Here is a 224,829-nt window from a genome sequence, read left to right on the forward strand (position 1 = left end):
TAAGCGCTTAACAAATACCAATATTATTATAAACAAGCTTTCAGTCTAGAGGGAGAGGTGGCCATTAATATAGATTGTGGATATGCACATAGGTGCCGTGGGGCTGACGGAGGGGTAAGGAAAGGGAGCAAATCCAAGTGAAAGGGTGACGGAGAATGGAGTGAGAGAAGAGGAAATGAGGGCCTGGTGCTCTTTACACTATAAATACTTAATAAACCCTGCTGGGAAGCAGCGAAGCCTAGTGGAAAGAGCACGGGCCCGAGAGTCAGATGACTTGGGTTCTAATCCCAGCTCTGCCACTTGCCTGCTGGGTGACCTTGGGGAAGTCACTTAACTTCTCTGTGCCACAGCTTCTTCAACTGTAAAAATTGGGATTCAATAAAGCGTGGCTCAGTGGAAAGAGCACGGGCTTTGGAGTCAGAGGTCATGAGTTCGAATCCCAGCTCTGCCACTTGTCAGCTGTGTGACTGTGGGCAAGTCACTTAACTTCTCTGTGCCTCAGTGACCTCATCTGTAAAAAGGGGATTAAGACTGTGAGCCCCACGTGGGACATCCTGATTCCCCTGTGTCTACCCCAGCGCTTAGAACAGTGCTCGGCACATAGTAAGCGCTTCACAAATACCAACATTATTATTATTATTATTATTATTATTCTCCCTCCTACTTAGAATGTGAGCCTGGCATGGGACAGGGACTGTGTCCTACCTGAATAATTTGTATCTACCCCCAACTCTTAGTGTGTGATACAGTGCGTGTGTTCGACAAAGGCCCCCCGCCAAAAAAATGTGATTGATGGATAGAGTTTTAGTGTCACGGCTAGAGGCTTCGCTTCACTTCACTAGTCCACTTCTCTGTGTCTCACTTACCTCATCTGTAAAATGGGGATTAACTGTGAGCCTCACGTGGGACAACCTGATTCCCCTGTATCTCCCCCAGCGCTTAGAACAGTGCTCTGCACATAGTAAGCGCTTAACAAACACCAACATTATTAGAGGCTCCGATTCAGTAGGGAAAAACTGGGGCCATCAGCCCCCAAAGGGCTGATACCATGAGGAAAGGTGATCCCTGGCAGTAGTGACGGCTATTGGACAGCCCTTCATCAGTGGGAGAAGAAGGTCATTAATTCATTCATTCATTCAATAGTATTTATTGAGCACTTACTATGTGCAGAGCACTGTACGCGCTTGAAATATACAATTCGGCAACAGATAAGAGACCATCCCTGTCCAATGACGGGCTCATAGTCAGAGAAGCAGCGTGGCTCAGTGGAAAGAGCACGGGCTTTGGAGTCAGGGCTCATGAGTTCGAATCCCAGCTCTGCCACTTGTCGGCTGTGTGACTGTGGGCAAGTCACTTAACTTCTCTGTGCCTCAGTTCCCTCATCTGTAAAATGGGGGTGAAGACTGTGAGCCCCACGTGGGACAACCTGATTCCCCTGTGTCTACCCCAGCGCTTAGAACAGTGCTCGGCACACAGTAAGCGCTTAACAAATACCAACATTATTATTATTATTATTATTAAAATGGGGATGAAGACTGTGCGCCTCACTTGGGACAACCTGATGACCCTGTGTCTACCCCAGTGCTTAGAACAGTGCTCTGCACATAGTAAGCGCTTAATACCAATATTATTATTATTATTAATTGGGGGAGACATAACGGACAAAACCAAAACAACATAAACACGATAAATAGAATCAAGGGAATGGACACCTCGTCAACAAAATAAAATAAAGTAATTAATGATTTTATAACAGCACTAATAATCATGGTAATTAAGTACTTACTATGTGCCAGACACTGTACTAAGCACTGAGAGAGATAAAATACCAACATTACTATTATTATTATTAAAAGTAAATTGGGTTGGGCACAGTCCCTGCCCCACCCAGTGCCCATTTTACGGATGAGGTAACTGAGGCACGAAGAATAATCATAAGAATAATGTTATTTGTTAAGCACTTACTATGTGCAAAGCACTGTTCTAAGCGCTGGGGGGGGATACAAGATGATCAGGTGGTCCCACGTGAGGCTCCCAGTCTTCATCCCCATTTTCCAGATGAGGTCGCTGAGGCCCAGAGAAGGGAAGTGACTTGGCCAAAGTCCCCCAGCTGAGGAGGGGCCGGGGCGGGATTTGAACCCCCGACCCGGGCTCTTTCCGCGCTGCTTCTCCGACGTGAGGGGCCGTGGGGGAGGGGCGCCCGGCCAGTCAGTCAGTGTGCCAGGCGGACTGAAAGCCGGGGTCGTTTTCCACCCCCCTTCCACCGACGGTTGCGGCTGCAATCAGTTGGAAAGAGTTAGAAGGGGGAGAGCAGGTGTCCGGGCCCGGTCCCGCCTCTCCCCGCCTCGCCTCAGGCGCCGCCTCAGAAGACACGGGCTTGGGGGCCGCGGCTCCTTTCCCGCGCGCTAGGTGGCGCGCGCGCGCGCGCGCGCGCGGCGGCGTCGAGGGGGCGCGAGAGGGAGCACTGCGCACGCGCGGCGGCGTCGAGGGGGCGCGAGAGGGAAGCCCTGCGCACGCGCGGCGGCATCGAGGGAGGGGGCGCGATTGGGAGGACTGCGCACGCGCGGCGGCGTCGAGGGGGCGCGAGAGGGAAGCCCTGCGCACGCGCGGCGGCATCGGGGGGGGGGGCGCGATTGGGAGGACTGCGCACGCGCGGCGGCGGCGAGGGGGCGGAGGGACGCGAGTGGGAGGACTGCGCACGCGCGGCGGCGTCGAAGGGGGCAGAGGAGGGAGGACTGCGCACGGGGCATCGAGGGGAGGAGGGGGTGCGAAAGGGAACTGCGCACGCGCGGCGGCGGCGAGGGGGCGGGGGGCGCGGGGAGGACTGCGCACGCGCGGCGGCGTCGAGGGGGGCGGGGGGGGGCGACAGGGAGGACTGTGCTAACGAGGCGGCGGCGTCGAGGGGGCAAGGGATGCGAGAGGGAGGACTGCGGACGCGCCGCGGCGTCGTCAAGGGGGCAGGGGGCGCGAAAGGGAGGACTTCAGACGCGCGGCGGCGGCGGCGGCGTCGAGGGGCCGCGAGAGGGGCTACTGCGCATGCGCGGCGGCGTCGAGGGGGCAAGTGGGGGGACTGCGCACGCGCGGCAGCGTCGAGGGGGCGCAAGAATAGTAATAATGTTGATATTTGTTAAGCCCTTACTATGTGCCGAGCACTGTTCTAAGCGCTGGGGTAGACACAGGGGAATCAGGATGTCCCACGTGGGGCTCACAGTCTTAATCCCCATTTTACAGATGAGGGAACTGAGGCACAGAGAAGTTAAGTGACTCGCCCCAGTCACACAGCCGACAAGTGGCAGAGCTGGGATTCGAACTCATGACCTCTGACTCCAAAGCCCGGGCTCTTTCCACTGAGCCACGCTGCTTCTGACTGCGCATGCGCCTCGGGGGGGGGCGCAAGGGGGAGGATTGCGCACGCGCGGCTCCCGCCCCCTCGCCGTCACCATGGAGACGCGTCCGTCGGGAGGGCCTGGTTGGCCCCGGGGCACAGGCTGCTCCCCATTGCCCCCCGCCCGCAGGACCCCGCCAAGAGGAGGAGGAGGACGACGACGACGACGAAGAAGAAGAAGAAGGGGGCGGTGGCTGGGGAAGGGGCGAGGAGTGGGAACCCGCTCTCCCCCTCCACCCAGCCAGGTGGGTCAGGGTTTAGCACAGTGCTTTGCACACTTTAATTGCTCCATACATTCATTCATTCATTCAGTAGTAGTTATTGAGCGCTTACTATGTTCAGAGCACTGGACTAAGTGCTCGGAATGGACAATTGGGTACCCGAGAGAGACCATCGCTGCCCAACGACGGGCTCACGGGTCTAATCGGGGGAGACAGACGGCAGAGCCAAACAGAACAAAACAAAAACAAGACAGCATTTTGTGACTGAACGAATGGATCACCATCCTCCCCGCCTCCAAAGCTCCGCAGTAGAGAAGCAACGTGGAAAGAGTGGAATGGAAAGTGTGGAGTGGAAAGAGCCCGGGCTGGGGAGTCAGAGGACCGGGGTTCTAATCCCGGCTCCGACACTCGTCTAATAATGAGGGCATTTGTTAAGCGCCTACAGTGTGCAAAGCACTGTTCTAAGCACTGGAGAGGATAGGAGGTGATCAGGTTGTCCCACGTGGGGCTCACAGTCTTCATCCCCATTTGACAGATGAGGGCACTGAGGCACAGAGAATAATAATGATGGCATTTGTTAAGCGCTTACTATGTGCAAAGCACTGTTCTAAGTGCTGGAGAGGATACAAGGTGATCAGGTTGTCTCACGTGGGGCTCACAGTCTTAATGCCCATTTTACAGATGAGGGAACCGAGGCACAGAGAAATTAAGTGACTTGCCCAACGTCACACAGCTGAGAAGCGGCAGGACCAGGATTTGAACCCAAGACCTCTGACTCCACAGCCCGTCATCTTTCCACTGAGCCCCTATGCTTCTGTAACAATAATAATGATGATGGTATTTAGTAAGCGCTTACTAGGTGCCAACCACTGTTCTAAGTGCTGGGAGAGATACAAGGTTATCAAGTTGTACCACTTGGGGCTCAAAGTCTTCATCTCCTTTTTACAGATGACGTAACAGGCACAGAGAAGTGAAGTGACTTGCCCATGGTCACACAGCCGACAAGTGGCAGAGACGGGATCAGAACCCACAACCTCTGTTCTTGTCTGTCCGTCTCCCCCGATTAGACTGTAAGCCCGTCAAACGGCAGGGACTGTCTCTATCTGTTGCCGACTTGTTCATCCCAAGCGCTTAGTACAGTGCTCTGCACATAGTAAGCGCTCAATAAATACTATTGAATGAACTCCTAAACCCTGGCTCCTTCGACTGAGCCATGCTGCTTCTTGTCTGCTGTGTGACCTTGGTCAAGTCGCTTCTCTGTGCCTCAGTTACCTCACCTGTAAAATGGGGAGTAAGACTGTGAGCCCCACGTGGGACAACATGATTACTTTGTATCTTCCCCAGCGCACAGAACAGTGTTTGGTACATAGTAAGCTCTTAACAAATACGATTATTATCATCATCATCTTCCCTTTTCCAACTTTCTCCATTCCTCACCACTTCCCTCCAATCCCTCCCCAACAACCCAGACCACCCTCAGAATATCCTACACCCTCCCATCCCCTCCTAAACTTCCCTGCTCACCAGGTACATTTCAGAAGCCCAAGACCACTCCCAATTCCTCCCCCATAAATGCATCCCTGAGCTTCCTTCCTTCCCCCCAGCTCCCTGGACACAACCCCTCCACTTTACACATTGCCGAATTGCACATTCCAAGCGCTTAGTACAGTGCTCTGCACACAGTAGGCGCTCAATAAATACTCTGGAATGAATGAATACCCTGTAGGAAATCTGAGTTCCCTCCCATCTCAACCCCAGAGCTAGCTGACCCTCGGACTGCAAGTAGAAAAGCAGCATGGCCTAGTGGATAGAGCACAGGCCTGGGAGCCGGAAGATCTGGATTCTAATCCCTGCTCCGTCACCTGTCTGCCGGGTGACCTTGGGCAATTCACTTCACTTCTCTGGGCCTCCATGATCTCATCTGTAAAATGGGGATTAAAACCATGAGCCTCGAGTGGGACGTGGCTTGTATCTCCTCCAGTGCTTAGTGTGATGTGTGGCACACAGTAAGGGCTTAACGGATAGTATTGAAAAATAGACCAAAACAAGGAGCTGTGTATGATCTTGCCCTCTTTAACTTATCCCAGTGCTGAGCCGCTAGTAAGAATGATTAATAGAGGCCAGTTATTTAAACCTATGTTAGGGTAATCGGAATATTTTGCTTTGTGCAGAAAAAAAAACACTTTAAAAATTGGAATGGGTGATTCAAGGTGACTACTTGATAAAATGTCTTTTCAGGAATTGGTCATTTGACGATATTGGCATCATTCTAGCTTTAAATAAAAATCAGGGAAGATTTTCATTAATTTCCCTCCATAAGATTGCTTATGAGAGTTATTCAATTTGAGCGGTTATATCTGGGTGTAGAATAGGATTTCTATAATCAGTATTTATCCATTTAATTTTCATGACATGTTTTATCCTGTTGATTTTGACTTCAAGGCCTAGAGTCCAACCCTCTGCTAATAATGCTTATTCATCCAGCAGATAAACATCAAAGCAAAAGCTGGAAGGATCAGACCCCCTCTTTATCTGCTCATGAAACTTTAAGACCCTGCAAGGCTTCTGACTCCAAACAAGAGACCACAAAGGAGATTAAAAAGGATAAAGAGGTAAACAAACATATTTCTACTCCCACGAATTCTTGCTCTACCCAAATAGTCCAGAACCTCCCCGACCAGATCAATGAAAGCCTCCGTTGGGATGGAATGCTTGAAGACCCTGTGGCAGAGGAAGAAAGGATTCAGATATATAAACAGAATAGAAGAAAACGTTACAGAATTAATGCCTTGGAAAGCATGTGCTCCGGTCCACTCGACACAGTGGGAAGTCAGGGGATTTTTTCCCTGCCTTCAAAAGAATGAATCTCACACGAAGGGCATTCAGCCAGTATTCAAGATGGACCACCCCAAAGTTTACTTTGGAGAAAAACCAGGCCAGGAGGTCCTGCGTCCCGAGTTAGCTACCCGAGGACCTGATCTGAAGCCTTCGGCACTAGCTCCTGTCTCTTGAATTGTGCCATGTTTTTTTTCCCGTTCTCAATTTTCCGGTTTTTAAAAATAAAGACCAGTCCTCTCTCGCAAGACGGCACACGGGTTCGTTTTTTTTTTTAATGAGAGCATCTCGACAATAATAGGAATTGCGGTACTTGTTAAGCATATACTATGTGGCAAACACTGCACTAAATGCTGGGGTAGGTAAAACGTAATCAGCTCCGAAACGGTCCCTGTTCCTCACAGGGCTCACGATCTAAGCAGGAGGGAGAATAGCTATTTAATCCCTATTTTACAGATGAGGAAACTGAGGCCCGGAGCACTAGAGTCACTTCCCCAAGGTTAACTGACCCTCAGTCCCGAGTTCTTTCTACTAGGTCATGCAGGATGTCACTTCTGCAGAACTCGTATAGTGGTTAAATATGAAAAATTAATGGTCTTGAAAGCGTGAACACACCCCTAAAAGTACAAATGATAGTAATGGCATTTGCTGATCATCAGCTAGGTCCATTGCCCTTTACTAAGCATTTGGGAAGCCCAAAACAAAGTGACACATTCCTGGTCTTAGTCTCCCGCCCTTAGTCAAGCTGGGGTATCGTCACTTTCAGCAATTTAATGGTCCCTAAGCCCGATTTATTACTCAGACCTGGAGGGCCCCTTTCGGAGCCAAATTTTAAAGCCGCTATTCTCCGTAAAACCAGAGTTCTTTTTTTCCACAACACACTGGTTCTTATTTCCTCTCCTGGAGAGACTTCAAAATTTTAAGAAGGGTCATGAGATCTGCATGTGCACTGTCCAGGAGAGCTCTCTCAATATGAGCAAACTGATAGTCATAGTCTAGAGATCTCCTTCAGTTACTATTCTATACCTTTTCTTTAGGAATCTAGTTTGATCACCTCTGTTGGCTCTGAAGATTTGGGGATTGGTAAAATGTTTTTTTGTATAGTATTATTTAATGAGGTCTTGAGTTACCGATCACTTGTGCAAAGCCTACCGGAAGGGCAATTTCATGGTCTATACTGTCCAGTAACCGATACGAACGCCCAAGACCTCAAAAGTTTTCATTAAAGGTATTGGCAAATGTTAAAATAACAAAAACCAGCCCTGCTGTTGAAAAATAAAGTTCCTCCTCTCGACCCTAGTGCCTCAATTCCTACGTTGGGTTGGGTTTTACACATCATATTTATAGTTTGACTAACCCAAACTTTAAAATATAAAAGCCCCACAGACCCCGAATTCTGCAGCAGTCACCCATAGTCAGAAATCGCCTCTACTCTTACACTGAGTTTTTAATAGATCATCCCCTTAGATTGTCAGCACTTCAAAATGCTTCCAAAGGGAAGTCACATCTGGAAAGGCTAACACAAGCCATCCTCTATCAATCAATCAATTATATTGATTGAGAGTTTACTGTGTGCAGAGCACTGTACTAAGTGCTGGGGAGAGTACTCCCAAGGTAGTGCAGTTTTACAGACAGGAACAGTCTATGAGGAGGAAAAGGTCTCGAGAAGAAATCAACACCTGATTTGAAACCACAAAAGAGAAGTCAATCATTTTCAAGAAAAGGCTAGCAGGTGTTTTATGTGATTAAAATGTGCACATTGACTACTGTACCCTCCAAGGCAGGTGTTTAATGGATAATGATGGATTGAGTCACTGTTTTTTTTGTTGTTCCCCAAGCTCCCAGTGCAGCGTTCAGTACACAGTAGGTGTCTGTTCAATACTTCAGGTGCTGTTATATAAATTTTGTTATAAAAACGCTTGGGAGATGAAGAAATAGGTCTGGCCAGAAACCAAAACTGAGAGTAGGATTTACTGAACACTGCTTCCTAAATAACCAGAAGCTATTTAGGAATCAGTGTGGCCTAGTGGAAAAAGAGGACCTGGGTTCTAATCCAGATTCTGCCACTCATCTGCTGTGTGACCTTGGGCCAGTCACAACTTCCCTGTGCCTCAATTCCCTCAGCAGCAAAATGGGGATACTTTTCCCTCCTCCTTAATCTATGAGTCCCATGTGGGACCCGATTACCTTGTCTCAACCCCAGCACATAGCACAGTGCTTGACACACAGTAAGCCCCTAAATGCCATTATTATTATCATCGATAATTGATAATAATAGTAATAATGATACATGTATGAAAAGCAAAGTATGGAATGTTGGCTTCACATAATTCCGCAGTCAGATTGCTTGCTACAGTACAAAATAACTAACCAGGTCAACAACAACACAATCAACAGTCTATACTGAGCACGTACTATGAGCTGTGCTAAATGTCTGGGGAGAGTACAAGAGACGTAGTAGTCCTGATTCCCATCCCCAAAGAACACACAATCTTGCGGAGGAGACACACTAAAAAAAAAAATTGAACAGAGAGGAGGCCGAAGTTAGAGTGGCTATATAGGTGAGTTAATGCTTAAGAGGGTAACGGAGATGGGTACAGAAGGGCTATGGGAGGCTGGGGAAAGGCAAGGACGGGTTTGGCTCAGAAGTAAAGTGGTTATGGGGAGAAATGAATCAGGGAAGTCAGAAGGGCTTAGAAAATGGGGAGAGCTGTAGTCTGGAGGATTTGGAAGGGCAGTCGTTCCAGGGAGAAGAAGGGGGTGAGCAAGGGGATGGAGGCAACAATAATAACTGTGGTATTTGTTAAGCACTTACTATGAGCCAAGCACTTTAGTAAGTGTGGAGTAGATACAAGATACTCAGGTCAGACACAGTCCATGTCCCACACGGGGCTCCCAGTCTATGGGGGAGGAGAACAGGTATTCTTTCCCCATTTTACAGATGAGGAGCCTGAGGCCCAGAGAAGTGAAGTGACTTGTCCAAGGTCCTATAGCAGACAAATGGCAGAGCCGGATTTAGAACCCAGGTTCCCCTGACTCCCAGGCCTGTGCTTCTTTCCCCTAAGCCATGCTTTGCAGAAGAGGCGAGAACCCCACTCACAACCCCATGTTGCTTTCCAAAGGAGCAATTCACAGTGCGCCCTCAGTGGGAGCTCGCCCTGGAGGGAGGAAACTGTCAGGAACCAGAACCACTGGTCCAGAATTTGGTTCTGGATTTTTCCCGAAGGAAGAACCACCACCAATGATTTCTCTTAGCTCTCATAACCAAAGAAGGATGTATTTTAAAACCAAGAGCCCTATGGTTATATTTTCAGATAATTTATTGTGAAATGAAAAATTAATAAAGCAAATTAGGAAAAAAAAATGTGCCAAAGATAGACCAGAGTTTATGCAAAATGCTATTCTGGTTTTCTAAACTTGACAAGACCAAGCATTAAAATGAAGCATCACAACGATTTCTTGAGGTATGCCACTTAAAAAGGAAACACCTACCTTTAAATATGTCTCCCCAGTTGGACCTTTCACACACTTTTAGCAACTTAACTGGAACTATTCAAAGGTCACGGTTTGGAATTTTTTTCCTTCCAACTCATTTTTAATGGACACAACTAACATATGTTTCCGGGTGACATTTACGAACGACTAGGCCGGTGTGAGTTTGAGTTGTGTTCCTGGAAAAGCTCTAATATGGTTTTATTATTGGTCTTTGCAGTTCAATCCACCTTTTGCCAAAACTGAGAATTCTCTAACAACCCTCTGTCACTAAACCGCCTCTTCCTTTTCCATACTTACTTGCCACTGTCTTTAACCAGCCAGGTAATGAAGACGGAAGAATGACAGCTAATTCCTAAAAGAAAAACTCTGGAAAACAACTGTCACTTTTCCATAACCCTTTCCTATGCACTTCCTCATTCTCACTCTCTTTACATTTCAGATTCTCTTTACACTTACTTTACAGGAAACTTGCCTGAATTTACTGCAACCTGTTAACTCTCCAGCCTAAGGAATATTCACAAGTGAATATCTAAGCTTAGAAACCACAACGATTGCTGCTTCAAAAGGGACTCTATTCTCCTCATGACTCCCTTCCCCCACTTTCCCTGCAATGACAAAATAATGTAGCAAATTAACTAAGTTCCCACCTTTGCAATATGGCCAAAGTGCTGGCTGCAGGACTGAAAAATACTCAAGCTGTAGAGATGGACTCCATTTGTCACTGAAATAAAATTTGAAAGCTCTAAGGTGATTTCCATCTTGTCATTCCCGATAACCGGCCGATTAGGCTGTCGGGTGAAATTTGGGATGAAAACCCCCTCCGGTTGGACCTGTCCCTGTTGTTCACGTGAGATCGACGGGGACCGTCACTTCTACAGTGTAGCTCCCAGATCCGGTAGGTTTACAAACCAGAGGGTCCGAAAAAGAAGACAGGTCAAACAACTCTACACCCCTTGGCTGCCCCAGTGCGAATCAGATGCTCCAGAGCAGTAACGAGCAATAAGAATATTTTTAAAAAGGAAAATGTAAAGGCTCTGCCACGCTGAGTATTTTACCAATCCGCTTGGGGGCAATGTCGCCACAAGAACGGCTTTCATTACGACTTGCACATTATTTGCAGAAGCAGGAAAAACAGTTTCCATTCTTCTCAGGGTTGAAAAGCGTGAGCCATTTCGCCATTCAAAAGATTTCATCAGGGATGTGTTCCCGAAGAGTCTCTGAAATGACAGTTTTTTCTTTTGTCTCCAACATCAATAGAGAATTAAGGACTTTTGACTAATGGACTGGGAGCAGGCCAGAAAGCTTAAGTCCCCGAGAACAGGGGGGCCATCACAATGGGGCAAGCGAGGGGCCTGAACCTGTTCTGAGTCCGATCGGTCTAAGAAGGGCATCGGTCTAAGAAGGGCCATCGTTAAATCGAGGGCGGGGATGTCAATTTTCAAAAGCCGCTTCCTCAACTCACCTCCGACTCTTTCAGAGCAGGTATGGCTACAAGTGGAAAGGGGGTTCTAGAGGGGGTAGGGGGGTGAGATCCCAGGGAAGCAAGACAGCGAAGACCCGCAACTCCGCTCCTGCACCCCGGCATTGCAGAGGTGACCCGAGAGGGGGAGGTGAGGAGGAGGAGAAGAAGGAGAAGGAGACTCACTGCCTGGCAGCATTTTGCTCTAGACGTTTGAGTGCTTTCCTCAGATGTGAACTCCGGAGCAGAGGTTTCTTTCAGTCAGAGGATATTAAAGCCTTAGTTTTCCGGGGCTCTGGTTGGGATCGTGTGCTGAGGAAGGAGGTCTACGGGGATCTGCAAGGTTGGGTTTTTTTTTGCTTCTCAGGAAAGGTCTCATGGATTATAAAGTGCCAAAACCCACCGTGTGAAAGGTGTGGGGTAAGAGCAGAGTCTACGAACTCTACTTCTCTGATAAAATTAAGGGCTCACTCACGCTGGTCATTTCCTACGCCTTTGTGCCGTCTGAAAGAATTCTCCCAGAAAAGCCTTTCAAGTACCGGTTTCGGTCCCGTTCTACCCGCCTCCTCACATAGGCAGTTGCCCCATTTCGGGGGGTGTTCTCTGATTTTCAGGGGAGCCTGGACTTTGGACAGGGTCTGTGGCTGAGTAAGCCGGGGAGACCTTCATCAGCGCTTTTACTCAGCACCCCAGCTTCCCCGGGGAATTTATACTGAGGAGGCGGATGAGGCATCTCACGTCACGGTTCCACCTTTTTCCAATCCATGTCTCTACCATTTTGGGGTCCCTGCAGCATCTGAATCCTTGCTGAGAGGGAAATAAGTGACAGACCTAGATTTACACATCCAGCGAGGGGCATCTTGCTGCATCACCAACCACCGGCTCTTATAGCCGCCAAGATGGTCACCGCTGAGGCCTCTTCAAACTCGATTCTCCTATCCAAGGGACCCTCTTCCCATACATTTCACAGATGGAGGACAATCTTTATCTATGGATAAAGGGAGCTTTTTCTATTTGAAATTGCTGGGTCACTTTCCATTTAGTTTTCCTGTCCACTTGAGACCCCATGGAAAACCTGCAGCTGGCAACCTGAATACACAAAGCTTTCGTTTTTTTTTTTTAAAAAAAAATCAGATTCCCACAATCGCTAAGTGCCACCGATGTTCTTCTCCCCCCACGCTCCCCGGAAGCTGCCGGGTGCCTGAACGGGCTAACGGAAGGGGGAGACCCCTCAGGGGTTTCGGTGGCTTGGTCACGCGGAACAGGCAGGACGGCCCAGGCCGGACGGACCGGGCCGGCTAAGGAAGCTTCAGGACGCTCCCCGCGGCGGGCCCGCTTTGAATCCCGTCGGCCCGGACGTGGCGGTCAGCACTCATCCGAGAGGCAATCTCTTCCAAGATACTCGGAGGCCTCCAGCTCTACGCTGGACAGAAAGCGTCTCACGGCCTTCCTGCAGTTGTAATCCAGCGTGGTGGTGCACACAGTCTTGGCGAACTTGGGGTAGATGATGGTGGTGCTCAGGAACCGGAGGGGCTTGTTCCGGGGCTCGAAGTGGATTTCGGCTTTGTAGCTGCGCCACGTGCGGTTGGGGAGGCAGATGATCGTCTGGCTGCAAGACGAGACCCCCAGGCCCACCGGCAGGTAAATGTTGTCGACAAAGTGCTTCTCGGAGTCATACTTGACGGAGGAGGTGTATCTGAAAACCAAAGCATAGGTGAGAACGTGGGGTGAACCAGCCTCCCAGAGCTCCGGAAGCCGTCCGGAAAGAAAAGCTACTCTGACCCCACCAACACGGCCCAGCTGAGTTCCTGGCCGGAGGGAATCGGGCCCGTTCCCACCCAGTGACACCGGGGCCACCGGTCGGCTTTGCCCGGCCGCTTGGGTCGGTCTTCTACAGAAAACTCAAGTTTCTGGATCCCGACAGATTCAGTAACTTAGACTTTTCTGAGAAGCTCACGCCTGTCCGGAAGGTCAGGACTTCTGTAAACCGGAGTTCCGGACAAAAGCCCGGAATCCCTGGGTGCCACCACAGATAAGCGACACTGCCGGGTACGGGGAAACGGGCCAGACCGGGGGTTGAATTCTGCTGCAGATCGCAGAGACTCACAAAATGGACTTGCTGGGACAGAGAAACTCTTCGGCTTCGCTAAATGGGGGGGCCTGTGACCCTGGGCATTCCTTTCCTTGTGCTGGCTGCCTTCTTATTTACAGGTGAACCGATGGCAATCGTCTCTTTTTCCTTCTCCACCGGGCCCTGGGGCCAAGAGGAGTCCTCGGTCCTTCGCCTCCAGACCCCCTCCTCCCCAGCATCCTTCCTGCTGAGGCCTCTGTCCCAAGGGAGCTCCTGTTCGGCACCTTGGCCAGATTTCCGCACATCCCCGTGTGCAGAATAATTTGGGCCCGGGCACCCTGAGTAATCAAACTCCCGAGACCCTCACGATACCGAGTCCTTCGATCTCTTTTACTGATGCAACCAGCCAAGCCTTGGCAGCAGCAATACGGGTCCATACGCGGGGCGTCTCTCACACTCACCCCGACCCACATTTCTCACTGGTCAAATGCCTTTGTCTTGAATGCGAATCACACCAAGTTTCCACCACTAGAGATCTATTAATATTAACAACACAATAATACCACTGATCTAGAAGCGCTCATCTATAAACTGAATGCAACAAGGCAAGTAAGTACAAACATACGTGCCAGGGTGCACAAGTACGGTCCTCAATCCCCTCCCTAGAGGACAGGATGATCTATCGTTCTTTCCTACTCTCCCAGAAAGGGATGGACGAGGGGCGGGGGGCTGCCCAAGGCTCCGTGAGAAATGGGGGTGCAGAAAAGGCCCTGCAGGCAGAAGCGACTGTCCCCTGCCTCCAGCTCCAGGGACGGTGCAGGGGCGCTGCAGCCAGAGCGCTCCCACCCCCCACTCCCACCCCCCGACCACTGGCACTGTGAGATGTGAGAGCTGCCGAGGCTGGCAGCAGTATTGGCAGAGAATGGGGTCAAGAAGGAGGAGGGGCCGCGGGCACTGGAGGAGGGAGGATAGGGAAGGATGGAGAAACGAGAGATCCTCATCTTCCCACCCAAATACTGTCATCCCCAACTTTCCCATCACAGTAGACATCACCACCATCCTCCTTGTCTCACGAGCCTGGAACTTTGAGAATCAGCATGGCCGGGCGGATAGAGCACGGTCCCGGGAGTTAGAGGACCTGGGTTCTAGTCCCGGCTCCACCACTGGTCTGCTGGGCGACCTTGGGCAAGTCACTTCATTTCTCTGGGCCTGTTACTTCATCTGTAAAATGGGGATTAAGACTGTGCGCTCCATCCACGTGGGACATGGACTGTGTCCAACCTGATTAGCTTGTACCTACCCCAGCGCTTAGTGGAGCGCCTGGCTCATAGTAAGCTCTTAAATACCATAAAAAACAAATTATTTTCTCTGCCTCATTTCTCTCATCCCACCTTCATATTCAGTCTGTCGCCAACTTCCATCGGTTCTACCTTCACGAAAATCTGCCCTTTCCTCTCCCCCCAAACTTCTACGATGGGGACCCGAGCACTTACCCTATCCCATCTCGACTACTGCATCGGTGTCTTTACAGACCTCCTCCTCTCCTGTCTCTACCCACCTCAGTCCAAACTTCACTCTGCTGCCCAGATCTTTTACTCAAAAACTTTTCAGTCCACATCTTCCCAGTCCTCAAGAACCTCCAAAGGTTGTTCATCCACTTCCACACCAAGCAGAAACTCCTTACCGTCGGCTTTAAGGCGTTCACTGAATCACCTCTCCTCCTCCTACAACCCAGCCCATACACTTTGCTCCTCTGACAGCAGCCTACTCACTGTACCTCAATCTTGTCGCCGAGTCCTCGCCCACATCCGCTCTCTGGCCCGGAACTCTCTCTCCTTTCATCTATGACAGACCATCACTCTCTCCACTTTCAAAGCCTTCTTAAAAATCACATCTCCTCCAAGGGGTCTTTCCTGATTAAGCTCTCATTTCTCCTCCTCCCTTCTATGCCCTACACACTTGGCTCTGTTCCCCTAAGCACTTACTATTCACGCCACGGCATTTACGTACGTATTCTTACACTCCACCACTTCCTCTATCTGTAACGTAGCATCTGTTTCCTGCCCAGTCTGTAAGCAGGGTTCACACCTACCAACTCTGTGGTACTGTGCTCTCCTAAGCGCTGAGAACAATGCTGTGAACACAGTAAGCGCTCAATAAATGGCACTGATTGCTCGAGAGGTCGGTGCAGTGCAAAACCGTCAACCCCGCTCGGGACCCACAGTTATTTCGTTATTTTTAGAACGCGTGGTTTTAGTCAAGGTTTTAGAGAGTGTGCCGTTGTGGCGGGATTAGGGGAGTTCTATCCGGATACACGCATCTCCCTGGATAAAGCGCCATGAGATGCCGGAAGAAACTTTTGCATAGCCACGCGGAGACGGGGGTGTCGTAGCACGGGTTCCCACGACTGCGAGGTCCTTCGGGATCATGACGCCCGCCCCGCAGGTGCCCGCCACCTGCCTCTCCCCCAAAAGTTTGTAGAAGGAGGGGAGGAGCCCTATGTTGTGGGACACTGCCTATTTTGTTCCATACTGAGTAACCGGAGTTGAGTTTAGGCTCATATTCCGGAGTGTGAGCCCAAACACGGGAAAACCTTCACCTCTGAACGAACAACCTTTTCCCCAAGGTGTCCTCGGAATGGATATAACAAACCTTCGCTGGGTTCCCGGAGCGACAGTCCTTTCATCTGGGCTAAGACAGCTCCTAGGTGGCCCCCTCCCCAGTGAAAACCCTTCCCCAGGTTCCCGTTGAGAGATTCATCACAAAAGAAAATTTGACCACCTGCTCCCCACAACAGTCAAGAGGGAGATGAAGCCCTCCTGGAAAAATCCTTTCTACCCAACAGCAAAGAGAACAGGGCAATATCTACCAGGGGAGAGGGTTGGGCCATTAGATGTCCGTTCCTGTTCCTTCCAGCGGAGTTGTGGATATTTAGAACTTGCAGAATCTTAGAGGGGATTGTTCAATAAGACCGAAAAAGAAGACACAAACAGAATATTCATGGTATTTACCTGACTTCCTTCGGTGGCAAAGGGTCGAACTCAACTCCCTCGCCAAAAGACAGAGGGCACAACCTCGAAGGACCGCTGGGGGCCACAGGATTGGGTAAAAAGACACAATTCTGCAAAAACGGGAAAATACGGTTATGACCATGGTGAAATGAAGAGGAATGGTCAACGGCGGCCAGAAAAATGGACAGACGACGGTTTCGCTTCCCCGGTGTGGCGGGCTGGCAGGTTCCCTCCCTCCCTGGGGGTCAGCCCGGGGCCGGACCCTGCAGTCACCGGAGCCTCCATTTTTCAACCACGACACGGGGCGGATGACATTTAATTTCTCCTGCGGTCCCCATTCGGATGAGTTATTCCCAGTTAATACTGGTAACTTGTGCTCAGGGTCATAATGACGCTCTTACGCTCCGATTATCTCCCTGCGGCACAGGACGAAAAGAGGAACGGAAACGCTAATGGGTTTTTAAGAGCGATGAACTCCCCAGGGAAAAAAAAGCCTTTAACTTCTAATTTCCACCCCCGTGGGAAATAAAAGTGCACCTGGGGATGTGTTCAGCCTAGAAACACGATGCCTCTGGACAGCCCGGGCCCTGGCCTCTCTCACCACCCAGCCAGGCTCCTGGTGACGAGAGCCACATCTATCTGGGGGGAGGGAGTTGGACTATTAGCTGTTCCCGTTCCCTCCAGCTGTGTAGAAATTGACAACTTGCAGAATCTTAGAGATGTTTAATAAGACCAAAATCCTACTTTCTCAGTAACAATCTCCTGTCTTCACAACTTTCCCGAGGGGAGTGTGTGTGTATATGTATGGGGGGGGGGGGGGGGCGAAATCATCCAGGAATTAGTCTCCCCAGTTTGGGGATGGGTAAACTGAGGCATGGGGCGGTGAAGCGATTTGCCTTAGGTCACCTAGACCCCGGCTTGGAATCCAAGTGTCCCACCCCCTCTGGCCAATGCTCTTTCTCCCGGGAGGGGCCTTGCCACGCATCCACAGATGTGCAGGAATGGTGGGGGGGGGGGGGTCGACCTGGCTTCCCCGGGTGGATGTGTCTAAGGCCAAAGACTCACCTGATCCGAGGTAGGGGAGAAATTAGGGTTTTTTCCCCCCGTAAAATAAAAAAGAAGAAAGGCTCAGCCCCTTAAAGGGGGCACGCGGAGAGTGCTCCCCTAGAAGCAGCATGGCCTAGTGGACAGAGCGCAGACTGGAGAGTCAGAAGGTCACGGGTTCTAATCCCGGCTCTACCTCTTTCTGCCGCGTGACCTTGGGTAAGGCACTTCACTTTGGGCCTCAGTTCCCTCAACTGGAAAATGGGGATTAAGACCGCGGCCCCAACGTGGGACGGGGGCTGTGTCCAACCGGATTATGGAGAAGCAGCGTGGCTCAGTGGAAAAAGCCCGGGCTTGGGAGTCAGAGGTCGCAGGTTCTAATCCCTACTCCGCCACTTATCAGCTGCGTGACTTTGGGCAAGCCACTTAACTTCTCCGTGCCTCAGTTCCCTCCTCTGCAAAATGGGGATGAAGACCGTGACCCCCGCGTGGGGCAACCCGATGACCTTGTATCTATCTCAGCGCTTAGTACGGTGCTTGGCACACAGTCGGCGCTTAACAGATGCCGTCGTTATTATTATCTCGTCTCTATCCCAGCGTTTAGTACGGTGCCCGGCACATAGTAAGCCCTTAACGGATACCATCATCGTTACCTTGTCTCTAGCCCAGCGTTTAGCACGGTGCCCGACACACAGTAAGCGCTTAACGGATACCATCATCATCGTCACCTTGTCTCTAGCCCAGCGTTTAGTACGGTGCCCGGCACATCACAAGTGCTTAACGGATACCGTCATTATCATCATCTTGTCTCTATCCCATTGTTTAGTACGGTGCCCGGCACATAGTAAGCGCTTAACGGATACCATCGTTACCGTTATCTTGCCTCTACCCCAGCGTTTAGTACGGAGCCAGGCACCTAGTAAGCGCTTAACAGATACCATCATTATCATCGCCTCGTCTCTAGCTCAGCGTTTAGTACGGTGCCCGGCACCTAGTAAGCGCTTAACGGATACCATCATTATCATCGCCTCGTCTCTAGCTCAGCGTTTAGTACGGTGCCCGGCACATAGTAAGCCCTTAACGGATACCATCATTATCATCATCTTGTCTCTATCCCAGCGTTTAGCACGGTGCCCGGCACCTAGTAAGCGCTTAACAGATACCATCATTATCATCGCCTCGTCTCTAGCTCAGCGTTTAGTACGGTGCCCGGCACCTAGTAAGCGCTTAACGGATACCATCAATCATCATCATCATCATCTCGTCTCTAGCCCAGCGTTTAGTACGGTGCCCGGCACATCGTCAGCGCTTAACGGATACCCTCACGATCATCTCGTCTCTAGCCCAGCGTTTAGCACGGTGCCCGGGACATATCGTCGGCGCTTAACGGTCACCATCATCATTCTCATCTTGTCTCCGGCCCAGCGTTTAGTAGGGTGCCCGGCACATAGTAAGCGCTCGACCGCCACCATCGGTATCCGGGGTGGTTCGGAAGGGCCGCCCCCCCCCCCCCCTCCCCAACCCCGGTCCTCTGGGCTCCGGCTGGGGGCGGAGCTGTCTACCAAACCCTTAGCTCCCCGCCCTCCGGGGAGCGTCCCCCGAGGGGCGGGAGGGTCCTGGGTGCGAATGCGGCGGGGGCCGAGCCGCCCCGCCGGACGCCCCCCTTCTCCCCCGCTCACCCGGTCCGTCCGTCCGGGCTTGGCGGGGGCCTCTGGCGGCCCGTGGTGCGGCCCGGGGGCCGGGCCCCGTGCGGCGGGCGGGGGTCCGGGCGGGGGTCCGGGGCTGGGGGGCAGGCCGGAGTCGGGGCTGTCCAGGACGCGCTCCCCTCGCTTCTTCATGTCCAGGGGCTCGGGGACATCCTGCAGGCTCAGGCGGCCCACCATGGCCGCTCCGCTCCGCTCCGCTCCGCTCCGCTGGAAAACCCCCACCAGGCTCCAGCCGCCGCCGCCGCCGCCGCCGCTCGGAACCTTCTGCAACTGGGCCGACACCTGCAGCCGGCGCCGGCTGCTCCCCCGGCGGCGGCTGCTCCCCCGGCCCCGGCCGCTCCCCCGGCGGCGGCTGCTCCCGGGCTGCGCCGCCGGCCCCGCCCCCTCCCCGCCTCCCGCCCGCTCATTGGCTGCGGCGGGGGGCGGGGCCGGGCCCGAGGGGCGGGGCCTCGGGCCTCCGCGCCTTTCCCCCTCCGCCCTGCAGGGGGCGCCGCTCCCCCCCTCCCCCCCGCCCCGAAGGGCCGCCCCCTGTCGGCGGTGGTGGGGCGCGGCGGAGAGGAGCGGCTTCGTTCGTTCGTTCCTCCGTCCGTCCGTCCGTCCAACCGCCCATCCAGCCAGCCATTCATTCACTCATCCATCCATCCATCCATCCATCCATCCATCCATCCATCCATCCATCCATCCATCCATCCATCCATCCATCCATCCATTAATCAATTCATCCACCCATCCATCCATCCATTCATTCATTCACTCACCCATCCATCCATTCATCCATCCATCCATCCATCCATCCATTCATCCATTCATCCAGCCAGCCAGCCATCCAGCCAGCCATCCATCCAGCCATCCATCCATCCATTCACTCATTCATCCAACCATCCACTCATTCAGAGTCAGAGGTCATTGATTTGAATCCTGACTCTGCCACTTGTCAGCTGTGTGACTGTGGGCCGGTCACTTCACTTCTCTGGGCCTCAGTTACCTCATGTGTAAAATGGGGATTAACTGGGAGCCTCACATGGGACAACCTGATTACTCTGTATCTCCCCCAACGCTTAGAACAGTGCTCTGCACATAGTAAGCATTTAACAAATACCAACATTACTATTATTATTATCTATCCATTCATTGACCCATTCAACCACTCATTCATTCATCCATCCATCCATCCATCCATCCATCCATCCATCCATCCACAATAATAATAATACTAATGTCGGTATTTGTTAAGCACTAACTATGTGCCAAGCACCATTCTCAGTGCTGGGGTAGATACAGGGTAAGCAGATGGTCCCACGTGAGGCTCACAGTCTTCATCCCCATTTTACAGATAAGGTAACTGAGGCCCAGAGAAGTGAAGTGACTTGCCCAAAGTCACCCAGCTGAAAGATGATGGAGCCAGGATTAGAACCCATGACCTCTGACTCCTAAGTCCGTACTCTTTCCACTGAGCGACACTGCTTCTCTTCTTCATTCATTCACTGACTCATTCATTCAATCGTATGTATTGAGCACTTACCATGTGCAGAGTACTGTACTAAGTGCTTTGGAATATGCAGTTTGGCAACAGAGAGACACGATCCCTGCCCAACAACGGGCTCGCAGTCTAAAAGCGGTGAAGCAGCATGGCACCACTTCTCAGTGCCTCAGTGACCTCATCTGGAAATGGGGATGAAGACTGTGAGCCTCACGTGGGACAACCTGATGACCCTGGATCTACCCCAGCGCTGAGAAAGGTGCTCGGCACATAGTAAGCGCTTAAAAGATAGCAACATTATCATTATCATTAAAAGGGGGAGGTAGCCGGCAAAACAAGTCGGGCAGGTGGGCGGCAGCGGCAGTCCCGGCCTTATGCTCCACAAACCCGAACTCGCCCCCGCTCCCTACCCGCACTTAGCTCCCCCGGCCCCGCCGCGGCCCGAGCTGCGAAGCGCCGATATCTGCCGCCATATAAGTCTGTCGTGGTGCCGGGCAGGAAGGGGCCATGGGAAAGGCGCTCGGCCGCCATGCGCCGAAGGAGACGGATGATTTAGAAAAGCGAGAGCGAGAAACTGGAAATTATTAATCCGTAATGCATAGCATATGGCCCCAACCTCGTGTGTTTGCTTAGGAACGGCCTTTTGGAAAGGCCAAGTGGTATTTTTGTTCCCGACCCTGGCATCGGGAGGGGAAAACCAGGCGTCGGCTGCCCGCTGGGTCCCCGAGGAGAACAGGCGGAACGGTTCCTCCCGGAGCCCGCGGCCGCCGGGGACAGCTTCTCTGACCCCGGGACCCCCACCCCGGCCCGCAGGCTGCTAGACCAGGTGGCGGACACATGCTAAGCGGGAAGCTCGGGCAGGGCCAGCTTGGCCCCGAGGGAAGGCGAAAGCTTCGCCGCCCCAGTACAGCTTGGCCCAGGCTGCCGGTGGAGAGGTGGCAGGCCGGGGGAGGGCATGGGGCTCTGAAAAGAGGCAAAGGGGATCACTTCCCAGCCCCGCTTTCTCCACCGGGTTCATTCATTCATCCGATCGTATTTACTGAGCGCTTACTGTGTGCGGAGCACTGAACTGAGCGCCTGGGAGAGTACAACACAGAAATAAACAGTGACACCCCCTGCCCACGACGAGCTTAGTCTAGAGGGGGCGGGGGGGAGACAGACCATCGGTACAAATAAATCAAATTACAGATATGTGCATATGTGCTGGGGGGCTGGGGGGTGGAGGGGGGAGAGCAAAGGGAACAAGTCGGGGTGACACAGAAGGCAGTTGGAGCTGAGGAAAAGTGGGGCTTAGTCTGGGAAGGCCTCTTGCAGATGTGCCTTCAGTAAGACTTTGAAAAGGGGGGAGAGTCATTGTCAGATTAGAGGGAGGGCATTCCAGGTCAGAAGCAGCAAATGGGCTAGTTGTCGGGAGTGAGACAAATATGTGGCACTGGGTTGGATGGGAGCAGTGTGTCCTAATGGAAAGAGAACTAGCCTGGGACTCAGAGGACCTGGGTTCTAGAACAGTGCTCGGCCCATAGTAAATGCTTAACAAGCATCACAATTATTATCATTATTATTATTAATCCCGGCTCCACCAGTCGCCCGCTGTGTGGCCCTGGGCAAGTCACTTCTTTGTGCCCCAGTTTCCACACCTGTCCAATGGGGAGTCAACGCCGGCTCTCCCTCCTACATGGACCGCGATTAATTTATAATCTACCTCTATGCTTGACACATAGTCAGCGCTTAGCAAATACCATAACGATAATAAGACCTAAGAGCCAGTGGCCGCTTTCTCTCTGAACACCAAGCTAGGTGGACCTGGCTTGAACATTTCCGTTGTCAGAGAAAATATCATCTGAGAGGGCTCTTTTGTGGAGTGGCCCCCGTCTGGCCTGAGTTTAGGTCTTTAACTAGAGGCCCTTCCAGTTCCGCCTGTCAACATCCCTACCCACGCAGATTATTTAACGACAACTTTCAAAGAGAAGGAAATGAACTAGACTTTGCTTACTCCCGGCTAAACCACCGCTTTAAACACTGGTTGTTGCCCACAGACAGCTCACCTTTCTCACTTTTAAGAGAGAGGCAGTGATGGCAGTGGGGAACAGGTGCTGAATGTCTCTGCCGTTGTAGGCAGCAGTCCCTCCCCCTCCTCCGATCTCGCCCCCCTCCCCTCCTCTCCGGACCTCTGTTATGAGGAGCTCGAGATGAGGTCTGCATGGGGACAGTCCCAGGTAGCAGGGCCCAGTCTAACCTGGCCCTGGAAGTGGGCTCAGGTCTGGTGGAGGTGACTTTTGTCATTCTTTAGGACACTGGGTGGAGGAGGTCAAGGTGCATGGACTCGGCCCCCAGGATGACAAAAATGGCAGGGTGGGAGAGGCCCGGAGTAGGTGGGGTATGGGTGGGGGTCGGGAGCATTCTAAGGGCAGCCTGAAAGCAGAGAGTGGCAATAACGAAGGCAGATGGTCACTAAAATTTGGACGAAGGATCGTGGGAAGAACCAGAGGTTCTGGAAGAAGTGGCAGGACAGGGCAACAGGTTGGACGAAAAGAAAGAGAGACCACCCGGGTGGTTTTTGCTCGAGTCCCCCAGAGGTCGGTGAGTTGGGCAGAAGGTAGACCTCGGGGTTGACCAGATATTTGGGTTGAAAGGCTCCAGAAATGGGGTACTGGGGATAGATCAAACCTGAGCTGCGACAGCAGAGCTCAAACCGACCCGGCTGCGCCACCTGAAGAGAGAACACAATTGGCATGTGAAGGTCGGGCCGGCCACGGCCCTGGCCTTCTCCAAGGATCCAAAAGACTCCTGACCCTCGACTCCACATGCCAGTTATCGAAGATGAAGTCACAAGGCTTTCTGATAGGAATATTACAGGGACCAATGTGCCCGCCAAACACAGTTGAATGACACCTCCCCCTCCGACCCTCCAACTCCCCCCCCCCAACCCCCAACACGCGCACACACACTCTCTCTCTCCTCTCTCAGAAATTCCCACCGGAACATGTCAGGGAGTGGAGGGCCGGTACAATGGAACAGGTGACAAACAAAAAGCAAATTCCTGTTTCATCTCGAAGCCTCGGGGCCCAAGCTAGGCCGGCTCTCACCACCTGCTCCTGCTTAAATATCCCACGGGGGTTTGGGAGTTCAGTGTTTCAGAGGGAAGGGCGGCTTGTTCCTTTACCCACCTACATCACACCCGGGGTCTCCAGACTGAGCGGCCCCTGGGGGCCCCGGCGCATGAGCCCACCCAAAAATATCCCTTTATTTCTTTTGACGAGCAGCAGACTCAGGTAGGAAGAGGCGGTGCCCACATTCCCGAGGTATCCAAAGAACGTGAGGCCCGGCACGTTGGATCAGACAGATATTCTGCCTCCGAAGATGGTCCCAAAGGTGTTTGCCCTGCTTGACTTTCATCCTCATGCTGAAGGAAGTGCCCCAGATCTGCTACCAACCCTCCACAAATAACTAAACCCTCCCTGAACATTTAATGACATCTCTCCTCTTAATTCCAAACTTTTCCAGGTGTTATCTTCCTTGGATTTATGCAATCCTTTCCTGAGCCGAATGCTAGTTTCTGGCTGCACTGTTTTCCACAGTAACACATTCTCTGTTCACCACTTGCTGTGCAAAGATGTGTTTCCCATTACTCGTACTTGCCTTTAGTCTGGTGCCGTGGGATCTGGTCATCTGGTCGACGGTGATCCTGCATCCACCCGGGCACCGCTCCTCTCCACTTATCAACTTCGATCTGGTCCCCTCTCGGCTCTCGTCTTTCGAGATGAAGAGTCCTGACCGTTTCGGCTACCTTCCGCTGTCTGCCCCACACCCACAAGGGTCCCGGACCAAGCAATGGAGGAGCCTGCGCCGGAAGCACCGACTCTTGGACTGCTCAGCTGGCGAGGTGGCATGGCGTACCTGCCAGAGGGTGAGTGCTCCAGGGCTCCCCAGCATGTGGACAATCACAAGTTGAGGACGTGGCAGCCTCAATTTTTCAGCGTTTGGCAAACTCTGACTGAACTGGAGGTCCTTTGTAGCCGGTGCACAGAGGGCACCAGTTGCTCTGGGCCTGGGGCACCTACCCGTTGTGACAGGGAATGCCCTCACCGTGAACGGCCGAGTTAGGATGGGTAAGGCAAGGGGTTATTTATCTGCGGAGCCATATCGAACTACTGTAATTGGCTGGCCCCAAGGGGCATGAAGGAAAAGATAGAGGCGCTTGAGGCTGAATCTGACTAAATGCTAGCTTCAAAGAGCTCAATTGAGGTGCTTTGCTGATCATTATCTACTTAGATTAGTAGTTCTAAGGAGTAAATTTTCTATCCCTTGTACCACCTGGGGTCTTTTGTTTATTCTTGACTGGGAATCCAAAATTAACCTGGTCTGACTCTTCTTCCTCAAGGTCGTTCGGTGACACCTCCTTCAGAAGCTGCTTCACCCCATGACCACTTTAGTGATCCTTAACTGTCTTTTCTAAACCCAATAGGTCCTCCCTAATATTAATAATAACTGGTATTTATTAAGTGCTTATTACCTGCCGAATGCTGGAGTAGATCCAATGCAATCATATCAGACACAGCCTAAAGGTACGTTACCCCCATTTTACAGATGAAGAGACTAAAGCACAGAGAAGTCAAGTGACTCACCCTAGGTCACACAGCAAGCCAGTGGTGGACCTGTGATTAGAACCCAGCTCTCCTGACTCCCGGTCCTATGCTTACACCACTACACTGTGCTGCTTCCTAAGATTGCAGTGACCAGGAGAGTGCACAGAGTTCCAAGTTTAGCTAGAGCTTCTAGAGAGTGGTAAAACCATGGCTGGATTTGTTTCCCGATACCCTCCTGAGATGTTTTAGGAAACACAGTGAAATCACCATGCCTTGTCATGTCATCAAATCCATCAGGGATGCTGAGACTCCCCGAGGTACACACCTGAACACACATGACCCCTTACAAGGTGGGAGGGTGGGCTGGGGGCAACAGGAGAGAGAGAGTCCAGCACCGGCAGCCAAATGAAATGCTTTGCTTTACTCTCACTAAGAGTCTGATGGGTCTGGTGCAAGAGTGCAGGCTCAAGAGGGTGAGATTCCTCTTCACCCCCAAATGAAAAGCAGAGCAGAGTCTTACAGCCCGAGGCGCCTGTGGTTTGTAGTCCCGGACTGCTGAGAGCTCCCGATACTTCCTACAGGAATTTACATTCTTTGGAAGGAGCAGTACCGAGTTTTTGGTCTCCACCGATACACGGCAAGGGGCAGGGAGAAGCTGCAAGGAAAGTCCCGGATTCAGAGCCATAGGACAGGCACAAGAACCTCTAGAGAGTGCATCGTTTCACCTGGGGAAGCCCCGTCCAGCTCCCGCCTCAAACGCGGCCGACTTTTCTTCTTAAACACTTGAAATCAGAAACCTTGAAGCGGGAGCAAACCATCTGCAGAGAAACCCGACGACCTTTTCAGAGGCGTGGCTTACCTCCCTTGGAGAGGAAGACGTTCTGCTGGTAACTTGGTTAGCCAGATTTGCAAGGGAAAGGTCGATTTTACTACCGAGAAATCGCCGTGTGCCGTCGACTGACTAGAGGGAGATGAGTGATGCAGGTGTCGCCGAGTGCCGATCAATTCAGCTTGGTCAGGTCCCAGATAGGACTTCCAAACATAAGGGGTGAGGGGATGAGGTGGGAACATGTTAGATTTCTGTTCTCTGAACTCTCAAGCTGAGGCAGCGACTTTCCATGCTGATAGTGAGCCCACAAGAACCGTGGGGTTCTCGCCCAAACCATGGCATTGCCTGAAAGGTTCCTCTTTACATGCCTATCAACTCTGTTGAACCATACTCTCCCAAGTGCTTAGTTCAGTGCTCTGCACCCACAAAGTGCCCGATAAATTCCATCGATCGAGCGATTTCCTGAAACCGAGCACGTGGGCTGTCGGCCTGATCTTGGAACAGACCAGCCTGATTTGCCCCGGCCTGCCACCATTTGGTCTTGGCGAGGGGTGCTAGACGCCCCCACCCCCTTCGCCCCCCAACCCACAGCTTCTGAAGTCAACCAGGGAGCCCCTTTGAAGCTAGGCTGTCACAAGTGAAGCACTGGCTGCCAAGATGCTACCGAGAAATCCTGGTAGGAAAGCTTGAGAAGAGGAGGAGGGAGAGGATTTTTTGAGTGCCCGCTGAGGGCAATGGGCTATCACCAAGTGCTTGGGAAAATTCAAGGAAGTGAGCACATTCTTCCTGGCCTCAAGGAACAGTCGATGTTATGCAAAGTTGGGAGGCGACAAGGGGTTTGAGAAGATCCTTTCCTTCCGTCACATCTGGCTCCGAGCGACTCTTTAAGTGTGGAGCAAGGTAGAGAAGAAGAGGGAGGTGAAAGACTTAGACCTTCTGGGGCCCTCGTTGCCACCCTGTCTGGCAACTCAGGGAAGAGGGATGCTGCAGGCCATTCACCCGGCCGGGCAGTGCTCCTGCAGCTGGTGGTCCGAGCCAGCCCCCACCCCTTGGGCTAACACAGAGCCGTGGGGAACCAGTGCCTGCAGGTGATCGCCCCTGCTCCCTGCTGGGCGATTCTACCAGATTCCAGTTCCTCAGCTGCGGCTCTTCATCATCTGCAGCAAATAATAATAATAATAATAATGTTGGTATTTGTTAAGCGCTTACTATGTGCCGAGCACCGTTCTAAGCGCTGGGGTAGATACGGGGTCATCAGGTTGTCTCACATGAGGATCACAGTCTTCATCCCCATTTTACAGATGAGGTTACCGAGGTACCGAGAAGTTAAGTGACTTGCCCCAAGTCACACAGCTGACAGGTGGCGGAGCCGGGATTAGAACCCATGACCCCTGACGCCTAAGCCCGTGCTCCTTCTACTGAGCCACGCTGCTTCTCTGACCGGGAAACAAACAGACCGGGCCAGCTGAGTCAGTCGGTCAATCGTATTTATTGAGTGCTTACTGTGTGCAGAGCACTGTACTAAGAGCTCTGGAGATTGCCCCCAACCAGCTCACAGTCTAGAGGGGCATTCCGGGAGCCCAGCCCAGGGCGGGGAAGAGAACAATCTGATTTCAAAGCTCCGGTTGGGGCCGCCTTCAGCTGGCAGGAAGTGGTTCAGGTTGTGTCAAGTTCTCTCTTCTGTCACAAGAACCCACGGGAAACCTGGGCTTTGTAAATACGTTTCATCACACCGGAGTTCTGGTTATGCTCGAGAAACACAGGAAACGGAATGAAACACTTCATTCCCTGCCCCGTGAGGCTCTGCTGGGTGGGAGTCTTTGTCCAATGGCTCCTCGAGGGGACTTCCGAGGAGACCGACCGGCGCTTGGTGCTACCCGGTAACCACGCTGGGACGTTCCCACCCCTGCACCTCACGGCCACAGGGGTTCCCAGTTCGGGGGCCAGTAGGTAGCAGATTCCTTCTGACCCCACTTGGGCTACTACACCCTGAGCTCTCAACTGCAACCCTGCCCCTGATCTCAGAAGTCTCTGGGTTCGGCCGCAGTGCCTGGTACAAAGTTAAGTGCTTAACAAATACCATTATTATTATTATTATTAGATGGCATCTGTGAGTGCTCGAGGAGAGTCATGGGCTCAAACCTAGTTTTTTGCCCTTTGCCGGTCCTGAGAAAGGAGGGTGAGGACTTCATTTCTTGAAGCCTAATCAAGATGAGTCCCACCCACATAGGGATCATGAGGCGACAGTGCTACATCATAATAATAATAATGATGATGCTGGTATTTGTTAAGCGCTTTCTATGTGCCAAGCACTGTTCTAAGTGCTGGGGTAGATACAAGGTAATCAAGTTGTCCTACGAGGGGCTCAGAGTCTTAATTCCCATTTTACAGATGAGGTCACTGAGGCACAGAGAAGTTAAATGACTCTCCCAAAGTCACACAGCTGACAAGTGGCGGAGCCGGGATTAGAACCCACGACCTCTGACTCCCAAGCCCGTGCTTTTTCCACTAAGCCACACTGCTTCTCTACATGACTCCTTGGGGACAGGACCACCTCGCAGGCCGCCCATTTTGCCAATACTCTCCCAACAGGCGGATGGAAGCCGTTCTCTGCCCTTGCCCCTTAGCTTGCCTCCCTGTCCCATGACTAGCGTTGGATGCTGAGTTCTTGCAAGATGTAACTGGTTAATTTGCCCCAGTGAAGCCCACACTGAGACCAGAGTAGTTTCATATTCCTCCAGCACACTTTTCTTTGCTCCACTGTGCCCCCAGGGCACGACAAGGCAGAAAGAAAGGATGTTCCAATGAGACCTTTCAGCTGGCTACAGGACAGTTCACTTGAAATATAATTTTTGTCCGTTTCCCTGGCTACTCTGTAAGACCCTTGGCTTACTCCCGTTGTACTTGCCCCAGTGCTTAGTAGAGTGCTCAGCGGACTCAATCAAGACTAGTCATTCATCGACTCGAGAGAGGTTTCGAAGGTTTGGAAAGCTCTTCCCAAAGAATTTAAACTGGCCGTGACCTTCGGTCTTCTCGGTTTGGACCGAATGTCCCGGGGCTTATTCTCCAGTGGCTTTGGTGCCAAGAAACCCAGGGGAAGCTGGCCATCAGTTATCCCGGCCACGAGAGGCGAACAGAAGGAGAGTCTGTCCTTGAAGCGGCTAGGCCGGGCACTAAACATAATGCCACTCCGGAGGGGGCGTTCTGTATCCTTTCCAATTTGCGCTGGCAAGAAAGGTGCCGGTTTCCACAACACCAGCATAAGCCATTTAAACTGGTGGGGGGAGGTGAAAGAAGTTCACAGTTCACTTTCCACCAGTTTATCCCTCAACGTCTTGGAAAAGGCCGCTGTCAGGAGAAGGAAAATACATGGATCAAAGGGGCTTTCAAATCCCGCTTCCCTGGAGCAAGGCTGATGTTGGAACACAGCTTGGGAGGCTAGGAAGACTGGTAAGAACTCCCCACTCGAGACGAGCCCAAAGGGTTGGACGTTTCCCAGTGAGTTCAGGCCGTTTAGATGGACGATCTGGAGCCTTTGGGACCCCAAGTCCACTTCTCGACTTGAATCACCCAACCCCCGCCTCCTGTCTGGATTTCCGTTAATCGCTTGACCATCTGCCGGGCCTTCCAAACCCCCTACAATCACATTTCCTTCAAGAGGCCTTCCCAGACTAAGCTCTTTATTTCCTCTCCCTGCCCTCTCCTCTGTGTCGACTATGTACTTGGCTGGGTACCCCTAAAACACTTTGATACCCCGGCCCCACAGCACTTAGGTAAATATCCTTTTTCTCCATTTCCCCTATTCGTAATTTATTTTAATGTCCATCTCTCCCTGCAGACTGAATTCCTTTTGGGCGGGGATCAAGACTACCAACACCATTAAATTATACATTCCCAAGCACTTAGGACAGTGCCCTGCACGCAAAGAGTGCTCAATAAAGTCCACTGATTGAGTGTGGCACTGAAATGCAAAGTGTGGTCACTCAGATTACAGCAAGACCAGAAGGGTGACCGCGCCTCTTTTGGGAAAGGCAAAGTTAGGTTACGACCATGGCCACTTTGTTAGTGCAGCTCCACTGCCATCCCCTGTCTGCTTCCCAAATCTAACCTCTTCCTTGGGGACCGTCCTCATCTTCAGATTCATCCCTTCCTGCTGTCTGTGGACCTCTCACTCTTGGACCTCGGCTCCCACCTTGTAGTTCCAGCGTGGATGACTTGCAGATCTACGTTTCCGATCTTGTCGTCCTCTCACCTGCTTTCCATTCCCGTATCTCCTCTGGCCTCCGGGACACCATCTCCACTTGGGTGATGCACCAGCACCTTCAACTTATGTCAAAAACTCAATTCATCTTCCCTCCTAACCCCACTTCTCTTTCAATTTTCCATCACTGTCAACCCCACCACCATCCTCCCTCCCTGTCCTAGGAGCTCACTTGACCATAATACCCTCTTGACTCTTCTGTCATTTACCTCCCACATTTAGTCGGCCACTAAACCTAGTCAATTCTACTTCCTCGCCATCTTGGTTACCCCCGTCCTTGACTCCATGTCCTACCGGCTGGGCCACTCTCTAGCTCCGTACCTATGGGAAAGGGCACAAGACTGGACAGGGAGTCTGGAGACTTCTGGTCTAATCCCTGTTTTGTTGCTTGTCGGCTGCGTGATCTTGGGCAAGTCACTTCACATCTCTGTGCCTCAGCTTCCTCATCTGTAAAATGGAGGTTCCATGCCTGTTCCCTCCCGGCTTTAAGACCGTGTGCCACGTGCGGAACGGGGATGCTGGGCTGATTGTATTGCGTCTACCCCAGTGCTTAGTACGTTGCTCGGCACACAGTAGATACCTAATAATTACAATTATTTTCACTGTTGTAAAAGCCTCCTTGCCAATCACTCCACCTCTAGCCTCTCCCACATACCCTACAAACATGTAGTTGACGATGCTGATGAGGCGACACCCAGGCACGGTGAGAAGCGAGCAAAACGCTCAGGTGGTTTCCTCAGGTCTCCTTTTCTAGTCCGAGCAGCTTCTAATCAACTGGAATGAAATTCATTTTAGGGATGTGCAGTAACATTTTAATCAGTTGTAGTGCCGCATTCCAATTTACATCAGAAAATCATTTCCAGATGGGAACCATAAAGACATGTACACAAAAATGCAATTTTTCTATTTTACGGAAATTTACATCTTACCCAGGTGTCTAGCACCTAGCGTCCCAGAAGTAAATACACAAACAGGGTCGGAATGATCTTATGTATAAAATGCAGAGACAGTCGTTCCCCGGGGAGGGTTTTCCACAAAGCCTGCACTTCCTGAAGTTATTTCAAACTGCCCAAAAGATTCCATCCACATCTCGCTCCCTGGAATCTGAATGGGAAGAGCTTTTTGCGATGCAAAGCAGAGGGAATTGTTCACATTCAACTAGCAGAGAAACCGTTTTACATAATCTTTCTGGGAAGCAGAACTGGAAATCACAGGGGAGAATTTTCAACTTTCCTGGGTCTATAGGGAGATGATGATCCCATCAGTTGGTCGGCAGTGCCCAAAGAGCCAGCTGTCAAATGTCGCCCTTGGGCTGTATGAGTTTGGGTCACCAGAGCCGGCAGTCACCTGGGCAGCCTGTGGGTTTGGGTCAATGGCCCGTCATTTATCATGTATCCAACCCCAAACTGGTTCTTGTGGGAGGAAACTGGGACCTTTGGGAGAGAAGGGGTGAGTAGTATTTTGGGTTGGCTGTTTAGAGGTAGGGACGCCAGATACAGCACCCATATTCAGCCACTCGGGAAGTGAAACTCTATGTCAGTACCTCTTTGGCAGGTTCACGAGTGTCATATCCGCAGTTATTTCGGGGTCACTTCATTCAGTATTTCCTGTAACAATCCTGGTCGTAAATTAGAACCATTAGTCAGTCACCGGTTAAGAGATGTCACCGTGCTGGCACTTGGAGAGAGCAATCAGGCTCTCTCGCTTTGCTCCCTAACCACGGGCGCACTCTGACTCCAGGGTGCGAGGCCTCGCACCCACCAGCTTTTCAACTCCCACCTCTGGGAGGAGTTTCTAATGAGGCAGAAGTTTGGGAAGTCAACATTCAACATTTCTAGGTGTCAGAGCCCACTAGGTTCGGAGAAATTTGAGGAAGTGGGTGCCCACAAAGGTCCTGGCCAGCAGCACCTCCGAAATGCTTCAGCCAAAAGAGAGCCACCCTGGGGAACCGCAGTGACTCTACCACGTTGTTTAGCCCAGGACGGGGTGATACCTGCTCCTGAGACAGTGGACTAGGGTGGTGGGATGGAAGGGGACGGGTTTCTGATCAGAATGACCCACAGGCAGGAATTAGGTGGGGAGACGCTGATGATTCTTGCAAGCATAAACTCCGAGTAGCCTAGGCAGATGACTGAGTGCCAATCCCAGTGAAAATGGGCACTCCAAAATCAACCCGACAGGCCTGAAGCTTTCCGGGTACCCACCGCCTTTCCGCACGTAACAGGAGGCAGACGAATACCACGCCTTCAGCACTGGTCATCCTCTGCCTCCCTTGCACGCGTGATGCCCGACACACAATTTAACCCTAATGTCAAAGCATCTTGAAAGCTACAAATGAAATCAGATCCAGCACCTGGAGCCTGGGGAGAACCTCTCCCTAACTTCCCGGGGGGGCCGAGGCCAGGAAAGTCCGGTGGGAGCGCTGGGGAAAGGCTGAAACTGAAGGTAATCACTTCCCCAGATTCTTTCGGAACTCTCTTCCCTGCATGATGGCAGAGAATTCTCAATTTTTCTGTCATCATCAAGATCTAGCTGCTGGGTTAATGGGTTAAGTTGTCCCAAATCAAGTTGAGCAGCTGGCGTGTTGAATGCCCGTGGGATGTTTCTCTTCTTCCCAGAGCCCTGTTTCCCAGCCTCTTCTGCTCCCGCCCAATAAAGATGCCAATTAAACAAAGAATGCACTGCTTCTGCTGCTAGGGAGCAACATACCTTCCTTGGCCCCAGGAACTGGCCCGCCAATGAACCGGGAGTTTTGCCTTGGCTCAAAAATCCCTGGGAACCACCGGACTGTCCTTACCAGGTTCCAGCCCCGTGGGCAGGCCGAGCGTCACTTGGTCAGGTTACCGGGGCAGTCCGGAGACGGTCCCGGGGACTCCAGACCAACCTCCCGGGGGGTCCAACCAGCTGGTCCCCTCAGTCTTCCCCCGTGTCCCCCACCAAGAGGGGATTCACTTCTAGTCACCTCTATTCAGATTGTGAAGTTACCCTTCAATGTCCAAGAGGAAGCTCATTATCTGAATGAGTTGAAGAGGCTGGCCCAGACTTGTCTGGATTCCTCGGAGAGGCACCGCATAATCCAGTTCAGTTACCCAAGCTTTGTTTCCCTGGTTGGGATTCCCCAGGTGGCCTCCTCTGGACAACCGTCATTGTGGCTAACTGTTATTCCGTCTCCCTTCTTTCCACTGGGAGTCTGTGTGCTGCCTTGGCTCTGAAATGGCTTCATTAGATAGAGGCTGCCTCGGTGGACCACCCTCCCCCGGCCATGCCGGGAAGGCCCCCCCCAGGCAATATCCCGTCCTTCCCGCATCACAAGGAAGCCCTCCAACTCCCTCAACTACCACAGGGATGCCCTTGCCCGGTTGGGGACAACGGGGAAGGCAGGAAGGCCACCCCGAGGAGGCGGGGTGTGCCGTGCACAGCCCCTGCCATCACACCCTCCACTGCTCCCCCTGCCCATCCCTGCGGGTCTCCGACCAAGCTTCTCAGAGTTCGGCACCATCCGTGGCCTGGGTTGGGGGGTACGGGTGGGGAGGGGAGAGGTGGGAAGGAGAAAAGTCCAGAACCGAAAGGCTTGAGGTGGTCGCCTCGGGAGAAGCCACGTCCACCAGATGGAGAGAACCAAAGCAACCTGCTGTCATCAATCTGCCCGAGAAAGCAATGCAGAGGGTGCTCTGGTGCCTCCCTGGGCTCCTGCCTACAGCAAAAATGGCAGGGGTCACACAGGTCCTGGGGTCTATCGCCCCGAGCTGGGTCCCAGGCAGGGGAGGAAATCTCACCCCAGAGGGGCTTCCGGGGTCTCAGAATGGTGGGGGGGCGGAATAGAAGGCAGGGATAGGCAATGTCACCAGCCAGACCGGGGCCCTGGGGAGTCTCTTTTGGCCCAAAAGTCCCCGGTGAACCACACGACACCCTCCTCTCCCTCATGCCCTACCAGCATCCCCCGCTGCCGGGCCCCAGTGATGATCTACGGCGGATGTCAGTGAGACAAGCCACCCGCTGCCTCCTCTCCACCCAGGGCCCTGCCCCGCCGGACCCATCCATCTCACTTTCCCACCAGTGTGAGTCCGAGGCATCCAGTGAAACGCTGTGGGGTGAGCCGGGCCTGAGGGCTGGGAGCAGTGAAGGGCGGGGGAGGCCCCCAGGTCTCTAGGAGAGCGGGCTGCTGGAGGCTCGATGGTGGGGCCCGAACGCATCCCGCCCGCTTCCCTACAGTCGTTTTTTGATGAGCTTCTCCAGCTTGCGGATCCGGGAAGACTCCTGCTCAGGAGTTGGGGTCATCAGTGACAGGGCGCTGGTGCCCTCCGGCCCCGAGGGGGGAGCAGGTAGCCTCTGGCGGAATAGTTCCAACATACTGCTATGCTCGCTTCTCTTGAGCCCCTGAAGCGTGGGAAGCAAGGAAAAGAGCCATCAGTGGAGAGCATCCAGTCCCGGCCTCCTCCCCTAAGGTCAGGGAAGCACTGCCATGCCAGACAGGCTGGCAAGAACTCCTGAGGGCCACTGGAGCTGGGCGGCTCGCTGACTGAATTCCCCAAATGGCAAATGGCAGTGAGAAAGAATATTGTAAAGCCCAGGGGACTCGGGAGCATCACAGAGGAGGGAACTCCTTACAGCCAGCCCAGGGGATGGCTCTTGAGGACTCTGGGAGGAGGGACCAGGGAAGATCCAGCAAAAATTCACCATCCCTCATGCTCCTACGTGTGCCGGCACTCTTAGGCCTGGTGGCTGAGGAACAGGAAAGAGCAGCGGCTGGAACAATGGGGGAGGGGAGGGCTAAGGGAAGGAGGGACTGCGTTTGATCAGGTTCAGCGAGCCATCCGGATAGCCAGGGCGGCCCCTCCTTGAGACCACAGGTAATGGGGCTTTGCGCAACCGCCCCGCTTGCCCAACGGCTACAGCATTTCCTCTGAGGAGCGGGGCCGTGACGGGAAGTACCCAGTAGGGCCGGGGAGTCCTCAAGGAGAGAAAGAACCTAACGGGGGAAGATAGAACAAATACAGATTCACAGACAGCTAATACTCTAAAGAGCCAGGCCAAAGGAAAGCTCAGAGCAGAGCATATGAAGCAGAGACATCCTAATATGATGGGGCGAGAGGGACAGAGTCTGGGCTGGAGCGGTTTGATTCGAACCTTCATGTCGAGTATCTTCTGGAAGGTCTCGGTGTTGTAGTCGGAAAGAAGCTTGATGTAGTTGTCCACAAACACCACAGGCGGCTCGTGAGGGGCCATCACCACCTTAGGAGAGACACACAGAACCGGGCCATCGGCGGTGGGAGGGAGAGGACGTTTTAAAGCTGTGATTGGGCCCTGGCAGTGGCTTCTGGCAGTGGGCCTCAGGCCAGAGTTCACCACCTTTCCAGAGCGTTTGCACCCAGAATGCCACAAGGGCATCCTGAGCTCTATATGGCACCTCTCCCGGCCCCTTGTAGGTCTGGTAAGGGTGCAAGGGGCAGGGGAGGGGGCAGGAGAGGGTGGTGAGTCAATACCAGGGGGTTCTGCCCAAATTGGCCATTGGTTAAAGCAGTCCATTGGCCATTCAAGACTAACTCTGGGGGAAACTTGTTGCTCTTGGACTGAACGTGGGCCATGAAGAAACAAGACAGTCACATACATGCCGTCGGTTGGCTTTTCATGAGCCGAAGGAACTATTTACAGGTGAAAACCCAGCCGGTGGTCTCTCCAGCTCTAGAAAGCCTGACCTACTTCTCCATCCTCTGGCAGAGGTAGGGGTAGCCTGTGTTTCTCCTGATGGGGCAACAGAATGCCCCGATCAGAGAAAGCACTTCACAGGTCCGGGCCCCGACCAGTCCAAGGACTCCTCAGAAGAAACAGAAACTCACCTTGAGGATCATCTCAGCCCGGGTCATGCCCTTGACGACAATTTTGGTGTAGCTGGCGGGAGCTTTCCTTACCACCTGGGAGCCGATGGAGGGCAGGTCCAGCAGGACCATCTTCAGGGAGTGCGTGTCGAGCAGCAGCTGCGGGAGGTACAACGGGTCCCATTATTGGGGTTCACTTCACTCCTCTCTAAAGGGCCAACCACCTGGCATTTGGCCATACAGCCTGCAGGAACACGGGCTCGTCCACCAACTTTTAAGTTTTTGCTGTACAGTGGGTTGGCTAAAATCCATGAACGTCAACTCAGGGAGACCCTTCTTCACCCCAAGAAAGGTCATCCTAAATTGTATCCTCTCTCATTCTCCCATCTTCTCATTAGACTGTAACCTCTCCGAGGACAGAAATCATCTGAATGGTCTCTGGCTATTTCTTAAAAGACATACGTTCCTCCCCTGAGAAGCGAGGGTTGGCTTTAACTGTATTCAGAAGCAGAGTGGCTTAGTGGATAGACCACAGGCCTGGGAGTCAGAGGACGCAGGTACTAATCCCGGCTCCACTACATGTCTGCTTGTATGACCTTGGGCAAGTAGCTTAACTTCTCTGGGCCTCACTTACCTCAACTGTGAAATGGGGATTAAGACTGTTGAGCCCCTTGTTGGACAAGGACTGTGACCCACCTGATTAACTTGCATCTATCCTAGTGCTTAGGAAAGTTCTTTGCACATAGTCTGCATTTAACCAGTACCATAATTATTATTATTAATTGGAAACTAAGCTCCGGATCGACCCCAAGGATCTTCTCGCATATTTCGTTTGGGGACAAGGACAGCAGTTCCTCTTGAGGCAGGGAGACAGCAGCATTTCAAAGGCTCCAGTTCCACTCTGCCAGTTGCCCTCGGTGTGCACGCCCAGCCACGCCTTCCTCTGGGAAGTGGGGACTTCCCCGATGACCCGGCCAGAAGTCTCACGTTCCCTCGCTGGGAAACGCGGCGGCCACTGCCGTCGCTCTGTCTATACGAACAGCTGAGGGGCAGGAAGCCTGTCTCCTTCCGTCGCTCTGTCCAAATGGACAGCTGAGCCACTGGAAGCCTGTCTCCCTCTGTGGCTCTGTCCATAAGGACAGTGGAGCAGCTGAAAGCCTGTTTCCCTCCGGCCCCGCGGGCAGACAAAGGGTCAGCCTGTCGTAGGGGGACTAGGAGGGCAACAAGCCCCGCAGCTGGGTCGTGGTCGTGACGCCTCGTTGGTCGCAGGGGTCTTGAAGGGACTCAGATCCCCACACCCTGGGGCGGATGGGGCTCATGCCACGTCATAAATACGGCCCAGCCGTTTCACAGTCTGGGCACCTGTCTTTTTTTTTCAAATGGTATTTGTTAAGCACTTTCTATGCGTCAGGAATCGGGCTGAGCCCTAGCACAGATACAAGCTTATCAGGTTGGAGGCAGAATGGCCTAGCGGATAGAGCCCGGGCCTGGGGGTCAGAAGGTCACGGGTTCTAATCACGGCTCTGCGTGACGGGCAAATTACTCCGCTTCTCTGTCACCTGTAGAATGGGGCCGAGACTGTGAGCCCCACGTGGGACAAGGACTGAGTCCAACCTGATGATCTTGCATCTACCCCAGCACTTAATACAGTGCCTGGCACACAGTAAGCGCTCAACAAATACCATAATTAAATTAAATGTCCTACACTGGGCTCACAGTCTTAATCTCCACTTTACAGATGAGGTAACTGAGGCCTAGAGAAGTGAAGTAACTTGCCTTAGGTCACACAGCAGACGAGTGGCAGAGCCAGGATTAGAATTCAGATCCTTCTGACTCCCAGGCCAGTACTCTATCCACTAGGCCACACTGCTCCTCTATGAGGGGAGGCAGGCTGGGAAATTTGGGTGTGGGCTGTACGCTGGTCAGGAAGGATTTCTCCAACACGCTGGTCCTGTCAAACCTCAACTCTTCCTAGGAAAAAGTCTAACTAGCATCCCACTGATTGAGTGATTATGGCAGTTACTAAGCACCTGTGTGCTCAGCACTGCTAATATATGCTCCAAGACACCCCCCATGAATTTATTTACACCCTCATTAGCACTTATGGACAAATGTTGGCATTTGTACTCACTACGATCAATCCATCTTGGTTTTTCAGTACTGGGGGAAAAAAATCAAACCTGCCGAAATGCAATCCCACCCCACTGCTACTTGGCAAGTCTGGGAATCTATTTCTGATTAGGTTTTTGGATCTGCGATGATTGTTTCATGCCCATCGAACCTTCTGCTCTGAGATTTTGTGCTGAATTTAAGAAAAGTGAGTGTAGGCCCTGATCAATGAGCAAGTAGTTTCCCGTTGAGGCCGTAGGACCATGAAATGCATGCTGCCCCTTTGCAAAGACTGAGCATAACTGTCCTGGACAAGTTGGAGGGAGACCACCCAGACTGGGCTCCTGGGGAACAGGCGTGGGGTGAATGAACCGGGCACCCCCTGGAGTGTTGGGTTTGAATCGCCAAGTTTTTGGAGCATGAGCCTTATCCCCAGTGAGCCACAAAGCACGTCAACTCGGGTCCTCGGTGGGTTGGACTGTTGAGTCAAGCGGTCTCTCGTCTGGTTCGGCAAGAGCTTCCACGAAATGTGAGGGCTGATGACTTCCCAAGGCCTATCAGCATGCGTGCACAAACACACACGCACACGGACAACACACACGGACACACTCAACTCTCTCTGCCCTGACACTTCCTGAACTGGAAGCCCTCAAACAATGGAGGGAAAAACAGAGAGGGGTGACTGGGAAGGGGCTGGCTGGGAGACTCCCGCTTGAGAAGCTCTGTTTAACCCTCTACATTCCCAAATGGCAACGGGATGAACCACAGTGCCAATATGGCCCTTCCTATGGCAGGAGAGTTGGGTAGTTCAATCTCCAGGACAGTCAGCCTTCTACTGCTTCAGCCCCTTCCCCAGAAGATACAAAAGACTTGTTCACACAACCCTGGGAGTAAGTTGGGGGCAGATAATAATAACGATGGCAGATGACATTCTCTCTAAGGGCAAACTGAGGCACAGCATCTACTTGCCTCGGCTGAGGTGGTGTGGTGAGTCGAAGAGGTGGCAGAAATAGAAACCTTGTTACTTGGAGAGCAGAAAACAGGCTGCTCCCAGTGGTCAGGGAGAGGGCCTCCCCTGCCCCAGAGATCCTAGGGGTGGTTCCTGCCATGGGCTAAACCAAAGGATAGGGTGAGGTGAGGATGCAGCTTGAGTCTCTTACAAGGGAATCCCCTTCACGGAGCAATACGCTAACGGTGCGTGCACACTCTTGTGAAGTCCTGTGGTCAGGGAATGTGTCTAGCAACTCTTGTACTTTACTCTCCCAAGCACTGAGTACAGTGCTCTGCACATAGTAAGCGCTCAATAAATATGACTGACTGACTGATCTAAACCCTGCAGGTAGGGCAGAACTTGCATCGCGGCAACTGTGCCAGGACTCGGGCTGCTCGGGGTAACCACTGCGTGGGTGGGGGTCTCTTTCTTAGGCCACTTTCTGGTAGGCTTGGGACCTCCCTCTAGTGACCCTGCAGGAGCAGTTGGCGTTGGCATCGCACTGCCACCCGCCTCCCCGGCACGCAGGCTGTGGGGACGGGGCACCTGGAGCTCCGACAGTGGGAGGGGACGCCCGGCAGCCGAAGCCCTGATCCCTTGGGCAGGGACAATGAAGTCATGGTCTACCCCTGTTAATGCAAAGACACCGTTCTGATGTTTCCAAACGCAGGAACCAGAGTGGTCTAGGGGAAAGAATATGGGCCTGGGAGTCGGAGGATCTGGGTTCTAATCTTGGCACCGTTGCGGGTCTGCTGGGTGACCTTGGCGCATCACTTAAATTCTCTGTGCCTCCGTAACCTCATCTGTAAAATGGGGATTAATACTGTAAGCCCTGTGAGGGACATGGACTGTGTCTAACCCGATTATCTTGTATTATCTTAGTAGAGCGCCTGGCCCATAGTAAGTGCTTAACAAATGCCATTTAAAAAAGGAAAAAAAAAGAAAAAAAAAAGAGTTCATTCTTGGTTAAGAAGATACAAGTAACTGAACCGGGCATTTCAGACTATTTTTACCAATCAGGAACCACTGATTTCTGGGTCCTCTTAATTATTTTTAACTTTGGCCACTATGGTTTCAGGACCAAAAAGATAAGTCTTCCTTCCCATGTTTCCTGTCGGCTTCTCCAGGCAGAGCTTAATGCTTCTGCCACTCAAGGAAATTTTGACATCATTTCAGTTTCCACCATGCCTTTGGATGGAAGTGGTCCCAAAGTTAGGCCACTACTGCCATGCTGGCAGTAGGAGGGCGAGCCCCTTCTCATGATGATACGCTTGAAAAAATGTTAAAAAAAACAACCAAACCTGGACTGGTTTTAACTGCTGTTCAGTCAGTCATTCGACACGAGCTGGCAGAAGGGGTGAAGCACTGCACTGCACACTGTCCAGACATATAAGCCCACAAGCCCCTGGTGTTCAAGAATAACTTAAACCCTCCCTCATCTCTGGTGATGAAGCCAGAACAGATCATCGGACGCTTCCTTCCGCTGTCCCTCGGCAAACGTCTGCACAAACAGCAAAGGAATCAGATGCACGCGTCTACAATGGTTTGCTCTCACCTGTTCCGCTCCCACCATGCTAATTGGTTTGCACTTGAACAGATGGTTGATGAACTTGGGGATGAAAGAGCTGGAAAGAGAAGAGATTTACAGATTAGACATTCTCCCTTTGAGGCGCAGAATCCCGTAAAAAGCTGTAAAACATAAAACTCTCCCAGCCGAGAGAAAAGCAACCCCCATGGGGAATCCCAACGTGTGGGGTAGCTTGTGTGTAGATTGCCATGAGTGACAAATGGCAAGCGTGCACGTGGGATGGGAGGGGGAGAGGGGAAGTTTATCCCTAAAATGTTCCAAATTGTTGACTTTTGGGGCCCAGGCTGGTTGCGAGGCAGGTTAGGTTAAGGGATGGGAGGAGGTTTAACCATAGATTTCAGTCACAGAGATGAGCTCCGGCATGCCGTGACCTGTTTGATGAGGGCAGGGGCACGAAGGGATCTATATAAATCTCTTCCCTTTGCTTTCCTAATCAAGGCGCTTGCTCTTCTGTTCCCTCACCAATTTTGTGGCTGACCATTGCCATAAATTGACCACCTGTTATGTGCTTAGAAACCTTCTCATTCCAGGAGGTTCTGACTTCCTACAGGAAGGAGGTCCTAGTAATCGAACAGGGTCCCTCCCTGACTTTATCGACCACCTTCCATCTGATGAGTTCGGAACGGTTCCTGAAAACAGTCTCCCTCGCCCTTCTGGCATCCTTGTGAGTAGCTACTGGGCAGGCCCCTCCAGAACTCTCTTGCTTGCTAAGGCAGACCCTGAGAGTATCAATTTATCCAAGATCTCACAGGCAGGTAAAAGAGGGGAAAGAAGCATCTCTCTCAGGCCAGCACTCTTCTGCCAGGCTCTCCTTAGAAAATGTGATCTCCCCCTTTTCCCCGGGACACTTAATAATAATTATGGTACTTATAAGTGGTTACTATGAGCAAAGCACTGTTCTAAGAGCTGGGGTTGATACAAGGTAATCAGGTTGTCCCCCGTAGGGCTAACAGTCTTCATTCCCATTTTCCAGATGAGGTAACTGAGGCACAGAGAAGTTAAGTGACTAGCCCAAAGTCATACAGCTGATAAGCGGCAGAGCTGGGATTAGAACTCATGACCTCTGACTCCCAAGCCCGGGCTCTTTCCACTAAGCCATGCCCAAAGGACTTAATCAGTCCTTTGGATGCTGTCCCTCACACACACATTATACACACGCTCGGGATCAAGCTGCCCGAACTGTTCTTCTCAGCAAGCAGGGAGTGCTTTGCTTCAAGGTTCCGAATTTGATGGCAATACAGCTCTTAAAAACGTAAGGTGGGGGTTTACCTCTCCGGAATGCGGAGGTGCCAAAATAGCTGCGAAAAGAGCAGATTTACACTAAGTAGGTTGTCTTCTTCAAAACCAGATTCAAACTCACAGGAGGAAGCGCTCAATAAATATGACGGGATGAAGAAACGTGCGCGATGGTGGGGCCATTTCTCTCAGCATCCAAAATTATGTAAGCAAATCAGGAATTTTGGGAGGGGCGCTAGCACTTTCCAACCACCAGAGGTCAGCCCCCCAGATAGCTGACTAGTTGGGAATTTAACCGGGAATGCCGCTCGGGCCGAATCCGGGAAGGGAGTGTTGGGATCTGGGCTAGCCCCTCTGGCGACCAGATCCGCCTTCAGCTGTCCAAAAGAACTTCCTGGCCTCCGCTGCCTACTCTCACCTGCCCAAGACCCTCCAACCCCGGCCTGCCCCTCCCCTGAGGCTGCTGATGGGCCGGGGAAGACCCACCGCACTACATCCTTTTGTTGGAGCTCGCTCTGATAAATCCTGAAGATCAAAGTCAAGTTGGGTGGGACGGGCCAGAAGCCTGAAAACGAATCATAGGAGCAGAGAGACCCCCCCCTCCCTGGGTTTGCTTGGTCAGTAGGGTGTTTCTTAAGCTCCTGTCTTGACTAATCATTAAACACAAACCTGTGGGTTCAATAGCTGAAATACATGGGTTATGGAACAATAACTAACATCATTCTCTAACATCACCAATGACCTTCTTCTCTAGCCCAGTCCAAAGGGCTGGCTGTACTCCTCCTTAATCCTCTTCAACCTCTCAGCTGCTTTCCACACTACAGACCACTTCCTCCTCCTAAAGTCTTATCAGGCCTCCTCTTCCTCCTTTATCTGCTCTTTCTCAATTTTGCTCGCTGGTTCCTTTTCTGCCTCTCATCCTTACTGTGGCCATTTGCCAGGCTCCGTTACGGATCCCCTACTCTTCTCTACACTGATTCTCTTGGGGGCTCACCCGCTAACGTGACTTCAGCTTCCATCCCTATGTGGACGACTCCCAAATCTACCTCTCTAGCCCTAGTCTGTCGATAACACCACCATCCTTCCTGCCCCAGAATCCTGCAACCTTGGTGTCACCCCGAATTCCTGCAACCTTGGTGTCACCCCGAATTCCTTGGGGTCTGTCAATCCCTACATTTAATCTCCTGCCAAATCCTGCGGGGTCTTTCCATACAATGTCTCTTTGATCCACCCTTTCCTTTCCACTCACACGGCTATTACCCTGGTCCAAGCTCTAGTCATATCACATCTAGATAATTGCCTTAACTCCTCCCTGGCCTCCCCACCTCTCCCCACTGCTACACATAGTCTTCTTCGACCTGCACCCATCCCACAGCTCCCTACTTTTCAAAATTCTCTGACAGTGTCCCTCCACATCACGCAACAACACCTCACACTTGGTTTCAAGACTGTCCACCAACTCACACCACTTCAAAGATTTCCTTGGGTTGGAATCACCTCAATCCGTAAATCTGATCGACAGCAGGGCGCTCCGCATTCAATGCCTTCCCCAAATCCCACGTCCTGCAAGAAGCCTTACCCAATTAGCTCACACCACCCAAGTGGTATAAACCCAATTCTCAACCCAGTGTCACTTCCAGCACTCATGTGCATATTTTGCATATCATCATCAATGGTTTTTATTGAGCTCTTACTGTGTGCAGAGCACTGTACTTAGGGCCTAGGAGAGAGTTGCTGGACAGATTCCCTGCCCATAATGAGCTTATTGTCTAGAACGGGAGACAGACCTTAATAGAGATAAATGTATATGTTATTTAACTGTATTTTCAATTACTTTGAAACTATGAAAATCATTTTGCCTCTCTTCCTACATTAGAGTATAAGTGTCTTCTGGGCAGGGAACATGTCACTCTTCTGGTTTGGAACCATGTCCCTCTTCTCCTTCAAAGACCTCCTCAAATTCACTTCTTTCAGGAAGCACTTCCTGATTGATGAGGGGTCACTTCAAAGTCAAGCCCTCCTATTAGCATCCCCAGAACTACTATATTTCTTTACGAATTTGCTGATTTCCTTGGGTCTACTGTATTTACTCTCTTACTCTTAACTATTACCTGTTTTTTGATTTATGCAGACGGCTTTCCCGTTACAAAATAAACTATAACCTAAGCTCCGTGACGGGGCACGTAGGTGGATATCCTTATACTGTTTCCCCCAATCTGTAATTTATTTTAATGTCAGTCTTCCCCTGTTCACTTTAAACTCCTTACAGGCAGGGATCGTGTCTACCAACTCCACTGAACTGTACTTTCCCAACTGTTTAGTCCAGTGCTCTGTCCACAGTAAGCACTCAATAAATACTATTGTTTGATTGAAAGCGAAGATCACACCTTTTTTTTTTTGGCACGCTTCCCAGGAAACAAGAGCAGTGCTTTGCACACAGTAGCTACTTGGTAGGTACATGTCGGCAACCGTGTCACAGGTACAGGAAGGCAGGCAGCAGTGGGAGCACCATGTCTGTAACCTGGGAGGAACCCCTATCAATCGACAGAACCTTATGAGGAGCAGCACGGCCTAGTGGAAAGAACACGGGCCTGGGAGTTAGAGGAGTTGCCGCGTAAACTCGGACACTTAATTTTTCTGTGACTCCGTTTCCTCCTCTGTAAAATGGGGATTCGATGTTCTCCCTCCTACTTGGATTCCAAAATCCATGTGGCACAGGGATGCTGTCTGACCTGATTAACTTGTATCTACCCCAGAACTTAGAACAGTGCTTCACTGATGCAGTAGCATTAATAATAATTATTGTTAGGCAGAGCACCATACTAAGGGCTTGGTACAATACAGTTAGTAGACACAATCCCTGCCTTCGGGGAGTTTGTAATCACTGTTACCACACCCATGGCTCAGCCCTCAGCATAGCCCTGGCCTAGGAACACGGCGTGGACATTGTTCCTGTTCCTTTCTGGGGTTCTGGTGAACTTGACTAGAAGTAATCGATCCTTCCTTCCACCTCTCCAGATCCCAAGGCCAAAGAGTCCCTTGGTTCTGCGAACATAAAATTGGTTTCCAGACCCAGGGATGATTACTTTCATCGCCAAGACCTCTGTTTCTTCTCCTGCTCGGTGATAAGGGGATCTTTGTCTAGAGTGGAGTGGAAAGGAATGTCTGTTTGCTCCCTACTCCGGTTACAGGCTCCCTCTTGGAGATTTCTCAACTCAGGCTGTGGTTTTGCAAGGGACGAGAGGCCGCTCTAGATGAATATTAGACCAGGAAATTCATTTCAGCTCGGCTCAGACTGAACCCATCCCAGATGTGAGAGACTGGTGCTTTATTCACCATTTTCTCAGTCTGTGCTTAGTTAATAAAGTTAAAAGGGCTACAACCAAGCCAGGATATTAGGATTGGGCTGTGAACACAGCTGAGTAAATGAATTTTTGGTATTTACTTTTGTGTTAGCTAAATAAAACCTCTGTGTAACCACACTGGTTTAAACCTAATAAATTTCTTCAGACACCATTTTGTGGAGGGGGCTGGGGGCGAGTCGCAGCATGATTTATCAATCACTGCTCTTAATGGAAACTAATGAGCATCCAGAGATAGCCCGGGGAATGTAACTTCTTGGTCCATCTGCCCTGAGGCAAGCACTAATGGCCCTCTAGAGATTCCGCTACATCCTTTCCTAATGACCTGGGAACCGAAGCAGATTCAAACAGCCACGTTGGAATGGCCGCTTCTGAAGATTTATTTCAGAAAAATTAGCTTCCCTAATTGAATAAACCGTGGGAGGGATTTTTTTGAAGACTGAAATATAGAACCTGGACACTGTCCCCGATTCCTCACTGGGGCCCTGGCAGACCCAACGGGAGACCGGTCGTTCACCGGCCTTTCTGCGGTTTTTCCCCAAGGATCGGCTGAGGCCAGTTAGAGACAACGTACCTAAAGGAGGTGGGCATTTCCCAATGGGACCCCTCCCACGGGCTGGAGGACTGCCCTGCTGGTAGCTACCTTGTTTCTTAAACCTTCTTTTTAAGATGCAAGCTAACAGGCCTGCGAGCTCTGGAAATCATCAGCATCATCATTAACAGTGGCACATACTGAGCATCTTTCAGGGGCAGAGCACTGTATTGGCCACTTGGGAGTAGAGCAGTAGATGTGACAGTACCTACAGCGTTCAGAATGTCGAACTAAAGGTGGCTAGGACAGAAGTGAGCTTTAGAGTTGGTCCGCTTTGCTCCCCGACAGTGTTTCGTTTGATAGCTCAGGAGAACAAGTCTTTTAACCTCATCTTTAAAATGGGAATTAAGACTGTGAGCCCCAAGTGGGACAATCTGATTATCTTGTATCTATTCCAGTGCTTAGAACAGTGCTTGGCGCATAGTAAGCGCTTAACAAGTAGCATCATTATTATTTTAAACCTGTCTCCTAGGGGAGCCGGAGGTGATTCCCAGCCTGACCCCCAGGCTATGGAGAAGGGATCTGGGCTAAGGCTGTGGGACCCACTCTCTCCAGCTTTCTCCTCTGGTCTCGCTTTCTCAGGTGGAGGGAGCCAGAGAACCTGACTACGGGTCCACTGCGTGAGCATGGAAAACTCTGTGTGTATGTTGAAACACAAGCCCCATCAGTCCCCGGGAACAACCACTGGCAGACATATAGGAGCACGCACGTCCCATCGCACAGGTACAACTTCCCCGCTCCTGGGAGTTGAGCCGGAGTCGGCCAAGGTGGCCAGCTGGGCGATGCCTCATCCTACTGGTTTCTGGGGTTTGGCTCTGGTCAGGCCCCGGGCTTTAGAATTGTCATGCAGGCAGGGCTCCGCCTTCTAGGTTGCAGTCACTCTTCTGAGGGGTTTGTATGAGGAGACATTCAGATATGCGGATATCTCCTTAGGACTTGGAAGTGGGGATGGGAACAGATGGGACTATTCAACTCATTGATCACCTGAAGACTTTCATTTTAGCCAATAGTTTTCAACTCCTCCCACCTCAAGTTCCTTTATTTATTTTTTTTAAGTGGTATTTGTTAAGGGCTTACTATGTATCACAAGAAATCCAGGCAGTTGTGGCAATGAGGTGCCAACAGGAGAACAACTTTGAATGGGCAAAGGAGTGGAGATGGACAGAAGTCTTGTTACCATCTTTAGGACGTTGGGAAGCGTGTGATGGCTTCTCACCCAAGACAGCAAAGGACTCAAGGAAAGCCCCTTCTAAGAACTGTTTAATGCCTAATAATTTACCTCTGATATCCTGAAATGTTGAATTTTAGCCTCCCTTTCTTGTTGATCAGATTAAATCTTTATTTTCCAATATGTCTGTCCTCTTGGATCTAGATCGGGAGTCCTTCGTGGGCCAAGGACCCAGCTATAATCGACCAAGTGCTTGGCCCAAAGCTTTGCAACTAGAGGTACCTCCTTAATAGCAGTAAAATTATGATAGTAAAATAGTTGAGCTAAACCTGTATTGTGGAAAACTGATATATAGTTCTCCCTGACAGACATATTTACGCATGGGTGCGTATGTGGCTGGTGAAAGACCGATATGGGACCCACAGTCCTGACACACGCTGCAATATCTGTTGTTTGCAGCCTGTGGGACTGTTTGTGTTTTGGCCTCATAGTTTCACTATCCTTACGAAGCTTCTGCTCAAAAGGAGCTCTTTCTTTCTGGATTACAGCGCTCCACTTTAGTCTGTCTGCTTGCTGCAACTGATTCCCGGTATTCAGTCGGGATGCCGCACTGTCTGAGGTGAACTGCGAACCGGGACTTCCAACAGTCTCAGCTTTGAGTCATGTTTGAATGGAACCAGGCTTGAAGAGAGGTCATAGGGATTGGAGGCCCAAAGACAACTTGGACAGCATCCAAAAGAGAGCACTCAGGAGGATCAAAGCTTTGGGCAATAAAACCAGCTTAAATGAATTAGGATCATTTAACCTAGAGAAATCCAGAGGCTGATTTAATGGTCTTTAAGTATCTAGGGAAGGGGATGGCAAGGGATGGGATATTAACCAGCTGTTGGCCATTCAAGAAACATCGTGAACCTAAAGCAACAGGGAAAATGACCAGTACTGCTTCCAATTTCCCCTCCTCCACCTTTGGTAGTCTATTCGGAGGTCTCAAACTTTATGCTCATGAAGATTTTCTTTGAAGTTCCCGTAGCTTTGACTTTCAGCTCTACAGGGAGGACTCCCAATCTACCTCTCCAGCCCTGACCTCTCTCAACTCAGCAGGCTCACATTTCCTCCTGACTTCAGGGCATCTCCACTTGGCTGTCCTGTTGACACCTCAAACTTAACATGTCCAAAACAGATCTTCTCACCTTCCCCTCCAAACCCTGTCTTTCTGACTGTGCAAAGCACTACACTAGTACAATAATAACTCCCCTCAGGGGTAACACACCCCTCCATTCACTTAACGAGTGAGTGAATCTTCCTGAGCCTCTGGAGGGCCCTTCTCTCCCTTTAACCATAAGCAGATTCAAGGGGAGATTTTATCCTACAACCTCCTGGCAAACTTCCTCCCCATCCCTGCGTTAGGCAGTGTTAGGAAAGGGGTCATTTCCCAGGGAGCCTGGCAGATTTCCTTGTGAATTTAGAGAAGAAACATGATCTAGTGGAGAGAGCATGAGCCTGGGAGTCAGAAGAACCTGAGTTCTAATCCCAGCTTCACCAATGTGCTGCATGACCTTAGGCAAGTCACTTAACTTCTCTGAGCCTCAGATACTTCATCTGTAAAATGGGGATTAATACCGTGAGCTCCATGTGGGACATGGGCTGTGCCCAACTGATTAATTTATATCTACCTCAGTGCTTACTACAGTAGCATGTAGTAAGTGCTTAAGAAAACACATATACACACACACACAAAAAAAACACAAAAAACCTTAAAGAAAATACCGGAGAGAGTACTTGATGACTTTTGGAAGCAAGGCTACCAGACTGTGAAATGCCGAGACTGTACTTTAAGGGCAGGAAAATATCAACAGGAGGTGAAAATCAAATGCTGCAGGCTCCGACCAGGACTTACTTGGCAAACTTAATACAGAACTGGGTGAAGTACTTCCGAGTAGAGGCCAGGTTGTCCCGGATGATGGGGACGTTCTGTTTAATGTGGAGAATCACTGAGGTGACATAAGGACTCTGGTCACCCACGTGCTCCACATTCTGCCACGGCATCTGAAATAGGTAAGGGGGGGGGGGGAAGAGAGAGCTCATTTAGTACCCCACCCTTTTGCACTCCTCTCCGTGTCATTCCTCCTTCTTTAGAATCCACCCGCTTTCTCCCCACACCCTCTGTCCCTTCATGCTTACACGAACTTCCTGCTTTTCATCTGCCTAGCTGCTTCCTTTCCTCACTTAAAATCAACCTTTAATCTCACATCCTGCAGGAAGACTGCCTAAGTTAGGTAAGTTTCAATTTTTTATCAGTCAGCTGCCCCTCCTCCTCAGAGATCTACCATAAAAGCAATTTGAAACTTTTTAAGTTAAGAAGAGTGATTGAAAAGCAACAAAGAATGTATGTATTGGGGGGGGGGGCTGTGGGTGTGGGTGTGAGAGAGAGAGGGAAACTCTGCCATAAAATCTAAAAGTTTAGGGTGAGGAAATTATGCGTCCTCTGTCCTAGGGAAGATGAATTCCAACAGGTCCGTTCTTACTCTCGCTCATCTATGGAAAGCAGGAACAGCGGTACATTGTACGCTCAATATACAGGAGCTACTAGAAGGGATGAAGGGGGAAATTATAGACATCAAAAGGCGATGCAGGGTTTAATAATTGGACCACTGAGGGCTATTCATAAGAAAAGCTAGGGATGCAAAGGTATCCCTAAGCATGAAGATAAATGTCAAGGAAGGCACATAAATGTTCTCCGAGCACTCCTTGACAATAACAGAGAGAGAAAGAACCCTGAGCTGAAAGGTCATTGTTCTGACCCAAGATGGCATTTCTGATGGTATTATGTTCTCATCATTGGACACCAACAGCACACATTAAAAACAGAGTTGCTTACTGAAATCTCCATCTTGCTCTCCCCACATTCAGAGACTTAATAAAATTGCATTTCCTCCAAGGGTCCTTCCCTGACTAAGCACCCACTTCCTCTTCTCCCACTCCCTTCTGTGTCTCCCCTGCACTTGGATTTGCACCTTTTATTCACCCCACCCTGAGTCCCACAGTACTTCTGTACATATCTGTAATTTGTTTATATTAATGTGGGGGGGGAAAGTGTCAACTTTGATATATTTTCTCTCCAAGTGTTTAGTACAGAGCTCTGTACATGGTACATGTTCAAAAAATACAACTGATTGACTGATCTCCATTTCTCTTTACCAATCCTCTCTAGCCAAGATTGTGGAGTTTACTTCAACTGGAAATTGGGCCAGAGCCATCATCATTTTTGAGCCTCCCAGCTGTTTTTTGTCTAAGCTAATCATCAAATGTTTACCTTGTGCCCAAGATTGAGAACAACTGAGCTAATAAGGACAACTAAGAGAATACACACTCCTTGCCATCACAAAGCTTGCACTCTAATAGAGGTGACAGGCAAAAGAATAGAAAATCAGTGTGAATATATGTACATGTATATTTATCCACACCCACTCAACAAATGAGTGAGATGCAGCATAGCCTAGTGGAAACAACTCAGGCCTGGGAATGAGAGGACCTAGGTTCAAATCCTGGCCCTGCCACTTGCCTGGTGTGTGACCTTACTTCTCTTCTCTGTGCCTCAGCTATCTCAACTGTAAAATGGGGATTAAGACTGTGAGCCTTACGTTGGACACGGACTGTGTCCAACCTGATTATCTCATATCTCCCCCAGCATTTAGTACAGTGCCTAGGACATAGCAAGTGCTCAAATACCATTAAAAAAAAATCTCCCCAAAAGAAGCAAATTCTAAGAAGATGAAATCATTGGGGGTAGGGAGAGAGATGGGGTTAATCAGTTGAGCTTCCTGAAGGAGGTTGGCCATAGATTTGTAAACTGAAGGAGCAGGAGCAAGAGGCAGAAAGGAAAAGAGCAGGGCAGAGGGGGGAGGGGAGGGAAGGAACAAGGAAAAGTAGACCGAAGTAAAATGATCTCCCTCCCTGCAGTATATGGTGGTATTTTGCATTTGTTTGTTTTAACAAGAGGTATGAAGCCCCTAGGACCAGGTGGTGAACATCAATCTCCTTTTTGAAAGGAGAGGAGGCACGTGGCAGGCCCTAAGGGAAGGCCCTGGGATGGAATTAAGTGAAACTCGGTCTACAGGGGAGAGGATCGACTCCAGTCACCAAAAAGGTTTTTCAGCCACTGGAGGCACATCAACCTGACCCAACTTATGTGCGAAGTCATCTCGGTCACCGAGAACAGATCTGGTCCACTGACCCAACTGTGGGGGATTCGGAGAGGTCTGCTCTGTTCAAGGGCTAACAATTTGATGGGAAGGGGAAACAAGGTTGCAGAAAATGCTAATTGAGACCTTGAGCTAAGCAGTGTCAGACACTCTGGAGAAGCGCTGTGGCCGAGTGGAAAGAGCACAGGACTGGGCCTGGGTTCTAATCCCAGCCCCGCCACTTGCCTCCTGAGTGACCCTGGGGAAGTTACTTAACTTTTCTGTGCCTCGGCTTCCTCACCTGTAAAAATGGGGACTCAATGCCCCTTCTCCCTCTCCCTTAGACTGTGAGTCTCAGGCGGGACAGAGAACGTTGTGCACTCTCATAACCTTATATCCACCCCAGAGTTTAGTACAGTTCCTGACCTTTACCAATACCATAATTTTGATTTTTTCTATGGTATTTGTTAAGAGCTTACTAGGTCCCAGGCACTGTACTAAGCGCTGGAGTAGATACAAGATAACCAGGTTGGACACATGGGGTGCCACAGCCTTAATCCTCATTTTACAGATGAGGGAACTGACACAGAGAGAAGTTAAGTGACTTCCCCAAGGTCACAGAGCAGACAAGTGGCAGAGCCGGGATTCTAGCTCCTAGTTGACTTCAGGCTCCTAGGTTTGTGTTCTATTCACTAGACCACGCTGTTTCAATAGACTTTGAACTCCATCCCAGGGAGGATAAGAAATTCCAGTGGGTCTATTCTTACTCTTGCTCATCTACGGAGAGCAGGAACAGCATCTTTTTAAAGTCCTCCTCGATATCTAACACATTAAATATGTGTTCAAAAGTTTGAGCACTAGGCATGCCATTGAGGTAAACGCACAAGATCCAAGTCCCTCTTTCGAAACGAAACTATCAAAACAAGGTGCATAAGAAAAAGGAGATGTGTTTTGTGGCCTGGCTGTCTCTGGCAAGAAAAAAACTAACAACTGTGCCTTTGGGGTAAGGAAAATCTGGAGAGAGGAAGCTTATTAAAACAAGCATTTTGTACACAGATGATTCACCGTGATCCTGTGCCCTAACGTTTCTTTGTGGAAGTGGACATCAGTGTCAAAGAAGGCTTTACAGACCAACGGGGAGTAAACGGAAAAAACGAGAATCCAGACAGAAAATTCAGAAAAGGGAAAAGGAGAATGGGCTTAGCTTCTTTGGGAGAATGAACTTGAGCAGTATCTACTGCACCTTCTAACACACCGGCTTAATTTTTGGTTGTGGTGTGTAATATTTTCCTCATTACTTTTAATCTTATTACAGATGCTTTTTGTTACAGCTGATTTTCCAGATCCAGTTCCACCCAAATGATGAGCATGCTAGGTGATTTATTATTTTTTTTAAGTGATCTCACCCGGGTTGGGGAGGCCAAAATCTATATAAACCCAAAAGGTCTGCATGGAACCTACTTTGAACTGACCCCTTCCTGCCTCCCCATTCCGATTTTATTCACCAAAACTAGAGAAAAATCAGAAGAACTCTGGGTAAACAATGGAAAGTCAGGCTAAGGGCATCTTTCTAGTATTACCATAGCCAATAGATTGAATTGTTCCATAGCAACCGCTACTATTTTCTATTTCTACGGCGTTTTATATTGGAAAATCTCAGAATAAAAGAAGACAAGGTGAAGTGGTGAAGTGATTTGTTAGAGGTTACAAAGTAAGTCTGGAGTGAAAAGAGAATTTGGGATGGCTTTCTCTTAATTCTTCTTCATAACTGCCCAAACATGCGCACGCACACGCATGTGTTTGTGTGTGTGTGTGTGTATTTGATGCCCAGATCCAAGGCTCAGACTACTTCCAATTCAGTTCACGATAGCCAGAATCAGCCACCCAAATCTGTCAAATTTTCGTATGAACGGGAAGGAAAACATTATTTCGCTTTTGGGCGATGCGTATCTTTGCTGGCCAAGTTAATAACCAAGCTGATTCACATCATTTGTCCAGGTTTCAATCAATGTCTGATAAGACAAGATTATTTATTTCAGAATGCAAATGGAGCAGTGGAATTAACCAACGCTTTTGTCTGTTTTAGTAAATCCTTTACTAGTGGTGCCAGCCACTGAGGATCCTGGACCGTCTCACTTCAAATAGGATTTTGCTTCACAGTCTGGGTATTGGCCAATTCTGATCACCACTGGCCTTGGCTGTTCTGTAAATAGTCCGAGAAATGTGAGCGGGCAGCTAAGATGGCTGAAAGCTACTTTTTACAGTAAAGAAGTGAATGTGTTGAGCTGAACTTCAAAGCAAGTATTGTACCTTTAGGTGAAGCTTAAACAAATGCATATTAGAGAAAAGGCTCTATTCAGAAAGGTAGATGAACAGTAGCTGCACTGAAAGAAAGGACCAACATAATGAAAAGTCATCATCAGAAATATGAACCTAACTTTTCTGGTAAACTTGACTCTTGACATTTTAAATTTACTCCTCAGACCTTTGAATTTTTCCCCTCGTGCTTTGCTTGGGATAGTTCCAGCCTGTATGCGACTGGGAATATATAAATAAAAAGAAAAACACTTTGGGAACGGAGTCGAATGAAAGTCGTGGAGAGAACATAAATGACGGGCAAGTAAATTACCAGGCTAAAGAGGCTTTGGAGGCTTCCAGGATCAGCACTGTAAAAACCCATAAGCAGAGCTCCAGAGGGTATTGAGATCTCCAGTCCCCAAAGCTGGTGCTCAGTATGGGCAGAGAATGTTTCTGCTGATTCTGTTATATTGTACTCTCCAAATGCTCGGTACAGTGCTCTGCACATAGTAAACGCTCAATAAATACCACTGATTGATGCACGCCTACAACCCTGTGATCTTTTACCAGCTGAAGAGTGAAATGAAGCAGATTCTGATTTTCAGTGGAGAGAGGACAGTCTCGTGGGGACTCAAGCCTCCCGTCATGTCACTTGAAAGTCTGTGGAATGCGATCGCTGAGACGAGGACAGTGCTTGGCACATAGCAAGTGCTTAACCAATCCCACTCTCGTTATTATTAAATTGACCCTGCCCTGTCAGAGAGAAATCCCCAAATTAGCAGGGGCTTCACAGATAAATACCTAGTCTTGGGAGGGTCTTCCAAACTGCCTCTTTTCTGAAAACAAAAGTGGACCTCCAAATTTTATCTGCCATATATACCCCCGTTAGGTGCTTAGAGTCCTTTAAAAGAAAAAAAAGGAACCAAATTTTACCTGCTGGCCAGGAGTTAACAGTTTGTTGACAGTTAACAAACCCAAACAGTGTCCCTCATTAACCAAACATATGCTGACAGCAGCTGCAGCAGGGAGCAATCAGTGCAGACTGCAAACTCACTGTGGGCGGGTAAGGTGTCTAACAACTCTCTTGTACTGTACCTTCCCGAGCGCTTAGTACAGTGCTCCGTACACAATAAGTGCTCAAATACCATCGATTGATTGATTTGGTTAAGCCTCTGGTTTGAGTTTGGCCCATCTTCTTTGGATGAACAATCAAAGAATTTAGCATTTTTCCAGATAGAGGGCAAAAACACCCCAACATGCCTTGTATATAAAGTAGCTATTATGGCACCCGATCAATTTGTATTTGACACTTACATAACAAGAGGGATTCAAAGCAAGGGCTGGCAAGGACCCACAAATGTGGGAACTTGCTACGACTTGGCATGGATTTGGAAATAGAAACCCAAAGGTTTCACTCCCAAGTGAATGTACAAAATTGAATCACCACCACAACATTTGAATTTCCAGAAGGAAAGCAAACATCATGGAGACTCCCAAGACCCTAACTCCGACAACCAATCAATTCCACGGTAATGTAGCAGTGACAAAACTGTGCGAATCCATCTGATCCCAGGCTGGGATAGGAGCAGAACTCAAGAAGCAGCACGACCTAGTAGATAGAGCACGGGCCTGGGAGTCAGAAAGACCTGGGTTCTAATCTGCCACTTGTCGGCCGTGTGACCTCGAACAAGTTACTTCACTTCTCTGGGTCCCAGTTACCTCATCTGTTAAATGGGGATTAAGATAGTGAGCCCCATTTGTGACATGAACTGTATCCGAACTGATTATCTTGTATCTGCCTCGGAGCTTAGTACAGTACCAAACACAAACTAAGCACTTAACAAATATAATTAAAAAAAAAAAAACCCAAAAGCCTGGCACCCACAAGACAGATGAAAAATTTTAGTGTGAATCACCTGGAAAACAGGTAATTTTGCAAAAATGCTGCAGGAGAACTGTCTGGCTCTCCTCCCACCCTAGTGGATAACAATCCGGTGAACGTAACGGCAAAAGCGGAGAGCATCTGAATTTCACTATCTATCTTTCACTGCCCGATGGCCCGGCTGACCTGGATGCTTTTTTAGTGCCCTCCACCCCGATGTCACCATGGGGTTCCAGACATCAAGCAGTAACTCAATACTGCTGCCGTGCCAGCCTGCGATCTAACAGCCCCCAGCAGATCTGAAGATAAACCGATTTCTACCGATCAATAGTATTTACTGGGCGCTTACAGTCTACACTTGGGAGGGTACAATATGCCAGAATTGGCAGAAATGTTCCCAGCCCACGACGAGCTTTCAGTCTAAAGGAAGAGACAGGAATTAACGTAAATAAATAAGTAAATTACGGCTATGTGATTTCTAGGAGGCAAAGGCATCCCCTGAGAAACAAGTGTCGTGAACACCGGCCAAGGAGGCATTAAACTCAAATCCTGCCAAGGGGGAGCTCCTTCCAAAGTTCCTGACGCCCTCTGCATATTCGCTCCTGGGAATGTTCCCCAGTGAACACATCTGACAGGACAAAGCCTCCCACAATGAGGACCTGGAATTCAGCCATTGCTTGAAAGCTGAAGACAGATAAGAGCAAGTCAGCTAGGTTTAACAAGGCCCAGGAGAACGAATCGTGGCAGAAAACCTAAGACTCTGTATTACAGGGAACGGGAGACCGAGAGCTGGGCTCAGGGCAGGGTACCGTAAGGATATGCTTCACTAAAACCTAAGACGGTGCATCACTTCTACAGACAGCTAGGAAACCACTGCAGCTGACAGAATCCTTTGGTGCACTGCAGACAGAACTGGGAAGCCTAAATTAGCAAGAGGCAACGGGGTCTCAATCAATCGATGGCATTCACTGTGCGCTGTGTGCACGGCGCTGTACTGAGCGCTAGGGAGAGTATAATACAACACAGGTGGTAGACACGTTCCCTGTCCTCAACGAGTTTACAGCTTGGAGGGGGGGAAATGACATTAATACAAATAATTCATATGTAATTTACGGATATGTACATAAATTCTGTGGCATGGGGGGGGGGGCTGAATACGAAAAGCCCAAAGGTCATAGATTTAAGGGCACATACAATGCAGAAGGGAGAGGGAGTGGGGGAAAACAGGGTTGATTCAGGGAAGTCCTCCTGGAGGAGATGTGGCCTTAATAATGTTTTGAAGGTGGGAACAGTGGCGTATGGGGGAAGGGGGTGGTGTTCCATGCCACAGAGAGGATGTGGGAAAGGGGTCAGTGGTAAGATAGATGAGATCGGGGCACAGAGAGCAAGCGGGAGCTAGAAGAGCAAAGTACGTGGGCTGGGCTGTAGTAGGAAATCTCTGAGGAAATAAGGTAGGAGAGGGCAAGCTGAGTCCTTTAAAGCACTCCACCGTGGTTTCCTTAGCAAGGGAGTGCCTCACACTGTTGCTCTTCTCACTCCCTTTTCTTTCTGCCTTGAATAAACTAACAGAATATTTTTGTATCCTGTTTGATCTACACATGCAGTGTAAATATGTACTCTGAGCACATAGTTCATAATCTGGGTTTGCACTCTTTGTAGCCATTCTGTTTACAGATCCTGCAAAATCTACGCACAGAATATGTTCATGCAATCTGTGTAACCCAAGTGAATCATCTTCTGTACAATATACACCTGTAATTCATACACATAATCTGTACAGTCTAGGAATATGGATTTATTTACCCTAGAAACCCATTAATCTGAACTGAATTTAAAACCAAACCCATTCCAGAGACAGGAACTCCACTGAAACTCATTTGACATTGTTAGGGGATACTTTCTTAACCTTGGCCAAACCCTTTTGTCCAGGCCCTGGGCCTTTCAAGAGGCTGTGGACAGGCTCTTTCGTTCTGGGCACAGGTGGGAGATGTCACTAGGAATGGAAAGCAGGTAAAGACATGGTAGGAACTAAGACACTGCCTTGTGGGAAATAAGAGGATTTCAGGAGGAAACAAATGCTGGGAATAAAGCCTGCTCATTTGTCCATCTGGTTTCCCCCTAGGGTACATGTTCCCTGGGGATGGAGACCACGTCTAATCTAACCCACGGAAACTCCACAGCACCCAGCATATGATCCCGTGCCTGGTGACATCCCATCAAAGTTGAAAGATGGCACTGAGCTAATTCCATTTGTCACTACTACCAAAGGCAGTCACTTCAAAGTCCCAAGAAAAACTTCTCCAGCTGGCAATTTGAGGTGATGATCTACAGATTCTATGTACAAATGACAAAAAGTACTTCTCTTAGTCAATCTGCAAGCACTTGGCTTATTTACAGTTGGTCATTTCCATCACATGGATTTCATTTTGCCTGGGATTCCAAAGATTCAAACCAGAATTAATGGTTTACCAGCTGCTCCTTGCTCATTTCTGTGGTTTTTCGATGACATAAACAAATGAATATGAATGTACAGTCTATGTTTATGTTTGTTGAATGTGGGCTTAGCGGCAGGACAGACTGAGTGCAGAAAAGAGGGATTTTAGGACATACCACCCAATGACCCGACAGTTCATATAAGCAACACCTGGAAGTTTAATGTCTCAAAATGTTATTTTGCTTTTTAAAAAAAATCCATTTTTCCTTAGGAAAATATAAAAATTCTGTCACCATATTCCAGTCCCCGTGTGTGGAAGGGCAGGGTAGACTATAGCTGGAAAACACCATAGTGAGGAGATGGTTACCACTGAACAGCAGCTGGGGATAAGCAGAACTCACGAAATGTAAAGTGCACTTCACATTTCTGACACTCAAAGACAGTGCATCGCCACTCAGTGGCTCTCTGTTCTCCTTGCTCTAATGTACCTCTCTGCATTCCAGAGACATAGTGGAAATACTGCTCAAGTAAGAAAACCCAGAAATCTGGCTCTGCCTGCTAGAATGACTTCCAATTTGGTGAAATGATGATGTTTCCACCACCCAATATTGGATTCTGCGATGTGTTTTTTTCCTGAAACTAGATTTAGTTTCTGTTTTAGATACTTGTATTTCACTATTTACAATAATTTTGCAAGACCAAATTCAGACTAACTCTCTACTACTTGTTTTTTTGTCTTTCCATTCCCCTTCCATGTCATTTGGGCCTCGGGTGGGGCAGGGCACTGGAAGAGGCTCTCCTTCTCTAGCAGCGAGAAAAAGTGGCATGGCTGCAGAAGAGAAGCCATGAGATAGGCCCTTTCTATCAGAGCCTCATGACCCCCTGAAAAACTTGTGGGATGAGGCAGTCAACAGGGCAACATAAGAAGGGAGATAGATCCTGGTCTGACTCAAGGAGGAATGGTAGTTGGACACAGAAAGGGTGGGAAGTCCCCGGGGATGAACAGATATGGATAAAACATACTCTCTTTCTGATGTGCTTGCCTGTCTGAGTTCTTTCATTGTGTATATCTAATACAAACCTACTCACTGTATCTCGATCTCATCTAACTCACTGCTGACCTCTCACCCATGCCCTGCCTCTGGCCTGGAACTCCTTCCTTTTTCATATCTGACAGATAATCACTCTCCCCACTTTCAAAGCCTTACTAAAAGTACATCTCCTCCGAGAGACTTTCCCCAACTAAGCCCTCACTTCCTCTTCCCCCACGCCCTTCTGTGTGCCTTTGCAATCAGATTTGAACCTTTTATTCACCCCTCCCTCCGCCCGACACACTTATATACATATCTGTAATTTATTCATATAAATGCCTCTCCCTCCCTCTAGGCTGTCTGTTGTGGGCAGGGAACTCATCTATCAACTCTGTTATATTGCCCTCTCCCAACTGCTTAGTACGGTGCTCTGCATACAGTAAGCACTCAGTAAATAGGATTGATCCTTGGGCTGATTTTACCTCACACCACCTAGGATCAGTGTCTCTTCATTTTGAGAGAGGTATCAAAATTAAAAAAAAAAATTAGATGGAAGGACTGGGGATTTTAAAAAACCAGGAAAGAAGCAGATCAAATCGCAAGATATGCGATCATCTTTCTTTCGAACGAGAAGAAAACCTGGTCTGTGTGAAGGATGGGCCTGGGTTCTCGTAGAAATTCTATCCAAGGGGTTAAGCAGCTGTCTCGGGGGCTACTGCAAAAAAGCCAAGCGAGACCTCATTTTCCCCAACCTACCTTGCTCATTGCAGTAAGGGCAGGGTCACAAGCCGCATCGAGATCTTGAACCAGCAAAAGAATACTGCTGGTGATTACCCTGTCAATCAAACACAGACACTTCTGATTTGCAAGATACCCGTAACCTTAACCACGGCTTTCCTGGACCGGGGAAGGATTATTCCACTGGACTGTTTTTTGCGCATTTGTTTGTTCCTGGAAAGGACTAGGGGCGTGAAATAATCGTAGGCGGTCCAACCTTGGTTTAATAGGGGAGTCGTTCCCTCAGGCAGTTGATACATCTGTTTCTTCTGTTTACTCCGATTTAAATGGGGCTCCTACTTTCATATGGGCAGGGAACAAATCTGTGAATCCTGGTGTATAGTGCTTAGTACAGTGTTCTGTACACAGTAAATGCTCAATTAATACCACTGATTGATATAGCCAGAATACATGCCAGAACCCTCTCCCCCTCACCTGCTAACTTCCAATAAGGTGACCCAGCCGGGCTCTGCTAACTCTGTCCTAACTAGCTATGTCATCTAGTGGCCCTCGTTCGAACTCATCTTTTCCCAGCTTCTTTATGACTTTATCATCGTAGACAAAAGTCAGTTTAGACTGACAAGCCCAATCTTCTTCACAACCCAGGAAGATCTCCTCAACAAGCTGGTCAGAACCATTAAGACTAGCTTAGGCAGACACAGCTGGAAGGAGGAAAGTTTTATTGACAGATGAAGAGGCAGGTCTCATTAACGTGTCCAATGTGTTATTTGCGTTAAAATGAAAACATTCCTGGAGATCCACTTCTGGCCAGTTTCTCTCTCTGCTCTGAGACTATGATTTTCTCTCTCAGGGAAATCGAGGAATGCGAGTTCCAGCAAGCTAGGCAGGCTGAGTCCTGCGGTCCTCAGAACGAGGCTATGTTTTCTGTGGGTGAGATGTAGGAAATAGCTGTGGTTTAGCACAACGGAGAAACTCTGCCAGCTGAATGAAAGGCGAAAGGCCAACGTGGCGCTCCATACCATCTGAGGCTGCACTGGGGGGTGGAGGGAAAACCAAACTGAAGGCATGATAGAAGTTCACGTTGAATTCTAACTGAATAACATCCAGGCAATGCTTAGAAGGATGGAAACACAATACAATTTGCTCTGGACACCACCCCAAAGAAAATCAGCTCTCAGCCCAAACAGTGACTTCGACCCGTGGCATTTTGTTTCAAAGAGGCCATCAGCAAGCCGCTCTTTTTCTAATTTAGTCCCCAAGCTGTTCTAGTGACCAAAAAAATAGCACAGTCAATGAAGAGGATTTTCTTTAGCTATCTATTTTTCTCTTCCCTGCAATTAAATGGTGGAAAAACCCACCCATCTATTAGCTTTTCGGGCTTTTAGGAGAGGAGCAGGGGGAAGTGTCGCCTTGGCATTTACGATGCCGGTTCTCCTGGGCACTGCCGTGAAATCCATTAATCAATGCCATTTATTGAGCGCTTATTGTGTGAAAGAGAGCATTATCACTGAAAAAGTCCCCAATTTTCATGAGATTGCCACTATTTCTGATATTTTGACAACATGATGGGATACAAGCAAATTGTGTTTGAGCATAACAAAAGGCATGAAAAAGTCCACACATTCTCATGAAGTGGCCAACGATTAACCCTAGCGGAAGAAAGTCCCAGTAGCACAGAAAAATGAAAAAGGATGAAGATGGTCTGGGCTTCACCCGAATCGAAAGAGAAGTGGCTTCAGGACTCATCTGGGAGATTTTGGCTGAACCTCTCCTGGGAGTCACAGAGTGAACGAAGCGTAAGAAAGATGGCTAGCTCTCAGCTGGTGAGACCTTCAAAGTCTGGCACAGAAATGTCTATCAAAAGGAAATTCTCCCACCCAAGGACACCTCAGAGCTAACTGTTCTCTTTTCACTCCTGAGAAGCCACATGGTCTACTGGAAAGAGGATGGGCCTGGGAGTAAATGTTTAAAAATCCCCACAATTATTATTACTAATTATCAGAGGTTTAGCACCAAGAAAGCAGATGAATCTGGGCAAGGCTCTGCAGCCCAGGAACCTTGTAGTATCGGTCAAATGCTTATTATGTGCCAGGTACTGAACTCAAATGCTGGGGTAGATGCAAGATAATCAAATTGGACCCAGTTCCCGTTCCACACGGGACTCCCAGTCTAAAGGTTTAAAGGGGAGGGAGTAACGGGTATTTAATCCTCATTTTACAGATGAGGAAACTGAGGCATAGGGAAGTTAAATGATTTGCTCCAGATTACACAGCAGGCATGTGGCAGAGCCAGGATGAGAATCTAGGTCCTCTGACTCCCAGGTCCCTGCTCTTTCCACTAGGTCATGTTGCTTCCCCAACTGAACTTCACTTTCCTGACACCGCCATGTTGAAATACAGCTCAAAGCCCAACTTCCTCCCCGGCCAGCCAGAGAGGGGCTGCGTAGGATAAAAAAACAAAATCAAAGGATTGCCTTGCTTGAGAAGCGGCAGTCAGGCTGGAAAAAAGTATTACTAGTACTATTGATATTCAAATAGCAAAATTTAAATATTAATAGTAATAGCATTTATTAAATGCTTACTGTGTGCAGAGAAGGGACTGAGGAAAGCTTAGGACTGCAGGGGCATTTAAATGCCCCGAAATGATGGAGTTAGAAACCAAAGTGTACTAAACATATCTGTGGTCAACAGACTGAAGCTCGTAATCAGAGACAAACAGGACCGTAGGGCTGGAAGGGACCTTGCGGGGTCATTGAGTCCATCAGACCTTGCTAAAGCCTCCCTCTCCTAATTATAGAAGACTTCAGAGGAGACTCCATCATCTTCCGGAGGATGGCAGAAAGTATTTCCCGGTATTTCATTCTTCACTTGACTGTGATCTAAGTCCTTTTCCCCGGTTCTGCCCTCAGGGATGTCTGTCTGCTCTAACTTACATCGCTTGGGCTGTTCTCGTCCTGGAATCCCTAGTGCTTTATTAATGGAAGTCAAAAACAACCTGTGAACAAGGTTCGCCAAAACTCCACCGGGCCAATTTCCCAATATGCCTAATTAGGGTTGTCAGGACAAGAGAAACAGGAAGCTGAACAATGCTCCCGGAGCCAGAGGGAATTTCAAATTTTATTTCAATTTCTCAAGAAGGAACTCAACCACAGCCTTCCTAGAATGTTAAAATACCAGCAGCACAGGGCTGGTACACGCATCATAGACACTTTTGATTCACGCTGAGCAGCAACTCGAGGTACGACATCTTTCTGAGAGCGCTCCACTTCCTGCCTGTCGCCTTGATCCCAGACAGAATTACTGTTTAGGTCGGCAGCCCTCTATTTCCTTCCTTCCTTCCTCTCTCCCTCCACCCCTGCCTCCCACTCCCACCCTATAATCAGTTCATTAATTTCTGTGAAAAAAAGGACGGGGAAGTCGTCGTATCTGTCATCGGTTCCAGTTCGGCTCTTGGGCTCCTTATCAAAAGAGTAATCTGGCACCAGTGAAAGGCCTCTACATGGGACAACTCTGAACTTATCAGAAATGCAACGTGAAAGAGGGGAGGCCTAAGGGCAAGGAGATTGGCTCTACTTACGTGCTGAATGTCTCTCTCTCTCCTGACAGGTTGATTCTTTTCATTAAACTTGCATCAACTTTGTCTTTGAGTTTTTCTTCGAGCTGAGGAAGTAAAGGAGAATTTGACACATTTGCTAACTGCCCAACTGCCTCCTGACAGAACTCCTGTACACAAGAAACCATCCTGGCCCTGGCCCATCCAGCCAGGTCTCTATTATGGATACTAAAATATGCTTGAAAGGAAAAGTGTACTTTTCCCCTTAATTCTCCATTTGGATCCATGACTCACAAATTTATCTGGACTCTTCAATTTATTGATACTTTCTACCGCCACGATATTTCAGATATTCCACAGTACTGAAAATGCTAACCGTGCACTTTTGTTAACGAATCTCCTACCCCAGCTCTAGTAGTACGGTGGCATTCGATAAGCAATTCCAGTCTTATCTTGTTTACCTCCTTCATGATTTTATAATGAACAATTATTTATTTGCATCCCAAAGAGTCCTAATCCATCCAGCTGATCAGCTAATGGAAGGGACTTCATTTCCTGGCTTTTTTCAGTTGCCCTTCTTGGGCTTTTCCCAATTTCATAATATACACATTGTAGAAACACGTTTAGGTGAGTTATAATTTCCAAGAAGAGAATATTCTCGTGCTGTTCTTTCTCATGATGGATTGCATACCTGAGACAGTTATGTCCGGGGCAACAGAATCAAGAAAGTACATATCCTATCTACCTGAGGCATGAAATGATCCTATGCCCTCTTGACTACTGCAGCCGCCTCCTCGCTGACCTCCTGCCTCCTGCTTCTCCCCACTTCAGTCCTTACTTCACTCTGGTATCTGGATCATTTTTCTCTAAAAAATTCAGTCTCCATCTCCCCCCTCTTCAATAATTTTTATATAGTCGCCATCCACTGCCTCATTGAACAGCAACTCCTTACCACTGGCTTTGAGGCACTCGATCAACTCTCCCCCTCCTACCTTACCTCACTGATCTCCTACTACAACCCAGCCCTGCACACCTGGCTCCTCAAATGCCAACCCACTCACTGTATCTAACTCTTCACTGACCCCTCGCCCATGTCCTCTCGCTGGCCTGGAACGCCTTCCCCCTTCACACCCCACCCCTTATCACTCTTTCCACCTTCAGAGCTCTCCTAAAATCACATCTCCTCCAAGAAGCCTTCCCTGACTAAAGCCTCATTTCCCCTACTCGCCCTATTTTCTGCATCATCTATGACCTTGAAGCGTAACCTCAATTTGATATTCACCCCACCCTCAGCCCCAAAGCATTTATATGTCCAGATCCTTACACTCTGGTATCTTCCCTATTTGTAATTATTTTAATGTCTGACTCCCACTCTAGACTGCAAGCTCCTTATGGGCAGGGATTATGTCGACCAACTCTATTGTATTGTACCCTCCCAAGTGCTTAGTACAGGGCTCTGCACATAGTAAGTGCTCGGTAAATACAACTGATTGATTGGTTGGGGGCAATGTATCACATGAGGCTTTATAGGCAGGACTGTCCCTCTTCCCTGAAGCTCAGTCTTTAGTCTGGGCAGCCAACCAAGCTGGGTTATAGAGAAGTAAAGCAATTGCTTACTCTAGTCACTCTGAATTGGCTTTTAACTCAGTTGAAACAAGTGGTAAAGCCTGTTGGGAACCCTTGGCCTCATGTGGTCTTGCTTAGATACCAAGAGCAGAAACTGATTTTGGTTCAGTAATAATTTATGTTAGTCTTTCTCAGTCAAATAGGAATCCAAAGAGAAGGGACTTGAAGAAGTTTTTTTTCCTTCCCAGCCTCTAGTGATCACTGCTCAAAAATGAAATGGTGCTGGGCAAGGCTGGCTCCAAAAATCCAGTGGACAATTTTTCCCGGGTATTCCCTGTGCTACATGATTCCCCGGAGCCTCTCCGTCCTTGTAGGCTCCGGTCAGCGCTGCCTTCGCTCCTTCCTGAAAAATGGCTCCTAATGTCACCATAACAAACAGAAGATATTTGCTTAGGCAGAGAAGGACTGCTCTGAAAATTTCAGGAGACCTATAAAATCCCAGAGGGGCTCTGCTAGCTTAGTCATAACGCTTTGGGGGATGGAATCATTTGTGGTGACTCATGTGAGCAGCAGGCCAGGCGGCAGCCCGGTCCGGGTGATCCCAGCTGCGGGGACACGGGGCTGTGCCCAGCCACCTTACCTGCTGGGTCGTGGCCCAGCAGTATTCTGCTGTGCTCAGGATGCTGCAGATCAGGCAGAGTTCGTCTACGGTGAACTTGGCCACTTCGGAAACTTCCTTCTCCTTGAGAAGGCTGCTGATGGTCAGCCCTCCGCTGCTGCTGGTCATCCTGAAGGAGAGAAGCGGGGTTTGGTCAGCTGAGGATTCTTAACTTCCTTCCTGAGGGCAGGAAGGGGATGCTCTCAAGACAAAGCCTCTCAGCCCCTCCCTGCCTCTCTTTCCCCCAGCCCCGTCCCCACCCCACCCCCAGACAGGCACCAAATGCCAAGGGATCTTTTCCCGTTGACTTTACCTTGACCGCTCTGATCCCTGGTTAGAGGAAGTGAGTGGTTTCAAGTGCTAGCTAAGAATCTGGGTGATGTTTACTGCATATCCAACAATTAAGCAGCCTAAAAAAAGCCTCCTCATTAACCTGGAATTTCCTGATGGGTAGAACTCAAAGTAGGGCCTGAGGGTGGGTTCCTGTTTACTGTCAACTGCTGTGATTGAATCTGCCATTGAATTTTATATTTTGCACTTGTCTCCGGGGGCCAAAGTGTAATGGGGGCTTTTGAAAATAATTAAAGTAAAATAAATACAGTACTAAGTATTTTCTGTTCCTGTGGAAGTTGCAAGGAGGGAAAACAATCTGATTTTCTAATAAACTGTCCAAGAGCAGCAGTGAGTTTTGACTCGAAAGCCATTCATTAGGAAAATAAAAAATACAACCTCCTTATCTCCACTCAGAAATCCCACATCATTTTCAAATGAAGAGGGAGGGAAACTGAAGATTCTGCAATACTTACTTTGGATGGGGGTAGGAGAAGGAAAAGAAATCTAAAATTAAACCTTGGGGACTCCAACTGAGCTGGGACAAAGAAAATCCACTCACTTTTTCTCTCCAAACAAAGCAGAACTCTCTCAAGCTACATATTTTATTTAGAACTGCAAGAAGCTCAAATCAGCAGAACTGTTGTTTGGTTTGTGGATGAGGCTACCAGGTGTAAGGCTGCACCCATGGGAATGGGTGTCTTTGTCAAATCAGGACTGTAAGACTGAGCACTGTGGGCCTCAGACCCACCCCTGGGCGATCAGAAACCAAAACTGATTTCTTTTTCCCCAGGGACCCTCTTTGTCCAAGGGGCACATTGACTTCCAGTCCAAATATGTGCGTGCTGTGGGGCAGCGGGCTGGGGAAGATCCCTGGCTCCCCGGGAGGGTGAGGTGGGGATTTTCCCTGTTCTACCTGTTCCTTCTTCCCTCATCACCCCCAAACCACCTCCTGGCTAGTTCCCCTTTCCCCCCCCCCGCAACTAATTGGACCAGCAGGATGCTGAAAATTCGGCCCAAACAGCTATCACTGCTGGGTACTAGGCTTTGGCTAGCGGCCAATCCCCTGGCTGGAATGGAGTATGGGGATCTGTGGCCCAAGCTAAAAGGGTTTTATTATTATTATTAACAATAATAATAAGAATTGTAGTTTTTGTTAAGCGTTTACTATGTCCCAGGGACTGTACTAATCGGTGGGGTAGATACAAGGTAATCAGGTTGTCCCACGTGGGGCTCACAGTCTTAATCCCCATTTTTCAGATGAGATAACTGAGAGATTAAGTGACTTGTCCAAGGTCACAAAGGAGGTATGTGACAGAGCCAGAATTAGAACCTAAGTCCTTCTGACTCCCAGGCCGGTGTTCTATCCACTAGGCCACACTTTGGGTTCGTTGGGGAGGAGTTTACCCTCCTTAAGGCTAAGAGTAAGCTGAAAGCTCTCAGGTTCCTCACATCATATTTCAATAACCAGGCTTTTCCTTGAGTGTCCTCAACAGACTGATCATTGCATTGTCTTCTAAAACATCTCAGCCCCTCAATCCTGACACCTCTGCCCGGTCAAAGAAAGAAGAACTCACTTGGGTAGGTTTCCCGAGAGAATTTTGCAGGCGTATTCCTGGAGGTACTTCTGGAATGTGATGGTCAGGGAAATCATGGGCTCACCAGTGCTTAGCTGTGAGCACTGCACCATACACTTCTTGTAATAGACAAAGAGATCAGCACAGCTGGGGAGGACCGCTCCTCCTTCATCCGTGTTGGGTTTCGGGGGGCCTTGGGCCTTGAAATCGGCGACAAATCTATCGATCAGTTCACCGAGATTTCTGCCAGGAGGGAAATGAAAAATAAAATCAAACGTTTTTCTGAAAATGAAGGGGAAACAAAAGCACATCTCATCCAGGTCCGATTCCTATTAACTAATCAATCCATGGTATCTAGCGAGTGCTCACCGTATGCAGAGCACTGCATTAAGCAGTTGGGAGAGCACCATACAACAGAACTGAGAGGCATCCTCCCTGCCCACAAGGAACTGAAAGGGTAGAGGAGACAGACGGTCAAATAAATTACAGACACGTACGTAAGTGCTGCGGGGCTGAGGGTGGAGTGAATATCAAATATTTAAAGGGTACAAACCGGGCCTTGCAAAGGGAATTACAATCGTCCTTCCTCGGGATTTCTTTAACAGCCCCTTGTAGATAGATGTTATTATCCCCATTATGTACACGGAGGCTGAGGTCAATGGTTTGGGATCTGCTGTAGGAGCAGAGGTAGGGCTGGGATTCCTGGGGTCAAGCTGACCCATTGGACGTTTAGCCACCAGATCTTCCCAACTCCTGTGACACACTTCTGCTATTTGAATGCTTGCTGCATTTTCCCAACCACTCAGTTCAGTGCTCTGCATGCAGTAAGCACTCCGTAAATATGCTTGATCGATTGACTGGTTGATTTAATGCTTTCCCAGCTTTACTGCTCCAGGGTGATGCTAATCTAGGAACCGGGAAATAGGGGTGGGGGAAAAGGACCAAAGGGGAGAGAGTTCATGACTTTCTGGGTTAAGAGTCATGGTAACGGTCCAGCCGTCTTCTCGGGTTTCCCGTAAAAATCTGGCCCAACTCAGCGCACTGGGGCGAGTTTCATTCCTGGAGGCAGGGCAGCTGATCCAGCAGCTCCACCTCTGAGAGGTTTCGCTTTCCAATGTTCACGTCTGCAATGGCTTCACACCTTTTGGGTCACTCTGGGGGGCCACGAACCTCCATCCAGACTTTAATGACACTTTTTATGAGGCAGAAAACTCCAACCACACACAGCTCCAATTAGCATGAACACAAGAAAATGGATATGTCACAAAGACCTCTCATTGCTTCGAGCTTATTGTAGCCAGATGGCGTATTGGTCTTCATCAGTCTGGTCTTTGTACACCGTAATCACTGGAGGGGAGTGAAAGCTATGAAAAAGTTCAATTACTACTATTTGTATGATGAAGAGATAAGCCAGGGACATATGGCAAAAGCATCGCCGCGAGACTCCTGAGTAAAGGATTCTGATCCTCAAGTCCAGGGCTTTGAGAGTCTATCGTTCATCCGTTCCCCGAGAAGCGGGACCCAAAACACCTTTTTCATCAATTCAGAGTTACACTCGGAGCGGGGATTCTACATCAGTACAATTGGTGGAGAAGAAAAAGGTTGCCCACACTGATAACTCCGGCATATATTTCTTGAGGCACCTATCTGCTTACCCAACTATCTTTCTTGCCCCAATGCTGCTCTCCTTTGGTTCAGAGGATACCTAAAATAGGACACCTGTTGGCCAGGCATGTCCATTGCCCAGGCAGAGTGAGGATAATGGGAGACAAGAGGGCAGAATGGAGTCTAAGGAGGCCCTCAGAGTGATGAGTCGAGGTGGGAGGGTTCCTATCTCAACCTGCCTTGCCTCTCCTGGGTTGGAGTGAAAGAAGGTGAGAGTGGTGGCAGCAAAAGTGACAGGGCTGGTGCTGAGGACTGGGTGCCATTTTGTTTTGATTTGATTCCTATTCCTGATCTCTTCATCTTTTCTTTCCAATCCCTCGTACATCTACTGCACGCAGTTAACGCTCGATAAATACGATGGATTGATTTCTCTGAATCACTCTCTTCCTCCACTTACGCTCTCCCTCGTCTCTGTTCAGACCCCTTTTGCCCCCTCTGACTCATTTCCCCATTTTCTCTCCCACTCCTTATCCCTCCTTCCAATCCACTTTCCTTTCCTACCTCCTCTGTTTTTTTGGGGGGGGGGGGGGCTTGCGAGGAAGAAGAGCGGGAGGTGTAGCCAGATGCTCGTGGTATCTCTCCTGCCAGAGGCCCAAAGCCTCTCACGCCCACTCTGTTCTGGGAAGAGGGCAAGGAGTTTCCAGGGTGGGGTGGGGTTCTGACTGCCCGTACTTGGTTCAGCCACTAGAGATGGCACTAGGAGGGCAGGGCTGGCAAACTAACTAAAATTCATGAGTCACCCCTGATGAAGCACACGATCCAAATGGGAAAACAGACTCAGGGAAGAAACTACATGGGGAACATTCCTTTCTTCCGCCCTTTCAGGGTCCCTCTTTCTACTCCTCTCTTCTTTTAGGGTTCCTTCCTCCTCATCGTCTCCCCTTCCCCTGTACGCTAGGCTTCCAGAGCTCGCTCCGGATGCAGGGCTATACCACCTCTCCCAGGGACCAGGCTCGTGAATAACTTCGACTGCTTCCCTGGTGCCATTGTACCGTTTCCTCGCTGTTCTCTCTCAAGTGCTTAGTACAGTGCCCTGTACACAGCAAGCGCTCAATAAATACCATTGTTGATGATGATGATGATGATAGAAATTACACCCAAATGTCCCCAAACCAAGGGGGCGGCTCTCACCCTAATATGCAAAAACCACTGTAAGATTCAGGCTGGTTGTATTCGAGGGGATACAGTATTCTCGATCATGTGCTTTGGACACTTATGAGCTCGGCCATTTGGGCTTTGCAAAATCAAGTATTTGAGGATATTACGCCTCGGTGTTCAAAGGAGTCATGGCTGGAAAGGGGAGAGGGGCTGACATCCGATCCAATTGGGTTGAGTTGAAACCTGATATCCCAAAATGCAATCAAGTTTTTTTCAGATGTCTCTTATTCAATCACCACTGACGTTGGTTCTCCGGTTCCTGCAGTTGGTGCGGAAACAATTTGCCAGAAAAGGGGGTCCATCTGTTTTCTGCCCCAGCGAATGGCAACAACAATAAAAAAAAAAGATCTTGTCCAACCAGTATGCCTAACCACCGCTCAGATGCTCAACTGCCTGAATTACATCTGATAATTGGAGAGCAGGAAAACAGATGCTTTAAAAGTGCAATCACGGGAAAAATGTTAGGCACAGAGGCGAGCCCTTTTTTTTGGCTAATGAGGTGGTTTTTCTTCAAATTCTGTTTTCTGGGATGGGAAGGCTAATATGAAACATCTCAGGAAGTGGGTGGTGGTGGGAAAAAAATAGAAGAAAACAATCCCATGAGAAGCCTGAACTGGGAGGGTTAGAAGGTATAGGATTACATTATCCCCTGGGGGATTTTATTTGCAGGGCGAAAGCTGTCTCCATCGCCCACTTCAATCTCTGAGGCAGTTTAGGAAACAGACACCCACTAATCCACTACAAAGACTTGAAAAAGTACCCAAGCAGGGTGGTCTGCTGAGTAGCCATTTGGGGCAGGGCCTGCCCAAGGCTGGACTAAGCTTGACCAGGGCCTGGGCCTGGACCACTGTGCTAGACTGGCCCAATCCCTCACCCACTGGAGACACCCCAACTCACTCCGAGGGGAAATGGGATGGGAGCGTAAGCTCCTTCAATCAATAGTTCTTGAGTGCTTTCTGAGAGCACAGCACTGTACCAAGCACTTGGGAGAGCACAGTACAAAAGAGATGCTGGATACGATCCCTTGTCACAAGGAGCTAACAGTCTAGAAGGAGAGATGGACAATAAAATAAACTATGGCTATGTATATAAGTGCTGTGGCTTAAGGAGGAGGGACTATTAAGTGTTAAAGGGAACAGAGCCAAGTACATAGGCGACACGGAGGAGAGGGAGGAGGAAAAATGAGGGCATAGTCAGGGAAGGGGTCTTGGAGGAGATGTGATTTTAAGAAGATGGGGAGAGTGGTGGTCTGATGTATATGAGGGGGAGGGAGTTCCAGGTCAGAGGAAGGCAAGGGGTTGGCGGTGAGGCAGACAAAACAAAGATAAAGTGAGTAAGTTGGTGCTAGAGGAGTGAAGTGTGCAGGCCGGGCTGCAGTAGGAAATCAGCGAGATAAGGAACGAGGGGGCAAGGTGATTTAGTGCTCTAAAGCCGATGGGAAGGCGTTTCTGTTTGATGAGGCGGCGGATGGGCAACCGCTGGAGGTGTTGAAGGAGTAGGGAAATATGGTCTGAATGGTTTTTAGAAAAATGATCTGGGCAGCAGAGTGAAGTGAGGACTGGAGTGGGGAGGGACAGGAGTCAGGGAGTTCAGCGAAGAGGGGGATGCAATAATCAAGATGGGATGGGATAAGTGCTTGGATATACCCTCTCACCCCCTGTTCCAACCAATAATGACCACACAGCCCCCACCACACACACACACTCTTCCCGTATCCCCCCAACCTCTCTTCAGAGCCCCTCTAAAAAGTTCTTGCTCGAGGGGCATTTCCAGACAACTTCCTCATGCCTGACCCTGGTTGGGCCACCTCAACCATCCCCTAAGCACACAAGAGAAATATTTCCTGTACTTTTTTTCCCCATTAGACAGTAAGCTCAGCATGGTCAGGGATGATCTCCATTCGCCTAGCAGTGTTGTGCACACAGTAGGTGATCAATCCAGCTCTTGACAATGATACTGGAATTATTTTGTGTAAATTAGCTTTAAACCAGTTCTGCTGATTTTGGATCTGCCCATACAGCCACCTGCAACTCTCTCAACCTGTTTAGCCTGTTTCCACCTGAAAGAGCCTCATGCTGATGGGTGACCCAGATCCCCTGAATACCCGCTAGGCAAATTTCTACCTACTCAGGAGGAGAGCCACTTAGTACGGACATAGCTTTCACCTCTCCACATCATGGCTTCCTTCTGTAAAATGGGAATAATGAAGACCACTTCCTGCTAATATAAGTGAAACAGCAAGTGTCAAGCTCTTCACAGTGCTTGCAGAAGAACATTCAACACATAAAAAGTACTACACTTATCACTATTGTAAGCTAAATTCTTCAGGGCTCTTTTTTGATGATGAGGTGATGTACCCAAGCAGATGAGAGTTGGCTCATGTCTTAAAAAGTATAATCACTTGCCTCTGTCCACACTTTTGCTAGTTTGAGTCTTTGCTAGCACACCGCGCAAACAAGCCTCTTGGCTACCAGAGGATCCATTCATTCACTCATAGTATTTATTGAGCGCTTAACTGTGTGCAAAGCACTGAACTAAGCACTTGGGAGAGTACAATATAACAATAAACAGACACATTCCCTGCCCACAATGACCCTAGATGCCAAAGAGATGATTGGCAGCAGGGCCCGGCGTGGGTCTCAAATCTAGGATTTGCCCCAAATCAAACTCCAGAAACGGGTAGTTCTTTCTCAACCTACTCACTAGATCTATTTCACTTTCACTGACAAGCCATGCATGTTGTCGTACTTGATTTCCAGTTGAAAAAGGCTAAATACCAGGTACCAACCTATGCTGTCTAAAAACAAAAGAAATGTGGATATCATCATCAATGCCTAGGATGCCCTGAACACTGAAGAACACCAACAGAGAGGAAGAAACATCGAGATGCAGTTTATAAAGACAAACTGAACATTATAAAGGATTCCAACCCACAGGTGGGTTTAGTAGTGTTGGGAACTAAGAAGAAGTTACTGACCACGTGGAAGGGGCAGGGCTAAAACGCAATGGTCAACTGCTGTTCAGAGTGGGCATCAGACAACAGTTTGTGATCACTTGCAAGATCTTCCACCTCTCAAATAAAAGAAAGACAAAAAGGACGCATCCATGGACTCGAATGATGTTCAGATCACTGAAAACAGAAATAGGAGCAGCAAGGGGCAAAACCACTGACATAGAAAAGACAACCAAGTGTGAAATGTATTGCTGACCGTGCGTAGGGTTGGGAATCTCACAATCAGAAATGTCAGAGCATTTGTATATTAGGAAAAATGTTACTGACTGTATTTTCTATTCAGTTACGTGACTCCATTCTTTCCCTCATTGGGGCATTATAAGTTAAATTCCAAACAGGATTCAAAATATTTCATAAGATGGCCCGATTAGACTCTAATAAAACTAAAAATAAGGTAAAATCCGGTAGTGCATCTTAATTTGCTCTTAAGCCTCTAAATACAGCTGGGATTCAATGCCAACAACTCAGAGCCCTTTCTGTGGCCTGCAGCAACGAAGGAAAACATGTACAACCTTGCTCTTTTTTTTCTTCTAAGCCAGGACATAGTGTTCAGTGTTCAAGTTGTCCCATCTGGAGCCCCTTGGCCCTCCTGCAACCATAACATTCTACCCCTTGAGCCCACCACCTGCTCGTCTTCCCCAGAAGGCCCCTCATAGGTAACCAAAGCCCCGCCTCAGCGCTGCTCTGCTCCCTCCTACTGCCTCAGCAGAGTCAGTCCTGCTTATCAAGAAGCAGCGTGGTGTAGCGGAAAGAACATGGGCCTGGAAGTCAAAAGGTCATGGGTTCTAATCCCAACTTCACCACTTGTCTGCTGTGTGACCTTGGGCAAGACGCTTCACTTCTCTGTGTCTCAGTTCCCTCATTTGTAAAATGGGGATCAAGACTGTGAGCCCCACGTGGAACAGGAACTGTGTCCATCACGATTGGCTTGTATTCACCCCAGCGCTTAGTACAGTGCCCAGCACATACTAAGAGCTGAACAAACACCATTATTGTTATTATCATCATCCTTCTTACTTCCCAAGGATATTTAGCAGTAGCATCATCATCATCACCAACAGCTTCTTCCACTTAGGGCTGAGACTAGAGGCAGGAAAATCCCGGCTCTGCCACTTGCCAGCTGTGTGACTGTGGGCAAGTCGCTTAACTTCGCTGTGCCTCAGTTACCTCATCTGTAAAAGGGGAATTAAGACTGTGAGCCTCATGTGGGGCAATCTGATTACCCTCTATCTACCCCAGCGCTTAGAACAGTGCTCTGCACATAGTAAGCGCTTAACAAATACCAACATTATTATTACATGGGGTTCTTTTTAAGTGGTATTTGTTAAGCGTTTACCATGTGCCAGGTACTATGCTAAGCGCTGGGGTAGATGCAAGCTAATCAGGTCTGACACAGTCTGTCTCATGTGGGGCTCACCATCTTAATCTCCATTTTACAAATGAGGTAACTGAGGCGTAGAGAAGTTCAGCGACTTGCCCACAGTCATAGAGCAGACAAGTGGCAGAGCTGGGATGAGAACTCAAGTCCTCTGACTCCCCAGCCCTTGCTCTTCTAGGTCATGTTGTTCTTCCTCTCAGACTGAGTCCCACCTGATTATCTCATATCTTCCCCAGCACTTAGTATCGTGCTTGGCACATAGTGCTTAATGAAACCCACAATACATCATTATAATGATAATGATGATGATGACTAGCAAGAAATTCCACAGGCTAACTTTTGGGTACTTTTTCAGGGAGGCTTGAGTGACTGCAATCAGTATCTAAGCAAGAGTACATTATTTTGCTTTCTCAGTGTCTGTGTGTATGTTCGTGTTTTCAGGACTTGTGAAGGATCTGGAGCTATTTAGGGTCTTAGCCCCAGTAATTGGGAGCCTCCATGGTAGACTCCCACAAGCCACACTCAAACCCCTGTGATTTATGTTCGCAAACAAGCTGTAAAATTCACAGCCTCTAATGTTCAGGAAATGAAATGCCCTTAACAGATTCTCAGGGGCCGATGAACGCTGTCCCTTTCCCCTCGCATCTGGAGTGCACTATTGTGCAGTTTAAATCAGCAGAATGTGGCAACACCCCACGGTTGATAGTGAATCAAAGACAAAGGTGACAGAACAGTGGAAACGTTCACTCACTTGTCCTGGGACTCGATATACACGTTGAGATGAGGTTCGAAACATTTGGAAATTAAGCCATGGAAAGGGTTATCTGGAACTTTAGGCTTCTTTGGCTAGAAGAGAGAAAAGAATCTGAAACATTTGGCCTCTCTCCACAAAAATTAAAAAAGAATATATCTCAAGCCCCACTTTCACCCCGAGATAGTGAGAGCTTAGGTCAAGGGCGGTCGCTACCCAAACCCAACTCCAGTGACCAAGTCCCCTGCACTTAAAGTTTGCCAAAGCCTGGGAATAATCAGCCAACATCATCTTCTTCGATCGCGTGGTATGAAGAAAGATTTCGTTTTGCTCTCAAAATGAGCCTCTCCTGGTGAGAATCCCAGTTAGGGGATTTTGTTTCTAATCAAATGTGCATCCAGAACATTAGGTGTCTTTTTGGAAGTGCAGGCACACTGGGAGATCTTCTTCATGAGCCCAGCCTTTGCCAAATGCCCAACGAAGAGTAAACAGAGGTCTCTGAGGCACTGATGATGAAGATATTTATTCATCTCGGCTTTCCTAAAATTCTTGGATCTGGAGTCAAATGCCAGCAAAGTATGACTCGGCCCAAAATTGCTTGGCAGGGAGCAGGATCTGGCCTTTCAGTGCAGCTGGCGGATGGAGCTTGATTCTGGCCCTTGAACGGTAAGACAAAAGGGCTGTTTCAAGACCCTGCAGAAGGGGCAGAACCAAGCACGATACTAAAAAAGTAAGCCAAAGAATGAATAAATGGAATACTCTTGCTCCTGACACCTGCATTCTAGTTAAGGCCAGAGTATTCCATTTATCTATTCATTTTTATCACTGTTATTTGTACCTGTACTTCCTTTCCTTCCCACTTTATATATATTATAAATATAATTATATATAAATTAAATATAAATTCTATTATTTATATTTATATATATAAATACAATCTGCCTGCCTACCCCATTATATCATAAACTCCTTGAGGGGTTTTCATAAAATACTATGCACGCAGTAGACAGTCAATAAATAATGATAATGAGAAGAAGGACACATTCTTTTCCTGCAGACACCCCAAGAATGTTACCTCAAAACTGTCCAAAGCTCATCTTCTGTAGTAGATCTTCTAGACTGTAAGCCTGGTGTGGGCAGGGACTGTCTCTCTTAATTGCTGAATGGTACTTTCCAAGCGCTTAGTACAGTGCTCTGCACAGAGTAAGCACTCAATAAATACGACTGAATGAATAAATGAATCTCTACTTAAGTTTCTTATCGCTGTTGATAGTCACACTAGTTTCTCAGTCCCACAATTTTTCACCTAGATGCCCTCTTCTATAATTTACCTTCCAACTTCAAATGGATTCCAAGATTTTTTAGTTCTTCCTCAATAATATTTCACCTATCAGTTCCTCCCACCCCACCCTTATAAGCACCATCCTAGTTTAATCAATAGTTTTTGGGGTTTTTTTTCCATCATGTGTGTGTATGGGTGGGGAGGGAGGTATTGAGGTGGGTAGAAAGAACCAATCAATAATATTTAGAAAAAGCAAGGCCTAGTGGAAAGAGTTCGGATCCAGGAGTCAGAGAACCTGGGATCTAATTCCAGCTCCACCACGTGCCTGCTGTATGACCTTGGGTGAGTCATTTAACTTCTCGGTGCCTCAGTTCCCTCATATGCGAAATGGGGACTCAATACTTGTTCTCCCTCCCACTTAGAGGAGCCCCATATGGGACTCAATTATCTTGTATCTACTCCAGTGCTTAGTACAGTGTTTGCCACAGAGTAAGCGCTTAACATACCATCATCATCATCATCGAGCACCCACTACATACAAAGCACTGTTCTAAGCTCTTGGAAGGGTAAAAGATGTGGTCCTCTTCCTGCTTTGGGGGAGTTTACTAGTCTCATTATTGTAACAGTCTCCATGACACGTCTACCAGCCTCCAGGCACATATTATTTTTCTACAAAACCAACTGGAGCAAATCACTTCTCTCATCAAAGATCTCCAGTGGCTCCCCCATTGCTTCTTGCATAAGGACTGTCAGCTTCCAAGTTGCCCATAAGTTGGTTCCCCCTTCAATTAATCAATCACATTTATAGAGGGCTTTCTGTGTGCAGGGCACTGTATTAAGCATTGGGAGAGTACAACACAACAGAGTCGGCAGACACGTTCCCTGCTCACAATGTATTCACAGTCTTCCCTATCTGCTCTCTTTTGCTCTATCCCCTTCATTGTTTTTCGCAAATCTCCTGGTGGCTTCTTGCTCTTGGCTTTGTGCTTCCCAGTTCATTGTTCCTGTTCACCCCGCTCAAATTTGCCAAACCACATCCCTCCTCTCCTTCAAAGACTTTTTAAAAAGTACCTCTTCCAGGAGACGGCCTCAGATTAATCCCCCACTTTCCTGATTGTGTCATTCGCTCAGTCACCTCAGCACTCGTCTGTCTGTTATTGATTTATTTACCCACATGTGTTTTTATCTCTCTTCTTATATTTTTTTCACTACTGTACATTCATTAATCTTGGCCTGCTTATTGTCCACATTGAATTTTACGCATGAGAACAATGACTGTGTCTTATATTCCTTCGGAATGTTTCCCAAGTCCCTGGTACAGACTTCTGCACTCAGTAGATGCTTAATCAATACTGATGATTCAGGGGCCAAATTCCAGACACAAAAAATGTGGTTAGTGGAGAGAACCAGGGAGGGACAGACACATGGTGGTGGTTTGGCCATTAAGGGGGCCACCAATGCTTAGCTTCTCCCTATCCTCTCAAAACCGCGTAGAGAGGCATAGGGAGAAAGCAGAGCAGCTAAGGACTTAGGGAAGTGACAGAGGGAGGTGACCTTTTCCTTCGAGGCTCCCAAGGCGCAGCAATGCAAACCAGAGAGTTGAACCCATTCTTCTTATAAATAGGATAAAACAACCAAAAGCTATGATATTGGAATACAAAAATCCTTGGGAAGGGTTAAGAGCCTTTTCCTACATATTTCATTTTGCAGATGAGCAACCGTTCAACATTTCCTGAACGAACTAGCTGGAGCTGCCCAAAGCGTCGAGGGGTAACATTATGGCTTCTCTGACTTTCCACAGGGAAGGACGCTGACGCTTGGTCATGCGATCAACATAGTTGACCCCAAATCCAGAGTGAAGCCTCCAACCTGGGGGTTTCAGGATTAACATGGATCCCACAGGCCTAGAGATTAAAAAAGGATCAAGAAAAGTCTGTTTCTGCAGGACTACTTTCAGAGAGAAGATTCTACAACCTTCCCCAAAGCGACGGTTAGCTAGTGAACTGACAACCCAGAATCTCAGCCCCAAAGTCACCCTTGGCTAAGATCTTGTAGATGAACCTGTGCCCTGAGTTTCCTGTTTACTGACTTCCTGGTTACAAGCCCACCCACCACCCACTCCTCAGTATTTACTGGGTGCCTTCAGTGTGCTGTGCACTGTACCAATCATTGGGAGACTACAACAGAGGAAGAAGACATGCTCCTCGTGGACGGAGAGTTTACATTCTCACGGGGATGTTGACAAAACACCGGGGGGACTCTTCAGGGCAAGCCAACAGTGGGCAAGCAATGGGTGGGTTTTCCAGAGCTATCTCTTTTCTGAGGTTCTCCCCGGGGGCCTTGTGAATCGGGGCCAGAAATGGCCGCTCCAGGGATATCTGCATCCATCACGAAGCTGGATGGTCAGGTAGTCTCTGTTGGGATTCCAGCACAAATTGCGTGTCTCATTTTTGCATTCTGCGGCTCCCGCAGTGGTCACCGCTCGGCTTAAAGGATACTAAATCATTTCCCAGTAGCATCGGGCTGAATTTCTGAGTGTGTGAATTTTGTCCAAAAGCTGCAGATGTTTAAGCTATTTCCTCCTGGAGGTTGATGGAATAATAAAAGGTTACTGTTGTCACAGTAAGGAGGTCTGCAGCTGGCCCCATTTCCTTTTATTGCTATCCAATGTAAACAGATTAAATCCAACTGCTCGGATCACCAGAAGGGTGCATTCTTCACCACTGGTTCCTCATTTCTTTCCCTGCTTTTTCACTCTTTTTGAATACCCTTCCTGCCCTTCTTATCTCTTCATTGACTTAAAACCCTTAAACTGTGAGCCCCATGTGGGACAGGGACTGTGTCTGACCTGATTTCCTTGAATCTGCCCCAGCGTTTAGATCAGTACTTGACATACAGTAAGTGCTTACGAGTACAATTAAAAAGCAAAAAAAACATCCCAAACCCTTCTGATCACCTGCTTCCATGTCAGGCTGACTGCCTTCTCCCACCAAGCATCACATCAAGGGAAAGAAAAGGAAAGGGACCAAATTTACTGACCCCAAGAGATGCCTCTGAAATCTCAGAGTCCAAAGGCTAAGGGGAGCAGAGAGAATGAGGGAGGGAGAAGTTCTTCCCCCAGGAGACTGCAAGCGCCTTGAAGGTAGGGATCATGTCTACCAATGCTATTGTAGGATACTCTCCCAAGCCCTTGGCGCAATGCTCTAGACACAGTAAGCGCTCAATAAATACCACTTATGGGGCTTGAACTCAACTTGAATTGCAGTGGTGGCTTCTCCCCTTCCCACTACTCCAGATGCTATCCCTACCTCTTGGCTGCTGCCTTCAGAGCTCATGGCTTTTATTATGGTGGTCGGGAGCAGGGCTAGCTTGGTAGGAAGCCCACTGAGAGGGTCTTTGGTGGATGAGGGCACCTTCATGATTACCGTCATTGTCCTCAGTATGATGTGACCACCTTCTGTGCAGAGCACTGGACTAGGTGCTTGGAAACATACACTAAGAGGCTGGGCCAAAACTGTCAAAAACATACTCCAGCTGCCAAGATCAGATAATTAACAGAGAGGGACCATTAATCCAGCAAAAAAAAGAGAAAAATTAAATTTACGGCTCTGACCTCTCTCTCCCTTTGTCTCTCTCAAAACGAAAAAAAGTAATTCTGAACAGAAGACCTCTCTACAAATTAAAGAAGAGGAAATTGCAAGTGGTTCTATGTCCCCCTCTAGACTGTATACTCCTGGTGGGCAGGAAATGTGTCTACTATCTCTGTTGTTTCCATTCTCTCCCAAGAACCTAGTACGGAGCTTGGCATACAGTAACCACGCAGTACATACCAATGATTGAAACTGAAGTGCGACCAAGCTCTGGAACTCTTCTCTGAAAGTGATATTGGTCTTTCCTCCACAACAGCTATTGGATGCAAAATGCTCGCTTTACATCCCAAAAGAGATCTGTTCACCCTAACTAGGTGGTAAGTCCCCTTGGAGTTGAACAACTAATAAGGGCCTTCCAGCCTCTCACGCCATCTGCAGAAACAACTCTGCTAACCTCTTCAGTGGATGAAGCATGAAACAGAAAAGAACTGTCTGTCCCTCGGATGGGTTCATTGAAAAGTGGAACATACACACACACACATATATAGCTAACCTCCCAGTGGGGAAAACACTAAAGGTCCTCACCCTGGACATGTGCAGTCAGAAGGGGCTGTTTTGACCAAGTCCTTATCTAACCCTCATTGTATCTTCGAGAGAGGGATGCTCTAAAAACACAGAGGCTGCTTTCGGGCAGACCATCAACGTATTAAGCTGCTCGTGGGGTCACTTTTAGTGTACATGGTGTTAAGGGATTTTCAGAAACAACCACCAGCTAAATATTAATGAACTGAAAACAACGGATATTTGTTGGAAACTTACTTGGTCCAAGTCCCCTTTCTCCAAGACCAGTTCTTCCATCTCAAGTCCAGATTCATCTTCCAAGAATGGGTTGGTGTTAGGAGTTGGGGCTTCCAGTTTTTTCTAACAAAAGGACAAAAGATAATAATTTTTTTTTCTTATTTTCTCCCAGAACTCCCCTTCCTTCCCTTTACCTTCTGCTTTTTGGAGGTCTCAGTTAGTTTGAGCCACGTGATTGAGGCCTGGGTAGCTCAAAACCCAAGGAAATTCGTCAACAAACAGGTAAGCATAGTAGTGAAAATATAAAATTATAACCCACAGCATCAGTACCCTGAATTGTTTTTCTTAAGGCTATTAATAATAATAATAATAATGGTATTTGTTAATCGCTTACTTTGTGCAGAGCATTGTTCTAAGTGCTGGGGTAGACACAAGGGAATCAGGTTGGCTCACAGTTTTAATCCCCATTTTACAGATGAGGTAACTGAGGCACAGAGAAGTTAAGTGACTTGCCCACAATCACACAGCTGACAAGTGACAGAGCTGGGATTCGAACCCATGATCTCTGACTCCAAAGCCCGTGCTCTTTCCACTGAGCCACACTGCTTCTCTGTGCTATTGTGTTGGCTGATTTTAGGTACACCTTTATGAGACACTGATCACTATGAGAAGGGCTAGTAAAACTATGGGGCACCAGATTTTTTTAATCTTCTTCGGTTGGAACCGTTTTTGCTCTTACCACAATACTTGTCTTCCTGAAGGAAAACACTGGCTAAGATGGGGATCCGCAGTTTATTCCTGATATTGCACAATGGCATTCTCAGGGAGATGTGCAAACAGTCTGGGCAGTCCCACGACTGGAAAAACCATCAACTCAATATAACCCAGTGGATTATCCACTTTGTGGGTTACCCACGCCCGACTCCTTAAACCCTCAGCACCTGCAAATCTGCCTTTCCTGCAACATACTCCTCTCCTGCTACAGCAGAGTCCACCGGCCACACCAGTCCTTCCCTCCAGCCTCCAATATCTCAGAGCTGCCTCCCTCCCGACCCCCACCAGATCCCTACCTCGCTCAGGCACCAAACATCTGCCTGGCTTTATATTATGGGTTGTTAAGTACTATCTGGGCCACTTACCCATTTCCTTTAACACAGATAAAGGAGATCTGATGTAAAGAGGCGAGGCAGCCTGACTAAAACAGCTGTGGGTTTCAATCCTGATTCCACCACAGACGTACTGTGTAACACTGGGCAGGTCTTAAAGTGATTCTTCAATTTAGACCTCAGCATCTGTGAGCTATGGCTAACAGTATTGAACTGCCTCACAGGGTAGTCGTGAAGAATGACAAAGAAAAACTGTAAATAATGTAAGTTAAGATGATGCTTTAAAAATGAATGAACCAGGCATAATTTATAGTATTCTCTACACCTGGCTTTGGCTGTTGATAGATATTAGAATGATCAATTCGGTGTGGATCCCAAATTAATCAATTGGCCAGGCTCTTCATCAGGAGTTAGCTTACAATTACTGCAGGGTGAAATTCAGGTACTCTCAGCCCCAGCCAAAGGAGGCCCGTCTTCAGACTCAGAGAGTGGAATGAATAGTAGGGCTAGTTAAAACAAGGGATCACTTTTATTTCCCTGTCTTTTAAGCCTATGCTTTATTATTCTAATATCCATCAGTCAACCCTCTCTTCCACTGGACAGATTTATGCAAGTTGACACATCGTCGCACTGTGCATGGCCAAGTGTTCTATGCAAGCATACACCCCATAAATAGCGCTCTGAACTTATTTGAAAACCCAAATTAAACACCCTCTATATTTTTAACTGACAGCTGGAAAGAGACAAAGATGAAGAAAGCGGGTCCCCACAAGCACACAACTCAAGCATGTTATTCTCTGAGGTTGCAGAAAGGCTCACAAATCCTGAAATAGCTTAAGTCGACCAATTGCCAACTTTCCCATAATTTGTGTGCTAGCCAGAAGGGAGATCAAAATGACATAACTGTCAGGCAACATTTCAAATCCTGATATTATAAATCCCCACACTATACATTTTGATGAAAGAAAACACATTTCCACGGACTGAAAAGAGTTAGGCTTTTAGAAAACAGTTTCTCCCAGATTGATGGAAGTTGGGGGGAGGGGAGTAGGAAGGCAGGAGGTGAGAGGGGAGGAGATGAGAAGAGAGGCAGTTAGATAGGGCCCCCCCAAAAGTCTAAGCTTGAAAACACCACAACAGTGAAGTCGATCACGTGTGATTCATATCCAGGAGTTCAACATCAATGAAGGAGCAAATATAGTTGTCACCCTGATTTGTGAGATCTAAATTTTGGCAAATGATTGACCGAGCTCTTCCTCTCTTTAGATGAGGAAACCCAATCACGTACAGAGCTTGGTTTCAGGCAGCAAGAACACGAAGGTTTTACTACCCTGAACCACTGGGTAAAGGAGGCCACCCAAGCCACCAAGGGGTTTTAGGGGATCCTGGAGCTGCTTCTGGGTTTACTATGCTTCGGGTGTTCCATTCTGGATCAGTCCAGTTACCGATTGAGGAATCTCAGTGGGCTCTGCTGACCTCTTGGGTTTTAACTGGTACAGGTGGGTTCAGGGGTGCCTGACAGGCTCGAACAGAGCTAATGGTCTTGAAGTTTCTCAGGCCATCTCCTAGAATCACTCGGGCAGAAGGGCGAGACCTGGTAAAAAAACTGCTCCAAGGCAGGACCCGGTGGAGAAATTTAGCAGAAAACAATACATCCGACACAAAGCTCTCCGATGCTAAGCCACCTCTGTGCTCAGGGGAGGCTGATTGGGTTGACAAGAACTCAGGAAATTGTGGCTGGGCCACAGGACTCGGTGGATAGCAGTGTGGAAACCCTGAGCTTGGAAGACAGACTCAAATTTTCAAAAGGAGCCATCAGACTCCGGGGTACTCTCCACCTACAACCAGCCAATCCTGAATCAGCCTGCCAGAAAAGGACTATTCACAGAATAAGGACTAAGAGGGACTTAGCAACAAAGACCTCTTGCCAGCATCAGTCCTTAAAGGCAAAACAATCTTGGTGTCCATTACAGTACAGTACACGAAACGGATGATGTGCTTCGAACGCCGATGGGCCAAACTGCTTTGGGATCGATTGGTTATGAAGAAGTTGGAAATCCATCTTATCGGGAAGCTAGCTGCAAGTCTCACCACTTGATTCCTACGGTAAGAGCCGGTGCTCTCCTTTTAAACCGGCCTCCTTCCACCCCTCTCGTTACCCCAGATTGAAGGCTCCCGGCCCCAGACAGAATTTCAAGCGTAGATATTAGACAACTCAAATGACCCAATCCGCCAGCTCAGAAAGGCTAGATGAAATCAAAAGGAGAGAGAGAGAGAGGGAACTTGCCAGGAAAATGAACCACATTTTCCCTTTTTAAAAGAATCTCCTCTTTTATGTTATTCTTGTTACAACAGTTGCTTTTTGGCATGCTCAGGAAGGCCAAATTATTTGATAGATAATTTCTTCCATAATTGAATTAAGATCCAAAAAATGGATTCTAGGAAAATTCAACCCCATTTCCAAGTTAGCAAGTCTGCCAGGAGGAGATGAGGCTCTTGCTGTAACCAGAGGGATATCCATATCGACTCGGGCAGTTTCTTTAGCTTGATCGATGAATAAATCGATGGCATTTACTGAGAATTTACTGTGTGCAAAGTACAGTACCAAGCGCTTGGGATAGTTCAATGTGGTATTTATTGAGCACTTATGGTATGTAAAGTGCTGCGCTAAGAACTGGGCTAAGAACCCTCAGTTTTCCTACAGTGTGTGTCGGGAGGTTCTGTTCTTGACGAGGTCTGTATTAAGGAAAACTGGCATCAGAGAGCAGTAAGCGCTTGATAAATATGATTGAATGAACGAATGTGCCTCAACTCAACTGATGCCTTGGGCGTGAGCACGACCACTTCTTCTGACATCACGTTCGATGCTGGCGGCTGCACATGGTTGGAAGGACAGTCCCTAACAGCCACCTGTCCAAAATGCAAAGTGAATTCTTCCATATACAACGTGGAACAATTGTATCCAAAAAAAATAATAATAATTCAACAGTCTGGCTCCACGAGGGGCTCACGCCCTAAGCAGGGGCACCCCACTTTTACTTTTGTTACATCTCCCCAGAGTCGTAGTGGAGAGACCACAGGCCTGGGACTCATGGGTTCTAATCGCAGCTCCACCATTTGTCTGCTGTGTGACCTTGGACCACTCACTTTATTTTCATTCATTCATTCAATCCTATTTATTGAGCACTTACTGTGTGCAGAGGACTGTCCTAAGCGCTTGGGAGAGTACAATACAACAATAAACAGACACATTCACATTCCCTGCCCACAATGAGCTTAAAGTCTAGAGGTGGGGAGACAGACATTAATATAAATAAATTATAGGTGCATACATATGTGCTATGGGGCTGGGAGAGGGTATGAATAAAGGGGGCAAGTCAGGGTGATACAGAAGGGAGTGGGAGAAGAGAAAAGGGAGGCTTAGTCAGGGAAAGCCTCTTGGAGGAGATGTGCCTTCAATAAGGCTTTGAAGGGGGGTTGAGTAATTGTAGGATTTGAGGAGGGAGGGCATTCTCTGTGCCTCAGTATCTCATCAGTAAAATGGGGGTACAGATTATGAGCCCCATAAGGGACAGGAATTGTGTCCAACTCAATTTGCTTGTATTCACCTCCATGCTTAGTTCAGTGCCTGGCACATAGTCAGCACTTAAATACCACCATCATCATCATTTATAGGAAATAACTGCTGATAGTGACAGTATTACTTAATTCCTACTGGGTGCACAGCACTTCGCCCAGGGGCTTGGGAAAGCACAATTAAAGTACTCCCCCTCTAGACCCTAAGTTTGATGTTGACAGGGAATGTATCTCCCAATTATTTTGTATTATACTCTCCCAAGCGCTTAGTACAGTGTTCTGTAAATAGTAAGCACTCAGAAAATGCCACTGATTGATTAAAATACCCAGCCTCTGCCGTAAAGCAACTTTAAGAAAATGGGGAGGTAGGTAGACATAAATTGTGTACCACTTCCTTTCCTTTTGTGAAACTTCTCTATTTTTTCTTTGTTGTTTCTCCTTTCCCTGCCACTTCTGTTGCAAATCTTCACTATTAAAGCAGTCGCTTTGCCTGATACAATATTTAGAAGAGATTTGCTGTTTATGGGAAAAAAGTTTATGTGCAATGGCTTAAATCAAAATGTGAAGTGACTGTCAAAGTCTCTACTATATAACTCTTCGGAATCCATGATTTCCACAGACCCAAAGGCAACGAAGAAATGAAGAAATGTGCTGCGAATGTACGAGTAGGTGTCAAACAATCTTAGGCTTTAATTTAGCCTAAAGGCTACTTTATTCAGTATAACATTTCTCCAATCTGTTCCTCCTAGCCCTGAGCTATCCATCTTGAACAAGACCAGGCCACTAATCAAGCCAGTGGGCGTACTTACATTGTATTCAAACATTGGTTTTTTATTTTGGCACTTTCATTTGCAGACTACTGGAAATCCTTGCCAAGAAGGGGTCAGGAGTTAAAACTGTCAGCACCCCAAATTAGCAGCTCGCTCACCATCAATTAATACGTATCCTGGTCTCACAGTGTGCTAGGTATTAGATATCGGAATGGGACAATCACACTGTCCCTGACCTCAAGGAGCTACCACTTTAAGTGACCACTTCATACTGTCGCTTTTCCCCTAAACTAAAGTACGTCACTGAGGAGGGAAATCAATCTACATATATCAACGATTCTAAAAGGAATCCGGCCGTGGGGTTGCTATATTGTGAGCTCCTTGAGGGCAAGGATAATAATGTTGGTATTTGTTAAGTGCTTACTATGTGCACAGCACTGTTCTAAGCGCCGGGGGAGACACAAGGGAATCAGGTTGCCCCACTTGAGGCTCACAGTCTTCATCCCCATTTTACAGATGAGGTAACTGAGGCACAGAGAAGTTAAGTGACTTGCCCACAGTAACACAGCTGACAAATGGCAGAGCCGGAATTCGAACCCATGACCTCTGACTCCCAAGCCCGGGCTCTTTCCACCGAGCTACACAAAGATGGAGTCCTCTTCCTCTAACATAGTTTCCCGAGTGCGTAGTATAGTACTCTGTACACAGTAAGCACTCCATAAATACCACTGATTACCTGTGTGTGTTTACAACGGTTCAGACTCCAGCTTTAGAGAAGTTCTTACCGGGGCCCCGTCAGACAAGGTGCAGCCCGAGAAGCGCTTAGCCAGCAGTCCTTCGAAATTTGTCGTCCTCTGAATGGCAAACAAAAGCAGCTTCACTTCAATTTCTTTAGCACGGGTGCACATGATCTTGGCGAGTTCCACCCTTCAACAAAACACCACACGGTTTAATTGCAAAGGGAAAAGGCAAATAGCCTTCTCCTAGCTTCGGAAAAACACTTGTAGTCATTTCCAATCACCTCGCCCACTACCATCTTGGGGTCGTTTCCAGGAAATAGAAACATATTCTCAAAATTAGATTTCAGATGAAATCTGAGAAGCAGCTTAGCCTAGTGGAAAGAGCACGGGCCTGGGAGTCGGAGGACCTGGTTTCTAATCCCGGCTCTGTCGCGTGTCTGCTGTATGACTCTGTCAAGTCACTTCATGTCTCCGTGCCTTGGGTCCCTCTTCTGTTAAATGAGGATTGAGACTGGGATCCCCATGTGAGACAGGGACTGTATCCAAACCGATTAGCTTGCATCTATGCCAGCGCTTAGTACAGCGCCTGGCACATTGAAGACAAAAACATTTAACATCAGATTGGAAAAACAGGGGCTGAGGGCTTCGGCTACTGCGTCGCTACTATTAGATTCATTAGACGGAACCCCATGTAGGACAAGGACTGTGTCCAAACTCATTAACTTGTATCTACTCCAAACTCTTAGAACAGTGCTTGACACATAGTAAGCACTCAACCAATATATAACAATAATAATGGTAAAAGTGATAATAATCATCTATTACTCTACAACTAGACCCATGTGAACCTAGGGACAAATGAGGGAGGGTCTATACTAGGGGCTTTGGGACTAGTACTAAAAACAAAATAAAAAAAACAACTCATCAACCACTAGTCTAAAAATCCTCTCAAATGATGCAGGGGAGAGGAGAAACTGGCAGTTGAGGTGGGAGCCATCCTAAGAAAATCAGGGAGACAGTCAGCCAGGGCTTAATTTATTCCAGGGCTTGCCCAAGTTTAGTCTTGGCTCCTCCGCACAGAGCTTCCGGCATCTGTGGGCAGAACCCTGGCATTGCAACCTGCCATCAATGTTCCTTCTACTCTGCAAGGGCATGGGGCAGTGTGTTCTGGACACAGTGTAAGCACTCAATAAATCAACTGAAAGGCTAGGGGGTGGGGGAGGAGCCTGAGCCTGTTATCTGTATTTCCTGTTAAGTCACATCACGAGCACTTAATAAATAGTAAGCTCTGACCACCTTCCCACAGTAACTGAACAACAAAATTCAGACAGAGGCTCTGAGTTTGTTTGAGGTTCTGATATCTGTGGGGATTTTAGCCAAAACGTGAACAATGAAAGCTTGGCAAGAACAGTCCCTCTGACAGGGAACAATAGCAAGTTCTGACGTTTATAGGGCCCCGTTGGCGCCTGCATACTTCCAGTCTCCAGAGGGCTTCGTTTTTCAGAGTTATTTCAGTGAGACTGTTGGGGCGGGGGGGTGGGGGTGGGTGCAGATTAATGAGAATCAGCTAAGGTAGCTCAAGAAACTCACTCTTTCTTGTGCTAATCAGCATCTCTAAGGGAAATAACACTCCCTTCAGCGCATCAGTGAATGAAAGTCTATCCAGTTTCCAATATATTCTTTTTTACTTGCCCCTGGGCAATAACCCTCTTACAAAAACAATTTTCAACTTTTTTTTTTGAGAGGCTACTGACTGACTACACACTCCTTGGCCTGAAGAAAGAAACTGTCATGAGGGGTTTCTTATTGGTTGCTTTAAGGAGACAAGGGGAGGAGGTTCGTGTGTGTTCAGAAAGGGGGTAGGTCGGGTGCATTATCCATCCATACTGTGACTCTCAGTAAGGGTAAGGGAGAGAGTCGGGGAGCTTCCTGGGACCCAGAAAAGTCGACCAGAGGAAATGAGTTGGAGTCAGAATCTGAAGGGTGTTGAAGGACATGGTTGGGTGACGTGAAGACGGCAAGCCATCCTAGGCAAGGGGGTAGTCTCAGAGGCAAGGAAAAGAACCACAGATGAGGGAACAAAAATATCCCTGGTTACCCTAGAGCTGGGGGATTGAACGGAAGATAATAATAATGGTATTTGTTAAGCGCTTACTTTGGTGGAGAACTCTGAAACCCAGTGGATATGAGGTGATTTGGGATCAGGAGCATAATCTGGATCGGGCGTATAACTCAAAGGGTTATTACCGAATTACTAAATTGGTGATTTTTCAGTTACCTTGTGACATGACAGAATTCTACGGCAATCCGCTCAGTCATGTACCACTCCTGAGGAAACATACGCCCATATTTTTCCTCGTAGTCCACAAGCTGGCGCTTAATCCAGGCATAGCGTCTGTCGATTTTGTCTAGCCAGGCCACCTTAGAGACGAAATAAAATCAATCGTATTTATTGAGAGCTTTAAACACTCTGGTACTTGGACACATTAATATTCACAAAAGCACCTGCTTCTCTCCCAATTCTTTTGCGTTTGGGGAAGGAAATGGTAGATTTTACATCTATTCAATCTCCTGCGGCCCCAGATCAGCGAATCAATACTACAAGACGGTAGAGCTGATAGAGTACTAAATCACTAGACACCGAGAACACTCTCTACCTCTAGAGCATCGGTCACTGAAATTCAGACTGGGCACCTTGCTGGGCTGGCCAATACTTACGTCTTGGTTTTCCTGAAATAGCACCAAATACTCTGACAGGTGCTGCTTAATGAATTTCTTGATGATTTCTTGTTTGATTCTGGGGTCCAGAACAATAGCGACCAGACATGCATCACGCAGGACATTGCTGGGTCCTCCATGCCTCTGTCAAATTAATCACAAAATAGAGTTCAAAAGCCTGGGAAATGCCTTTAAGCCGGCTGCATTTTTCAGTGGCTATTTTTTCCATCTGCTTGGTGATAACTCCCGACACTTCTCCGACTATTGTGGCTGGATGTTTTAGCCCCAAGTTTTTATATCACCGGTACTGAATAAGTGCCTGAAGCATATGGGCACATTCTACAACAGAAGCAAAACGTATGGGCGCTGCCCTCAAGGAGTTTATGATCTAGTGAGGGACACAGGCAAGGATACTAAGTATTTACAGAGAGTGAGGGGCAGAAAGGAGAACAAAAATAGGGCAGATAACGGCAGAGTAAGGAAGGGTGAAATAGATGGAAAAGGAGAAGAAATAAGTAGGATAGATGGACTGATATGCCAATTTTCTATATACTGATATAATCACAAGGGCTGAGACTAAGTTGTCCTATAAGAAGAGCATTAACCAATTTCCTCAGTAACTAGCCTGGAAGCTGCTTTGTGAGTCAGCAACTGGAAGTTTTAGAAAGGAATGTTGGCATTACTTAATGGCAATTTCAATTTAATTTGAAAACCAAAACAAACTCATCTTTGTAGGTAATGTTCTTCATAAGAAGAGAGTGTATGGCATTTGCTCACAATTGTGACCTCTGTGATCCTCAACTAACAGGGAACCTTTATGCCAAGGGTAATGGGTGTCAGGACCCACACAAGACTCCCAATTTTTTTTCCACCTACAGCCCATCCTGGGCTCCAGAGTTGATAGGTACTTACTAGGTTCAATAGCTCATGGATTTGTCTTGGTTGACTGAATTATCGATTTCAAGATGTTTGCTTTCACACCCTATAAAGCCCCTCCCTGACCCCCCGAGAAAAAATCAGAGGTGAACTTCATTCAGCATCAGTGGTGTCTTCTTTAAATCTGAAGGACAACTACATATGTAGCAAAAAGGCATCTCACTAACAGATTGGCACTCTCCCATTATCTCTGCTTCAAAGATCTGTCATTATCTGATGCTAAAGGGCAGTGAGTGGGCTTTCGTAAATCAAGTCAGTCAAAATACTTCAAAGATGGAGGGGGAGACCAAGACATGTGTTAAAGCCAAAGTAAACTCTGCGGTGCTACCTCAAAGCGAGAGCCCTGCAAAAAACACCATCTTTACGACAAAAAGGCAACGTTGCAAAACAGTTTGTACAAAGAGGGAGGCCCGCATTTATTGAGCACCTCTTGGGTGAAGGCAGGCACTAGGTTGTTGGCAGAGTACAGGAGAAGTAAAAGAGATGATCACTACCTTCCAATATCTTACAAAAAATAAATGAATGTCAAAAAAATCCACCCAAAATAGACTCAAGTTTTGCCGGCTCCCCACTCTCCCCAGAGCAGAGTGATTTCGCTCTGGATCCATCTCTTAGCAAAGCTCCACAAGCTCACTAGAAATCAGATCCGTTCCTCCCTGAGGGCAATTGTAAATGCAAGATCAAACTTCTGCACCCTTCCCTACAGAAATGCACAGGCTCCGTTGAGCCGGATTTCAATTCCGTGGGTCTCTAAAGATCAGTCATTCATTTCCAGAGGGGTTTTCATAATAGCCATCTGACTATAAGTAGGTTACGAGGCCGAAAAGTGAGGTAAGCTGTTGCATTAAAGAAAAGAGCTTTGACAGTCACTGGGTGATGGCCTCTGAAAATAAGATATAATAACAATGGTGGTGGTAATTGTTAAGTGCTTACTAGGTGCCAAGCACTGTTCTAAGCATTGGGGGAATACAAGGTGACCAGGTTGTCCCACGTGGGGCTCACAGTTTTAATCCTCATTTTACAGATGAGGTAACTGAGGCCCAGAGAAGTTACGTGACTTGCCCAGAGTAACGCAGCTGGCAAGCAGCAGAGCCGGGATTATTCATTCATTCATTCTATAGTATTTATTGAGCGCTTACTATGTGTAGAGCACTGTACTAAGCGCTTGGAATGTACAAATCGGCAACAGATACAGTCCTTGCCCTTTGACGGGCTTACAGTCTCATCGGGGGAGACAGGCAGACAAGAACAATGGCAATAGAGTCAGGGGGAAGAACATCTCATAAAAACAATGGCAAATAAATAGAATCAGGGTGATGTACATCTCATTAATAAACAAACTAAATAGGATGATGAAGATATATACAGTTGATTAGGACCCATGACCTCTTACTTCCAAGCCCGGGCTCTTTCCACTGAGCCAAACTGATTGCTTTCGGCAGAGGATCGGGAACTCTTCCCTGACTTTTCACCAAACTGTTAAGTAACCTTCAGTCAGTCTCATTTCCCTGAGCTTCAATTCCTCGTCAGTAATTCCGGGTAGTAATCCCCGGAAGGATTTACTGGTGACTCACCTGTGCACCTCCTAGTGGAACTGGAAGACTTGATGTGTAAGTAGGTGTGCTTATTGTGAAAAGGTGAGATTAGAGACAGCCAGAATCAAAACCTGCCCCAAGAAAAATGGCAGGAAATAGAGCTGGGGTAGCAACCAGTCACTGCTCACAATCCCCCTCTAGACTGTAAACTCACCGTGGGCAGGGAAGTGTCTGTTTATTGTTAAAGTGTACTCTCCCAAACGCTTAATACAGTGCTCTGCACACTGTACATGCTCAATAAATTCTACTGAATGAGTGACTGAATTTTATGGAGGAGGGGCATAGGCATGTTTGAGGAGTTTCCAGTAGAACCTGCCTCTGTGTGGGTCACTGCCAAGCACGTCAACCGGCTCCGCGACAGCTCCCAGGAAGCAACCAGCTACTCAGGCTGGGCTATGGGAGGGGCTAGCGTCAGGTCAGATCAGACACAGGGGCGGGAGGAGGAAAAGGGCCAGGAGGGAGCTGGAGAGATACAAGCCAATCCCTGGGGAGAGAGAGTCGGGCTGCAGAGGGGCTGACAGGGTGATGGGTTTTGGGAAGGGTTGTTTGAAGTTTGAAGCCCTTCCTCTTAGTTCAGTGCTCTGAACACAGTAAAAATAAAATTAAAGAAGAAAAGTTGGTATTTGTTAAGCGCTATGTGCCAAGCACTGTTCTAAGAGCTGGGATAGATACAAGGTAATCAGGTTGGACACAGTGTCTGTCTCACGTGGGGCTCATAGTCTTAATCCCCATTTTACTGATGAGGGAACTGAGGCACAGTGAAGTTAAGTGACTTGCCCAAAGTCACACAGCTGATAAGTGGCAGAGCCGGGATTAGAACCCATGACCTCTGACTCCCAAGCCCAGGCTCTTGCCACTAAGCCATGCTGCTTCTCGGTAGGGGTTAAATCAATACTACCGACTGGCTGACTGAGAGAAGGACCCCAGGCACAGGCCGGGCATCTCTGCGAATAAATTAAAAGCCAAGTTTCGGATTTTTTTCCCTGCTTCAGCTATGCACGCTGCCAATGCTGGGCCGGAGAAGACTGGTGTACCAATTTCCCCGATTCCATTTCAACTTGGAGGAGCCCTTTCTTGGGGCTTTAGGCTAGTGGGGAGTCAGCGGGCCGTTCCCATACACCGTCCACTCGTCCAGTGACCGTCCGCTTGCAGAACGACTGTTGCCCAGAAATCCACACTCCAGCTTGGGAAAGTGAAAAAAGGGGGTCGCATTAATCCTCCCTTTTAGGGTTTGAAGACTAAAAATTTCAATGGAAAAGTTTTCTGCCACGTTGACGAAACCTGAGCATGGAAAACTCAAAATGCTTACTTGATTAATCAATGGTATTTACTGAACGCTTACTGAGTGTAGAGACGCTTACTGGGTGCAGAGTCCTATACTAAGCGCTTGGGAAAGGACGATGCAACAGAGTTGTCAGAGGCATTCCCTGTCCTTAATGCTGAACTACGACAGCATGATGCCAAGAGGTGCATCAGTTGAATTTCATAATACACTGCAATTGTGTATGCAAAGCATGTATATCCAAAATACATATTCTTAAACAGTTCTGTGTATAAGGAGATCTGCAATATTCAAAGACCTCTCCCCACACACATGCAAGACATTAAAAGTGCATCTGCTTCAGCTTAAGAGGTGCACATGATAAGCAGCTACCAAAGAATCTGAATCCAATGTCAGAAATGCATTCTGTGGGAGCAGAGTGAGGAATGGGCTCATAATTGAATTATTCCTTGGCTTCGCTTTCGCAAGCAACAAAATTACTATAATGAAAACTGCACGAAAACGGCGTCACTACCAAAAACGGGATTGTGATTTAGGCAGTGACTTATCTTGACGTGGTCACTTTAAAGCCTAAATCTGATTGTTGCAACTCTACCCAGAGTTCCTTTTTCCTCCTCCAGGATAAGTCACTTATCACTTTGCCAAAAGAAATTTCAGCCTGAGGCTTTTGAACCCAGACACCAGAAGAATTAATTTACAGAGCAGACAGGATGTTAGGATTTGATATACATTAGACTGAACAAATACGAATCCTCAGTTTGTGATCCTAGAAAAACAACACGTGGGGAAATCAAAGCAGTTTCATGAGAGTTGCCTAGAGAAAATTCAAAATCAGGAATTGGATACATTACACTTAAACACCCAGCCAGCAGGCACTCGGCTTCTTTGTAAAAATATCTTTGGAAAACAAAGCAAAGGGCAACAGCTGGCAAGGGACATTCAGGTTGGGATGATGACAAATTCTGACACCATATTTTCAATGAACACAAATATCAAAAATTTACCTTGGTCCCCTGTGAAGGAAAAGCTTCTTCAAAATCTGCCAGAATTTGCTGTCCTAATTCTGTCTGAGCAGCCTTTACTCTGTGATGGAAAGAGTGAGCGGCATGTCATTGTCTGGCCCAACTTTACTAGGCTGTTTTGCAGCTTAACTAGCAAATTTGTTACATCACACTCTTGAGCTTGTACAACTGATAGAAAAAAAAAACCAAACGCTGGTGGTCCGGAAGGCACTTTAGAAGGTCCACTAATTTAGTGTATTGCTGCACAAGAGTGTGGGTACGTTACTGCAACAGACTACTAGTGGTTAGAAAGAGTTAATATTTCTCCCAAGGATTAATTTCCAAGCAGGGAGTTTATAGGAACTGAGAGAACTAGAAATCAACCGTTATGAAAGATGAAAGATATAGAATACCACAACAGTGGGTACTTCCAAACATAACAAAAATCCCCTTCTTATGAGTATTTAGGCTGACACTGACACCTTGCAAGAGAATATGGAACAAATGCTCGATTTTTTTCCCTGAACGAAAATGCGGTAAAGACACTTGAAAGGCCCGTTTCTGTCAGTCAACAGTATTTCAGAGCACTGCAATCATAACGATGAGGAGCATTACTTTTCCAAAGCCTTTAAAGGTAACTCTTGGGTAAAAAACCAAGACACTTTGGGAAAAACAGAGAAGCAGCGTGACTTAGTAGAAAGAGCACTGGCCTGGGAATTCCTCTAGACTCTCAGCTCCTTTAAGGCAGGGAACGTGTCTATCAACTCTGTTATACTGTACTCTCCCAAGGGCTTAAGACAGTGCTCTATACAGAGTAAGCGCTCAATAAATACCATTGACTGAGTCAGAGGACCTGAAGTTCTAATCCCGGCTCTGCCACTTGTCTACTGGGCAAATCACTAACTTTCCTGTGCCTCATTCCCCTCATCTGTAAGTTAGGAATTAAGACTGTGAGCCCCCCGTGGGACTTGGATTGGGTCCAAACTGATTAGCCTGCATCTACGGCAGTACTCAGTACAGTGCCTGGCACATAGTAAGGCCTTAACAAATACCATTAAAACAAACAAAATTAATCTTTAAATCCAACTAAGGGCTGGTGTGGTGCACTGCTCTAGACTCTTCACAGACTACAATGTTGTATTAGCTGATCTCTTAATGATCAGAGAGTTAACACTCCTTCTGGAGTTCCCAACTTCTGGGAGCAACTTAGGTCTTGGAAGAACTGGACTTTATGTCTGTGCCTTAATATTTAATATTTAGCTAGACTACAAATTCCTTGTGAGTAGGGATCATGCCTATTAACCCTTTTGTACTCTCCCAAGTGCATACTGCAGTGCTCTGCACAGAGTAAGCACTCAATAAATACTACTGATGGAATCTTCGATAATGTATATACAGACACATGCACACATATACACAATCACTGCTATGTGGGTGTTTCTTTAAAAAAAAGTTTTACATTGTGCCTAAATGTCTCTCTCAGAATATCTACTATTCACTGGTGAAAATGATGGTTATAAATGCAGACTAATGCATTTATTGGGTGTAGCACAGGGCATACGTATTTCAGTCTTAGAAATAGTCACTTCCCTAAGATGATTAAAAAGTGATGACCATGAGAAAGAAATGAACGGAGATTGCACTCCATTTATTTTACTATCAGAGCATTTCCAAGAGGGGGAATAGACCATAAATATTTTTAATCATTTACATAATGTTTGCCTATGGCTTCACATATCCTACATTTTCCTGAATTCACTGCTCCCTAAATGAAAGTCCAATTTTTGAGAAGCAATCTGGGGATCAGTACGGGATGTGAATTTGGAATATAAACTCCTATAATGAAAGTCCTTTAATGAAAACATTTTCCCTTTTAGAGTATCTGAAAAATAGAGTCTGGGGTCATTGTTAGCAAATGAAACAAAATCTAATGGGGGGGAAAAAAATCGAGTTTCCCACTTGCCATGTATTTAGTTGAATGAGCATTTCCTTCTACAAAATGAGAATTCCAAGTATACTTGATATCTTTAAAGTAGACAAATGGAAATTCCTAAAATGTTCTGGAGAATGCCAGAGCGCATATCTGACATGTGACCCTTTAAATCCTAGGAAGTTGCCTGGCCTCATGGAAAGGGCACAGGGCTGGGAGTCAGAGGACCGGGGCTTTAATCCCAGCTCTGCCACATATTTAATATGTGACCCTGGGCAAGACACTTAACTTATCTGTGCCTCAGTTATCTCATCCGCAAAATGGGGACCAAGACTTTGAGCCATGCATAATACATGGACTATGTCCAACTTGATTAGCTTGTATCTCCTCCAAAGCTTAGTACAATGTTTGGCACATAGTAACCACTTAAGTATCATAAATGGAATAAAAAAAATTGCTGAGATTGTGCCATGGCTTTTTATAGTTCTGGGATGGCTTGTATAACAACTGACTGCCCCAAAAGGAGGAAAGTTTTCTATGGGCCATCCTCTAGAAAGAGGATTTGGAATTTTAAGAGACAGGCAACCACAAGGCATAATTTACTTCTATCACCAATTTACTCTTAATTTACTGCGATTACCAGTTCCAGGAACAACTCATATTAGAAATGAGTGATATTACCCAGCGATGAAGATGACTAGCAGTGATCCTGACTACTGAATTTCTTGCTGGTTTCATCCTGCAGGAATGAAGGATACACTGAATTCTTTCTCCTTCTAGTAAGAAGTCAGAACTTTGTTTCTGTCTTGAGGGTGCATATTAAATTGCTTTTATACCTCTTTCACTTGTATTTTGGATTTAGAGGATGTTCTAGTAAGTTTTCTAGCTCCTCCTTCGGGTGATATGCTCCTGAAGGAAGGGGAGGAGTCTTGGTCTCTAACTTTCCTGAGGCCAAAGCTAATGGACTGCTCACACTTAGGGACTCGATACATTCTACTTACTGACAGACAAGAAGTATCCAATCTCCAGTGTTGTTTAGCAATTAATCTAGGGCAAACACTTCGATGTCTCTTCCAACACTGTAAAAAAAGTTTTGTTCCTTCTTCGCCTCGACCTCTTTTTTTCCCTTGCATTAACTAAGTTTCCAATAACAGAAAACTCACTGGAAACCACGAAGTTCTTTGCCAAAGCTTTAAGAAACACTAGCCTGGGCCTGGCAGCCTGAGGAGATAGAAAGAGGCTGAAACAGCCTATTTTGCTGGGGTTCGGTTATAATTATGTCTCACTCCAAATCGTTCCCAAGCTTTTTCCACTATCTCCAAAACTTCGTAAACCACTTTCATCGAGTTTACTGCTACTGATTACTCCCTCCTAGCCAGGTATGAGACATGAACAGATAAACATATCTCCAGGTTAACCCTTGTTACGAGAAACAGCACCCATGTGCCACTCCTGGGAATAACACAGCTGGGAAAGCATCCTTCAGACGTGAGTTCTGAGAGGATAATAAATCCACTAAAATCCTCAACAGGGTACCTTCCAATGATTGCGAGCTCTGTCCCTCACTGCAGCGTCATCCACACAGGAAAAATATCCATGGCAGAGCTAAACGGAAGGCTTCTTAGTGGCTCTCCGGAGGGTCTCTCTACTGGCTGGTGGCCCAAATTCTCTACTACCTTCCCAGTTGAATGCTTTCCTTGCCAATTTCTGCATCAGAGTTTGGAGAGAGGCAGAGAAGGCGGTCACAGCGGGTGGTAGGGGCCAACATTTGTCCAGAATCCCAAAGTGATACCAGAAGGGCCAAACCACAGGGTGGTTTCTGTTAATAACAATTTGGTTGCACCTGAAGATACTCCTCCAAGTCACCTCTTCCAAACAGACCTGATTTGGGGTCAACTAATTGAGGCTGAAATATTATAATGATGCTACAGCCCTCTATTTGCTAGATTTGAACCACAAGGTGAGCTCTATCGGTGGCAGATGGGTCATTTTATGCCAGTAATTGGTGCCCGATTAGGAATAATTTTAGTACAAGAAAATATCACCTGGCTCAGGGAGGATTTTTAATCATTTATATCCAAGAGCTCAAAGGAAAATAGCAAAATGGTTCCCTTCCCTGGCGATGGGAGTCAGTGAACCAAAATCGTTACTCGGTTTGTTTTCATGGTAAGGAAGGATGAATGAGGAACTTTACCGTACACTGCTCATTCAGATGACCAGACTGGTGGTAGAAAACTCTGAAGGGCTAATTTGTAGGCTGGTTCTCTTGAAAAATGACTCTCTTTTATCTCCAAAATTTTATTCCAGGCTAATTTAAAAATCCCTAATGAAAGAAAATATTCCAGACTCTGACCTAGGCCTCCATTAGCCTACAGTAGAAAAAAATGTGCGACAAACTATCCGCTGGCTCACATGGTCTTAGCGGCCACAGCTGTAAAGAACATGTGGCATTTAGTTAAACCTGAAGGTCTTGCTCAAAATAGAGCCCCTCACCGGAAGTACATTCTATTCAGTTTTGCATGGTCTTATCTGTTTTCTTTGGGGAAGGTACTGAGAAGTTAATGGATGTACCAGGCTGAATTTCTAAATAAAAATGTCTTTGCCTTTCCGCCCATATCCTTCTCAAATGAACTGTGTATCTGGGAAAAAGGTAGTTCATCTGGGCCACTGAATCAGCTTAATAGGCTCTGCTAGCCATTTACTTTGGGGTTCTGGGAATTACTGACGGCCCACACTGTCACAGTGGGTTTTTCATTCACCAAGGGGCAAAAAGCAGAATAATGGGACTGGACTGTGCCACACACATTCAAAATTTGCTTATTCTGAGTCAGAAGGGCAGTGTGGTTTTTTTGGCTGGGTCACTCTAAGCCTCTGACCTGGAACCCTTTTGAACTGGAATTTGAATCACTTGATTAAAAATAGCCTGCTGAGGTTCATAATTGTATAAAAATGGAAAATGAATTAGCTAAATGCATTTTTATAGCTGAAAACTTTTAATAGGAAGCTTCATGTGCCAACCATCACTGACCAATTACCTGCTCAATAGATGAATTATTTAAAACAAAAGACTACCAAAATCAATGGGAACGAAGGGGAGGTGGCAGGACCGGAGACGGGAAAGGAAGCCAGTCTTGGTCTATAGACTGACTCATTTCAGCTAACCAGGTTCATTCCTTGTTTGTTTTGTTGTGTTTTTTTTTTAAAAAAACCCAACAAACAATCTGGATGAGTTCCATGGTAGACTGAATCACAGTCTGAACTTCTGGTGCAGACTCAACCTGAGGCTCAGAGAAATACCGGTTGTTTCTTCAAAAATTTGGGTTTCATGGATAGTTCTTATTCCACTAGGATGTGAAAAGCAAAAACCACATTCAAAATATCGTTGCTTCAATGATGCATGTTTTCTTGCAGGAGTGTAAAAAAATGGCTAAATCCAAATCAGGGTCCATATCTGCAAATCGGCAATCACTTTCATAGCATAAACAAGCATTGTTTGCTCCTTCTACAATTTAGGCAGTAAATGATTGTAGGCAATTAGGATGACATTCTCATCCAAATTAATCAATCAATGGTATTTACTAAGCATTTACTGTGTGCCCAGCATTATACTATGCGCTTGGGAAAGTACAGAGTTGATAGACATGTTCCCTACCCAAAACAAGCTTACTGTCTAGACGGGGAGACATTTGTTTTATTACCAGATAGTGGGACTATCACAGTGAAAAAGACAAGAAGGAACATCCGGAAGAGAAGATGCTAAAAATAGGAGGTAAAAATTTTCCCCACACACCTACTATCCATTAAAAGAAACCAACACCCAAACATACACATACATAAACCACCACCCACACACACACACACAAAAAAATTTTGAGAATGATAATGCCAGATAGAGTCTGTTTTCCGATACTACTTAAATATACTTTTTTCTTGGGCCTGGCAGGATTTTTTTTTTAATCAGTGAAGGTTTTGGTGTCTACCAAAAAAATGCACCAGAAGGTATTTGCAAAATTCACCCACTCACAAGAGCTGGGGATACTAATTTGCCTCCCCCAGCCAGTCATTTTCTTTTACTGGAGAGTAATGTGAAAGTCATTACAGATGCTGATGCACAAAGCTCTTTTTAGCTTCCTCCAATACTCAAAACCATTTCATTTTAGACAGCAACTTTAAAACTAAGAACCATAAAATAGGTCAATGTATTTTCCCTAAGTTTTCCTAGCACCTGTCTTTTTTATAATCCATTTAAAATCCTGTCACCTGCTACTTGGAGCAAATGACCATTACAGGCAGGTGAGCCCCAACTGTGTCGGGCAATTTTCTCACTTGCAGCTGGCTTTGGTTATAACTCAAATCCACCCGCATCCAGCAGAGCTGTGAGAATTTCCCAAGCAACAGCACATGTGCCCCTCCTCAAAAGTATTCTTTCCTCAGATACATATGACCAAGCTGCAATTCAGTCCTAGCTGGTGGGAACAGCTCCCTTAGAGGTAAGAGGATTTCTTTTCTGCTTCCCCTCTGATTTTGAACTGTTTGGGACAAAGACTATGTCCAATTTAATTATCTTGTATCTAAATCTAGTGCTTAATGCAGTGCTTGGCACAGAGCATGCCCTTAATAAATATTTTTAAAAAGTAAGACATCTTACCATCTCTCACCTCTGACCGGTACTAGGAACTAACTCCCCAACCCCGCCACCTACATACACACAAACTCTGAGCTTGCCACTTATAATGAAAACCAACAGAAGCCAGATCAGGGTCTGAAAAAACTGTGCAATGGCTACAACTTGAGTTTCATCCTGACAGCAGGCCGTGCACTGGCTTTCTGAGGAAATTTCAGTAATCGCAGTTGACCCTCAGAGGGTCATCCCAGAAGTGGGGGATAAAATATCTGGCTAAAGAATCTGCTCTTTTAAAAAAAAAAAAATCAAAAATAGGACAGCCAGGTCTCAGCTGATTAAAAACTTTGAAAAGTCATTTCTGAAGTCAAAATATCATTTTTGGGCTATTCAACATGCCAACTAACACAAGGAAAATAGAACCAAAAAAAAAAACAAGTTAGAAGGATGGAATCTTGACTTGGTAGAGTGTTTAATTTCCCACTACAAGTCTCACTTTCCTCTTTACACCATTCCTGGGAGGTAAAAACTTGAGGTAGGAATATCATTTCCCATTTTTTGAATACACAAATGAACAGATATAGCACTGTATTGCACAGTGGAATTTGCACCTCTTTATTCACCCATCCCTCAGCCCCACAGCACTTATGTACATATCTGTAATTTATATTAATGTCTGACCATTTAGACTGTACACTAGCTTTGAGCAGGGATCATGTCTACCAACTCTTATGTAGTACTCTTCCAAGTGCTTATTACAGTGCTCTGCACACGGTAAGTGCTTAACAGATACAACTAATTGACTGATAAGTGATTTGCCCAAGGAATCAAAGGAGATCAATGACACACTGCACTAGATCCTGAATCCCATTAGGGCACCTTTTTCCAAGCCTAGGATGCCTCCCTAAGAAGAGGGTTCTTTTCTAAGTAAACCAGTTTTCATGAGGATGAATTGGGGGCGGGGGGAAACTCCAGAGAAAATAAAGGCTACTTCTGAATTTACTGACTTGAATAGCTGCCATGAAGAAAAATGAAAAAAAAGTTACATCCTATTTCAAACTCTTTTCTGGAAGCAACAAGCCATCATGATTACCTGTTGGAAAAAGGTAAACAAACTAATGCGTGTCCTGATTTCCTTTCACAAAGGGAAGGGAGTTTCCACCCCATCTGCTAATTCACCTTTCTGAAAGCTGCCGAATCTGCGGGATTCCCATGTACTTGTGGAAGTGCTCCAGGACATTGACGACTCCCTGTAAGAGGTTAGCGACTTCTCCATATTGTCTCCTCCTAGTCATAGCCCTAAAAAGGAAATCAGTTTATAAAATCCAAAGCATCATTAGGGACAAGTGGAAAGAACCTGAACATTTCTATTAAAAGGCATTTGCTAGACTAGAGGAAAAGGCTCTTTACACCCCTTTAAAGATTAGACAAAGCCTCTCAGTTGAAAACAAATTTTCACTGATTCCACTCGACCACCAAGGATAGAGTTTGCCTTCCTGAGGTAAAGGTATCCAGGGGAATGAGATGTGACATGAGGCTTCTAAAATTAAGAGCTAAACTAATCCAAAGAAACGTAACTAGGGGAGCAGAGGCAGGAGGAGGTGAAGTATGTTTGTTGGAAGGGCGTCTGAACGGGAAAGCAGTCTCTTAGAGAGAAAAAGAGAAGTAGGAAGATGAGTAGCACTGCTCCAGGCCCATCACCTATTCCTGCCAGCTTGGGGTGAGCTTTCAGGCCCACAGTATGTGCTCGATAAATATCACCTACTAATGAAGATGGTGTGGGGAGTCCAGGAACTCAGCTGGGGTGGTGCTCACCTCCTAAGTCTCCCAACTTCCCTCTCCCCAGAAGTGACGGAGGCACTCAAGAGCTTTAGTACAGGGCTCTGGCCACAGTAGGTGTTCGATAAATCGACTAATTGACCATCGAGAGTAGAGACTCACGTCGGGGACCCAAGTACGACCCCACTGTAGCTGCCACCTTCTGGAAACTCCCAGACTCTGCCTCCCCTCTACCCCTCTTTCTGCACATTTCCTAGGTGCTACTGTATGGCACTGACTACAGTTCACTTTATTACTCATTTACAGTTCTAAATCGTCACAACCATTCCTGGTTGAAATGGCAGCACCTGATATCTTCAGTGTTTAGTACAGTTCTGCCTGTCTTAGCCAGTTTTGACTTTTCTTACGTGGTTAAGGGCAAGGGCAAACAGTGAGGAAGTTAAACCAACAATCAGTGTTGCCTTTCGGAGAGTTTTTTTTTACTTCCTCCTGGTTTGGGGCCTTGTGATGAGGAGTTGGTCAGTCAAACGCTGGCTTCAACGTGGCCGATCTGACAAAACGGCCACTCTGACACTGCTCTAATCACAATGAACTGAGCTGTAGCTCCCTGTGGGCTTCCCGGAAAATCACGCCCAGGATAATGTTGCAATTCCCGAGCCACTTGTCTGTCTGTCTTCGAGTCACAAGGTCTTTGAACGCAGCTCTGCCCTCACAGATTTTGTGGGTTCCAAGTAGACTACAGGGAATTGGCAACACTTTCCATGAGGCCTCCCTTCTTTCCTGTCTCTATCTGTTGCCAACTTGTTCATTCCAAGCATTTAGTACAGTGCTCTGCACATAGTAAGCGCTCAAATACTATTGAATGAATGAATGAATGTACACGCACACAGATCCACATACTATCTATCCTAGGGCAGACTACAAGTCTCAGTACTGTCCTGACATCTTTTTACCTAAGAAAAAGTTTTCAAACTAATTACAGCTAGCTATTTAAGAAAGAGCGACAGACAGGCAAAATTGTAAGGGGGAAGAGAAGAGAGAGAGAGAAATGAGCAACCACAGCAAAGCCAGATGCTTGAGAAAACTGAGACTTTGGAGAAAAGGAGGCTAAGAGGTCCAATTGCTTACTCCAGGGAATCCACTCCTCCTGCCAGCATATGCAGGTGGTTTAGTGTAGTGATGGAGGTGGTCAGGTGGCGCTTGGCATGATCCAGCTGCTTAATATCACGTGTGATTTCTTTGACCTAAATGGAGAAAAACAGATATTCACGAGAGAGAAGAGAGGGCAAGGTTGGCCCAGAGAAATCTGAGAGTGAGACAACCGGCTGCCTCCACCCCTTCTCCCTTTTAGGCTATTTCTTCAGAGGAGCCCCTACCTGCCACTCTAAGAATCCCTTCCTTCTTTTCATGGGGAAGGAGAGGGAGCCTAGGGGTTGAGGAGGGGAAAGCCCACAAATTAAATCCCTACTAGAGTAGGTGGTAGAAGGGACAGATTAGGGGCATTTCAGCCTGGTCATCAGTGGAGGCACCTGACACTCCAGATACCCCCAGAATTGATCTGGAGATATTCCTCCAGAAATCGGGGCAGGAATAACCCTAGACCAACAGTGCAGAAAAGTACAGAGACTTTTAGTGGGCAAAGAAGTCTCAGGACAACTACAAGTATGCTGTTGGTAAGGTGTACAATGTGAGAAGCAGTGTGGTCTAGTGGATAGAACATGGGCCTGGGAGTCAGAAGGGCCTGGGGTCTAATTCTGGCTCCACCGCCTCTCTGCTGTGTGACCATGGGCAAGTCACTTAGCTTCTCTGTGCCTCAGTTACCTCATCTGTAAAATGGGGATTAAGGCTGAGTCCCATCTGGGACATGGACTCTGCCCACCTGATTATATTGTAGGTACCCCATTGCTTAGCACAGTGCCTGGCACATAATAAGCACTTAAATATCATAACCGCCCCCAAAAAAAACAAGAAACTGACCTCAAAAGACCCAGTTGAACCCACAAGCAGGGGCCCATGCCACGTAGCCCAGACCCACTGCCTGTTTGAGGTGGGAAGGGGAAGGACCTGAAATTACACACTTCATCTATTTAAACTTGTTTAAGGAGCATGCTAAATCGGTGTGGGAAAACTTCTTTTCCCCCCTTGCTCCCTCAAAATACAGAGTCAAAAAAGAAAGTAAAAAAGCAGGGATGCATTGTCAGAGAAAGGGCGTAGTAAACCACAAAAACCCTTAAGAGAAGCACACTGAACCAGATCTGGAATGTGTTCCCAGTGGCTTGCTGTCTGGACATGAGGTGAGCAGGAAGTGGAGGACAAAAGAGGTCCTTAAACAAGGAGACCTGGTGCCAAGGCACACTTCTGCCACAAGAAAGTGTCCAAACTCACCATTTGCTCTGATTTTTCAGCCTTGTCTTTGATATCTTTTATTTTGCCAAAGAGTTGTTGGATGGCCACCTGAGCCTCTTCAAGGGCCTGGAAAAAACAAAATTGATTGAGAAGGAGAAACGAAAGGAAATGGGAAAATAAAGTACAAAAATAGCACCACAGTTGATTAATGCTTGTAAAGAAAATGTCCATAGGGCTTTTGTGACGTCATGCATTTTGGTTATTATAATCAAATCAGTCAGCATATTAATCATTCATTCATTCATTCAATAGTATTTACTGAGCGCTTACTATGTGCAGAGCACTGTACTAAGCGCTTGGGATGAACAAGTCGGCAACAGATACAGTCCCTGCCGTTTGACGGGCTTACAGTCTAATCGGGGGAGACGGACAGACAAGAACAATGGCACTAAACAGCGTCAAGGGGAAGAACATCTCGTAAAAACAATGGCAACTAAATAGAATCGAGGCGATGTACAATTCATTAACAAAATAAATAGGGTAACGAAAATATATACAGTTGAGCGGACGAGTACAGTGCTATGGGGATGGGAAGGGAGAGGTGGAGGAGCAGAGGGAAAAGGGGAAAAAGAGGGTTAAGCTGCGGAGAGGTAAAGGGGGGATGGCAGAGGGAGTAGAGGGAGAAGAGGAGCTCAGTCTGGGAACGCCTCTTGGAGGAGGTGAGTTTTAAGTAGGGTTTTGAAGAGGGAAAGAGAATCAGTTTGGCGGAGGTGAGGAGGGAGGGCGTGACCCAGGGCGTGACGGCGGGATAGGTGAGACCGAGGGACGGTGAGGAGGTGGGCGGCAGAGGAGCGGAGCGTGCGGGGTGGGTGGTAGAAAGAGAGAAGGGAGGAGAGGTAGGAAGGGGCAAGGTGATGGAGAGCCTCGAAGCCTAGAGTGAGGAGTTTTTGTTTGGAGCGGAGGTTGATAGGCAACCACTGGAGTTGTTTAAGGAGGGGAGTGACATGCCCAGATCGTTTCTGCAGGAAGATGAGCCGGGCAGCGGAGTGAAGAATAGACTAGAGCGGGGCGAGAGAGGAGGAAGGGAGGTCAGAGAGAAGGCCGACACAGTAGTCTAGCCGGGATATAACGAGAGCCCGTAACAGTAAGGTAGCCGTTTGGGTGGAGAGGAAAGGGCGGATCTTGGCGATATCGTAGAGGTGAAACCGGCAGGTCTCGGTAACGGATAGGATGTGTGGGGTGAACGAGAGAGAGACGAGTCAAGGATGACACCGAGATCGCGGGCCCGAGAGACGGGAAGGACGGTCGTGCCATCCACGGTGATGGAGAAGTCTGGGAGAGGACCGGGTTTGGGAGGGAAGATGAGGAGCTTAGTCTTGCTCATGTTGAGTTTTAGGTGGCGGGCCGACATCCAGGTGGAGACTTCCTGGAGGCAGGAGGAGATGCGAGCCTGAAGGGAGGGGGAGAGGACAGGGGCGGAGATGTAGATCTGCGTGTCATCTGCGTAGAGATGGTAGTCAAAGCCGTGAGACCGGATGAGTTCACCGAGGGAGTGAGTGTAAATGGAGAACAGAAGAGGGCCAAGAACTGACCCTTGAGGAACTCCAACAGTTAAAGGATGGGAGGGGGAGGAGGCTCCGGCGAAGGAGACCGAGAATGACCGGCCAGAGAGGTAAGAGGAGAACCGGGAGATGACAGAGTCCGTGAAGCCAAGGTGAGATAAGGTATGGAGGAGGAGGGGATGGTCGACAGTGTCAAAGGCAGCAGAGAGGTCAAGGAGGATCAGAATGGAGTAGGAGCCATTGGATTTGGCAAGAAGGAGGTCATGGGTGACAGAGAGAGCAGTCTCGGTAGAGTGGAGGGGACGGAAGCCAGATTGGAGGGGGTCTAGGAGAGAATGGGAGTTACCTAATAAGGACTTTCCAATATTAGATATTCAGGGGAGTATTCAGTCCCACTCCTCATGGAGTTTCAGGAGAACTAAGGAAAAACAAAACTAAGGCTCTACAAAGCACTATAAAGCTCTATAAATACCCAAGAAAACATAACACACAAGTGGCAGAAACATAAAAAGAGACGCTTTATGGAGAATCACTCGGTGCTAAAGGGGGACTGGAATCAGATAGTCTGAACCTGATTAAGCTTCACAGACAGGGTAGATTTTCAGTACTCTAGTTCTGAAGGTGGGAAAGTGGTTTGGGAAAAGTAGTATTTAATATTTAATTAACTGCCCCAGGATGGTGTCCAGAGATCTGACACTGAGGCTCTGCATAAGTCCTGAGAGTTTTTTAAACAGTATTTTCTGTAACGCACTTCAGAACTGTCTTGCACATTCAAACTGAAATCCCAACAACCTTAAACTACGATACAATATTTTTTTTATTCCCAAATAAAACCAGAGACATACACTTAAAGCCTCCTGAGGTCCACGTGCTTCCACTGAAATGAAAAGTTTATCATGTCGGGCAAGTTTACCAAGTGTCTGAAATATTGTGATTCAAAGTGGTTTTGTGAAGAGGAAAAAACATCTGGGGAGGGTGTGGGGCTGAAGAAATACACATTACAACATGTGTCTCTAAAATGGAATATAAGAAATTAAGACATTTCCGACTTCCTTTGGTTTACCAAAAGGCCTTAATGTTCTTTAGAGTAAATGATGGAAATTTTTACCAGTCATAATCATCATCACATATGTAGCTCCTGTGAGTAACGATCCTAAAGCCCTTTATAAACACAGTGGCCAGCCACCAGCTTAGTACCACCATCAGCATGTCAACCCTCCGTAAAGTGCTTGGAGGATTAACAAGTATGAAAACTCTCACACTATCTCTTCAAGCCTCTTTTGGAGCCATTTTTGGAGAAGACCCTGCCAAGCATTGCTCGTGCCCTTTCACCGAAATCAATACTCCGATTCCCGGTTTGGGCCGCTGAGGGCCCTGCAGCTCACATTTGGGAGAATTGGATGGAAAAGACAAACTGCTTTCTGTCCCTTTCTGCCTATCCCCCTCTGCCTGTCCCCCTACCTACTCTTTTGGTCTTCCTGAATCCCAAGTGGGTTCTGGTGGATAAAAATGAACTAATACAGGACACTCTGGAAGGGTCATGGGGAAAGGTTTGGAGTTTAAAATTAAGATGCTAAATGCGTCTCAGAAAACTGCCAGTGCACAGATGAGCCAATTGAGTATTCTTCAGGGTGCCAGTTGACCCCGAAGGGCATCTCCTCAATCACCATCTCCCACAGAGCGATATGGCAACGTGTCAGTGGGGTCGGCTACACTGTGACAATTATAGCAGGGTCAGCACTTTAATTACAAATCCTTTCTGGGGCAGTATAAATCACCCATAAAGATCTCCCCCTTGACCGTAATCCCGCTTAATTGCTTTAGGAAATTGGGCCTGAGAAAAATCTAAACCTGCCAAGCTATTAACCTTTGTTAAGTGGTTCCGTTTTACTCAGAATAAAATATTCTTGAGGGTCTTTTAGGCAGGACTCTCTGTGTACTTATAAGTGGTGGGGATTTTTGCTTATGGCGGCTGACAGTTGAAACAATTATCTCTCTGTACCCCTCCAAATTTCTTTATTTTTCCCCCTTTCCAACTCAGGAGATTGTCTTCTAGAGTTTTTCTTAAACTTGCTCATATGTTTCTATGCTCAATTGCGCTTGCTCCTTTATGACTCAATTATCAAACCAATTTATTTCTTTTTCCATGTGGCTGAGTTCTTGGTATCTGCTCTGATTTTAACATCATTTCCCTGTTTTCCCATTTGCTTACCTAAATAATAACAGCGGCGAAAATACCAGGGACAGCATAAAATGATATTTGAAAACAATATACTCAGACCAACCTTATTCACATGGCTTGACGGAAAGACAACCAGCAAGGCCGAACTCCTTTTTGGGGGGGTGCGATGGGAAAGTAGTGGAAAGGTGAGGGAAAAATATGCCTTGATTATGTGTGTGTTTCTGACCAGTTATGTCTCCTTTGAGATTCATACTAACTTAGATAAAAGATACATAGAAATGTAACTGGGAAATATGCCCAGTAATTTGGGTAAAAAGTAGAAACTACCTCCACAAAAAGAAGCTGGGGGGAAGGGTTTGGTGGAAGGGCAAGGAAGAGATGACCAGAAGTTAAATAAAAGCCAGCAACAGAACAACCAAGATGAATGAGTAGAAGCGGAGCAAATAGGAACCATCAGGAACATGTGTTTTGCTTCTGTGGTTATTTCTCAAGTGCTTAGAAACAGTGCTTCGCCCTCAGTAGACACTCAATAAATACCATCGGATTGACAAGGAAATCCTTCCACTACATTCGCCATTGCTCAGGTGAACAGTGGATTAAGGATCGACCATATAAAGCTAGAGGAAGACTGAAGAGGGTCCAGAGGAAAACTACAATGATTAATGCAGCTAAATCCAACATCAAAAAATGTGAATGGTCTACCAAAAGTTTGGTCAGCCTACTCTCTCCACAGAAAGTACCCAAATGGTAAAATAATTAATAACTTATTTTCCCTATGCCTTAATAGTTACGGCTGTGGTAACTGGTTATTTGAAAGTCTGGACTGAAACTTTAGTGGGATGGGTAGAGGGCTTGAGGATTTCTCAATTGCAGAAGTGAAAGTTGTAGAGAACCTGAATTACAATCTTCAGGTTTACAAAAGGATATTGTACAGATGATACTGAAGAATGGTTCCCATCTCCAAGAAGGAACGGACTGAAACTGAAGGAAAGTTGGGTAACTGCCCAACTTTTACAAAAACCCTTTTAAGAAAAGGGTGAAAATCTATCTTCTTGAGCAACTCTCTGCTCAGTAGAGTGCTTAGCACTGCTGGTGCTCAATCAATGCAAAATAATTCTAACTCAGCTAGCTACATCTATGACAGCAAAATACTTTCAAGACATAGAATGCGTGGCCTAGTGGAAAGAGTACAGACCTGGGAGTCAGAGGACCTGAGTTCTAATCCCAGCTCTGCCATTTGTCTGTTATATGACTTTGGGAAATTCACTTAACTTCTCTGGGCCTCAGTTACCTCAACTGTAAAACGGGGATTACATTTCAATCATCTTGCCCCTTCCCATCTTACCTTGCTGCTCTCCTACTACAACCCAGCCCACACACTTTGTTCCTCTAATGCCAACCTACTCACTGTATCTTGATCTCGTCTATCTCTCCACCGACCTCTTACCCACATGTGCCTCTGGCCTCAAACACCCTCCCTCTTCATTTCCAACAGACAATTACTCTCCCCATCTTCAAAGCCTTACTGAAGGCACATCTCCTCCAAGAGACCTTCCCTTACTAAGCCCTCATTTCCTCCTCTCACTCCCTTCTGTGTTGGCCTTGCACTGGATTTGCTACCTTTATTCACCCCTCCCTCAGCCCTGTAGCACTTCCGTGCCCAGCCGTAATTTATTTATATTAATGCCCATCTCCCCTTCTAGATTGTAAGTTCACTGGAGGCAGGGTACGTGTCTGTCAATTCGGTTACACTGTACTTTCCCAAATGCTTATTACAGTGCCCTGCTCACAGGAAGCCCTCAGCAAATACCATGTGGGATATGGACTCTGTGCAATCTGATGATCACCAGAGGTAAAGTGCCTGTCACATAGTAAGCACTTAAATAGAGAATTAATAGGGGGGGAGAATTCAGAGGGTGGTATGCCTCGGGCCCTGGTGCCAAGATTAACACTCTTCTTGTCCTGAGGTTCTGGGGTACTTTAAGAGTTTGGTGCCAACTCAGAAGCGATGTCAATGCTGGCCGTGACCAAAGGTCCAACCATTCCAGGACTCCCTGGCCAACTGTGACAACAAAGAATGTTTGGTCGCCTTCCTTGACATCTATCTCCTTACAGTTAGGAATGTGCATGCTGCTCCAGCTTCCCACTGTGTGTTCTCAAAATTGTATTTGTTATACACTTACTATGTGCCAGGAACTGCACTAAGCACTGGGATAGATACAAGTTAATCAAGTCAGACACGTCCCTATCCCAAACACAGGACTCAGAATCTACGCAGAAGAGAGAACAGGTAATGAAACCCCATTTTATAGATGATGAAACTGAGGCATAGGGAAGTTTGGGTTTTTTTAATGTTATTAGTTAAGCGCTTACTATGTGCCAAACACTGTACTAATCACTGGGGTAGATACAAGCTAACCAGGTTGGACACAGACCATGTACCATATGGAGTTCACAGTCTTAATCCCCATCAGGTTACTGAGGCAGAGAGAAGTTAAATGACTTGCCCAGGGTCACACAGCACAGGTTAGAATACAGGTCCTTCTGACTCTCAGGCACATGCTCTATCCACTAAGTCAAGCTGCTTCCTGCTGGTCTGCCCTACACCCCGATCCATCTGCTTAGGAATTTGGATTCCAGTAGAGGGCATGGAATCTGAGGCAAGCAAAAATATCATGGAGTCTTGAGCCTTAGAAAAAGGCAGCAGGCGGGATGCTGTTTCTGGATAGGCTGGGGGGCATGCCATCCTCTTCTCCCATGCCCTCCCTGCCCCTCCCTCCCAAGAGAGCAACCGCAGCAGAAAAAATCACTGCTGATGACCATTCCATACTGTGAATCAAGATGCTAAAACTCTGTTACCAAACTCTTCTAAAACTACAAAAAAAATTCTCTCTCTGGCTACACTCGATTCCCTGCTATTGAGCTTGTTTCCTCTTGAGTCTAATATTCTACAACTCTACGGTCTATATGGTAGCTATGTTCCTCCTTCAGCAAACAAATAAAACTCACACAGTCTTAGGTTTCCTAGACTAAAGCAAAGATAAACTATCTGCCAGCTTTTTGCTAGAATATTTTTGCTTGTATAACATGACATAATAACGTAACATAAAAGTATTGGAGTACTTTATATAATCCATTTTCCAGAGTCAAAAAAGTTTCGCCGAAACACTATTTCCATCATACTTCGTCTAATACCCTGGCCTTTCATTTTTCACCTCTCACAGGTAATTAAAATTTTTAAATGATTCAAATTGATGAAAAGGAGTTTCATGACCTATGGAGAGTTAGTCTTTTCAGATGGAGAGCAACTGCGTACCTTTATTACCTTGCAAATCAGCAAACGTGAGGAAATAGAGACTCTGGCACTATCCCTTAGATGCTCTTAAAAATAAAATGCAGCTGTTTATTCCAGACTTAAAAAAGGACAAATTGAGCAGAGGGGCCTGCTTTGAGCCACAGTTGATGCCTGCATGTCATCTGAAGTGCTATTAATCAATCTCCTCTATTGAGCGCTTACTGGGTGCACAACACTGCACTAAGCATTTGGAAGAGCACAATATAACAATGTAACAAGAGTTGGTAGACACGTTCCCTGCCCATAACATACTAAGAGGCAATTGCCAGAGGGGCCCTCTAACAGAGTGCCTATAATTTGGAGAGGCTTCAAAAGCAGACTATAATAATAATAATAATGTTGGTATTTGTTAAGCGCTTACTATGTGCCAAGCACTGTTCTAAGCGCTGGGGTAGACATAGGGGAATCAGGTTGTCCCACGTGGGGCTCACAGTTTTCATCCCCATTTTACAGATGAGGGAACTGAGGCGCAGAGAAGTTAAGTGACTTGCCCACAGTCACACAGCCGACAAGTGGCAGAGCCGGGATTCGAACTCATGAGCCCTGACTCCAAAGCCCGTGCTCTTTCCACTGAGCCACGCTGACTATCAAATTAAGCTGAAGCCACTGGCCACTGCCAACGGCTCCATCTGCTCCCGCTCCTGCACAGGGCGGACAGAAAAGTGGACGCTGACTTTCCAGGCTCTCCCCGAGACAACATGAAATGCCAGTCGGCCCCGGCTGTTTGAGAAACCGAACCAGCCACCGCCGCGCTGCCCGTTCTTCTCTTACTGCTCTGGGTGAGCTGCCTGCTCCCTGAAGGGTCACACACAGTCGACTGCAAGGGAAACCTCGGCCAGAAACTCAGCTCCTCGTGGATTTTCCTGTTCTATGATTCTCAGTTGGATGTATCGGAGGATCTTGCTGCCTCCACCTCGCAGGACCATCTCCATTCCCAATATACAACTGAGATTCCCCATTACCTCCCCGGTACATAGAAAAAAGCCAATAAATCAGCTCTCAAAATACCCACATTGAGGAGGATTCCAAAAAGCAGGGGGCTAACTGATGTCCAAGGCTGAGGGTAAACCATCGTCGAAGGCAAAATTAGGTGGGATTCCTGAGAGTGGCAAAAGGTTCGTAGGGGATGTCCAATTGTTTGTGCTCTAGGGAGGCAAGAATTCCAAAACACTGCTGTTTGTGGGGTCAGTGGCCCAGGGTAGAAGAAATTCAAGGTCCCCATCGAGTCAAGTTAGTTCTAAGGAACGAAATTACTTGCATGGCAAGCCCTTGCTCAGAGACTTTGAGTAGCAGAGTTTGATGTAAAACACAACTTTCTTTCCTTTTTAGGTTATGATCCTTTTTGTTACAGCTTTCACACTAACAGAATGTAAGGTTAAAGTATCCTTTCTTGTCAGTCATATTTGAGTGCTTATTGTGTGCAGAGCACTGAACTAAGCACTTGGGAGAGTACGATACAATATAACACATTCCCTGCCCACAACATGCTTACAGTTTAGACTTTCTTGACTGACTTTTTGAAACCCTCCATTCCACATAAATTAGTTTTATTTACAACTTCTCCCAACCACATCTACCCAAACTGTGAACCCCAGACCTAACTTTTATTACTTTTATAAGATAGAGCAAAAGTTAAAATCACAAGACTAGGCTGGGGTTCAGCTTTGCCCAGACTAAACATTTACATTTTAAAGCCCTGCCTATAGCTGTTATCACAAACATCTTACTATGTTAACCGTGAAAGAGCTGGGAGAGGAGAATGCTCAAGGACAAAACTCCCCTTCTTAGACAGTAACCCTTGAGGAGTTTTTATTTTAAGCAGCATATTCAGGGGGCAGACAAGGGGGAAAAACACGTCACCTTAAAGCTTAGGCTTCATCCCTGAAAAGTAGGTGCAGAAACTACCTACGTTTTAGGAGCCAGGACGCATGTTAGAAAGCCATCTGCAATCTGTCCCTTCCCATGGCCACTGTGACATCAGGAAAGCACTCACTACTCCCTACATCTCAGCTCTGCCACTTGCCTGCCGTGTGACCTTGGGCAAATCTCTTAATTTCTCTGTGCTTGTCTCCTCATTTGGAAATTGGGAATTCAATACCTTCTTTGCCGTCTTAGACTGTGAGCCCCATGTGGGACAGGGACCGTGTCCAACCTGATTATCCTGTATCTACACCAGCTCTTGGCCAGGGCTTGGCACAGAATTCTTCACAGTACCACAATTATCCTTATTACTATTATAATCTCCACTGCTCAATTTATGAGCTACTGTACAATTCTAATTCTGAGTCGTGAACTAGGCCAGTTCTTTGGGTGATCTCTTCCCTTTCTATGGGTCCGACTATTTATTTGCAAGGGATACGCTCTTCGATTTTTTTCGAGCTTGATCTCTCTCTCTCTCACATCCATTCCACATCTTACTATGTGTACGGAACAGAAAACACAAGGCTCGCTCCTACTGTTGTAGAGTGGCAAAGAAAGAGTTACTTTACTTTTTCTGCCTCTAAAAAAATCCACCAGTAGAACCAGCTTCTCACTCCCTGTAGGAGAGGCTTGTGGTCAGATTTTCATTTTGCCTGTTGGATTTACACTTGCTCAGCAACCCACCTGACAAGCTGCCAACTACAATGAAAGCCTTGTGCTTTTTTAGATAAATGTGCAACAGGAGAGCGCAGCATAGGGAGAGCGCAGCATAGGGAGAGTGCAGCATAGGGAGAGCGCGACAGAGGGCATCTGTAGAAGGGCAAGCAGGGGGAGTTATCCACAGCAAAGATACTAACTGCTTAGTACAGTGCTCTAAACTAAACAATGCCACTGAATGAACAGTAAATCAGTTTTCAGAAATAAAGTCACACATGCGACTTTGCTCCAAGGTCAGTCCATAGTTTCATAAAAACATTTAATTCCTCTTTTTACAAATTCAGAAACTTCCCCCTGATCCATCAGCTTCTCATTATAAACATTCCAGTCAAGGAGCATGTGAACACAGAAGATCTGTTGATTGAAATGGATTTATTTCTCCCCTTGTTTGGCAATCTGGGGGCTGGAAACAGAAGTGAATGCCAAACTTCAAAGTGAACAAAAGGCTACTGAAAATGACTAAAGATGAGGCCCTATCCTTGGACACGCGGTCACCCCTGGCAGGTGAATCTGCTACCGGGTTCTAGAGTCGGTGCCCCTTGGCAGAGAAGGTGGGAGCTGTGGGCCCCGGGGCCTTGTCCCTTCACTTAATAGTGGCCCGGACACACTGCTGCCTGTTGAATGGAGTCCAGAGGCAAGAATTGTTGCTGTTTTTTCACTTAACTTTTAAGCTTGCAATTCTTAGAAAAGGATATAACTTCCCCAAATTGGGGGGAAAAAACCCAACTATCTAAAGTATAAGTTAATAATACTGGACAGGCTGCACATAGCAAACCAATACTGTTTAAATTCCGTTTAAAGAATTCAGGTCTTTTCAACTGATTAATTATTTGCCAGTAACTGAGCTGCTGGAAAAATTCATGGAATTTTGTAACTCTTCCTCCCTCCTCGTCTCGTCTCATCCCCCCATTTGCTCCTTTCCCTTCCAAAAATCACTCCACCATGTCTTTCCTCTACAGCCGCCCTCCCACGCCTCTCCTCCCGTCTACCGAACTCCACCCCCCGTCTTCTCTCCTGATTCCCTCCAGGTCTCCCCATTTTTCACCATTTCTCTATCTTTCACCACTTTCAAAATCTCAAAGGACTACTGAGTTTTAGAAGATCTCCTTTCCTGAAATAACAGCACTCAGCTCTTGAAATCATACCCCAGTCGCATTGTGTCTAGAGATGGGACTTTTATTTTTCTGGAAACGGGATGTGGCTGGGTAGGGTTGCCATTGAGAAAAGATGGCATGATTCTACCGAACAGGAGTCTGACCATCACTGGCGACAAGCAGTTCAGATCCACCACCTGGGGCATCAGCACATAATGACTCTTCGGGGGGGTGGGAAACAGGTCTTTAAGGCACTGCTGTAAGGAAAGGCATCTAGGCCTTCCCTCCAGCAGAGAAAGTTTAATCCTGCTTGGCAGGAAAGGTCATTATGGTAGGAGAGAAAAAAATGCTAGGGAGCCCAGTAACATTATTTAACTGGCTTGGAAAAACAAAAAACATTTCATACATTAAATTTGAAACATTTTTTTCTAGTGGGACATAGCTCCCAGGGTCAAAAAGAGGAATTTTTATAAGATTCAGCTGTCCAAAGGGAATGGACGATTTCTAAAACAAGGTTCCCCCTAACACCTTTAACACATGGAAGCCCCATTCCTGCCCAAAGAGGCTGGACTGAGGAAAGCTGTTTTACAAAGCCCCAATCCAAATCACATTAAGATTACTTTTTTTATGGTACTTGTTAAGCATTTACTATGGGCCAAGCCCTAAATCACTGATAGAGATAAAATATGATCAGGTCAGACACAGTCCCTATTCACATGGGATTCACAGTCTAAGTAGGATTTAATCCCCATATACAAAGGAAGAAACTGAGGCAGGGAAAATTTAAGTGGCTTGCCCCAGGTCACACAGCCGGTAAGAGGCAGAGCCAGAATTAGAACCCAGGTCCTCTGACTTCCAGGTCTGTGCTCTTCCTGCTAGGCCGTGCCGCTCCTCTGTGACTTTCTAAGTCAACTCTACTTGTTCACCAGCTATGGGTCTCAAGACTAAGTCAAGTGCCCTACAGTGTGTTCCATCAGGACATCCTTCCCTCTGCCCCGGAGAAAAGGAGGAGCCTCAGGCACATGAACAACTAAGGTTCCCTAAACTTTGTCAGAGAAGCATATGCAGCCAAAGGGGAAGTGGGAAGGGGCTTTCAAGCCTTTGCACCCCACTTAGGGCTTTAAGGTTGATGAGTGGGTTGGAGACCTGCTCAGCGGGAAGAGTTATTGTTGACTCTCCTTTCCCCATCTGATAACACTGAGCCAATCCCCCTTTGCCTAGTCCCTTAGGGAGAAACTGCTTTGAAAAGCTAAATGGTTGGGATTCCTTGCCTCCACTCTAAGGTTCTGAAGTCTTTGGGAAGACAGAAAGTGTGCATGCAGGTGTGCGCACGCATGCACACACACCTCACCCGGAGATTTTATACAAAGGGTAAAGGAAGTCACTACCAGAGAAGTCTTCCATTTTCTAGCTCTTTCCCTGCCTCGAGGAGAGGCCTTGGGTCTTCCAAGATGGTGCCTGGCTCCAGTCATCTGGAGGGTGGGTATATATGCATCGTTGGACCCTTGGACTGGCCACCAGGGCCAAATGTCCTGGGGAACTTAAAGCATCCCTCCCAGATGGGCATATTACTTTTTGCCCAGATTCAGACCCATCCTAAAAGGCATGACTGTTGTTAGGACAAGTGAGCGAGAGGGCAAGCAAAATGACGTAGGGTGCCTTGGAGCCCAGTGTGTCACGGTAACACTGAGTACCGGGGGGGGGGTCCCACAAACCGGTGCCCTGAGAAATCTCTGGTGCAGGACCAGGTACTGTATCCCTACAGATCATTCTCATATCTCCTTGGACGCCTCCGAGCACATTCATACCCCTCTTTATCTGCACAGCATCCTTGTGAAGTTGGACGGGAAGAGAGATACTATCCCCATTTTACAGATGGGGAACAGGCACAGAAACGCCTCGTCCAAAGACATTCAGTTGCCGGGGGAGAAGGAGGCTAAAATCCAAGTGTCCTGGCTTTGAGTCCTCTGATCTTGCTGCTAGAACCCATAGCTGCTAGGGTCAATCAGGATGATCAACTGACCCAAGGTGATGAGGAGTTCACAAGTAGCAGAGTGGTTCACTGGATAGAGCACGGGCCTGGGAATCAGAGGGTCACGGGTTCTAATCCCGGATCCGCCACCTGTCAGCTGTGTGACCTTGAGCAAGTCACTTCACTTGTCTGGGCCTCAGTTACCTCATCTGTAAAATGGGGATTAAGACTGTGAGTCCAATGTGGGACAGGGACTGTGTCCAACCTAACTTGTATCTACCCCAGCACTTAGAAGAGTCTTTGGCACATAGTAAGCACTCAGCAAGTAACACAATTATTAAGTGATAGAGGTGATAGAGTTAGGATTAGAATCCAGGTCCAAGGTTGGCTCAAATTCAAGTCATAAGTCCTGGACCCCAGACAACCTTTTTGGAGCTGATAAAAGCTTCAGCTGTTTATAGGGATCTTTCTCTTTGCCTTTGCATCGGAGGTCTCTTCCTTATTTCTCCGGGTCCTTTCTTTCCAGCTCCTGTCATCAGTCTCCTCAGAGCACAAAAGCAGGCTGCACTGACATTTTCTCCAATTCTGACATGTGAATAATAATAATAATAATGTTGGTATTTGTTAAGCGCTTACTACGTGCCGAGCACTGTTCTAAGTACTGGGGTAGATACAGGATAATCAGGTTGTCCCACATGAGGCTCACAGTTGATCCCCATTTTACAGATGAGGTAACTGAGGCACAGAGAAGTGAAGTGACTTGCCCACAGTCACACAACTGACAAGTGGCAGAGCCGGGAGTCGAACTCATGACCTCTGACTCCGAAGCCCAGGCTCTTTCCACTGAGCCACGCTGCTTCCCACTTCCTTCCTGGAAGAGACTTCCTGGAAGTCTCTGGATTCCAGGAATCCACTTCCTGGAAGAGACCACCTGGGCCAAGCTATAGAAGGAAGCATTTGATAGCCATGTTACACACTTTCATCATTCATTTTAATGCTGGCCTCCCCCTGAAGACTATCAGCTCTACCAACTCGGGGAAAGTATTATACTTTCCCAAGCCCATAGTACAGTACTCTGCACATAATAAGTGCTCGATAAATACCATTGACTGATTGATAGAAGATTCACAATGGAAACGTAGACCAAATACAGCCAGGAGCAGCAGTCCCATGGCCCTTGGATGGGTGGGGAGGGAGGAGGGGAGGAACATGAAGACAAAGTAAAAGCTCCTTCAAAAGCTTGTCCGTGGCCAGGGCAGGGCAGGGTGGGACTTCCCGCACTGTAGGCCTTAAGCCCAAATGGTTCTACCCCATCAGCAGTGGATTCCACTCCACGACGTACCCGGCCTAGAAGGATCGGAGGATGGAATTTTCCTTTCAGAAGCTCAAAATCCTTGCAGCCAAAAGTGAGTGACCTGGGCGGTGGCCAGAGCAGTTACGATGGTGATGAACTGCGTTTTCCTCCTTCAATGTAGACAGTCGGGTTCAGACTTGTGTCTGCGTTGGACTTGGAAACTAGCAGATGGCAGAAAGTTATGCTTGACCTTCTTGGCTAGTGAGCAGTGCCAATGTAGATGGAAAAGGTCCAAGAGAATAATAAATAGCAGTGTTCCTTTCTGGTCTGTCATTTGTCTGAAATCATATTCAGTGATCATGTTTTAGACTATTGGGATTTACTGTGTTTCTAAGACAGAAGAGGCTTAACTGCAGAGCTTATTAGTGAGCAAGCTAGAAATTTCCAATGCGGGGGGGGGGGTAGGAGGAGGGCAGTTTTGCTCACGCTTATTTATCAAGATTATACAAAAGCTTAAAACCATGAGACTTGGAGTCTTACGGGAGGCTTGATGGATTAAAGAGAAAAAAAACCCACCTCTTCGAAATGTGTCACTTCCTAAAGAACAATTGTACTACAGAACACTACATGATCATACTAGTGACTTTTTATGTTGGGAAGACAGGGAGCTACAAATAGTCAGGATACAACAATTTTATGCATATATGACATATAATTTTATAATTATGGAACTGATTAAACATTTACTAAATGTCAAGCACTTTGCTAAGCAGTAGGGTAGACACGGGATCATTAGCTAAGACATAGTCCCTGTCCAACACAGGGCTCACGATTTAAAAGGCAGGAAACTGGCTCTGAGAAGTTAAATCATTTCCCACTCAGCAAGCCCAGTGGCAGAGCTAGGATAGGATTCTTGACTCCCAGTCTTATGCTTTTCACATAAGACAAAGAGCAACCACACTATAATTCTATTCAGTTACTAAAATCTGATTTGTTAAATCATTTAGTATCTTTCCTACAGTACTGTGACTTTTCAGTGCCTTTTATAATTGTGAATTATCCCTAGGGAAATCCAATAAAATTTGTCATTACTATTACATTCAATCATGGCATTTACAGAGCACTTACTGTGCGCAGAGCACTATATTAAGGACACTACAAAAGAGCTGACAGGCGTGATCCCTGCTCACACGAAGCTTATAGTCTACAGGACTCCATGGGGCCTGGTCCGGAAAGACTGAATGAATAGCCAATGGGAAATTGCAGTTGGGTTGGGAGGGCAATGCCAAGAAGGTGGCTGAAAGGGTTCCAGAATTCAGAGCTGGAGAGCTGAACGGGGTCTTTACCCATTCTCAAGTTCTTCCTGCCCCCGGTCAATAGAGCGCCAGGGTGCCAACTCTAAGGGTTCATATACTCTACCTCTTCCACTCTTCCCAGCATCCACGCTGACCCCAAGTTAACCCATCAGTAGACAAAATGAGACCCGGAGGCTGCCTTCGGCCCACCGGTTAATTCTATCCATCCCTCAAATAAGGGCTCTTTATACGATAAATGCCATAGCCATTTTATTGATAGATATTGTGAGCACTAATATTTTACAGCTTATTAAAATTTGATAAGCAACCCAAATAACTTCCCATTTGGGTTTCTCCTAGAATAATGAGAGCAATAATAATAATAAATGGCATTTGTTAGGTGCTTACTGTGTGTCAGGTACTGTTCTAAGCACTGGGGTAGACCCGCTGTCCTCATCCTTGCGGGCCATGAATCCCGGCTACTTCCCGCTAACAAGCTCTATCATCAGCCAGTCCCACCCACTGCCCATTATATTTCTGGGATCGAGCTGTCCCTGCTGAGTTTCCACTTTAATTTGACACTCAGGGAAATGCACAATCGACGTAAAACACGGTAAGCGCCACTAACAAGGTCCAACTACCAGCTCTAAAACCTCTTCGAGCCCGCTCTGACGGTGCCGACGGAAGAGAGGAATTGGGATTTGTTTTTCCCTCAGGACCTGTCTAATGAGGAGAAGCTTCCAGGCGGAGAGATGGAAAAGCTCTGCGGAGACGTGCCTCTGGGCCAGAAATGCCAGACAGCACTGTCGAGACCCGGGGACCGAACGGGATGAGATGTTGTAGTAAAAGAAAACCATCACTACCGTATCAAACAATTAATGGAAGTTTTACAGGTCTGGCCTCAGCTGAAGCCAAGAGGCCAAGCTAGCTAAAACGGAGAATTTGCTTGGACTCCGCCTGATTAGGACAGGCAGGCGAGCCTGTTTCTCTGCCAAATGGAAGAAATCCCTGGGAGAGAAAAAAAAAATACTGTAATATAGTGCTGGCTCCCTACAAAGGGGCTGAGCGACGTAATATCTGCACAACTGAACCACAGTGTAGGCTCTGCATTCCCAGCCTCTCCCAGGCATCAGAAATAACCCACGTCTGGGGCTCCTTGGGAAACCTTGGTTCCACCCAGCTGTGGAATGTTCCATCCAACCCGGTTGGGCCTGCCTCAAAAGGGGATTGTTCGCAAGATCATTTCTTGAGTCTATATCCTCGCCTATGGACGGTATAAAAATATTACTCCAGGAGAGGAGGGCCGGCGCATCCAATCTATTTTGAGCCTTTGTGCCTGGAAAAAATTCTAAGGCAAACTTGCAAAATGGCCTAGGCTATGAACTGAATGCTGGGCATGAAGGACTCTGGGAAAGGGCCAATTTTGGGAGTGAAATTGCTCCTCTGCCCCGTCGGAGGATTTCTTCAATTAAATGCAAATCCTTGCGCATCTGAGGCCCGTGCTCCTTTTCTGAAAAACGCAAGTCCCCGAGGAAACGCAATCAGGTTGCTTCGATTTAAAGCGGTCCTGGCAAGCGCCTGACGGGGGGCATTAAGTGACAGTTAATGAGCTAACCGCAGAGCCGCATCCCTGAACTCGTTATCCCAGCCGGGTCGGCAATGTCTTGAGCAATTTAAACCAATCCCGACTGGAGGCCCGAGGCTCTCGCTTTTGTCTGGCTTTGCTTCTGGGAGATCGCGGGGCCAGGGCCAGGCAACTGGGCTGGCGACTACGGGGGCCCAGGTTTCCTCTAGGTCTGTCTGCCTGAATGAAATTATGGTATTTATCAAGCATATGCCATGGGCCCAAGCACTGGCCTAAATGCTGGGGTAGAGAGGTACAGAACAGACACGGCTACGTCCTCATTGTGAAGATGGGACGCAAAACACGCTTTCTTCCCGGTGGGCAGAGTGCGGCCTAGAATTGCCCCCTGAATCCTCTCAATCACCCTATGAGATAATAATGTTGGTATTTGTTAAGCGCTTACTATGTGCCGAGCACTGTTCTAAGCGCTGAGGTAGATACAGGGGAATTGGGTTGTCCCACGTGGGGCTCACAGTCTTAATCCCCATTTTACAGATGAGGTAACTGAGGCACCGAGAAGTTAAGTGACTCGCCCAAAGTCACACCGCTGACAAGTGGCCGAGCCGGAATTCGAACCCATGACCTCTGACTCCAAAGCCCGTGCTCTTTCCACTGAGCCACGCTGCTTCTCGCTCCATGGCTCCAGTGGACTGGGATGGTTCCAGTAGTGGGGCATTAAAAATTTCTTTGGTTTCCTCAGTTTCCTCATTTGTAAAATGGCAGGAGGTTGATACCTCTTCTCCCTCCTTCTTAGACTGTGGGATAGGGACTGTGTCCAACCTGACTATACTGCATCTACCCCAGTGTTTAGCCCATAGTATGCTCGATGTGGGCAAGGAATGTGTCTACCAACTCTGTCGTATTGTATTCTCGCAAGCGCTTAGTACAGTATTCTGCACACAGTAAGCACTCAATAAATTTCTTCATTCGATCGTATTCATTGAGCACTGACTGTGCGCAGGGCGCTGTATTAAGCGCTTGGGAAAGTAGAATACAACAATAAACAGTGACATTCCCTCCCCACAACAAGCTTAAAGTCTAGACGGGGAGAGACAGACACCAATACAGAGAAATAAAATTACAGATATCTGCCTAAGTGCTGTGGGGCTGAGAGTGGGGAAGAGGAAAGGGAGCAAGTCAGGGGGCGACGCACAAGGGAAATGGAGATGAGGAAAAGTGGGGCTTCGCCGGTGAAGGACTCTTGGAGGAGATGTGCCTTCAATAAAGCTTTGAAGCGGGGGAGAGTCATTGTCTGTTGGATTTGTGAAAGGATGGCATTCCGGGCCAGAGGCAGGCTGTGGGCGAGGGGTTGGCGGCGAGACAGAACAGTGAGAAGAGTAGCTCTAGAGGAGCGAAGTATGCGGGCTGGGTTGGAGAAGGAGAGAAGCAAGATGAGGTAAGAGGGGGCAAGGTGATTGCTTTGATAACCATTAATAATAATTATTACAGTAACAACAATAATTATAAGCCTCAATAAAGCTTATAAAGCTTTACACACAACGGACACTCGATCAATATTACTGATGTGTGCGTGGAAATACCACACACACACACAGGCTTCCGGCAACTGAAGTGCTGCATGAGCTAAGGTAGTCGATTGAATATTCCTGTGACTTTTTCAAACCTTTTACACTGAAACTGCAAGTGAGTTTTTCCTAGCCTCCCGCAAACTGACTGTGTGCAGACAATTCCTTTATTGCTCCTGGTGGGGCAGCCACAGAGCCAATAATCTCTTTCATCCCTCAATTGAACTTGAAAGGCCACTCTTTAGTTGGACAGTGGCACATTGTGCCCTAAGCAATTTTCTTTTCAATTACATTATACCGTTGCAAACACTCCCAAGACCAAAGAGCCCAGAGACAGCTCAAAAACAGTTGTCATCAGGCACTCAAATGCGACCACTGGAAATGAAAAGATAATCCCTTTCCTCCAACCGCAATCAGTCCTAATGAACATTTCCGCTACAGAAAAGTCGGCTGGGCTACTCGGGCACATACTAGAAATATTTCATATACTTCACGTTTGTGCCAGTGCCAAAGTGTCTGTGTGGATCTGGCCTCGTCTCTGCTGCCCCTTTGGCCTTCCATCATCCTAAGGGATAGGGACGGGATATCCAATGTGCTTACCAGAGATTTGTGCAGACCGCCCATCCACCCCTCTCCTGCACCTCGAAATAAAAATAAATAAATCGACTTGCCCGGCCCAGCCCACAACCTTGTTGCGGGGGACTGCCGTAGGGGACCCTGCAACTATGTGGGGGCAAAAACGGGGGGGGGGGGAGATATTTTTGGGCAGATGAAGACTGTGAGGGGGCAGGCTTCCAAATGCTGCTAGGTCAGAAAGCCACCATCTTGGGTCCCCTCAGACTTCATGGGAAACTTTCAAGTCTCGTCAGAGAGCTGGGATGAGCAGGTCTGGGATACCAGAATGCCACTTTGGGGGTCACCACCAGCATGGGGCAGGCAACTGCAATCTCTAGCAAGGGCGAAACGCTCTCAGTAATGACATCTTTAACTATTAGAAGCCAGAAAAACGACAGCAGAGGAATTTGATCTGAACGTCATTGGCTTGCTTAGGTGAGGCCAAGACAGGGGTTAGGAAGTTGCCACTGACAAGGAAAGAGGAGGCTTAGTCACAGTGGCGATGGAGTCAATGAATATCCATTAATAAGAACAGCACAGCCTCCCTTATACTTGGATCCTCTGCCAGGAGTTCTGCAAAAGGCGGTCAGAGAAGCTCAGCATTTCACAAAATGTCCATCCCAGGGGACTGCCATAGAATAAGTCTTTCCAGTGAACATGTTTTCTCAGTTTATCTATATTAAAAAGCTGGTTTAAGTCAGAGCAAAGCTCCTTTTCCAGATTACCTTCACAAAAGAAAAATTTGCCTTTATCCCTGTTAACAGCTCTCCAACAAGCTTAAGCACTTTATGAAACAAATCAATCTTCCAGGAATTCAGAAAGTGAACTTTCCTCTCTTCAAGGGGAGAGGGAACTGAGGGTCCTCACCCTATAAAACTGAACATTTTTGGGCATCCATAATTCCACCAAGTATGCGCTAGTCAAACAAAGCCTCCCTTCAGCAAACCAACAGTCGGACGGTGTCGGGAGATTGAGGCTTTCACCCCCGCGAAACAGGATTACCAAGGACCCCATAGGAGCGGCTCCCTTAAAACAGGTTTCCACTCCAGTCTGCATCACAAGCTGCTGGAAAAGATGGATGGAGGAGATGACAGGAAAAGCAATTATTTCTCCTGGGCTTCCTCTCTGTCTGGATTCTAAGGAGACGAATACACAATTCCATCGCAGACTGAAATGCTATTTAAACATTCTTGAAAATGTGGTCTTGAGCTCTGAAATAAGACCCACTCCTGCTGCAGTACCCTGTGACCTACTAATATCTGAAGCGAGGGTTTGCCAGCATTCTTGCACACGATTCTGGGCCTGACTCTCCAAACACAGCCAGTTTCTTCCCCGTAAAAATACATAAACGTGAGATCCGGATCTACCCGGTAGGAGCAGGGCACAAATACAAATGAATCACTCGCTTGCTTTCCTACCTACTTGGAATTTAGACACCTGAGAGTCTTGAAAGTATTTTTAGGTTTCCAGCAGGCTCCCGGCCTGCGGGCCCAAATCTTGATCGAATCACAGTGAACGGCAGTTGTTATCTTTCCAAACAGTAGTAAAACGAGTAAATTGGGGGCATTCACTCCCAGATCCAGCATTAAGCCATTTCAAAATAGCTCTTTTCCCCCATGAATCGATGTTCTGTGTTTTTATTCTAAAGGGATCTTATTCTAATGAGATGCCTTCACTGTTGGGCTCACTGCAGGTTCCCTATAGACTCTCCAGGGTACAGCAGGGGGACCAATGGTTCGGACGTAACGCCGTCACTTTTTCACATGACACAGTGAATGGTGTCCATTATGTGGGGTAAAGAACTTTTCCTTTATGGAACTGAGTTAACTGGTGGTTGAGACAAAGCTGTATAGTCATTTGCTGAGCAGTAACGATTTCTGTGACAACAAAATGGAACTGATTTACTGTAAAATGGTTGGGATAAGTTCAAAGGCCATGGCTGCAGGCATTAGTGCGACAACATTCTGGCTGAGGAGTTAAGGCAGGGGGTGTAATTCATTCTGCCCCGCCAGTCCTGGAGCTGGGATCGTGGGTAAGTTACTTAACTTGTTCACGATTCCAGGTGGCCAGGGGACTCAATGATTTCGTTGCACCCCCAGTGAATCGGCATGCAGCCAAAAGGCGGAATGCAGATCCTCCGGCTCTGACTGCCCCAATGGCCCCCCGAGCCCCAGATTCTGGGAATCTGGTACTCCTGCCCCGGCCTCCCCAGGATGTGGAGGGTAGAGTTCCCCACCTCTAACAAAGGGCTAGATTCAGGCAGAAGGGCATTCCCTCATATCCCGCAGGTGGGAAGGGAGCAGAAACTCCCAGCCACTGATGGAACCCTATGCCAGTTAGTCTTCTGTTCCATCTCTCTCTCTAAGGAGACTCCGGACCCCAGATCTACCGGCCTACGTCCAGTTTCGCCATTTGCCGGGAATAACGAAAGGGGGTAACGTCAGAGAAAAAGCCCCGGGAATGCACGAGTGGTTGGAGGCACTGAGCGACCAGCGTGATTTAAGGGAGATATTTATCTTCAAACAGGCTGTTGCCCAGAGTAAGTTCTCTCTCAATCACTCGGGGCCTGGACTCCAGTTTTTTGTTAGCAACTCTTCCCCTGACGTGGAGTGTTTACAGAATCAGATGCCTGTCATACCTCTTCTTGAAGAAAAGGCTTCTGATTTGATATTGTCGGAGGGGAGGTCCCCCAGGATGGAAAGAGACAGAGTCAATTATACCAGACAGGAGCTGGAAGAAAAACCATCACAGAGGGACTTTTAGTCTGGCGACGAGAAGGTTCCCTCCCCGCGCTCCTATCAGAGAGGCAGTAAATCCTACAGCAGCTTTCCCCAAACCGTGGCCCCCACCGCTCTTTCCTCCCCATTCCTTGATTCCTTCCGGACAGCTGACTCCAGACCCTTCAACAAATACAATAACCTCTTAGCATCTGTTATACATACGCTCGTGTTTCCGTTGTTTATTTTCTTGCGGAGCTTTCCAGGTTTATATGCTTCTGTCACTGGAGTTTTATGTTTCTTTTAATGTTTGTGGAATTGTGTCGGTCCGCTGGAATCCCCCCCACAGTGCATAGGATGCGACCAGACACCCAGTGAGAACTCAACAAACGCTGCCATCTGACTAGGAGGTCTCAGGCCACTAAACCCTCGGCACCCTCTAGACTGCAAGCTCCTTGAGGCGAGGAACACGTCTACCAACTCTGTTATATTATACTCTCCCCAGTGTGCCAGCACACAGCAAGTGCTCACTAAATATGATTGATTAAAATGGGAGAATAAAGCGCAAACTTAGGGACAACAGTACCAAGACTAACTTGGAACCTGCTTGAGAATACCCTGCTCAGCCTCGGGCAAATGCAGACAATCCAAAGCGTAGGCCAAGACGCTTCGTACACCCAAATGTGTGGCCTCTGGAGAAAACTCTAGTGGAGATTCACTCAATAGTTTTTATTGAGCGCTTACTATGTGCAGAGCACTGTTCTAAGCTCTTGGAATGTACAAGTCGGCAACAGATAAGTGATGAGATCAGTGATGGAGGGCAGAGCGGCTCATCCGCTGCTTTAGAGGAGAACAGGAAAGGAGAATCAGACTGCAGCCCAAGAGACACTCAGAGCTCTGGAGGTTCGAGGGACAGGGACCGTGTTTAATTCCCATGTGTATATTCTTTCCAAGTGCTTAGCACAGTGCCCCGCATACAGTAAGCACCTAGTAAACTCCATTGATACGGGGTGCCTGGAATGCTCCCCTTCTCCAGCCGGGATTGGGGCTGCTTCCACTTTCAGTCCGAGGCTGGGCAGCTTTCCGGTCTGAAGGCCTCGGGTTCAGGTGGTGGAAGCAGCCGGGACGTGGATTAAAATGAAAGGGCCACCTTGACCCGCTGGAGCGGGCTACGCCAGGGAAATGGCTTGCGGGAACAACTCCGGCCGGCCTTGAGCTACCCTAGGGGCGTCTCCAGCAGTGACCACGGCCACCAGCAGACCGAGCAGGCAGGGGGTCGGGGCCTGGCAAGGAGTGGAGGTTTGGGCATCTATGCTTGTGTGGCGAGTGTGAGAGTGATAGGTATGCGAAATTGTGTGTGAAGTCACATTTTGTGAGAGGCAAATGTGTGCCAGGGAGCATGGCTAAAGGTGTGTGTTTGACTGTGAAAAAGAAAAAGAAAGCGAAAGAGAAGAAACACAGGAATGTGTAAGGGGAAGAAATAAACAAAAAGGAGGATTTGCCACCTTAAGAAGCTGGTTGTCTGCCTGCCGATCCTGAACGCCTGAAAGCGAGCTAAATTGTTGGAAAGGAGAACTGATGGGGCAAGTTGGTTAAGTTTGGCCACCCTGACCTAGAGGGCAGAGCAGGAATTAGCACTTGAAAGGCCCAAGTACTGGCACTGGCTTTTATTCAATTGTATTTATTGAGCGCTTACTGTTATTAATAATAGTAATAACAACAGTTATAGTATTTAACTGTTCTAAGGTTGTCCCACATGGGGCTCATACTCTTAAACTCCATTTTACAGATGAGGTACTTGAGGTACAGAGAAGTTAAGCAGCTCGCCCGAGGTCACACAGCAGACAAATGGTTTATCCGCGATTAGAACCCACGTCCTCTGACTCCCAAACCTATGGTCTTGCCACTAAGCCACGCTGCTTCTCGTGCTTATTGTGTGCAGAGCACTGTATTAAGCACTTGGGAGAGTACAATATAACAATAAACAGATCCATTCCCTGCCCATAACGAGCTTACAGTCTAGAGGGCCACTGACTTATTGGAACTCAGGCTCTCTATCTCTAACTGGGGAAAACACCACCAGGGAAAGAATAAGCAATTAGGTGATGTCTGGGAAGCCCTGAGCTCTGTGGAGATGGGTACTCTGGACAGGAAAGGGATCATGACATTTGTTTCACATCATCAGATCTCCTCTTTTTATATGGTACTTGTTAAGCACTAACTATGAGTCAGGCACTGTACTGTATTCTACTGTATTGTGGGGCAGACTCAAGGTCAGGTTGGACGAAATCCGTGTCCCACATGGGGCTCACAGCCCTAAACCCCATTTTACAGGTGAAGTAGCTGAGGCAGAGAGAAGTGAAGTGACCTGTCATGATCACACAGCAGTCAAGTGGCGGAACCGGGATTAGAACCCAGGCCCTTCTGACTCACAGGCTCGTGCTCTATCCACTAGGCCTTGCTGCTTCCTTCTCAGCATCAACCGGCACTTACCTGACAGCTTTCAATCTAAGACTCCCAGACTCCGGAATAGGGAATGATGCCATGCCAGTTTCTCCGGGGACACTCTGCCAACTCGGCCTCTCGCAGCCAGGTTCCCACCCGGCTGCAAAGTGACCTTCGCCCCGGGCCTCGCCCCAACGCATCATCACCGGCAAATTCCACGGGGGCCGAGGCACTGCGCCTCTGCTGACCGTGGACCAGGCACGGAGTCCCCGTCACGTGCTCTGCGAGGCAGAGACGGGGGAGGCGAGGAAAGAGTTACTTACTTGCCTTCCGTCCTGCCCCACGTTGGTCTGAGCCCTCACTACTGTGCGAATGTTGTCATCCAGTTTCCTGGCAAGGAAAGAAAGTGAGGTCATTCATCAAAACCATCCATCTTGGGGGAATTCTTTAAGAAAAGGATTCAATAACTCATCCTTCAGTACTGTCGGTTCCATGCCAATCTCGCAGATTACCAAAAACTAGACCAATTCAATCCCCTCGGCTCCTCAGAGCGAAATAAACTAGGAGAATATTCTTTACTGCTGCTCTCTGGAAACTTTTCAGGTTCCTTAACGTGAAGGCCATGCACAGTGCTCAGCACACAGTAGGGGCTTAATAAATCCCAGTGATTTGAGATTTACTGAGCGCCTATCGTGTGCAGAGCACTGTACTTGCCGTTTGGGCGAGTAAAATACAATAGAGCTGGTGGACATGATCCCTACCCACAAGGAGCTTACACTTTAGAAAAGGAGACTGATATCATTCAAATAAATTAGGGGAAATGGATATCTATAAAAGTGCTACGAGGCTGGGGAGAATATCAAGTTTTTAAAGGGTAAAGAGCAAAATGCATAGGTGAATAGGTAACAAGGGAGCTTAGCCAGAGACGGCCTTTTGGAGAAAGTGTGATTTTTTAGTAGGACTCTGAAGGTGGGTCGAGAGGTGGTCTGTTGGCCATGGAGGGGGAAGTTAGTTCCAACCCAGAGGGAGGTTGGGGCAAAGGGTTGGCAGCAAACGAGATCGGGGGACGGTGAGTAGGCTTGTGCTAGAGGAGGAGAGAGAAAAGGCTGGGTTGTAGTAGGAGATCAGCGAGGTAAGGTAGGAAGAGGAGAGCTGACTGAGTGCCTTACGGCCGATGGTGAGGAGTTTCTGTCTGATACAGAGACGGATAGTTAACCACTGACTGATTTCCCAGAATTTACCTCGTTGAAGTTAATTTTAGTTGGCGGCTGTGCCAGCTTGGAGCAAACCAAATCAAGCAGGTTGAAGGAAAGTCATGGAACCCACCAGCTTCTTAACAGCTAACGATACTTAACGCCTGCTAACCTTTGAGAGGAATTGAAATTGGGAGCATCAGCACGCGATTCAGCACACATTAGAGTGTTAGGCTGAGCGGATGCAGACAAGATATATTTTTATGAGACTGTAATTTCACGGCTTCCTCCTGATTGGCCCAGGAATCTGTTTAATTGACAGCTGTGGCCGGGGGGGTAGGGCCTGGAAGCTCTGTGATTCCCCTCGCCTTGCCAACAGTCCGCCTGGATTCTGGGCACTGCTTTGGAGGTCTCCCAGGAACAGACGCCACAGGAAGGGGGAAAAGGACAAAGGGGATGGAAGAGCCCAGAATAAGGAGAACATGCTACTAATGAGGGCCTGGGGTTGGCTGGGAGGTGGGATTTGGGACCTACAGCACCAAAAGCATTCATCCTGCGTGAAGAGTGCAATATTTAACATGACATCTGCCTGGGGAAATCACAACAAAACAAAAGAGTAAGTCAGCCTAAATTCAAACACTCAGATTTTAAATTGCTAAATGTAAGATTAGGAAGGAATTTCCCTTGGAGGAAACATTCAGAAACCGGAATGCTTCTGCCTTAGTCTAGGTCACCAATTCCTCACCACTGATTTTTCTACACTGGTGTACTGCTGCGACAGAGTGGGGTTATGTGCCTTAAGAGTAACGATAGTAGTGAGATTCATTAAGTGTTTACTTTGTGCCAAGCACTGTACAACGTAGGCAGATCGGACACAGTCCCTGTCCCACATGGGCTCACGGTGTAAGGTGGAGGGAGAAGAGGTACTGAATCCCCTTTTTATAGATGGGAAAAGTGAGGTACATGTCCCATATGAGGACAGGGACTGTGTCTAACCTAATGATGCTGTATCTACCCCAGTGCTTAGTACAGCGCTTGGCAAACAATAAGTGGTTAACAAATACCATCACTTGTCCAAGTTCACAGAGCAGGCAAGCGGCAGAGCCGAGATAAGAACCCAGGTCCTCTGACTTCCAGGCTTGAGCCCTTTCCACTAGGCCATGATGCTTCTCCCTGAACATGTAGCTATATCATGGTAATAATAATAACAGTATTAATTGTAGTATTTATTAAGTACCTACTACGTGCCAGGCACTGTACTAAGCGCTGGGCTGGATACAAGCAAATAGGGTTGGATACAATCCCTGTCTCACGTTCTTAATCCCCACTTTACAGATGAGGTAACTGAGGCAAAGAGGAGTGAAGTGACTTACTCAAGGTCACCCGGCAGACAAGCGGCCAAGCCGGGATTAGAACCCATGACCTTCTGACTCCCAGGCCTGAGCTCTATCCACTGGGCCATGCTGCTTCTCATGGGGTATGGTGCCCCACACACCTAGCTGTTATAACTTAGGGTCCATCCTAGAACCCATGGAAAAGTAATATGAAATTCCTCCACAGGCCATATACTGCACGTCAACTTCACTAACCTATCGTTTAACCTTTACTAAAGCAATGCAAAGCACACCACTTCTTAAGAGTTACAATAATTACGAATCTTTGCAAGAAACTACAGAAACAGCAGCTCACTGTGGTAATGGGTTTTCAACGTCAGTGAAGAATCTGTCCACTTTAGACTGACGAGCAGTCTTCTTCAAACACCCTGAAGCAGACAAACACCTTATGAACAACTGGGAAATGCTTTCTCCATTAGGGTTTTCTTCTTCAACCTCATTCAAAAGTTCCTCCATTTTTTTGAAAATTGACGTTAGGCTTATAAACCCTACAATTTTATGTGGTGGTGAATACACCGCAACATAATAATAATAATAATGTTGGCACCTGTCAAGCGCTTACTATGTGCAGAGCACTGTTCTAAGAGCTGGGGGAGATACAGGGTAATCAGGTTGTCCCATGTGAGGCTCACAGTTAATCCCCATTTTACAGATGAGGTAACTGAGGCACAGAGAAGAGAAGTGACTTGCCCACAGTCACACAGCTGACAAGTGGCGGAGCCGGGATTCGAACCCATGACCTCTGACTCCCAAGCCCGGGCTCTTTCCACTGAGCCACGTTGCTTCTCTGATCTTCAACTGCAGCAGTACACGGGATTGTCCAAGTTTGATGACATAAGGTTCATTATGGGCAAGGAACAAGTCCGCTAATTCTCTTATACTGTACTCTCCCAAGTGCTTAGTACAGCGTTCTGCACATAGTAAGCACTCAATAAATACAATCGATTGCTTGACTGGTCCTCAATGGGTAATGAGCACTCAGTGAGAGGTACTTCACTCATCTACTGCTGCACCATCTATTTCTCAACTAAAGTCACCTCCCCAACCCTGGTTATCGCTACTCAGGGCCTTTTTGATGCTTGCAAATTCCGACACGTAGTGTGGGCAGGGCTCCCTCGGAGAACCGTTCATTGCTGACACTTTAATCTCAGCCCGGATGAGGAGGGGCCAGAAAGGAAGGAATTTACTTCCCTGCAGCTCTTGGTGAGAACCTCAAGAACGATTGGGCATATGCGTCTAGTAAGGCAACAGACTACAGAGGCCGTAACCCTTGGACACGTATAACGTGGGGTAAGGCATCAAGGAATCCTGGTTTTACCCCTGGGGGAGCAGGGAGGGGAAAAGGATGTATCCTGGAGTGGCCGTAACCTGGCGTAAGGCACCACACAGTAACGGCTATATCCTCTGGAGGAGCGCATTGCGTAGGGTTGTGACCTGGGGAGTGCCTGTAACGCGGAGACCAGGAGCACAACAGAGTTTGACCCTCGGCTTGAATTTCGTAATCCTGCAATTCAGTCACAAGCCCAGTTTCCATCCACTCCATACTCGTCAGGCTTCCTCTACACAGCAGCTGCTTAAGCAGCTGACCTCTTTTCCTCCTTTCATAGCTAACTTTTAAGAAGATGTTTGATTCGAGCCCAAGGGAAGCAGAAAGTGCCCACACAAACCAGGGAAGGGATCATCTGCCCTAGCCGGGCCCCTCCTAGCTGGAAGGAGCGGCAGAAATGGTAAGCGTTTTGTGCCAGAAGTCGTCAACTGCTTATCGAGTGTCTGTTTGGGACAGGGGTCTGTACGAGAAGTTACAGAATGCGACGACACTGACCTGCCCTTTCACCAATTTGCAGTGGAAAGGGGAAGACAAACCCAGATCAGCTACAGGCATGCTCCACTAATAGAGGATGAAGACAATATGGCACGAAGCCCTTTCCTATAGGGCTGTGGTCAGGCCAGCAAGGCAGGGGGAAAAAGAGGGACTATAAAGTAGAGTTGGTAGACCTGATCCCTGCCCTCAAGGAGCTAACAGTCTAGAGGGGAAGACGGACACGAAAATAAATTACAGATGGGGGAAGGGGCAGAGTATAAGGTTATATACATAAGTGTTCTCAGTAAGGGAAAATGCAGTCAACTTCCAAATATTAGTGCTGGCTCTCCAGGCCTCCTTTTTCTCCTTTTTGCTAAAAGGTAGATCATTTTATGTTTCCTACTTCTTAACTTCAAGCGAGACTGGCAGGGAAAAGTCAAACTCAGATCAAACAGTTCTGCTTCTTCAAAACAATCCTTGAAATTGGTACTTCGGGGTGAAAGGAGATTGGCAACTACCGTTTGAAATGAAATTTTGAAATCTCAATTTCTGTCATCCATTCCTCTATTTTCACAGCTGAGCATAAGAGGTTCTGGTAATTTACTATCTGGGTGTAGAGCAGGGGAGGGAACTGCATTTATGGATTGAAACTCAGATGTTAAACCTCAAAACAGACCTCAGAAATCCCTTTTTTAAAAAGATCTCCTGGCCGGAGCTTGATCCGAGACTCACTGAGAAAAGAACCATCGGCTTAAAGTTATTGTTTCCCTCATCGAAAATCCACCTAACCTTGCAGCACCGAAATGGCTCCGACCCAAAACAACCAAGCCACGAAGGAAAGAATAGATCACTTTGGCCCAAGCGTCCCGTGGAAAACTGGATGGAAGAGAAGTCTTCTTGAAAGGAGACCGCCGGGAGGAACTTCCCGTTTAAACGTTCTTAGAGCCGAAAAGGTATTTAGGTGAGGGCGTATTTAGGTGAGAGCATCTGAACTGATCCGTGCTTCTCATTTACGATCCGGGGATCCTGTGGCGTAAATGCGCTCTAACACTCACCTTATCTCCAGCCGGATTTTGTTCACAACTTCATCGATGTTGGCCAGGGACTACAAAAGGAAAGGAAGGGCTGTTATTTCATTTAGGAGAACGGTCCTTCCCTGGAAAACAATGGGGTACGATGGTTCTAGCCGGAACCCTCTGAAAACCCTGAAGCACAGTGGAAGTTAGCAGTCTGGCTTTAACCCTTTGGTAAATCCACACGGGGCGCGGAATTCAAACGGGCTATGCCTTGCTGCCCTCTGGTGGAACGAGCTCCAAAACGGCGCGACCACACAGCGTGGTGGTCAAGGGACGCGGCACCTTTGTAATAATAATAATGTTGGTATTTGTTAAGCGCTTACTACGTGCCGAGCACTGTTCTAAGCCCTGGGGTAGATACAGGGGAATCAGGTTGTCCCACGTGAGGCTCACAGTTAGACCCCATTTTACAGATGAGGTAACTGAGGCCCAGAGAAGTTAAGTGACTCGCCCACGGTCACACAGCTGACAAGTGGCAGAGCCGGGATTCGAACCCATGACCTCTGACTCCCAGGTCCGGACTCTTTTTCACTGAGCCACGCTGTACCCCTCTGAACACCTCACCCTGGAAAGGACACTGAGTCCGTCATGGTCTGACAGTCCCGGCCAGCTAACGAGAGGATGGGAAGCGGAAGAGATGGGCACACTACTTAGGGGAAGCAGCGTGGCTCAGTGGGAAGAGCCCGGGCTGGGCAGTCAGAGGTCATGGGTTCGAATCCCGGCTCCGCTTCTTGTAAGCCGTGTGACTTTGGGCAAGCCTCTTCACTTCTCTGGGCCTCAGCTGCCTCATCTGGAAAATGGGGGTTAAAACTGTGAGCTCCACGTGGGACAACCTGATCACCTTGTATCCGGCCCCCCCGGCGCTTAGAACAGTGCTTTACACATAGTAGGTGCTTAACAAATGCCATCATCATTATTATTCTGCCTTAGACACACAGCCCAGATATCTAAGACACAGTAAAAGCAGTGTAGCTTAGTGGGAAGAGCCCAGGCTTGGGAGTGAGAGGTCGTGGAGTCTCATCCCATCCGCGGCTTAGCAGCTGGGTTGACTTTGGGCAAGTCACTTCGCTTCTCTGTGCCTCAGCTACCTCATCTGTAAAATGGGGATTAAGACCGTGAGCCCCACGTTGGACACCTGATTACCTTGTATCTCCCCCAGCGCTTAGAACGGTGCTTGGCACATAGCGCTTAACCAACGCCACAGTAATGATTATTAAAAGCAAACTTGGAATTTGAATAAAACCTTCCTTCCCTACAGTTTAAAACACCTTCAGAGGTCAACTCCTCTATCACCACACCACCTCAGAACTAGGTACTGTCCCCATTTTAGACAGGAAGAAACTGAGGGCCAGAATAATAATAATGGTATTTGAAAGCGCTTACTAGGTGCCAGGCACAGTTCGAAGCACTGGGATGGATACAACCAAATTGGGTTGAACACGGTCCCCGTTCCACTTGGGGCTCACAATTTCAATCCCCATTTTACAGGTGAGGTAACTGAGGCACAGAGAAGTCAAGCCGCAGAGCCTAAGGTCACACAGCACGCAAGTGGCGGAGCTGGAGTCAGAACCCATGACCTTCCGATTCCCAGGCCCACGCTCTATCCACTGTCCCATTCTGCTTATTTGCTAAAAGGAGAGTCAGCTTGGGACTCTAGACTGTAAGGTCACTGTGGGCAGGGAATCGATCTGTTTATTGTTAAGTTGTACTCTTCCAAGTGCTTAGAACAGTGCTTTGCACACACAGTAAGCGCTCAATAAGTATGACCGAATGAATGAATGATTCCTACCCACGCCTGCCTGACCCCCAGCATGCAGCCCCCTTCATTTCCACTGGGAACCTGGAATGAATACTTGGGAAAGATTCTCAAAAGGTCATTTGGGTCACCTTCCCAACCTTTCTTGTTCTGGGAACACAACAAAAACAAGGGAAGATGCCTGAGGTAAGGGTGGATTCTTACAGCTTTGTCCCCAAAATGCCTAGTCTGGTGCTCGGCTCGTAAGAGGAGTTTAATAAATGCTGTTAAGGATGTTGCCGGGTGTGCTGTCTGCTCTCCTCCCCTCCAGTAAAAAACCCTTGGAGGCCGGAGAGGTTGCACACTGTTCATAAAGGTCCTTCTAGACTGTCAGCTCCTTATGAGCAGGGAACTTGTTTACCAACTCTGGTGTATTGTACTCTCCCAAGGGCTTAGCACAGTGTTCTGTGCTCAGTAAATACCACTGATTGATTGCGTGGGCCTTCAGAGTGCATCGGCACGTAGATAACCAAACATGGCTGCCCCAGCATCGCCGAGGCCCTAGGGGAATCGCCAAAAACACACAGTTCAGTGATCGAGCTGACCGAAAGTCTTCCAAAATCATGTCCATTCAAAATCGAGGAGAAAGGAGAAGCCTCAATTTTCACCTATTCTCGCATCTAACCGATCCCTGTGGTCGGCAAGCTATCTACCCCAAATCTCTGCTTTTTGCAACTACCCACTTGTTCTGTTTCCAGAGGAGATAGAGGACCTTTGGAGGGCTTTCTTTTAGAAATCCCTCGGAGAACCACTGGGGTGGATGGGCCCTTGACTGATCATCTAGCTCAGCTTTCTCTCCCGAGGTAGGACTCCACTCCACTCACTCACTCATTCATCGAGTGCTTCCTGTGCACGGAGCTCAGTACTCGGCATCTGGGAACCTAGTGCCCACCTTCTGCCCCCAAGGAATTCACAATCTCCATTCCAACCAGGTAGAGGAGACTATCAGCCAGTAAAAATAATCAATTTATAGCAAGTTTTCTCTCGTCCAGTCTAAATCATCACCATTCATCATCAGGCGTTCAGAGGTGCTTGTTTTTAAACTCTAATCAGGAGAGCAGGTAGGTGTCTATAGGTTCAGGAGAGTAGGTAGGTGTCTGTAGGTCCAGAGTTTGAAACAAGTCAGAAATTGGGGCTAAAGAAATTTAATAAACTCTTTCCTTTTTCTTAGGTTTTCAAGAGAATTTGAACTTGAGAGTGAACTTTGACCTACGGCCGGAAACGTGTGCTCTCTCGGGTCTTCGGCCCCACAAGAGGTTTTGCCAAGTTAGGACGGGGTCAGCCGAAAATAGAGACTTGGTTGGTGTCTGTCCCTATCCAGTCTCTCGTTCTCCGAAAATAGAGACTTGGTTGGTGCCTGTCCCTATCCAGTCTCTCGTTCCTTACCGGCACGACCCAGAGTCAGAGTTCACTTTGGGGATAGGGAAAAGAAGGAGGAGGTGGCAGGGGCAGGCATCAGTGCCCGAGTCCCTCCAAAATTAAAAAAGGATCACTTCTAAAACTGATGACTATCACTGGGCAGAACAAGCAGCGTGGCTTAGTGGAAAGAGCAAGGCCTTGGGAGTCAGTGGTTGTGGCTTCTAATCCCGGTTCCGCCACTTCTCAGCTGGGTGACTTTGGCCAAGTCACTTCATTTCTCCGTGCCTCAGTTTCCTCATCTGTAAACTGGGGATTAAGACTGCAAGCCCCACGTGGGACAACTTTGATTACCTTGTATCTACCCCAGTGCTTAGAAGAATGCTTGGCACATAGTAAGCACTTAAATATTATTATCATTATTATTATTATCTCTCACTCCCTTCTGCCTCATCTTTGCACCTGGATTTGTTCCCTTTATTCACCCTTTCCTCAGCCCCACAGCGCTTATGCACATATCCATAATTTATTTATATCGTTTGCCTCTCCGCCTAGACCGTAAGCTCATTGAGGGCAGGGATCGTGTCTACCAACTCTTCCACTGTACTCTTCCAAGTGCTTAGTACAGTGCTTCGCCCACAGTAAGTGCTCAATAATAATCATAATTATGGTCCTTGTTAAGGGCTATGTATCAAGCACTGTTCTAAGCACTGGGGTAGATACAAGTTAATCAGGTTGGCACAGTGCCCGTCCCACATGGGGCTCACATTGATAAGACGGATTTACAGGGGCTTCTGAGAACACTAGGAGGCGGGATCAAGAATTTTATTTCTTGAAATGATTGAATATCAAGATGTTACACATTGAATATCAAGATGTTACACTGACACTTATGCAACTTAGACTTACTTGTTCTGTTGGGAAGAGGCTATTGATGTAGTCCACAGCATTAAAATCCGCTCTGTCCAGAGGACACTGACTAGGAAACACCTAAGGGAGGTGGAGAAAAAAGATAAATGGTCATTCCTTACTCTACCGGCATATACGGTTGAAATAGCCATAGCCCACACTGGAAATGATGAGCCACAATGAGATTCTACAAGGACTGATACTGGTCCTACGGTTAAGGCAAAGAAAAAAGAAGTAAAACATAAATCAGTACCCAGTGTGAAAAGAGGCTTTTTAGACTAAGTAAAGCTGACTACATAAAACACAGTTTCATTTCCCCTTCAGACAGATCACGGTGGTAGACTTAGAGAATGCCCTTTCCACGAACAGCATCTGTCTGGATAGTATCCCATTATTATTATGGTATTTATTAAATGCTTATTATACGTTACGCACTATTCTAAGCACTGGGATAGATGCAATTTAATAGGTCTGTGTTTGAGTCCTCATGGGGCTCACAGTCTAAATAGGAAGGAGAACAGGTATTGAATCCCCACTTTAGCGATGAGGAAACTGAGGCACAGAAGTGACTTGCTCAAGGTCACACAGCAGGCAACTGGAAGAGTCGGGTTTAGAACCAGGTCCTCTGACTCCCAGACCTGTGCTCTTTCCACTAGGCTCTCCAGCTTCCCGTGGCCTGGTGGAAATGTCCATGTTGAAAGTGGCCATTTTTGGAAGAAACGGCTAGGCACGTGGCACTGGACATGAGGTTTTCCTCCATGCAGGGTTCGGTAAGAATGCAGCCTCTGCACTACAGGAGAAATGGGTGTGTATCAACCAGAGCCAAAGAGCAATTCACCATGTCCCGGAGTTCCCTTAGCAGCAGAACGAACCTTGCACTGAAGGTATTTTTCAGAAAGCTCAAATTCAGACAGCCCCTAAACTGAAACAGTCCTTTCCTTTGGTCAGAAGCAAACCAGGCTCCCTGGTGAGAAACACAACTACTTCCTTTCAAGAAGTCTTAACCCAGAGCATGATGAATTATGAAAATAGTCAAGTGAATCCCAGGGGGACTGTGTCTCACCACTCTGACTTGGAATCAAGAAAGTCAACAGTCTGAAAGGAGAAAGAGTTTCCCCAGAGAAGCCTTCTAGAGCAATTTCGGAGCCAAAGCATCTAATCTCTCTACAGGGGACTGAAAAGGATCCAAAAGCAACTGGGGGAAGTTTTGAGGGCTTTGTAGCATTCTGGCTTTGACGGTTGGCTTTCTTTCTTATAAGCAGCATTTCTAGGTGGTGATGTTCTAGCCTTGCAGAGCTACCGGGAACTTCTCTCCCTTGGATCTCCCCACTTCCTCCTCACGCATCACTGCTCTCCATTTGCTCACCCCAGCTTTGCGTACTGCCATCTACAACTACGGAGCGGGTTATTACAGATGCATTCACAGTCAGCTGCCCCGGTCAAAAGAAAATGGTAGGATGTCACTTTGGTCCCAAGATGTTCTAATACTGCTCCTGGGCCATGACGCCTTCTCTCATGAGACACCTTTCTTCTCTAGACTGTAAGCTTGTTGTGGGCAGGGAATACATCTACCAACTCTGTTGTATTGTACTCTCCTAAGTGCCTAGTTCAGTGCTCTATACAGAGGAAGTGCTCATTAAATACCACCGATTGATAGTGAAAAGACACCCACTTCTCTGAAATCCCTATAATTTACATCATAATATAATATAATGTTATATTACATAATTTAATCCCTCTCTCGATCCTGCCTCCGTATTTTCTTCCCGACCAAGTTAAAGAGTTGGAACAACCTTCCGCTGCTTTCTAATAAAGCCCAGCCCTTTTCCGTCCCCTCTCCCCAATCCTTCGGATCCTGCCTCCAATTCCATACCTTCAGGACCGGTTTTCTCCCAGCCGGGTCCCCGCGCCCAAAAGGCGAGACCTTTAAGGGTCTCCTGTCTTAAGGGTCACACTGGGACATACGGCTGCAATAACTAACTTGAAAACAAAATCAGTGGACCCTTCTCAGACTGAAGTTAAACACTGCAGGAGTGAAGCACCTGTAGAATATCAAAACTTCCCTCGACAACTCCACTCCCTCTTAAATGTGAAACAAACTGCTTCAGCTATTGGCCGTCAAGTCCTCCATCCCTCATCACAACCAGATGCCCCCCGCAACCGTCTCCACCTGATTATTCAAATTTTTCTTTCGGCTCACAAAAAGCATGGCTTTACCATTCTTTAAATGCATCAGAGATCCACGATTGGAATAGTGTACGCCGTGCTGGCTGTCACTGTCGATTAGAAAGCGTGCAGGGAGGACAACTAAAATGATCCGACAACGGAGCAGGGAATGGTCCATATAAGAGACCCAAAATATCAGATCTCTTCAGATTGGAGAAAGCTGGAGGCTGAGGGAGTAAGATCGGTAAGCACACCGAACCCAGCACTGGATCACCTCCATCCTCCAATTCTGGTGAAGGAAATCCAGGCACCAGGCCAACTTTGGCCACTTCAAATTTATCCTTGCTTGCCGTAATTCAGTCCTCTTTTTATAAGCCCATCAGCCAAGGCTAGTACTTATGGACTTATTTATATCGCTCCTCAGCACTCTACCAAATCCCACTGTGAAGTGAAGCTTAACGATGACAGGTCCAGAGCCAAACAGAGGGAACAGGGCTTCACCCAACACCTAATAAATCTAGGAGATATTACCATGGGAAGTTGTGAAAACAGAACGCTTCGATACGGTTATGAAGGATTGTCCTAAATTCCCGAATGATGGGTTCCCAGTGAGTTATTAGAGGGTACGAGATTAACGATGAGGGTGACTCTAAGGGGGGCAACTTTCTCCAAGCATCCTCCGGTCTCACTGTCAAGGGCAGAATAGTGGACGGGGTGGACTATTTTCGTTCTTACGTCAACAGGGGAACAGATGGGGGACCAGAGTGGCTGAAGAGGAGATGGCCGATCCACCCAGCCCGGCAGCGCGCGGGTATGCCGCAAGGCTGGGTGGAATGCCCCATCTCCCCGCAGCCCTGCTCCACTACCCACTTGTCTGCTGTGTGACCTTGGCTAAGTCACTTAACTTCTCTATGCCTCAGTTACCTCATCTGCAAAATGGGGATTAAAACTGTGAGCCCCATGTGGGTCAATCTGTTTACCTACCCAGCGCTTAGAACAGTGCTCGGCACATAGTAAGCACTTAAATACCAACATTATTATTATTAATCAAATACACATTCGGCTCAACCCCCAGGGCCCAGCTCCGGCGTCACAGACCTTACCGAGCCCTTTCCCCCGGGGAATAATAATAATAATAATGATAATAATGGTATTTGTTAAGCGCTTACTATGTACAGGCACTGTACTAAGCGTTGGAAAATCCCCAAATCTCACTGGGTCTCCTTCTCCAGGGGACAACCAGAACCGGGGTACACTGTCCTTTTATTCTCTTCATCCCAAAGCCTAATGGAGCCTCCCCTACCCCGTCAGTTTCCCCCACAGCCGCCGGCTGCTCCCGAAATACTCAACCGCCACCGGCCCCGGAAGCCTTTTCAGTGCAAACTTCAACAACTCAGAATATCGGGAAGCTCTGCTCGCCCAGGAACAGGAAGTCGGGGCCCCCCAGTCACAGGTCCTCCTCTCTGTTTCCGACTATGTCTCCCCAGCCACTGCCTCCTGAGGGGGCCTTGCATTTTCCCAGTCTCCTAAACTCCCAAAGACAAGGAGAGGAGTCCTCTTCCTCCCTCCCCAATCTTCCCTTTAAATTCTGAGTTCTCTGGCCCGGCCTTTCCATTATTTGTTGCAGTCATTTACCACAGCTGTGGCACCCCCAGAATCCACCTCCAATTTTCTTAACCATTTTTCCTATCTTTCTTAACCTTCTCTCTCTCTTTCTCCACCACGCACAGATCTCTGGGGATGTCGCTATCCATGTCGACGTCCTTACGTCAGCCCAGCCACGCGCTTCCTCTCATTTTCCGACTCCCCAGACCTCCCGCTCCACTGGGCCCACTGGATCGGAGTATTCCTAGTCACTGGACCACCTCCTAACCTGCCTTCCCTCCCAAACACCCCCTCCCCATAAAGTTGTTCTCTCCCCCCCAGAGACCACCAATCTCTAGATCCCATCCGATTATCCCAAACTATCATGCCTCACCAGGACTCCCTATTCAAACTTCCCGCTCCTGATGCACAATTCCACCCCCATTAACGCTGCCCTCTTCACCCAACTCAACTCCCTAGCTCTTCTGTCAGTCCCACACCACCCAAATCAGCCCTGGATGACCTCCACAATTCCCTTCGTCCAATTCGGCTTTCACGCTAAGGTGCACTGCTGGTGGAAATTCAGGAACCAGGACAGTTTTGGAAAGTACAATTCGGCAACAGAGAGAGACGATCCCTACCCGACAACGGGCTCACAGTCTAGAAGAAGGAGAAATTGGTGTGGGCCTAGTCCCTGACTCACACAGGGCTCGCGGTCTTAATCCCTATTTTACAGATGAGGTAACTGAGGCACAGAGAAGTGACTTGTCCAAGGTCACGCAGCAGACAACTGTGCTACCTCCTGTCCTCTCCTAACCGTACTTTATTTTAGCGTGTTGTCCCCCCGGTAGATTACGGGTGGGGATCACGTCTACTAACGCTATTGTACTATATTGTATTGTATTCAGGAGAAGCAGCATCGCTTAATGGAAAGAGTCCAGGCCTGGGAGTCAGAGGTCATGGGTTCTAATCTCGCTCCGTTGCTTGTCAGTTTATGACCATGGGCAAGTCACTTGACTTCTCTGTGCCTCAGTTACCTCATCTGTAAGATGGGGATTAAGACTGTGAGCCCCATGTGGGACAACCTCATTACCTTGTATCTACCCCAGTGCTTAGAACAGTGCGTGGCACATAGGAAGCGCTTAACAAATACCAACATTATTATTGTTACTTATTACTTTATTGTACTGTAGAGAAGCAGCATGGCTCGGTAAAAAGAATTTGGGCTTGGGAGTCATAGGTCAGGGGTTCAAAGTCCGGTTCAGCCGCTTCTCATTCATTCAGTAGTATTTATTGAGCGCTATGTGCAGAGCACTGTACTAAGCGCTTGGAATGTACAATTTGGCAACAGATAGAGACAATCCCTCCCCAACGACGGGCTTATCAGCTGTGTGACTTAGGGCAAGTCACTTCACTTCTCTGTGCCTCGACTACTTCATCTCTAAAATAGGTATTATGACTGTGAGCCCCCCATGGGACAACCTGATCACCTTGTAGCCTCCCTAGCGCTTGGCACAGTGCTTTGCACATAGTATGCACTTAAACTGTGTGAATTTGGGCAAGTCTCAACTTCTCTTTGCCTCAGCTACCTCTTTTCTAAAATGGGTATTACGACTGTGAGCCCCCCGTGGGACACCCTGATCATCTTGTACCCTCCCCAGTGCTTGGAACAGTGCTTTGCACAGTGAGCGCTTAACAAATACCATAATTGTTATTATTACTTTCCCAAGCTCTTAATACGATTAATTGGTTCCTCTCACGCCACCTCCAGGCATTGACTCCCTCCCTTGAGAAGTAGGTGCGGCACCGCCTCCTCCTCCCACAAATTTCCCGCACCTGCCCCACCTCAACAGTGTGGCTCAGTGGAAAGAGCCCGGGCTTAGGAGTCAGGGGTCATGGGTTCTAATCCTGGCTCTGCCACCTGTCAGCTTTGTGACTTTGGGCAAGTCGCTTTATCTTCTCGGTGCCTCAGTGATCTCATCTGTAAAATGGGGATGAAGACTGAGAGTCTCACGTGGGACAACCTGATGACCCTGGATTTACCCTCAGCGCTGAGAATGGTGCTCAGCACATAGTAAGCGCCGAACAAATACCAATGTTATTATTATTATTTGGGCAAGTCACTTAACTTCTCTGGGCCTCAGTCACCTCACTTGGAAAATGGGGATGAAGACTGTGAACCTCACGTGGGACAACCTGATGACCCTGGATCTCCCCCCAGCGCTGAGAACGGTGCTCGGCACATAGTAAGCGCTTAACAAACATTATTATTATTATTATTATTATTTGGGCAAGTCACTTCACTTCTCGGTCCCTCAGTGCCCTCATCTGTAAAATGGGGATGAAACCTGTGAGCCTCACATGGGACAACCTGATGACCCTGAATCTCCCCCAGCGCTGAGAACGGTGCACGGCTCATAGTAGGCGCTTAACAAATACCAACATTATTATTGAGAGAAGCAGTGTGGCTCAGTGGGAAGAGCCCGGGCTTGGGAGTCAGAGGTCATGGGTTCGAATCCTGGCTCTGCCACTTGTCAGCTGGGTGACTGTGGGCAAGCCACTTCACTTCTGTGCCTCAGTGAACTCATCTGGACAATGGGGATGAAGACTGTGAGCCTCACGTGGGGCAACCTGATGACCCTGGATCTACCCTGGGGCTTAGAACAGTGCTCTGCACATAGTAAGCACTTCACAAATACCAACACGATTATTATTCAATGCTCCGGCCCCAGCGTGGCTCAGTGGAAAGAGCCGGGGCTTTGGAGTCGGAGGTCATGGGTTCGAATCCCGGCTCGGCCACTTGTCAGCTGGGTGACTCTGGGCAAGTCACTTCACTTCTCTGGGCCTCGGTAACCTCATCTGTAAAATGGGGATTAAGACAACGGGCTCACAGCCTAGAAGGAGGAGAAACTGCTTAACGCTTAGAACAGTGCCCGGCACATAGTAAGTGCTTAACAAATGCCATCATTATTATTATAGGGATTGCCTCAGTTCCCTCCTCTGCAAAATGGGGATGAAGACTGTGAGCCCCACGTGGGACAACCTGATTCCCCTGTGTCTACCCCAGCGCTCAGAACATAGTAAGCGCTTAGCAAATGCCAACATTATTATAGCTAGAGCCAGAAGGTCACGGGTTCATTCGTTCAATAGTATTTATTTAGCGCTTACTATGTGAAGAGCACTGTACTAAGCACTTGGAATGAACAAGTCGGCAACAGATAGAGACAGTCCCTGCCGTTTGTCGGGCTTACGGTCTAATCGGGGGAGAAAGACAGACGAGAACGATGGCAATAAATAGAGTCGAGGGGAAGAACATCTCGTAAAAACAATGGCGACTAAATAGAATCAAGGCGATGTACATTTCATTAACAAAATAAATAGGGTAATGAAAATATATACAGTTGAGCGGACGAGTACAGTGCTGAGGGGAGGGGAAGGGAGAGGGGGAGGTGCAGAGGGAAATGGGGGGAAAAGAGGGTTAAGCTGCTTCTCTGCCGTGTGACCTTGGCCGAGTGACTCCACCGGGGCTCAGTCCCCTCGTCTGCAAAATGTTGGCTCGGCTCGAGCGCAGCGCTTAGGCCAGTGCCCGGGCCGGGGTAAGGAAGGCCTCGGCGGCCGCCATCACTACGACCGTTGCTATGGAGAGGGCCGGGGCGCTCACCTGTTCGATGGCCAGCTGCACCTCGGGGCTGAACTGCAGGACGGTGTCCATCTCATCCACGAACTCGAGCTCTTCGTCTTCCATGGTGCCGGGGGGGGGGGGGGGGCGGGGGGTGGAGGGGGGCGGAGGTCAGGGGTCAGGGGTCAGGGGTCGGTCCTGGCGGCCCCGCGGCGGTGGTGCAGGCAGGCCCGCGCCTGTCAATCAACCCCGCTCCTGTCAGCCCAACCGGCACTTCCGGGAGCCGCCGCGCTTCCGGTCGCGTGGAATGCTGGGATAGCGGAGGACCGCCCGCCCCTTCGGAGGCCCGCCCCCCAGCCCTCCCCCTCCCCAGCCCTCCCCCTCCCCAGCCCTCCCCCTCCCCTTCCCCCTCCCCCTCCCCCTGCCCCTCCCCCTCCCCTTCCCCCTCCCCCTCATCATAATAACGTTGGTATTGATTAAGCGCTTACTATGTGCCCAGCACTGTTCTAAGCGCTGGGGTTGATTCAAGGTGATCAGGTTGTCCCACGTGGGGCTCACGGCCTTCGGCCCCATTTTCCAGAGGAGGTCCCTGAGGCGATCCCTAGAAGCGCTCTGCGCGTAGTAAGCGCTCGATCGATACTATTGAATGAATAATAATCGTGATGTTGGTATTTGTTAAGCGCTTACTACGCGCAGAGCACTGTTCATTCAATAGTATTGATTGAGAGCTTACTCTGTGCAGAGCACTGTTCAATAGTATTGATTGAGCGCTTACTCTGTGCAGAGCACTGTTCATTCAATAGTATTGATTGAGCGCTTACTCTGTGCAGAGCACTGTTCATTCATTCAATAGTATTGATTGAGCGCTTACTATGTGCACAGCACTGTTCTAAGCGCTGGGGTTGATTCAAGGTGATCAGGTTGTCCCACGTGGGGCTCACGGCCTTCGGCCCCATTTTCCAGAGGAGGTCCCTGAGGCGATCCCTAGAAGCGCTCTGCGCGTAGTAAGCGCTCGATCAATACTATTGAATGAATAATAATCGTGATGTTGGTATTTGTTAAGCGCTTACTACGCGCAGAGCACTGTTCATTCAATAGTATTGATTGAGCGCTTACTACGCGCAGAGCACTGTTCATTCAATAGTATTGATTGAGCGCTTACTCTGTGCAGAGCACTGTTCATTCAATAGTATTGATTGAGCGCTTACTCTGTGCAGAGCACTGTTCATTCATTCAATAGTATTGATCGAGCGCTTACTATGTGCACAGCACTGTTCTAAGCGCTGGGGTTGATACAAGGTGATCAGGTTGTCCCACGTGGGGCTCACGGCCTTCGGCCCCATTTTCCAGAGGAGGTCCCTGAGGCGATCCCTAGAAGCGCTCTGCGCGTAGTAAGCGCTCGATCGATACTATTGAATGAATAATAATTGTGATGTTGGTATTTGTTAAGCGCTTACTACGTGCAGAGCACTGTTCATTCAATAGTATTGATTGAGAGCTTACTCTGTGCAGAGCACTGTTCAATAGTATTGATTGAGCGCTTACTATGTGCACAGCACTGTTCATTCAATAGTATTGATTGAGCACTTACTATGTGCAGAGCACTGTTCATTCAATAGTATTGATTGAGCGCTTACTCTGTGCAGAGCACTGGACTAAGCGCTTGGAATGGACAAATCGGTAACACAGTCCCTGCCCTTTGACGGGCTTACAGTCTAATCGGGGGAGATGGACAGACAAGAACAATGGCAATAAATAGAATCAAGGGGATGAACATCTCATTAAAGCAATAGCAAATAAATAGAATCACTGTTCTAAGCGCTGGAGGAGATACAGGGTAATCAGGTTGTCCCATGTGAGGGTCCCAGTCTTCATCCCCATTTGACAGATGAGGTCACTGAGGCACCGAGAAGGGAAATGACTTGTCCACAGTCCCCCAGCTGACAGGTGGCAGAGCCGGGATCCGAACCCATGACCTCTGGCTCCCAAGCCCGTGCTCTTTCCACTGAGCCATAATGACGATGGCATTTGTTAAGTGCTTACTATGTGCCAAGCACTGTTTTCAGCACTAGGGAGGATACAAGGTGATCAGGTTGTCCCACGTGGGGCTCACAGTTTTCATCCCCATTTTCCAGAGGAGGTTACTGAGGCAATCCCTATAATAATAATGATGGCATTTGTTAAGCACTGACTATGTGCCAAGCACTGTTCTAAGCGCTGGGGAAGATACAAGGTTGTCCCATGTGGGGCTCACTGATTTCATCCCCATTTTGCAGAGGAGGGAACTGAGGCAATCCCTGTAATAATAATAATAATGATGATGGCATTTGTTAAGCACTTACTATGTGCCAGGCACTGTTCTAAGCGCTGGGGAGGATACAAGGTCATCAGGTTGTCCCATGTGGGGCTCACAGTCTTCATCCCCATTTTACAGATGAGGTAACTGAGGCCCAGAGAAGTGAAGTGACTTGGCCAAAGTCACACGGCTGACAAGCGGCGGAGCTGGGTTTTGAACCCATGATGTCTGACTCCCAAGCCCAGGCTCTTTCCACTGAGCCACGCTGCTTCTCCCTACCCTCTACAATTCTCTTTATTTATACTGATGCCTCTTTACTTGTTTTGGCTGTCTCTCTCCCCACTTCTAAGGCTGTGAACCCGTCACTGGCAGGGATTGTCTCCATCTGTTGCCGAATTGTCCATTCCAAGCGCTCAGTCCAGCGCTCTGCACCTAATAAGCGCTCAATAAATACAAATGAATGAATGATGTGTCTCTCTCTTTGGCTGAAGTGTACTGTCCAAGCGCTTAGTCCAGGCCTCTGCACCCGGTAACAGTTTGATAAATACGACTGAATTAATGAAGGAACAAACCAATCGATCGATCAATCCCCCTCAGGTTCGGGAGCCTGGGCCGGCGGATGGAATCGGTCCCGGGGCCTCCAGGGAGGCTTTTGGAGAAGGAGGGATGCCTGGGAAAGGGGCAGAGCCGGTGTCCCTGTTCTCTGAATGGAAAAATCACACTTGCCCCTGCTGAGGGACCCTCTATCCCGGAGATGAAGGGGGCGAACAGCGTCTCCTCAGACTCATCTAATAATAATAATAATGATAACTGTGATATTTGTTAAGCACTTACCATGTGCCAGGCTCTGTACTAAGCCCTGGGGTGAATACAGGCAAATGGGGTTGGATACGGTCCCTATCACAGTTGGGGCTCACAGTCTTAATCCCCATTTTACAGATGAGGGAACTGAGGCCCAGAGAAGTAAAGAGACTTGCCCAAGGCCACACTGCAGACAAGTGGCTGAGTCAGGACTAGAACCCATGACCTTCTGACTTCCAGACCCATGCTCTATCCACTACACCGTGCTGCTTCTCTTAAGCCCTTCGGGGGTCATCTGACGAACTTGGATCGGCTGGCGGCTGATGGAATTGTCCTAGTTTTAAGAGAGATATTAAATTAACAACCCCTGTTCATCAAGAAACAGACCAGAGGAAATAATCAATTAATCAATTGTATTTATTGATTGCTTACGGGGTACAGAGCACTGTACCAACCACTTGGGGAGAACATAGTAAGCGCTCAATAAATACTATTGAATTCTACTATTCTATTGAATTCTATTCTATTCATTGAATTCTACTATGAATGAACGAATGAATGAAGCAGTGTGGACCAGTAGATAGAGCACAGGCCTGGGGATCAGATGGGCCTGGGTTCTAATCCCAGCTCCACCTCTTGTTGGCTGTGTGACCTTGGGCAAGTCACTTCACTTCTCTGGGCCTCGGTTATCTCATTTGTAAAACGGGGATTAAGACTGTGAGTTCCATGTAGGACAGGGACTGTTTCCGACCCGATTTGCCTGTATCTACCCCAACGCTTAGTACAGTGCCTGGCACCTAGCAAGTGCTTAACAAATAACACAATTATTATTAGTGTAATACCAGCACAAACACCATCACAATTAAAGGAGTATTACAAATAGGGAAAGATACCTCAGCAAGATGAAATTTTCCCAGAGAGCTTTCCCCTGGCATCCAGGAATTATCTCCCTGGTTACTGGATGTACAGATTATATTTCTGCCAGTACCTTCTTTTTCTCTCAGTCTAATTTTAAATCGGAAATGGATGGTCATTGTCAGTGATATTTACCGGGTGCTTACCCTGTGTGCAGAGCACCGTACTAGGCCCTTGGGAGAGAACAAGAGAGGACGAGAACAAGAGAGTACAAGAGAACAACCCTGCCTTAGCCGTTCTGTATAGGCTTCAGAAAGGGCACCAATGAAATAATAATGACGGTGAAGAGTTGAACACGCTCTAACACCAAGTGTCGAAGGGTCTGAGCCCCTGAGAAAGTGATTCTTCCGTAACACACCCACGCTCAGAGGTCAGGGAATTTATTGACCCTCCTTGCCACCAACCTCTGGGTTCTAGTCCCAGCTCAGGCCCTGGCCTGCTGTGTAACCTTGGACGAGACGCTTAGCTTTTCCGAGCCTCCGGTTCCTCATCGATAAAAATGAGGCTAAGATGACTAGAGAAGCAGCGTGGCTCAGTGGAAAGAGCCCGGGCTTGGGAGTCAGAGGTCATGGGTTCGAAGCACATTTGGCAGCTGTGTGACTGTGGGCAAATCACTTCACTTCTCGGTGCCTCAGTGACCTTATCTGTAAAATGGGGATTAAGACCGTGGGACAACCTGATTACCCTGTATCTACCCCAGTCCTGAGAACGGTGCTCGGCACATTGTAAGCGCTTAACAAATACCAGCATTATTATTATTATTATTATGACTCCTCTCCCAACCTTTCGGATGGTAAACAGAGACTGTGTTGATCTGATTATCTTGCATCTACTCCCAGCACATAGTACGGTGCTTGGCCTGTAGTAAGTGCTCAGTAAATACCATATTAATGTTTATACCAACACTTAAGGCAAATCCCAATCACACATAAAAGCTACATCAAAATGGAACTTAAAATGCCCCGGGCACCACGGGGCTCCGTTTCATACACCAACAGTCTAGGCTCGGTCCTCAACATGTGCTGCATAGAGAGGGGGTGGGGAAGACAATGTGCTGGGAAGGTGGCAGGAAGTGAGCTTAGAGCCAAAAAACTGGCAGGGAGCAAAGCCCTGGGCCCTGGGGTGGTAAGGGAAGGAGACTGAAGATAAGCAGGTCTGTGGAAGTGGATGAATAATAATAATAATAAGAAGAAGAATGTTGGTATTTTTTAAGCACTTACTATGTGCCAAGCACTGTTCTAAGCACTGGGGTAGATACAAGGCAATCAGGTCATCCCACGGAGGGCTCACAGACTTCATCCCCATTTTACAGATGAGGTAACTGAAGCCCAGAGAAGTTAAATGACTTGCCCGAGGTCACACAGCTGACCAGCGGCGGAGCGGAAATAAGGGAGACTGAAGTACACAGAGGGAGGACAGGGGAAAACTAGGGAGAGCAAAGGGGTCCACAGAAGCCTTCTGCATTTTCCATGTATCTGAGCCAATGGCTAAATAATTTCAATCATATTTATAGCTTTAGCTATAAAGCTATTTTAAGTATTTATAAGTATTTACAGCCGTTACTGTCAATATTTATAACTTAGATGTCATAAACCCTGCTTTATAACTCATTTAAATGGATAACAGCAGTTCGCTTTCATCAGAGATCTCTCCTCCGGAAACAAGGGCAGAGCAGGAGTAATTCCCCCGACTGTGCCATTAGCAGAAACCTGAAAGGAACAAATCGCTCCCCTAAAAGCAAAAGACCTCTTTCGGCTGTGGCGTTTTTCAGTCTTTCCCAAATTTGCAGATGGCTTACCCGGACGTGGGGCTGGATCTGCTCCCGTCGTCGTCTCGGTAAGCAGAGTCATCATTTGCCCACAGGCTCCAAACTGTTTGGAAAGCCACAGTGCGTGTCCTTGCTTGCTGTCCCCGTGCTGTCTCAAAGTGAGCCTCGGTGACGGCTGAACAATCAAAGTTTGGGGCGCTGGCGTGCTCTCCCATTTTACAACTCTGAAGTGGTGCCTTTAACCCTCCACCTGCTCCTTTCATTCCCCAGAGGCTCAGGGAGAACCCTCTAATTTGAACACAATTTGGTTCCAAGACGGGGCGAGGTACCTCAAGACGGGCAGCACATCTCTTCCGCAGGAAGGCAGGAATGCCTAGTATTTGCTTGTCCCTCTGGGTGCGCGGGAAAGGTCCGGATGGGAAGGAAAGAGGAAGACAGCGCAGAGTTTGAGGAGAAAACATGGACTTTCTGGAGACTCTTCACTGGCTTAGCAGGGGCGGGCAACCCCAGAGGAAATTCGGGCTTTTATGTAGGTGGCGGCCTGGGTGGTGGGCGTCAGTTTTTGCACTTTTCCAAGGAGTTGGGGAGTGGGGGGGAGTCTGAGAGGATCAGAAGCACCTCTGACTTGTCTGAGCCCTGCCTCTGAATGATGTCCTGCAGTTCATCACCAATCTCCGCAAGTTTCTCTCCTGAAAGCTCCCGGCACTTACCTGGAAGAGAAGTCCTACCCTGGTTAATCCAGTATTTTTCAACTTGATTCCCAATCTGTGTCACTGGCAGCTCTCCGGTTGGGGGGAGGTGGGGGGTGGAAATGAAGGACTTAAAGGTATGGAGCTTAAAGAGGCAACGAACCCTTCATTACACTCTCCCAAGTGATTAGCACAGTACTCTGCACACACATACATGTGATTAACTGATGGATCGATTCAGAGGACCTGGGTCCCGATCCCAGCTCTGTCACTTGCCTGTTGCGTGACCTCGGGCAAGTCACCCCTTCTCTGTGCCTTAGTTTCTCCAACTGTAAAACGGGGATTCGATACCTGTTCTCCTTCCTACTTTGTGAGTCCTACGTGGGACGGGGACTGTGTGTTTCACCTCATTAACTTGTATCTACCCCAATGTCTAGAACAGCGCTTGGCACATAGTAAGCACGTAACAAATACAACAATGATAATAATAACAATTAGCATCTTAGGAGGAAGAGCGCTGGTCTAGACAGTGGGTAACCCTTACAAATGCCAAACGCGTTGCAACTAAACACGACCATCTCTCTCGTTTACCAGATGTTTACAGGACAAATGGATTTCTGAAACCGAGGGAAAAGAACGACGCCACAATGATCTTCTAAATGGGTACGGTTCCAGATTCCTCTTTTGAGCTCTGTGCCACTTTAGTGTTGGACAGAATTCAGTAAGCTTGTTAAAAGGCTCAAGAACACTCAAGCAAACTTTCCCTTGTGTTCACACCTTATCTGAATCTATGACGCACTATTTTGATTGGCTGAAGTCACGGAAAACCTCTCTCCGTAACCTTTATGAATGTGTCGGGTGGGCACCGGTCTTGAAATGAAAAATCCTGCCTGAAAAAGAGCGTTAACTAATCGACCCGTGAAGGGGTTTGGGATGGCTCTGTACCAATATTTGCTGACAGAGCAAAGAGAGTTATCACCGTGCACGGTTCCGTTCATTTCCATTAAAGAAACACTGGGCCCCGAACCTGCAGATGCGTTGTTCGAATTGTGTAACCTGGTGTGATACTGGCCCTCCCATGGATGTGGCTAAGAGACATTTCCGTAGGCCGACTGATCTGAGGAAACTACTGACAAGGCTGCATTTCAGCTCCAATCTCGCGGGTGACAAAAGCCTTTATGATGTGGTTTAATGCTTCAATCTCGGGAAACCTCAGTCATTTCATTTGCAAAGAACAATCTGCCAAATGATAAGCATTGTGTTTATTGTAGGAACCTCCTTAGATTGCAAGTTCTTGGTAGGGCAGGTTCTACCTCCTTGTATTATCTCAACCACTAAGGACAGTGCCCTGCACAAAATAAGTGTTCAATAAAGCCTACTGATGATAAGAAGCAACAGGTAAAATTTGCTCAGGGGCAGCGTGGCTCAGTGGAAAGAGCACGGGCTTGGGAGTCAGAGGTCATGGGTTCTAATCCCGTCAGCCGTGCGACTTTGGGCAAGTCACTTCACTTCTCTGGGCCTCAGTTACCTCATCTGTAAAATGGGGATGAAGACTGTCAGCCCCACGTGGGACAAGCTGATCTCCTTGTATTCCCCCGGCGCTTAGAACAGTGCTCTGCACATAGTAAGCGCTTAACAAATACCATCATGATTATTATCAGATCAATCCTGCCCCACCAGCTATGCTGCATTAGGGCCTGATTCTACAAGGTAATACCAGCAGCCAGGAGAGAGCGGAGCGGGCGCTTAGTACAGTGTTTTACACACAGGAAGCCCTCAAAAAAATAGGATCGATCACCCACATCACTCTGGCCGTCACTGGACCTTAAGTGAAATGAAAGTCAAATACTTTGGAAAAAAATGGGCCATTTGGTCAAGGGGAAGATTAGGTGACTGCTTTGGGGGCCTTGAATGTCTTGAATTCGTCAAGCTAATAAATTGGTAATACCTTGGCTTCACTTGTCTGGGGAGTGAGAAAAACTTCAGGAAGTCTGGGTTTCCCCCTCCTGCTGACCGAAACAAAGATCAATCGCTTCAAATCACCTTCCAGCCTCGTAACCCAGGATAGGGTAGGAGGTAGAAGATGTTAGCTCCTTGCGGGCAGGGAAGATAATAATAATAATAATAATAATGCTGGTATTTGTTAAGCGCTTACTATGTGCAGAGCACTGTTCTAAGCGCTGGGGGAGATCCAGGGTCATCAGGTTGTCCCATGTGAGGCTCAGTCTTCATCCCCATTTTACAGATGAGGTAACCGAGGCACCGAGAAGGGAAGTGACTTGCCCACAGCCACCCAGCTGACAGGTGGCGGAGTGGGATTCGAACCCATGACCTCTGACTCCCAAGCCCGGGCTCTTGCCACTGAGCCAAGATGTCTGCCAACTCGGATATAGTATACTCTCTCAAGTGCTCAGTAGAGCTCTCTGCACACAGTAAGCACTTAATATGAGTAATTGCTAATAGGAGAGGTTTTAGTCTAAGTCCATCCGAAAACTTTTACCGTCTCCATATTATAGGAGGTGTCGCCGTGACCCACATCAGTACCACAGTAAGGAAGGAACTCTGCCTCAAGGGCAGGAAGAGACCAACAGACTTGGTGGCGGTGACCTCGGGCAGGCCACTTAACTTCTCCGTGCCTCAGTTCCCTCATCTGTAAAATGGGGATTAAGACTGTGAGTCCCACCTGGGAACAACAGCGTGGCTCGGTGGAAAGGGCCCGGGCTTGGGAGTCAGAGGTGAGGGGTTCTAGAGAAGCAGCGTGGCTCCGTGGAAAGAGCCCGGGCTTTGGTGTCCGAGGTCAGGGGTTCGAATCCCGGCTCGGCCACTCGTCAGCTTTGTGACCGTGGGCAAGTCACTTCACTTCTCTGTGCCCCGGTGACCTCCTCTGTAAAATGGGGATGAAGACTGGGAGCCCCACGTGGGACAACCTGCTCACCTGGAATCCCCCCAGCGCTTAGAACAGTGCTTTGCACATAGTAAGCGCTTAACAAATACCACCATTATTATTATTATTACTACAACTCCGGCCACACGCTAGCCCTCGCCTTTTAGGTTTGAATGCCGGGACATTTCTGCGTCCGAGGCTAAACTCCCCACCGCTTTTCCACGCCACCACCGCTAGCAACATAAAAGGAGAAAGGAAGAAGGAAGAGGGAAAGGACCGGATGAGCGGCTCTGCACCTTGACTCCCTCTCCTCGCCCATTTACGGAGCGCCTAGTGGGTGCACAGCACGGAGAAGCAGCGGGGCTCGGTGGAAAGAGCCCGGGCTTGGGAGTCAGAGGTCATGGGTTCGAATCCCGACTCTGCCGCCTGGCAGCTGGGTGACTGTGGGCAAGTCACTTCACTTCTCGGTGCCTCAGTGACCTCATCTGTCAAATGGGGATGAAGACTGTGAGCCTCACGTGGGACAATCTGATGACCCTGTAATAATAATGTTGGTGTCTGTTAAGCGCTTACTCTGTGCAGAGCACTGTTCTAAGCGCTGGGGTAGATACAGGGTCATCAGGTTGTCCCACGTGAGGCTCCCAGTTAATCCCCATCTGACAGATAAGGTCACTGAGGCACAGAGAAGTGAAGTGACTTGCCCGCAGTCACCCAGCTGACAAGTGGCAGAGGCGGGTTTCGAACTCATGACCTCTGACTCCCAAGCCCGGGCTCTTTCCACTGAGCCACGCAGCGCTTAGCACATAGTAAGCGCTTAACAAATACCAACATTATTGTTATTATACTGGACGCTGGGAGGGAGGCTGCTGGGGACGGATCATCCTGCGGCCCCCTCACCCTCGGGCCGGCTCACGTCACAAACGCACCTCCGCCCCAATCATTCATTCAATCCCATTTATTGGACGCTTACTGGGTGCAGAGCACTGTACTAAACGCTTGGAAAGTACAATTCGGCAAGAGATAGAGACAAACCCTGCCCCTCAACGGGCTCGCAGTCTAGAAGGGGGAGAGAGCGACTGCCCCTCAGGCAAACCCCTGCCGGAGGGACTGTACTGAACACTGGCTCCGTCGATGGGCCCGCCCGCACCTCCCCAGGGGCGGGGCTGCGGTTTAGGGCGACACCTTGGGCTGGTCGCTCTGGGGCCGGAGTGGAGGGCGTGGCTCAGAGGAAAGAGCCCGGGGTGGGGAGTCCGAGGGCGTGGGTTCTAATCCCGCCTCCGCCACTTAGCTGTATGATTTAGGGCGAGTCACGTCATGGGTTCCAATCCCGGGTCTGCTGCTGGGTGATTGTGGGCAAGTCACTTCACTTCTCTGGGCCTCGGTTCCCTCATCTGTAAAATGGGGATGAAGACCGTGAGCCCCACTTGGGACGACCTGATTCCCCTGGGTCTACCCCAGCGCTTAGAACAGTGCTCTGCACAGAGTAAGCGCTTAACACATACCAACATTATTATTATTACTTTTCTGTGCCTCAGTTCTCTCCTCTGGAAAATGGGGACTAAGGCTGTCAGCCCCACCTGGGACAACCTGATCACCTTGTATCCTCCCCAGCGCTTAGAACAGGGATCAGCACATAGTCAGCGCTTAATAAATACCGTCTTTATTATTAAACCCCGGAACGGAGAGCGGTGCTCTTGGCCGCGGGCTCCCCGGCCGATACCCAGCGCTTAATACAGTGTTCTGCGTCGAGTAAGCGCCCAATAATAATAACAATGATGATGGTATCTGAGCCCCGCACGGCACAACCTGAGAAGCAGCGTGGCTCGATGGGAAAAGCCCGGGCTTGGGAGTCAGAGGTCATGGGTTCTAATCCCGCCCCCGGTCGGCTGTGTGATTTTGGGCAAGTCACTTCACTTCTCTGTGCCTCAGTTACCTCATCTATAAAATGGGGACTAAGACTGTGAGTCCCGGTGGGACAACCTGATCACCTTATATCCCCCCGGCGCTCAGACCAGTGCTTTGCACATAGTAAGGGCTTGACAAATGCCATTATTATCATCCCAGAGCTTAGAACAGTGCTTTGCACATGGTAAGCGCTTAACAGATATCATCATCATTTTTATTAACTACTTGTTTTGTTCTGTTTTGCTTTGCTGTCTCCCCCGTTTAGACCGTGAGCCCGTCGTTGGGCAGGGATGGTCTCTATGTGGTGCCCAATTGTCCATTCCGAGCGCTTAGCCCAGTGCTCCGCACAGAGTAAGCGCTCAATGAACACTATGGAATGACCTATAATAATAATGGCATTTGTTAAGCGCTTACTACGTGCCAGGCACTGTTCTAAGCCCTGAGGAGGATACAAGGAGAAGCAGCGTGGCTCAGTGGGAAGAGCCCGGGCTTGGGAGTCAGAGGTCATGGGTTCGAATCCCGCCTCTGCCCCTTGTCAGCTGGGTGACTGTGGGCGAGTCACTTCACTTCTCCGGGCCTCAGTTCCCTCATCTGTAAAATGGGGATGAAGACTGTGAGCCCCACGTGGGACCGCCTGATTGCCCTGTGTCTACCCCAGCGCTTAGAACAGTGTTCTGCACAGAGTCAGCGCTTAACAAATACCCACCTTATTAGGGTGATGAGGTTCGTTCATTCATTCAATAGTATTTATTGAGCGCTGACTATGTGCAGAGCACTGTACTAAGCGCTTGGAACGAACAAGTCCCTGCCGTTTGACGGGCTTACGGTCTAATCGAGGTTGTCCCACGTGGGGCTCACAGTCTTCATCCCCATTTGGAGAAGCAGCGTGGCTCAGTGGCAAGAGCCCGGGCTTGGGAGTCAGAGGTCATGGGTTCGAATCCCAGCTCTGCCACTCGTCGGCTGGGTGACTGGGGGCAAGTCACTTCACTTCCTCCGTGCCTCAGTTCCCTCATCTGTCAAATGGGGATGAAGACTGTGAGCCCCACGTGGGACAGCCTGATTCCCCTGCGTCTACCCCGGCGCTTAGAACAGTGCTCGGCACATAGTAAGCGCTTCACAAATACCAACATTATTATTATTATTACAGCTGAGGGAACGGAGGCCCAGAGAAGTGATTGGAGGCAGGGACGGTCCCTCTCTGGTGCCCGACAGCCGGGCCGGGGGAGGCGGGCGGGGCCGGGCCGGGGCCGGGCCCGGGCCGCGTGGGCGGGTCACGTGGGGGGGGGGGGCGCGGGGCGGGGGCGCGCGGGGCGGGGGCGAGCGAGGCAGCGGGAGCGCGCCCCCGAGCTGGGCCGGGCCGGGCCGGGCCGGGCCGGGCAGGGCAGCCCGATGGTCCGGACGCTGGCCCTCGCCTCCCTCTTCTTCCCGGGGCTGTTCGCCCTGGGCGCCCTGGGGCTGCGCCGAGCGCTGCCCCGATGGACCGTGGCCGACTGCGTGCTCGTCAGCGCCAGGTACCCGCCGGGAGCCGGGGGCGGCTCCCCCGGCCCCTCCGTCGCCCCCATCCCCACCCCCCCGGCCGGCCCGCGACGGATGCGTCGGCCCGTCCTCCCCCTGCGGCTCCCTCACCCCGTGGCCCAGCCCCCGGCACAGCGCTTCGCACCTAGCGGCTCGGGGGCGGGAACCCAAGCCGGGGAGGCCGGGGTCGCGGGGTCGAAGCCCGGCTCGACCCCTCGTCGGCCGGGGGGCCCGTCGCTTCACTTCCCCGGGCCTCGGTGACCTCCCCTGGAAAATGGGATGGAGACCGGGAGCCTCCCGTGGGACCGCCTCGTTACCCCCGCCCCGGCGCTCAGCACGGCGCTCGGCCCGTCGTAAGCGCTCGACAGAGACCGACATCGGTAGTAGGAGGGGTGAGCGCTCGGTAAATAGGCCCGCACGCATCCTCCCTGGATCCCGGGCGGCGACCGGGGAGGGCCTCCGTGTGTGTCTGGGGAGCGGCCTGTGCGACCGTCGGGTCATCCCCGGCGGCCGGACACATGTCTTTCTCTTTTTGGTCTTCCCTCGGCCCCTCCAGGTTCGTCTCTTCGGTCCAGGCGGTCCTGGCCACGGTGTCCGGGTTGATTATCGTCTCCTCCTGCACCAACGTCATCACTCACAGGTAAGGAGCGGCGGGGCGGAGCGGACGAGAGGGTCGGGTGACCCCGTCGCGGACGCTCGCCGACCGGAGGGCCCCGAGGGGTGGTCCTTCGGTCGTTCGATCGTATTCATCGGGCGCGTACTGCGTGCGGAGCGCTGGACTGGGCGCTCGGGATGTACGGTCCGGCGACAGATAGAGACCGTCCCTGCCCAGTGACGGGCTCAGGGTCTAAACGGGGGAGACGGACGGCGGAGCAGAAGAGAACATCAAGATAACGAGGTGTACGTCTCCCTGATTCTATTTGACAAAATAGATAGGGTGATAGATGATATATACCAATGAGCACAGTGCTGAGGGGAAGGGGAAGGGGGAAGAGCGGAGGGTGGGCGGTCGGTGCTGTCCTTGGGAGATTCGGGAGGAGAAGCCCGCTGGACTCTCCCGAGTGCTCGGCGCAGTGCTCTGCACGGAGCAAGCGCTCGAGAAATGCCACCGGTCGGTTGATGGATTTAAACTAGGTGACGAGCTGCAGGGAGAACCTTCCCTTCCCCTCCTTGCTGCGTCCCTTCTCCGGCTTGAGGAGGGCTTGGGCGAACTGTGACCTCACGGCCACGTCACTGAAGGTTCCCAGTGCTCCGCTTACAGTATGCGCTCAATAAATACGATATAATGAATGGAGGCATTGTGAACTAGTGGGGAAAAAAAAACCACACGAAAGCCCACTAGGGGATGTAGACCTGGGCCTGCCAGGGAGAGTGCAATCTGGGGCAAGGATTTCATCACAGATAATAATAATGTTGGTATTTGTTAAGCGCTTACTATGTGCAGAGCACTGTTCTAAGCGCTGGGGTAGATACAGGGTAACCAGGTTGTCCCACGTGAGGCTCACAGTTAATCCCCATTTTACAGATGAGGTAACTGAGGCACAGAGAAGTTAAGTGACTTGCCCACAGTCACACAGCTGACAAGCGGCAGAGCCGGGAGTCGAACTCATGACCTCTGACTCCGAAGCCCAGGCTCTTTCCTCTGAGCCACGCTGCTTCCCTATGCTCACAGATGACTCCTGAGCCCCAGTAACCCCAGGTTCTGTGCCTCAGTGTCCCTAGTTTGCGAGTTGTCTGCACGCCCTCTCGGTTTTGCAGCTAAGATTGTGCATTCTACGGGAATCACTCGTGGCTGCGAGGGAGAGAGATGCTAAACTAAGAAGCCGTTAGATACAATTATAAAGATGAATGTTCAGGACGTCTCTTTGGGGCTCTCACCGTTCCAGTTTTCTGAACGACGGATTTAAATTTTTACCGAGTCGACGGAAGGAAGGTCAGCTTCTTCTCAGAGATTGTAGTGCCTGTGATGAAATTCATTTTACAGTTTTGTTGTTCCTGTTGATAGGGTTAGACGGTGCCAAGTTAGACCATAAGGGAGTTTTCAAAATAAGTCTGAGCCCTCCCACCAAAACTTGTCATGTGGTCAGCCCATTGGCCGAGAAATTCTGAAGCTCTTGACTTTGCCTTTCGGTTATGTAAAAAATCAGAACTCTCCTTCTTACCCAGGCGGGTCAACCCAATTCTTGCTTTTGACCTAGTCTAAAGAAACGGCACCCATTGGGGAAGGCTGGAGATTTTCTCAACTAGCATCCTAGGCGGTTTGTCAGGGAACCAGGTTACAATCTGGGTGTTAAAGGAAGATCTTTGATTCGGCGGCAGAAAAGAGGGAACTAGGAGCGGGAGGAGCCTCGTACTTCCTTTAGGGAAGCACCTGGACAAACTTGGACCTACGAGCCAGAAGGACAAGGTTAAATTCCTCCAGATTGAAGAGTGGGGTATAAGTGGTCTGGATTGGACTGCGCACTCTGGCTAACTCGGAGTCTAGATGGTTCCCAGAAAGGCTTTCAGGAGTGGGAAGCCAGCACGGCTTGCTTCTGCATTAAGTGGAGAGTTCACTGAGCAGGGAAATTGGTTGGACTCTGCTCTGTGAAATTCTCCAGTGTCTGGGCAATCTTCAACTACAGAGGCAGGACCCATCCCATCTGTCAGGCCTCCGTGCAACAGTCAGCTGGCAAACTGGGAATGCGCATCCAGAGTCCTGCCCAGGATTTTTAATTCCATCGGCTGGACTTTTGTGCCGTCCTTCCTGTGACTGCTTTAAAATAGAGCCAGGAGCTGCCGAGATGAGCTGTGAACGGCGAGAGAGACTAAAATGAGCCCTGAAACCTTACCACCGGTCGAAGGCTCCTTCTACTCTGGCCCAGCCAATTATTATCTGAAACACATCCACACTCGGTGGCAGAGGGCCCAGCACCCGGAGCTGGAGAAAACAAGAAGCAATTAGGAGAAGCTTAAGATTGGACCGGATTTCCTCGCCAGATCTCTCTGTGGCAGAGGCAACAAGGGAAAGGTGCAGGGTGGCCAAAGCGGGATTCTAAGGAAGATAGGTGCCAACGGGAATAGGCTACAGATGTGGTTTCCATGGCAACCACTGGCACAGAATCTTCCCAACACAAAGGGCAGGTCTGGTGGCGTACTGGGGCACCGAGAGCCGTATCCGATTCGTGAGTGGGTCTGAGGACACAGATGGATTCAATCGACCGTATTTATCGAGCGCTTCCTCTGCGCAGAGCACTGCGTTGGGCGCGTGGATTGCAGAAGCCCTGAGTAACTTCTAAAGGTGAAACAGCCTTCACATTCTTCTTTTGAAAGATCGATTCCTGAAAATCTGTTTTCAACAAATTCTTTCATGGGGAGAAGAAATCTGGGTTTTTACACTGGTCCAGGCCACCGCCGTCCAACTCCCCATATTTTGTGGGGGGACGGATCCATCCCTGCAGTCCCTGGGCCCGTGCGGCTGAATGAGTTTTGTTTCCAGCTCCACCGCTTACTTGGGGAAACCTCATTTTCTCCACTTGAAAATGGAGGTGAGATCTGCTTACTGAGTCCCTTTTGCCCCTTGGACATTTTGAGGGGGGACAGGTTGATAGGGATATGGCACCGATCAGCCAGTCGATGGTATCTGTTGAGTGCAGAGCGCTTGGGGGAATACAGCATGACAGAGTTGGGAGACATTCTCTGCTTACAGTCTAGAGATGAGAGAGAGACAGTAAAATAAATAGAAGAAAAAAGAAGGGTCTTGAGGCAGGACCTGGCTCTTTTATTCCCTGAGTTTATGCCCCCAGTTTTGTCCGTTTAAATTTCGTATATCTGCGGGGGACAACTTTGTAACTACATTCCTGCCTCAAGACAGGGGGCCTTGGATCTTGGTAACAGAGATATTGAGATCCTACAGGTGCTGCCTGGGCAACATTTATTTCAGGTTGTAAAAGGTCTCTTGCCGTTTCCTGGGGGTAGTTACTCTAGCTGAAGAATTGCTTCCTCAAAGCCCAGAGGAGGATGTAGGTGACTCCGGTCACAGCCCCTGCCCTTGTGGTCTGCTTTATAGTAATGGCGGTATCTTTTCGGCCCTTACTACGTCCCAGACACTGTACTAAGCGTTCCAGGGGACCCTCCAGCCTCTGTATTTTGCCCTACAGCCTATCGGAGTAGCCTCATTTGAAACCCCGACCCTTAGATGTGGAACAAGAGTCTGGGGGGACCTGCTGAAACAGAATACTCCGGCAACAAAATCTTGATTTCCCTCCTGCTCCTACAAGTGTTCAGATATGGGGTTTGGCTCTGGGTGTGACTACTTTCTCATGCAAAACTTCTGCTGGAGTGAGATCATATTTCTCCAGGCACACTCTCCTTCTCCCCTGTCCCGGGGCCTTATCCAGCCACCCACTGCCCAGATCTCGTAATGGTGTGTTCATGGTTGTGGCTCCATCGTTCCCGTGAAATCTAGATAAGACCGATGCTAACTCCCACCGTGATTATCTTTCGCACCACACCTCCTCTGAGATTCAGCTGCCCCAACTTTAATGCATGGAAGTGGGACTCGAGGTGTGATTACCGAGATGACTGGGCCGGGATTGCGGAGTCTGATGCAACTCTGCTCCGAGGGAGTGAAGACACGATAGGGAGGGCTGGAGCCATGCAGTCTCCCAAGTCACTGAGCAATTGGATGGTAGTCTGAAGGGAAGTGAACTAGAAACGGGCAAGGGGACATTTCCAAAGCCAGATTTGTCCCCCCAGGGGGACATCTGCAGTTATTTTGAAGAACGAGCCTATACCGACTGACCCCATCTCCCGGTTTGGCTGGGACAGTCCTGGGTTTTGGAGGGTTGTTCTGGCTGGACAACTGGCCCATCCTTCAAATCGTCAGGCTGCCCAGAATTTGGCCTTCTCTTCATCATCAGTATTCGTTGAGTTGTGACTGTGTGCAGACCACTGAATCAGGTGCATAACTGAAAGATAAGATTCCTGGCCTCGACAAGCTTGCGACTGATTAAGGAAGAGAGGGGCAGAGGCAGACATTCAAAGGGGACAAGAGTAGAAATGCAGGTGTAAATGGTAACAGAAGTAGTTAGGCCAAAAAAAAAACCCAAACCCAGGTAAATATGTAAAATAAATGAACTGATGTGCTAAGGGTGGTGGACGGTTGAGACTAGAGGATCTGAGAATTAGTCTCGGGAGGAGGTGGCTTTTTATGAGACTTTAAAGAAGGAGAGGGATTTAAGGAGAGGGAGTTACATCCTGGGGGAAGGGTGGGTGCAGTGAGTCAGAAGGGGAAGAGTCCAGAGTGAGGAGACAGTTTGGAGGTTCTTTTGCGAGGAGTGGCATGATCACGAGCTGGGGTGTAGTGGAAGAAAAGGGAAGAAAGGCAAAAAAAGAGGCAGCCTGGGGAGAGCCTTGAATCCAAGGGCAGGAATTTCTCTCTGATGTGGGGATTCCATTGGTCGTTGGCTTTTTTTTTTTTTTTAAAGGTATTTGTTAAGTGCTTACATGGTGTCAAGCACTGTTCTAAGCACTCAGATGAACTCATGTTCATCAGGTTGGACAGCTGTGAGAGTCTAAATTGGAGGGAGGAGGATTTAATCCCCATTTTTTTTTTTAGAGGAGATAATTGAGGCACAGCGAGGTTCTCTGACTGCCAGGCTCCTGCCCTTTCCATTACGTTATGCTGGTTGTCTGTGGGGTGTTTTTTTTATGGTATTTGTTAAGCCCTTACTGTGTGCCCTGCACTACACTAAGCATTTGGGGTAGTTACAAGTTAATCAGGTTGGACAGAGTCTGTGGCCCACAAAGGGCTCGTAGTCTTCATCCCCATTTTACAGATGAGGTAACAGGCACAGACAAGTTAAGTGATTTGCCCAAGATCACCCAGCAGACAAGCAGCGGAGCCAGAATTAGAACCCAGATCCTGCCGACTACCAGTCCCGGGCTCTAGCCGTAGGCCACGCTGCTTCTCTGTTTTGAGTGAGGGGCTTGTACGATCAGCCTCTGCAGTTTGAAAATGCTCAGACTTCCTTGATGGGACTCAGAATGCACAAATGAATGCAGGTGTCGCTGAGAGCTTGCAGTCCAAGGACATATTCCTGGAGAAAGAAGTCTAGCTATATGTTCTAGGATTACATCTCCCAGACACACTGGGGGAAGGGACTGAGCAGGAGCCGAGAAGGGCATTCAAATGCTCCATTCCCTTGTGCCCTCTTCCCGTTCCCCTGCCACAGTTGCCGAGAGATATCCGAAGAGCCACCTTGGGAAGGGAGGACCAAATTCCACCCGATCTTACAGAGCCGCCGAGTCACTGGCTTAGGAAAGAGACCTCTCTGTGGAAGAAAGTCAGTCATCCAAACCCTAGTTTCCAGAGCGACCTTTATCCGAAAGGAGGTTAGTTCACCGAAATGAAGCCTGGATAACAGAACCAAACCGAGCGTTAGCCCGTCCGACGCCATGGACCTCGACTACGGGCTCCTAGTGATTTCCCCCTCTAAACTGTCAGCTCCTTGTGATTGATGGGGGACTCAAGAAGGAGCACAGTGTAGAGGATAGAGCACGGGTCTGGGAGTCAGAAGGTCAAGATGTATGTCCCAGCTCCGACATACATCTGCTGGGTGACCTACTTCACTTCTCCTGTCTCAGATACCTCATCTGGAAAAGGGGGCTTGAGACCATGAGTTCAATCCATCAATTAATGGTATTTACTGAGCACTTACTATGTGCAGAGCACCCTATCAGGTGCTCGGGAGAGTACCGTATCACAAGATGAGACACATTCCCTGCCCACAGTGAACCGTGTTCCTCCTCAAAGATTGCTGAACTCTGATTCTGTTTCTCCCTAGGCACTGGCTCGCTCACGAATATGTTTGGGTTCTGATCCCCTACATGATCTACGACACTCTGGTCATGTACCTTTGTTACTGGTGCAAGAACAGTGACCAGGACCAGAAATACTCCCTGAGCAGCATCAAGAACTTCCTGCGCAAAGAGCGTCTCATGGTCGTGCACCACGTCTTCATCTTGGTGGTCCTGGTGCCCATTGCCCAGGTGAGCCGTCTCAAGCCGGGCCACGGGCTTGAGGGGCAGGCAGCCCGGCCTGGGTTTGAGGGGCAACGGGGCGGGGGACCGGGATCTTGAAGAATAGCACGGCCTAGTGGCAGGAGCTTGGGCGGACCTGGGTTCTAATCCCGGCTCTCCCACTTGTCTGCCGGGAGACCTTGGAAAGGTCGCAGTTCCCTCCTCTCTAAAATGGGGATTCATGTGGGACACGGTGTGTGTCCCACTTGATTATCTTGTATCTCAGGGCTTAGTACAGGGCCCTGCTGCTTTGAGAAGCAATAGGACCTAGTGGAAAGAGGACAGGTCTGGGAGTCAGAGGATCTGAGTTCTGATGCCAGCTCTGCCACTTGCCTGCTGTGTGCCCTCGGGCAAGTCACTTTGTTCATCTGTAAAATGAAAGTACCTGTTCTCTCCCCTACAGGACTGTGTCCGACCTGATCACCTTGTGTCTACCCCAGTACTTAGTACAGTGCTTGGCAGTATATGCTCTTAATAAACACCAACTCTACAGTGCCTGGCACATAGTAAGCGCAGACTTACTGCACAGTAAGAAACTTTTACAGTAAACCTAGGTGACGCAGGAGGCCCGGGAATAACGAGCCCAGCCCCAGGACAGGGCGACCCAGGATGTCTGTAGAGGGGAAGGGCATTCATCCTTCGGTCCCGGAAATCTCCTCGGGTCAATCCTTATCCCATCCGTCCCCCCTCTTAAGTCCAGGTAGCCAGGATGGGCTCAGCCTCCTCTCGGCCCGAGAGCCGAGCCGGTCCACCCTCCTGCACCGGGTCCTCAGGGGCTGAGCTGATTCTTTGTCCTCCTGCTCTGTCTACAGCTATTCTACTCCCCGCCAGGAAACCCGACAAGAAGCAGTTCACGGCAGCCGAGGCTGCCGGATTAACGTCCCAGACACGACACTCGGAACTCGGGGGCTTCTCCCCCTGTTTGAAAATCTCTGGGCAAACACAGCCCAAGCCTGCCTCTCTTTGCAATTCTTCCCACCAATTCAGAGTCTATGACAGAGGACTTAAATTTGTTGCGAAGCCCCCACTTTCCCCAAGGTCCCTCGGGCCTGGGACATACGGGCCGGAATTTATTTGCACAGCTGAATTATTCAGTTCACGGTGCACTGCTAGCCGCCTCTATGTCCTCACCGAGAAGACGGGAAAGCTTGGTACCGAACGTGCCGTCGACCTGTCTGAACTTGCCTAGAGGTCAGCGGGCTTAATAATTGAGGTGTTGTTACAGTAAGGAGCACAGTGAATAAGCTGGCACAAACTTTTTTAAAAAAGAAGATTCCCCACCAATTTTCCCAGGACTTAAGGATCTCCGCCTGCAAGTCAGGGGATTGCCACATTAGACAGCTTCCTTTCAACCTGCCGACTCCACTTCTCAGCCCCTAATTGTTGCCCTCTTCACTTGCAGTACCTGCGGGGAGAACTTGGAGACTTCTTTGTGGGCTGCATCTTCACGGCCGAATTGAGCACACCATTTGTGTCACTGGGCAAAGTTCTGATTCAGGTGAGCGTCCGCAACGGAAGACGCAAAGCCGTTTCTGAGAAGCAGCGAACCGTCGGGGGGAAGAGCCCAGAATGGGAGTTGGGACACCTGGGTTTTAAATACCGGCTCTGCCACCTGTCTGCTGTTTGGCCTGGGCAAATCACTTCACTTCTCAGGGCCTCATTGTCCTCACCTGTAAAATCAATCATGGTATTGAGTGCTTACGTGCAGGGCACTGGACTAAACGTGAGAGCTAAATCCCCATTCTCAATCAATCAATGGTATTTACTGAGCACTTACTATGTGCAGAGAATTCTGCTGAATGCTTGGGAGAGTATAATACAGCAAAATTAAAAGATATATTTCCTTCCCATAATGAGCTTTCAGTCTAAAATAGCAGGGCCTAGTGGCAAGAGCTTGAGCGGACCTGGGTTCTAATCCCATATCCCCCACTTGTCTGCCATGAAACCTTGGAAAGGTCGCAGTTCCCTCCTCTGTAAAATGGGGATTAATGTGGGACACCGGGAGTCGGGACACCTGGGTTTACAGTGTAGTCTCCCTTAGACTGTGAGCCCTGTGTCAGAGTCATTCATTCAGCTGTATTTCTGGAGCGCTTACTGTGTGCAAAGCACTGTACTGAGTGGTTGGGAGAGTAAAATATAACAATAAACAGACACATTCCCTGCCCACAACGAGTTTACGGCCTAGAGGGGGAGACGGATATTAATTACAGATATAATCTGATTACTTTGATTGTACTCCGACACTTTGCACATAGTAAGTGCTTAGGGAATCCCACGATTATTATTATTTCCACAAACTCTGCTTTACCTAGCAATGAGAGTCCCTCGCTGCCTTAAGAGTCCCCAGAATACTGGCTGTCCCACTGCCACAGATGCCAGCTGGGCACCTGGGCCAGTTTTCTCCAGACAGTTTCGCCCCTCTCTGAAGGTCAGTTTGCCACGGCGGTGAACATTTCAAGGTTCCAGTCGGTCCGAGCAGTGGCACCACCTCCTCGGGCTGGGCGATGGGCTTCCGGGCACCCCAAGGGCAGGTTGGTGGGGGGCTGGGCCAGGAAAAGGACCGCCTAGAGGTCAGCGGGCTTCATAATGGAGGCACTAGAACTCCCGGTGAATTCTTCCTCCCTCTCTCCCTCCTGTCCTCCCCCAGCTGAAGCTGCAACACACCCTCCTGCACAAGGTGAACGCGGGCCTGATCTTGGTGACCTTCTTCACCTGCCGCATCCTCCTGTTCCCCTTCATGTACTGGTCCTACGGCCGGCAGCAGGGGCTGCCCCTCCTGCAAGTGCCTTTCCACATCCCCTTCTTCTGCAACGTGGCCAACGCTTTCCTCATCGCCCCCCAGCTCTATTGGTTCAAGCTCATCTGCAAGAAGGGTGCCCGCCTATTCGGCTCCTCCCCCGGGAGCAAGGAGCGGTAGTGGCGGCGAGGCTGGGGCAGCGGGCCACGGGGGGCGGCCACCCGGACGTCCCCGTGCCCGGCGCTGCCCCGCGGACCAGAGCCGAGCCTCGCGGAGCCTCGTTCCTGGGGTGGGTCGCGACAGGGAGGGTTCTGGGGGAATGGTTTGGGGAGGAGCTGCCGCGGGCCCCCTCCCCTGGTGTGGTTCGGGGGTCCGCCCCCACCCGACTGCAGAAGCACTTTGTCCCGGTAACCGCTCTGGCGTCCTGTATCTTTTAGCGGCTAAGACCCGCCAGCAGCAAGATGGCGTTCACTCAACCCCGGGGAGGGTTCTTTGGGGTTGCCCCCGCGGGGCCGCACCCCGGGGGCAGGGGAAGGTGGGGGTCAAGGGTCAGCCGGCCACCAAGCTCGGCTCAGCCCCAGGCTGATGCGATGATGCCTAAGCAAGGGGCCGCCCGCCCGCTCACCCTGGGCGCTAAAACGAACTTCGGGTGAGTGGAAATAAAACACTGACTTCCTTCCCCCCCCCGACGTGCCGGGGACCTCCTCGGGGGGAGGGGGATGAGCTAGGATGATATCTGCGTGTCTCCTAGACGGCCGGACCCTGGAGCGGGAGGACCCTCCTGGTCTTCCCTACTCCACACTGCCGGGGGGAGGTGGGGATCCCCATGTGGCACCTGCCCTGGCCTTCAACCCCCGTGCAGCTCTAGCTGCCCCTAGTTTCCCTCAGCGCTCTGTCCCCACCACCCCAAGCCCTCCCCCACAAGGGAAGGGGAGACGAAGTGTGCACACAGGTGGGGCCAGCTGACTTTACGGGCGTCTCCAACTCTTGGCAAAATCTCCCCGAGACCCAGAAACACTATTCCCTTCCCAGCCCAGCCTCCTCCTAACCCCAGATCCCAGCCTTCTGGGTGCTCCTGCCAGGGGCGACCGTTAGGCCCGAGCCGAGAGCGGGGTCTCCGCCGCCGCATCCCAGGGGACGCGGTGACGGGAGGGGCCGCTGCTCCGCCGTCGCCTTCCTCCACACCGACGCCAACAGGTCGGTCTCGTGACCAACTCTTCCACTCGCCCACACCCCAGGATCCTCACACCCGGACTGCAGACGCACCCCTCCTCCCCGCCCCACGAAGCCGCACCCCGGCCGGCAAGTTCTCTGCAGCCTAAACCTGCGACCCGGGAGTCTGTCGGACAGGTGTGCTTTGGGGCCTCGGGCGGAAATAACCACTGGGAGTGCCCTCCCCCTCGTGAAGTACCCAGCCTTATCCATTCCCCACCGTCGTCACACACAGAGCTCTAGTGCCAACATTAAACAGGTCTCAAAGGGAGGGTGTGCTTTAGTAATGTTCAGTGGTGAAGTGTTTTTTAAAAGCTAGGGTATTTTTTTAATGGTGTCGTCTTCTGTCCCAGCGGTGTCTTGTTCTTTCCCAGTAATGGTGCGTAGCAGTAATAACGTCGTTCCCCTCTCGGATTACTGCCGTTTTAGGATCGGCCTAATTGGTGCCGTCTTTTTAAACTTGTGAAATGGTGTGCGTGTTGCAGGTGTGTCTTGCCGTCTCGTGACCAGTAATCTGTCTTAAAGAAAAACAAAAGGGCCTCATGGTAATAAAATTGCACTAATGTTTCCTTTCTTGCTACACCCATTGTTAAGGAGACCAATAAACGTTTCGTCTCGGAACCATCCACTAACGAAGTTGGCTTCCGTGTCCGACTGTACCTTCACGTGCTTGGGTTCCCTGGGCCCCGCCTGCTGCTCGGGGAGGGAGCCGGCGGTGATTTCAGGCTTAATCGGAGCAAGCCACGTGCAGCTCCCAACCACTCTTCTCGGGCGAGCGAGCGTAACCGGGAAGCCGGACTTCTCCTTCCTGTCCTGGTCCCGTTGCTTGTGTTAAAGCCGCCGGAGGGAGACGGGGGAAAAGGAGGGCCTGCCGTGGGGGCGGCTGTGCTTGCTGCCCTGAGAGGATTCCCCTTCTCCAGAGCCATCGGAGGCCGTCCCCGATGGCTTCCCTTTTATTCCTGGCTCGCTCTCCCGCCCTCGTCGCCTGGGCACTTGAATCTGTGACCTTTGGATATTTGATATTCGCCCCACCCTCAACCCCGCGGCACTTATATACGTCATCCTCAAGTTATATATTATAAATTATTGATTCAAGTAACGTCTATCTCCCCCTCTAGACTGTAAGCTCATCATGGGCCCCAAGCGCTTAGCGAGGCTCTGATGCTAGAAAAAGTCGAGGGAAAAGGTGAAAGAGGCAGACCAGCAGCTAGATGGGGAGAGACCATAACAACGATAACGGAAGGACTGTGAGAAAGGTTACGGATTATGGCGGAGGACAGGATGCTCAGGAGAAAATATACCCACAGAGTCGCTATGAAGCGGAAACGACTCGACGGCACTCAAGTGCTCAATAAATACCACTGATTAACTCACTCCATTTTGCCCAAGCAGCAGCAATACTGAAAGATGATTGAATGCAGAGCACAATGCTTAGGCACTTGAGCATTCAAAAGAAATAAAATACGATCTGTCTCCGGAAGACTTAGTCAAGCGAGGTAGTCAAGTGGATAGAAATTTCCCAATGGACATGAGAGATCAATCCGTCAATAGTATGTGACAGACTACTATATTGGGAGAGTACAATAAAAATAGAAGTCATGTTCCCTGCCCACGCAATTTCTCCAATTTAGAAATTGTAAAATTAGGGGGGAGAACTAAAGTACTTTACACGTAGAAGAGTATGTACAAATGTACGACGAGAGGTGGAGTTGAGAGGCTACAACTTGAGGAAAATGAATCGCGGAAAGCCACCTGGAGGAGGTGGAATTTCAGATGGGGAAATCTGGCGGATTTGAAAGGGGAGGGAGCTCCAGGTGGGAGGAAGGACCTGAACAAGAGGGTGGAGAACAAGGCCAGGTGAGGGGAGCCTGGGAGAAAGTGGTGTGGGAGTTAGGGAGTGGTAGGGGAAAAGACTGATTAGGTAAGAGGGAGGACGCTAATGGCGGGCCCTGAAGCCCATGGCCAGAAGTTTCTGTTTGTTGTGGAGAGAACTGGAGGTTTTTGAGGAGTCGAGCAGCCGGAAGCAGCACGGCCTAGTGGAAAGAACGCAGGCCTGGGAGTCGGAGGACCTGGGTTCTAATCCCGACTCCCCCACTTGCTTGCTGTGTGAGACCTTGGGCAAGTTACTTAATTTCTCTGTGCCTCAGTTTCCTCATCTGTAAAATATCTTCCCTTCTACTTAGAGGGTGATCCCATGTGGGACAAGAACTGTGGCTGACCTGTCTTGTATAGCCCCAGTGCTTAGTTGGGTAGCACTTAACAAATACACCAATAATGCTTACAGAAAAGTTGCAAAATAAATGCAGACTGCTTTAAAAAGAAGAAGAACGAAGAAGGAAGTGCCGAGGGGAGAGGCTAGTGATCGGCGAGAAGGTTGACACGGAAGGGTCTAGTCAAGACCCGACCCGGCACCTGGCCCGGGGTGGTGGCTTCCACCTGGAGAAGCGAGGAGCCGGGGAACGCTGAAAGCTGAGAGCTGAAAGAGCAAAGAATTAAGGCAAATACCAAGATTGCAGGCCTTGGAAGAGGAGGCAGGAGAGTGGGGGTGTCAACTGTGAGGTGAAAATTACGCAGAGCGTTAAAAGGAATACATTCTTGAGTGCTTAGGTAACTGTAGGGATAACGTGACCAGGAAAGTGAGGCATTAGTCAGGGAGCGTCTCTTCCACTCCCTGGGCGAGGTGCCTTTCAGGAGGGCTCCGAAGGATGGGAGTGATCGGTCTGGGGAGCTGAAGGCATTGGTATTCCGGGCGGAGATGGGAGACGGGAGCGAGGTTAAGCCAGGTTGGCTTGGGGGAGCTGAAGGGCATCAGTGTTCCAGGCAGAGTCGGAAGACGGGTGTGAAGTCGAGCTGGGTTGGTTTGGAAAGAGCAAAGGTCATGAGGTAGGGGGAGCTGATGCAGAGAACAGATAGGTAAGGGGGGTGCCACTGATGGATAGCCTTGAAGCCAACAGTAAGGAGTTTCTGTTTCAAACGGGCAGCCCATCGGAGGGGTCTGAAGAGAAGAGTGATGCTGTGTGGTGCTTTCAAGCGGGGATACCCGGCCTGTGTCCAAGGTGGACTTTAGAGAGAAGAGGCTAGAGCAACGGAGACCGGCAGGCTCTTAAGGTAAGCTATAGTGGCCTAGTGGATAGAGCACGGGCCCGGGAGTCAGAAGGACCTGGGGTTTTAGTCCCGGCTCTGCCACTTGTCTGCTGTGTGACCTTGGGCGAGTCACTTCACTTCTCCGTGCCTCAGTTACCTCATCTGTAACATGAGTTTTTAAGACTGTGAGCCCTATGTGGGACAGGGACCGTGCCCAAGCCGATTAATTTGTGTCTACCTCAGTGCTAAGAACGGTGCTCGACACATGCTAAGCATTTAACAAATACCATCATCATCATTATCGTCATTATAATTATTACCTTGGAGGTGATAAGAGCTGGAACCAGGGTGGGGAAAAAGAAGCGGAACCAGAAGATAGTACAGCGAAAAACTGGAAGGACTGAGAGAGGCTGAACGTGGGAGGGAATGTGGGGTCACAGATGACATCAAGATGATGAGTTGGCTAATTCTGTTGTATTGTGCTCTCCCAAGATCTTAGTACAGTGCTCTCCGTACAGTAAGTGCTCAATAAATACCACTGATTGAGTTTACAGGCTAGGGAGGAGAGGGATGGTGTCAGCGGTGAAGAGAGATTTAGGGAGACTGACCTTCACACAGCAAGCGCTCGATAAATACCCGATTGATCGATGGACAGATTGGAGAGAAGATTTAGGAGGGAAGATGAGCCCAGTTTGGGCCACACTGAGTCATCCCGATGGAGAGCGGCACGGCACTCGATGGGCCGTCTAACATTCTGCGTTTTTGAGCGTGAAGAAGCCCCGGGCTCGTTTTAGTCACAAAAGCCGAACCGTCTGCTCTCTTTCATCAGGCTGAGGTGTGTGTGTACGGCCAGAAAGTCACATTCCCCAACTTACTGTTCTTCTGTGGCTCTTGTAATCGGAAGGAATCAGAGTCTAGGAAGAGTGGGGAGTGAACTGCTGAAAAACAGTAAGCTTCCCTTACTCAGATCTCACAAAAAGCTAACACACTCGTCTCTCTTCCTCATAAGCCCTTTATAGACCTGAGTCCAGGTATTTTCCTCATTTAAAAAAAAATGATAATTAATATAAATGCTTAATATACACCAAGGGCTGTCCTGAGTGCTAGGCCAGATACAAGACAATCAGTTTGGACAGAGTCCCTGTCTGACATGCGGCTCACAGTCTAACTCAGATGGAGGCGGATTTAATCCTCATTTGACAAGAAGGCACAGAAAAGTGAGGTGATCTGCTTTACGACACACAGCAGGCAGATGGTGGAGCCAGATTTAGAACCCAAGTCCTCTGACTCCTGATCGCGGGCTCTTTCCACTAGGCTATGCTGCTTCTCTGCATGTTTCCGCCTGACTCCCTGCTCTGCGGCATCTCTGGTAGACAGAGGTCAGTGCAGTGGATGAGCGGGGTTTGGGCAGTTGGGAGAAAGTGCTGAGAGAGGTTGGAAAGGTAGAGTTTATTCAGTTCTTATTACAAATACCTAAAAAACCTCTCCCTTATTTTCATAAACTGTCCACATGCCTTGTAGCACTCGGGAGTCTCATCTAGTCACATCAAAGATAAGCCCAGCCTGGATATCTGACAGTTTTCCATTGCCAATGTTTCCCTTCTGCCCCGGGGGGCTCAGAAGTTGCTTATCCTCTGCAGCAGCGTCTTGCGCTGCTCCTCGGGACCAACGCTTTCGGCAATCGACAGCAGGAAGTGCCGCTCGTTTGCTCTCCGGAGCAAGGAGCTGGCTGAGAGATCGGCCTTGCTCAGGGCTTCGTAGGAGGAGAGGAGCTCCAGGACCAGCACGAAGAGCGGATCGCCCACCCCCTGGGGCAGCATGGCCATGATGTGAAGGACGTGGCAGAACATCTGGATGTACACAAACAGGGCTTCCTGCACCAGGCCGCTCTCCTGCCCCGGGCTCGGGGGGCAGGCCGACCGTCGCCTGACCGACTCCAGCAGGCCGTTCAGGCCGGTGACCGTCAGCCTGACGACGTGATGCCACCCGTCCGGGGGGAGCCAGGAGGCGCAGCTGGGGCCGCAGAGGAACTGAAAACTCCTCAGGAGGAGCGCCGACATCTGGAGGTCCTGGGCGAAGGGCTTCAGGTTGAGCAGCGGCATAAAGCGGACGTACTCCAGCCCGTACGGGACGTGCAGGAGCTGCCTCTCCAGCAGGCTCCTGGTCACCCGCTGGAGGGACTCCCACTCGCCGGGGCTGCACCAGGGCAGGACCTGCACCAAGGCCACCAGGAAGCCCTTGCTGAAGAAGCTGACCTCGTCGGGGCCGTCCGCGCCGACGGCCAGGAGGGCGAGCATCAGCCGGCGGGTGGCCGCCGAGGCGCAGCAGCACTCCATCCAGGCCAGCAGCCCGGTGCCCGGGCCGTAGGCCGGGAGGGGCCGCGAGGTCCACTCCCCCTCCGGGAGCCGGCAGGTTTCGAAGAGGGTGGCCGGCACCTCGCACTCGAAGCGGCCCCCGAAGATCTCGCGCAGCCTCAGGCCGACCGTCCAGTCCAGGCGGGCGACCTTCCGCCGCAGCCAGGACAGGGACTTAGTCCAGGTCTCCGGGCGCGAGGGCTCGCCCTTGGCCAGCAGGAGCCCACTCAGCGTCTCCAGGTTGTGGACCACCAGGTCCTTGGAGTCCAGAGAGAGGTGCCGCTTGGTCTCGGCCCGCTCCCAGAACCTGGTGTAGCCGTCCAGCAGCTGGCACAGGGCGAAGAGGAGGGGAAAGGGGAAGCAGGACTCGAGCCAGGACGCGTCGCGGCCGGCTGCCAGCGCCCGGCCGAGGATCTTCAGGCTCAGCTCCACTCGCACGAAGTCCGCCGCCAGATAAGGGGCGACAAACACCTCGATCGCCTCTTTGGGAGCGAGCAGAGGCGCCGCGGAGCTGCCTGCCGGCTCGGAGGGGGAATCCATCAGGTAGTTTAATAACTCCAGAAACTGTTTCTCCTCCTTGACTGAAGAAAGCTTCCCCCACACGCCGTCTTTGAGACAATCCACTAGCAGAGAAGGGCCGGAGGTGCCCTCTTCTCCCTCAGTGAACCTGAGGGAAGGGAAGGCGCTCAGAATCTGGGCCAGGATCACGTGAGTATCGACGTTGAACACGGCGAGTCTACAGAGCGTCTTCAGGGTGGCTTCCGGATGAAGTACGGCCAGCCGGGCTACAGAGGAAACGGCTTTAGCTAGATTCTTCTGGGAGACGTTAAGTTTGATATGACTGAAAGCTCTATTCAGTTCTTTCTGTAAGCCTGTCTTATAAGACCCGAAGTGCTTGGAGAGACCCTGCCTCCCCCAGGAAGTCAGGACACGCGAGAGCACTTTATTTTTATCTGGCAGCGAGAGCTCAGCGTAACAGTCTAAGATCACCGTGGTCACCACTTCAACCTGAGACTCGGGAATCTTCCCGTCAGTCACGCCGACGGTTGCTGCAGTGGTTTCCAACAGTTTCGACACCAGATCCGGATCGTGGAACAGCGCTCCGTTTTGAACCAGACAGTCTATCCACTCCTCCGAGAAGGCCCACTTTTGCTCCGAAGCAAAGAGGTGGCACATCTCTTTGTGCCGGTCCATCTTCTGCTCGATGACTGCCATGGCGACCGCGGCTCTGAGGCTCTCCTCCGAGCCCCGGCATCTTGGTCCCAAATGGGCTTTCTTCAGGAAGTCCTGGATATTCTCCTCTAGACCGGAGGCCACCTGCCTCTCGGCCCTGCCTAGGCCGTTAGATTTCAAAAATTGCCCTAGGCTCCAGTTCAGAGACTCCAAGCTGTCTCGCAGCCGGAAGATCCCATAACTCACTCCCTGGCTTCCGCTAAGCGAGGCCTGCAACTCCTTCCCCCACCGTTCGAGCAAGCTGTTCAGTAAACCCCAGCCCACCAAGAGATTCTCCCTGGGCGGCTTGTCTATCGCGGTCAGACTGACGTCTCTCTCGGCCTCTTTCACCTTCTCGGCCAGCCCCCGTCGGTAGTGAGGGTTCTGGCGGTCCGAGTTCCAAATGCTGATGACCGTAGCCATCTTGTCCAGATACGGCACGGCCGACAACGGCCGACTGTCCGCCCCCATCGGGGCAAACAAGGTCAACGTGTCGGCCAGGTTGGCCAGGGCGTAGCACTTCAGCTCGGGTGACGTGATGCCGCTTTGGATCTTGTTCAGCCCTTCTACCAGCATGGCCAGAAGGGGAAGGGCGAGGCAGGCATCTGGGTCAGCCTTGAACCTCTTGGGCGGGGGCATCGAATCACTAGAAGATGACAGATACGACTCAACCAGGGACCCAAACTGCAAGGCCAGGTTGTCTTCTTGTTCTCTCTTCTCCCTCATCGTTTCCCTCCAGACATCCAGGAAGAAGGTCACGTCTTCCGAGGACGTGTCTTCGGTCACGTGCTCCACAAAGCGCTCCAGTTCTGCTCGCTGGACATCGGCTGGCAGTGCCAGCAGGAGCTCGACGAATAGTTCTGGCTCTTCTAGGGTCTTGAGGAGCTCAAACAGGACAGCGTGATTGATGTTGGGGATGGTGCCTCCCTCCGCAAAGAAGATCTCCTCCAGCCATCGATCCTCGGTGTCCAAGGGAGTTATAGGGGTGGGTTGAAGGACCTTGGCCCAGATGATGATCAGAGCCTTTTTCTTCCAAGACTGGGTGTGGGCAGGGAGGGAATGGGCGACAGCTAAGGTGAGCTCCCTAAAGCAATCGATGATTGGTTGCCCAACCTGTTCCCAGTCAGACTTTTTCAATTCTGTCAAGGCCTTAGGACTGAACAGCTTCTCTGCCAACAAGAAACCCCCCTGCAGAACGGTTGTTTCCTTACAGACATTTGAGGATCCTATTGGAAAGAGAGACAGACGAAAATTGAATGCAGTGAAATCTCCTAGAGCCAAGCCTTCTTGAAGGTGCTCTGCGGTCAAGTCTTCCCCAAACGAAATCGACGGATCTTTCAGGTTCACTGAAAAACAAATCCTGAACCTATGTGTCTCAACGTAAATTGAATCAGCTTCATTTTTGACCAATGAAGGGGGATAGGGAACTAATTCATTTTGTCAAAATTCCCCTGGACTGACTGAAAGTTGTAGGTGCCCCGCAGGTGTGGATTCTATGCGGTCTCCGGTTACTTTTCTGATGCTTCCAACACAGCTTTGTTTCTTTGCATGTGGTCAGAGTGGCACCTCGGAAATACAAGTCTGGTCGGGCTATTAAATATGTCAGGGCTCTTTCCATCATTCCCTTTCTGCCATCTTCAGCAGCCAGCTGAGCAGGAAGGAGGCTCCTCTGACCCTTTGGTTCACATGAAAATCCACCACACTTACAATCCATCAATGGTATTTATTGAGGGCTTATTGGTGGAAGAGGACAATACAAGCATTAGTAATGAAATACTACCATGTGTAATACTAAAGTTTATAAGCCTTAACAGGCTACCTTGGGGAGGCAATTCTCCAGAAAAACTGGGGTTTTGCCTGACGGAGGTAACTTGCCTCAATCTGTGTTTCACTCTGCCCCACAGGACCACATCTTGGATATCTAAATGGTTTCCACTTCTGTAAAATGGAGATAATGTTCACTCACCTCACATCACCTGCCTCACAAGGTGAGTGTGGGGATTACACAGTGTCCATTTAAAATCTGTCCGGGGTACCCTATGATCTAACAACATTTAAATTGCTTTGTAAGGCTCCTAGTTTCAAGATACGAGTCCCTTGGGGCCAAAGGATACCTTTCATTTCGGAATAGGGTATGGGACCCTGGATTTCTGCATCGTCTATGCATTTGGATCTGTGTCCTTTGGGCACGTGATATGTACCCCACCCTCGATCTCACAGTACTTTTGTAGATATCTATAAATTATTATAGTTTACTTATATTAATACCCATCTCCCCCTCTGCACTGTAAACTCATAGTGGGCAGGGAACGTGTTTACTGATTCTGTTGTATTGTACTCTCCAAGCACAGTGCCCAACACGACACTTAGTAAATACTGCTAATGATGAACATGGAACTGTGAATCCCAAATGGTTTCCATCCCCAGATTTGTTAACCACCATATCGCTATCCCTGGATAGCATTCATCGACTGCTCCTGGGTGGGTGGAGGCCTGGGGGGCGGGGGGGGTGGGTGGGTGTTGACAGCACTGGCCAGGAGCTATGCCTTATGTGTTTTTACAATTTGCAAAGGGCAGTCAGTCTGTCAACCGCATTTATTGAGCACTTACTGTGAGTAGAGCAGGCGGACGCTTCGCTATGTTCCCTCTGGACGATTTTTACTTGAGGGTTTAAGGGGCCTGCAGAGTTTGTGCAGAAGTCTCTGGAGCCTCTCCCAGTGTGCAGGGGACATGCACACAAATTACCCACCTAGTCACCCCAAAATAACATTTTGGCTTCGATCCTACATTCATTCATTCAATCATATTTATTAAGCACTTACTGTGTGCACAGCACTGTACTAAGCACTTGGGAAAGTACGCTAGAGCAATAGAGAGAGACAATTCCTGCCCTCAACGAGCTCGCAGTCTAGAGAGACATCTTAGGTGAAAAAGTACGTGTGTGCGGAGGAGTTTGGCGAGAAATATCCAGACTACTAGTGGCCCCCCGTATTTGTTGAGTTCACATATATTGGCAAGCCGTGGGTTGCATCCCTGTCCACAGTGCTGGCTTGAGGAAACATTCGGATGGGCGCTGCAGGGCATTGGGTGGCGGCCTGGTGGGGAAAGGGGATGAGATGACCTCGGTCTTGGTGAGGCTCTGGCCCCACTCAGTGGTACTTATTGAGCGCTCGGCATTCTCGGAACACTGTACTTCATGCTTGGGAGGATGCGATGGAGTTGGTAGATCCATTAGCCCGGTCACTCTTCCCTGAGCGTCAGTTTGCTCGGCCTGCCAGGCCTCCCACGCGTTGGGACGGGGCGGTTGGAAAGGTGCCCACTTGGGGGGCGGGCCGAGGGGAAAACAAGCTTAGACAAGCTGCGTGGCTCCGTGGAAAGAGCCCGGGCTTGGGAGTCAGAGGTCATGGGTTCTAATCCCGCCTCCGCCACTTGTCAGCTGTGCGACTTGGGTCAAGTCACTTCACTGGGCCTCCGTTCGCTCATCTGGAAAATGGGGATGAAGACTGTGGGCCCCACAGTGGGACGAACTCATTCAATTGTATTTGTTGAGTGCTTATTATGTGCAGAGCACTGTACTAAGCGCTTGGAATGGGCAATTCGGCAACAGATGGAGACCATGCCTGCCCCATGATGGGCTCACAACTTGATAACCTTGTATCTCCCCCAGCGCTTGGCACAGTGTTTGGAGCATAGTAAAAGTTTAACAGATACCATCATTATTCTTCTTATTATTAATAAGCAGGAGGGAGGGAGATTCGTAGAGCTGGGTCCGGGCTAGAGAAGCAGCGTGGCTCAGTGGAAAGAGCCCGAGCTTGGGAGTCAGAGGTCATGGCTTCGAATCCCGGCTCGGCCACCTGTCAGCTGTGTGACTGTGGGCAAGTCCCTTCACTGGGCCTCAGTGACCTCATCTGCAAAATGGGGATGAAGGCTGTGAGCCTCACGTGGGACCACCTGACGACCCTGGATCTCCCCCAGCGTTTAGAACAGTGCTCTGCCTATAGCGAGCGCTTAACAAATACCATCTTTATTGTTATTATTATTGGTTAGAGGAGACTCACCGGGCTCCATGGCGGCAGGGCTCCCCGAGCTCCAGCCCGCTCCGGGCCACCTCACAATGCAGCCGGGCTGGGCTGGGCTGGGCTGGGCTGGGCGAGCTGGCGAGCGAGTGGGCGACTAAGTTCCCACCCTGCAGCTCCGGGCCCGGGGAGACCAAGGGACCGGCGGCGCCGCGCGCCTGCGCAGACAGCGCCCCGCTCTGGCCCCGCCCCCTTCCCGGGAGGCCCCGCCCAAGTACCAACGGCCCGGCCCGCCACGCCCCCTGCCGGCCGCGCCCCCGCCCCGCAGCCCCCCCCACCGCGTGCAGCGCCACCCTCCGGGCACCCGCGGAGCTGCATCTCAAAACCAATCATAACGTTGGTATTCGTTAAGCGCTTACTATGTGCCAAGCACTGTTCTAAGCGCTGGGGGATACACGAGGGAATTAGGTTGTCCCCCGTGAGGCTCACAGTCTTCATCCCCATTTTAATAATAATAACTGTGGTATTTGTTAAGCGCATACTATGTACCAAGCACTGTTCTAAGTGCTGGGGGAGATACACGGGAATTAAGTTGTCCCCCGTGGGGCTCACAGTCTTCATCCCCATTTTAATAATAATAATAATTGTGGTATTTGTTAAGCGCTTACTATGTGCCGAGCACTGTTCTAAGCGCTGGGGTAGATACAAGGTAATCAGGTTGCTCCACCGTGGGGCTCACAGTCTTCATCCCCATTTTACAGATGAGGTCACTGAGGCCCAGAGCAGTGAAGTGACTTGCCCAAAGTCGCACAGCTGACAAGTGGCGGGGTCGGGATTAGAACCTATGACCACTGACTCCTTAACCTGTGCTTTTTCCACTGAGCCACGCTGTTTCTCAAAAGCCACCTCCCCGCCCCGTCCCCCTCCCTTGGCCCAAGTTTGGGTTTCCTCACGTGGCTCCGTGAGAAGAGCCCGGGCTGGGGAGTCAGAGGTTGTGGGTTCTAATTCCGGCTCTGCCAGCTGTGTGACCTTGGGCAAGGCACTTAGCTTCTCTGGCCCTCAGTGACCTCATCTGGAAAATGGGGATGAAGACTGGGGGCCCTACGTGGGACAACCTGATTACCTTGTATTCATTCAGTAGTATTTGCTGAGCGCTTACTATATGCAGAGCACTGTACTAAGCACTTGGAATGTACAATTGGGTAACAGAGCCAATCCCTGCCCAATAATGGGGGACAGACAGCAAAGCAAAACAGAACAAAGTAACACAAAACATCATCATCAAGATAAATAGAATCATACAGATAAAGACATCATTAACAAAATAAATACGGTAATAAATAATATATACAAATAGGCACAGGGCTGAGTGGAGGGAAGGGAGAAGAACAGAGGGCAGGGGGCGGGAAGGGGAAGGGGAGGAGGACCAGAGGGAAAGGGGGCTGAGTTGTGTATCTACTCCAGTGCTTAGAATAGTGCTTGGCACATAGTAAAAGCTTAACAAATACCAACATTATTATTGTTGTTATTCCCCCGATCCCTAGCCCCGGGAGCCTCACATCCCTCTCTGCTCCAACACAGTTCCATTTTAACTCGCCCTTCCTTTGAATCTTCCCCAACTCGTGAGCCCTGGGCAGGGAGTCAGGAGACCTGAGTTCTAGTTCTGCTCTTGACTTTTCTGCAAGCCCCCGGCTAATCATTCCTCTCTGATTTTACCATCTGCAACTCAAGAGTACGGGGTCTTTGGCCTGGCCCGCTCAGGGAACATTATCAGAGGGTCGTTGGCACTCCCCGATCAGTAATCAAGAGAATTTACTCTGTGCAGAGCCCGGTCTTCCGTGTATTTGTCTCTTTTGGACGTTAATGCTTCATCATTACTGATGTGCCTGTCTTCAGTCCCTTCTCCTCTAATTCCCAGCTGTGTATTCTCTCCCAGTGCTTAGTACAGTGCTCTGCACATAGTAAGCATTTAATACATACTATTACTACCTAAGCAATTGGGAGAGAACAACAGAAGTAGTGGACACGACCCCTGTCTTTAAGGAGCTGACAATCTAGCGGACATATGAGATTCCAGAAAGGAAGTCATAGTGACTGCATAATTTTTCAAGACCTTTAAAATCTTCCTTCCAGTCCACGGGACCTGGCCTACCTTACTGGACTTGATTCTATTTATCGTGATTAAGTTGTCTTGCTTTTGGCCATCTCCCCCGATTAGACTGTAAGCCCGTGAACGGGCAGGGATTGTCTCTATCTGTTGCCGAATTGTACATTCCAAGAGCTTAGTACAGTGCTCTGCACATAGTAAGCACTCAGTAAATACTATCGAATGAATGAATGAATGGACTTCCAGCCGGGAAGAAGGGAAAGCTGCCAGGGTGGGCTATCATCTCGACCGAAGAGGCCTTTGTCAAGCTCATACAGCTGAAAGGACCCGTGAGTGACGTGGAAAAGCTGAAGATATAGGACAAACAAGTCACTATGGGGAACATCAACATCCCCTGTCCTTGTGAGACAATCATCAAAGGCAAAGCCGTGTGGGATGCTTGGAATAGTTGCAAAGAGATAGCCAGGGAGGATGCCATCAAGGCTTACATAGCTAAAGTGGAGGAGCTGGCACAAAAACAGAGTGGCTAGCTGCCTGGGGAGGAACCCGCCTCATCTTGTTCTCCTCCTGCCTACTCCCGAAGTTGGGGAAACCCAAGGCAAACGACAATAAATGACTTCATTGTTTTAGTAAAGGAGTGAGGATGATCCATGATTCACCTTCGCCTGCGAAAATTCAGCTGGGAGGATTTATCATGCATCTACTCCAGCCTTGAGCACAGTACTTGTCCCGTAGTAAGTACTTAATACCGTAATAATAACGAATTCATTCCACAACAATAGAAGAAGGCAAAGAGATGGGACAAGAGATGCCTGACAGGTAGTGGTGTCTTAGTGAATGGGTAACCAGTGCCAAGCTGAGGCTGTTTGCATGTGCTGCCCAGTTGATCTTGCAGCATCGCTTGGCACAGATCTCTCCACTTCTTTAGCACCTCCAGTAGTTACCTACCTCCCTCCACAACGAGAAGAAACTCCTTATCACTGGTATCAAGGCATTCAATGAGTTCTCTCCATTTTACATTACTGACTCTGGCTGACACTTTTCACCCTTTCTAAATTCACCTCCTGCAGCGTGGCGCATGAGAAGCAGCATGGCGCAGTGGAAAGAGCACGGGCTTTGGAGTCAGGGCTCATGAGTTCGAATCCCAGCTCTGCCACTTGTCAGCTGTGTGACTGTGGGCGAGTCACTTAACTTCTCTGTGCCTCAGTTCCCTCATCTGTAAAATGGGGATTAAGACTGTGAGCCCCACATGGGACAACCTGATTCCCCAGCGCTTAGAACAGTGCTTTGCACATAGTAAGCACTTAACAAATACCAACATCATTATTATTATTATTATTGTCTCTCCCACCTCCAATTCCTTGTTCATGCTGCTCTCCGAGCCGGGAACTCCCTTCCCCCACAAATCTATCAGACCATCTTTTTAGCCCTCCTAAAAGTCCATCTCCCTCCTCTCCTGTCCCCGGAGAGCTTGCAATCTAATTTAAGGCAGCTAGAAATTACTTCTAAGTAGTGGAAACAAAAAGAAGAATGAGAATACAACTGGGAACAGCAACCACAGCCTGCTGGGTGACGCGGACAAATCATTTAACCTCTGGGCTCAGAAAAATGGAAAAAAGAGGTCTACTCTCCCTAACTCGTGGAAAGTGCGCCCCATGTGGGACAGGGCAGGGTCTGATCTGATTATCTGGTATCTACCTTAGGGTTTGGCCCAGTGTTGAGTATCTATTAAGTGCTCAATACCACATTTAATGAAAGGGGAATAAGTGAATACCTAACGTGCCTAGATCAATAAGTACGCAAGCGCCAAGGATGGCTATATATGCGTAAATGCTATGGGGCTGCTGTTAGATTGGAAGACTTCCTCTTCTTCTCCCCTGACCAACAGTTCTGAAACAGAGGCAGAGATCTGGGTCTGTCTCTAGGCTTTAATCTCATTGGGGGCAGGGAATGTCCTCTCCCAAGTTCTTAATACAGTGCTCTGCACACAGTAAGTGCTCAATAAATATGACTGATTTATTTGTACATTCCAAGCGCTTAGTACAGTGCTCTGCACATAGTAAACGCTCAATAAATACTATTGAATGAATAAGAATGGGTCAGGGGAAAGGACAGGCCAAGTGAAAAGGTTAGGCTAGGATAAAGATTAGGATAGGGGTTACACAGTAAGTGCTCAATAAGTACGATTGTCTAAGAATAGGTAATTTGGGGTGGAGGAAAGATTGGACCAGGTGAGTCACTGGGGCAGAGCAGATAGTCAGAGGCGTTTCTTCTCAGAATGCAGTCCAAAGGCTGTTTAAAAGCCCAGGCTTTAAATATGGAGAAATCTGGAGCCCCTAAGGCTCTGGGATCTGTAGACTGTGAGCTCATTGTGGACATCGATTGTCTCTCTCTATTGCTGTATTGTACTTTCCCAAACACTTAGTACAGCGCTCTGCACACAGTAAGCGCTCAATAAATACGACTGAGTGAATGAATGAATGACTGCAGAAGTGAGGGGCCCAGAACCACCCAGCAGTGTTTTAATAAGGAAGAGTGGGAGAAGCATTGTGGTTTAGTGGATAGAGCACAGGCCCGAGAGTGAGTCAGAAGGGCCTGGGTTCTAATTCCCACTCAGCCACTTGCTGTTGAGTGACCTTGGACAAGCCACTGAACGTCTCTGGGGCTCAGGTCCCTCATCTGTAAAATGGAGATTAAGACTGTGAGCCCTATGGGAGACAGGGCCTGGGTCCAACCCGATTATCTTGTATCTACCCCAGAGTACAGTGTGCGGTGCCTGGCACATAGTAAGCACTTAAATACCATTTAAAAGGAAAAAGTCTGTTGGCTTGTTTTGATAGAGCTAACTGTTGTTGACTATTCTTAAATTATTTTCGAGTGAGTCATCCCTGTCGATGCTGTTTTATTTTTCTTTTCTGGGCATCTAGTGGTACAGGATCAGTGAGGGGAGTGGGTGTGGGATATGGAAACTACTTAAAACTCACCTCCTCCAAGAGGCCTTCCCAGACTGAGCTCCTCTACTCCCTCTACCACCCCCCCTTCACCTCTCCGCAGCTTAACCCTTTTTTCCCCCCATTTTCCTCTGCTCCTCCCCCTCTCCCTTCCCATCCCCTCAGCACTGTACTCGTCTGCTCACTGTATATATTTTCAATACCCTATTTATTTTGTTAATGAAATGTACATCGCCTTGATTCTATTTAGTCGCCGTTGCTTTTACGAGATGGTCTTCCCCTTGACTCTATTTATTGCCATTGTTCTCGTCTGTCCGTCTCCCCCGATTAGACCGTAAGCCCGTCAAACGGCAGAAGACTGTCTCTATCTGTTGCCGACTTGTTCATTCGAAGCGCTTAGTACAGTGCTCTGCACATAGTAAGCGCTCAATAAATACTATTGAATGAATGAATGAATACGGAAGAGGAGCAAACAAGAACCACCTCGGTACACTATGAAGTGTTAAAAAAACCTACGCACAAGGTCAACAGCTGGTGAGACCACCCCCTCGTCGATGAGACACCCCACAGGGGTTGGAGGAGCAGCCCTGGCTTCAACTCCCCTTAATCTCACCAACCCAGTGTGAGTGTCCTTTTTGGAGAAGAGAGCTCTGCCATGCTCGAATAGGTCACCGAGCAGGTGAACAACTGCAAGGTTCCCGAAACCCTACGTTATCCCTTCGCAAGCAGCCGTTTGGCTTCCAAATGGAAATTTTGGGAGAGGACAACCACCCATCGGAACAGCACCCTGCACAGATGCTCTTGTTTAATCATATTTATTGAGCGCTTACTGTGTGCAGAACACTGTACTAAGCGCTTGGGAGAGGACAATATAACAATAAACAGACACCACACCCTTGGCTGCTTAAAGAGAGAGGAAGTCTGATCAAAACTTTCCAGATCCAGAAAGTGCTGGAAGCCTGATGGGAAGTTTATTCATCGACTGACCTCCCTCATTATCATTTCTGCATCTGTAGCGGTCAAAGGAACTAATTCTCCATGGGGAAGGAAGGTCTGACAGCTGCCAAGGCTAAGAGTCAATTACCAGCCACTTCAGGAGAGGAAGGGGATTCTCGGCAGCTCTATACCTCTGCCCGCATACTCGTTATTCACTAAAGTTGTGGGGGTGCCGAGTTTGGCAGCTCTCGTTTGAAACACAAGAGCTCGAGCTGCTGTGGAAAGTCTCGCAACGCACACCCGACTCTGGGAACCTGGCCATAATTTGGGGCCTGACCTGGCTAGAAATCCAGAGTGTGTGTGGGGGGGTGTTTGTCTGGCCATCACGTGGCTAGACCCAACCTCAGGGTGTGTGTGTCTGTGTACGTGTGTTTTTATAGGGAAGAGGGGGATGTCTATGAAATGCTCCGCACATGTGCAGGCTGCTGGGGGCCGTGGACGCTTGCAGCCTGAAGGTGCCTGAAAAGGGAGTACCGGCCAGCTTCGCCACCCAGACTAAGGCTGAGCTAAAGCCTCATGACCTGCAGGGTCTGGCTACAGCTCCCTCTCCAATCCAATCTGTGTGCACAGGAAACAGTGCGGCCTGGAGGAGAGTGTCACGGGCCTGGGAGTCAGAGGACCCGAGTTCTAATCCTGGCTTTGCCACTTGCCTGCTGGGGACTTTGAGCAAGTCAGTCACTCAATCATATTTATTGAGCACTTACTGTGTGCAGAGTACTGTTCTAAGCACTTCAGAGAGTACGATAACACAGTATAAAGACATATTCCCTGCCCACGGCAAACGAAGTCTAGAGGGGGAAACAGATATTGATTTAAATTACAGATACGGACATCAGTGCAGTGGGGAATGAGTAAGTGAATTTCTCTGGGCCTCAGCTTCCTCATCTGTCAAATGGAGAATCAACACCTTGTGCTCCCTCCCACTTAGTTCATGAGCCCCACGTAGGACAGGGCCTATGTCCAACCTAATGATCCCATATCCACTCCAGCACTTGGCTCACAGTAAAGGCTTACCGAGTACCAACGTCATCGTCGATTATTCCTGCAAAAGTGGCCCCTTTCAAAAGAAACCTTCCTAACTCCTTGGTTCCTCTTAGGATGAGCCAGCATTCCCACTTAGCCAGGGTGTCCCAGCCCCACAGCTCGCAAGGGGTTCTGGGGGCAGGCAGACCCAACGCCACACTGCCTACTGGTCGACCGGCCTCACTTTCAGGTGGTCAGTGAAACTTTCCCCGGTTTCTACTGAAGACTTCAATTTCCTCTGCCCACGTCCCACCAGATCCATAGGCTGAAGTATCCACCCTCCTCCGCCCCGCTGACGCTCTCCAGAGCCGGCTGACCGTAAGGTTTCTAAAATAACCACTGGGCAGATGGTCTGTTTTTGCTCATCCTCACGCACACTCCCAGCAGTCCTGCCCGTCTGCCCCTTTCACGGCCTCACCGGCAAACAGGATTTATGCCATCTTGCCCTTGGCTCCATCTCAGTTCTCAAACGTTTCATCTCTTACCAAATATGACGATAGGGTCCGGCAGAATAACCATTTGATTCTGCTGGACTGTCTAGATTCACTAGGAGACTCAAAAATCTTCTGCTTCATTTTTTCCATTAGTGTTCCTATATTTAGCAACTTCAAGGAATTTTTTAAAAAAAGACAAAATGAATAAAAGGTTAAGGGCCATATGTCCAATCTGAGGTCATGGCCTCACTGGTCCTGGTGATGGAAAATATACAGAGCAGGAAGAAAGCTGTCTCCACTTGTTTGTTTTCACTTTCTTGGTTGGAACAAGATGGAAGGAGCATTTAAGTAGCTTTCTTGGAAACAGAATCAGGGAAGGGAGGGCTCTCAAGAAAACAGTGGCCACCTGTGTTAGTATCTGTATGCCAAGCCTCATCAGTAGCATTTTCAAACCTGCCAGGACTGACCACGTGCTCTCCTCAAACACCGACAATGGCTACTGCTTTCTATCCCATTCCAGATCCGCCACACCACTCCTCGTGCCCACTCCCCACTCTTAATACCTCATACTACTTTCTGGTATCGGGTCCTAGGTGCGCTAAGCAGTACGGCGTAGCGGATAGAGCATGGGCCTGGGATTCAGAAGGTCATGGGTTCTAATCCCTGCTCTCCGACTTGTCTGCCATGTGGCCTTGGGCAAGTCACTTTACTTTCCTGTGCCTCAGTTACCTCATCTGTAAAATGGGGATTAAGACTGTGAGCCCTATGTGGGACATGGACTGTGTGCAACCTGATTTGCTTCTATTCATCCCAGCGCTTAGTAGAAGGCCTGGCACATAGTAAGTGCTTAACCAAGACTGTAATTATTATAATTATTACTATTAGTCAATAGTTTGTAACAGTTTACCCCCTCTAGATCGTGAGCTGCTTGGAGGCAGAGACTGTGTCTTGGTTCCGATGTACTTAAGTGCTTAGTATAAGGCATGGCACTCAGTAGGACCTCAAAAAACCAGAATCAATATAATAAAAAAGCCCCCTTCCGCAGGAGACATTCCCCGATTAACCCCTCAGATCCTCATATCAACCCACCAGCCTGGTTCAGCACTTAGGTTTACATGAGTTTATTCAGTCTCCAATTTATTCATATGCTTACTGTTGAAGTTACCAGTTTTACCTGTTTTTTCTTATCTCCTTTGCATAGGCATGACCCATCTCTCCCTTAATAGACTGTAAGCTCGAGGGTAGGAAATCGTATCTTCTAGTTTTATCATATGTTCCGAAGCACCTAGTACAGTGCTCTGCACCTAGATGGAATTGAATGAATACTGATGATGATGAAGATCGGGGTACATTCTGAGGACCCTGATGGTTTGAAGGATGGGCCAGTTTTCCATGACCAGCCAGAAAAACCCTCCGAAATCCAGAACATGTTCTTCAAAATAACTGCAAATTTTCCACTCAGGGCAAAGCTGACTTTGGAAATGTTCCCATGCCCAAGTTTCTGGTTCAGATCCATTCAGACTACCACCCAATTGCCCAAGGGCTTGGAAAGCTCCATGGCTCCAGCCCTCCCCATCATGTCTTCACTCCCTCAGAGCAGAGTTGCATCAGACTCTGCAATCCCCTCCCAAGGAGGGGTTCCTGCCACAGTTCTCTCCGCAATCACACCTCCATGCATTAAAGTTAGGGTAGGTGAATCTCACAGAAGGTGTGGTCCAAAAGATAATCAGAGTGGGAGTTACCGTGGATTTTTATCTAGATTTCACAAGACCAGTGGAATCACAACCATTATGCGATCCTGGGCAAATGGATAAAGCCCCGGGACAGGGGAGGAGAGTTTCTGGAGAAATATGATCTCTCACCTGCAGAAATTTTGCATGAGAAAGTAGTCACACCCAGAGCCAAACCCCTTATCTGAACCCTTGCAGGAGCAGGAAGGGAAAATCAAGATTTTGTCACTTGAGTGTTCTGTTTCAGCAGGTCCCCCACGCTCCTGTTCCAAATCTAAAGGTTGGGATTTCAAATAAGACTACAACAGTAGCCCACTGGGCAAAATATAGAGGCTGGAGGGTCTCCCGGGTTCCCCTTGTGCCATACAAGGCAGACCACAAAAGCTGGGGCTATGACGAGACCCATCTACATCCTCCTCTGGGCTTTGACGAAACAATTCCACAATTAGAATAACTACCACCTAGAAATGGCAAGAGACCTTTTACAACTTAGAATAAATACAGTTGAGCAGAGTCCTGCCTATAAGCAACACTTGTAGGATCGCAATATCTCTCAGTGACTGAGATCCAAAGTCTCCTGCCTTGAGGCAGAAACTTAGTTACAAAATCCTCCCTGCAGACATACGAAATGAACAATAAAAAATTTAAATTGCCAAAATCGGGGGCGTAAACACCGGTAACAGCTGGGTACTTCCTCAAGACCTTTGTTCCTGGTAGCTTCGGGCACTGAACACCTATTAGTTTGTCTCTGTTCTTACAGTCCAAGGGAGCAATAAGTGGAAATTGATCTACTTTATAAATAGGGAAACTGAGGCCCAGAGCCATTTTCCACTTCTCTCCAGTTTCATGCCCTGGGCTTTTAGCCATGAACCTGGAAATGTATCCTCAGCTTTTCAGAAATATAAATTATTTGGGTGAGAAAAAATTGGCTTTGTCATGTAGAAAACATACTCAGTTGATAAGGCATCAGGGTTCTGGAATCTCTCTTGCTGTTCACAGCTCACCTGGGCATCTTTTTTTGCTATTCAAAGCAGTTGCAGATTTTAAAATCTGGGCTTTTTAGCCCCAAATTCCAGCTGATGAAATTGACTCTGGGCAGGGCTGTGGACAGAAGATGCCCAGTTTGCCCTTTGTTTTTTTTACGGCTTAAGTGCTTACTATGTGCTAGGCACTGTTTTAAGTGCTGGGGTAGAGGTTGGACACAGTCTATATACCTCATGGGGTCCCTTTGTTTTTTTACGGCTTAAGTGCTTACTATGTGCTAGGCACTGTTTTAAGTGCTGGGGTAGAGGTTGGACACAGTCTATATACCTCATGGGGTTCAGTCTTAGTCCCCACTTTGCAGACGAGGTAACTAAGGCACAGGGAAGTTAAGTGATTTGCCTATGGTCACTCAGCAGACAAATGGCAAAGCTGGGATTGGAAGCCAGGTCCTTCTGACTCTCAGGCCCGAGCTCTATCCACCAGGCCACACTGCTCCTCTTATAGTGTGAGGAGGTCTTGACAGATGGGTCTGACTGGCCATTGGAGGTCATGATTGCCCTGCCCACTGGATCGGGACATTTCAAGGAGTCAAGTGTTTCCCTGCTTAGTGGACTCGGCCCAACTGCAGACATGGCCCCTGCTCCAAGAAACCCCGCTGGTTTCTCTTAAAATGATACACCGTTCCCACTTCACCCAGGGTGCCCCCTACACCCACCCAGATTGGAGCATCCCTGCAGCGTGCTGAGGTTTCTGTGGGCAGACCCAAGACCATGCTATCGATCAATTGACCTCGATCTACTCTTCTCAGGTTCTACTGCAAATTTCAACTTCCTCTGTTCACATCCCACAAGAATCATAAGATGAGAAATCTTCCTCCTCGGCTGCACCGCCACTCCCCAAAGTAGGCTGACCCGCAAGACTTTGAAAATTACCATCGGGCAACCTGTCTGCTTCCGCTCACCCTCACTCACACTCCTGGTGGCCCTTCCCCTTCACTTACGTGGCTGGGAATTCCGAAGGCAGACAGGACTCATGCCGTCTTAAAGCTTGGCTTCCACTTGAATCCACTGCAAAAAGCATCTCAAAAGCCTTCTTTCCTCACACAGTAGATCCCATGTCCACCCTACAGAGATGAAGGAACACAATATATCTTCATTCCTCCTACAGTGAGCCTCGTGCATTTTCTGGTAACTCCTTAAATTATCCAGAGACAAGGTTGGGTCAACAAAAACACTGAGATATAAAGGAATAAGGGACTGGTTTCAAGACAATTAAAATAATATATCTACCGCACTGGATGAAATCCAAGAAGGCTGTGGAAGTAAAGAACTGAAACAAACCTTGTAAGACTATAACTTGAATTCAACTACAGAACTGCAGTGGTTTCTCTGACACTTTTCAGTGGCTATATAAACCTCAGTAGGAATCAATTTACTCTGCTTAAAAAGATCTTTTGTAAATAGTGAATTTTAAATGGCTGCAGTAGGCTCCTTCGGCAAACCTAATGAAGGACTGCTAGCCGGATTGTCACATATTTTCATTTACTTGAAACAGAATTCAAGCCGAAGCCAAGAATATAACCAATTCACAGCCCTATCGCGGTAACTACGTTTCCCCATTATTCCACCTCAGTTTGTCCAAATCACTTGATGAAGACATATAATGTACCCCAAATGACTGAGTGGAGAACAGTTCCACAATGCTTTGTTTCTGACTATACCTATAGGCTCAGCCAGAATAACTGTTTGTTTTTGCTGGCACTCGACACACTAGAGGAGTAAAAATCTTCTGGTTCATTTTTTCCGTGAGCAAGTCTATGTTTGGCAACTCCAGGGAATAAAAAAAAATGACAAAATGAGTAAGACGTTATGGACTGTAGGTCCAATCTGAGGTCACCGCCCCATTGGTGCTGGTGAAGGAAAACATACCGAACAGGAAGAACACAGTCTCGACTTCTTTTTTCATTTTCTTGGTCAGTACAAGATGTCTTAGAGAAGCAGCGTGGCCTAGTGGATAGAGAACAGGCCTGGGAGTCAGAAGAACCTGGGTTCTAATCCCAGCTCTGCCACTTGTCTACTGTTTGATCTTGGGAATGCCACCAAACTTCTTTGTGTCTAGGTTCCCTCACCTGTTAAATGGTGATTAAGTTATGTGAGCTCGATGTGGGGAGGGACTGTGACCAATCTGATTAGCTTGTATATAATCCAGGGCTTAGTACAGTGCCTGGAACATAATAACCACTTAAACACCATAAAAAAGATGAACAATTAAAGATGAGACTCCCCAACTTAAGGGATATTGAAGGCAGTTGAAAGAGCTTGAAACGGATTAAAAGGAAAATAGAAGAAAAAGGAGAGATGGGAGGTCACCTAACAGTGACATAAACTAATCGCTGTGTTGGATCCAGGAATCTGTCCAAATCCATCCCCAGTATTAAGGTGCCTTCTTCCCCTTTGGATGTTCTTCCTCGCCTTCTCTTCATGCTACTTCTCCCTCTGCCCTACTCGCAGCTTCTCCGAGGGTCTTCTGAGAAGTCTAACGTTAGGGATTTCAGAGGGTGAATAACCTTAGGAGGAGTCAGTGTCTAACCACAGTGACAAAATATTGGCGACTGTTCAAAAGGTAGAGAAAAGTAAGATTTATTGAATTTTACAAATACTGAATAAATTTACTTTCTATCTTAATACATTGTTCACCCTGATGTGTACCATCCAGGGGCCTCTATCTCTTATTTCATATCACTGTAGTGTCCAACCCAGGCACTGGGATCCAGCTCACGGGGCCTCAGAGGTTGCTTATCTTCTGCAGCAGCGTCTTGCGCTGCTCCTCGGGACCAACGTTTTCGGCAATCGACAGCAGGAAGTGCCGCTCGTTTGCTCTCCGGAGCAAGGAGCTGGCTGAGAGATCGGCCTTGCTCAGGGCTTCGTAGGAGGAGAGGAGCTCCAGGACCAGCACGAAGAGCGGATCGCCCACCCCCTGGGGCAGCATGGCCATGATGTGAAGGACGTGGCAGAACATCTGGATGTACACAAACAGGGCTTCCTGCACCAGGCCGCTCTCCTGCCCCGGGCTCGGGGGGCAGGCCGACCGTCGCCTGACCGACTCCAGCAGGCCGTTCAGGCCGGTGACCGTCAGCCTGACGACGTGATGCCACCCGTCCGGGGGGAGCCAGGAGGCGCAGCTGGGGCCGCAGAGGAACTGAAAACTCCTCAGGAGGAGCGCCGACATCTGGAGGTCCTGGGCGAAGGGCTTCAGGTTGAGCAGCGGCATAAAGCGGACGTACTCCAGCCCGTACGGGACGTGCAGGAGCTGCCTCTCCAGCAGGCTCCTGGTCACCCGCTGGAGGGAGTCCCACTCGCCGGGGCTGCACCAGGGCAGGACCTGCACCAAGGCCACCAGGAAGCCCTTGCTGAAGAAGCTGACCTCGTCGGGGCCGTCCGCGCCGACGGCCAGGAGGGCGAGCATCAGCCGGCGGGTGGCCGCCGAGGCGCAGCAGCACTCCATCCAGGCCAGCAGCCCGGTGCCCGGGCCGTAGGCCGGGAGGGGCCGCGAGGTCCACTCCCCCTCCGGGAGCCGGCAGGTTTCGAAGAGGGTGGCCGGCACCTCGCACTCGAAGCGGCCCCCGAAGATCTCGCGCAGCCTCAGGCCGACCGTCCAGTCCAGGCGGGCGACCTTCCGCCGCAGCCAGGACAGGGACTTAGTCCAGGTCTCCGGGCGCGAGGGCTCGCCCTTGGCCAGCAGGAGCCCACTCAGCGTCTCCAGGTTGTGGACCACCAGGTCCTTGGAGTCCAGAGAGAGGTGCCGCTTGGTCTCGGCCCGCTCCCAGAACCTGGTGTAGCCGTCCAGCAGCTGGCACAGGGCGAAGAGGAGGGGAAAGGGGAAGCAGGACTCGAGCCAGGACGCGTCGCGGCCGGCTGCCAGCGCCCGGCCGAGGATCTTCAGGCTCAGCTCCACTCGCACGAAGTCCGCCGCCAGATAAGGGGCGACAAACACCTCGATCGCCTCTTTGGGAGCGAGCAGAGGCGCCGCGGAGCTGCCTGCCGGCTCGGAGGGGGGATCCATCAGGTAGTTTAATAACTCCAGAAACTGTTTCTCCTCCTTGACTGAAGAAAGCTTCCCCCACACGCCGTCTTTGAGACAATCCACTAGCAGAGAAGGGCCGGAGGTGCCCTCTTCTCCCTCACTGAAACTGAGGGAGGGGAAGGCGCTCAGAATCTGGGCCAGGAAAACGTGAGTACCGACGTTGAACACGGCGAGTCTACAGAGCATCTTCAGGGTGGCTTCCGGATGAAGCACGGCCAGCCGGGCTATGGAAGAAATGGCTTTAGCTACACCCTGTTCTGAGACACTCTGTGTTATCTGATTGAAAACTGTATTCAGCTCTTTCTGAAAACCCTCTGTGTAGGCCACAAGCTTCTTGGAGAGACCCTGCCTTCCCCAGGAAGTCAGGACACCCGAGAGCACTTTATTTTTATCTGGCAGCGAGAGCTCAGCGTAACAGTCTAAGATCACCGTGGTCACCACTTCAACCTGAGACTCGGGAATCTTCCCGTCAGTCACGTCGACAACTGTCGCGGTGGTTTCCAACAGTTTCGACACCAGATCCGGATCGTGGAACAGCGCTCCGTTTTGAACCAGACAGTCTATCCACTCCTCCGAGAAGGCCCACTTCTGCTCCGAAGCAAAGAGGTGGCACATCTCCTTGTGCCGGTCCATCTTCTGCTCGATGATTGCCATGGCGACCGCGGCTCTGAGGCTCTCCTCCGAGCCCTGGCATCTCGGTTCCGAATGGGCTTTCTTCAAGAAGTCCTCGATGCTCTCCTCCAGCCTGGAGGCCGTCTGCCTCTCGGCCTCGTCGATGTCACTAGATGTCAGGAACTGCCCTAGGCTCCGGCTCAAAGACCCCAAGCTGTCTCCCAGCCGGAAGATCCCGTAGTTCGCTCTCTGGCTTCCGCTAAGCGTGGCCTGCAGCTCCGTCCCCCACTGTTGAAGCAATCCGAGCAGGAAACCCCAGCCCACCAAGAGCGTCTCCTTGGGGAGCTTGTCTATCGCGGTCAGACTGACGTCTCTCTCGGCCTCTTTCACCTTCTCGGCCAGCCCCCGTCGGTAGTGAGGGTTCTGGCGGTCCGAGTTCCAAATGTTGATGACGGTGGCCATCTTGTCCAGATACAGCACAGCGGACAACGGCCGACTGTCCGCCCCCGTCGGGGCAAACACGGTCAACATGTCGGCCAGGTTGGCCAGGGCGTAGCACTTTAACTCGGGTGACGTGATGCTGTTTTGGATCTTGTTGAGTCCTTCCGCCAGCACAGCCAGCAGGGGAAGAGTCGGACAGGCCTCTGGTTCTTCCTCATCGGAGAGCGACAGATACGTTCGGACCAGCAACCCAAACTGCAAAACCAGGCTGTGTGGCTGCCTTCTCTTCTGCTTCATCATTTCCCTCCAGACGTCCAGGAAGAAGGTCACATCTTCCGAGGACGTGTCTTTGGCCACGTGCTCCACAAACCGCTCCAGTTCCCCGCGCTGCGCACCGGCGGGCAGTGCCAGCAGGACCTCGACGAAGAATCCCGGCTCCCCCAGGGTCTTAAAGAGCTCAAAAAGGATGGTGTGGTTGACATCGGGGATCATATTCCCCACTGCAAAGAAGACGTCTTCTTGCCACCAAGTTTCAATGTCTGCGGGAGTTACGGGACTGGGCTTAAAGATTTTGGTCCATACGATGATCAAGATGTTCTTCTTCCAAGACTGGAGGAGGCTGGGTCGTGCCCGGAAGGCGGCCGAGGTGATCTCCGCGACGGCGCTGAGGATTGGCCGCCCAACCCGCTGCCAGTCGGCCTTCTGCAGCTCTGCCACAGCCTTTGGGCAGCACAGCTTTTCAGCCAACAGGAACCCTCCCCGTAACACGGTGGTCTCACGGCAGATATCGAAAGGTCCTATTGGGCACAGAGACACATCGTCATCCTCAGGGCAGGGAAATCTCAAAAGTCCACCCGTAGTTAGCTCCACAGGGAGCTCCTCCAAGGGAATCAGAAGTCCCACCTGCGTTCTCACGGTCACGAGGCCCTCAACACCAGGACCAGAAGGCTTTTATTTTATTATGGTTTTTGTTAAATGCTTACTGTGTGCCAGGGACTGTGCTAAGCACTGGGGTAGATACAAGCTAATCAGGTTGGACCCAATTCACGTCCCACATCGGCTCACCGTCTGAATCCCCAAACCAAAGCCGGAGAAATGAAGTCACTTGCCCAAGATCACACAAAGACAAGTGGCGAAGCCGGGATTAGGATGCACGTCCCTCTGACTCCCGGGACTGTGTTCTATCCATTAGGCCATGTCGCTTGGAGGTGGGAGGCTCAAAAGAAACAAAAGGAAAACACTGCACCCAGCAGTCAGAGATCACGGGCTTTTTGTCTCTGTAGGAAGGTGCCACAATAGAAAGTATCGAGAGTCACTGATAAGTAGTCTGTAACAAGCTTTACGAGCAAATTAGGACTGCCAGAAGGGTATTTTATGGACAGTGAAAGGTTAGAGAAGAATTAAACTCAGAGGTGATAGATGGGGTATGAGGGAAAAGTTAAGGCCATTAAATACAACACCCCTGTGAGGATGGCTATCCAAGAGAGCAACGGTAACCCCCATTCCTCCAGGTGTCCATATGGCCCTTGTTACTGTATTAAATGCCGGACTAGATTCAGAATAATCGGGTAGGGCACAGTCCCTATCCCACATAGGAGAAGGGAGAATGGGTACTGAATCCCCATTTTACAGATGAGGAAACTGAGGCACAGAGCGGTTAAGTGACTGCCCGAAGTCACACAGCTGGGCTTAATACGCACATCCACTGAATCTGAGGTCTGTACTCTTTCCACTAGACCACACTGCTTCCCTACCCTTCAGCTCCCCTCCAAGGTATAGGCAGATTTCTGGCTCTCTCTCCTTCAAGATAATAAAATAATAATTGTGGTGTTTGTTCAGTGCTCACAATTTGCCAAGCATTCCACCAAACGCAGGGGTGGGCACAAGACAACCAGGGCGGCCACGGTCCCTTATCTCAAAGGGGGCTCCCAGCCTAAGTAGCGGAGAGGAGAGGTATTCCACCCCCATTTTAATAATAATAATAATAATGTTGGTATTTGTTAAGCGCTTACTATGTGCAGAGCACTGTTCTAAGCGCTGAGGTAGGTACAGGGTCATCAGGTTGTCCCACGTGAGGCTCACAGTCTTCATCCCCATTTTACAGATGAGGTAACTGAGGCCCAGAGAAGTGAGGTGACTTGCCCACAGTCACACAGCTGCCAGGTGGCAGAGATGAGGACACCAAAGGTCGTAGAAGTTAGGTGACTTGTGCAAGGTGACACCGTAGGCAAGTAGCGGAGCCAGGACTGGGACCCCGGCCCCGTGGCTCCCTCTCCCCCAGCTCCGCCGCTTAGTACAGCGCTCAGTGAAGCAGCGTGGTCTGGTGGAAAGAGCACGGGCCTGGGAGTCAGAGGTCGTGGATTCTAATCCCGGCTCTGCCACGTCTATGTGACCCTGGGTAGGTCACTTCACTTCTCTTTGCCTCAGTTACCTCATCTGTAAATTGGCGATCAGGATTGTGAGCCCCATGAGGGAAATGTCCAACCTGATGACCTTATATCTACCCCAGTGCTTAGAACTGTGCTTGGCACATAGTAAGCGCTTAACAAATGCCACAGTTATTATGATGATGATGATGATGATGATGAAATGATTGGCTGCCGTGGTCCCGCTTCCCCTCCGGCCGCCCCATCGCATCCCATCCTCTGCCCCGCCATGGGCTCCTCTGTGCCTTCCCTCAGGAGTGTGGCTTAGTGGAAAGAGCAGGGGCTTGGAAGTCAGAGGATGCGGGTTCTAATCTCGGCTCGGCCACTTGGCTGCTGTGTGACCTTGGGCAAGCCACTTCTCCATGCCTCAGTTACCTCATCTGTAAAATGGGGAGTAAGAATGTGAGACCCATCAACTTGATTACCTTGCATCTACCCCTGCATTTTGAACAGTGCTTGGCACATAGTAAGCGCTAAACAAGTACCACAATTATTATTATTACTATTCAAAGTCCTACTGAAGGGGCATCTCCTCCAAGACACCTTCCCAGACTAAGCCCCCTTTTCCTCAGCTCCCCCTCCCTTCCGCATCACCTCGACTCGCTCTCTTTGCTCTTCCCCCCACGGAGCACTTATGTATATATGTAAGACCCCAGGCTTGGTCGTGGGTTCAAATCCCAGCTCCGCCACTTATCAACAGTGTGATTTTGGGCAAGTCGCTTCACTTCTCTGTGCCTCAGTGACCTCATCTGTAAAACGGGGATGAAGACGGTGAGCCTCACGTGGGATAACCTGATTACCCTGTATCTACCCCAGCGCTTAGAACAGTGCTCTGCACACAGTAAGCACTTAACAAATGTCAACATTATTATTATCATTTCATCCCCATTTGACAGATGAGGTCACTGAGGCACAGAGAAGTGAGGTGACTTGCCCACAGCCACACAGCTAAGTGGCAGTCGGGATTCGAATCCATGACTTCTGACTCCCAAGCCCGGGCTCTTTCCACTGAGCCACGCTGCTTCTCTGTACATTCCAGGCGCTCAGCGCAGTGCTCTGCACCTAGTAAAACGCTCAATAAATACGATTGAGTGAATGAACGTCCTCTGACTCCAAGGCCGGGCTCCCGCCACTAGGCCATGCCGTTTCTCGTACTATCCTAGCGCTTAGTCCAGTGCTCCGCACACGGTGAGCGCTCCACAAATACGAGTGAGTGAACGGGAAGCCGCGTGGCTCGGTGGAAAGAGCCCGGGCTGGGGAGTCAGAGGTCGTGGGTTCGAATCCTGACTCCGCCACTTGTCAGCTGGGTGACTTTGGGCAAATCACTTCACTTCTCCGGGCCTCAGTGACCTCATCTGCAAAATGGGGATAATAATAATGATGGTATTTGTCACGCTTACTATGTGCCGAGCACTGTTTTAAGCGCTGGGGTAGACACAGGGTAATCAGGTTGCCCCACGTGGGGCTCACAGTCTTCATCCCCATTTTCCAGATGAGGTCACTGAGGCACAGAGAAGTGACGCGACTTGCCCCCAGTCACACGGCTGACAAGCGGCAGGGTTGGAATTCGAACCCATGACCTCCGACTCCAAAGCCCGGGCTCTTTCCACTGGGCCAGGCTGCTTCACTTCTCCGTGCCTCAGTGACCTCATCTGCAAAATGGGGATGATAATAATGATGGTATTTGTCGCACTTACTATGGGCAAAGCACTGTTCTAAGCGCTAGGGGAGATACGGGGTAATGAGGTTGTCCCACGTGGGGCTCCCAGTCTTCATCCCCATTTTCCAGATGAGGTCACTGAGGCCCAGAGAAGTGACGCGCCTTGCCCCCAGTCACCCGGCTGACAAGCGGCAGAGCCGGGATTCGAACCCATGACCCCCGACTCCCCAGCCCGGGCTCTTTCCACTGGGCCAGGCTGCTTCACTTCTCTGGGCCTCAGTTCCCTCCTCTGTAAAATGGGGATGAAGACCGTGAGCCCCACGTGGGCCAGCCTGATCACCTTGGATCCCCCCCAGCGCTTAGAACAGCGCTTGGTACATAGTAAGCGCTAAATAAATCCCAATATTCTGCCCCTTGTCAGCTGTGTGACTGTGGGCGAGTCACTTCACTTCTCTGGGCCTCAGTGACCTCATCTGGAAAATGGGGATGAAGCCTGTGAGCCTCACGTGGGACAACCTGATGACTCTGGATCCCCCCCCCAGCGCTTAGAACAGTGCTTTGCACATAGTAAGCGCTTCACAAATACCATTATTATTATTATTATTATTATGAGTGAGTGAACGAATGAGGCTGGGGGAGGGCGGGGGCCCCGCTCACCGCTCTCCCGGAGAAGCCAGTCCATGGCGGCGCCGTTGGCGGGGAAGTCAGCGGGAGAACAGACCGCCGTGGGGCGCTCAGTACAGGAGCCGGCGCCCAGTGAGCGCTCAGTAAGTGCGACTGACTGGACGCCCAAGCGCCGCTCGCGCCCGCGGCCTGAGGTGACGGCAAAAGCCGCCGAGAGCATGCGCAGCAGCCCAGGTGACGTCACCGAGCGCGCGCGAGACCACGCCCCCGATGACGTCACCGAAGGCGCGCGCGAGCCCCCCGCCGGCGTCGCGGACTCCGCCCCCTCCCGCCCCCGCAGGCGCGCGCCGGCCCCGCCCCCTGATGGCGTCATCGAAGGCGTGCGCGAGCCCCGCCCCCACCAAGGCTGGCCCGTTCATTCATTCATTTCATTCATTCATTTCATTCATTCATTTCATTCATTCATTTCATTCATTCATTTCATTCATAATAATGGTGGTATTTGTTAACCGCTTACTATATGCCGAGCACTGTTCTAAGCGCTGGGGTAGACACAGGGGAATCAGGTTGTCCCACGTGGGGCTCGCAGTCTTCATCCCCATTTTACAGATGAGGTAACTGAGGCCCAGAGAAGTGAAGTGACTTGCCCAAAGTCACACAGCTGACAAGTGGCCGAGCCGGGATTCGAACCCATGAACTCTGACTCCAAAGCCCGTGCTCTTTCCACTGAACCACGCTGCTTCTCTAATTCATTCATTCTTCATTCATTTCATGCATTCAATAGTATTTATTGAGCGCTTACTAGGTGCAGAGCCCTGGACTAAGCGCTCGGAATGGACAATTGGGCACCAGAGAGAGACCATCCCTGCCCTATAAGGAGCTCAGAGTCTAAACGGGGGAGAGAGACAGCAAAACAGAACAAGTAGGTCATTCAGTGGTGTTTATTGAGCGCTTACTACGTGCAGAGCACCGGGCTAAGCGCTTGGAATGGACAATTGGGCAACAGAGAGAGACCTCCCTGACCAATGACGGGCTCACGGCCTAAACGGGGGAGACAGACAGCAACGCAAAAGGGAACAAAACAAAAACAAGACCACCTCATCAAGATAAATAGAATCATCCTCATTAAGAAAATAAATAGGGTAATAAATAATATAGACAAATGAACACAGTGCGGAGGAGAAGGGAGAAGAGCAGAGGGTGGGGGGGAGAAAAGGGGAGGGGGAGCTCGCAATGGGCCCAGCAGAGAGACCCCCAAGCCTGGGAGGCCCTGATCCTGGGCTTTAATCCCACCCTGGCTCAATGGAAAGAGCCCGGGCTTCGGAGTCAGAGGTCATGGGTTCTAATTTGAACTTCACCACTTGTCAGCCGTGTGACTTTGGGCAAGCCGCTTCACTTCTCTGTGACTCAGTTCCCTCATCTGTAAAATGGGGATTAAAACTGGGAGGCCCATGTGGGACAAACTCATTATCTTGTATCCACCCCAGCACCTACAACAGTGCTTGACACATAGTAAGCGCTTAACAATTACCATCATCACCACCATGTGCTGGCTGCGGGACTTTGGACAAGTCAGTCAACTTTTCTGTGCTTCAGTTCCCTCATGCAAAATGGGGAATCAATACCCGTTTTCCCTCCTACTTATTATAATAATAATGATGGCATTTATTACATGCTTACTATGTGCCAAGCACCATTCTAAGCACTGGGGGAGATACGAGGTAATCAGATTGCCACAGGTGGGGCTCACAGTCTTACTCCCCATGAGGTAACCGAGGCACAGACAAGTGAAGTGACTTACCCAAAGTCACACAGCTGACAAGTGGCAGAGCCAGGATTAGAACCAGAGACTTCTGACTTCCAAGCCCCTGCTCTTTCCACTAAGCCACGCTGCTTCTTGTTACCACTTGCTACTTAAGACTGTGAGCCTCATGTGGGGTCTGATTATCTTGTATTTACCAGCACTTAGTACATTTGACACATAGTAAGAGCTTTAACAAATACAATACCACCACCTCTGGATCAGTGCCAACTCTGAGTACAGTGCTCTGCACAGTAAACACTTAATACAACTGAACTCTGAACATCTGGAGTCCCTGGAAGACCACCCCTGTTCACGGTCTCTAAGTTCTCCCACCTTCAGTTTATATTTCTGATGTTGCCCAGATCTGCTTCCTAAAATGTCACTCGACATTCCTTTCCTCTCTTTAAAAACCTCTGATGGAAGCAGTGTGACTCAGTGGAAAGGGCATGGGTCTGGCAGTCAGCGGACCTGGGTTCTAATCCCTGCTCAGCCACTTGTCTGCTGTGTGATCCCGGGCAAGTCACTTAATTTCTCTGTGCCTCTGTTTCCTCCCTTTTAAAATGGGGGTTACATCCTACTTCCTCCTTAGACCGTAAGCAAAGTAGAGAGACTGCATCCAACTCGATTATCTTGCATCTTCTCATGTACTTAGAACAGTGCTTGGCACACAGTATTTAAATACCATACAAAAATGACATCCCCTCTGCCAGATAAAAATTCCCAAACATTGGGTTCGAGGCTCTCCACCCGTGTCCTTCTTTTTACTTCCTGGAGATCAGAGATCATGTTTACTAATTCTAGAGTACCCTCCCAGCCACCTAGTCCAGTACTAGATGCTAGCACTAGGTCCAGTGTTAAGAAGCAGGTTGGGGCTTTTATTAATGATAATTCCTGTGGTATTTGTTAAGTGTTTACTGTATGCCAAGCACTGTACTAAAAGCTGGGGTAGATTCAAGATAAGATTGGACGCAGTCCCTTTCCCAACTGGGGTTCACGGTCTATGTAGAACAGGCATTAAATCCCCATTATAAGATAACATCTGGACTGTAAGTTTGTTGTGGGCAGGGAATGTGCCTGTTTATTGTTATACTGTACTCTCTCAATGCTTAGTACAGTGCTGTGCACACAGTAAGCGCTCAATAAATACAAGTGAATGAATGAGTGCTCTGTACACGGCAGATGCTCAAACATTATTTGTTTGATTTTTAGACACTGCAACTGGCTCTGTCGAAGCACACACAAAACATTATGTGGTACAAATGACTTTATTTTGAAATTTTAGAACCAAAATTTTGGAATGAAATGGAAGGAGAGAGTCATAATCCCATCAAAGATGAAGAATTTACAGGTTACAGAAAGAACTGGGGAGACTGATAAGGTCACTTGCTTTGTGCTCACACTTAATAATTCTGCACCCGTTAGCAAACACAAACTAATTCTGTGGAGGAAGAAATAGACACCCCTCCCAATACAAGGAAGCAATGACCATCAAAGTTTGGGAATGAGAGGAACATTAATTCTGAATTTCTGAGTTTCCTAGATACTAATGCAGTTTGGGCTGCCAGATTTTGCAGGTCTTGTTTGTCATCCATGTTGTATATAATAATGTTGGTATTTGTTAAGTGCTTACTATGTACTAAGCGCTGGGGTAGATACAGGGTAATCAGGTTGTCCCACATGAGGCTCACAGTTAATCCCCATTTTACAGATGAGGTAACTGAGGCCCAGAGAAGTGAAGTGACTCGCCCACAGTCACACAGCTGACAAGTGGCAGAGCCGGGAGTCAAACCCATGACCTCTGACTCCGAAGCCCAGGCTCTTTCCACTGTGCCACGCTGCTTACTCAAGTGAAAACTCCTTTCTATATGGTTAAAATGAGATGATGCTGGATGGTGAGTCTTGTAACTCACTTTTGGATGGATTAGTGTAGTTTGTCTTTCTAATCTACCACTCCACCCTGGGACAGGGAGGAGGGAGAGTTCAAGGATGTGTTTGTGGTGTTGTATCCTTTAAAAGTTTTATCCTTTTAGGTCTATTCCATAAAGGGCCCATTTCCACCCTGCATCCAGGCTCTTCTCCAGATTGGGTACATGTCCAAGGAAACTCGTTTTGCACACCCAACACCCTGCCCACCTCATATTCAATGGTGTTCGCTTATGAGTTGTGTACATGTCTACAACAGGAAAAAGCCTTATGCCTCATCAGAAATATTTTACAGGACTAGCGGGGAATTCTTTCAGCAGTTTTCAGGCCACCCATCGAACTCTGTTTTTAAAGCCAAGGCAGGAGACAGCTCCAAAAAAATCTGAAAGCACAACAGTTCATATTTTACCTCCTCCCACGCTTCACCTGGGTGGAAGGCCAGTACTTTATTTTCTTGAATTGCTCACGATCCTTCCGTTCATCGGCAGCTTTGCGTTGCAGGGGTTCCTTGGTCTCAGTGGTTACATTAACTGTGCAAGGCTGGATTTGGGACTCTCTGGGAGACCAGGCTTTGGGTATTTTAATTCCAAAACCTTGGACACATACCTGCTGTATCCAAAAATCCTTGCCACCTCCAAGCAAAAATAACATTCCTGCAGGCTCAGTCCTCATTTCAACAGTTTTCTCATCCCAAACCCAAGAATGACCACAGAATCTACTCCTCCCTTAGCAACAGCCTCTCCTGCTTGTGGACCACAAGTTCCTGGGGATTTGAAAGAACCCCGATTTTTAAAGCGCTGGAATGGATTATCACCTGATCACATACCGTTGTAATGATCTACCCTGAAGGCAACAGAACGCGACCACGTGTCATGGATGGAAAATGTAACCCTCACAGGTGCTGAGCCAGATTCAGAATTAAGGTGCAATTGTCCAACCGGGCCATCTGCCACTAAGCGGAAGCCTTCTGCATTTTGTTTTTGGCAAACCATTCTTCACTTTTGTCTGCTGCCATTGCCTGCACAGAGACAATGGGATGTACAGTTACCTGAAGACATAACACCACAGAAAAAGAGCACCCGCCCCCACACCAGTCAATATTACCCCCATTCATATATTCAGGGGCTTTTAAGGGAAGATTGGGGGGGGGGGGAGTATCCCCGGGTGAGGCTCTCCCATTTCCTATTTGTCGGAAGAGTCGGCCAAATCAGGGTGCTGGTGCTTGTGGTTCACAAGTTTGGGATTATTAATCAATCGTATTACTGAATGCGTACTGTGTGCAGAGCAATGTACTAAGCGTTTGGGGGAGTACAACATGACAGAGTTGGTAGACATGTTCCCTGCCCACAATGAGCTTATTATATTATTATTAATAATAATGATAATATTAATAGTGGTATGTTACTTCCCCTCTCAGGATAAAACTGGACTTTTGTAACAAACTGGGCTCTGGGCAGCCAACTTCCCTCTGGGGAGCCAACTACCCTCTGGGGATTAAAGACTCGTGGGACTCCAAGATCCACAGTCCTCAGCCTGGGGACGATCTCTTTTACGGGGATGAAAAAGATGAAAGATGAACTCCTCGATATTCTAAAGGGATCCACACACAGGTGCCAACTTTCTGTTTTGAGGGCAGGAGTGAAGAGGGGGCAGGGGACTTGGTCAGAGGGGAGGGCGGGGGGAAGGTGGTGGTGAGGAGAACTGGACAGGCTTCAAGGAGCTAATAGGCCCAAAAGCCACCATTTGGATTTTTCCAATCAGCCTCTCAGATCTTGTCAGGGTCTTGGGAAGAATAAGTGTGCGAGCTGAGCCCCAGATTCTGGGGGGCCACCCCCCCCACTGCCCACAGAGGGGGCACATTTGGATCCAGAGAGGAAGACTGTCCTCATTCCTGCCAAATTACATTTTCCAATTAGATCCAGGAAACTTAATAATCCTTTGTTCCCACAGTAGCCTTTAACTTATTTCTACCCATCCGCAACACTTAAAATATGTTTATTTCAACTGCACCTTCAGTTATGATTTCTGAACTACTCTACCTGTAAATATTTTAATATCTGTTCCCCCTGTTAGAGTAAAAGCTCCTCATGGGCAGGAAATGTCTCATTTTTTGGTTTTGTACTTCTAACTGCTGGGTGCATCGCACCAAGTAGGTGCTCAATACAGTGCGACGAGAGTGAATTTCATTATGCATATTTTTCAATCATTGAACATTTGCCTCCTCTATTCAACCACTTGACAAGTTTGGCCTCAACCTTCACAGTTCATAAGGCCTTGGGGCTTAGTGCCACTTGGAAGATGACTGTTCTGCAGTGAAGAGAGATTCCCACCAGCCCCATGGCCACTCCCCAAGGCAGGCCGACCAACACGGCTTTAAAAAAGTATGACTTAACGGCCCCTAGGCTTCCTTCTGTATATCTCCTGCATCCCCCGACCCTGTCGCGGGGCCTGATGGAACCATGAATTCAAAAGAATTCAGAATCCGGGACTCACGTCATCCAACAGTTGACTTCCGCCGGGATCCACCCTGGAAAGCTCTCGGAACGCTTCGTCCCCCACAAAGCAGATTTCATGTCCGTCCTGCAGAGATGAAGGAAAGGAAGTGAGGGCCAGGCTTCCTCTGCAGGACCACCCCGGGAAGACTTGCCGAAGACTGAGGGGACTTACAGGGTCCGCCAGAATAACCACTTGCACGGTGGCTTTTCCTGGCGTGTCCAGACTCACTAAAGGAGTTAGAATCTTCTGATTCTCCTTTTTCATCACAGCTTCAATGTTTGGTAACTTTAAAAAAGGAAAAAAAAGGAGGGAGAATCAATAGAGTAAACTAAAGATTAACTACCCCGCCAGACCGTAAACTCATAATAGGGCAAGGAATATAACCAACTCTGTTCTACTGTATTCTCCCAAACACTCAGTCAGTGTTCTGCAAATGGTAAGCGCTCAAGATACCCAATTGATTAACTGTCACATCCCTGTCGGTCTCAGTGAATGACAACAAACAGAATAATCACTCAAGGGTATTTTTTGAATGCTTACTATGTGCGCAGCACTATTCTCAGCACTTCGGAGAGTACAGTACAACAGAATAAGCAGATACATTCCCTGCCCATAACGAGTTTACAGCCTACAAGGCTGTTTTCCTTAGCTAAGCACAGACAGCTGGAGGCCGATTTCTAGAAACAGCCCCTCGGCGAAGACTCACTGCAGACCTATCAGTGATCCCGAGCCCAACATTACCTGGTCCTTCGGGCAAGAGAAGGCGATCCTCCCGAAAGCGGTGCCGTGGTCCACCGGCCCTGTGATGCCCCGCAGCTCCAGCTTACACTGCAACGGCAGCAAGAGATCTGGTCATGCCGCGGAGCCCAAGCGGGCCCCCCGCCCCGAGCAGCCCAGACCCACCGGCGTCGTCGTCTCCCTCCCCGAGGGGAATGGGTCCCCAACCCAGCCGATGAGCTTCTCCGGTCAGGGAAGGGGAGCCCGGATCGATTCTCCAGACACGCTCACCTGGTTGTCCGCGTAGCCCAGCAAAGCCCTTTGTTTGTCATCTTCCTTCTCGTAAACTTTCATTCCCAGCAGATTGGCCCAGTAATTGACGGAATTCTGCAGGTTGGACACTCCCAGAGTGACTTTCAGCACAGGGTCTGCATGGCAGAAAGGCGGGTCTGGTTACTGACAGGTCTCATTTTCACTAGAGAGCCACCGTGAGGTGATCTCTTCTGGTCGTAGGGACCGGAACTTCTGAACCGGGCACCGAGTGGATGGGTGGCCCGTGTCAGCTGCTGAATGGAAGGACTCAATCCTTGCCTCCCTGGATGTTTTCAGCCTGGACTTCCCTACGCCGGGCAAGAGAATGAGAAGCTTCCCCAGAAGAGTGGGTGCCTCGCTGGCTGAAGAGCCCGAGGACCACTCCTCCCAGGATCTCATCAAAGACAATGAGGGAAGCAGACATTCAGAATTTCGCTTTACGGTCAAATGTCAGATACCAATAACCATGGTACCTGTCAAGTGCTTACTATAAACCAGGGAATGTATTAAGCACTGGGGTAGATACAAGATAATCGGGTTGGACATGGTCTCTGTCCCATACAGAGCTCACAACCTTAATCCCTAATTTATAGATGAGGTAACTGAGGCCCAGAGAAGTGAAGTGACCTGCCCCAAGCAGAAACTATCTAGCCCTTATGCAGAAGGCTGCTGGGGTAATATTTTAACTTCTTTCTGGCAGCGCTGCCTGGGAAAAATTCCTTGAGGCTTCTGATTTTTCTCCACCAGGTCAACCCAGCCCCTTCTTACCCGCTTCGGGCTGCTCACTGTCTTGGAGGTAGAATTTGTATCCGCCCGGGGCTTCAGCTTCAAAAACCCCATCTGAGACTTCTCTGAGTGGCCACTCCAGCTTCCGGGCGTTGCTGACGGCCTGACTCGACACCAGGGTGAGGCCCTTCAGGAGACACAGAACTCTGCCAAGTTAGTCAGTGGGATCTTGGGAAAGAGGTTCTTTTATCAGTATAAGAATAATAATGCCTTGTATTTTGTCCAGCGCCTTTATTTCCCACAGCACTTTTACAGCATCCCTACGAGGTCAGGAAAAGGGATCTTATCCCCATTTTACAGCTGAGGCAACTAAGGCCCACAAAGGTTAAGTGACTTGGCCAATGCCATGCAGCAGGCCAGAGGCAAACTGGGTTCAGGGCCCAGGTCTTCTAACTTCCAGCCCCTTCTCTTTCCACTGGGCCATGCGGTCACCCCAGCTTCCAGGAGAAACACAGCTGCTCGTTTTGAATAAAACTAATGTGCTCTGGACATGCATAATAACAGTACTGATTGTGGAATTTGTTAAGCATTTACTATGTGCCAGGCACTGTGCTAAACACTGGGGTGCAAACAGGCAAATCGGGTTGGCAGAGTCCCTGTCCCATGTGGGGCTTACAGTTTTAATCCCTATTCTACAGATGAGGTAACGGAGACACAGAGAAGCTACGTGACTTGCCCGAGGCCACCCAGGAGACAGGTGGTGGAGCCGGGATTAGAACCCATGACCATCTGACTCCCAGATCTGTGCTCTATCCACTATGCTCATGCTGCTTCCATTAGCTTCATCTGAGTAGCTTTAAAAAAACAGAGCAGCCTGCCTGAGCCATCAGAAAGTTCTAGGCCTGAGAGCCGGGTGGTGGGGGGAACGAGGGGATGGAGAGGTCATCTAGTTCATCCTCCTGCCTTAGAGTACCCAGGACTTAATCCCAATTTTACAGATGAGGTAACTGAGGTCCAGAGAAGGGAAATGACTTGTCCAAGGTCACACCGCAGAAAATTGGGGGAGATGGGAAAAGAGTCCTTCTGACCGCCAGGCCAGCGGTCTATCCACTGCTTCTCAATTTGGTCACTTTTGGCCGCCAGTAACGGAAGTAGCTAGAGCTACTTACCATGAAGTCGTTCCCAAGCTTATAGTTGCCGACGCCATAATTGTAAGTGAGTTCTGCCACAAAGTGATCGTCTTCTGGCCCGTAGCCTACCATGGTCTTACTCCATTTCCCATCATAAGGCCTAGAAAAAATGACAAAGGCAGGGAATCGGTGACAACGGGCAATGCCCACAGCAGTTCTTCCAGGGTCTGCCACCTTGAGAAACCCTCTTGGGATCAGTTGCTCAGCCCCGTCTGGTCTTGAAGATGATCATAAGAACCAGAAAGGATCACGGAATCCCTGGACCGTATTTTGGAATTCCTCTGATTTGGTCCTTCAGTAGCCGCTGATTCAGATTTTAATTCTTTTTTTCTTGCTTGGGTTTTCTTGATTTTATTCCTACAAGCCCTTTATTGTTCCTTTCTTAGAAATCTGGCCCACAACTCTTTATTTTGTGGCATTCCCACAAGAGAAGCAACATGTTCTAGTGGATAGAGCATGGGCCTGGGAGTCAGAAGGACTTGGGTTCTAATCCCAGCTCGCCATTTGTCTGGGTGACCTTGGGCAAGTCACTTAATTTCTCTGTGCCTCAGTTACCTCATCTGTAAAATGGGGATTAAGACCGTGAGCCCCACATGGGACCTGATTATCCTGTATCTCCCCCAGTGCTTAGAATGATGCTTGACACACAGTAAGCACTTAACAAATACCATGATTATTATTTTCATTTGCATTTCTGACTCCTGGCTTAAGTAACTTGGTTTCTGGTGTGTCTTCCTCTTCCTGCATTTCGGGAAGCTTTCCCTGCCCCCTTTGGAAGAGTGATCCTCAAACTTTTCAAGCAAAGGACCACTACGGCAAGGCAAAAGGGCCTTGCAGCACACCTTGGGGGTGAGGAGGAGATGGGGAGGAATGTTGTCACTGCTCCCATTAGCTCCAGACCCCTCCAGGATAGTTGCATTTTGGCAGTGGTAACCCTCCACGGCCCCGCTGAAAACAAGTGTCGGGGCAAACCGCACAGCTCGTGGGCTTGGGGAAAGGGCTCGAGACAAAGGGAGGAGAGTTAGAGCTTCTTGGAGTTTCCTTGTGGATCACGTGGCTGAAAGACTAAGGGTGATCCAAGGATCACAGAGGGAGAAAAATTGCTTTAAAATAATTTTCTTAACCCATAACCAACTCCCCGGGACTATCTGGTCTCAAACCTCTTTCCTAAAGGGTCCACCCAAAAGTATGCTAACTCTGAATCTCAAATGAATTTCCATAATTTGCTGCTTTACCCTTGGCTACAGATTTATTCCTTAGCGCTTATGTATATAGAGCCGCTCAACTTATATTTATTGTGGCCTCTCTAGTTGTAAGCGCTTTTATGTTTGTCTCCTTGTGGACCTGGAATGTGTCATTTTGTTACTCAGTTCTTCTCAAGCACCTATTCCAGTGCAATGTACCAAGTGAGTGTTCAATAAACGCCACTATACTACTAATTGCCCCCCAACTTTTTGATCTCTTTTATTGAAGTTTCCTAGATCACCATTCAGCCATTTCCTCGCTGATTTCCTACAGCAGTCCAGCCTCCTCACTTTGCTCCTCTAACCTACTCACCATGAGCCCCATGTGGGACAGGGATTGAGTTCAACCTGATTACCTTGTATCTACCCCAGTGCTTAGCAGAGTGTCTAGCACACAGTAAGTGCTTAACAAACACAATTATTATTCTTATTATTACCTCATTCTCATCTTTCTCCCAGGGAACCCTTGCCCATGTCCTCCCACTGGCCCAGAAGTCTTTTTCCCTTTATATCCAACAGACCACTGTTCTCCCCACCTTCCAAGTCTTGTAAAAACCACATTCACTCCAAGAAGCCTTTCCTGACCGCCCTCTTTTCCCCTACTCCCTTTCCCTTCTGTGTCACCCTGGTACTTGGACTTGCACTTTTAAGCACTTGCTATCCACCCCACCCTCAGCCCCACAGCACCTAAGTACACATCTGTAATTTACTGTAATGTCTGTCTCCCCCTCTACACTGTAAGCTCCTTGTGAACAGGGAAGAGTTCTGCTAACTCTGTTGTAACGTACGCTCTCCAATACTTAATACGGTGCTCTGCAAACAGTAAGCACTCACTAAACAACACTGATTTTGACAATCATATTAAGAACACCCCAGTATCTGTTAAGAAAACAAAGACACATACCCGTTACAAGTCGCTTTGCAGCCTTCCTCAAACTCCTCGTGTCGCAGAATCTATGAAGGAGAAGCTGAGTTAGTTACAGGGTTTTATTCTGTGCAGGAGCTAGTTAATAGCAATTCACCCAACAGGGCGCTTCAAAAGAAATTAGGACTGGTCTTTGTCAAGGTAGTGACAGTCAGGGAACTCAAATTATCAGCAAAAAATCAGTGCCCTCTGCCCAAATGAAGCATGACTCTTTATCCTCTGATATTTCCCACATCCTCCATCTCTCCCCTCCTTCCCCAGGTTGATGAAGATGAATTATTCTGGGCTTCAACACTTATGTACATATATTTAAATTATATATCATAAATTACTTATTCATGTTAATGTCTGTCTCCCCCTCTGGATCATAAGCTTGTTGTGGTTAGAAGCCCTCCTTTCCTCTTCTCCCACTCCCTGTGTTGCCTTGATTCGCTCCCTTTATTCATCCCCCCTCCCTCAGCCCCACAGCACTTATTCATATCTCTAATTTTATTTATTTATATAAATGTCTGTCTCTCCTTCTACACTGTAAACTTGTTGTGGTCACGGAATGTGTCTGTTACATTGTACTATCCCATGCATATAGCATAGTGCTCTGCACACTGTAAGCGCTCTAAAATAATAACATTGATGGCATTTGTTAAGCACTTACTATGTGTCAAGCACTGTTCGAAGCGCTGGGAGAGATACAAGGTAATCAAGTTATCCCACGTGGGGCTCAGAGTCTTAATCCCCATTTTTCAGATGAAGTAACTGAGGCACAGAGAAGTTAAGTAGTTTGCCCAAGATCACACAGCAGACAAGTGGTGGAGCTGGGATTAGAACCCAGGTCCTCTGACTCTCAAGCCCATGCTCTTTCCACTAAGCCACGGTGCTTCCCAAAATAACGGTATTTGTTAAGTGTTTCCAGTTTGTGAGGCCCTGTACTAAGCGCTGGGACTAGATACAAGCAAATCAGGTTGGACACAGTCCCTGTTCCACTTGGGTCTCACAGGCTCAATCCCCATTTTACAGATGAGGGAACTGAGCAATAATCAGGACTAATTCTCTGGAGAAGACACTAATTCTAGGAAAAGTCCAGGAAAAACGTGGAAGAAGCAGCCCGGGAGCTAGATGGTCTGAGACCACAACAACCATAATGAAAGAACCATTAAAAAGGTTGCGAATCTTGGCAGAGGACAGGATGTTCTGGAGGAAGTATATCCATGGAGTCGCCGTGAATGGGAAACGACTCGACGGCACGTAATAAGAACAGTGCTCTGCCACTTGTCAGCTGTGTGACTGTGGGCAAGACACTTAACTTCTCTGTGCCTCAATGACCTCATCTGGAAAATGGGCATTAAGATTGTGAGCCTCACGTGGGACAACCTGATGACCCTGTATCTCCCCCAGCACTTAGAACAGTGCTCTGCACATAATAAGCGCTTAACAAATACCAACATTATTATTATGCAGCAGGCAAGCATGTCACACAGCGGCATTAGAACCCATGACCTTCTGACTCCCAGTCCCATGCTCTATCCACTACGCCGTGCTGCTTCTCTAACTTGTTCTCTCCCAAGAGTTCAGCACAGTGCTTTGCCCGTAGTAAGGGATAAATAGATGCACCTGATTAAGATGCCTTGACAAGCCAAAATGGAAATATTTGCCCACTAATGGCTTGACCTTAGAAGCAGCGGGGCTCAGTGGCTTAGCGCCCGGCCTTGGGAGTCGAAGGTCGTGAGTTCTAATCCAGTCTCCTCCCCTTATCAGCTGGGTGACCTTGGGCAGGTCACTTCACTTCTCTGGGCCTCAGTTATCTCATCTGGAAAATGGGGATGAAGACTGTGAGCCTCAGGTGGGACAACCTGATGACCCTGTATCTACCCCAGCGCTTAGAACAGTGCTCTGCACATAGTAAGCGATTAACAAATACCAACATTAATTAATTAATTATCTGGGCCTCAGTGACCTCATCTGTCAAATGGGGATGGAGACCGGGAGCCCCACGTGGGCCCGCCTGATCACCTCCTATCCCCCTCTCAGCGCTTAGCACAATGCTTGGCACACAGCGCTGAACAAACGCCATCACTATTATTATTTTTAAACGGGGGAGGCAGCAAAGGCAAAGAGAAGAAGACAAAAAGAAGACAACCTCATCAAGATAAATAGAATAATAATAATAATGTTGGTATTTGTTAAGCGCCTACTGTGTGCCGAGCACTTTCTAAGCGCTGGGGGAGATGCAGGGTAATCAGGTTGTCCCACGTGAGGCTCACCGTCTTCATCCCCATTTTAAAGATGAGGGAAGTGAGGCCCAGAGAAGTTAAGTGACTTGCCTACAGTCTTGCCAGCAGCGTGGCTCAGTGGAAGGAGCTTGGGCTTTGGAGTCCGAGGTCATGGGTTCGACTCCCGGCTCTGCCACTTGTCAGCTGTGTGACTGTGGGCGAGTCACTTCACTTCTCTGGGCCTCAGTTACCTCATCTGGAAAATGGGGATTAACTGTGAGCCTCACGTGGGACAACCTGATTCCCCTGTGTCTCCCCCAGCGCTTAGAACAGTGCTCTGCACATAGTAAGCGCTTAACAAATACCAACATTATTATTACAGTCCCACAGCTGACAAGTGGCAGAGCCGGGACTCGAACCCATGATCTCTGATTCCCAAGTCTGGGCTCTTTCCACTGAACCACGCTGCTTAGGAGCTGTTATTTATTGGTATTGTTCTTGTCCGTCCGTCTCCCTCGATTAGACCGTGAGCCCGTCAAAGGGCAAGGACTGGCTCTCTCTGTTACCGGTTTGTCCATTCCAAGCACAGAGTAAGCGCTCAATAAAAATAAATAAATACTATTGAATATTTATTAACAAAATAAACGTGGCCGTCACCTGCATTCCGAGCAGGTCCCGGTAGAAACGCGCCGTGCGAGGCCGGTCGCCCACTTTGAAGACGAAATGCAAGGCCCGACGCGACGCCGCCGCCATGTTTCCTTCGGCTCCGATTTCGGCTCCGATTTCGGCTCCGATTTCGGCTCCGATTTCGGCTCCGATTACGGCTCCGATTACGGCTCCGACTTCGGCTCCGATTACGGCTCCGACTTCGGCTCCGACTGACTTCGGCTCCGACTTCGGCTCCGACTGACTTCGGCTCCGATTTCGGCTCCGACTGACTTCGGCTCCGATTTCGGCTCCGACTGACTTCGGCTCCGACTGACTTCGGCCGTCGCGCCCCGGCTGACGTCACCGGCTCCGCCTGGGCCGTGGCGCCCCCCTTCGACGTCACCGGAAGGGCCTCTGCCCCGAGGCCGGGCGGGCGGCGGGCGGGCGACATGGCGGCGTTGGCGCTGCGGGCGGTGGCGGCGCTGCGGGCCCCGGGGGTGCGGGGGCCGGACGGGCGGCGCGGGGTGAGGGCGCTGAGGCGGACGCCCGTCAGGGTGCTGCCTTCGGCCGCCGAGAACCGAGCGCGGGAAGGGCAGGAGGAGGAAGCCGAAGCCGCCGCCGCCGCCCCGGGTCGGAAGCCCAAGCGGCGGCCGCCGTCCGGTCCTTGCGCCCTGACCCCGCCCGTGACCCCGCCCGTGACCCCGGCCCCGACCACGTTGGAGTCGGCCGGCCTGCGCTTCCACAAGGCCCTGCCCGGGGACAGCAGGCTGCGGTAATCATCATCAATTAGAGAAGCAGCGTGGCAACGTGGAAAGAGCCCGGGCTTGGGAATCAGAGGTCTTGGGTTCGAATCCCTTGTCACTTGTCAGCCGTGGGACTGGGGACAAGTCACTTCTCTGGGCCTCAGTGACCTCACCTGGAAAATGAGGGTTAAGACTGTGAGCCTCATGTCGGACAACCTGATGACCCTGTCTACCTCAGCGCTTAGAACAGTGCTCTGCACATAGGAAGCGCTCAGTGGAAGGAGCCCAGGCTTGGGAGTCAGAGGTCATGGGTTCGAATCCCGGATCTGCCACTTAGCTGTGTGACGGTGGGCAAGTCACTTCACTTCTCTGGCCTCAGTTACCTCATCTGGAAAATGGGGATTAACTGTGAGCCTCACGTGGGACAACCTGTTTACGCTGTATCTACCCCAGCGCTTAGAACAGTGCTCTGCACATAGGAAGCGCTTCACAAATACCAACATTATTATTAATAAATACCAACATTATCATCATGCTGGTATTTGTGAAGCGCTTACTATGTGCAGAGCACTGTTCTAAGCGCTGGGGTAGATACAGGTAATCAGATTGTCCCACTTGGGCTCACAGTCTGAATCCCCGTTTTACAGATGAGGTACTGACAAGCACCCTGCCCCGCCCCCGCATGCTTTCATGTCATGCTTTCTCCTCGTGACACACTTTCCCCTCTCTGGATCCTTGTCCCATTCCCCTCCCCGGCTCCCCGGCCTCATCAATAATAATAATAGTAATATTTGTAAAGCCTGTACTGGGTACCAAGAACTCTACTGCTGGAGCTGGGGTAGATATAGTATAAGTAGGCTAGATATAGTCCCCTAATCGGGCCCGCAGTCTGGGACGATGGGAGAACAGGTATTTTATCCCCGTTTTACAGGTGGGAAAACCGAGGCCCGGAGAAGTTAAGAGACTTGCCTAAAGTCACACAGCCGGAAAATAGCAGATTGGGATTAGAACCCAGGTCTTCTGACTCCCAGGCCTGTGCTCTATCCATTAGGCCGTACTTCTCCACAATCGCACTCACAATTATTGCCTAGCTGCTACACTTTCCCCAAGAGGGTAGGCTTTAATCATGGAAGAATGCAGACTAGGTCAAAGCAGAAGTACCCGATATTTGCTGGAGCAACATAAAATCTTCAACCACCTTCCATTTCCCCACACCAGGAAAGTGATTACGATTGTCAAGTCGCGGTCGTTCCGGGACAGGGAAGGGAAGATTCTGCTGGAGGGCCAGAGGCTGATTATCGACGCCCTGACAGCCGGTGCGGTGCCCAAGACTCTCTTCTTCAGCCGCGCGGAGGACGTGAAGAAGCTGCCGCTGGATAAGCTGAAGGGGGCCGAGCTCATCAAGGTCAAGTTCGAAGACATCAAAACCTGGTCTGACCTGGTGACCCCACAGGGACTAATAGGTCAGTTGTTTAGTGTGCTGCCCACAACACTAACCTCCCTTTCTCTCGGGCTGTTTTAGAGCTTTAAATACCTTGATCACCAAAGTCCTAGATCACAGTTCTCCTAAGAGAAGCAGTGTGGCTCAGTGGAAAGAGCCCGGGCTTTGGAGTCAGAGGTCATGAGTTCGAATCCCAGCTCTGCCACTTGTCAGCTGTGTGACTGTGGGCAAGTCACCTAACTTCTCTGTGCCTCAGTTCCCTCATCTGGAAAATGGGGATTAAGACTGTGAGCCCCACGTGGGACAACCTGATTCCCGTGTCTATCCCTGCGCTTAGAACAGTGCTCGGCACATAGTAAGTGCTTAACAAATACCAACATTATTATTATTATTAAAAATCTCCACCCCGCATCAACCAAGCACTCGGCTGTGTTCCCCTTAAGCACTCTGATAACTTCCCCCAGCCCCACGACATTAACGTATATTATGCTACTATTGCCTTTATCCCTAATCCATTTCACGTCCATCTCCTCCTGTAAACCGTAAGTTCCTTGTGGTCAGGGATCGTGTTGTCCTTTCCCAAATGCTTAGCACGCAGCTGTGCACACAATAAGTCGGTAGATGCCGTCGATTGATGAGATTTTGGTCGGCGATCTGTTCAAGACTCCACCCCCCGCCCCTACGCCAGGCCACCACATCCGATTCCAGAGAGCACCTCAAAATCTCTAGACGGGGCCTTTCCTTTACCTCCAGTAGAAAGCTTCCGCGGCCTCAAAACCCTGAAATTTCATCCAAGGGCCTATGACTGACCTCTCCATTACAGTCGGATTGTTCTTGCCTCAGAGGAGACTGACTAGTTCCTCTGCCAACTCTGCTGGCGTTTCCTTAGCTATGTGGGGAACAGAGGGAAGTATCTGTCCAGAGGGAGGGTGAATCGGGCTCCCCAAAGCTTTCGGGATTAGAACTCAGGACTTTCCCCGACTTGAGCGCCATTGACTCCTGTTCTCAGGGAAGCCTGGGTGTGGACTGGCACTGTGACCTCAGCGTTAGGCTAGTGTTGAGATGGCTCTGGCAGCCAGAGGATAAGGAAGGTCCTCGTCTGGGGTGTCCGGGAAAGGCCGAGGAACCGTCCGGCCGTCTTAAGGGTGATTGTGCCTCATCACTAGATCGTAGTCTCCTTGGGGGCAGCGATCGTGTCTACCAACTCCTGTACTTCCCCAGGCTTTAAGTCGCAACTCAGTACACAGTAAGCGCTCAGTCAATCCCATCAATGAATCACTCTTCAGATGCAGCCCTCATTCTGGTTTCCTGTCCCCTCAGGGATTTTCGCCAAACCCGACCACACCAAGGTCAAGTACCCGGCGATGCAGCTCCACAACACCCTGCCCTTGTTGCTTATCTGTGACAGCCTGCGGGACCCGGGAAACCTGGGCACCATCCTGAGGTCGGCGGCTGCGGCGGGCTGCAGCAGAGTGCTGCTCACCAAAGGTCAGACCCGGCTGGAGCGGGACCACCGAGTCAGCTTGTCAGGGGGTGACCGGGGAGGGAGAGAGAGACTGAGAGGCAGCTGGGGAGGGGGGCGGGCACGACGACACCGAGAGTCATCGTGTGGGTAGCGGAGGGCGGTCCCGGGCAACAGCGGGGGCACAGTGAGTAGGAGCCCTGGTCGAACTTCAACCCACTTCCTTTCCTGACCTCTCCCCCTCGCCACTCCAATCGTCATCATCATAGAAATAATCAATTGTGGGAACTGTTAAGTGCTTTCTAAGTGCCAAGCACGGTGTTGAGCACCGGCGTAGATACGAGATAGTCAGATGAGGCGCAATCCCTGTCCCTCATCAGGCCCGCAGCCGCAGAAGGAGAGGGAATGGATAGCGAATGAAACCGAGGCCCAGAGAAGTTAAGCGACTTACCCGGGGTCACCCAGCGGGCAGGTGGCAGAGCCGGGAGGAGAACTCGGGTCGTCGGACTCGGCGGCCCGTGCCCTTCCCACCGGGCCCGCTGCTGCCCACGCTGTCTCGGGTTCCGGGCCCGGCTTTGGGATCCTCCCCCAGGCCAAGACTGAGGCCCGGGGGTGTAATCGAGTCCTTTCTGGTTCCAGGTTGTGTGGATGCTTGGGAGCCCAAGGTGTTGAGGGCAGGGATGGGGGCGCACTTCCAAGTGCCCATCCTCTCCAACCTGGAGTGGGAGACCCTCCCCGACTACCTGCCCCCCGAGACCACCGTCCACGTGGCCGACAACTGCGGCCGCTTCGCCCAGGCCCGGCTGTCCGAAAGAGGCCAAGAACGCCGCCTGAAGTGCGACCGGCGCTACCTGAAGTTTCACCGGCCGGAGGAGTCGGGCGACGAGGGAGGGGACCCGTCGGAGGGCTGGCTCCCCGACGTCTTCCTGCAGACCTACGACGAGGAGTGGACGGAGGCCCCGGCGACGGCGGTGGTGGTGGGCGGAGAGACCCGCGGCGTCAGCCTGGAGTCCCTGGAGCTGGCCGGGAGCACGGGGGGCAGGCGGTTGCTGATCCCGGTGGTGCCGGGCGTGGACAGCCTGAACTCCGCCATGGCCGCCAGCATCCTGCTGTTCGAGGGGAAGCGACAGCTGCGGGCGAGGGAGGGGCGAGGGGGCGGCCCGCGCCGGGTCGCGGAGGGTTACGCGGACCCCGCCTAGGAGCCGTGGGCTCCCTCCAGCCTGGGGTCTGGGGCCTCCCTGGCCGCTCGGGCCGTTCCCTCCTTCCCTCCCTGCCGTGGGCTTCCGTCCGCGCTCAGAGGGCGACTTTCCGGGCCCGGCGTTCCCCGTTTCTGGGCTGCGTGTGGTGGCGGAGCCCCCCGGGACCTTCTTCCCGGGATCCCTCCCCAACCGCAGGCCTGCCCTTCTCTGCCAGGCCTGCAGAGGGCAGCAGCAGCCAAAAGGCCAGAAGCCCCCCGGGATGGAGAAATGTCCCCAACTCCAACTTACGGCCCGTCGGCTTGGACGGTCCGGTCGCCGCCTCTCCTTCCCTCGTTCCGCGCCGTCGGAAGACTCGCCGGACGCGGCCCTCGGTTCGCCCCGCGGAACCGGGCGGAGACGAACGGACCGGCGCCCCGGGCCGGGAGCTCCGTCGGAGCTGCCGACGGAAACGGCGCTTCCCAAAGGAACTCAGCGGTCCCGGGAGCGACGGAGTTGGGGCGGGGAGGTGGGCGCCGGGCCCGGAGGCTGCCGATCTGCCGGCAGGGGAGATTGTAGGCGGCACAGCCCAACACGGGGCAGTGCGGGCAGGGGCAGGGCCGGGTCACTCGATTTGTCCAGAGGGCTCAGGCTCCGGTTTGAAGCGTTAACCCGGCGGATGGTATTAAAAAGCATCTCCCCCATCTGGGACGTCACCGAACTGCCAAATGCTGATTCCGTCTTCACCGCCGGGCCAATGCTGAGGACGCGGTTGGGGGTCCGTCCCACCGGGAATGTGAACGCGCGCTGGGCCTTGTTTGTTCAGGCGCCCGGGGGGTGGTGCGGAGGAACGTTGGATCGGCCCCAGTCGAAATGGAACAGATTTTCTTTTGGACGGGACGGGAGCAGCTTGGTTCCTGAGGCCAGCTCGCCAACTGCAGACTGTGGTGGGGAGCCGGTTTCCGCTCTTCCCGTGGTGAGCCCAGCCCCCGCGGGGCCGGACTGAGGGAGAGAGGAGAGCGAGCGAGCTGCTAAGTTCCCTTCAGCCCAAGCCCCCGCTCCCAGGGAGCTTTTCCGAAAAGGTGCCGGAGATGGAGATTGACCAGGTTCCCTGAGGGCGGGATTAGGTCCTCCTCTTGTCCCAAGCACTAGCAAATGCTCAGCAGCCCTTGGTATCCTGCTCAGCACCCAGTAGGCGCTCAATAAATGTGATGGATCGATGGATCGGTAGGGTCAATGGGAATGAACTGTTTGAACCACAGAATTTGACCCAAGGCTTTCATACGAATCATTCCATATCATCCCTTGGGGGTAGGGTAACAGTTGAGGAAATAGGTCCAGAGAGGTTAAACGACTTGCCCAAGGTCGTCAAGCTGAGTAAAGGCAGAGCTGAGACTGGAATCCAGGTCTCCTGACTCCCGAGTCCACATACTTTTTCTGCCAGGCCTGGGTAAGAGTCACTACCTCCGGTGGAGGAGTTCCCTTCTGGGTAAATAAGGCTTTGGACTAATCCCACCCGGCACGGCTAATGCCCAGCCCAGCTTGAAGTGGTTCCCCCGAATCACAGTCCGTGCCGGGCCAGAGGTTGACTGGATGGCCGCTCGGGCCCTGATTCATTGAGTTTGGCCACAAAATGAGGGCCAGCGGGATTCCCAAGCCCTAGCCAGACCAGAGTGACTTTTTACTTCGTGCCAGCCTGACTCAGCCTCACTGATGGTTTTGGGACCCTGCCTTTTTCCCGGGATCCCTTGAGACCCTGGGGGATTAAGGGGGCAGGTTGGGGGTCATATCTAGGGCTTCTCCCTGGGGACTGCCTAGGTGTTCTCTCTGGGAGGCGGCAGGGGCGGGACAAGCTCAGAAGAACAGCTTTAGGAGAGGGACCTTAACCCCTTGGCGAACGAGGGCTCCTCCGGCCGCCTTCAGAGTCGTCAGGGCAGTTGGAGATCTGGGCACATAGGAAAGAAAGACCAGTTTGTTCTCCCCAGGTGCTGAGCCGGTGGGAAGCCTCCTCCCCACAGCCAGCCAGCCAGCAGGTGTTTGGTTTGGCATGGAGCAGGGACCGGGGCCTGCCCTGCTGCGTTCCTGAAGTTGATTCCTCGGTGCTGGAGCCCCTGGCCTGGGGCACCTCCTCAGCAGAACTCCTGAGATGCCCAGCCATGGTGCCAGCTGGCCCCACCAGGAAGGGGACCTGTGGCTCAACTTCTGCTACTCGAGTGCCCGTCCTGCCCGCACAGAGAGACCACAGGGGTTTTGGATCTTCCCACCTGCCAGCAGACTCTGCCCAAATAGTGGTCACTGAAGCAAAGAGCCTGGGGCTGGGAGTCAGGAGGGCCGGGTTTGCGTTCCAGTGCTGCCGTCGCCTTACTCTATCGTCTTGACCTTGGGCGTGTCACTTGCTTTATGGTAATTCTGAAGCGCTTACTATGTGCCGGGCACTGTTCTAAGCCCCAGAGTTTGATCAGGTTGGACACAGTCCCTTTTCCCACCTGTGCTCACAGTTCTAATCCCCATTGTACAGATGAGGCCCAGAGTAGTGAAGTGACTTGCGTAAGGTCACACAGCAGACAAGTGCAGTCGGGACTAGAATTCAGGTCCTTCTGACTACCAAGCCCATGCTGTATCCACTAGGGCACTCTGCTCCTCTGATCTCCCCCCCACCTTGTGCCTCAGTTTCCTCATCTGAAAATGGGGATACAATAGATTGTGAGCCCTGTACGGGATGGGGCTGGGTCCAGTCTCTTCTACTTCATGCCTTGACTTGGGTCAACTGCAGTAAGGGCCACAAATTAAAAACAGGAATGTTTAAGTCCCTTTGCTACTCTCAGCCGCCCAAGTGCTGCCATACCACCACGTGCTCGGCCGGGTTTGGCCTCCCTTGGCGCGGCCTGCATTCAACTCGGACTCGGTCTCCTCCCCTGCCATTGCCTGAGGAATTGGGGAACGGTCACCAGTGCATCGAGCCATTCCCCCCCCCCCCCCCATCCCTAAGTCAGGAATAACATCTCCTCAATATAAGTCAGACCCCCTCGTATGAAATACGCTCAAGGATCGGAGAGCTATAATTTCCCGTGCCCAGCACCTGCAGGGAATCAGGTCTCAGTTGCCCAGATAATAACGTTGGTATTTGTTAAGCGCTTACTATGTGCAGAGCACTGTTCTAAGTGCTGGGGGAGATACAGGGTAATCAGGTCGTCCCACGAACGGCTCACAGTTAATCCCCATTTTCCAGGTGAAGTAACTGAGGCACAGAGAAGTGAAGTGACGCCCAGTCACACAGCTGACGTGGCAGAGCCGGGAGTCGAATCCATCACCTCTGACTCCGAAGCCCAGGCTCCACGGAGCCACGCTGCTTCCCCAGATCTCAGTAGGCCCTTCCGGAAAGCAAAGTGGAGTCATTCGCCCCACGCACCGAGCGCTGCTCCATAAAGACAGTAAGAGTGGAAGCGGCGCCGAGCCCTCGTCCCTGTCCGGATCCAGGGGCGGACCGGGATCCCCAAGGGTACAGACCCTAGGGAGGGTCAAGTTCTAGTGACTGCTGCATGTGGTGCCAACCCAGTCACTTAAACATACTAAATACTCGGCGCTCGAGCGAACGGGTAGGGGGCTCCGAGAACTCCTCCGGGGCCAGATGGGGCTGGCTATCCCACCTCCACAAAAGAACACCCCGAGGAGGGAAGCTTCCGTGGACTAAAGCTAGCAACCGGCTCCTAGTCTCAGCTTCACCACTGACCGACTGTGACTTTTCCGTCGCACGATCTTCTCCCTGCGGGCGAGTGAGGCCAATTTCTAGAAGGTGGACCAAGGAAGCCTGACTAGATAACTCCGGGAGAGGAGAGGCAGAAGGGCACCTTGTGCCATCAGGTGGCGTCGCGCATCACACGTCCTGCCCTCGGCTGGGTGAAAGGGAGTGGAGGAAGGTGGACCGGGGCGAGGTTTGGCAGGACGGTGCCATCGGCCACCAGGAGAGCGGAAGGCCAGAGAAAGCATTTGGGATCCCCCGCCCACCGCAGAGCCTGGGGATGCCCTGCCACCGGCTTCGGGACATCCCCCCATTCTCTCACCTGATCCTGCAAGGGGCGAGCGACTCCCTGCCACGCTGAGAATGTTCTAGATGCGGGAATGGGGCACCACTGGGCCAGGGGAGACCCCTAGCTCCTAACGAGCTTACCTTTACTATTGTCCCAATTGGTTTGCGGTGCCCACGCCGGCACCTCCTAGGTGACACCTTGAGCCCAGGGATGGGGCCGGGGCTATTCCTCCATCGATGCCCGTGTGCCCTCCCCAGGGTTCAGCCGGTGGTGCTCGGCCCACCGTAAGCCCTCCGTACGCTCCTGATGTTCAGTAAACTCTTACCCCCCACACCAAGCTTTTCCTGATTTGCCTCCCCTTCCTGTTAATGTCTGTCTTCCTGACTAAATCGTTAAGATCCTCAAGGACTGGGATTGTGTCTGCTAACTCTTGTACTCTCCCGAGTGCTCAGTGCAGTGCTCTGTACACGAGTGCTTAATAACAAGAATAATAATAATAACAATAATAATAATGTTGGTATTTAAGTGC

At 49.2% G+C, this 224,829-nt stretch overlaps 7 protein-coding genes across 11 annotated transcripts; 2 read left to right on the forward strand and 5 right to left on the reverse strand.

The window, feature by feature from the left end:
• Nucleotides 1-9,743: 9,743 nt before the first annotated feature.
• On the reverse strand, nt 9,744-19,531 carry RFLNB (refilin B). Its single transcript, XM_029082493.2, has 4 exons — nt 19,291-19,531; nt 19,201-19,257; nt 16,478-16,587; nt 9,744-13,091 (listed from the first exon to the last, which is right to left on the reverse strand). The coding sequence occupies exons 1-4, from the start codon at nt 19,402-19,404 to the stop codon at nt 12,761-12,763; spliced, it is 612 nt and encodes a 203-aa protein (XP_028938326.1). The 5' UTR covers nt 19,405-19,531; the 3' UTR covers nt 9,744-12,760.
• An 11,641-nt stretch (nt 19,532-31,172) lies between these two features.
• Nucleotides 31,173-146,879, reverse strand: VPS53 (VPS53 subunit of GARP complex). 2 transcript variants are annotated; one of them, XM_001513697.4, is made up of 22 exons: nt 146,781-146,879; nt 139,370-139,450; nt 135,289-135,338; nt 130,169-130,235; nt 105,567-105,653; nt 104,310-104,425; nt 102,582-102,701; nt 94,855-94,933; nt 90,038-90,181; nt 89,598-89,740; nt 87,365-87,506; nt 81,149-81,250; nt 75,458-75,552; nt 67,493-67,735; nt 65,568-65,715; nt 63,386-63,468; nt 59,828-59,906; nt 49,143-49,291; nt 40,855-40,924; nt 36,221-36,358; nt 35,511-35,615; nt 31,173-34,760 (listed from the first exon to the last, which is right to left on the reverse strand). In XM_001513697.4, exons 1-22 carry the CDS (start codon nt 146,862-146,864, stop codon nt 34,590-34,592), a joined length of 2,496 nt encoding a protein of 831 aa, XP_001513747.1. In that variant the 5' UTR covers nt 146,865-146,879; the 3' UTR covers nt 31,173-34,589. The 2 variants fall into 2 exon arrangements, with proteins under 2 accessions (XP_001513747.1, XP_028937827.1); XM_029081994.2 differs by lacking the exons at nt 130,169-130,235; nt 135,289-135,338; nt 139,370-139,450; nt 146,781-146,879 and adding an exon at nt 127,322-127,385.
• Nucleotides 146,880-159,336: 12,457 nt separating this feature from the next.
• On the forward strand, nt 159,337-171,158 carry TLCD3A (TLC domain containing 3A). Of its 2 annotated transcripts, XM_029082892.2 has the most exons (5): nt 159,350-159,507; nt 160,068-160,151; nt 166,339-166,543; nt 167,976-168,071; nt 169,221-171,158. In XM_029082892.2, the coding sequence occupies exons 1-5, from the start codon at nt 159,386-159,388 to the stop codon at nt 169,488-169,490; spliced, it is 777 nt and encodes a 258-aa protein (XP_028938725.1). In that variant the 5' UTR covers nt 159,350-159,385; the 3' UTR covers nt 169,491-171,158. The 2 variants fall into 2 exon arrangements, with proteins under 2 accessions (XP_028938726.1, XP_028938725.1); XM_029082893.2 differs by lacking the exons at nt 167,976-168,071; nt 169,221-171,158 and adding an exon at nt 165,727-165,886 and having other exon boundaries at nt 159,337-159,507; nt 166,339-166,518.
• Nucleotides 170,827-181,411, reverse strand: LOC100075510 (gem-associated protein 4). 3 transcript variants are annotated; one of them, XR_005660992.1, is made up of 2 exons: nt 181,231-181,411; nt 170,827-171,036 (listed from the first exon to the last, which is right to left on the reverse strand). XR_005660992.1 is itself a non-coding variant. In XM_001506942.5 (2 exons), the coding sequence occupies exons 1-2, from the start codon at nt 181,238-181,240 to the stop codon at nt 175,223-175,225; spliced, it is 3,186 nt and encodes a 1,061-aa protein (XP_001506992.3). In that variant the 5' UTR covers nt 181,241-181,411; the 3' UTR covers nt 175,037-175,222. The 3 variants fall into 3 exon arrangements, 1 of the variants encoding a protein (XP_001506992.3); XR_005660991.1 differs by having other exon boundaries at nt 170,827-171,040; XM_001506942.5 differs by lacking the exon at nt 170,827-171,036 and adding an exon at nt 175,037-178,398.
• A 12,616-nt stretch (nt 181,412-194,027) lies between these two features.
• LOC100075469 (gem-associated protein 4-like) lies at nt 194,028-201,467 on the reverse strand. The gene is made up of 2 exons (XM_029082891.2): nt 201,293-201,467; nt 194,028-197,346 (listed from the first exon to the last, which is right to left on the reverse strand). The coding sequence occupies exons 1-2, from the start codon at nt 201,315-201,317 to the stop codon at nt 194,198-194,200; spliced, it is 3,174 nt and encodes a 1,057-aa protein (XP_028938724.1). The 5' UTR covers nt 201,318-201,467; the 3' UTR covers nt 194,028-194,197.
• A 3,916-nt stretch (nt 201,468-205,383) lies between these two features.
• On the reverse strand, nt 205,384-215,778 carry GLOD4 (glyoxalase domain containing 4). Its single transcript, XM_001506877.6, has 9 exons — nt 215,461-215,778; nt 212,576-212,625; nt 210,407-210,527; nt 209,280-209,424; nt 208,491-208,627; nt 208,224-208,310; nt 207,654-207,767; nt 207,480-207,566; nt 205,384-206,004 (listed from the first exon to the last, which is right to left on the reverse strand). The coding sequence occupies exons 1-9, from the start codon at nt 215,554-215,556 to the stop codon at nt 205,939-205,941; spliced, it is 903 nt and encodes a 300-aa protein (XP_001506927.2). The 5' UTR covers nt 215,557-215,778; the 3' UTR covers nt 205,384-205,938.
• Nucleotides 215,779-215,900: 122 nt separating this feature from the next.
• On the forward strand, nt 215,901-221,496 carry MRM3 (mitochondrial rRNA methyltransferase 3). Its single transcript, XM_029082494.2, has 4 exons — nt 215,901-216,223; nt 217,413-217,657; nt 218,956-219,123; nt 219,737-221,496. Exons 1-4 carry the CDS (start codon nt 215,901-215,903, stop codon nt 220,294-220,296), a joined length of 1,296 nt encoding a protein of 431 aa, XP_028938327.1. The 3' UTR covers nt 220,297-221,496.
• Nucleotides 221,497-224,829: the final 3,333 nt, after the last annotated feature.

Source organism: Ornithorhynchus anatinus, chromosome 17, assembly GCF_004115215.2.
Source record: "Ornithorhynchus anatinus isolate Pmale09 chromosome 17, mOrnAna1.pri.v4, whole genome shotgun sequence".
NCBI lineage: Eukaryota > Metazoa > Chordata > Mammalia > Monotremata > Ornithorhynchidae > Ornithorhynchus > Ornithorhynchus anatinus.

What these genes read in the sequence shown, in the direction of transcription:
- GLOD4 (XM_001506877.6), bottom strand. Translation starts at nt 215,556, where the DNA reads ATGGCGGCGGCGTCGCGTCGGGCCTTGCATTTCGTCTTCAAAGTGGGC. An exon ending in GGGACCTGCTCGGAATGCAG is followed by an intron (nt 212,626 to 215,460) that starts GTGACGGCCACG and finishes TCTCCTTCATAG; the next exon opens with ATTCTGCGACACGAGGAGTT. An exon ending in CAGTGAGCAGCCCGAAGCGG is followed by an intron (nt 208,628 to 209,279) that starts GTAAGAAGGGGC and finishes TCTGCCATGCAG; the next exon opens with ACCCTGTGCTGAAAGTCACT.
- LOC100075469 (XM_029082891.2), bottom strand. Translation starts at nt 201,317, where the DNA reads ATGGACTGGCTTCTCCGGGAGAGCG. An exon ending in CTGGCTTCTCCGGGAGAGCG is followed by an intron (nt 197,347 to 201,292) that starts GTGAGCGGGGCC and finishes TGTGCCCAATAG; the next exon opens with GACCTTTCGATATCTGCCGT.
- RFLNB (XM_029082493.2), bottom strand. Translation starts at nt 19,404, where the DNA reads ATGGTGGGCCGCCTGAGCCTGCAGGATGTCCCCGAGCCCCTGGACATG. An exon ending in AGCCCGGACGGACGGACCGG is followed by an intron (nt 16,588 to 19,200) that starts GTGAGCGGGGGA and finishes CCGTTTTTGCAG; the next exon opens with AATTGTGTCTTTTTACCCAA. An exon ending in TTGCCACCGAAGGAAGTCAG is followed by an intron (nt 13,092 to 16,477) that starts GTAAATACCATG and finishes TTTGGTTTTCAG; the next exon opens with ATACACCTCCTCCGTCAAGT.
- VPS53 (XM_001513697.4), bottom strand. Translation starts at nt 146,864, where the DNA reads ATGGAAGACGAAGAGCTCGAGTTCGTGGATGAGATGGACACCGTCCTG. An exon ending in TGGGGCAGGACGGAAGGCAA is followed by an intron (nt 105,654 to 130,168) that starts GTAAGTAACTCT and finishes TGTTTTTTCCAG; the next exon opens with GCCCTTGAAGAGGCTCAGGT. An exon ending in GGAGGAGTGGATTCCCTGGA is followed by an intron (nt 102,702 to 104,309) that starts GTAAGCAATTGG and finishes TTTCCTTTTTAG; the next exon opens with GGCTATGACTAGGAGGAGAC.
- TLCD3A (XM_029082892.2), top strand. Translation starts at nt 159,386, where the DNA reads ATGGTCCGGACGCTGGCCCTCGCCTCCCTCTTCTTCCCGGGGCTGTTC. An exon ending in TGCGTGCTCGTCAGCGCCAG is followed by an intron (nt 159,508 to 160,067) that starts GTACCCGCCGGG and finishes CGGCCCCTCCAG; the next exon opens with GTTCGTCTCTTCGGTCCAGG. An exon ending in TCCTGGTGCCCATTGCCCAG is followed by an intron (nt 166,544 to 167,975) that starts GTGAGCCGTCTC and finishes CTTCACTTGCAG; the next exon opens with TACCTGCGGGGAGAACTTGG.
- MRM3 (XM_029082494.2), top strand. Translation starts at nt 215,901, where the DNA reads ATGGCGGCGTTGGCGCTGCGGGCGGTGGCGGCGCTGCGGGCCCCGGGG. An exon ending in CCCGGGGACAGCAGGCTGCG is followed by an intron (nt 216,224 to 217,412) that starts GTAATCATCATC and finishes TCCCCACACCAG; the next exon opens with GAAAGTGATTACGATTGTCA. An exon ending in GACCCCACAGGGACTAATAG is followed by an intron (nt 217,658 to 218,955) that starts GTCAGTTGTTTA and finishes CTGTCCCCTCAG; the next exon opens with GGATTTTCGCCAAACCCGAC.